The sequence below is a fragment of the Rhinolophus hipposideros genome (genome assembly GCF_964194185.1).
Source record: "Rhinolophus hipposideros genome assembly, chromosome: 20".
Lineage (NCBI taxonomy): Eukaryota > Metazoa > Chordata > Mammalia > Chiroptera > Rhinolophidae > Rhinolophus > Rhinolophus hipposideros.
The window spans coordinates 23,173,751-23,417,685 of NC_138066.1; the positions used below are offsets into that span (position 1 = coordinate 23,173,751).

Here is a 243,935-nt window from a genome sequence, read left to right on the forward strand (position 1 = left end):
AAAGGAGCTGGTACTAATGGAGGTCCCTTCTGTCAGAGTTCTGTTTACTATTATTAGCAATTAACAATTACTATTGTCATTATTATTAGTAATTAACAAACACCCCCTCCAGGTTCTCAACAACATAATCCTAGGGGGACAGGAGGAGAAATCTTGTGGTCTCAGGGTCAACATGAAACCCCCTGGCTGGCCCCACAGCGAAGCTAGGACATGAACAGCATCTAAAGAAGAAAGGAAGCTGCTGGGCAGATCCTGGGGAAATGGGGGACCTAAAGGAAATGCAGCAGGCCCCTCAGGCAGTGAGCCAGAAGTGATTTAGCTTCTCATTGCAGTAGTTGAGCAGCAGCTGTGCCAAACTGTTGTTGGGAAAGAATGTGAATCCAAACACGTCCAGCAGACCTGGCAGAATGAGGGCATCTGAGGGGCCACTGCGGGGGGCACCAGGAGAGATTTTTCCCTAAAGCCCAGCTTGGCAAGGCTCCTGCTACATTGAATGATTAGCCATCCACATGAACTGGAAGAATTCCACAACCTGGATTAACTGGGGTAAGGTTGGGAACATCACACTGAACCGTGTACAAAGCAATAACAACCCCCACCCCATACACATACCCAGGGTGATCTCTGTCCCCACTTCTGCCCCCTGGGAGCCTAGAATGGGCAGAATTGGAGGCTAAGGCTGAGAAAACTCTCTTAAAAGGTGAAAGAAAGGAAAGTTATAAAATAGACTTTTTTTAAAATATAAGAAACTTAGAAAAAAAAGAAACTTAGATGATTAACTTCATATTAGTAGTTCTAGGAAGAGAAAAGGATGGGGAGGAAATTATTAGAACTAATTTTTTAACCCCCATAATGAAAGAGTTTGCATTGACAGTTTGAAGGAACTCAGACCACATATCCACACAATGAATGAGAAATTCCACAGAAGGCACAGCACTGGCAATTTTAACAACACTTACAGATTAAAAGAAGATCCTAAAACTTTCTGCAAAAAAAAAAAAAAAAGTAGTCACAGACTAGGGACTAGGAATTGCTACAGCACACTGGAAGAATACAAAAGAAGACAACTCCAAACTTTGGAGGGAAAATGATCTCCAACAGAATTACATATCCATGGAAAAAAATCAGTTATGAGGGTAGAAAGAAGATATCATGACATGTTTGAGGCCTCAGAAATTCACCTTCCAGGAAACTGCCAACAAACGTGCTCCACAACAGACACAAGGAAATGAGCTAAGACTGAGGAAGTTGTGGGTCACAGGAAAAGGGGATCTGTCATAGGAGAGAGTTGGGGGGAATCCCCAAATGAGGGGGCAGAGATGCTCTTGGGTGAGTTACATGGCAGCAGCACTAGGCAGCTGCCAGTCCAAACAGGAGCAGGAGGACGGAGAACCCCAGGATGTCTGTAGGAGAAAAGGGGCCATAGGTGATTGTGGGCATGACCAAAGGGTGTTTTCCAGCTCTGGTGGTCAGGTCGGGAAAGAATTAATGGTAGGTACCCAGAAACAGAAGACTACACTCTGTGGTCAATTGATTTTCAACAATTGTGCCCCCCAAAAGAACTTCAACCATAACTTTACACTATGTAAAAACATTAATTCAAAATGGGTCATGGACCCAAATGTAAAGAGGTAAAACTATAAAATTCTAGAAGAAAAACATGGGAGTAACAAAGGGTTTGGGAAAGAGTCTTACATATGACATCAAATGTATGAACTATTAACTACAGGAAAAACAAAGTATTTCACAAAATAGGTTCTGCTGGGAACAACATTTACATGGTCATAATAATGGAGACATTGCATATTAACTTAATTAGGAATCGTAATAAAATAATATGGAGAGCGTAGGGGAAGTAAAGGCTAAATCCTCATTAAAGTAGGAAATGAACGATATCTAAAATTAAAAACTTGATACGTAATAATAGTAGCATATGACCGAAAGATGTGGACATAAATACTCCCAAGACTGCAGCACAATTTGAAAGTAGCTGCCTCTGGAAGGAGGGGGTGGGACACGTGGGACAAGGACGCTGTTTTTGTCCTAAGTACTACAGCATTCTTTTTCTTTTCAGTCACCTAACTGTATTACATAGACACAAATAAATTACATGTAAGTTTCAAACCCCACCAGAGGGCCACTGAGATGAGCTGTGTGGGCTTCAGGCCACGTCCAGCACAGGTGTGGTGAGCAATCCTGGGAGGTAATCCCACTGGGCACTGCCCAGCTGCTCTGCATTCTGGGGAAGCCAGGCTTGGTGCAGAAGCTGACGCCCTTTCCTCTTACCCGTGCGTGGCCCCCCCCACCTCACTGTCCCCACCACCACTAGCACTGTCCTCAGTCACGGCACTTCTCCCCACGCTGTCCTCATCTGTGTCCTTGACTGTCTCTTTCAGAGGACCAAGAGCCCCCAGAAAGCCTGCAGGTGCACTGTTCATCACCCCGACCCCGCCCTCCCACCTCCAGTGCCTGGCCCAGGGCCAGCACACTGCAAGCTCAACTCTCTTCTGCACGTGTGTTGGCAGCCTGGGTTCATGGACAAAGGGCTTATAAAAATCAAAGTGGTAGGTCATGAGTGAGGCCCTGGTCGCTGGTCCCCTCTGACCAGTTCGCCACTCGCCACATGGCTTGTGTAACCTGTACCTTGTCCCAGCTGTGGTACCACCCCCCAGAGGCCCCATCCTGGGTGGCCTCTGTCGTCCCCCTGCCAGTCTTGAGCACTGCCCCTACCCCTGTGGGAACAGATATGACTGGAATGCCAATGAGGGGCAGACGGGCTACCCCAGTAAACCCTTTCCCACATGTCACCCATTTAACTCCTGGGGTGCCCTGAGCACAGGCTTGGCAACAAATGCTTTCCATGCACTGGCTTCTACACCTGTTCAGGGGCCAGTTTTTAAAAAGGGCACTAAAGACTTGGTGCTTGGGGTGGGTATGCCAGGCACAGGAGCCCAGTATCACATCAGCAGGAGCTTCTGCGGACTCTCGAAGTGTGGGCCCCCCGAGGAGGCTGCTGAGGTTCCCAGTGTCCTCGGAGGAAGAAGAGAAGCAGAGCCCGACGTCCAGAACTGATTTGAGGTTCACAGACCTCAGTGTTGCTACAAACTGGTCTGACCTGACTGCCCGTCATTTTCTTCTCCTGATGTACAGTAACAATCACAGAATACCGACCGCAGATGAAGTTGTTGAGGCCATGATAAAATGAGACCAAATAGGCACTTCATAGTTACGTCTAAGCACAGACAAAAACCGGGTCACTGCTGCTACGCCATAAAATACCAAACACATCCCCTCTTTGGCTAAAATGAGTGACTGCTATTTTTTTTTGTAGCTCTATCAAGATATAATTCATTTACCATACAATTCATCCATTTGAAGTGTACAATTCAATGGCTTTGATTGTATTCATAGAGTTGTGCAACCACCACCAGAGCAAATTTATAACATTTCCATTGCCCCAAAAAGAAACCCTGCACTCCTTAGTCACCTCCAAGTCCTGCCATCCTCCTACCCTAGGCAACCACTAATCTACTTTCTGTCTCTATAGATGCCTCTTCTGGACATTTCATATAAATGGACTCATACAATATGTGGTCTTTTGTGATTGTCTTCTTTCACTTAGCATAATGTTTTCAAGCTTCATATGTGTTACAGCATGTATCAGTAATTCACTCCTGTGATGGCTAATTTTATATGTCAACTTGACTGGGAGATAAACACTGGGGGTGCCAAAACAATGTGTACAAGTGGACACTTTTGTCAATGTTGCTCAAGCAGTAGTTCGCCGTAATCAGAAGTGTCTGGATGCTGATGGGAACCACTTTGAGCACCTCTTGTCATTGCAGAAGTCAAACGTGATTTGTATTCATCTTTTGTTATCGGTATATATTGAGTATTACAATTTTAATAGTTTTTCTTTTCTTAAAATGTGTATACATTTTTTGGCACTATATATATCACATATATGTATCTTATTGGTTCTATGGCAGTATGTACCAAGAAGCTTTACCTTTATATTTTTATTTATTTATTTATTGGGGAAGGGGAACAGGACTTTATTGGGGTACAGTGTGTACTTCCAGGACTTTTTTCCAAGTCAAGTTGTTGTCCTTTCAGTCTTAGTTGTGGAGGGCACAGCTCAGCTCCAGGTCCAGTTGCTGTTTTTCTAGTTGCAGGGGGCGCTGCCCACCATCCCTTGCAGGACTCGAGGAATTGAACCGGCAACCTTGTGGGTGAGAGCCCACTGGCCCATGTGGGAATCGAACTGGCAGCCTGTGGAGTTAGGAGCATGGAGCTCTAACCGCCTGAGCCACCGGGCCGGCCCAACCTTCACATTTTTGACTCCTAACTCACATTTTTGATTACTTAGAAGTAATTCTACTTCTAAGAATGAACTAACTCCACTACTACTGAAATAATCAAATTCTCAAAGAATTGATTTAGCACCATCCTCATAGCATTAGTATGAAAACTGAAAAATTAAAAACAATCCAAACATATAATATCACAGTTAACCGCTCAATTATAGTACATCCTACATTTGGTGTGTAGTTGTGTATGTAAAGAAAAAATTCTGAAGGAAAATACGGCAAAAGCATCAGGGTGCTGAGATTACAGGTGGTTTTTAACTTTTTTATTTTAAATTATCTACAAGTGCGACATGACCTCAGGGAGGTTGTGTGCGCCTGTGAGGATGGCATCGTTTCCCATCACGGCTCCAGGCGCCACGTACCCCATTTAGAGGGCAGGCAGCACAGGAGCCCACGGGGGAGGGGGAGGGGGAGGGCAGCTGGGACTGGAGCTGTCCTAACCCTGCTGGGGACAGCAGGAGCCTGCACTCCACCACTTGACGTTTGGATTATTCATATCAGTACAGCTAGGGATTTTCCAGAGCCCCTCTACCTCCTTAAACCTGCTACCTAAGTGTTCTGGCATCTCCTCTGCATTTTCAATTAATTTCACTTCCAGAGAACTGAGTGTTATTTTTGTTGACAGCTTGTTTTCTCACATGGCATGGCATTAGGTAACGCGTTTTTGTCGTTGCTGCGATTTGTTTTCGTTTTTTTTTTCGCATCGTATTAACTCTAATGTATCTTCCTTGCTCGCTGAAGAATTGGCGACCAGGTGAGTAAAGGTTCCAAGGCCACCGTGTGTGTCCCTTAAGGGCAACCCAGATAAAACAGGAAGGGGCTTGGAGACCGTCTACCCCGCTTTCCGCACAGCAGGGCCGCTGGCAAATAATCTGTTTGAAAACGATTGCTTCAAATCGGAGACGGAAAGAGCGGTAAAAAAAAAAAAAAAAAAAAAAAAAGCGAATGGGTTTTAACGACGGAGTCAATAGAGAAGGCGGGAGGACGCCAGGTTGGAGAGTGACTTAAAAGGCGGACTTGACAAGACTTAAAACCTGTGGCAGTGAGGACACCCTCCCGCCCCCGGGCCCCGCCCGGCCCCCGGCTCTCACTGAGCACCCTGCGGCGGGACAGCGCCTTCCGGCCCCTAGTACCTGGCGTAGACGACCGCCCGCTCCGGCCCCAGTCCTCTGCGAGCGCCTTCCGCAGCCGGGTTTCCCTTCTCCCCACACGGCCTACACCAGAGCCAATCAGCGCCCAGCAACGCCTGGCAGGGAAACCAATCGATTGGTCCTGCTTCGCACCCGAGACCAGGAAGTAGATCGTCGTGCACTCGATTGGTGGTAGGTCCTGGGTGGGATAGAGGGACCCGTACGTACTATGTTGGAGGATGCTCCTCTTGGGTCGCTGGGAAGTTGGGATTCCTTGGCGTGGAAGGAGGTTGTCCTCGTACAGTATCACTGGTCCAACCCATACCTCGCGGTGTGGCTTGGGGCAAGGCGTTGTGAATGCAAAGGGGGCTAAGTAATAAACCTATGTATGTGTACAGTCTATGCACAAGGGCCCAGCCAGAGAACCGATGTGGGTGTCAACCCAACCTCCCACAGGAAGAGGCACTTTCTCTTATCAAACTTGGGGAGGGAGTGTGAGTCCTCCGAGGTACCCATTAGCAGTCCCATTTCCCCTCAACACCACCAGCCCTAGGCAATCACTAATCGACTTTCTGTATCAGTGGATTTGGCAATTTTGAATATTTTATACATATAAATGGAATTATATGTGGTCTTTTGTGACTGCTTTTTAGCTAAATCTTTTCAAGTTTTATCCATGTTGTAGCATGTATCAGAATTTCCCAACTTTTTATAACTGATACTCCATTATATGGACATAGCACATTATTTTACTTATCCTTCACTTAATGGACTTTTGGATTGTTTCCGTTTTCTGGCCATTATGAATAATTCTGCTATGAACATTCACATATAAGTTTTCACCTGAACATGTTTGTTTTTTGGTTTTGTTTTTAATTTTATTGGGCAATGTTGGGGAACTGTATGATTCTCCAGGGCCCATCAGCTCCAAGTCATTGTCCTTCAGCCTAGTTGTGGAGGGTGCAGCTCACTGGCCCATACGGGAATCGAACCAGCAACACTGTTGTTCAGAGCTGGCACTCTAACCAACTGAGCCATCCGGCCGCCCCCTGAACATGTGTTCATCTCTCTGGGTATATACCGAGGAATGGAATTGCTGTGTCACACAGTAACTCAGTGATTAACATTTTGAGGACCTTCCAGTGGTATTTGTGCTTCCCCATAGATGATGCTGACAGTGTGCTACACACATCTGGTCCTCCCGGGTTCAGGTTCTGCAGGTGTGAGTCCCTCACCTGCAGCTGGCCCCAGCATGGGGAGTACCAGGAGCAATCTGAATTCAACACCGCCCCACAGGAATAACCAATAGCTTGATCGTGCTCTTCTCAAGAGCTCAGAATTAGTGTGTTTGTACTTGATCAACATCTGGCTGAGGACTGGCAGACCAGAGCTAAGATTGGAAGCTATGTTTTCTGGCTGTCTCCTGGGTCTCTAGAAGATAGGGTTTTCTGGGGATGGAACGTGATTTCCCTTATCTGTTCACATCTTTGAAGAATTGCGACATTAGCCTTCCCTTACCTCGTGATGTGACATGGGACAATTACAGCCCCATCGCTGGGCCTGTAGCCCTACCTGTAAAATAAATTCAGAATGCCCCAAGGTTCTCCCATCCTGTAAATTTCATAACGCTGCCTATACATCCTGCACTGGATAAATCTAGATTGGCTGGGTCCTGGGACAGTCATTTCACAGGGACCTTCCTGGGTTATCCTGAGCCACGGTCCCATAGGAACCCACCTTTCCTCAGTTCAGGCCACCCATGCCGAGTAAAGCAAGACAAGGCTCATGCACTGACAAAGGTTTGTGGAGCTCCTACCTTGTGGTATCACTGAGGGAGGAGCTAACCCGGTTCCTGACCTGAGGAAGCTCAGAGCCTCGGTTGGGAGAGACTGACTAGGGCTGAGATGAGAGACCCACCGAGAGCAGGTCGCCTAGGCCAAGGGCGCAGAGCTGGGAGGACACTGCCTGATTGGAGGTGTTGGGACACGGACATTTCAGGCCCAGGGTGGTGTATAAGTTTGACTGGGAAGGGAGTTCCAGGTAGATAGAATCAGAAATTCGAGGAGACTGAAATAGCCAAGGGGTGGAACCAGCAGGGACTGCCTTAGAGTGGACGTGCCATAGATGGGCTGGACAGGTGATGGGCCTTGAATATGAGCTCAGGACATGAGGCGTTGTGTATAGGTGGAGTCATGGTTAACGGAAGCCCTGGGCCTCATGCTGGCCCTGGGGCGGGGAGGGGGGACTCGTCCAGGGTTCCCACACCACCTCCCAAGGACCAAATTTGCCGCCTACCTCAAGTGCTCCCCTCTTCTTTTGTCCGCTCAGCCCCTCATTACTCCCCCCACCCCTTACACTCTGACAGAGACGCCCCACGACCAACCCCCAGAGGCGCCGGGGCTGGTGCGGTTGCAGGGAGGCCCTGGCTGGGAGGTGGCTCCGCTCCTGCGAGGCGGCTAATCTGAACCCTATAGGGCCATTGACGCGGTTTCTAAAACACACCCCATAACTTGCCTCGCTGTCACCAGGTCAGCGCAGCCGACTGCTCTGCTCCCTCCCCTGAAATCGCCCTGCCACACCTCAGTCTCCCCTCAAAGGTGCCCCTATCTCTCCTTTTTCCCAGGGGCGGGAGGTGGAGGCTGCAGCCTGGGCTTGCGGGTGCCCGAGTATTTGTCGCGATGAGCACTGGCGTGGGCGTCTATACAGGAATTCGCAGAGAACCGGAAGGTTGCTCAAGGGGCGTGACCAGGATTCCGTCTTCAGGCCCCGACTCCACTGCGCTGGACCGGGCGTCCCCAGACTAGCTCAGCTGCAGCGCCCGCCCTTCCCCGCCCCCATCCCCGACCTCAAACTTGGGCCCGATCCCCTGAACACCGCCCCAAGCCCCACACAACTTCTGGGGTTTGAGGCCCCCCCACCCCCCCCCCGGAGCTCGGCCCGCCCCGCCTGCCCCTCCGCCGTGCTCCCCAAGTTAAAGCTCGAGGTGGGGGAGTGGGGCTGTGGTCGCCCCTTCTGGACCTCCCAGGCACCTCAGGTGCTGTTCATCTCGTGGTGCTGAAGCTAACCCTCGACCTCCGTCCTCGAAGAATAAATAGTCGCGTCCCCCCAAGCCCCTTACAGCCTCCACTCAGGATCTGAGCCGAGCTCCAGGACGTGTTCACCCTGGTCCAATAATTCGCATAGATCATGGTCGGCCTCAATATTTCAGGCCACTGCTGGTTTGAACTGGAAGCATTCAGGAGGTCTACGCTTACCTGAGCAGGCTCAGAGAATGTCCGTGACCTGAACAGACCCAGGGACAGGAAAGCTGAGCAAAATTCAGATCCCATGCTCTGTCCCGGCACTCGTAAGAACCCATCCATCATGGACATACTTCCTGCCCATTCCAGACCTGTCCTGTGAATTGTACAGGGAGACTGGGAAGGTTTCCCTCAGATTCTCCTTGTGACACCCAAGCTGTGCAGACACCCAAGCTACATACAAAGCAGGAGAGAAAAATCCCTAGAATTCTTCCCATGCACCTTTCACACAGTGAATATGCCCTCCTTCAGCTCTGGGTGACCCCCAGCTCATGTGGATGTCACCATCCCATGCCTCCCCAGTCTTGGCAAGGAGTAAAGTGCGAGCTATTCCCAATGTAGAGGAGTGCAACGCTGGGTCCAGATTTTTGCCCCTGAGAGGGTAGATGAAGAGGTCACCCAATGAACTGAGTGTGATCATAATGACGGTGACGCCTGGAAGCATGAAGAAGCCAGATAGAGCTCCTTGCAGCAGAGACTAGTTCAGAAAAGACGGCCATTGAACAGCGGGAAGGCTGCACCCATGCACTCCACTGAGCCCTGGGAGGGCCTGCTGCACGTAGACTCCTGCTCTGCCCTTGCACAGTCTTCCAGGGTCTCATTCCAGGGCTGCCTCCTGCTTCTTACCATCAGCCCAGGGCACAGCACAAGACCCAGAGGGAGACCAGATAGTAGAGGCAGAAGTCTGCAGAGCAGGGCCAGCAGGTGTCACCCAGCACATTCCAGGCCAGCCAAGCTTGCAGCAAGCATCCAGTGACCAGCGCCCAGCACTGCCAGACAAGGCTTCAGGCCCAGGCTGACCCAGGTGGCAAAAGCACTTAGGCTGGACTAGGTGCACCGTACACAGGGCATCAGCAGCCCAAGGACAGGGAGGAGGGACACAGGAGTGCCTCGTCATGACTTTCAAGCAAGTGAGCATGGATCATTTCTTGTGAGAAAGCAGAACCTGTGCCAGCCCAGGACTCCACAAGGGGCTGCTGGTCCATGGGTTTTTCTCCAGGATACCATCACCCAGCTGGTTCGGGGGCAGCCCTAGGAGGGTAGACAGCCAGCCAGAAGACTGCACATCACCTACCTACCTCCACCCTGTAGCTGCTGCAAAATGAAAATGCAGAGACCCTTGCATTTCAAGATGGTGCCAGCAGAACTTTAAACCAAGTGCAGCCCCTTGAGACTTCACAAGTCCCACATCCCGAAGCCATCCCTGCCACTACCCATCCACATAGGTCTCATTAAACTTTAACTACACATCAGGGTTAACTTTGGGGTTACTTACTATAGCAGAGTCACTGGCCCCCACCTCCTCGATTGTCAAAATAAGGGAGGAGGAAGGGCAGATTGAGCTAACCATCCCACAGGACTGTTACCAGAGATGGGAAGTGAGCTATCTATGCAGCCTTGTGAAATCTCAGCTTCTATGGGCAGCTTTGACACCTGCATCCCTCCCCAGGGCATGGGGGAGCCAGGGCCACACCTGAAGGAACTAACTAGGGCAGGGTCTTTAGAGAATGTGCTGACACATTCTCAGTTTCCCCTCTGATATCTAAGACAGAGTAGTTCCGATGTTAAATGAGTTAGCATGTGGCGGTAGTATTGGAAAGTCTCTGGAAGGGGGCTAAAATTTTGGGTATCGGGTATAGGGTGGTCCTAAAGATTGTTTTCCAACTCTCTGAATGTCATTTTATTGTCATTGAGTGCTCTCCCCACAACTAAAAAAGAAACACTGGGGAAGGACAGACAGGGAAAAGAACTTCCAAACTGTAAAAGGCCAAGCTGAAAAGCAGGGACAGCAGAGGGCACCATTGTGCAAACACAACCATGGGAAGAGGTGCTCGGAGTGGTTACTATCCGAGTGCAGACACCTCTGATTATGGCAAAGTACTGCCTGAGCAATGTTGACCAAAGTGTCCACTTGTACACTTTGTTTTTTGGCACCCTGTTATATATGTGTGTGTACAGACACACACACACACACACACACACACACAGGGTGCCAAAAATGTATGCACATTTTAAGAAAGGGAAATAAAAACTGTATTAAAATTATGCAGTTGGGGGCCGGCCCGATGGCTCAGGCAGTTGGAGCTCCATGCTCCTAACTCCGAAGGCTGCCGGTTCGATTCCCACATGGGCCAGTGGGCTCTCAACCACAAGGTTGCCAGTTCACCTCTTCGAGTCCCGCAAGTGATGGTGGGCAGCGCCCCCTGCAACTAAGATTGAACACAGCACCTTGAGCTCATCCGCTGAGCTCCCAGATGGCTCAGTTGGTTGGAGCATGGGCTCTCAACCACAAGGTTGCCAGATTTGACTCCCGCAAGGGATGATGGGCTGCGCCCCCTGCAACTAGCAACAGCAACTGAACCTGGAGCTGAGTTGCACCCTCCACAACTAAGACTGAAAGGACAACAACTTGACTTAGAAAAAGTCCTGCAAGTACACACTGTTCCCCAATAAAGTCCTATTCCCCTTCCCCAATAAAATCTTTTAAAAAAAAATTACGCTGATGGTAACCACTTTGAGCACCTCTTGTAATTTCAGAAGTCAAAAATGACTTGTATTCATCTTTTGTTATTGGTATATAGTATTACAATTTTTTAAAAGATTTTATTGGGGAAGGAGAACAGGACTTTATTGGAGAACAGTGTGTACTTCCAGGACTTTTTTCCAGGTCAAGTTGTTGTCCTTTCAATCTCAGTTGTGGAGGGTGCCATTCAGTTTCAAGCTATTGTCCTTTCAGTCTTAGTTGTGGAGGGCACAGTTCAGCTCCAGGTCCAGTTGCCGTTTCTAGTTGCAGGGGGCACAGCCCACTGTCCCTTGCGGGAGTCAAATGGGCAACCTTGTGGTTGAGAGGACACGCTCCAACCAACTGAGCCACTGGGGAGCTCAGCGGTAGCTCAGCTCAAGGTGCCGTGATCAATCTTAGTTGCAGGGGGCACAGCCCACCATCCCTTGCGGGACTGGAGGAATTGAACCAGCAATCTTGTGGTTGAGAGCCCACTGGCCCATGTGGGAATTGAACTGGCAGCGTTTGGAGTTAGGAGCATGGAGTTCTAACTGCCTGAGCCACCGGGCCGGCCCTAGTATTACAATTTTAATACAGTTTTTTCCTTTCTTAAAATGTGTATACTTTTTGTACATATATATCTATATATCTATATATACAATCTATATATTGTATATATATACAATATACAATATGTACAATATACAATATATATATTGTATACACATATATATTGTGTATATATATATATATATATATATATATCAGTAGAATATATATAGAGAGCACAGAAATAAATCCTCATTTGTGTGGTCAATTAATCTACAACAAAGGAAGCAAGAATATACAGTGGGGTAAAGAGAATCTTTTCAATAAGTGCTGTTGGCAAAACTGGACAGATGCATGCAAAAAAATGAAATTGGACCACTTTCTTATGCCTAATACAAAATTAAACTCAAAGTGTATTAAAGACTTAAATTACAAAACTCGTAAAAGAAAACATGCCAATAAACTCTTTGACATCACCCTTAGCAATAGCTTTTTGGATATATCTCCTTGGGCAAGGGAAACTAAAGAAAAAACAAATAAATGGGACTATATCAATCTAAAAACTTTTGCACAGCAAAGGAAAATATCAGCAAAACAAAAAAGATATCCTACTGAATGAGAGAAGATATTCACAAATAATACATCTGGTAAGGGGTTAATATGTAAAATATAAAAGAACTCACAGAACACCAAAAAAAAATCCAATTATAAAATGGCCAGAGGACCTGAACAGACATTTCTCTCAAGAAGACATACAGATGGCCAATGGACCTATGAAAAGATGCTAATGTTACTAACCATCAGGGAAATGCAAATTAAAACTACAGTGAGGTGTCACCTCTCTCCTGTCAGAACAGCTGTCATAAATCAATAAATAATAAGTGCTGGCGAGAATGTGGGGAAAAGTGGACCTTCCGTGCACTGCTGGTGGGATTGTAAATTAGTGTAGCCACTATAGAAACAATATTGAGATTCCTCAAAACATTAAACATAGAGCTGCCATAGGACCAAGTAATTCACATTTTGGGTTTTTATCTGAAGAAAACAAAAACACTAATTTGAAAAGATATACGAGGTAAGATAATTAAGTTCATGAACTCATCCTAGAAAAAGTATCTTCAAAGTACTCCCCTTGGGAAGCTATGTATCAATGCCAGCGCCTAGTCCACCCTTCAAAGCAATTTTGGAACTCTTTTTCTGGAATGGCCATCAGAGCTGTCGTTGTATTACCCTGGATGTCCTGAATGTCATCAAAATGTCTTCCTTTCCATATTTCCTTTATCTTCGGGTAAAAAAAGAAGTCATTGGGGGCCAGATCAGGTGAGTAGGGAGGGTGTTCCAGTAGTTATTTGTTTACTGGCTAAAAACTCCCTCACAGACAGTGCCCTGTGAGCTGGTGCATTGTCGTGATGTAAGAGCCATGAATTGTTGGCGAAAAGTTCAGGTCGTCTAACTTTTTCATGCAGCCTTTTCAACACTTCCAAATAGTAAACTTGGTTGTGCTCGCTTCGGCAGCACATATACAAATAGTAAACTTGGTTAACTGTTTGTCCAGTTGGTACAAATTCATAATGGATAATCCCTCTGATATCCAAAATGGTTAGCAGCATGGTTGCAACAAGCTCGCGAATGTGAGTGTCAGGCCTCATATACACCCTTATGTTCATTGCTAGTAATAGCCAAGATATGGAAACAACCCATATGTTCATTAATAGAGGAAAGGACAAAGAAGATGTGATATGTACCTATATAGATATCTATAATGGAATATTATTTAGCAATAAAAAAGAATGAAATCTTGCCATTTGCGACAACATGGATGGAGCTAGAGAGTATTATGCTCGGTGAAATAAGTCAGACTGAGAAAGACAAATACCATATAATCTCACTTATATGTGGAATACCCAAAATAACTGAGTAAATAAAACAAAACAGAAACAGACCCATAGATACAAAGAACAAGCTGATGGTTGCCAAGGGGAAGGGGTAGGGAATGGAAATTTTTTTTAAAAATGCCCGACTCATGAATCGCTAATAAAGCCAATTAAATCTTCAAATTTACTCAGTTTAATTTTTCTTTTTTTTTTTTTTTTTAGGGAGAGCACAGCTCACAGTGGCCCATGCAGGGATCGAACGAGCAATGTTGGTGTTATTGGCACCAAGCTCTAATCAACTGAGCTAACCAGCCACCCCTAATTTTGTATTTGAACACTGGGTATACATTGTGGAACCACAAAATGACAGCTGTGAAGGCTGTGAGTTAACAGGGACTTGTGTTTACACTGAAACGTGAAGGTTAAAAAGCACGACTCTAAGTTGCTCCCTGTCGGTAGTGTTTTGCATGTAGATAAAGACTGAAAGGGAAGATGGAAAAATTCAACTGATGGATTAAGTTGGGGTGGGTGATAATTTTCTTTAAGAATTGTTTTTCTTAAAAATACGTCAAATTATAAAATGGATGCCTCTGGGAGATAAGGTTATTCATGACATTTTTGCTCTGCTTCTTCCCAAATATTCTATATTGTGTAGTTATTATCTGGATAATAAGAGAAAAAGAAGTATACACACACACACACACACACACACACACACACACACACACACCCCTGAAAGAGACTGTTCTCTTCCTGTTGCCACAGCACTAACGAAGTAGAAAATATTCCCTTTACCCCTGAGGCTGCCTGTGTGACTTTTCCCTTTTTCTCCCCACCTGGTTCCATCCTCATCACCCTCTTCAGAGGTCCTTCCACCACAAAACCAGAATTTAAATGAATACACTTGCAAAAGTGATCCCAGCGTCCTGCTGGTGTGAGACTGGGCTCCTGTGGCTGAGACACTGAAGGGGGAGGAGAGAGCGGTGGGGGAGTTTTCCTGAACTCTGCAGGGCAGGAACAGAACATATGTCATTTCCATTGCTGGATTATTCCACGCTTCTTACTGCTGGTATTATTTCAAAATGCTCAGAGGCAGATGTTTCCTCCAACGCCTCTAGTAAAGAAGCCCCTATCCTGCCCCCATAACAGCCTCCAACTCTCTCTCTGTCTCCCTCTTTCTGCTTCCCCAGGATTCTCTCTACAGATCAGAGAAATAGGGTAGGTGTGAAGATGATGAAAGAGGGCCTGCAGCCTCTACCAATGCTGGCAGGAAAGGAGTTTTCTTGTCTCTGCTACAATATGGCAGAGATCCAGGTGGGGGAGAGTTGGAGCCGAGGCTATTGATTAAACCTTGTTCTGCATATGGGTTTCATCTCAACATCCAGGGACATGAAAGCTGGAGTTCTCTGCAAACCTACTCATCTACTAATCAGAGAAGACTCTGCAGAAGGCACAGGGAGATGGAGGCTGGGGGTCCCAATGGGTGGAAGGTATTGTGTTGGGGGGGTGTCGATGAGATGGCATGGAAATAACAAGGAGGGGGGCAGGAGACCAAGGCTCAAATCCCAGCTCTGACCTCTCCTTGCTGGGCATTTTGGGGGAGTCCCTGCCATCTCTGAGCCTCAGCTTCCTCTTCTGTAACTCAAAGAAGCAGGTGAGGATCCCTTTCCCTTTCGAAGGCTGAGTGACCCTCTCTGAGGATGTTTCCTGGCCTATAAAATCAGAATCTTGATATCTACCCCTCATGAAAGGAAAGATCAGTCCAACCTTCTAATCCCAACAAACAAATCCTATCCAACTGAGGCCAAATACCTCTCCAGTTTCATCTCTCGGCACTCTTACCTCTCATTGATTCTCCTTTCAACCTCCTATGGCTTTTCTCGTTCTGTTTCCTCTATCTGGATTTCCCTTCCTTTTATGGATTCACATCTACTTGTCTTCTAATACTCAGCTTATCTCCTTTAGGAAGACATCTTCGATTCCCCACCCACCGGTTCGGTTGTGTGCCATTCCTCTGGGTTCCTGCGATATCATGGGCATATGCCATTGTTGCCCTTAAGAGCAAGTAATTACAGATGAAGTTTATTGAGCACTTACTAGGTAAGTGTCTGACCCTCTACCAGGCTCTTTACCCAGCATCATCTAGTTGAATCCTAACCAAACCCATGAGAAGGAGATGCTATCTTTATGCCCATTTTTTTAATCAGGACACAGCCTGAGGAAGGTGAAGGGTGAGTGTTAGGGTTGGAATGTGAACACAGGGCAGTGTTATTCCACAGGCTATTTGAAGCTTCTGCCATATCCTCTGCCTGCCCATCTCACCTCCTAAAGACAGGCATAGTAGTTTTCTGTTTAAGGATATGTTCTAGACCTTCTTCTGACCTACAAACACCAAGGGTACAGTGTCTTGCTCCTTTGTGCCTCCACCCCACTCTACCAATCAGAGTCCTAGGAAAGGGTGAATCCAAATCTCACATTCTCTGGGCCCATGCAGTTGGGGCTTCCCTCCTTGACCCGCAGCTTTCCTCACTGCTCCCTAGATCTTAGGCGCCTAGCCCAGTGTCCCCTGCCACATCTACACCTGCCTAGGGCCAGGTTTAATCCAGGTAGAGGGTACCTCCACTCCAAGGTCATGGTCACATGTGCTAATGCGTCCAGCCTGGGCCATCCCTCCTCAGGCTTTAGCTCACTGAATTCTCACAGTAACCTAGGAGGAAGATAGGGGTATAGTTTTCATTTTACAGATGACGGAAACTGAGGCTCAACTGATATCACAGAGTGAGTGGATCCAGAAGTGACCCCACGTTTGTCTGACCTCCAAGCCTTTCAGTTTCCCCATTGCCTCCCTCCAGTTCCGGGCAGAGCCTTACAAGTGAAAATCCTGAGGGTGAGAGCTATGATTCATCTCTGCGCCTGCAATGGGTCAGTATGACACCCAGGCACTGTGAGGCCAGTTGTGAAAGTTTGGGCTGGGCAGGCGCTGGCTCACAGCAAGCCCAATAACTGTTTATTGGCAGAAGTCAGCAGGGCAAGGATTACCATCCCCACCTTAAAGATGAGGAAGTTGCAATCAGAGAGGAGTTAGAAAAGTTGCCCAAGGTCATCCCTGAGTCAGAGGAAGAGCTGGACTTGAATGCAGGATACCCGGGGAACCTGTGCAGAGCGAGGGAGAAGAGGCTGTGACAGGACTGGGGTTGCAGGGCCTGGGCTGGCAGCTTTATGGGTCCTGTAAGTCACAGAGATGTGTCAGGGCCATCGCTATTCTAATGATCCCTGCTCTAATGAGGGCCATGGGCCCTCCATTGGAGCCGGGCCTGATATGGCCTAGACAGTGACAGGTGACTAGTTCATGGCAGGCCAGGACAGGAGTCCAGGCTGGAAATCTGAAGACCACGGCCCCCTGCCCTGTGGAACCTTAGAATCAGAGATGGCACATTGCGAATGTACAGCCTCTGTGGTGTCTGTGATTAAGATACATTGTGAAGAAGTGCCCATCCTTAACCTCCTCCCCTGCTCCAAGGATCAGAGGGGACCCTCCCACACACACTGGGGTCTTGTTCTCCTTCCCCATCTTGTTGGCCCCAAAACATACTAAGGGGTGTGCTGACCAGACAGGAGCAGGTTCACCTAGAGGGCAGCTCCCCTTTCCACACTCCTCTCCCCTGGGGGGCCCCAATGCAATGGACTTTGAAGTGGGTCCAAAAGTCACTGATCAGTAGCCCCTTAACCCCACTGAAGGTTCCCAAGTGTCCCTCCTGCCTGTCAGCGGGCTGGCCTGGGGTCACAGGGACCCTCTGAAGCCGATGTCATTCCCAAGCATAGTTTTCCTCCACTCTTCCCCACCCTACCTTTCCCCCATCCTGAAAGATATATTCTACAGCTCTGTGAACATAAATCCACTCTCCAGAAAAGGCCCTGAGATGTGGACTCCCTCCTCTGACTGTTGTCACCCCAGGCTGGTGCTTAAAGTCTAAAGCAGTGTGGACAATAAGACCCTAGCCTGACGAGGATAGCCTCTCCCCTCCGGCCTCTCTGTAGAATCAAAGCTGCTCCTTGAGGCTGTGTGATCCCGAGCCAGGAGGTGGGGGGCTGGGGGGGGGGTGGAGGGAGTCTGTCAGGACTCTAACCCAAAGGAAGCCCCTTTGCCCCTGGTCGTTCTGGGGGAGGCAATCTCTCTTTGGAGTTCTCTAGCCGAGGTTCAAAGGCTGGTGGGGGCTGAGAGGTTGGCAGCGGATGGGGAAGCAAGTAGACCAGAAAACCAGGGCTTCCTGTTGATGGAGGGGGCCCGAGCCCACTGCCTGGTGCGCAGTCCCTCTTCCCCACCCAAGTCTGAGCTTCCCAAACTCCCACAAAAGCTCCCACCCCATATGGGACACCAGGTACCGAGAGCCAAGACGGAGTCTAGAGGTATGGCAGCAGGGGGGCCATAGCCAGAGGAGGGAAGAGCTACCTCTCTATGGCGCCCCACCCCGCAGCCCCATTCCCCCAAACGTTAGCGCCTCCTTCAAAGGGACTTTCCTTTCCCTAAACTCATCTGAAGATCCTGGCAAACGAGGGAACTAGGGTGCATTCAGAGCCCGGTTTCTTATCTTCCCATCTCATCTCAGGGGTGGAGTGTGGGGCCTCAATAAAACGCAGCCCCTCCCCTCTGACCCCAGAAGTTTTTTCTCACTGCGCCCCTTTGCAATTCTTTGCAGTTTCTCAGTTCTGCCCCCTTCCACCCCCTCTGCTCTGGCCGTCACATAAACACGCAGTCATTTAGGGGCATCTTCACCGTGTTGGAAAAAGAGCCTTTGGTCTGCTTGGAAATTCAGTTTGGAGGACCCATTACAAGAGATGATACGGAGAATCCGCAGCCACCCGCTGAGAGAGAGAAGCCCCGTTTCTGGGGACACCGGATCCAACAAATACCAGCGCACGTCCCTCACCTTCCACTTCGCCTCTAAGACTATGTGCACCGCCCACCCCTAACCCAAACCCAAACCCAAACCCATCGCAGGCCCCCGCGGCCCGCGCCACGGTGAGCGAGGTCAGGAACCCGGACCCTCGCCCTCGTGTGGATCAAGCACCTCGCGACGCTGCTCGGGCTCCCAAAGCAGGGACCAGGTGTGGGATGGGGAGAGGAGCGACTGGGGCTGGCGGAGAGGGCACTTCTCTGAGCGGAGGGGACGCAGAGGTGGCGAGGGGGCCTCGGCCTTGAGCAAGGTGGGGGGTGGAGGCGAGGATTTCAGATCAGGGACAGGACGCGGGGAGGGGAGGCTCCGCTGAGGGGAGGAGCCGCTACCCGCGTCCCGCTGTCGGGGCTCCCTCCCGTCGCGGCTCCACTATAAAATCCCGGCCCGCCGGCTCGCGGCACCCCCGGCGGCCTCCTCCGTGCGCGACCCCCGGCTCGGACGCGTCTTCGTTCCTGCGCAGGATGCGGCTGCTGCTGGCGCTCCTGGCCCTCGCCGCCGCCCGGCCCCCGGCCCGCGCAGGTGAACGCCTGGGCTCCGGCCCGGGCCCCTGGGGTAGCCGGCCCTGCGCCCCCCCGCGCCCCCCCGCGCCCCCACCCTGCGCCCCCCGCGCCCCCCCCGCGCCCCCACCCCGCGCCCCCCGCCCCCCCCCGCGCCCCCACCCTGCGCCCCCCGCCCCCACCCCGCGCCCCCACCCCGCGCCCCCCGCGCCCCCCCGCGCCCCCACCCTGCGCCCCCCGCCCCCACCCCGCGCCCCCACCCCGCGCCCCTCGCCGCCAGTGCGCGCGGGCTGCGCGTCCGTCCGGGACTGCGTGTGCGCCCGGAGCCGCGAGGCTGCGGGGGGACAGGGCGAGAGGGGGCTCGTGTGCGCACACGAACGGCCACTGCGGTGCGGGGGGAGCGTGTGCACGCGTGTGCACGCGTGTGCGCGGCGGCCCCGAGCGAGACGAGCGTGCGACCCGGCGAGAAGGATGCTGCTCGGGCCCGCCCCGACGCACGCCTCCGCTTCTCGCCCTTTCTGGCGTTTCAGGAGGTGCTGGTTCTCCCCAGTGGGTCCCGCCGGGGCTCGGTGCTGGGTGGGGGCCCCCCGCCCAGAGCAAGGGCAACACATGGGGTGTGGTGGGGCCCTGGCATCCCCGCTTCCCACCCTGGGTTCCTTCTCCCCGGACGCTGCCAGCTCCTTTCACCTCCCCAGCTCCCAGCGCTGTATTGGGAGCCTGGCTGGGGGCACCCGGAGACCCGAGGTCCTGGCCAAGCCGGTCTTTCTGGCCAGGGTGATTTTTGTTTAAAGATTAATGGTGAGGCCAAGCTCTTAATTATTCGCCTAGGTGGGAGGTAGCAGGAGAGGCGTGTTAATGTTTGATAAGGATCTGAGGGCGCTTCCAGCGACTGGGCGCAGGAACCCGGGAGTCACCTTCTCTGTGACCCTACAGGGCACCGTCTCCTTCGCAGGAAGCCCCTCGGAGGATTCTTGGGGTCCATCTGCCCAAATATCTTCCCCAAACCTAGATGCTCCTCCCTTGGAGTCATGAAGGCTGAGGGTCCTTGAACAGCAGAGGAGAGAATGGGTACAGGTTGCAGGAGAGACTTAGCTGGCTGGTCAGGGTGGGGTCCGGGAGAATGAGGGGAATTTTGCAGCAAATGCCTCCCTCTAGGAGAGGAAGAAAGAGAAAAGGAAGAGGAGGGGTTCGGAACAGGCCTCCCCAAGATGTGCCACCTTGGCATGTGAATTATGTTGGGCTGAAGGCAATGGAGAAACTTCTACCTCTCCCTTGAAGCATTAAAATTTGAGGCCTGGCTCATAATAAGAGTTATTACCAGAAATAAGTTTTTATGAGGGATCTGGAGGGTAGGGCAAACTTCTAATGACTGAACACCTGCCCTTTTATTGTTTTGTGAATGAACTTCCTCCCCTCTGAAGCCCCAAGGTGTCATAACTCGTCCTTAGTTCAAAATGCCCTATACACCTCATTTTACCTTTCTGTTTCGGAACCTCTCCTGTATGTGGGGTTCTGGCACATACATATGTAATTAAATTTGGTCATTTTCTCTTGTTAATCTGTCTCATGTCTACTTGATTATTAGACCAGGTGAAAGAACCTGGAAGGATAGAGGAAAGTTTCTTCCTCCCCCACAATAGGATGTGACATTTTTTAGTCATAGAGTTGGACGTTTGAAACCCAGCTGCTTATTAGCAGCTGGGCTTAGTAGGAAGAGAAATGCTTTGAAATTAATTTGGCCACTTTGTAGCCGTGTGGCCTTCCGTAAATCGCTTAATCTCCGTTTTCTCATTTACGAAACAGGGATGGTAATTCTAATGTCAGGTGTTGTCTTAAGGATTCAGATAAAATAGTGGGTGTAAGTGCTTCGAGGGAGCCTGTGTGGCACATGGCAGGCATTCTATGCGTGATGGCTACCATCGCTTTCTACCACTGGCCTGGGGCCAGCCAGCCAGGAATTTATCTCAGCTGCCCCCTCACACAAGCTGTGCTCCCCTTGGGGCCTGAGGCTTTCTGACTGGGAACTTCCAAGAGACCTGCTGCCTTCCTCCACCCACTTCATCCCCTAGGAAACTGGAGGCTGGAGAGGAACCGGGCTGTACATTAAAATCCCCAGAGCATCTGCTGCCTTGCAGAAAGGAAGGGAGAGGATATCGGGCCCCTTCACAGTCCCAGACCCCTGGCCAGGAATTGCTGAGACTTTGCCCAGGACCCACGTGGGTTTTGCTGAGCTGGTTTTCAGGATTCCTCCCTCCCCCTAGAGTGGGAGGGTGGGGTGAGCAAGGTCCATCAAAGATAGCTTTTCCAGTAAGTTCTAAAGAAGAGGGGATGGGTGATGGGTAAGCAAAGGGTGAGAGACAGTGGCTGGGTGATGGGTGATGGTTGTTAGGTCCCTCACTCCATCTCTGGTTAGGGCAGGTGGATTAGGTGGAGCCTGGAGCATGGAGCCAACAGCTGACATTAGAAGCTCCTCTCCTCCCCAGGCCCTCTTGGAGGTGGCCTAAGGCAGCAGAGAAGGCTGCTAATCATCTGTAAGGACAGCCCTCTCGTGAACAAATACAGGAACCAGCGCTGCTCTGTGCCCCTACCACTGCTTGCCTGAAAACCAGCCCCCTCCCCTCAGCCCATGGACATACACTTGACCCCTGGCCTTGGCCTCATCAACAGTATGTTTTCCTGGCTCTTGCCTCCTGCAAAGAGTAGTTACAAGAGCATTCAGCCAAGCAGGTCAAAAGTTTCTATGATTAAGACAGTGGATCAGAGGTTACCATTACAAACCCAGGAGCTGTAGCCAGAGGCAGGAAAAAGCAAATTCCTAAGAAAAGCTCAGCCTGGACTAGATGGTCCCTGGGGAGGCTCAGAGGGGGTTCCATCCTTCAGAGCTGGCTCCCATAGGCTTCTGTTGGAGTGGCTTTCCCTTGGACCGCCAGTCCAGAGGAGGGGCCAGCTTGACCTTGGAGGCCTTATCTGCCTTCATGACCTCTGAGCGGTGAGTGAAGACACAAGAGGATTATCACCAGGAGCCTTTTGAGTACAGATAACCTCCCATCCATTGTCCCTTCAGACACTAGCTCCTTCTGCCTGAGGAAGAATGTAGGACTCAGAAACGTCAGTGAACTCTCCTGCAGAGAGTAAGCAAGAGGCAGAGCTAGGGTTGGAAACCAGATGAACGGGCTCCAGCTTCCCAGCTCCTTCCACCTCCAGGAAAGGACCTAGAAGTGATGGGGCCGTTGCCTCGTAACCCCCATATGGAGGTTCTCAGATGCAGCAACTCACAGGGGCAGGAAAGCCCTGTCCAGCCAGGGGATGGACTGTCATGGGGAAGACACTCAGGGACTGTCCATCTCTGAAAGAGGCTGTGCCCACAGGGTAGGTGAAGCATTGGATGCAGAGCTGGGGAACTCAAAACCCAAGGGGGCTCTGACGGTCTGAGGGAGAGGATGCCTGTTTTCTGTGGGCGCTCACTCCCCTGGCCTGGAACCCTTCCTCTCACCCCCTACCAAGAACCTAACCTCATGGCCCCCGCCCTACTTTGTCCCCATTCCAGGGACCCCAGGAGGTAGAGTTGGAGGCAGCCCAGGCAAGAAGGTGGGGATGGAGGGCGGGGGCATACTCAGAGTGGGAAGCTGTGCTTTTCTTAGGAATTTCCTCATCCCTGAATTCTTTCCAACTTGGCTTTGGCCATCTGTGCACTGATAGGAGGCCAGAGGGAGGGAGGCAAGGGGAAGGGAAGGGCTTATCAGGGACCTGACTAAGTTCCGGGCTACCTGGAACACTCCTACCATCTCATTTAATCTTCCTCACAGCCCGATGAGGTGGGTGGTATTAGTTCTATTTTACAGATGATAAAAGTGAGTCAGAGAGATTAAGAAAATGTACGGGCTCCTAAACCCACAGCTCCTACATGGCTCAGCCAGAATTCTAGCTCTGGATCAAATGCTTTGTCCACACTTCTGGCACAGTCTCTCTCTTTGTCTCTCTCTCTCTCTGTCTCTCTCTCTCTCTGTCTCTCTCTCTCTCTCTCTTAGTCAGTAGATTTTAATTAGAGCAGGTTTAGGTTTACAGAAAAACTGAGCAGAAAGCACTGAGGGCTCCCACGCGCCCCCTCTGCCCCTGCACAGTGTCCCCTGGTGTTATTATTAGTCAACAATTGCATTCGTTTGGGATGTTTGTGGTGCGGCCTCTTTCCAGAGATGCTGTTTCTACTGCCCTGAGGCAGAGCTAGGATTAGAACCTGCGTGTGTCTGGCCCCAAACACCAGGACTGTGGGATGGCGGGGCAGGGGGAAAGGTCTGGATGTCTTCCTTGCTGTGGGGCTGTGAACGCTTAGCCAAGTGTTATTGGATCTTAATAACGCAAGAAGGTGTGTCCTGGGGAAGGGCCAGCTAATCTCCATCACCCCCCTGGTCAATGCTGGGAAGGCAGCCAGGCTGAACCTGACTCTATTGTCAGGAGGGGAGGCCAGGCCCTGATCGTCCCCTCCCCTCTCACCAGAGCCTCCCTTCCAGGTTTGGGGGAAGGGATGCAATGAGAGAGGGGGAGGCTGATGAGCAACAAATGGAGAGTGTCCGGTGGGCTGGCCTCGGAGGGGTCTCCTCAAGGGCTCGTGGCTGTTTTGCCCTGCCTTGCCCAGCCTGAGGAAACGTGCCCTGGCAGGACGACCAGTAGATCAGCCACGGGTCAGGGACACCTGCGGCCTGGCTGCTTCAACTACCTCCTTCCCCCATCTGTACATTTTCTTCTTAAGTCTCCTTCCCCTGGGCCCTCTGTCCCAGACCCCAGGAACATAGAGACCTATGTGCACACGGACACACTGACACATGTACGCACAGCCTTCACAGCCTTCCTCTCTCTGCTCCAGAGTCACACTGGTGCTACAAGACTCAAGCCAACGCCTCCAACCCCTGCTTGGGTAAGTACAGAGAGTCTTGGAGACAGGCCTTTCTGTGTGATGGGCACTGTCCAGGTGGAAATGGAGACCCAGTGAGGGTGGGAAGGATGAGGGGTAATGATGCCCCCCAGTCACATATCAGCTCTTAACACACACATTCACACACACACACACACACTCACACACGCACACACTCACACACGCATATACTCCTGGTGCTTAGGGGAAAAGGAATATAGAGTGACTTGAGCCTTCTCTGATACCTCCCATCACTATCACCAAGAAGCTGAGTCTTTTATGAAATAAATCAGCAGCGGCAGCAAATGGAGAACTACATGACGCTCTTTCTCCTACGAGAATGGACAGCTGCTTCTATTCCACTGCAGGGGAACCTGAGAGGTCATCCTTTGCCTTTTCTCATCCACTGCTGACCCATTTCCCCGCAGTCTGCTTGCTTCCTGCCTCAGCTGTGTGCGGTGGCTGGACAGTGCTGCCCCACCCCCACCCCCAGCTCCGCCCAGCGGGGAGTTGGAGTCACCAGGGTGTGGGGAGCCAGGTTCCTCCAGGGGCTACTTCCCCCCCGTCCCAGCCTCAGACAATGTTTAGTGTCAGAGTCAGGTGTCCTTGCAGAAGCAGCCCTTCCAGGGGACTCCACTCCACTCCTTCCAAGAGCCCTCCCATTTACCTTCTTTACTTCCTCACTTGCTGCCAGACCAGCTAGCTTTGCATATGAGTGTGCGTGTGTGAGTGTGTGAGTGTGAGTGCATCTGAGGAGGGAGGGCCCTGCAATACAGCCTACAAGCCACCCCAACACCTTGCTACCTGTGAGTTGGGTGTGTGGGCCTGGCCTCTGGGGAGCAGCGGGGGCTGCACCCTCGTGCAGGCACCCCTGACGCGGCCCCCTCCCTCCCTGTTCAGGGCCAGACCAGTGGGGCGATGACTGCAAGAAGGACCGCCAGTCCCCCATCAACATTGTCACCACCAAGGCACAGGTCGATCCACACCTGGGGCCCTTCTCCTTCTCTGGCTATGACAAGAAGCAAAAGTGGACTGTCCAAAACAATGGGCACACAGGTGCGTCCCAGGTGGGATGGAGGACCTGGCCACACATGGGCACTGGGGCCAGGAACCCCTGAGTTCTGTGAGGATTGAGAGGGCACACAGGCCAAGGTCCACCTTTGCTGAGGAGAAGCTGGACAGCCTAGCTGGGGGAAGGTAGAGGGAACAGGAGAGGCTTCCGAAAGCAGGGAACACTCCAGCCGTATTTTCCATACTTCCACCAGACCAGACTTGGGGGTGGGGGTGGGGACACGTTCTAGGACAAAGGAACAACATGTGCAAAGCCGTGCAGGCGTGAAACAGCTTGGGGTGTTCAGGGAACTGCACGTGGCTTCGTGTGGATGGAGGATAGAGAGTGAAGCTGGGAGGGGCCGAGCCAGCCCAGGGTCAGCAGAGCTGGGCCCGGGGGCAGGTCACCCAGAGCCAAGGAGCTTGGACATTCCCCTGAGGACGCCAGGGCCCGGTGGAAGGGGCTGGAGCAAGAGAGGGACTAACCGAGTTTCATGTTTGCGGTGGGAGCGGCAGGCAGGGAGGCCTGGGGCTGAACCACCCATCTCGTCCCCTCCCTGCAGGCCCAGAGCGCAAGAAGGGTGGGAGATAGGAGGAAAGGTCTTGCGTGGGTGGAGCTGGGCAGTGTGGCTGGCAGAGGCAGGGGATGTGGGTGTGCGGACCTGGCCCCCTCCTGTGCCCTCCAGTGCTGATGCTGCTGGGGGACGAGGCCACCGTTGCTGGAGGAGGCCTGGCCGCCCAGTACCGGGCCAAGCAGCTGCACCTGCACTGGTCCAAGATGCTGGATGCAGGCTCGGAGCACAGCCTGGATGGGGAGCACTTGGCCATGGAGGTGAGTGGCCCTCCACTGGGTCATTGCCGAGGCTGGGCTCTGGATGTAATTGCCTTAAGCAAGAAGAGTGCTCCAGGCCCTCACAAGTCCTCTCTCCGTCCCTCTCAACCACCACCAGATGCACATCGTACATGAGAAAGAGAAGGGGACATCAAGGAACAAGAAAGAGGACCAGGACCCCCAAGATGAGATCGCAGTGCTGGCCTTCCTGGTGGAGGTGGGACCCCCAACCCCCAGGGTCCTAGGGGCTGCTTTTTAAAATGCGGAGACCTGGGATTCTAGCAAGACAGGGGGAGCCTGTGGAGGCCCTGACTTCTCCTCTGTTTCTCCGTGATTTGTACGCCCCCAGGTGGGGAGCCCAGAGCATCTCAGGGCCTCAGTCCCAGGAGCTGCCTGCCCTCCTTACCCCAGACCAAGAGAACAAACTCAGGGTCACCCCCGACCCCCACACCCCTCTCTCGCCTCTTCCCTCCTGTTCCAGGCTGGATCCAAGAACGAAGGCTTCCAGCCCCTGGTGGAGGCGCTGTCTGATATCCCCAGACCCAGTGAGTCAGAATGATCGGGGCAGGAGACTGAGGTGGTGAGGGGAGGGATGGAGACTTCTTCCTGCAAAAGGGGGGCCTGGGCTCTCAGAGTGAGGTATGTGAGGGGGCTCTCCGAGCCTCTGAGATCCCCCTCTTCTCTCCCTTTATCCACCCCCCGACCCCTGCACCAGAGATGACCACCACGATAAAAGACAGCATCAGCCTATTTGACTTGCTCCCTGAGAAGGAGAAGCTGGGGTACTACTTCCGCTACCTCGGCTCGCTCACCACGCCGGGCTGTGAGGAGAAGGTCGTATGGACAGTGTTCGAGGAGCCCATTCAACTGCACAGGAACCAGGTACACAGGGCCCGGCCAAGGGTGCAGCCTCCCACTGCCCAGCTCCCCACAAACCGGTCCTCTGGATCCCCCCAGAGGCGCCCTGCGCTGGGGTGGGGGTGCGCACCCCGGGGAGCTGCGGGCCTGTTGGTTGAAGCCACAGACACACCCTGTGGGAGACAGATAAGAAAGGTCCCAGCTAGCACGTCGCTGGGTTGAGTGCTGGAGGGGAGGCTGAGGCAGGGGCATCAGAAAAGGCTTCCAGGCTGCACCCCGAAAGGTAGGTGGGAGTCATCCAGCTGAGGTGGGGGTGGGGGGGCTGTGTCCTGGGGAAAGGTGCCAGCATGGGAGGGCAGGGCTGGCCATGAGCAGCTGAGTGGTCAGTGTCACCACAGGAGGAAAACAGTTCATTCATGCAACAAATGGCACTTGAGTCTGCACAACACCCTAGGCTCCGGGATAGAGCCGTGAGCCAAAGGGCCCCAGTCCCTGCCCCCGCAACATTTGTTCCAGGACAGTGGTTCTCAAACAGGGGTCCCTAGACCAGTGGCCTCAGCATCATCTGGAAACTTGCTAGACATTCTAATTCTTGGCTCTCACCCCACACGTACTGAATCAGAAACTCTGCGGGTGGGACCCCGCAGTCTAGGACCCACCAAGCACCCCCTCTCCCCAAGACATTAATGCATGCTCAAGCTTGAGGCGCACTGTCCTACAGTAAGTGTGATAACAGTAGTTGTAATCATAGGCTAAAGGAAGCTATTGGGAATGAGCCCCCACCAGTGCCTAGTACTTTACACCTCTGATTCTTTCCATCTGGGAGGAAACCTGAGCGGTAGGGATTCCTAGCACCTTCATTACCAAGGGCTCAGAGAGGCAAGGTGGCCAGCTGGGGGTCACACAGCAGGGAGTGCAGCTCTCCCTGCCTGCCCTCCCTGCTGAGCTGTGTCCCTCCACAGATTCTTGCATTCTCTGAGAAGCTGTACTATGACAACGAACAGAAACAGAAAATGACAGACAACATCAGGCCCCTGCAGCCGCGGGGGAAGCGCCAGGTGCTCAAGTCCCAGGCCCCAGGCCAGCGGCTGCCCTTGCCACTGCCTGCCCTGCTGGCCCCCACGCTCACCTGCCTGATGGCTGCTGTCCTCCGATGATGGCTCACTTCTGGACACTTGACTTCTGACTTCAGCCCTTCGAGGGCTTGGGCCTGTCTTCCGCAGGCTTCCCAGGTTGCACTTTGATGATGATTAAAATATGGATATATTTTTAGAGAAACCTTTCTCAGGCCTGTTTTTCATTCCCACCACTACCCCTGCCCTGTTCCCCTCCGCCTATTCCTGTTCCAGGGTATAGCCTTCAGTCCTGTAGGAAACACAAGGCACTTGCCCCCACATTTGGGAATTCCCTGTCTACACCCCACTTGGAGAGGTGGAAGGCACCTCGGAGCTTCAACACAGAAAGGAGGGAGGCTGGCGGAGGCCACACAGACAGACTATGGCAGAGCCAACTGAGGCCCCAGCTGGTGCTTTTCCCTCTGCACTAGGGCTGGATAGTGCGGGTCACGTGTGGGTACAGCCTAGGCCAGGTGGGTGACGGGTCATATATTTGCTGAAATACTTCTTGAGTGTCTATGTTCTAGACACTGGGGATATGGCAGGGAATAAGAGAGACAGCAGTGCCTGCCCTCCTGGGCTTCCCAGTCTAGTGGGGAGACACTGGATGTAAAAGAGACACGTTGTACAATACATCAGAAGGCAGATGCATTGTAGGTTCTGCTATGCAGAAAGCTCAGTCAGGAAGAGAAGGTGGGCAGGGACGCCGTCAGCTGGAAGAGGCAGAGAGATTTGGAGGAGGCCAGGGATGAGGCCATCTGGAGCCAACAAGTATTCAGGTGCGGATGGGAGGGCAGGCACCTGTCCTGTGGGAGGAACAGCAGGGAGGCCAGCTGGTGGGGGGAGAGGCGGGGCGAGGAGGGAGTGGGGGTGCCTCTTGTAGGATCTAGGAAAGACGCTGGTTTTCACCTGAAGAGACTAGGAGCCACCAGAGGGTCTTTACTTGTGCTGCAGGGGCTGCAGGGTGACGAGTAGGGGGAGCAGTTAGGAGGCTGCTCCTCAGGTCCAGGAGCTGAAGGGTCAGAAATGGGATGTGAGACAAGGAGATGCAGGGGAACCCAAGGGTCTCTGGCTCTTGCACTTGCAAGTTGTCAGTGACGATCCCAACCACCACTGCTCCCCCCACCCCTCAAACGTGTTTCTAATGATTTTTCCCTCTGCGGCCCAAGGAGGGAGTGAGACTAGGAGGGGGTGGGTGGGAAGTAGGGGGTTGGAAAACCAAGGGAGAAGGAACTAAGGACCTCACAGGTGGGTCCCAAGACAGGCCAGGGCCCTGGAGCCAGGGACTGAGGAGCCCCAGGCTCTCAGAGTTCATTATCCAGGGCAGGGCTGGATTCTGGGGGAGCAGGAATGAGCCTTGAGAAGCAGGGCCCTGCAGGGTGAAGAGGAGCCTCCAAGGCCCAGGGCCAGGGTGGTGTGGGCACAACCTCTCTAACAGGCTGCCCTGTCTGGTGCTGAGCTTCCCCCCACAGAGACGTGGGAGCTGGGCCGCATGGGAATTCCATCACTCAGTGTGAGCAGCCTTGGCTTGCCATGGTCTGGGGAAGGGAGCTGGTTGCAGGAGGTGACCTCTAAGCCTTCTCCCCTGCTGGTATCCTCAGCGCCAGTGACCACCCCCAGCTAAGCCTGGGAAGAGGGAGAAGGGCTGTTCCCCCTCCATACTAGCTTCCCCCTCCCTTGTGCTTTTCGTGACCAAGAATAAGCACCCCCTCCGTTCACCGGTGACCACACAGCTGTGGGTGGTGGGGCGGGGATGAGATTGGTAGTGCTGTCCCCATGGCAACAGCAGGCAGCATGTGTCAGCAGGGGGTGTGCGGACACTGAACCTGTTCTCTTCAGGTTCCCACACAGCCTGCAGGGAATCTAAGATCTAAGTTGCACTCCCCGCTCCCATCTCAGGCTCAGGGTTCTCAGAAGGCTGAAGTGCTCCTCCCTCTCCCCATCTGCACCCCCAACCCCCATCCGTCTTTGCCCTCAAGGCAACATTCAGTGAATAACATGGCAGCAGAACCAGGAAGTCTCACGCTCTTTGCGACTAGGGGATCCTTGGGCTCTCCAATCTCAGGCAGAAGGCACACAACCCTCCCCCACCCCCCTGAACCCACAATAATAACCTGGCCAATGGGGGCTAGCATGGGCACAGCTTCTCCAGGGTGCAGGGTTCAGGCCTCCTCCCTGCATTCTGCCAGCCCTTCCTCCACCTGGAGGCTGGAGCAGGTGCTGTCAGCACATGGCTCATAGCAAGGTGACTCCTGGCCAGTCACCCAGGAGTGGGCAGCCAACCTCTGGGATTGGCCCCCCACACCCTGGAGGCTGAGACTGATAGGCAAGTCCTCGTGTGTGTGTGCACGTGTGTGTGCGTGTGTGTTTTCTTAAAGCCTCCTCTTCTGAATAAGAGTAGTCCCTCTGTGCCACCCCACCACCCTCCTCTCTGGAGAAGGTGCCCTAAGTTACTTGTGCCCAGCCTGGCTTGGCTCCTGACACAGCTCTTTCAGAGATAACAAGGGGCTACTATAATAAGTGGCCCCTTATTCAGAAAGAGCCCAGCCCACCCCTCAACCCCACATGCCCCTTGGGGTCACTGCATTGGACGTGCACCAGGTACACACACACATTCCACTGCAGCTGGCCAGGCCAGGCTCAGTGGCCACCGCCTGACTTCTCTGAGGTCCCCGGCACAGACCGTCATGCATGCTTGTTGAATACCCATTCTGTGCTGGGCATGGGTCTCATACAATCCTGGGAGGGCGGTATTATTTCTCCCTTTGCATGGATGAGGGTGCTGAGGTACAGAGAGGGATTAGGGGACCTGTCACAACCTGGGGTCACTGCTCTGCACCTCCTCAGCTCCCATGGTCAGCTTTCTCCTTTGGTGGTCACCCGAGGGAGACCGACCTCTGGCTCATGGGGAGGGTGGGGTGTGCAGAGCTCTGTCCCACCCTCTCTGCCTGCTGCTTTATGTCCCCCGACGGGCCATCTCTTGGGACCTCTGTTTAGATTTGGCATCTGGGTGGGAGCCAGGGGCTAAAAATACTCCCCGTGTGTTTAGATGATTCTTAGAAAATAAACTTCCCCATCTTGGCTCTTGGTTTGCACACTTGCTGGCCCTGCTTCCTGTGGCTCTGATCTGACAGTGCGGGAACAAGGAAGGGAGGGGTCGGGGGGAGCATAAGGGCCTATAAGGGCCCAGAGTCATGGGTGGTGCTGGTGGTGTGCGTGTACATGCACACAGGTACCTGTAAAGGCTGCTGGTCACAAAACTCCAGGGGCTGCCTCTACAGAGACCACACAGTGACTGGTGCTCCTGCGTGGTGTGACCCTGAGGCTCCGTGCTTATGTGTGGATTATGGGTGGACAGAAGCAGGGAAGCTGGTAGCCTTGCAGGCATGGCTTCCCTGCTCTGGGCCTTCGTTTATTCACCTGACAAATGGGCGAAGCGTAGCCCTTCCATCTAACTGGGCCTAGCTGTCCCCAGGCTCCTGCTGGTGACCTTGGGAGGAAGGCCAGGCCTGTGTCCGTGGGTGGGGTGCTGGTCCTGCACCTTGCATTACACACTTCGAGAGCAGGCTCTGTTTGTTTATCTGAGTCGGAACAAAGGCATTATCTCCTCTGGAGACCAAGGACTTGTCCCAAGGCCCAGGCACCTGGGGAGGGGCTTCCTTTGGAGGAGAGCTACAGGACAGACGAAGTCACAAGCCAGTTCCTTCCTCCGAGCCCTGGCCCCAGCTGAGACTGGACACGTGGAAGTGTTGGCTGCTGCAAGGCCTGGGACAGGGAGCAGGACAGGGGACAAGGAAGGGATCTGGGTACATTTTGGAACAAGATTTAGTCTTTCAACAACACATGCTGTTATTTCCTCTGTGCCAGGACTGAGGAGTCAGGAAAAAAAACCCAATCTGTGGCTTTCCTCCAAGACTCCAGGCCAAAAGGCAGAGATACAGGGCACAGTAGTACCAAGTCTATGAAAATACAGGCTGTGAAGGACGCACAGACACACTTGGAGCATGGGCCCCAGAGCCACCCGGCCTGGGTTTGAGTCCCTTTCCACTGATGACTAGTTAGTGAGGTGCCTTTGGTAATTTAATTCACCTAAGCCTCAGTTTCCTCATCTGTAAAATGGGGACAGTGATGACATTTAACTCACAGGGCTGCTGTAAAGCTGATGCCTGACCAAGGGGATGTATTCAATAATTCATAGGTATCATGATGATTCTTTTTCTGAGAGCATGAAGGATGGGTAGGACCTACAGATGGGGAGAAACTGGCCGCCCCAGGGATGAGGGCTGGGAATAGTGGGTGTAGGTTGGAATTCTGAGAAGTGATACACTGGGTCACCTCTGTGGTAAGTAGTAGATGCGTGGTAGGGTGGCAGTTCTATGCAAAGAAGAAACTGCAAGACCCTTGTGGGACCCACCTCTCTTCTCAGACACTCCCTCCAGCACTCTATACCCCCATACACTGAGGCCAGCCTCCCAGCCTGACCTTTGCCCAGAGTTGCCTAAGGTCACCCAGAATAACAGGGGGAGCCAAGGGGCCCGTTGAGGCCCAGGCTGCTCTGCAGCTCTCAGGTCCCTGCCTTGTTGGGTGGGGCTCAGGGTGGGAGTCAGGCTGAGCCTACCCACAACCCCTTCTGCATTCCTGCTGAGGGATTGCTTGGGCTGGGGACCAGTTCCCCATTTCATTTTCCGCCAGCCCTTCACCTTCCCCGGGAACTGCAGGGTTAGTGGTGTGCCCTCTCTCCATCGCTGGCCCTGTTGCTGTCTGTCTGCCAGTAGACCTGTCCTGTCTGGGTTTGCCAGTGGGTTTGCACATGGTCAGCACCCACCTAGGGTTACTGGGTAAATTTGAATTTCAGATAAACAACACATTTAAAAAAAACCAACTATGGGAATGCAGACTGGTGCAGCCGCTATGGAAGGCAGTGTGGAGGTTCCTCAAGAAATTACGAATAGAATTACCATATGACCCAGCAATTGCTCTCCTGGGTATCTACCCTAAAAATATAAAAGCATTTCTCTATAGAGACACGTGTACTCCAATGTTCATTGCAGCTTTGTTTACGGTGGCCAAGACATGGAAACAACCAAAATGTCCTTCGATAGATGAATGGATAAAGAAGTTGTGGTACATATACACAATGGAATACTATTCGGCGTTAAGGAAAGATGATATAGGAGCATTTGTGACAACATGGATGGATCTCGAGAGAATAATGCTAAGTGAAATAAGTCAGACAGAAAAAGCAGAGAACCCTATGATTTCACTGATATGTGGTATATAAACCAAAAAGAACAAGACAAACAAATGAGAAACAAAAACTCATAGACACAGACAATAATTTAGTGGTTACCAGAGGGTAAGGGGGTGGGGGGTGGGTGATGAGGGTAAAGGGGATCAAATATATGGTGATGGAAGGAGAACTGACTCTGGATGGTGAACACGCAATGGGATTTATAGACGATGTAATACAGAATTGTACACCTGAAATCTATGTAAATTTACTAACAATTGTCACCCCAATAAAATTAATTAAAAAAAAAAAAGACCAACTCTTATTTATTTAACTGTGTTTTTCCAGGACCCAAAAGCTCCAAGTCAGTTGTTTCAATCTAGTTGTGGAGGGCGCAGCTCACAGTGTCCCATGTGGGGATTGAACCGGCAACCTTGGTGTTAAGAACACCACGCTCTAACCAACTGAGCTAACTGGCCGCCCCAACAACACATTTTTTTAAAGTATATCCCCCAAATTGCATGGAGCATACTTATACTAAAACATTATTTGTTGTTTAACTGAAATTGAAATGGAACTGGGTGGCCTGTATTTATATTTACTAGGTCTGGTGACCCTACCCCCACCCCACCTACCTCAGGGAAACAGACCAAGAGAGAAGGGTGGACAAAAGGGCAAGGAGTCTGAGACAGCCACCATCTCTTCCTCCGCTTGACCATCTCCCTCTCCCTCCAGCTGGGCACACCTTCCAGGAACTGATAGTAAAATGGGCCAAATGGTTTTCGCTCCTAGAAAGGGTAGTTTTCGCTCCTAGAAAGGGTAATTCCTGTGGGGAGGGCAGCTGGGCACTCCTGAGAGGTTGTTGGAACAGTCCCTTTTGCTTGTGGATTTCATCCCTAGTTTTCCAACAACTTGGGAGAGGCCATTGCCAAGGAAATGTCTTATTCCTCTGCCCGACTCCCGCCTCACTGAGCTGGAGGTGCCATTGCTCCTTTCCTGCAGCCCAGCTCCCACCCATCATCCCAGACACTTCTTGCGGAAGGGAACCCTCAGACAGCGCCTGGCTGTCGCCCCCAGGTGGAGTGAGAAAGCCTCTGATGCAGGACTTTATTGACGAACTGAGGAGACTCAAGAGGTGCAGGAGCCCCTCAGGGGGTTGTGCTGGCCCACGTCACGGCCTCGAGTGCAGGAAGAGCGGAAACCATACACCAGTGGGTACTTGAGTCCTCACTGTCCAAATTAGACGCACTTCCTCCAATTCCTTTCCCCTCATAATCTCCCTGGATCTGTTTTACTTCCTTCAGTTACCATTCTTTGCACCCCTACTCTGTTATGCACGCATTTTGTAAGATACTTTACACCCAGTATTCTCACACAATCCTGACAGTGACATTTCCAATCCAAGCTCCCAGGGGAACAGCCTCTTCAGGACCGCAGGAATTTTCATCTGATTTGTTTACTGCTCGTGGTGGACACTGTGATGCCGAGGCCACAGCCCCTTCAAGGAACGGCTTGTCCCAGCTCTGAGTGCTGCCAGCGTGCAGGCGTCTTCAGCCGTTGGCCTCTCCAGGGAGAGGAAGCCTCTTCACTCAAGGTCACACTCCTTTACCAGGAGGCCCCTGCCAACGACGGATCCAGGTGGGGGGATAAAGGGTTGGCTAATTGAGGGTGAGTCCGACGGAACTTTCCAGCTTCCGAGCTCTCGGTGGGGCCAGTCGAGGTTACCGGTGGACCTGCATGGCAGTGCCTCCCCGTTCCCAGTCCTGCTTCCTCCCACTCTTCCACCGGTGTTGGTCCGAGAGGTGCTCCTTCATCAACATCCTCCACACTAAACTTTGTCACCTTCCCCCAGGGAAGCCAAAGGCAGGATGGAGGCACATCAGTGCCCAGATAGCACACAGTAGGCCTTCAAGCAGTACTGAATTAGAAGGACCCTGGGGCAGGCGTCGCTTGTCTTTACACTACACAGATAACACTGTAATAATAGTTATTCAGGTAAAACTGTTTGACATGCTTAGTATCTCAGCTCCTAGAACAAGAGTTTCTGAGAAGGGCATTCCTATTTTCTCCATGTTCAATGGGGAAATGAAATACACAGGACTCAAGGCTAGCAAGTAGCATAGCAATAGAATTTGGACCCAGACAGTTTGATACTCAAGCGCATCCTCTATCACCATGGCCTGTCATTTTTCTGAGGGAAACTGAGGCTTAGAGAGTTAAAGGAATTTGTTCCTTGCCAGCCAGGGAGCTGCTGCCAGAGCTACAAACCCTGCAGTCCTTGCTGCTTCTCTTGAACTGAAAGTGCCCCTAGGGAGTCCTCTCGTACAGGGGAGCGTGGCTGTAGAAATCACTAAGCCTGCCCTACCCTGGGGACACAGGCTCTTCCCCGGCCTGGAATGCTCTGCCCTGTCCCCTAGACCTCTTCTCACGAGGTCTACAGACCATATAAAACCCAGCTTAAATGTGACTCCTTTGCGAAGCCTTCCCTAATCTCTGCTCTCCTCCTATCCCCCCCCCCTTACCCCCCTAACCCAAGACCCGCTAAGGGAAGACTGCAGGATCCTATCTTATCAAGATGATGGCAGTGCCAGGTCAGGGCTGGCTGCCCATAGGGGAGCTGGCAACAAAGGTTTGCAGGATGAATGAATAAAAGAAAAAATGATAGCAAAGCACGGAATTAGCAGGCACCATTCCAGGGCCGAATTTAAATATTTACCTTGCCCATAGGGCAATGCTGAGAGACAAGCATGGTTTTCCGAGCTCTATGTATGCTGCCTTTCCTTCAGTAACGGGACACAATCAGCCTGGCTTTGTTACAGTTTGAACAGCTGTTGCCATACATGGGAGCTGGGCGTACAAGCTGCTTGCTCATCGGCTACTGTTTTCCCGCAGCATCATGCGCCTTCCTCAGGGAATGTGCTTCCTGACCACTGGGCCTGGCCACAATCTCCACGAGGCGACAGGTCAAACTGGCGCTTCACTCCAGTGTAAGCCGTGGGTTTGTCATGTCCAGCCATCGGGTTAAGTCACATCAAGGAACATGGTAGGGCTGTCTTGCCTGGGTCTACTGCCTAAGGAGCCTCTGGGAGACACCTCTCTTAAGGGAAGAGTTGGGTGTGACACGCTGGGTTCCAGTGCAACTTCCATTCATTCCTGTCTGTGCTGAGATCTAAACTGGCAGCCCACTGTCTTTTCTCCAAAAATGAGCTCTCAGGGCGGCTGTATGGCTCAGTTGGTTAGAGAACGAGCTCTGAACAACAGGGTTGCTGGTTTGATTCCCACATGGGCCAGCGAGCTGCTCCCTCCACAGCTAGATTGAAGACAACGAGCTGCCGCTGAGCTTCCAGAGGGGCGGCCAGATGGCTCAGTTGGGTAGAGCGCGTGAGCTCTCAACAACAAGGTTGCCAGTTCAATTCCCGCATGGGATGGTGGGCTGTGCCCCCTGCAACTGAAGATTAAAAATGGCAACTGCACTTGGAGCTGAGCTGCGCATCCACAACTAAAGGACAATGACTTGGAGCTGACGGGCCCTGGAGAAACACACTGTTCCCCAATATTCCCCAATAAAATTTAAAACCAAAAACCAAAAAAAAAAAAAAAAAAATACCCAAAAATGAGCTCTCAGTGGGGCCAGCTGAAGTTACCAGTGGACCTGGGTGGTTATTTCCCCAGAAATTTCTCCCATCACTCCCCCCAACTTCGCCCCACTCCCTGAACTTGAACCATCAGCGAATTCCACACAGAAGCATCTTGCGAATCAGTTTCTGTGCTGGCTGTGATTGTGACCTCGGGCTCACCAAAAGGCCACTTGCTGTGATGACACCGATTTCACTGGATCTTACTCTTACCGTCCCTGCTGTCCCTCTACTTGTTGACGGCAGCCTCCAGTGGGTATCTAAAGTGCCTTAACTAGTCTTTTCACCTGCCAGGTGGTGTCTGCTGGGAGGACTACTCAATTTCCTGGGTATCCCGCATGCAGCACCACCACTGCCTCCCCCAGGCATCCCCTCAGACTGGGCGCCAGGGTCGGAGTTGCTCCCACTTTCTCATACTCCACTCGAGTGTTACCAAAGGGAGCTGCTTGCTCCCTACAAGCAGTATCAGTGCTTTGGTGAAATTGCTCTGCTTTCATATGCCACTTGCATTTCCCTTCTGACCCCACTGTGAATCCCACAGGCCTACTGACAGATGTCACTCCAAAGCTCCAAGTCCCCCTCTTCTATGACTCTGGGTCAGCTAAGGCCTCTGGCTCCAAACTGAATTTTGAAGTGTCTGATAACATCTTGATCAGGGATTTAACAGGGATGGGAAAGACAAGGGCTGAATAAGCTGTTCTCGGGAAGGTGGCCTGCCAGTCCCGGCAACCACGAGATTCCCGTGCTCCCCACTTTCTTTCCCTTTCTCCCTCAGTTTTGGATTGAGGACTAGCATTCCCATTATCGAAGAGGAGAGATGAGAAAACGAAATTTGAGTTCATACACCCTGGAGAAAAGACAATGAGCTGCCTCTCTGGGTCTCAGCACAGCCAGGAATGAATGGAAGGCAGCCGAGGAGCCTGTCTGCTGCGTGATAGGTCTGATGTGGTGGCCGGATGGACATGTGGAATTTGCTTTAGAGCCCAGCCTTATGGGTGCAAACACCTGGGTAGAAACGATCAGGCTCAATTGTTCTCCCTCCCTTCCCAGGAAAGGCCAGGAAGGAAAAGGCTCCAGCATAAGGGAGGAGGCATTGTCCTCAGTGGGTTACGCATCGTCAGGTAGCCCGGTCTGGCAGCAGGCCCGTGGGGAACACGGGAATCTCATGGCTGCTGGGTGCGCCGCCTTCCCGAGAACAGCTTATCCAGCCCTTGTCTTTCCCATCCTGCCTCTGGCGCAATCCCATCCCTGTTAAATCCCTGATAAAGATATTATCAGACACTTCAAAGTCCAGTTTGGAGCTAGAGGCCTTTCTTTCTCTCTCCCCTTCTACAGCCCCATCCGTCTTCCTCTGTCCACCTCCCAAGGTCCCTGGGACACCAGAAGTGAAGAGAGCAAATCTAGGATGTCGGTCTCCATCAAGGGCTACTGCAGAGCTATTTGCTTCTAAGTAGTTCATCTTCCAGGAAGAGGGCACAAGGACATTCACTTCCTCTCCTTATGTAGCAATAATACTTTGCACTTGCTTACGTGTTATTAGGAAAGTTGTAAAAGGGTTTCACAGTCACTTTCTCAGGGTTATCATGACCCCCGTTCCTTGTCAAAAACAGATTACTAAGGCTCAGAATGACAGACCGTCTTGCCAGGAGTTGCTAAATTGTGGATTACAGACTCCAGTTGAGGTGAATCGGGGTGGTATAGAAGCAGCCGGATTTACCCGGGTTTGAATCCATCTTGCAAACATTTTATCTGTGTGTTGGGCAAGAGACTTAATCTTACTGAGTCTAAGTTTCTTTATCTATAAAAAGGAATGATAACGCATTCCTCATTGCTGTGATGAGCGTTACATGACGACTGAAACACACCTAGTATGGGGTCCATTTAATGTCTAAGTGCTCGCTCCAGCACTTTTTCTGGTTCCAAGCACAGGAGTATACTTTATGCCCCATAATAGTACTATGGATGAAAAATTAATCTGAGTGAAAGTAACTTCATGGGGTGATCTGATCAGAATTTCCTAACTGGGCAGGTCATGGTTGGTAGTCACACCCCAGGCCTGTAACTTCTTTAGTAAAAGGTTTTATTTTTGCCTTAAAAGCAAGCCCTGTCCATTGTTTTTGTGTATCTCGGGAACACACATTTGAAGTACCTCTTTTTCAGACCTGAAGCATAATCACCCTCAAGAGAGCACACAATCTTAACTCTCCTGTAATCCAATCCTCGCCTTTCTTTCTCCTACCTTCATGTTATCTTCCTTACATTCATTCCCTCAATTCCAAATGCATAAAAGAAAGTGAAAACTGTCATTCTCGGAGGCAGTCTCTGTTGCTTCTGGCATATCCTGTTTGGCTCAAATAAACTCTAATAAACTGTTATAAAAATTTTCTGCAGGTTTGGGCATTCTTACATTGACAGTACTAGTAATAAACATTTGATGTATGAGTGATAAACTCTGCCATTTAGTTTCCTCTCTCTCTCCAAGTGAGAGGATGTTTACAGTTCCAAGCCGCCAGGAGCTCTGCAAACAAGGAGTAGCAGCCGTGACTTTCTCCAGCTGGCACAATCAAAGGCCACGGGCTCTGGGGCTGGCTTCCTGGAGATGACCAGCCACAGGTGCTGCAGGTACTTCCACCTGAGGTCTCTGCAGGGGAGGGAGGTTGGTCTTCACACTAGTTGGCTGGCTTTTCCTCTCTGCCCCCATGTGCTGAGAGTAGCACAACCACTTCAGAAAGTCTCACCCTGCTGCCACCGTGATTTCCAGCAGACCCAATAAGAATCTCTCCTGCTGCTGGAACAATTCTCTGGGAGCTGCCTGGTGCGACACTTTCTGAACGCTTACTTTCTGAACGCAGGATCCACTTTCTGAACGCTTACACGTCAAAGGTGCCGGAGTGAACATTTGATAGAGCCTCACAGGTTGTTCAAGCAGCACCCCACCCCCTACCCTTACTTCAACCTGGGCAATTCCAACTTCGTCTGCTTTGGGTATCGGTCCTTCAGATAAAATGCAGTTGGAAGAAACTGTTGTTTCGAAATAAAAGCTGACCCAATGTAACCTCTTCATTGACAAAGGGAACTGAGATGCAGAGAGACAAGTGACTTGTGCTCAAGGTCATACAATTCCACAAGGAGTAGAGCACACACGGCAGACTAGATTTCTCATCCGCTGCTTTCTGTGGTGTCATGACTGCCCGGAACTTGGGGCTATAGCAGCTTCTGACGAACACAGTCATCTCCTGATCCATTTTGGGAGACTCCCTGTTTATCCCCAGTATGGAAGTCCCCTTCTTCCTACCCGATCTCTGAGCCCAGTGAGTACTGGGGTGTAGCCATCAGCAGCAGAGGATCATGCTGCGAGCAGAAAAAGCCCCCCTCCCCCCACCCTCCGTGGCTCCCAAAGGCCTTGCACACCTCCAACAACCCACTCTCCTTTCCTCTGTTCTCTAGGTCACACTCAGCTGTCCCAGGGCTCCTCTCTCCAGCATGCTTTCTCCCTTTCCAAAGCCCTTCTAGTTTTTCTCCCACCTCCTGCCTGATTGATTCCTTTTTTCTCCACTTACTTTGACCTTCTTGGAGCACTTTAAGCCTAGTATCCATCTGTGTTCCTCTTGGGCTGGTGGTAAGATCCAAAGTTCATTACTATGAGAAATTTCAACAAAAGTGGATTGTGTGTATGAAAAAGAGCAAGTTAATTACAGCAAACAAAAATTTGTTTATACTAAAATGGTCTCAAATAGATAAGTGTGCACTTACGTAAACCATATGACAGTGCCTTTCAACCATACTGAAATACTTGGCAATGTGAAACACTTTTATTGTAACTGGTCTGACCTTCAAAGGCCTAACGACGTGGTTTCTGCCTGCTTGTCTTCTACTGTGCTTCTCCTGCACCTTTGACTCAAGCTCCAACAGGCCCACCCAGACTCTGCAACGCTTCACCTCTGCTCCCTTGTCCGTCTAGATTGCTAGGCTGTTCTGCACGCTTCTGACCATGAAACCCTGGTCGTGCTTCATGGTGCAGCTCACTTCCCTTTCCATTTTGGTTTTCCCTAAGTACTTTGTCAACAGCCTATTGCCTCAGGTCGTCAGTTAGCACTTCATGAGAGACAATTACATGTAGGGAGCTGTGGTTAATTACTATCACTCCTCCTTAGGTGTGTGTCTGTATGCATATCATCTTTTCCTAAATAGACTGGAAGTAAAGACTCATTGCCTGAAGCAGAGGTTTCCATAAGTGCAAAGTGGCTGCCAAAGTAGCTCTCATAAGAAATCTATTAAAATGCAGACTCTTGGACCGCACGGGAAGAGTTTCATAAACCAGGGTGTAGATAGGCGCAGGTGTAATATGATGATGGGTGGGACCCCAGAATCAGCACATTTAACAAGCTCCTAATCTATTTTGATGCTGATGAATTGCTAGGTTGGGAACTGCTGTCCCCAGAGAACCTAGCACAAAGCTTTGTACCTGTAACACGCTCACAAGTTTTATCTGTGTGCCCCTGGACTGGTAATGAACTTGATCATAACACTATTGTTATATTATACCTGTGTGGTTTTCCTAAGTGTGGAGGAATACTATTATTTGAATACCTAACAGGTATCAGGCTCTGTGGCTCTTTACATGTATTATCTATTCCTTAGAACCTTTGTTTTTTCTTTCAAACTTTTAATTATTTAAGTGTGTTTTTCCAGGACCCATCAGCTCCAAGTCAAGTAGTTGTTTCAATCTAGTTGTGGAGGGCACAGCTCACATTGGCCCAATTCCTTATAACCTTTGGAAGTGGTATTTGCATTGGGCATGAGAAACCTGAGAGTCTGAGGCACTGGTTGTAGGTCACCGCCGTTGTAACAGCAGAGCTAGAATCTGACCTGACTTCGTGGACTCAAAGTCCTTCCTACTCACCAGAGGGCACACGGTGTACTCTGGTGGCTTGTGTCTGGCTTGCAGAGGGACCTCCCAACTTATAGGGCCATTCAGAAACAAGAAACAAAATGCTTACCCTTCTCCGTAAGCTGGTCCTTTTCAAGGCTGCCTTTTCGAAAGCCAGAGACACAGACGGGCACTGTAGGAGCTGTGCTTCATTTCCAACGACTTTTTGGATCCTTTTTCTGTTTGTTCATTTCCTTAAAAACAAGCTACCATTGCTGCTGATCCAACACGTTTCATGCTATACATTTTTAATGTGTATTCTTGTTTATGGAGAATGTGGGCAGAGAGCTATTAAATTCTTTTGGCATCAGTATAGCAAAGGAGTAAAAAAACCTTTTTGCAAAACAGGATTGAATCTCATAGGAGTAGGATTTCACATTTACTGAGGACTCACCAAGAAACTGGGTGTCACGTGGGGTTTCTGGTCCCGCTCCCCGCGTAAGAACGCGGGATATGGTGAGGTCACAAAGGAACACCAATGGAGCCATGGATAGGGGGTTCATACCACTGTAGTCTCGCTGGCGGCTGGGCTGGATACAGGAAGCAGCAGCCACATGATGAGCAACCCGCCGTCCGCTTCTCTGCCAACCAACCCCCTTGCCAGCGCAGCCACGGCAGTTACATTGGTGGCTAATGGCTCACCGGTAACACCTGATGGCCAACCAGCTACAGCTGATGGCCATCTACTACCCGAGCCAGCACCTTTCCACGTGAGGCCGAGAGCCTGGAAACTGCTCTCCTGGCTCTGTCCCCACACTGTGCCAGGCATTTATATATTTCATTTACTTAATTCAAGCCCGAGAGGTAGGTATTCTCACTTTAAATGTAAACAAACAGGCGCTAAGGGTGAAGGACCCACAGTTCTAAATCTTTGACTCTTGTCCGTGCTGCCAACTGCCTCTTGGTGGCCTCTCCAGAGACAACCAGGGACATCCCCTAGAAACCCAAGAACATGTCAAGGCATTATACAAATGAGGCCTTCCTCTTCTTCCTTATCTCCTAATCTGCGTGAAAACTGTTGTAGGACCTCCTCCATCAAGTCCCAGCTCACCACCTGCTCTCTACCCCTCTTCCCCATTCCCTTCAATGCCTTTCAAATAATTTCCTAACAAGGAGGTGAGGCAAGTTTAAATTAATTCACCTGGTCAGGGCAGGTATCTTGTCCTGCTTTCAACAGTTTCCACTCGCTCAGAGACGGAGCATCTACTCTGAAAGTCAGGGAGGTATTATACAAGTAGGATGAAAGCATGTCACTGAGAGAACGGCTGAAGACTCTGAGTCTGTTTTGTGTTTATGTGTACAGAGGAAAACTAGCACAGATGCATCCACCGTATTTAATTTGTTTGGATAATAGTTACAGATAAACAGGTACACTCCATATACAATTACCAATACTCTTTTATACAGTTCCTATTTCAGTACATCAACACTATTTTATTTACACTCTATTTATGTACATTAACATCTTTCTAAAGTCAGTGCATTGTCAACAAGTTTTATACAGTAATTTACAAGGTGAATGTAGTCAATAGTTAATTTAATAAATTTTCTGCTAGTCATGAATTAAAAAAATTAATTACAACCAATGTAACAAACACAGATCAAACAACATTAGTAGATTGTGCTACCTGCTTAAATAAAACATCTGTAGGGAAAGTACTTAAAATCTTCCACTTTTTCATGGGACTTGTCCAGGTAGGAATGGACATATTTTTATATATACTGAAAATCGTGACACTAGAGAATCTTCATTTTGTCTGACTTCATCACATGATACCATTTAGGCCACTCCTTCCTACTTGCAATTACCGTCTTCTTCTGAATAGGTTTTCAATATAGGCAGCCTTTAAGACAACCTTTCCAAATGCTCTGAGAAGAACTGGACAGTAGTCACTGACCTCAGATACCAAAACACGAATGCTCAGTTACAGTGGTGCCTACTATCTGTGAGGAAGGGAGGATAATGAAATCTGATAATTACTGAGAATCAACTTCCAGGGTCCAGATGAATAAAAAAAGACTGAAAAAAAAAGTGAAATATTTACTTTGAATATATATTTAAAAAACACAAGAAAAAAATGCTTCCTGTAATAAATAACATTTATATTTTTGTTCCAGTCTTGAATTATTGGAGGAAAAAATAAAGTGAGCAAAGAAACATAACTTTTGATGACCACTACTGTGAAATTAAAAAACAAAAAAAGACAAACACCAAAATAAAAAATAAAATAAATGGACATGCGAACAAAACAAAAATTTAATTCTAAAACAGCCAATTTCATTAAAAATACTTACACACTATCAATGTTTGGGATATATTGTTTTTAAATTTAATATGATGGGGGGGAAATACCCCATTTAAGTTAACTTATAGCTCTTACAGCCATCAAATATGAACAAGTTTTGAAAAGTTCATTTGTCTGTATTCTCTTCTTTTTTTTAAAGTGCAAAACAAAGAAACAAAGGAAAAATAACCACTATGAAACACCATCTAACTTTGATGCCACTTTCCCTCTCAGAAGCTCTCTGTGCAACATGTGCATGTGAAGATGGTGCAAATATTGGCAACTACCCTACCACACTCAGCAGTGGGAGGTGGAATACATTTTTAAGGATACTTGAAGTATCCTCCAAAGGAAGATGCCTCCATCTGGAGGACCATTTTAGCTGGATTGCCCAGGATGCTTTTTTTCCCCTCGATAGGGTGCCCCAACCAAGACCCTGGGTAGAAGGCACACAGTCTAAAGAAATTCCCCCTCTCTAATAGACTGGCCACTATTTATGGCTCTGCTGCCATGACTGGTTGTGTCTCAAACACAAACATAACAAAAACAAAAAGAAAGACATAGAAAGAGTGGGAAAATGGTTTAAAAAACAAATTGAAAAGTCTGTGTCCATGCCATCGGAATCCTTTGCACACCTTCATGATCTTGCTTTCTCTATCTTGTCAAGATAATGGAATTAAACTTCAGGAAAAAGGAGGTAGCATATCATGTCGTCCCCAGACAACACTACAAGTTTTTTTTTGTTTTATTTTGACGCCAAGGAAATTCTTAGTATTTTGTTAAGATTATTGGTAAACTCTATACTCACTACACATTTGTTCATATCTGGACAAGCACAATTTAGTTCTTATTTGGTCCCAGGTGGCTGGTGCCAAACCCTTTTGTTTACAGGCTAATGGTGGGCTCTGCTTGAAAAGTTCTCTACCAGAGAGCCTGTGTGAGACTGCCAAACAAAATTATTACTACTGTTATGTTAACTGCTATTTTCATTCGGATTTTTATTTGTGCTTCAGGGTCACGGGATAACAACTACACGGAGCTTGCCTTTCAGCGTCGCTTTTGACAAATGTCAGCTACAGGGAGGGAGTCCTTTCCCTCACCACCAGCCTGTCTAGCAACCAGAGTGGTAGCTCTACTGTAACACACAGTACTTTTTGTAATCGGACTCAAAGTCTTCGTCCATGCTGCTTGTGTCTGCCATCTTTTTGCCATCAATCTTTGGCAGAAATTGTGCATAGTCTATCCCCTGCTGCTCATAGAAAAGAATGTAGGCAGAGTCGGTGTCAATTTCATCAGGGTGAAGTTCCTGAAGGGACAAGAACAGTCTTTAATAAAAAAGCCATCCCTCTGCTGGCTCTTAATCCTTGCCAGGGAAGGGAGGACCAATCCTCTTTAATCACTAAACCTGTTTGCTTCCACTCGGCTTAATATTTTGGCTGTCTCATACCTGCCCCTAAAATAAGCCCCATTATTTTCAGTGTTTGTTGTAGGGAAAATAATCTGACCACAGACAAATCAAAAAAATGACCAAAACAACCCCCATTAAATTGTGATAGTTCAAAAGACAAGAAGTTCTTCTCATTAACCGATACGTCCCCCCCTTACTACTCATGTTTTCATTCTCTAGTCTGCACATCATTTTTCTCCCTTGAATACTGAAGGCATCTCTGTACTGATTCTAAGATACCTATTCCTGTGTAGGAGATTATTTCAACAAATGTCCCCCAGATCTTTTGACCATTTTTGTTCTTTAATTCAAAGATTGGGGACATTTACCTTACAGCTGCTGTCATTGTAACAGTACCACTTGCTGTTTGGGTTTTTGGCATAAGTGACGTAATGGCCCCCGCCCAGAATTCCTGAATGGCACTGTAAGACAGAAGAAAATGGAGGCAGGTTAGTAGTTAACAGTACTCTGGCTGGGGTGCAGTACTAGGATCCGATCAGGACCATACTTATCACTTACGTGGTTAAGAAAGAATGTTTGAGAACCATCTAAACTTTTTCCAAAACAAAACAAAAAACAAAATTCAAAAGTTCCATATCTAACCATTTTATAGTTGTAATTATTTTTTAGAAAGCGCAAATGCCTTAGAAACACCCAGTGTGAATGACTTGAACCTGTGACTCCAGTTTTAATGATGACATGACTATCCCCTGCAGTACTCTGTGAGCACCCTGGAGTCTATCCAGAAGGCCAAGACACCTACTGATAACTTTGGCTGACACCAAGCTGGCCCTGAAAAAATGACGAATGAATGAATGAATGAAGATGAATGAACAAACCGCTGAAAAATGCTGATCACTGTGAAAACCACACAACAAACCACTTACCGAAATTGCATATAGATTATAAATAGGCTTAACACGAATGTCTTCTCTTTGGTCATCGGTGCTGTCTTCTTCACTATGGTTTTCAAGCTGACCATTGCTGTAGCCATTGCCACATGCCTCATGTTCATAAAGAAAGCCATTGGCCAAAGCTACTTCGTGGTCCTGAGGGGTGACCAGCTCAGGTTGGCTGCCACCCAGTCTGTGCCCTCGGCTCAAGGCATCAGCTAGCTCACACACTTGCCCAGTGCCATTCTCTTTGCCGATGTCCAAGTTCTCCTTACTGCTTGACAGTTTATTTTTGCTGCCGATCTGTGGTAGCCGGAGCCTCCCTTTGCTCCTCCCTAAAGTCCGTGGGCTACTGTTGGGGCTGCTGTTTTTGCTGGAGGGACAGCTGCTTTCACATTTTCTTGATGAAGATGGTGAACCTGTCAAAGGGCGAAGGAACGATTCATAAATCCAAATGCCGCAAATTACACCGCCACCAAATGCTCAGTTTGAAGCCAACCTCACAGGTGTACACCTAAAGGTACAGACAGGGAATCCTGGCTGGTTCCCCTTTAGCTCCTGTACTGTAGCCAATCGGTTACATTCTAGTCTTCCTGTGTCTGGCCCTCACAGGCAGCAATGTCCGGAAAATGTAAATTACCACGTGGGAACTTAGAAAATAGCAGATTTAGGTCAGATTCGGGTTAAAACGATACTACTAAACTAAGGAGTTTCACAAATACATATTCTTGTCCTTCGTAAAATTATTAAAAATATTAAAAATATGATCAAGTATTTAGCACTTATTGTGGCTCAGCACAGATGGGAACTCTCTGTTATCTCTACCTCTCACAAATCTTCAATTTTTTGGTCCCAGCTCCCCTGCCCACTTTCTTATATATCCTTACAAATTGTTGAGGACCTCTAGAACTTTAGTTTATGTGGGTGAGATTTATCAATATTTACCATATTAGAAATTAAAACTGAGGAATCTAAAAAAACACAACACACAAGCATATGTTTTACTGACGATCATGTCATGCTGGCTCTGACTTCACTGTACAACTGTGAGAGAATGAGCGTGAAAAGGCATAAACTGTCTTAGTATTTTTATGAAAATAGTTCTGATTCTCCAGGACACCTCTGAAAAGAGTCTCAGGGACTCTAGGGGTTCCTAAACCACACTTGGAGAACCCTTGCAGTAAGGGAACAAGGATGACAACTACAATTCATGTCCACCCCATGTCAGGAATTATGTAAAGTGTTTCACTTCTGACATCTGAAATCCTCCCACTCTGTGAACTTGGTATTATATCCATTTCACAAATGCAAAAATAGCTTTAGGGAGGCTGTGTGTCTTGCTAAAAGTCACATAGCTCAAATCTAGATAGGTCTAGATAGGTTCCTTCCATCTCACTCTGCCTTTGCTCTAGAGTGGAAGGCAGAGGAAACCATGCAGCCTCCAGGGTCTCAAGAAATCCCCCCTCAGGGTGATGTCTGGGCTCCAGGAGGTGCCCCGGCCTCTTTACCTTTAGGGCTATTGATGACGTTAGTGCTGAGTGAGGACGGGCTCTTGCTCAGGAGCACATCCTCTTCCGCCGCCGAGTTCTGGGCATCAACTTTCTTCACCTCGCCTGCCGGAACCCTGGGCTCAGAGAGCTCATCCCCCTGGGGTGTGAGTGGTTTCCGCCGGCAGAGAGCTGGATCTCTTGGTACCAAAAAAGCACTAGGGTCAAAACTTTCACGAGGGAATTTAACAATTTTCTGTGATTTTATCCATCGGCCATTTACAAATTGAAATCGTTTAAGGTGAATAATCTGCAGGAGAAAAGGTAACAAAAACTTGGGTTAAAAAGTTCTGAAGATATAAAATATACATTTAAAAAATAACAAGTCTAATACATGTGAATGTTCAAGAATAACTAACATCCTCTTTTCAAAAAGAATATATTTTATAATGTAACGTAGTTATCAGCAGGGTCACTGCCCTTTAGCTGTATGGCTCAAATGGTAATCTCTCTAACTTCATAGCCTGTGTATGTCCAACACTCTTTCCAAATTTCTTCAACATCCTAGGAGCCTATTTCTACGTATTCGTCTGCTTTCTGGGGGTGTGACCCACACTGACCTGTACCTATGTCCAGTAGCACAGAAGACTCATTCACAAATACACTCAGGAGACTGTACTGAATGTTTTGAAGAAAAATTGAGTCGTTCTTTTACAGATGGACCTTATTGAATCTCTGATGGGGGGGGGGGTCTCTCCTTTCTTACCATCTCCTCTGGTGGCCACCCGGGAGTTTCACTACCAGGGAGTCCTGAAGAGCCTAAGACTCTCCCTTCTTTTTGGCTTCTCTTCTTCTTGGCAGAACAATGAATTCCTCTACTCTTATACCGTGTTGTTATGCTCTCTAGTGCAGGCACAGATCTTTGCTGGCTACCTCTGCTCTAAATGCTTAACAATTTACTGTTTATATAAAGAGAATCCCTTCCTAAGGGGCATGCTGCTGTATGGATCTAATAGAAGCCCACCAGGCTCCCAACATAACATTTACTCATCATTATTCTTTAAAGAGCTCAAATCGTAACTTTTATAAATGTCTTTAAAATATGTCTTATGTGCTGGTTATAAGAATATATATATAATTGTCAAAACACATCAAACTAGGTATCTAAAATCATTGCATTTAATTCCATGTTAACCATACTTCAAGTAAACAAACAAACAAACAACTTTCCCTCTTCCCACCTGCTTGTCCCCAAGCCTGCCCTATTCTTCCTTTCCCTCAGTTCTTATCTCTTATCCCTAGCTAACCAATGTTATTAATTTCTTGTGTATCTTCCCTGGGGACTTGTCCTGGTCTAAGAGAAGAGAAACCTACATTCACAGTCTTACATAGTAGGAAAAAGAAACAAAGAAATACATACAAAGTCTGGTAAAAATATACCAGTGCCTTACAGTTATACTTGTTATGATACTTCCACTCTTAAGAAAAAAGCTTTCTTTCCCTCTTTTTTACTGTCCACAGTATTTGTTAATTGTTTATTTATGAAGAGAAAGTATTCCTTAGCCCAAATATTCATGTTTCATCGTTCAGGAACATAGTGATAAACTGCCATGGAACTCAATTCAAAGAAATTCTTTACATTTTGAAATCACTTTGTGCTTTGAAGGATACCAGCCGTCCTCATCTCTTCAAAGTCTTTCATAAGATTTTGAATCATAATTTCTGTAGAAACCTGCACATACTTTCTCTTTTGGTTCAGCCACAGCAACTTTTTAGAAAGCTGTAACCCCTAGGGTTACAATGACCACTCCAAAAATATGAAATCGCAGATGCTTGGCCAGAAAGCCATGCATCTGAGGTTTCGTGAAAGCACTGGAAGGCATGGGAGTTATGTTCTCCTATGTATGGGAACCCTGCATATATGAGAGTCAGAGACCCCACATGCACCAGAGGTTCCCGAAAAAGCTTTCTTAAATGAATAGTAGGATTTGTCACTTCAAACTCTTCTGACAAGCAACAGGAGCGTCTCCTAATCCATGAAGAGAGAAAGCAGGAGTACATCAAATCTGAAAGACCACCAAAGCCCCAGTGCAGTTGTGTGCTTGTGCGCACACTTAACTCAGCAGTGTGTCGTGGCCATGTGACCAAGCACAGTGGAAATGGAGGCTCCAGGGTCCGTTGCTCTTCTGAAGCCCACTAAGGGTAGTCTAAAGCTTCCTCTCTCCTGAGAGCCAGAAGTACTTTTCTGCTGAAGTTCAAATTCACCAGGTTGTACCACTTGTGACACTTCTCACATGCTGCACTGAACTGCAGTTACTGGTCTGTATGACTTCTCTCTCCTCGTAGGCTCTATGTTCTTTCGGAATAGGAACTAGCAAATATCTACAGAACAACTAATCTCTGTGTGCAACATAAAAACCCTTGCACAGCAAATGTGTTTTCAGCTCAGCTGCAGGGAAGATTTTATTCTCAACAATAACAAACACGTCTATTTGTTCCTGGCTCATTTCCTTAAAGCCAGACTTCTGCCCGCTCAGAGGTAGGATGGCACATACCAGGATGGGTGGCAGCCTCCAGAGATCCAGCTTCTTGGTAGCCAAGCAGTGGGTCTTACACTTGGAGCAGTAGTACATCTCGTTTTCCCCTAGTTCCTCCTCACTGGTGAAAGCGCGGAGGCAGCTGTCCAGGTTGATGGGCTCAGCTTGAGCTCGCCGACTCTGTTCCACACTCTCGTGCTCATCTATAACCTGCAAGTGGAGGAGGGAACGGGAAGCATGGGGGAAGGTGTGGGAGGTAGGCAAGCAGGGAAGTTTAAAATGGTCATCCGGCTATACCTCATCCTCTAGGTGACTCACCACCCTCTTTTTATTCTACATGAAGAAAAGGAAAATACAACCCAAACCAGAGTCTTTGAGCAAATACAGTGTCTGTACGTTTATTCACAAATATCACATTAATAACATCCTAGATCAAATTTCTATTTATATGACCATAGCTCTTCCTAAAACATTTCTAAATGCTTCAAAATGACAAAAACAAAAACAAACAAGGAATTGCCTATTTATTTTGCAATTCTGAAATCATGAAACAGCTTACACATGTGAGCTGGCCCTCAAGCCATAGATGTTATTAGGTCATTTATTTTTTAACCAGAAAGACAGAACATTATTAGTATGCTGAAGGCTTTACAGAGGCGAGGAGAAATAATGTCACTGGAACACATATGCTAGATATGAATTAAGTAAGAAAGGTACAGAAAAGCTCACCATGAGAAGACAACACACCAGAGCATCAAAACCCACAGAATACAACTCATTTGCATACTGACACCACATAACACAGTTATCAGAATACCACGTGTATCGTTATCTGTCTCCTGCCTGATGTGGCCTTTTTACCTGAGCCTTCAATGAAAGAAACAGCAGGCTCAAAGGAGCCTGATTTTGTAGAGAAGGCCCGAATACCTACCCAAACCTCTGTGGTCCTGTTAACCAGCATGCTAAGCAAGAAGAAGGTAAGTATAAGAAAGGAGAGAGAGCAAAGGGGGGTGGGTGTGTAACGTTAATGTGTGTTGGAGGTGGGGATCAGGAGGAGAGGCCTACAATGCAACAGAAAAGGAAGAATGTTTTCCTCTCAGATTCTCGGCTGTCACTTAATAAGCAATCAAGAGCCATGGTGTGTGAGGAGGCATGCTTGTCAGGACTATCAGAGACTTCACACAAGGATCTTTTCATCCCAGGTTGGAGCCCAGACTACAAGTCCAAAAATGAATGCCTCTTTCTGGCAAAGGTCACACACACGTCCATCACCCCAGTTATTACTCATCCCTTTCAAAGGTGAATTGATTCTCTTCATCTGAGGCAATTTCCGTCCTGTTTCCCTTTACAATGGGAACACTGGGCTTCCTAGATTACCAACTAACACATCTCAGAACATTCAGTTTAGAACAAGTTTTCAGGGAACATTTTCCCTACATGAGAGGATGGCAAAATCACAGGCTGTCAAATACTTCTATAAACTATCGAGGTTAAGGTTGCACATACAATTAAGGGTTTTAGCATTGTATCACCATTCATTTAGAAATAACTCATTTAAAAAGGGCAACGTAGAGGAAAATTCTGTTTCAGAAAGGGAGATCTGGCTTGACCTTGCGTCACTGACTTCCTTTCTGATACTGTCATCATTTTTAGAGATCGTCTTCCAAGGGAAAAACCAACAGGCTTCAAAAAAATTAAAAAACAAAACAAAATGCTGTATCATGGTTGTTGCAATCAGAACAGGAACAGAGGTGTATCAAATACAGTAGTGCCTCTTCTCTCACAGCTAGTTAAACATTATCTTTATTAGCTCTCCCAAGGATGCAAATCACAGTAAGCTGATAAGGAATGTTTATTTTTACTGTCTATATTTTCTATGGAATGCACAGGCCATAGAGCTATATGAGGACAGGGAGGAAGGCTGATGGAAAAACATATTTGAGGACTTACACAATAATTTTCCTAAGTGACAAAGATTCCATTGACCTCTTGGGAGTCATTCCCAGATCCTCTACTATTAGTCAAATAGTCTGAATTGTTTATTGGCACTCTGTTTCTTTTTTTCTAAGCCGCTTGAAAGCTCATTCTTAACACAAAAGATAAGGAATGAGGTAACAGCTTTCATACATTATAAGACTATTACAAAAAGGAAGTTCTAATAAGTTACCCAGTTTAATTTTCTATTGAGGAAAGAAAGATCCAAACAGGGGAAAAATTGAAAGAACAAGAACAATTGCCTCTCTCTCTCTCTCTCTCTCTCTTTTTTTCTTGCTTACCAAATAAAACATTCACATAGAAATTTTGGAAAGCAGAGGAAAATGTAAAAAGACAGGGAACCTTTTATATTTTTAACACAAAGGCAAATGGTATCAAAATATTGGCAGATTTTCTTCTGTCCTTTACCTAAATAGTATTTTCTTTTACTGAAGAGAATTTTCAGTATATGCAATTTTTTATCTTGCCTTAAGAAAAAAGAAACAACATGCTATCATGAGTATCTTGCCATATCTGTCAATAAAAACTCCTAAATCATTTTCAGTGACTGTAGAATATTTTACCCAGTTACTAGACCATGCTTTATTTAACCATTCCTCTAACATGGGACAAATACAAGTCGTTTCTAATTTTTCACTATTCTAAAAAATGCTATGATAAAGTTTTTTCCCCCAGCAAAGTACAGAGTATTTCCCTCAGATAAATTTCTAGAAAGGAAATCACTGGAATAAAATATATATATATATATATATATATGAGCAATAATCTCAATTTTGAATCTCAATTTTGTCTACGTGCAGAAACACATGCAGAAACCACATGTAGGAGGGGAAAGTAAGCAGGAAGAAATTAGTCATGTGGCCTCACTCCCCAGCAAGGCTGGATACCTCAATTGCGACTTGATTTCCATGATGTCCTAATAGCATCACTGAAAGTAGAAGTGGGGTGAGACTTAACAGGTCACGTAGACCTTTCTTCCTAGAAGCAGGATGTCCTCCAGAGCTTTTCAGATTACGCACTGGGCTTGTTAAAAGGGAAAGATTTACAGAGCCAAATGATTTTTCATTTTTGACAGAAGTGTCTTGTCACAATAATGTTCTGTCAGATTTTGTGCAAAGATTTAGGGATGTTTCATTAATTGCTCAAACTTTCCTTCTTCAAATGAAGCATGGTTGAGGTTACTGAATTACCTTGCTACAGTGAGTATGATCTGCTAGATCAACTTCTCTCTAGCTTCCGTTAGCCAAAGAGCTTTCATTTGGCAAGTATCCACAAATTACACTCATCTTTCGCTAGTGAGCGCTACCAGGAACCTCGGGGTGTGTAGGGCACACTTAGGGATCCGAATAGGGAACTAGGTCTGGACTTGGTGGTTTCCCCACTCCTCATTGCTAACTTATCTAATGAGAACACTCTAAGAAACAGTGAAGGGAGTTTCCACCAAGAGCTACACAAATGCAAAAGCCACTACAATTCTTCATGGGACTAAAAAACTCCTTTGATTCTATTACTTTTACTTCTCATCAGATTCTTATTTCTACTCACAAGCTACCTAGTTAATCTACCCTTCAAACAGCATTTGGCAAATATTTTCAGGTGTGAAGTTAGTATTCTTTTTGAAGTAACATTTTCAAAATTTAAAAATTGCTCCGGCCAGAGAGTGGCAGTGGAGGAAGGCCAAGTGTGAAGACTAGCCCGTGAGATGTCCTCTTAGGTGCCCAGTCTTGAAACATTCAATCCTTTCGCTAATCTTCTACTCGCTATGCCCATTAAAGGTGGCAACCATAGGCCCTGAGCTCAGTAACTGTGCTTACCAAATGCCGCAGCTTCAATAGTAATTAATAAACAGGCAGTGGGATATTTACTGATTGGTATGTCATGGCCAGAGAATGTAACTTCTTAATTACACCTAAGAGTCTTGTCACAAGATTTACTTAGTATTTTTAAAATTCAATGTCCTAATACAATTATCTCTAGAAGAGGGAAAACTGACACATCCATGTCATCAAGTCAGCCTAATTAAGTGCCAAAAGGAATGCAATGAATGTTTTCCTGCTTGTATTTAAATTGTCTACAACATCAAAGCCATGATACAGTTAAACGGGAAAATTTTCCACATAAAAACCACCATCTTACGGTGGCCCTGAGTACTCACCCTTTCCTGTGAGGTCTGATAGCGGAGGTGAAGCGCTGTGGGGTCCCAATCCACAGCAATATAGGCATTTCCGATGGAAGCTCTGTCATCCCCACAATCAATTTTACAGCCTCTGCAAAATCTAATGGGGGAAAAACATGAGGAATGAGTAATTAGGAAGGAAATTTTATTAGAAATATTTTCTACTTCTCTACATTCCTTCTTGGGCTTCACAATTTGTCATGGGCTTCTAATTCTAACTTCAGACTGATAAATGCACGAATATGTATTAATAATTATTAGTATTTCAGAAATCATGCTTATCACTTCTCAAGTCTGGTTTTTCAAAGCACTTGATAACCATTTGTTAATTATATAAATACAGAGGATGCCCCCAAAATGTATACACATTTTAAGAAAGGAAAAAAAATATTAAAATTGTAATACTCGATATATATCGATAACAAAAGATGAATACAAGTCTTGTTTGACTTCTGCAATTGCAAGAGGTGCTCAAAGTGGCTACCATCGGCGTAATTTTAATAGTTTTTTCCTTTCTTAAAATGTGTATACATTTTTCTGGAATCCTCCGTATGTGAACTATATGGCAAATAAATAATATGGGAATTGGGTATTTGAGATAACATCTCTCTAAAAAAATTCTAAATTCAGTTATTTAAGCTCTGAGGACAATTTATCTGGTATACCAATGTCTATTTCCTCATTTGTAAAATGGCACGTTAAATAAATGTACATAAACATTTGTGGGTGGGGGAGGGACCACAACAAAGCCACGGTTCCAACGCCTATTTTAAACTCAGTTTGCTAAGTCTATTACAGTTCTCTGAAGGCTGACTTCAGTACTCAGGCATTTTCCAAGCTTAAGTAGTAATGCCCAATCTCCAAAATAACTCTTTTAAAAACCGAAACAGACTTCCGACAAGGTCTAGTAAGTAGATTATGTTCTACTGGGCTCAGAATTGCTAAACTGATTTATAATTAAGAAGCAGAAGGTATAGAATAATAAATTTTGATCATAAACTATGAATTTGATGAGATTGTAGAGTTTACAAAACCAGCTACGACTCAAGTAAAACTTAGCTATTGACCTCACAAAGAAGACATGAAAGAACAATTCCCAAGGTAGCATCTCATTATTCACTATGACGTCGAACACCTGGAAATCTTATGAAAAGGATTAATAATAAAGTATAATAATCTGGAGCTGCAATTCTACTAAAAGTTTTCTTTTGCAGAAGGTCACTTTACCTATACCATGGGCACCAAGCACAGGAGTTCCCATCTTTCTGCACAACTCGTAGAGTGAATGGATATTGATAACCCATACTGTCATCACTGAAACAGAACAGAAATCAGAGTGTAAGAAACATTTGTGATCTGAGGTCTCAACTCCTTTTCATCTTCTCATGAAGTAACCCTAGGAAGGGGCATCTGTCACAACAGTATGCTCATGCTGACAGCTCTATGCTGCTTATCCTAACCCATCAGCTGCAGCCCTGGACCAGCCACACTCAGAACTCCCATGCTGCATACCTGCGTCTAGAAGGGTAGACATACTAGAGTGCCAGGTGTCTCTTAACAGCGTCCATGTGGTCCACGCAAATTTTATATAAGCTAATCATGAAACCAAACACCAATTATCCTCCAGCCTTAATTCTATCAGAAGATTTAATTCACATTAAACTAAAATAATTAGACCTTTCCATGACAAGCACATTGACACACCACAGAAAGCTGAAAGGTTTTTAGAGGAGTCGACTAAACTGTGTATTTAGAAGTTTTCTTTAATCAGCATTCCTGATGTTGTATATGCTAGGTATCTCTTTCTTTTCCTTTTTTCCTTAACTACTCAAAGCCGTACGCTACAAAACATTTTTAGAGTAATGTCTTTTAACTGCTAGGTAACCTTGTGAGTTCTCCATCTTGAAAAAAAAATATTCATCCTTGCTCCAATAAGAAACAATGCAAGGTATACATAACGTAAGAGCAGTATACCTCATTGCTCATTTGGCAATTGATAGTGGCTACTACATGGCTGCTGAAGATAAGGAAACCATGATAAGGACTCGGGTAAGAGCAACAATGTGTACTGTATCTGTCACAAGACTTGCCCTTTTTCAGCAGAACTCGTCGAGTGAATGATTACCGACAGCCAATGCTGTCCAGTATTACGTCCCAATTAGGTCAGTGGTAAATGAGGAATCAAAAGAAAGATAATGGGACAAAACGACCTGGTAGCACTCTGGCAGAGAACTGTGTAGCACCTCTGTTCTGAATATTTTCTTTACCTTTTTGCTCTAACTGAAGCCTGGCTTTCCTGAGGACTCTACTTCCTTTACAGCCTCAAGTGCTGACTGTTTCTTTTCATACATCCCAGAACCTGGAGGTGATATGAGTCTCCCCTCCTGACTCCTCTTTGCCACTTCTAGATTGTTTTTCCTTCCTTCTCTTTCTACAAAAATCCTGGTTTCTTTGTATCATGTGCTATTGAATTATACCATCTGCAAGTCGTCCTTGGTAGTCGTCCTCTTCTTTATTCACTAAAGATTTTAGCACCCAGTTCACTGTATTCCTCTTCATAACCTCCAGTGTTATTACTCTTGGTGGCTTCGACATCAATGTAACTTATCCAACAACACCTAGGCCTTCTCTCTTCCAACAATAACTTCCTCTGTAACATATGATCTACCCCCGCCAATAGTTATATTCTAGACCTTGTTATTTGGTAGTGGCTATTATACGGCTGCTGAAGGTAAGGACACCATGAAATGACATTCCCACCTCTGAAAATCTCAGTTCCAAATATCCTACTTTACTCAATCATTTCCTATTTTTTTGGATTACTTACCTACCCAACTATCACTACTCTAACAATTCTTTGACTCATTAGAAACCTTCAATCAGCCCCTCAAAGCCTCACTTTCTTCCTTACTTACTGTCCCTTAGAATAATTGTCTTTTGTATAGAACCTCAATTCCAGGAATTTGTTCATTTAATCTAAATTTTCAAATTTAACTGATAGAAATTTTCACAAATGTAGAGAATTATACAGTGAACCACCATTATTCATCACCCAATTACAATAATCATTAACTCTTGGCCACTCTTCATCTATACCTTTATTTAGTCCTACGAGATTTTTATATTTCATTTTTGTGGTAAAATATACTTAAAATTTACCACGTAACCACTTTGAAGTATACAATTCAGTGGATTAAGTACTTTCACAACATTGTACCACCATCACCACCATCCATCTCTAGGACTTCCTCACCTCCATCCATCTCTAGAACTTCCTCACCTTCCCAAGCAGAAACTCTTACCCATTAAGCCCCCACTCCCCCAGACCCTATTAACCTCTAATCTACTTTCTGTCTGTGAATTCGAGAAAACTCATAAAAGTGGAATCATACAATATTTATCCTTTTGTGTCTGGCTTACTTCACTTAGCATAATGTTTTCAAGGTTCATTCATATTGTAGTATGCATCAGAACTTCATTCCTTTTTATGGCTGAGTAATACTTCATTGTATGTGTGTACTACATTTTGTTTACCTATTCATCTGTTGATGGACATTTGGATTGTTTCCACTTCTTGGCTGTTATGACCCTAGATTCTTTTGAAGGACATCAGAGGCATTTTATCATGCAAATCATCCATAAATACTTCAGTGTATTACTGCTAAAAGATAAGCCCTTATCGTTTTAATGTCTGCAGGACCATTTTCTCTTTAACTTATTCCCACCTCCATGCCTTCATCTACACCACTCCACTGAAAGAAATTTTTGCAAAGGTTACCAAAGACTGCCATTTTATCAAATCCAGTGGTCAATTCCTAGTCCTGTTCTTACTCAATCCCTTTGTAGCATTTAAAACTGATTGGTCTCCCCTTTAAACACTTCCTTCACTTAACTTCTGGGACACCACTCCCTCTTGGTTTTCTCCTTACTGACTGCTCTTTCTCAATCTCCTTTGTTGCCTCTTCCCCTTCTTTTCAACCTCTAAATGTTGGAATGCATCAGGAATTAGACCTTGCGCATCTTCTCTAACTTGTACTTTCTAAATGGTAACATCTGCTCTCAGGGCTTTAAATACCAACTATTTGTTGATGACACCTATATTTATATTTCCAGCAAAGGACATGTAAGTCTATTTCCCATTTGAAAATATAACACACATCTTGAATTTAATTTTCTTCCTGTCATCTCTTGCCAAAACCTGCTTCTTCGCCAGTCTTCCTCATTTTATTAAATGGTACCACCATTCATAAACCATCGCTCAGGCTGAAAACCTCGCTTGGCTTCCTCTTTCCCTCATATTCCATATCCAATTCATTAGCAAGCCCTGGAAAAAGTCCTCATCTAGAAGCCCTTTAGTTCAATCAGACCTCCACTGTAAATTTAATCTTGCCCTATTTTCATTTTTACAACATTCATCAACATTCATCAATAAATTGCTTACTTATTACTTGAAGTTTCCCTTTAAGATTTATTTACCTTAAGCCTTATCCTAATCATCAAAAGATCCCATGCCAGAACAAATAACCTCTCAGCAAGAGAACTTCTTTATTCAGTTCACACAGAAGCAGAACTCTCACTTGTACCACGATAGAAAATGATCTGCAATTCAACTGAGATACAAAGAAGGCATCACAGTCCCAATGATTGTTAGAAGTAAATACATTGAGTAATCCAACAGAACCGTGGTAGGAGGAATGACAACAGACGATGTTTTCTTTAACTACCCTTCTGAAATGACTCCATGCTAAAATGACATGGTACGGAAATAACCCAACCAAATCTTTTGTCCTGGCATGAGACTTTTTCAGAGTTCATGTATACATGTGCACACTGTTGCTCCCATTCTGAATTTCAGAGGGCTGAGATGATAACAAATTTCCTGGTGGATTCATACTCACTTTTGCAATAAAGGAAGTCCAGGATATTCCCCTGAAGCATTTAAAGCATTAGCAGGAGGGATTAAGGCAAGAGATTTGTGAATGAAAGGATTATTAAATACTAGAATGTTTAGGTGAAAAGGGAAGGTGTATAGTGTCTCCTACTCAAAAGATAAAACCAAATGGTTGAATTATATGCTCTCTGGATGATTCTTCAAGGAATGATTAACCTTACACGGAATGGGTCTTATAAATCACACAGAATTCATATAAATTCTTCATCTGGAGTTTAGAAACCATAGGTCTAGGCTAATCCCCTGAACTTACCAGTCCTGAGCATGGTTACTGGCTTCCTGAGGTGGGAGTGGGCTGGCTAATCGAGATACTTGAATCCAAACCGCATCATATAGGTCTTTCTTCCGGGTATTCACAGTACATGGAACAATCAGTGGCATTCCAAAGAGGCTGGGGCGATTCTTCTGAGATGACAGGAAGTACAGTTCTGTCCTCATCTATAAAGTACAAACAAGAGAAGGGAGAGCTGAGAAGATAGGCCTCTGATTCCTTCCTTCCTTTCTTTCTTCTATAGCGGCCAATGAGAGGCATCACAACCATTTTCAAATGGGTCATTACCGCTCTATTTATAGAACCATCTTTGTTAATATGAAGAGAATTGTTAAAGTGGAGTCATTGAAAGGTTGGGGTATTGCCAATTTCAGAGTTGCTGTCTATCAAACTTGGATTTTAGCATTTAATATTTTCAAACTAGTTTTCTCTGATTAACATTTCTTACACTGAATTATATGTCAAAACTAGTAATAGTTTCATAGCTCAAGGCTTTTAAGCAATTCAAACTTTTTCTCTGGAAAGTATGCCAATAAACTAAAACTCACTCAAAATGTAATTTTCGAAGAATAAGCTGTTGATAACTGTTGTTACAGTAGCAATTTCCAAACTTTTGGAGACTGTGAAACCAGTCATTTAATTTTGTAACAACTTATCCACCTTCCTAAAAGCAGCTGAGTGACTTTGTCTTTTTTATTTTTTAAATACATGATATTAATAAATTAAAAGGTAAAATTTAAAAATATTTGCTTTGAGTGTGTTAAGGAGATTTTTATGATATTCCTTAATATAGAGATAGTGCATAGAATTAGCATAGAAATGGTTGCCTAATAAAACATAAATTTAGTGTAATAGGTTGGTGGGAGGTTAGGATCACTCAAAAAAGCTGCTGAGCACTTGGACATTTAATTCTTTAAGTCGGTCTTTATGTAATAGCCTTTGGATGGAGCACAGGCCTGCTGAGGTCTTAATTTCGGACTTCTGGTCTCCATTACTGTGAAAGAATCAATTTCTGTTGTTTTAAGCCACCGACTTTGTGGTAATGTCAAAGCAGTCCTAGGAAACAACTTCTCTTCCCAAACATTTTTGTTTCTCTCCCCCCAAAACAAACAGACAGACAGACAAACAAACAAACAAACAAAGGAAACCTCCAAAGGCATCCACACTTATAGGACATGCACATGCCTACATGAACATATAAGAGACACAAACTTTGTAAAGTAAATAGTATTCAGATGTACCAGCTATCCTGTTGCTGCTTAGTATATGAGTGAGGAATGTCCATTCCACACATAGGCTGTCATGAGTGAAAACTAAACACTGGCTTTGATCACTTATAATGGCATACATAACACATTGTAAGGGCATGCCCCCTCCAAAAATCAAGGAAGTGCCTGCAACGAAGACGTTGCAAAGACAGAAAATGGCTGTTTCACAAACAACACTGACAAGATCAGCAGTAACTTGCCTAACATTAAACTAACCATTTTTCGGTGGACTGCAATGATGTAGCCTGTAAAGGGGTTGTCAGGAAGAGATGGCATATGACCATTCAACATTCCATTTGTGAAGTTCTTCTCAGTTCCACATGGCACAACAGTGTTTGGCATTCCATTGGGAATGAATATTGGTCGGGGCAGGTCCCCATTGGTGGCTAGGGTTAACATTCCATTTGTAGATGGGGATGAGGAGAAATCTACAAATTCAAAGATAAGCACAGCATCACAAGCTTGTGGAACCTCCATCTTTGCTCTTTTCTCAAATACCATGGCGACCCAGACCAGTGACAGTATAGTCTCTTTTAACAAAGGACAGAGAGAAATTATAGTTCAAATAATAATTCTAGATTGATTGGAACATTTTAATTTCAGATTTTACTTCTATAATTCACACTTAAGACTGAATGACAAAGCAAGAGTAACTGTTAGAAAGCTGAAATAGAATTTTTGTAAAACCTTTATCAGCACCATGTTGTGGCACACAAACAGTTCTACTGCTAGTTTTCTTTTTCTTGTCCTTTAAAAACTCATTTTTCCATTCCTCTAAAAATGTTTTACGGTACAGTAGTCCAATACAGTCTCCAGCCAGATGTTGCTTTTCTTTTTTGATTGTTTTCTTTTGTTTTTTAAATCGCAAAATAAAAAGTGCCTATTGGTTACTGTACACATTACTTTAGCAATTATAGGGACTCTTGAAGTTCTAATGAATAATTATACCTACATCCTTTCCCCAAAGACTTTATTTTTTAGAGCAGTTTTAGATTCACAACAAAATAAAGAGGGAAGGTACAGAGATTTCCCATATACCCCTACCCCCACACATGCATAACCTCCCCCATTAACAACAAACCCCACCAGAGGGGTGCATTTGTTACAGCTGATGAAAAGATGCTGCTTTTTAAATTAACATGAAAATAAATTTAAAATACATGTCCTCAATCTCACTAGCAACATTTCAAGTGCTCAACAGTCCAAGTTAGTAGTGGATACTGTACTGGATGGTAAAGATTATAGAAAATTTCCATCACTGCAGAGTTCTACTAGACAGTGATGATCTAAACAAAAAAGCAGTATTAACTCATCCACCAACTCACCACCAGAACTTTCTATTAACTGCCAATTAGAGGAGTCTCATTCCCTTCAAAACTCTTTATACTGGGGAATGAATCTAATTATTAGGAGTATAAAAAAGAACAGACAAGCCACATTAAACGGCCAAAAAGACTCAATGACTATGTTAACTCACATACAATATTCCTTTTTAGTCATACTTTTTGTTTTGTTTTCTGATAATCTATTCCTCTCATACTATCTGCTGCCACGTTAGTATTAAATAAAAGAGTAAAAAGAGATCTAAATTTCAGCAGTAGTTTTAGCTAATAAGTAACTTAGTCACTTAGATTCTCTGAATTTCAGGTTCCTCATCTATGAAATGAGGGACTTGAGCAAAATCATCACCAAGGTTTCCTTCAGCTTCCAAAATTCTTTTTTGCTTTAATATCCTTAGCCCAAATACATATTAAAAGGATGACAACCTTTAGACCAGTATTTAAAGCTGAAATCACAAGAAGGAGCCACAGTTTGACTTTACCTGTCTGTATCGGACTAGAAGCTGACACTGGAGATCCAGGAATAGGAATTTCAAATGCACACAAAAATCCACTCACTGAAAGTCGTACTTTTTGGCTGTCCTGAGGGAAATTCTACAGAAAAAGAGGCAAGATGAGAAGGGGAAAATATTTCAGATAAAATGGGACATGAATTCTCTGATCTATTTGAAGCATATGTCGTAGATGCTTTCATCACTAAACAAACAAGATGGATGAGTATTTTTTTATCAAATAACTAAAGGATGAAAATCTTGATAAACTAATCTCATGTTTTTTTCTGAATGTTTATGGTTATCCCTTACCATAGGAAGGAAGTATGCTGTGTATAATTGGTTTCTTAAGTTTTGTCCTTCACTTCAGGCATCTAAACCCCAAACCCTCAGAGAGACCTTATCCTTGTATTACATATGAAAAAAACTTAACGAGGGGAGTTTGTTCAGAAACCCCAAAGAAGAATATACATAATATCAATGGTAGAAATTCAATTTAGGGTAGGCAATATATTTATTAAATAACTTGTTTCTCCAACTGGTATACAGAAAAAAGTGGTTTGTGTTAATTTGTTTTTATTCTCTAACTTCCTAATGTGCTGAAAGGCCCTGTATATGTTTATAAATAAATGCTAAAAGAACACATTCATGAATACATAAAATACTTTAACCTAGGAAGAATTCTAGTGACAATGGTAAGAAGAGATGCTAAATGCAGCAATAGCAGTCACTGGGGAAAATCTATATATAGTGACAGAGCTAGACCACTCCATATAGACATCCTTGGGCTTACATAATTCCCTTTTTCTAAAAATACCATAATCATTATTACTCCTTTATTCTGGCAGACAACCCTTTTAAGTTTCTGGGATGGAAAACTTGACTCTTTTTTTGTTCAGTTGTTGTTGTGTTTTAATTATCTTTCTTGGTCATTTAACATCATAATTCATTGAGAAAACTGTGCTCTAAGAAGGATGGAATCAAGGGTTTCCTGGAAAGAATAGTTAATATTACCTTTATGTTGGAGCCATGTACTTCTGCGAGAAGGATTTGTTCTGATTTAAGTCCACAGAGATCACTCAGCTGATTTTTCAAACCTGTGTACTTTTCATCCATATTCAGTCTTAGTCCGTAACGTACAGGGGTAGTACCATCCAACTTAATAACTAGGAAAGAGAAAAGATCTTTTATCAGCAAAATGCAGATTTCACTGAAAGCTTTCCACTGTGTGTGTGTGTGTGTGTGTGTGTGTGTGTGTGTGAGACTTGGAAATAGCAAACATTTCAGTCTAGATAGTACTTAAGAGATAATACTGAGTGGAATTATCATTTTTTAATGTTTATTTGATATAGAAGTGTGAGTGGCTTTGCATGATTTTAAAGGGAGTTTCTGGCATGTTTGAAACTAACAGAGGAATCAAGAGGCACAAAAATGGACTCATGTTCCAAATCTTTCAAACCTCAAACCATGCCTGAAGTTAGGTTGGTACATTATAAATGCAGACTACCAGTTTTTACAAGAACACATTATAAACAAATGACCATACATACAAATTCAGGCCGATTGAAAAGGTAAAGACAATGAAATTAAATAATTTTCTTGAATTTTGTGTCCTACCTGTTATTTCTAAGTGCATATAACTATCCATTGGTAGTGGCAAAGACAAAAAATTGAATGGGTCAAATCGGACACTTATATGACCACATGTCTTGCATTTGACTTGGGATCTTAGCTGTCCATGAAACAAATCCACAACAATTGATCTGTTCCTTCTCAGATGGTTGTCCCAAGCCTATCAATGAAAAAGATTAGAAGAAAATTTTTTTTTCAAAATTCAAAAGAGAGGTATTTCTACACAAATTCAAAGAACTGGTTAAGTATATTGAATTTAAATGTCAAGAATATAATGCTTAACACTTAAAATATGAAAGCTTTCTGCCTACCAATTTACAATCCAGATGTGTAATTTAAAATGTATTACCTACTGAGATAGTAGAGAAAACCAATTATTCAACAGAACGTAACTCTTTCTGCTCAACCTATAAAATATTAAATTCAGCTGGAAAATCTTTTTTCTTTTTTCTTACCATGGTAACAATGATGACTATTAAATTTTTTTGTCCATTAAAGAGCAAATAAAATATGCCTACCGGTGACTGTGCACATTACTTTAGCAATTATAGGGACTCTTGAAGTTCTAATGAATCATTCCTACATCCTCTCCCAAAAGCTTACAATGTGAAAAGGTAACATTTTCCTATTTTCATTAAGGATGCTTTGTTTTGGCATAGTTACCAAAAAATTAAGCAGAGAAATACAGATTCCTTTATTTTCACAGTAAAATTCTGATCACTAAATTTAAGTTGTGCAACGCACATTTGTGACCTGAACATTATATCTATTGCTTACATTAGAAACTCAGAACTGACAAACCTCTGCAGCTACTTCCCAGTCTGGTCGGCCATCACTGTCCTTCAGTTCTACATATGGCTTCTCATGGACTCGGTTGAGATCTTCATGAAGACCATCCAAGAGAAAAGCCAGAAGTTCTTGGGAATCTTGTTGCTGGAACCCATTAAACCTGGGAGCATATTTTGCTATGGTCCACTATAAATATAAGAGGAATCGAATTTATTATTTGCTACCCCATAAACTGTGGAATGCACATGCCGCGTAATTCAATCAGAGGCATTATAAGAAGGTATACAGTATAGTATTTAATCTGTCTCTATTTCAGCAAATATATTTTGGAAACTCATCAAAGCTTTCTAACCTTAACCTCAAGTGACCAAAAATAAAAATAAAAATAAAAAAAGAAACTGTTTTGGCCCATACCATGTCCCAGTTCAGTATCATACAAGCAAACAGTTCTTTAGGTACACAGATGTTATTTAAGACAGATGAGACAGAAATATTAAAATAGCATTTGCTCACATTAAAAAAATCCTTATTATAATGTTTTCTTTTACAATTAACTTTTCTTATCTTCTTGTATCCTAACTTTTATAATTAGAGGCAGAACAGCCTCGTATTTAACTGTGAGGACCTACTGGCCAGCTTGCAACTTTAGGCAAGCTATTTAACTGCTATGAGCCTGTTTCCTAAGCCATAAAAGAGGGATACCATCACTTGACATTAGAGGAAAGCACAGAAGATTAAATGAGTTAATACACATAAAGTGAACTGAATAGTGCCTGGTGAGTAAGTAGTCAAATTTTTAACTATTATAATTGATTATTAATTTTTAACCTAAAAAGATTTTGCCTTGTTTTTAAATAAAGATTAAAAGAATCCTAACTTCACTAAAATTCACTACATATGATACTAACATAAAATTTTATCCATTAATTACATTCTTTCTATCTGATACTTTTTAAAATTCTACAGCCAGAACTTACCATAGTAATGTTAAAAATGTATTGAGTATCATTAGACTCGGAGGTCTATCACTGCTAATAGTGATGGACTAGCTGAGAAAGGTTTACTATACATATAGATATTTGATTAGTAAAAATAAATGATATACCAAATTCAGACTGTGCCTTTGATCTATCCCTACCCACTCACTACATCTATAAGAGTATTTTGCATATACTTGAACAAGGAAAAGTATTTGACATCCAGTTTATGCCCAGTGAAGGAAGCAAAACATTAATTAAACCAAAACTAAAAAGTTAAACATAAAAAACATGTAGAGAAAAATAATTACTCAAATAACTGCTAAGGACTTACATACTTTTATATTATTTTAACTTGCTTACCCGAAGCTTTAATGGGGCGACATTCTTCTGAGTTCCACTCCAAAGTTCCTGTACTAAATCCCCATAGCATTTAGCCATGTGCCCTTTCATACCAATGGGATTTGTCCTAGAAGTTTGAGAGAAAATTCGTTGCCAAACATTCTCATAAATCACAATCACGTGGGCACAGAAATGCCTAGCATCGGTTTTCTCACATCAAAATATCTTTTTAAAACAAGAAAAGTATCCCTTGGTCCTTATTTCATACGAAATATCGCAAATCAGACTTCTCTCCCCCATGGTAATGACAGAGGAGATCTAGGTCATATTGGGTTCATATCAGTTATAAAAAAGCCACGGACTCAAGAAAGATTACCTGTTGAGTTCATAAAGATGTCTCCCTGAGATAAAATACCGTGTCAGCGGCTGTGTGTTACTAACACATTGGATGCTTGAGTTCATGAAGCATGTGTTTCCCAGGTTACTCAGACCTGTGGCTCCCTTTTCCGTGGGAACTGGAACAAACAATATGAGAATCAAAGCCTAGCTGTAGTAAGATGCCATAGACCAAACAGTTACTTATATTTGATGCAATGTTTTTATAACTCTTTCAATCAGCTAAATGGACCTAATATTTCTCTATCTGGTCTTGCAATGCTAAAGCAGAGGAGGTTTTACACGTAGTATCACTGGCAATTAGGATACTCCAGGCTTATTTTTAATCTAGAAGCAGCAATGACTCTCTTTAATTGCTATGAATGTTTTTAGAATTCTAACAATTCCCTCCTAGGATTATGTCTTTAAAAAATATATAAAGTATTTCAATGCAAGGTTAGAAATTTGATGCTTCAGGAAAAAGAAAAATAAGAGAGGGTCTTAACCATTTTCGGACTAGAAAGCCAAAGCTGTTAACATTTCCTTCTAGTTGAGAGAAGGAAAAATAAAGCATGATTTTAAAATAATCTCTTTAAAAATAATACACTGGACACTTACCCTTGTGTCTGTCTATTTTACTACTGTTTGCTATAAATGACATTTCCTCAGGCCAACTCATATCTTTGTTTCGAACTGGAAAGACAGATAGGAAAGTGTTAATTTCCTTTGAAACCACACCCACTCCATTCCTTCTGTTAAATAAAAAAAAAGTTATTTCTAAACCAGAAACAAAAATTTAAAAAATCAAGTTAGTTTTAGTAACTGACTCTGAAACCATTCCGACTATATTTGAGATATTATATCACTTGGTTAGAATTAATTAGTAAGCTATTCCTCCAATTATCTATCTGAAGTAAAATTATACTCAATCATCTATACAAGTAATTAAAGCTCTTAAAGTTAATACATTAGAACTATTACAATTTTTTCTTAAACTGTGAGAATAATCTATTCATTTTAATATAAAGGTAGCTAGCAATGTTTCCATGAAATCTTGATGGGCAAAGACGCATTTTAAGTTTTCAATGACATGTGCATGCCCTTTACATGTGTGTAAGTTTATGTGTGAATGACTATACAAATAAGCGCAGTTGGTGAGTGACCAGTGTTGATGACTAATGAAACCCTATGCCACTAACCTCAAAAAAAAATTAGTCTCCTTACTCAAACTCATAAAGGCAGCTTGAAATTTTTAAGAAGCTTTGTAAACTTATAACTGAATTCACTTGTTTCTACCCACCATTTGCACACCTGGCCAGCAATGTTTTTCTATTAAAGCAATCTAAATATGTAGGATTATGTAAGGCTTAATGGGTTTTCTTTACTATTAAGAATAAAATGATCAAATACTAGTTGGAAAATTATTAAGTGGATTATGAGTGACTAACTAAATCTTTATATTCTTCCCCTAAAAATCTAATGCAGATGCATGCTTTCACTTATACCTTCAATTACCAGGTGCTGCTCATCCTGGATTTTCAAATATTCCAATCTGTGATCCTCATCATCCAGAAGAGTAAGGTAATTCTGTGTATGGAGGAAGAAATGTTTTTGTTAATTTGATTACTAAATTTGAAACAGATATGGAAATAAAGATGTCCTTGTAGTTACATAAGCCACATTACGGATATTAGGCATACTATACTTGTACAGAAATACTTATAATTTAGGTGGTAAAATGAGGGAAAAACAATGTATACTTCATAAACATGTTATATGTCTATAAAACAAAGTTCTATAGAATTTTGGAGAGACAAGAAGATTCATCAAACCAAAATTCATTGAGATTTAGATTTTCTGAAGAGCCTACAGAAAAGAAAATTTCTTTATTTAGTATGAAATTCAGTAAATGTGCTTGTGATCAAGATGGAACTTGATCACTTACTAGGAACTGAAACTGTAAAATCAAATGTCACACAATAAAATTATACATTTTTGCTTAGGCTCACCCTGTCTCAAGTGCTCACATAATTAATTCATTTAATTCTAACGACTCCCTTAAGGAGTCGTTAGAATTAAATTTGCTCATTTACTCATTAGAAAACAGAGATAGAGACAGTTATGTGGTTTGCCGTGGTTATACAACTACCAAGTGGCAGGGCCAGGATTTAATCCCTGGCAGTGTGGCTCCAGGAGCTGTGCTTTTAACTATTATACTATACTGCCTCTCAATGGCGACCAAAGGAGGATGTAAAAAAGAAGGAACTAGGGAATAGAGAACTGGTTAAAACTATTTATGATTCAATATCCAATATCAGAGTATATTCTGAAAACACATTGCATATTAAGCAATTAACAGCACTGCCTATGAGGAGAACGGAAGACAGGGGTCAGAGAACAGGAAGGAAATGTTAATTATATACTTCAGTGTTGTTTGAATTTTTTTAAACATGTGTATAGTTACCGTAAAACAAATCCAAAATAAACTCTAGTTTTTAAAAAAAGATATTTACCATTACTTTACAACAATAATCATCGTAAAATGGTACTGTCCATGATGATCAAGAGGTATTATGGATTCCAGGTGACAAAAATCTACATGTATGCATCTAGTAACTTAAAAGTTGACGTTTTCACTGAGATCTTAGGTATGACTTTCAGCATAATTACTGTAGACAATAATCCCATACTCATGAAATATGGATTTAACACTTAATTAGTACACTTCATGACTGAGATGCCTCTTACCTCACTATTATATAGCCATAGGCGCATATCTTCCTCTTTGATGCGCAGTCTCTGAGATAGATATTCATGAATTTCCTTGATGGTCTGCATTCGACTAAAACAGCCTGTATAGGCTAAGACCCGCTTTAATGGTGCATTCGGAGAAGGTACGTTTCCTATGGTCATAGTAATCACAACAAGGAAAAGGCACATGTGAAAAAAACAAGCAACCCTCAGCAATGGGGACCACAGTATTTTAGGAAATAATGATGAGAAAGGAGAAACAGAGCTTAAATAATTTTACAAATTAAGAAGCTTTAAAATAAAACTTTAAAACAAAGACAGGAGACCTAAGTATCTTCGAGTGACTCCAAAGCCTTTAACTTTGAAAGGAAGCAACAGAATCACAGAAGCCTAAATAACTGGCTGTACTTGGAAGCCAGAAGAGTGGCAAATATAAATAAACTTTAGGCATTAGTACCTTGGCTGCCCTCAGTTAGGTTATATTCAATAGCAAAATCAAAACTCAGTGTATGAATGGAGAAGATAAAATGGGACTGGATTTGAACTCCACAGATAGATAAGTGGATTCACCTGATCCACTTCCATAAAATAAACTGTCTTTGAATTACTAATGTCATCACTCTCAGTCTTTAAGTGGTCCAATTACTTGGCACACTGGTACAATTTACACAAGAAAATTTTATTTAAAATTCTAAGCAGGCATAGACTCCATGTGGCCAAAGCTTTAAAGTGAAGCCAAGAAGCTTACCATGATCCAAAAAAATTGTCCTATTGAAAGGTAGAAGAGGGTAAATATCATATGGCCTGCCTGCTCAATAAGATGACAGCAGACATGACCTTGAATTTCTGAAAGGCTCAAGGTGGAAACAAAAAGAGTGGCAATAAAGGAAAAGAGTGAAGAGTGAAGGAAGAATATGTCAAGTCTAACCACATATTTCAAAAAAGAAGGGGGACGAAATGACAAGAGATTAAGGAAATAAAAGATAGGTTGCTAAAACAATCTGCTAAACCCTGGTTAACTATTCAGCCAAAAATCCAGACAAAAGCTGTAGTTTAAAAGTCATCTTTGCCTATGTGAGGTTATAGTTTACTGAGGAACCCAAAATAAAAATAAACTTAACATATGAATATAATCCATCTAGGGCACAATTATACATTTCAGGTAGCTTTCCACCCATTCAATGGTGACTTAGCTTCATTCCTCTTATTAAATACACTTTGAGTCTTCACCTACTAAAGTGGAGAAAAGTATTGCCATTATCTGCTGTTTTAGAGCTTCTAAAAAGAATTCGATCACTTAAAATAAGCTGAAAAATCATTTAAGAAACAATGACTTCTATAGATTTGTCTGTTGAAATGGCTACATTGAAGTCACTGTAACTGTGGCAAGGTTTGTATACCTGTCACTTCAAAAGAAATAAAAGAGCCTACTAAATAAAAGAGCTGTAATAAATTGAGTAATGAGAAAGATAAAAACTATGTTATAGCAGAACAGAACCCAACGTGATCAATTTGAAACACATAGCAAAGCAAATCTTATACTACCAGCAAGCAAAGGATAATCTCTAAAGGAAAACAAAAGAGCAAATTTCTTTAATTATACATCAGAGGATTAGTTATAAGATTACAGCAAGAAAGCATATTTTTGTAAACTTCAAAATGATTAATGATTGATTTCACAACTAATTAGTAAGGAATAAAATTTCAAATTAAGGACAAATTTGGAGCACAATGACTACCCAGTTCTAAGATTCAGAAGCATTTGCAAGTGTAGTGTCTAAGTCAATTTCTATTGTCCTAAGCCACATAAGAAATTTGTTTGAATTCTAGACACTTTTTTACAGCATAGCTCATTAAGCAGGCAGCCACTTATTATACATAATTTTGTGCTTTTGAATAGCGTCAACAAATCTAGTGGAATTTATAGAGCAGCAAAAATCTAGGATCAGCACAAGAGTTGCAAAGAATGCTTACTAAAAGCGCAACAACACATCTCGTCTCTCATGTTACCTTTCAAAGAGAATTGAAAAAAGTATGTTCTATGGGTGCCACAGAAGCAAGGCAAATACTTTTATTTATTGGCAAATTAAATCAAGAATATTTCATAGAGATTCTAGTTCACTGTTCCTTGATTTTGATGTTTTCCCAAAGACAAAGTTTGGTTAGGCAGAGGCCTCTCTGCTTTGCTATAATTGCTACCAAATAATATGTGTAACAATCTCAATATATTATCTAAATATACACTATTTAAGGAAGACATTAAAATAACCCTATTTGATTTCAAGGGAGGGAGGGATGGTACTTATAGGGTTGGTTTGGGTATGCATATCGTTCTAAGTTATATTAATCATAATAATATTCTGGAATTGTTCACACAAAGTCTGAGACTAAATGGGTGAACTCATTATTTCTGCTAAAGAACAATTTAAAATATCTGCAAAACAAAAACATAAAGCAAGTCCTGGCCATCAATAAAATTTAACTTTATAGAGAAATCAAAGGGGTACTTTTTGCATGTAATACGTTAAAATGGGAATTTATTCATTTGTCATTTTGATAGACTTGATGGTTTTCAAAGCAAATGTGTTACTTTCATTTTAAAAAATATATCCTTTGCTTTGTATTATCTGTCTCTTATAAAGGCTACCCAGACCTAGCATGAAAATGTTTTCGTAGAAAAAAAAGAATCAAATAAAAAAAATAATATTGCCAAAGAAATTACTAAAAATTTGAGTGGAGTTAAAAAGACAAGTCACTGACTTGGCAGATGCTAACTTAGGTCAAGCAAACAATTTTCAATGGCTTGTTCCCAAAGAAACAAAGCATGGAAGATCTATTCCTATTTATTAGCTTTGTATGTTTACAAACCAGAAAAGGAAACCATCCTTCTGAGTTTGCTGCTGAGATTTTGCTTCTCTCCTGTCTAGTCTTGCGCATGACCATAGATCTAAGCCCCACAGGTGATTTACTGGTACAGTGGCACCAGACTTTGAGCAACTTTGGTTTTCTTTTTTGTTTGTTTTTTTTTAAGGAAATGCATGATATTCTTGCTGCATTCTTAAGTTACCTCTTGGTAAATGCTGAGGAAACATTCTCAGGCTCATCATACCCATATTCACCCAGATGTTAGACTGCTGTGTCCGAGTGGCAGGCTGCTGTCTCAGGAACAGAAGATATCGAGGAAATAATTCTAGCTCTGGGATGTCTGTCTTGCTATTCTTGATCACCTGTTATTTTAGAAGATATAAAGTGATCACTATAAAAAAAGAAACAAAACTTGCAAGTTTTACCTAACTTCTGATATTTATTTTTAAACTGAAATGTTCAATAGATTCACCCCCTATAGTTCATGGATATAGTTCACAGAAATTCATAGATTTAAATTACATGGGTTTAAATATTCCAGGTTTCTGCTCCTAAATCCACCTTCTAAGATAAGAACTCCTGGTGGGTATTTTCTCCCCTTTCATTTAAAAGCAGTAACATCAAATTAAATTAAAAAACAAAACAAAAACCCTAGGTATCATCTAACAATTCTACTACCCTCGCATTGTAACTTTTTTCTCTTTTACATATTTCATGTATATAAATGATGGTCTTTTTAAAGGACAAAATCTTAGGACTGGACTTCCAAGTCAAAAAGTATGGAAGTATTCATATCATTAACTATATAAGTCATATAATTGCCGCCCAAAGTACAGCAACTTACAATATTCCCAGAAACATATGAATGTACCACTCTCATAAAACCTTATCATTGAATATTATTTTAAAAACCCTGTTGGCTGTATACACATATACGTAAATTTATTTAAATTTTATTTCTTGTATTAGTGTTGAGGATAAAAATGTTTCCATATAAATGTTTACATCTATGTTCTACTGTGTAACTGTCCTGTTTTCAGTCTATGACTAAAACAACTAAATTGGATGTACAAAGCTGGGATCCACAGGATTTTTCAGTAACCCTCTCCAATAACCTGCTTGCCAGCCCAAAGGCAAAGGAAACCATTTCATTATCAAAATATTGCTTTAAGAGTTTTAAGAGTAGCACATTATCAATTTAGTATTCCAAAAGGATAGCAGGCTTAACACTGAAACTCTTTAAAACATAAATTCCTACAGAATTTTAATATAATATTCTCAAGCCATCAGGTTTTATTTTATTTCCCTTTGCCCTAGTAACCAATGTCCTCTGTAACACAGCATTTTTTAATATCCTGAGGGGGCAATAAATAACCAAATACAAACAATGCTACAAACCAAACCTTTAGGACTGTTTCTTAAAAGTATTCTGCACACTCTGATATGCTATAGCATGGCACTTGAAAAGTTCCAATTGGGAGCTTCTCTGACTTCTGTTTAAATTCAAAGCAGTAAGAGGAGCTCTCCCTGACATACTTCTCTAAGAACACTGGAAGAAAATAAAGGCTGTCCACTTCTAGACTCGCACTGACCACTGTAAAACCAACCGTAATTTCTTATGATTTCAGTTGTAAGTATGATTTTGGGAAAGATTAATAATTCAGCATCTGTAGTTGTCAAGCTATATAAAAACATACTTTTGGCAGAATCTGAACTGATAATGAAGTAGTTTTTATAATTATATCTTGCTTTCCAAGATAACAAGTGATTTTGTGAGCAAATTACAGATTAACAAATTCTTATACACACATGCACAGACATACATAAATACATATCTATTTACATTTTAATTATTCTTGTCTATGACCTTGTTCAACTTCAATGACAATCAGCAAACAATAGATGCAATTCCATTTATAGGAATTCACCTTAAAGAGATCATCACACAGGTTTGGAAAGAGAATGTTCACCAGAAAATTGTTTTAAACAACTAAAAGCTAGAGGCAAACTAAATGTTCATCAGTATGTGATTGGTTAATAAATATGATTTATGTACATATGCATGTGTATATGTGAGTAACATATATAAATGCATATATAAATATATAAATGCTATGCAATTATTAAAAATAATGGTATAGGTCTAAATTTATTAACCTAGAAAGATGTCCATAGCATCTATGTGAGATTGAAAATAGATCACAAAACATCAGGTATGATTCCAGTTCATAAAATTATCCACACATATCTATATACAGAGGGTGCCAAAAAATGTATACAAATTTTAAGAAAGGAAAACTATATTAAAATTGTAATACTCAATATATACCGATAACAGAAGATGAATACAAGTCACGTTTGACTTCTGCAATTACAAGAAGTGCTCAAAGTGGTTACCATCAGTGTCTGTATATTTCATGTATATGAATGATTACGGCGAACTACTGCTTGAGCAATGTTGACCAAAGTGTCTACTTGTACACCTTTATTTGGCACACCTGGTATGTACACAAACACGCAGAGGAAAGTTTGCAAAGATGCACACCAAAATGTTAATAGTGGTTATCTCTTAAGAGGGAGGACATGGCATGATTTTTATTTTCTTCTTTGTTTTTTTCTATATTGCTTAATTTGTTATCATTGAGCATGTACAACACATGCAAATTAAATAAAGCTATATTTTTAAGAAAATAGTATGATTTATGTAAGTATGAAGGTGAAAGCAATAATTTTTAACCTGGCCATGGCAAATGTATTTAGTCTTTTCTAACTGGGAATACCATATTTTAAATGATTTTACAATAATTTTTTCTGAAATCGGGCAAATTTATCATACTTAGAGAATCAGCAAAAAACACTATTGAGCCAGCAAACGAAGCTTTAATCTAGCAAAAATTACAGCTTGCTTAAACTAATATTTGTCTGGTCAATATAAAAAACATGACCTTTTTGTGAGGCTCTGAAAAAAACTCATTTAATGATTATGAGGATGATGATATTAGCAACAATCAACCTCTTGACCACTTACTATGAATCAGATGCTGTGCTGATCATACGTATTATTTCATTATCAAAACAACTCTGATGAGGTAGATATTATTATTATCTCCGTTTTACAGATGAGGGAACTAAGATTTAGAGATTGAAACACTGGTAATCTGAATTCAGGCAGGCCCTAAAACATCAAACTATATATATATATATATATATATATATATATATATATATATATGTACACACACACATATATATAAAACACAATTATCTCTATTATCTGTGTATTTCCTCTAAATACACAATATTAAGATAGAGGAGGAAAGTCACAGAAATTAAGTGACTAACTCAAGACTACCCTACCTCCTAATAAAGAAAGAATATAGCTATCTACGTATATTCATATTTATATGTACCTATCTAGGAGTCCTGATGCCAAATAGGAACCTTTTGGACCCAACAAATGCAAGCCTTAAATTCCTGATTCTACTTAAACATAATTTTCAGTAAATATTAATTATTAATAACTCAAAATCAGTATCAAAATAATAGGCTACGGTTTATAGCAGACTTCTTACTCCTTTTTTGTAAGTGATCTAACTTTCTTATCTATGCAAAGCCTTTCTGGTATAAGAAAGTTCTGGCTTGGATGTTATATAATGGACAGTACTTCTTGATATACCAAAAGAATCTTTTTATAATGTTATTTTATTGCATGAGTCCTGCTATTTACTTTGTAAGTACAACAAATGCTGCTGCATAGCTAACTCACTAAAATTTGGTATTACATATTCTAAGTCCTTTATTATTTTAGAGCATTTTACTTATGCTCTAAATGACTCATTCTAATAATGGCAATGACCAGAATTCATTCACTCAGTTTGAATTCCTGTTATCATGTTATGATCTTCCTTATGTTCCTCTTTCAAAAAGACTAACAGCTATAAAATGAATCTGATCCCTCACTCGACGCCTATGTGGTTAATGAGAATAACAGTTTCAGAAGTAACCTATGCACCATTTCCCCTATATTCACTAAACTTTTTGGCACTGGTTCTCAGACTTCTGCTCCAGCCTAAGCCTTTCATTATCCTAATGTCTGTGTTTATGTGGATGATTTATTTAATAGCCTAGCCTCATAACTCCCTGACTTTATTTAGTCCAATGACTATTCCCTCCACTCCATAAAAACCTACCACTCCCATAGGCACATCATGGTATGGTTGGTACCTGATACAGCACTCAATAAATGAATGAATGAATGAAATTCATTCCAATGAGAAGGAACTTAAATTTTGTTCAACTGATTTGAACAGGTACTGAGTACTCTGCTACCATAAGTAAGAACTAGTTTGTGGACAGTGAGAGTCATATATAAAATAGAAGACTCCATCTATGACTGCTCCCAATAAAAGGTACTATTAGCTATACTTACGGGTCTAGGAAGGGCCAGGTTTGCTCCATACCAATGATAAAGCGCTCTCCACACAGGTTCTGGCACCATTTCATAATCTCTTCCATGGATCAGCTGTGGGGTTCGTTTTAATCGTCCTCCTTCTAGTGTTAATGATGTAGCCTTACAAGAATGAAATGTTGATTTTTAATATTACAATGTTGATTTTTATTAATATTAAATGTGGATTTTTAATATTATAGTCTCATGTTTTAACAAAATCTAGACACAGAACACATATGTCACTACTCAGTTTCATGTTACTGGAAAAAACTGAATTTCCTAAAAGATTTTTATTTTTAACTTTCAAAATAAATTAAAAAGGGAACTTATTTGAAAGGCAAATCATTTGAAAAAATCATTGGAGCATTCGGAAATAGTAAGACTGGTTTTCATAGATTTCCTTCAGACAATAAAAATATTATTTTGGGGAAAAATTCCATATTGTTGTGAAACTACTTTTTCACAGTACTTATTCTAAATAAGAACAACATTTCCAAGGGTCACTACACTGCTTCTATACAAATAGTAAATCAGAATATTCTCACAGAAATGTACTATGCAAAGAGATTTCCATCCACAACAGGTTAATTAAATGAACCATTAACGTTCTGCTATGCTCTAAAACCTCTAGAATGAAATTTATTAGCAACCTAAAAGAGAGTGATTTAAAGTAGATGTCAAATTACTTACCTTTACTGGTTCTTGAGTTACTAGCGGCTGGTTATCAATAGCCCCTGGTTTCTGAGGATTGAGATGCAACAAAATATTCCCATTGGCTCCTAGCAAACACTGATTGTTATTGTCAGAAGTGTTATGTTGTCGAGCAAAACACATATCTGCCCCTGGGGTGGCAGAATACAGAAAACCTGTAAGGAAAAAGAGGATGGAATCTCTTTATTTTTAGTTATTATACATAAATCAGCTTGAGGATATGAATTTAATGTATTAGGTCAATGTTATTCTTCTGTTGGCATGTCAGTACAGTAGATTTTGATAAATCTATAGAAGACAAGAAGTACAGATATATTCTTTTCTGGACAACACTTAGCATAACACTAGGTAGAATAAAAGCTTTAAAAATTGTTAGCAAATGAACTTTGGCCAGCCTCCTAGAATATCTGATAATTCACAACAAGAATTATATATCCTCTGATAGGAAAGGAAGAAGTATGGCCAAGTAGCTGGGCTCTCACAGTCTCCCATAATTCTTCTCTTCTACCTACAAACACGTTCCAAACGTTCTTGGTAGGTAAGGGTGTTAAGAAGTCTCTAAACCAAAGAGAAAGAGCTAAAACAAGAACTTCAACAGAAGAGTGATGGGAGGGAAGAAACTGTTCCTTAATAGACCTTTGAAAGAAAGGTATGAATGTCACAACAGAAAAATACACACAGAAAAAAGATTAACGATGACTTAAACGTTTTTTAGATATTTTAAGGTATTTCAATTCTCAACTACATGTTAACCTTAGGTAAACATTCTGGCCACAATCACTTTGAATCTTCTATATGTGACACTGCTTAGCCTGTAGATAACATAGGGTTAAGAAAAAATCTTGGTGTTAAAGCCAATCAGAGAGAGCACTCCTAGGTCTGCTAAGTGATCTTTGTAATATCAGATGGGGAGAGAGAAGCAGTAAATTCTACAAAGAGCTTTCTAGAGAAAATGCTAGCTCTGTCCAAGTTGCCTACTCCCTCCACAGAAAAGGAGAAAAGATCTCAAAGATAAAATAACAACAGAGTAAGACTGAGAGTTCTGCTACTATATCAGCAGAATGATAAGGATCAAACTCAATTCACTTGGGCCACAAAAACACCTACCATCTTCCATATAAGTTTAGAACCACTAAGTTTTAGGTATGTACCAAAGACAGAAGGGATTGTGAGAAGCATTATGAATTCTTTCTTAATATTGTAACAAACTAATCCCCAAATTCTGGCTGACATGTCTGTAGAATCTGATATGGGGGTGCATTTAACCCAATGAAGGTATGATTATGGTTTTAGAGAGTCCCGAAGATAGAAATTTAGATTTTTTCAAAAACTGAATTCCCAAATCTAAATTTATCGACAAAATAATTTAATAGCAATATGGAGAGATGTGGCTTAATCAGTGAAAATATTTTCAAGAATCTTATAATTGACCCTTTCATTCAAAACTTATTTCTGTGAATGGAAGCCTGATGCCCAATTTCCTACCAAGCCCACTCCGACAAAGTATACTCCTTTAAGAACTGACCCTGACTAAACCTTGTGGGAAGAAAGTCATACTTACCACTGCCAGCAGTTTCCGAGGCCTCAGATGCAGTAGAAACATTGTCTGAAAATTTCTCTTCTGTGGTGTTCACATAACTGAGGCTGCCCCCTCCGATTCTATCTTCACTCTGCTCTGTAGAGTGCAGTGCTGTTCCGAATGAATATTTTCCTCCGTTCAGAACAGACGATGGCTCAATTACAACAGGGCTGGCATCCTAAAAATCATGAAGTCAGTGATAAAGAGGTAGAATTTAATAATCTGACGACCATGCAGCCTTCAAAAATTAATCACCAAATGATCCATGGTTTCTAAATCCTCCTGTAGTTGGCTACAACCATTTAAAAACATTTTAATGTAGAACTAAATTTTAATTTCTTCAAAGGGGAAGAGTGTTTTTAAATAAAATTGGTAAGGTAGACTGGGAACAGACTGTAAAGGACTCTGTGCCGTATAAAGTAATTTAGACTTTGTTGTTGTTAGATGCCGTTGAGTCGGCTCCGACTCCTGACAACCCTATGAATAAGGGATGTCCACCATGTCCCATCCTCAACAGCCCTGCTCAGCTCCTGCAGGCTCATGTCTGGCGCTCCTTTTGTGGAGTCTATCCACTCCATATTTGGTCTTCCTCTTTTCCTGTTGCCAGACTTTATTCTGTTGAAAACTGGAAATCATGGAAAGCTTTTTGTGATATTAAAAACTTAAATAATATTTATTCTTATGATTAAAGTTTTCACTGTCACTGTAGAAAATACAGAAAAATGTGAGGAAATCTATCATAAGTACTCAGATACCATCATTTAGCATTAATTATAGTTGACATTTTGAAGTGTTTCCTTTATTTCTTGTGACTGAAAACATATACGTACATGTAAAAAATAAGTAGCATGCAGTATGTAGTTAGAATTAAGGGCAGGGCTCTGACTTATCAGCTATTATGACCTTTCACAACTTTTAAGCCTGTTTCTTCATGGGTAAAATTAAGATAATATTAGTAGCTACCTCAGAGTTATTGTGAAGATTACATGAGCGACATGTAAGAGTGCCCAGAATTTAGGAAATGTAAACTATCATTTTGGTTGTTGTTAAACAGATGTCATTTTAAACACAGCATATTGTTTCTTTTTCTTTCACTTAACATTATATTGACAGGATTTTTCTATGAAAGAATTTTAAAACAGGGGACTAGCATAATCCAATTTTTAAAAATAACTGTAGCGTATAGAAAGAACTGGAGGGAGAACAAAAGTTAGAAGACTCCTATAATAATTCAGGCAAGAGATGATGAGGTACTAAACCATAAAGTTAGATCCAGAAATAAGGAGATGGAGAGAACAACATGCATTTAGGAGATGTAGGAGGTGAAGGAAAAAAAAAAAAGACAACTAACTGTGTATGAAAGAGGGGCAAAGACAATTCCCAGGTAGAACATGAGGCGGTGACATAACTGGACAGAAACGACACCTTTGTAAGACAAGACATATGGGTGAATGGAATAGATTTGGGAATGAGTGTTTTGAGGTATTCTGGTTTGAGATACTTGGACATTTGAATCTAGTGCTCAGGACAGAAAGAGGCTACAGAGAGAGGATACAAAAATTTGAGGTTCAATCGACTTTCTGAAGCATAAGAAAATGGTATATGTAGAGTAAGGAGAGAACAATATTTACAGAATAGGTAGTGGAAGAATCTGGGAAGGACGATGAATCTGATTGATCAGAGAAAGACCAGGAGATTATAGGGTACCAGAAACAGAGAATGCTCACACAGAACTATTTTATACTAAGTTTAGTGGGGGAAAAAAACAGAGATAAGACTCAAGGGAAAGCAGGAGGGAAGGGGCCAGGAGAATGTGTATCTGTGTTTTGAAAAGATCAGGGTATTTGTAACAAGAGGGTGAAGACAAAGACTAAAGAGACTACCCAGTGAAATAAGATCCCATAGGAATCTGACAAGATAAGACAATAGCAAGAGTAAAAGAACTCAGGTGGCATTCAACAAACACTGACATGAATTTTAGTAGAGAAAACTGATCAATGGATGTGGTTCTTGAAGGTGCTGCTTATAAATAACTGAAACCCAAGAAAAACATCAAATTTAAAATACAAACTCCAGGTCACAGCATAGCAACAGTATAGTGGATGCTTTAGTTTCTTTTAATGCAATTACAGCATCCCTAATTTTAGCCAAAATAGGGAGACACTGTATCAACATTTTATTAGATGCTTCCTTCTCTTTGATCTGTAAGCCAGGTAAATAATAACAAAATGTAGATCCTTCAGAAGCCAGCTCTGAAAACACTCCAGTAACTTTAATAAAGAGTGGCAAAAAGAATGAGAAAAAAATGTAGGTTTCTTTCTACATACCAACTAACTCTATTGGATTAAAATATTTTAAATAGCAAGACAGCCTTATTGTTAAAACTTCAAATAATTCAAACGTATATAAATTTGCATTCTTTATTACAGATCCAAATGTTATCATCTTCTGTCAATTATTAACATTCTCAAAGTATGGGAAAGGTACCAGATTATTTGGGGCATTAAATAACCCTAGTTCACAGTGAAAAAGCTATTCACTATTCAATTTTCTTTCAATCCTCGGATTACTTCAAGAAAAGGGTCTCAGTTTGGCATTAATTATGTTAATCTAATACTTGATATGCTAATGTAACATTTGAAAATTTCTGTTTTTAACAGTTTTCAGAAGGTAACACTAGCTGAAATTTAATAATATATTTTATTTTCATTGAATTTTTATTTTGACCTTCTATTTCTGGAATGTGACATTGATTTTCTATTTAAGATACCGTGTTGCCCCGAAAATAAGACCTAGCCGGACCATCAGCTCTAATGCGTCTTTTGGAACAAAATAAGACCAGGTCTTATATTAATTTTTGCTCCAAAAGACGCATTAGAGCTGATGGTCCGGCTAGGTCTTATTTTCGGGGAAACACGATAGTGATATAAAGTTTCCTTTTAAAATACATGTATTTACATAAAAATGGTAAAATTATTTATATAAACATATTAAGCAAATACCACGGGCATTATATGGCAAAAAATTGTGACCATAGTACATAAAAGACTAAATTCTGGGAATCTACATTAAATATGGATTTGGGGTCATCAGTATATTAAATTGGATTATCCACCAAGGGAGTAAAAATTGTATGGAAAATGGAACAATAGAACCAATCTGACCTCTGGCCAAAAGTAGAAATGTAAATTAGGCCTGAGTAGTTTATACTATTAATCACATATTTGGACTTCAGTCTATGGATTTCATAGCAATTTCTTAGAGATAATATTGATCTTCACACAGCTTTACTGATAGTGACTCCATACCAGCAGAAATGGCTTAAATTAATTTAACCTTTTTCTTCAATTATGCTGATTTATTTGGTTTGGAATAGAACACAGGCTTTTTTTTTTTTTTTTTTTTTAAAGCTCTCTATGGCATTCTACTATGGAGCCAGAATTGATAACCATTGCCCTAGTAAGGATTATAATCTCATACTCTTCTTTTCATAATGTGCTCCAAATGGCAAGAGTATGGTAACTGATTTCTTATTAACTATTACTTACTCTGGAACTTGTTTTAAGAAAGACTCACATTTTAATGAACTTTTGGGTCATTTGCTTTTTTCCTATAAAGATGGAGTAAGAAAGATAGCAAAGCCATTGTTTAAGAATAACTTTCTGAAAAATTAAAGTCTTCTCCCAGGTCACTTTGTTATCCTCCAGGAAATCACTTTATTCTTGCTGTTAAGTGTTCTTGAATTTAAATGATGCCTACATAACTAACATGTGGTTGACAGGCAACTCCTTTTTAAGTTTATATTTACTTCTGTACTCCATTTATATTAAATTATATTAATTTATATTAGTCTATGTACTATAAATTACTTTTTAAAATTTTGCAGTAATGTATTTTGAGGAAGATTAGGTTTCCTTAATCCCACCTGAGCAAACAATTTTCTTCAAGTTTTCCTCTGAGTTTGGCATTTAACAGAATTTCAAGGAGGAATATTTGGAATTGTATTTTAAATAATAGGTTTGGAAATTTTATATGGAGCCTATGTTTCTAAAGAAAATTTCCATGAAACCATTCTTATAATATTTCTTATTCTGAACAGCTTAGTCCATAGGTTGAAACTATAGATACCACTGGCAAGAAAACAGGATGTTAAAAATATTACCAGACATTAAATTTGTTAGGTTGAGTTTTACAATAATATAGCAATAGAATGATTGTAATAGCTTATCAGAGGCTGCAATCTTTGCCCTTAGACTGCAGAATGTGCCATATGCTTTTAACATGGCACAGTAAATGGATTAAATTTACTCATTTGGGAATTACAATAATTCATTTGGGAATTAGAGCTTTTCTTTACTTATTTTCCAATATTCCAAATTATCGTGGTCTGTCTTCTCACTGTCTTTGGCTGTCTTTTCTATTCTAGGGATCTACTGCTCTCAGAGTCTGGCATTGCCTGAAACTGTCACCACTGCTCAGGTTCTTTTTTCTTTACCCTTCTCCACCTTTTTTTTCTTGTCATTGCTTCCACTATTCTTGGCTTTCAGTGAAATTGTCAACATTTCAGTAAACTAATCTTATCACTACTTATCACTAATCTATATCATTATATGTCGGACAAACCAATAACATGGTTTGGGAATACATGGTCACGTATTGTCATTAGGCTCGTTTTGACTGTGTTATTTCCAGTTGCTCTGGGAAATTTCTTCCCCCTAAACATCAAAGGATCTTCTTTTGTTTTTATTGACTTCTTGGTTTGGAACTATCAGAAACTATCCTAGAAGCTTGTCTTTTCAAGGAAGATAGGTCTCTAGATAGGTCAAGTTTCACCCACGGTAAGAAATTTCCTAACTTATTCTGAGTCAATGATTCCTAAAAGGCCTGTATGGCACTTTAATATGAGATAATTCCATTTTGAGAATTTTATGATTCCTTCTGAGTTGTATGAATGGTTAATGATATTCCAAAATAAGGATCAGGATTCACTTGCTTCTCTATCAGTGACGATGCTACTTCTTTTTATGCCTTATACATATGTATACTACAAGTACTAATGACCTTGATCTTAAACAACTATTTTGCATAACCATTAGTCCACAATGCTGCTTTTGGAAAAATGGAAAGCAGTGTGGTATAATGGAGAAAGTACCAAGGGTGGAATCAAGAGACCTTAGCTCTAGAGATCTAGATCAAGTAATAAAGTAATTACCTTACACCACTTTGGGCAATTAAAACTAAAGGGACCTCAGAGGCTTCATTTGTAAATTTAGAGAAGAGAGGTCCTTAAAGTGCTTTCTAGCGCTAAAGTTACATAACAGAATAGTAAAGTCTGCGCATGAGTAGCAACAGCTGTTTCCTCATAGTTCTCAAACAGGAAGAAAGACATACTACAATGATGATAAACAGAAAATATTTCACCATTTCTCCCCCTTTACATTTTTACAAAAGGGGGTTTCACTTAGAAAAACACTTGGCTCATTAAAAAGGGAACAGACCAGCAAGATTCCACGAGCAGATCAAGTATTCGAGCTCAAGCTAATCATAGGAAATCTGAAGTAAACCACTTCTGAGAAAGGACAGTGTATTTTCCCTGCTCCCTTGGTCTCTTTCCATTTAAGCATGCCATTGTCTGAAAGACACAGTTTGGCCACACAGACAATGAATAATTCACATAAGCAAATATTCCATTTTGTGAAGAGAAAACATTAAAGCTAATTGATGTCCTAGGTAGACAGACTAAGCCCTGAGTAAGATCAAATTACCCAACCTGTTAAGAACACCAATTTTTCTTTAAGCAAGGCATTTGTCAAAATTTCCATGTATACTGGAAAAGTAATTTAAACCACTAATTAATTACTACTGCTGCTGCTGCTGCTACAACTACTGCTACTATTACTACTACTACTACCGTTACTTATAACTTTATACAGGGTGTTTCTACTAAATGCTTCACATATACAGAGGGTGCCAAAAAATATATAAACATTTTAAGAATGGAAAAAAAAACTGTATTATAATTGTAATACTCAATATATACCCATAATAAAAGATGAATACAAGTCATGTGTATACGTTTTTTTGGCAGCCCCAGTATTATTAACTCATTTAATCTTCATAACAATCCTACTGAAATAGGTATTATTATTAATCCTGTTGTTTGTATGAGGAAACTGAGTCAGAGAAAGGATAAGTAACTTGTTCAAGGTCATAACGGCAGGTAACAAGACTAGGATTCCAACACAAGGGAATGCAAGCTCACTACTATTATCCCATATTGGTTTCTCACAATATTAGCTAATGCCTATTGAGTACTTGTTATGTGCCAGACGCTGTTCTAAAACACTTAACATGTATCAACTCCTTTAATTGTCTTAATACCATATGAGGGAGGTTACTATTATTGCTCTCGTTTTACAGATAGGGAAAAGAAGGCCCAGAATCTCACTTTTTAAAAAAGTTATTGCCTTCAAAAGGAAGTTATACTCTTTATTTAGTAAAGAACACTTTTCTAACTAATACATATCTTTCGAAAGGACTGCTATTATTCCATTTACATTCCCCCACCCCTTATTAAATAAGTTGCCATAAGTCTCTGCTACCTTTCCCTCCATATAAACTGGTAACAGACAATAATACAGAATGCCAGAGTGGGGAGAGGAATATGACACATAAGTGCAGATTTCCCCCTTTACATCTCTCCCTTTCCATCCTCCACTAATTCTTTTGATGCATAGAAGGGTCATGTAAGGCAAGAACTAACTGGGTTCATGTTCTCAGCAGTGCACTTCTGTTTATAAGGATGTGCTGCTAAGAGCAAGACCTCTATTATGTTCCTACAGGAAACAAAAAGTAATACTCCAAACACAAAACTAGGTTATTCTTTGAGTCCAGAGCCAGGAAGACATTAATAACCATTCATTCTATGGCCAAACTAAGAATATGTAGACCAAAGGCATTTGAAAACTAGACTGACACTTTACCCCAATATTCCCATTTTCTGCTTACAATCACCATCAGTTATCTACCTACAAGGTCTTTGAAGTCATTTCCCACTTTTACTCCGTCAGTGACATCAGAATCTACCTTTTCCAATTAACATATTTTACATGGGAAAACAAACTACTAAACTCTGCAAAGGGAAAAGAACCAGGCAGAATAAAGAGGTAAAATAGTGCAGTCTACCAATATTCTGATAAATAAACAATGACAGAAAAGAACATATAGGAACAATATAAACAAAATCTTTAGAATTTTGTTAGTGATCATTTGGCAACTGATAATGAGTCTATAGATCAACTGGCTCTCCAAGAATGGAGAAATTTGATTTCTGGAATTACTTTTATCAGTTTTCTAACTCTGAAAAAAATTTCTTCTAGGTTTTAAATAAGACTGGAATATTTACTAATGACAATTTCTTTTTAAAACTGAGTTAGTTTCTTTTTTTTTTTTTTTCTTTTTTTCTTTTGGGGGGCGCAGCCCACCATCCCTTGCGGGACTTGAGGAATTGAACTGGCAACCTTGTGGTTGAGAGCCCACTGGCCCATGTGGGAATCAAACCGGCAGCCTTCGGAGTTAGGAGCACAGAGCTCTAACCGCCTGAGCCACCGGGCCGGCCCGACAATTTCTTTTTAAAGTCTATTTGGAACAATGGCAGATTATCATTTAGAAATTGAGTTCTAAAATTAACTTTCTTGGGTAGAAAATTACCACTTCTTACCCAAGGGTCTTCACCTTTTTCATGAAAAAGGTGAACAAATGAAGGACATTATAAATGTGGTTGGGACACCATTGTATCTAAAGTCAGTCCTTAGGTTTGATCCCAGAAGTTCTCTGAGCAAGACATTCAGGTTACCTTTCATCTCTGCCTCAGGTTCCTCGCAGGTAAAATGAGTACAATACCAGCTTCCTCACAGGGGCTGTGAGGATTAAATGTGATGCGTAAGGTGCATATACAAGCACCTCCCACGCCCAATAAATACCTTCCTCACGGAGTTATTGTAGGGAGGAAATCTTTATGGAACTGCAAGCAACTATCTTATTCATTTCTTTCCCCTTCAAATCTTTCTCTAGTTTGCAGCATTTTATTATTAGCCAGTAGTCACACAAAGTCTGATGGAATTGAAAATCCCATGAAAAACGTAGATAAGCAGGAATCATACTCACATATTTGACATAATCTTTCCACTGTTGCCACCACTGCATGGAGATGATAAACCAATTGTGTCCTGGTTGCAGACCATACCTACTCTCTCGTTCTAACCATCCTCTGTACATAGAAAAGAAATTCAGTACATCCAGTGGTGTGTGAAACAGATGACCACAAACCCACACATTATCACCAGCAATTTTTACAAATAAAAAGCATGAAATATATACTCGGGAGATTGCTACAATTTCAATTAGTGAAACACTGACAAGCCAATTTCAGGAGTCATAACACCAATATCAAGTCTTGTTACTGATATTTTAAAAATAGCTTTATTGAGGAATATTTTACATAGTATACGCTTTATCTGGATGAAGTGTACAACTCAATGATTTTGATAAATTTACAGATGTGTGCAAATATCACCACAATCCAATTTGAGAACATTTCAATTAACCCCCAAAAGACACTGTGCCTATTTTTAGTCAATCTGTTAGCCCCTGTAGACCCAGAAAACCACTAGTCTATTTTCTATCTCTTGTATATTTCTCTTTTTCTGAACATTTCATATAAAAAAACGATATAACACATGTTCTTTTATATCAGCCTCTTTTACTTAGCATGTTTTGAGGTTCATCTATGTAGCACCAGACATCGTTAGTTCATGCTTTTTTATTACTGAATAGTATTACAAAGGTACATATGGTACCACTTTTGTTTATCCGTCTAACATCTGATAATTTGAAACTGGTAAACGTTTTTGCATTCCCATTAGTAATGTATGAGGGTTTTAATTTCTCCATATTCTCCAACATTTGTTACTGTCTGCCTTTAAATGTTCTAGTGGGTGTGAAATGGTATCACACTGTGATTTTTTTTAAACACTGCTTTTATTGAGGAGAAATGCAGGTAACATAACATTATTTGCACATTTTGAACGTACTGAATGTCATGAATTGTAGGTTTTAAAATGGTTAATTTTATATCATGTAAATTTCTCCCTAACATTTTCATACATTGCAAAGAAGCAGTTACATGTTAAGCAGTTTTTCCCTATTACTCCCTTCCCCCATCCCTTGACAATCACCAATCTGCTTCTCTACCTATGGATTTACCTATTCTGGATATTTCACATAAATGGAAGCATACAATGTGATCGTTTGTGTCTGGTTTCTTTCATTTGTGAGGTTCATCCATGTTGTAGCATGTATCAGTACAGCATTCCATTTTACGGCTGAATAAGATTCCATGGTATGTATGTGTAACATTTTGTTTACCCATTCATCCACTGATGACTATTTGGGCTGTTTCCACCTTTTAGCTATTTTGAATAGTGCTGCTATGAACATCTGTGTACAAGTATTTGAGTTCCTGTTTTCAGTTGTTTGGGGTACATATCTAGAAGTGGAACTGCTGAATTATGTGGTAATTCCATGTTGAGGAACTACTAACTTGTTTCTCACAACAGCTATACCATTTTACATTTCTACCAGCAATGTATGAGGGTCCCAATTTCTCCACATCCTCACAAAATCTTTTATCCATTTTTTAAAATTATAAACATCCTAGTGCGTGCAAAGTGGAATTTCACTGTGGTTTTGAGTTACATTTCCTTAATGACTAAACATCATTTTTTCATGTTCTTGGTGATCATTTATATATTATCTCTGGAGATATGTATATTCAATTCCTATGCCCATTTTTTTTTTTTCAAAAGAGTTCATTGCGGAAGGAGAATAGGACTTTATTGAGGAACAGTGTGTACTTCCAGGACTTTTTTTTTTCCAAGTCAAGTTGTTGTCCTTTCAGTCTTAGTAGTGGAGGGCGCAGCTCAGCTCCAAGTCCAGTTGCTGTTGTTAGTTGCAGGGGGCACAGCCCACCATCCCCTGCGGGACTCAAACGGGCAACCTGGTGGATGAGAGGATGCGCTCCAACCAACTGAGCCATCGGGGAGCTCAGCGGCAGCTCAGCTCAAGGTGCTGTGTTCAATCTTAGTTGCGGGGGGCGCTACCCACCATCCCTTGCGGGACTCGAGGAATTGAACCGGCAACCTTGTGGTTGAGAGGCCACTGGCTCATGTGGGAATCGAACCAGCAGCCTTGGGAGTTAGGAGCATGGAGCTCTAACTGCCTGAGCCATTGGGCCGGCCTCCTATGCCCATTTTTTAATTGACTTGTTTGTCTTTTTGTTGATGAGTTGTAGAAGTTCTTTATATATTCTGGTTACTTGACCCTTGTCAGATATGTGATTTACAAATACTATCTCTCAGTTTGTAGGTTCTTTTCATTTTCTTGACAATGTCCTTTAATGTACAGAAGTTACGAGTTTTGAATTTTCATTTTCTCCAGTTGCTTATGCTTTTGGTGTCACATATAAGAATCCATTTTAAAAGCCAAATCATTCTTAAAATATTTTTGCTGGATAGAGAATTCTTGGTTACAGTTTTTCTCTTTCAGCACTTTAATAAAAATACCACTGCACTCACTTCTGGATTCCAAGGTCTCTGATGAGGAAACTGTTAATCACATTGAGGATCCCTGTATGTGACGAGTAGCTTCTCTCTTGATGCTTTCAAAATTCTCTGTCCTTGGCTTCTGAAAATTTGATTGTAATATGTCTTGGTGTGGAACTCTTAGATTTCAATGAGCTTTTTGAATGTTTAAGTTCATGTCTTTTTATCAAATCTGGGAAGTTTTGGGCCATTATTTCAAATATTCTGCCATTTCTTCTCTCTTCTCTCCCTCTGGGATTCCCATCATGTGTATGTTCTACATTTGCTGCTATTCCACACGTCTCCTAAATTCTGTAATTTTTCTTAATTCTTTATTCTTTCTACTCCTCAGTCTGGATAATTTCAATTAACCTATCTTTAAGGTTGCTGATTCTTTCTTCTACCTGCTCAAATCTGACTGTGAACCCCTATAGTGAATTTTTTATTTCAGTGATTGTACTTTTTAGCTCCTGAATTTGTGCTTGGTTCCTTTTTCATATGTTCTATGTTTTATTGATATTGTCTATTTGTTCTTGCATCATTCATTTTCCTGATTTTATCTCTGTTCATGGTTTCCAGCAGCTCAATGAACATATTGAAGACAGTTGATTTAAAATTTTTGTCTACTAAATCCAATGTCTGTGTTTCCCCAGAGACAGTTTTTGGTCGTTTCTTCTGTGAATGTGCAATACGTTCTTGTTTCATAATTTATTAAAAACTTAAACTTTTGAATATTATAACATGGTAACTCTGGAAATCAGATTTCTCCCCATGCCTCAGGGTTTGCTTTTATTTTCTATTTAGTGGCTTTTCTAACCGTTTTTTAATAAAGTCTATATTCTTTGTTATGTGTGATCTCTGAAGTCTCTCTTCATTTCACTTGTGTTCAGCTACTGTTTCAACAGAAAATTCCTTGAATGACAGACGGAGGGTTGGGAGAGGGAGAAAGGATGGAGGGAGTGAGGGACAGAAGATGGAGGAGGAGGAAGGAGAGCCAGAGAAGAAGAGAAAAGAGGGGAAGGAGGAGGGTGTGGGCAGGTGTAAAAACTGGATGAGGAAGAAACAAAAATCACTCCTGTCTTTGCAGAATGGCCCTGTGCTGGGGAACTCTCAATCCTTAGCCAGGCTGTATACAGCTGCCGTGGCCTTCTTTTCCTGCATGTGCCGAGTCTAGAGATTAGACAGAGGTAAAAACACTGGAGTCTATTCAGGTTTATATTGAGTGTGCACATTTCCGTGAGTATGTGCAAGACTTTCTTAATTCCGCAGTATACTAGTGTGATTTCGAATTCCCTAATTTTCCAAGGAAACTCTTCATCTTTTCCTCCTAAACTGTTGGCACTCCGTTATATGGCTCAACTGTAATCTTTTGCCCCAGGTAGCTGCTGTTATTCATCTGCCTTACAACATTTTCAAGGAATGCTCACTGCTTTTCCAGCCTGGTTACATTCACAGGTGTACCAGAGATGAGCTCCTTTCATCGGTTCTTCAGGTAAACCCAGATAGGTTAGAACAGATAAACACGAATCTCTATGAATAAGGTGTGCTTCGTTTGATCTGAAAACTGGGACCAGTGGCCTAAACTAGGAACAAGGGCTGCCATCTTCAAGACTAACACTGAACCACGCAAGGGCAAATATAAATGGCAGAGAACTTCCCTACCTATTTAAGTTGTTTTTTTTTTCCCCATTCAGCATTTGCTTGGTTGCTGCAAACCTTTGACTTTCAAGAGTCAAAGTTTATTTTGACTTTATTTTGACAAGAGTCAACAAAGTTTATTTTGACAGTTTTTCTCTTATTTTTTCAACGTTTCATGGAAAGACAGTCTCTTGGAGCTGACCTACTCTCCCATGTTCACTGAATCGTTCCACTCATTGTGCTTTTAACTTGCCTTCCCCAAAGATGCTGCTGGGCATGTTTCATGGGCTTGTCAGTCATTCATTCATATACATTTGGTGAAATGTCTATTCAAGTTTTTTGCACGTTTTATTATTTTATTTCTTAGGTTGTAACAACCAATTGTATAAACTGGAAACACATCCTTTATCAGATATATAACTTGCAAATATTTTCTCCCAGTCTGTGGCTTAATGGTGCCTCACGAACCTGAAAAGTTTTTAACTTTTAAACTCTTGACTATGACCAACTTATCAAAAATTTTTTTCATATATGTATTGTGCTTTTGGCTAAGAAATATTTGGCTAGCCCCAAATCAGAAAGATTTTCCACAATTTTTTTTTTCAAAAATGTCATAGTTTGAACTCATATGGTTAGGTCTTTGGAGTTTGTTTTCAGTACATTTTTGTGTATGGTATGAGATCAGGGTCAAAATCTTTTCATATGTGGATATTCAATTATCCTTGTACCATTTGCTGAGAAGACAACACTTTCTCCATTGACTTTTCCTAGCAAATTTGTAAAAAAAATAAATAAATAAAAATTTGACAGAACATATAAGGATTTATTTCTAAACTGTTCCGTTTGACTGATCTATGTGTATATCCTTAAGGCAGTACCACACAGTCTTGATTAATGTAGATTTACAGTAACTTTTGCATTCAGGGAGTTGAAGTTCTCTAATTATGTTCTTCTGTGAATTTGTGTAGGCTAGTTCAAGTTCTTTGCATTTCTATGTAAAATTTAGGAATGTCTTGCCAATTTCTACAAAAAAAATCTAAAATTTTGATTGGGATTGTGTTGAATCTAGAAATCAATTTGGGAGAATTGCAACCTTGATAATACTGAGCTTTAAAATCCATGAACATGGAATGTTACTCCATTTAATTAGATTTTCATTTCTCTCAGCTAGGGGTACTTTTGAAGTGTACAAGCCTCACACTTTTGACAAATTAGCTTCTAAGGATTTTATTTTGATTCTGTTGTTAATGAAACTATTGCTTTAATTTTACTTGCAAATTATTCAGTGTTAGTAAACAGCAATTCAATCGATTTTTTAATGTACAGTCATGCGCAGCTTAACGATGGAGATCTGCAACCTTGCTGAATTATTAATTCTAACAGATTTTCTGTAAATTCTTTAGGGTTTTCTATGTGTAGGATAATGTTGCTTGTAATTAGAGACAGTTTTACTTCTTCCTTTATAATCTGGATGCCTTTTATCTTGCCTGATTCCACTGGCTAGAACCTCTGATACAATGTTGTTGGATATGGTGAGACCAAGTATCCTTGCCTTTTTCCTAATATTATGGGAAAAGCCTCCAATATTCCACCATTCAGTATAATGTCAACTGTAGGTTTTTCAAGGAATTTTTATTAGGGTACGGAATTTCTGTTCCCCAAAGCTTTTTTGAATGAGCATGTTTATGTTCCAATGAAACTTTATTATGCACACTGACTTGAATTTCACACAATCGTAAGGTGTCACAAAATATTAATCCCCTTTGGATGTTTTTCAACCATTTAAAAATGTAAAAAAATCTTTAGTTTGCAGGCTGTATAAAATTAGGCAGTGGGCCAAAGTTAGCCCAAGGCCACAGTCTGATAACCCATGGGCTAGAGAATGGTCTGTCCTAGACAATATTCCACATGCACTTGAACATGTACTCTTGTTATTGGCTGGAGTGTTTGGTTACCTAGGTACATATGAGTGTATGTTCACAATTGTATCTTCCTGATTAATTGAAACTTTTATCACAAAAAAACATTCTGTCTGTAGTAACATTTTTCCTAAACGCCACTTTTTTCTAATACTAGTTTAGCCACTCCATATCTCTTATGGCTACTATATGCATGGTTATATCTTTTTAATCCTTTTACATTCTATCTATTTGTGTCTTTGAATCTCAAGTAGTTGCTTTAGCTTTTTTTTTTGTAGTCAGTTGTGAACTGTTTTCTTTGCTTTTTTTTTATTAGCTTCAGGTGCACAAAACAAAGTAATACGTAGACGTTTATCATTTATATCCCTCACAGTGTCAACCCCCCGCCGCCATCCACTATCTCTCTGACATTGCACACAGCCATTATATTTCCACTGTCTCTATTCCTAATGCTATACTCCGGTTCTTGTAAGTATATACATACATATACATATATAAACTTGTAATTGACATTCATTATTGTTCAGCTTCAGTATCTTTAGCTTTTTTTTTTAAAGATTTTATTGGGGAAGGGGAACAGGACTTTATTGGGGAACGGTGTATACTTCCAGGACTTTTTTCCCTTTTTTCCAAGTCAAGTTGTTGTCCTTTCAATCTTAGTGGAGGGTGCTGTTCAGCTTCAAGTTGTTGTCCTTTCAGACTTAGTTGTGGAGGCGCAGCTCAGCTCCAGATCCAGTTGCTGTTGCTAGTTGTAGGGGGCAGAGCCCACCATCCCTTGAAGGAGTCAAAACCGGCAACCTTGTAGTTGAGAGAATGCATTCCAACCAACTGAGCCATCTGGGAGGCAGCTTAGCTCAAGGTGCCGTGTTCAATCTTAGTTGCAGGGGCGCTGCCCACCATCCCTTGCTGGACTCGAGGAATTGAACTGGCAACCTTGTGGTTGAGAGCCCACTGGCCCATGTGGGAATCGAACCGGCAGCCTTCGGAGTTAGGAGCATTAAGTTCCAACCGCCTGAGCCACCGGGCGGCCACAGTATCTTTAGCTTTTGATAGCTTTTTTTAGAAGGCTTAATCTATATATATTGAAGGTAATTACTGACATGGATTTATGTCTACCGTATTGTTGTTTTTATTTATCTCAAGTATGTTTGTCCTTTTATTCATCCTTTACTTCCTTCTTTTCTAGTATATCATTTTAATTTTTTTTAAAAAAACTGTACTTTGGGATTATTTTCTTAGTTGTTGCTCTACAGTTACAATGTGGATCTTAATATATTCTACTTAGATTAATACTTATTCCAGTAAAATATAGAAACTTTGCTCAACTATAGCTCTACTTCCTACTCTCTCCTTTGTACTATTATTGTCAAACATATTACATTCTTTCCATGTTACAAAAATGTGAAAATGAATAAAGGAAAACTAAATAAAAATGGAGTTGGGAAGCCATGAAGGGAGGGCTCTCGTATATGTATCACTCATTGCAGCTTGCTGATCCCAGCAGGAAGAAAGAGAATTTCCTCCTGACCCAGTAACAACAAGCTGCCCACAGCTTGAAGCCAATAAAAAACCACCATAGCTCTCCCCAATCTCCTCCTAGTAAACCTAATAAATACTGACTTTTCCTTTGTGTTGCTGTACTTGCCTATGGTTCACCATAGTTTGCTTGTGCTGAATTGCAATTCCTCTGCTATTCCTGAATAAATTCAGTTTGGCTAGCTAAAGACCTTGTTAGTTCATTTTTAAGGTTGACAAGAACAACACAGTTTTAAGTTACTATCTTAGGAATTTGTATTTTAAATCAGTAAAAAAAATATAAAAAATATATTTAAACTGTCTTTTATTATTAACTATGTAATTATGTTTACTGGTGCTCTATATTTCTTTGTGTGGATTCAAATTACGGTTGGGTGTCACTTCCTTTCAGTTTGAAGAAGTTGGTATTTATTTTAAGACACGCTTACTAGCAACAGATTATCTCAGTGTTTATGCAGGAATATTTTAAACTTACTTCATTTCAAAAGGATAGTTCCGCTGGATAAGGAATTTTGCATTGACAGTTTTTCCCCCTTTCAACACTCTGAATGCCATCCCACTGCCCACTGACTTCCATCATTTCTAAAACAAAGATATCATACTTGGGTTGCTTTCTATAGGAGGAGTCATTTGTCTCGTTCTGCTTTTAAGATCTTCTCTTTTTTCTGTAGCTTTGAACAGTTTGACCATGATATGTCTAGTTGTTATAATTGTGTTTACCCTACCATCTCGTTGAGCTTCTTGGGTTAATGATTTTCAACAAATTTTGGAAGGTTCAGCCATTATTATGTCAAGTATATTTTCTGCTCCTTTCTCTCCTCTCCTTTCTGGGACTTCCATTATGTGTAAGTTGTTATACTTGTCTCTGAAGTTTTATTCACTTATTTATTCTTTCTCTTATCGCTTCTCGGCCTTTTGGGTAAGATCAAGTGTATTTATTCTTTCTCTCTTTTCTTTGTATTTGGAAAAATCTCTATTGATCTATATTCTGTTTAGTTGGTTGTTTTCTCTCAGCTCAAATCTGTTTCTGAGTACTGTAGTGAATTTTTATTTCACTTAATATACTTTTGAACCCCAAAATTTCCATTCATTTTTAAAACTTCTCTTTACTGATATTTTGTATTTGAATATTGTCATTATATTTTCCTTTAATTCTTTAAATAAAGCTTCTTTCAGCTCTTTGAAAACATTTATTATACTGCTTTGAAGCATTTGTGTGCTAAGTCCAACATCTGGAGTCACCTCAGAAACAGTCTCTAATAACTAGTTACTTCCCCCAGATATGTGTCACATTTTCCTATTTGGTTGCATGTCTCATAATTTTTTGTTGTTGAAAACTGGACATAATTGATAATATATTTCAGCAACTCTGGATTCTGATGCTCCCTGTGTGTCTTGCCTTGTGACTTGCTAGACTGATTTTGTAGACTCTGTCTCCCAGATGGATCTGTTCATGATTTGCAAAATGCATACAAAGTTCAGCCAGGTTTCAAATTTTTTCTGCCTTTACTATCTGCACATCAAGGCCTCAGCTTTAATCAGGAATGAATAGATAGCTAAGGTATTCTTTGGTTTCAAATTCTATTTAACATTAAAATTGCATATGTACACTTATATATGCTTAATTATTTTGCTAATGCTTATTGCATCCCTATTAAAATGAATGTTTATTGAAACTATTTTGGAGAAATGGTATTACTATAATGATTACATTAAAATGGGACATACTGTTACTTAGTAACAATATATTTCAGGTGTTAGAGATGTCAACTATATAATGAAAAATACACAGACTGAAACTATCAACTTACCTAATAATTTGTCCTTCCTCTTCTGGAGTAGCTGGCCTTAACCCCAGAACTATGTGACATACCTAGAGAAAAAAGTGGTAAATTAAACTTTATTGACTGGTGCCAATGACTATATTGCATATTTCATATTCTCTGCAGAGCTTTCAACTGATGAATTATCAGTGATTCATTCGAATAAATTCTAACTTTAAACTTCAGCTGTTTGTTTTTTAAAGCAAACCATTTCAATGGAGGGCAACTTCAACTTCCAAATCTCTATGTGAGAGAAAAAAGAGAGAAGAGATGAAAAGACAAAAGAGAGAAGAACCAACCACTTTTCAGAATATTTCATGAATACTATATATTTTAATATATCTCATGCAAAGGGTACTATTTTTTTTTCCCTGAAATCTGAAGAGGATACCATAGCACTTGGGGAGGACGATGAAGGGGAGTTGAAGAGGCTATACCAGAAGAAAGATAAGGATGGCGTTTTAATTGGAATAGCTCTAAGAGAAAACCTATTGTCAGTAATGCTTTTTATGGCTCATTTCTTCCTCAATTTATTTGCCTTCTCTAAATATCATCACAAAAGATGTGACTTTCTTCAACATTTTATCACGAAAAATTTCAAAAATATTTCAGAAAAGTTGAAAGAATTTTACACTGAATGTCATATCCATTACCTATACTCCAAGATTAATATTTTATTATACTTGCATCTATGTATTCCTCAATTCATCTGTCAATCCATCTTAATTTTTGGATGTATTTCAAAGTCAATTATAGACATTAGTGTAGCTCTCTGTAAATACATTAGCGTGCCTACCTAACAAAACTAGTTAAACATCTGTTCCTGAGTTTTGTTTACCTTTTGATGTAACATTTACATAACAACAAAATACACAAATTAGGTTTTTGAGATTCATCCATGTATCAGTAGCTCAATCTATTTTAATGCTGAGAAGTATTCCATTGTTTGAATATGCCATAGTTTGTTTTATTCATTCTCATATTGATGGCTATTTGGGTTTTTGATAGCTGTATTTTGTAAGCAAACTTTAAAAAAATGGAAATATATATGCTGAAAAGTGAACAAATCTTAAATGTAAAGTTCAATGATTTTTCACAAAGTTACTTTTCACAAAGTAACCTTCACCCACTCAAGAAATACATTGCTACCTCCCCCGAAGCCCCAATTTTGGGTCCTTCCCAGATACTACAGCTCTTCTTTGATGTATCCTGAATTCTGTCACCACGATTGGTGTTGTCTACTATTGAATTTTATGGTCCAGTGTTTTTTACTCAACATTATGAGAGTCACCCATGTTATTGTGTGTAGCACTAATATAGTAATTTTCATTGCTGTAAAGTATACCAATGTATGCATGTGCCACAATTTGTTTATTTTTTATGTATTTATTGTTGATAGGAATTTGGGTCATTTTTTGTTTTGGGCTATTATAAATAGTGATTATAAGAACTTTTGGTGCTCAGATATATAAGCTTCTGTAGGATATATACATGGGGTAGACTTGCTGGGTCATAGGATATGCTTATGCTCACCTTTCATAAATACTGCCAAACAATCCCCAGAGTAGTTGTAGCAATTTATCATGGCAATTTGTGAGAGTCCAGCTGCTTGTTATCCTCACCAGTATACTTCATATCACTTAAAATTTAACCAGTCTGGTCTGCTGGATGTCTAACAGTATTCCAAGTGGGGATTTAATGTGTATTCCCATGACGACTAAAGAGGTTAGCCTCTGTTCATAATACTTATTAGCTATTTGGATATTCTCTTCTGTGAAGCACCTGTTCAAGTTTTTTGCACATTTTATATTGAGGTTCTGTTTTATACTGATTGATTTTTATTCTCTGTATGCTCTAGATACAAGTCTTTGCTGGATATAGGTATCACAAATATCTTCTCCCACTGTGTGTCGTTTTCACTTTCTTAATGGTGTCTCTTGATAACAACAATCCTGAATTTTACTTATACGTCCTTTATGGTTAGTGCTTTCTGCGTCATGTTTAAGAGCACTTCGCCACCACAAAGTCATTAAATTATTCTGCTACATTATTTTCTAGATGCTTTCTTTTTCCTTTTTCACATTTATTAAATTTATAATCCACTTGGAATTAATTTTCTTTTTTTGTATTAAATTAAATTTATTGGGTGACAATGGTCAGTAAAATTACATAGGTATCAAGTGTACATTTCTGTAATACGTCATCTATATATCATATTGTGTGCTCACCATCCAGAGTCATTTCTCCTTCCATCACCATATGTTTGATCCCCCTTTCCCTCTTCTACCACTCCCCTGGAATTAATTTTCATGTATGGTATAAAAATAATGACATATTTTTCCCCCATGTGGATACCAACTGACCCATTACCCTTTATTAAAAAGACCACTCCATCCCATCTGCAATATAATGTCTTCTTTGTTATAAGTCAAGTGATCACATATATGTCAGTCTGTTTAAGGACTGTCAATATTGTTCTATTGGTTTATTTGTCTAACTTTATGCAGATATCACATTGTCTTAATACTGTTGTTTTATAATAAGTCCTACTATCTGGTAATCAAAGTCCTCTAACACTGTTCTTGAATATTATCTTTGCTATTTTTGTCCCTTCCCATTTTTGCATGTATTTAGAATCAGTTTATCAAGTTCCACAAAAACAACAATAAACTTTTTGGGACTGTGATTGTGAGTGCACCATTCTATTAATCAATTTAAGGGGAATGACATCTTTAAAATATTGAGGCTTCCAATGCATAAAAATGGATTATCTCCCTCTGTATTGGTTTTTTATTGCTGCTGTAATAAATTACCACAAATTGAGCAGCTTAGAACAACACAAAATTAATATCTTACAGTTCTGTAAGTCAAAAGTTAGACAAAGGCCTCACCAGGCTAAAAAATCAAGATGTCAGAAGGGCTGTATTCCTTTTTGGCGGTCAAAGGAAGAGTATGTTTCCTTGCCTTTTCTAGCTTCTAGAGTTCAGTTCATTCCTTTACTGTTGGCCCCTTTTTCTTTCTTTAAAGCTAGCAGTAACTTTGTATCTCTCTAACCTTTTCCCCACCTTCATCCCTGTCCCTCTGACCCCAGCCGGGAAAGGTTCTCCACTATTAAGGACTCGTGTGATTAGATCGGGCCCATCTGGATAACCCAGACTTATCTCGCTGTCTCAGTGTCCTTCACTGGATACATCTTTAAAGTCCTTTTTGCCATGTAAGAATATATATTCATATGTCCCAAGGATAAGGGGATGGATATTGGGGTCGGGGCATTATTTTGCCTACCCGCTTTAACATGACACATTTTGACAAATGTACAAAACAGAAGACCCGGATAACGTTTAGCTTCCTCTGCAAAATATTGGACACTGAGATTATAAAAAAGGATTGAAAATAGGTATTATCACAGGAATGGTTATCTAATTCTATTGATGCTTACATGTTACAGTTAAGTAACCAAAACACTCAGCCAAGAGTGGGATATAGACAAATAAAATAAGAGCATAATTCAAGCTTTCATCACTAAACTTATCAGCTAACTAAGATAAGACAGATAGGAAATAAAACAACTTTGTAAATAGTGTTTACTCATATACTAAGTGAACATGTATCTTTAAAAGCATATCTGAATATGGAATAAAGTATATTAATTGCATTTTTAACTTATATTTTCAACTTATGATGGGTTTATTGTGATGTAACCCCACTGCAAGTTGAGGAGCATCTATAATCATCAGATAAAATAGTTGAGGATATTACTTTAAATGAGATAAAAGTAGTTGATCAATTTTCATATTACCAAGCAAGTCATTTCTGTTTATAGTGATTTATATTATTTTTGTACACTTTTAGATTTTACAAAGCCATCAACTTAAATTCCTGCTGAAAATTATAACTGATAGTGGAACAACTAATTGATTTAAATGGATATTACAGGCTTATCAGATTGTATATGTTCTCGATATACAATAATTAATCATTAGCTGTCAAGAAGGGACCAAGTTTTACTTATTCCAACACAGCCATGTCACAGATAAGTTGTTCCTTATTTATAATGAAAGACCATGTAGATACAAAGATACAAAACCTTTGACCTTCATAGGAGTGCTTTTACAAGGAAAGAAAAATAAGGAGAATCTCAATACCACTATTTAATTAATTTAAATATTTATGAGGGACTATGAAAAACAGGAAACTATAAATTATTTTCAAAAACTGGAGAAAGAGAACTAATTTAAGTAGGAAAACAGTTAAAATCTGGCAAGCTCTATGACTTAATGTACACTCCTGGCAGCTTTTCTTTCCTTCTCCCTCAATCTTTCTTGTATCTTCTAAAAGATAGGGGGAAAAAATTAAGAAAGAGCCTTGTTGCTAACATAATCAACTAACGAGATTGCTTACTTTGAAAAATTTACAGTTGTCTCCATCTCCCTGTTCACACTGCCTTACTTGTTAGACAAGTGAGAAGACAACAGTGAAGGAAAATAGCAAATTATGATGGCTTTTGCAATTTAAATTATTCTCTAAAAGTCTACATGCTGCTCTATCATGAGTTTTGATAAGATCAATAAACATAATCACCTATATTCTGCTTTCCTATCTCACACATCACAATTCTGAGAAGCTTCAGTAGGCACTCGTGCTCTATCTTACCATCTTTCAGGTAGTGCGCAGGATAATGTAGTTCTACTTACCAAATGTGGTTTTGCAGTCCAGTTGCAACAGCTATTACATAAAGGAAAAGACATAGAATTACTGATACTACTACCCTGTGTACCTGTCATTTACCTTAAACATACCTGGAAAAGGAGATTCAAAAATTCATTGGCAAGAACATTTTTCACACTCCAGATCTGATAGTCTTCTAGAGTAAGATGGCCCAACTGAAACAGAAACAATATTCAAAAAGAATATTTTTATGTTAAGAATGTTCTTATTTTTATAGCATTTGAATAAAATCTGGTTTATTAAACTTGTATTGGTCATTTGTCTGAAAGCAAACCAATAATTTAAAGTAAATGTTATGTGTTCATTTGACAAGTAGGCCAGTTAGGATAAGTTTAAAAGTAACAAAACTCTGTTGAAGCAGTCAGTGATAATGAGGACAATTTATCATCAACAATATTCTTCCTCCAACAAGAAGTGGGAAGTAACACAATATTTTCTGCTTCAAGGGTTACCCATGGAAAACCACAAAAGACTCTGGGTAGGGAAAGAGGCGTATTTACTAATTTTGAAAGCAAAAGCAGACTCTAAAGATTATACCCTTTCATCCTAACAATTTTCTAAGATCGTCTTAGGAATATTTTCCACTATAATCAGACTTCTTAAGGTTTAAAGAACCTTAATACATATCAAATATGAATACCTACATTACATTTCTCCAAAATACAATTTAACATTATGTTTTTATAAGTTGAGTCAAGCAACATTTTCAGTTGCCAAAGTGCACCAAAAATTATACATATGTATAGAAGGCAGTATATAATTTGTCAGCAAAAATACAACCAAATATTTCTTCATGTATTCAACAATTACCTAATAATCCTAGATGAATAATAATGTTTTTAGCTTTTATTATTGAATCATATTGATATTCTCTTTTCACTATAATAACCATATATAATAAAATAAGATTTTAAAGCACTTTGATTACTACCTACATATTTATTAAACACTCAGAAAAAGGGTATTAGAAATTGTATCTCTATCAGGTTAGTGCAAAAGTAATTGTAGTTTTTGTAATTATTTTTAACCTTTTAAACCACAATTACTTTTGCACCAACCTAATACATTAGGCATTTTTCTAACAGAAACTTTTCGAGGTTTCTGTTCTTATATATACCAAATAGAAGTAGATACCTTAGTTTTTGGCACAGAGAGGTGAATGAAGGCAGAAAAATGCCTGAAATGCCAAACAAAGCTCAAGTCTTGTAAAACTTCATTTCTATTCAGCGAAAGTTAATAAGACTATGATTATTCCTTCTGGAATTGTGATTGAAGAAAGAAAAAAATAACTGATGTTACTTGTTTCTAAACCTCTATAACACCACTGTGGTCTATATCCTACCAATCAGCTATTTGGTATATGTCAATGTTTGAATGGAAAGTCTCAAATTAACTCAAATAAACCTTACAACATGTGGATTATTTTCCATTTCAGAGGGACACATAGACATCACAGTAATGCAAGCTACAGGAGTAAACCTACTATAATATTCTTACTAATAAATGTTGTCAAACTAAAAAATTCAAGGATTTATTCTTTATAGAGTACATGCTTATTACTGCTATTCCATGCTTATTCTGGCCGCTCTGAAAAGAACTCAGGAGAGCTCTTTCAGCCATCTTTCTGTTACCATAATGGCGTGCAGGCATGGCCTGGCTGATGCTCTCAAGAGCAAAAAGGTTCTTCTTAGGCTGTGCTCCAAAATCATTGTCCAGTTTCTAACTGTGATGCTGCAGCATGGTTACACTGGTGAATTTGAAATCACTGATGATCACGGAGCTAGGAAAATTGTTGTGAATCTCACCAGCAGGTTAGACAAATGTAGAGTGATTAGCCCCAGATTTGATGTGCAACTCAAAGACCTAGAAAAGTGGCAGAAAAATCTGCTCCTGTCTTATCAGGTTGGTTTCAAAGTACTGACAACCTCCGCAGGCATCATGGACCATGAAGAAGCAACACAAAAACAGACAGGAGGGAAAATTCTGGGATTCTTTTTCTAGGGATGTGATACAATGTACAAACAAAATTCCTCAATGGGGAAAAAAAAGAACTCAGGAGAGGGCCTTACTATTTAAAATTCTTTTTAGACATACCGGGGGTGCCAAAAAATGTATACACACGACTTGTATTCATCTTTTCTTATTGGTATATATTGACTATTACAATTTTAATACAGATTTTTTTCCTTTTTAAAAATGTGTATACATTTTTTTGGCACCATTTGTATATGCAGCAATACCCACATTAAGATAAAAAATCATTTCTGTCATTCCAGATATCCTTATGGTCCTTCCCAGGTAATCCACCCATCCCTGAAATCATTATTCTATCACTATTTATTAGTTTTGCCTCTATTCCTGAACTTCATATAAATGGAATCATACAGTAGGTATTGTTTTTTGTGTGGCTTCTTTTGCTCAATATAAGGTTAGCCTTACCATAACTTACTAAAATGGGAGAAATAAGATTATAAACTACAGAGGACAAGGGCTGAGTCTACTTGATTTTTATAAAATGCCTAGCTTATAACAAATATTGTTATATACAAAACACTTAATACAGTTGTTTAAAGATGGAATGTGCTACTTTTAGAGACTATTTGGAGGTACTGTAACCACAGACCCAAATAAGCACTTGGTGGGGATGATGCAGAACAGATTTGAATATGTATAAAAGCTACATAATATTCTGAATCAGAGTACATGGTAAATTTAGAAAAGGATAAATTAGTCCGAGCTAGACTCACCTTTGTGGTGTCATGTGTATTCAATATGCCTTCTACAATGTCAGATAGATCTGTATGTAATTCCTTTAAAAACAGAAATCCAAAGGTGTAATTAGAAAAGAATAGATATCACTTTTATCACTCAGTGGCCAAAGTATACTATATACATACTTTTTTTTGGTCAAGTATTTTTTAATTACCATAAATAGATTCTTATATTTGCTTTAAAAAATTAAGAGAATTTTCCTGTAGTTTCATTCTTACTTTACACAGTAAGTTCAGCTTATTAAGTTTTCTAAGGCAAATTCTCTACCCAGTTTTGCACCTTCGTTTATGAATATTTTGAGTGGCATAATATAACAACTAGAAGTAATAAATCCTTTCCACTCTCTCTCTTTTTAAAAATTCTCTACTCCATTGCTTCTCAGCCTTTTGGCTAAGATCAAGTGTAAAATTCTCCACTCCATTTTGCTGTTGGAAGTTTACATGCAACAAAACATAAAATCAGGACATACTGGGATATCATTGGTGCGGTTGTCCTTCCACACCTCTAAAAGTGCAACCACCATGGCTCTCAGTTCAACCCTAGAGAGAACTCCATCACGGTCAACATCAAACACCTTGAAGCAAACTAAAAAGAAAAAAAAAAAAAAAGAAACTCTTTAGAATCACTTCTATATTCTAATGCACAATACATTTTACTAGCAGCTTCCCTAGCAAAATTATTCAGTTGTTAAAGTAAGTATATTCTGGATTAAGTTCTCATCTGGAGCATATATATATATATATATATATATATATATATATATACACATACATATATATATATACACACACACACATATACATACACATATATACATATACAAATATGTATATATGTCATTCAAGTCCTTTGAACTTGTAGGACTAACTGCACACACTTCATAAATCTCCCTCTCAAAATCATTACCCACGTTGAGGAGCCCTATCTTTCACCCAAATCTAGAGCTAAATTCCTTGCAAACTGAAACAAAAGGGGGTGACAGGTGGTTAAGTACTATACAATAAATATTACCTCACAGGTTTTGAGGAGAAATTCAAGCCCCTAAATTAATTTCTAATATTTAAAAGTGATCGTTGCAAAGTTGATTCCTCTAATACTGAAAATATTTCATCTACAGTAAGAAACAGTAACAAGCTGGTATTAAGACAGTCTGCCTTTCCAATGAAACTAATGCACACTCCATTTTTTGTCAAAGAGCAATTTCAACTCTTCAAAGTTTACATACAATATGCTAAGAATCAGAAATATCAGCACTTTGCTATTTAACTCCAAATAAATCACTCTAGTTTGTTAACTTCTATTAGTCCATCAACAAAAAAGAATTAAAACAAAATTTTAAGGTAATAATTAACCTCAAAGCAAAAATTTCAGCCTCCTGATTAGAACTTTAATGGGGACAAATAATCTATTATAAAACCAGGTATACCATCATGGAAGAAAAAAGAAATCTGAATTTTTAAGATTAAATAATTATCTTTTTTATATATACACCCCATAATAATTATGCTATTAAATCAATTGAGTGCATTATAGTACATACAATATTACTACCAAAGGTCAAAATATCAAATGTTGCCAAACAGGCAACGTTAATGAACTATATTTCAGAAAAACAGAGATAATGACCCTAGTATAAATACATCAGAATTATGTACCAATTAAATATAAGTGGCTACATTTTCTCAATATAGTTAAGATTTAATAATGTAATATACTTATGCTTACAAATTATGCTATAATAACATTTTAGCTAGATTTAAAAGACCACTTTAGTATTTAAATGAAATTGTTTTTATCATCAATTTCATTTTGCTAATAAAATATTAATGTATGCAAGTTACAGAAAATGAGTTGTACTTCAAATTATGCAAGGCACTGAATTTATAGACTACCAGAAAGTATTTTCTAAATGCTTAACTTATTCAACTGCATCATGGCTGATGTAGTTCATTTGTTACGAACTACAAATTCATCAGGAAAACCAACCCCATTATTAATAACAAAGATGCCAAACCACTTCACAGTGAAAAACTGTAGATGATTGAATCCTTACTTAGACTGACTTCTGTAAAACCTCAACATGAAGACTATATGCCGACCTGAGAAAGTGATGAAAATTCAAACCTTAATTCACAGATGATTTTACACCGACGAATGCTAACTTTTTCTCTGTGTATTTTGCAAATTTTGTGACAATATTTAACACACTTACATTTTTGTCTTTCAGCTAGGGGTCCCCTGCAACAGGCTGACAACCCACAGGATATCTCCTTAAAGTCTATGTGATTGTCACGATTTTCATCAAAAGCATTAAACAAACCTGTAAAATAGGAAGAGACACCATAAACCACAGCCAACAAACTTCCTAATGTCAAACTGACATGCTTATGAAAAGAGGCATGACTCTTACCCATAAACTGACCAAATAAAAAAAACCAAACACAAAAAAAACGTTTATCAGTAGTTCCCACTGTCTCAAAGTATTTCTTTTTCTTCTAGAATAATTGTAACCAAAACTTAAGATCCTAACAGAAAATACATTACTATCACTTAATGTTTGGTTATGTTTGCCTGTCTCTATATAAATTTTAAAAGCCAAAATAACTACAGTATGCCAAAAGAAAAAATCAGTTAAGAACGTCCCCCAAAACCAGAAGTTGTAATTATTTAGAAAGATTGAGAAGACAAAAGGAAAAAACAAGAAGAAAAGTTTAACTGTATATGCAAAGATATACCATGGTGTTATTAATAACCTCTTATAAAGCACTTTCATGAAGCAAAGAAAAAAAATACACTACATTATAAGAGAAATTCTGTACTGTAGTTTTCTTTGTACTAAATTTTTTATAATATTTTAAATTTCAGAAATGAAAGGGGATTTATAATTCAATCATGTGGTTTTCAAACATCTTGTTAAAAAATAGATATAAAACAATTTTGTTTTCAAATGAAATGATTTAACTATTTCCAATTCCAAAAAGGTAAATAATAAATGAAAGCCCAGAGCCCTATCTGCTCTGGCTCTCCTAACAAGTACTTCTCAAGTACCCTAGGAATCTGAAGAATACAGATTATACCAAGAACCTAATTCCGTGCCCTCAGTTTAAAAAGTGGAAAACTTAGAAAGGGGTTAAGTGATTTGCCCAAAGTAAGAAAAGTTAAAAAAGGTCAGAACAAGAAGCAGAATCCAAATATTCAGATTCCAAATATGCTTTTGTGATATTACCTACAATTACTATTTGTATGTCTAATTTTTAAAAAAAGTCATAGCAAAATTTAGAGCCAACAGGGTCTTCAGAGATGGTTCAGTCCAGTGTTTCTTAACCTTTTTTGGAGATGGGGCGGGGGAATAATATAGCAGTGGAGCTGTCTTACGTAAAAGAAAAAAAGTGGAGGCACTCGATCTGAGAGAGAGGTAGGGTTATGTGTAAAAAACTTGGAGCTGTCTGTTCACTGGCTACCACCCTGATCCCTACATCAGCTGCTGAGGTACCTCACTGGAGTACAGTTTCATAACCACTGACTCTAACTTATTTTATATATGAGGATATTCAGTGCAGAGAGCTAAACTAATTTGTGCAAGATTATATAGGTAAAATAGGAAGCTCAAAACTACAATCTTAATTCCCATTTTAGTCTTTTTTCCACTGAACTATGGTATTTGCAAGAAACTTGCAAACCTGTGACATCATGGGCTTTTAGAGTTAAGATGTGTTGGTTAGAAAGAAGAGATGGGCTCAAGTGTGTTTACCACAAAGAACATTTGTAGGAAACAGAATGATTCCTACCTTCACTTAGAGATGGACGAATAGGTGGTGAAACCAATGGACCAAATGTCTCTAAATCAAATCTTCCAGTCCGGGATTGAGCCTTCAGCAACCAATAGCGTTTCTCCAGATCAATGATGTCTGATTCCTCCACTGAGAGTCAAATTAAACAAAATTAGAAAAACTCAACCTTCTCTTCTGGGCAGTTAGTTCATCTTACTACCGTGTTTCCCCAAAAATAAGCCAGAAAATGAGCTCTAATGCATCTTTTGGAGCAAAAATTAATATAAGACCTGGTCTTATATTACATTATACCCGGTCTTATATTAATGTTAATATAATGTTAATTAATATAAGACCGGGTATAATATAATATAAAACCGGGTCTTATATTAATTTTTGCTCCAAAAGATGCATTAGAGCTGATTGTCTGGCGAGGTCTTATTTTCGGGGGAAAACGGTAATATAATTCCAAGGATATATTTTAATTTATTAATTCAAGTGATAAAAATAAACATTGCCTAAAACAAAATTCTGAAACACAAACACCGTATATCTAAAATGGTGTGAAAATTAAATTCAAATCAACATAAAAGAAGCTTTAAAAATAAAAAAATGTAATTTTGCAATTTCCCATTAAGTAGACAATCCAATTTGTAGAATAAACAACTAACATTTATTTTTGGCCTCCCACACCACTTTGATCGGACTTATTTTTTATAATTTTCCATCTCTATCTTGGGTTTAAAGATTCTACATACACAGTCTCTCCTGGCTACAATGTAAACATCCTAATAGCAGGATCCATGTCTGAGTCATCCTGTCAGTATGGTAACTACTCTGTAACTACTTATAAATTCAATGCTTATTAAATATGACAAGGAACATGATAAAAGATGTTATAAGGAACAAAGTCAATAAATGATAGAGGAGTAAGAGTAGGATTACATGATGTGACAGGTAACGAGGGCATCGTGAAAACATGAACACCTTTCTTTCCTCATTCATCATGAAGTATATTTTAAAAATCGCAGATTAGCTCCAACCATGGTTACATTGTGTGTGTCTTTTTTTTCCCCTTCAAGCTACTAAAGTAAGATTTAGAAAGCAAAAAAGGCAAGTCCTTCCATTGCTCTCTCTGCCTGCAGTCAGCTTTCAGATTTTGGCAAGGTATGAGGAACCTAAGCGGTGAGATTTCACTGCATTAAGAAAAGAAACTGTAGTTCAGGTAGGTTGAAATAGGTGAAATTTTCAGGAAAGACTTTTACAGAGGAAAGAGTTATGCAAAGAAAGAGCTCTAAAAATTTACACAGAAGTCTTGTTGAGTTTTGGCAGAATACTAAGCTGTGTATGCATAGAGTGAGATTCAGTGAGACTGGGCTAGGAGATGCTTAAATTCTAACTAGCCAGAGTAGAAATACCTTGTTGAACATTAGAAGTATTCATAGACTCAGAGGGTCACACTTAACAGTAGGGGAAAAACTAACTCTAGAGTAAATGATACTCTCCAGACTTGCCCAACAAAACTTGTTTTAAAATCCTTGAAAATATTAAGATTCATAAGTAAGTTAACTACCTAGCAAACTGAAACAGCCTCTGTTGTCTGCCTTGAAGGAAAACAACAGAATCCAATTAGCCATACAACATGCACAATGTCTAGCATCTCCTCCCCCCCCCCAAATGAAACAAACAGGAAAAAGTGATCTAAAACCAGGATAAAAACCCGTCAATAGAAAAAGCCACAGAAATAGGAGATGATAGAATTAGCAAGCAAGCCTTTAAAACATCTATTATAAATGTCTCAGGAATTTAAGGAAAACCATGGCTAAATTGAGGAAAGAAATGAAAACCATTAAAAAAAAAAAAAGAGTACCAAAAGGAACTACTAGAGATGAATACAATATATGAAATAAAAAAAAATTACTATAAGAATTTTATAGAGTAATAGTGACCCTATATCTTCTATTTTTGAAATTTAAACCTCTGATGTAATTTGATTTGACAGTGGTTTGGACTTGGGGCTTTTTAAAAGTTTTTTTTCTTTCATTTCTTTGCTTCCCTCTCCTCCCCCCCAAACCTTGATGACTCTGTTTACTGTGCCTTTACTATGCATACCAGTCCCAATGGTTCTGTTTACTTCCAACTAGTGTGCACACCTGGTAGAACTTGCCGTATACCAGAAGCGATGTGTGACACGGAGCGTTGTCATGACGGAGGATGATTTACGGCACACTTTAAAAAACATCCTCTTTCAACCGTAGCTCACACCCAACTGGCTACATGGAATAAGTTGTAACTTGTCACACACTGTTACTACAGTTTGCCGTGCCTCATCCCACATTGTAGATCCCTGCCTTTCCATTGGATGACTTTAGCAGCAGCATTCACTGTATTTTGCGATCACAATGGAAGGGCTAGGTGTTACACATCACTTCTGGTACAGCAACTTCCAGTCAAATAAAAACATTACGGTGTGTCCTCATCCACCTTATTTACCCCATCTGGCACTGTGAGACTTCTGGCTCTTCCCCAAAGTCAAGATGACCATGAAAGAAAAACGTTTTGAATTGATTCAGTACATTGAGGCAGCCACTACAATGCAACTAAAGACACTCACAAAAGAAAACTTCCAGAACTGCTTCAGAAAGTGGCAAGAACGATGGGGTAAGTGTGTTCGAAACAAGAGGGGGATTAATAGCAATGTGTCTTTTACTGTAATAAATTTTTTAAAATTTAAACATTCAACGTATTTTTTAATCATATCTCATATACATATTTATTTTTCAAGGATATTGTTAACTATGATAGATAAAGACTGGTATCATTAGTGATCCTTGACCTCCAATAACTTACAAGTTACCTGGGAAAATAAAAACAATGCTCCTTAAATTTCCAGGGCCTTCAAAGCATTTATTGTTACTCTATTTCACGGCAGTTTTAATACAAATTGCAGGGGAAAACTATTTTCCTCATCAGCAAGATAATTAAGAGATGGTCAAATCAGTATGTGTATCTGTATGATAATTGTACAATAGCATAAGTGGTGAATAATATAATCGAGTGGTAAATAAATGAAAACATGTATTCCAAAAAAAAAAAAATTCCACGTACATTCCACAAAATTTCATAACAGTTTAAGAAATTATCTTCCTTTTGCTTAACCAGCAAAGGATTCCTGGGATTTAAAGCTAATGTTTCTCTATTTTTCCTTCCTGTCCCCCTTGCCCTGACACTCATTATGTCTAAATCCTATCAGAGAGGTTTTACTTAAAGGATGTAGGAATAAAATTCTTTTGAAAGCCAAATATAAAAATGGAAAAAAAATCATGCACTGAAAGTATAAAATTTTGTATACATTATCACACATCAGTACATGGAAGAACTGAGATTTTTTTCAGAAAGACACTATTCTAATTTATTCTGAAATAGAAGAAAAGTTCATGGGAATGACTACACCTGCCACAGATGAAAACAAAGTCTTTGACAATATGTACGTGGGGTCAAGAACACTGATTCTAACTAGTTCCCATTTTACAAAGAAGAATGCTCTCCTGGAAAGTTCTTGACTTGGCTTCTCCTAGAATGGATCTCTTAATGAGCCACAAAAACTATGAAGAGGGATTCCAAGAGTGATAATGAAGTTATCTACACTTTTGGCATTTAAAGGGAACTAATCACTTATTAATTACTAAAAGTAATAATAACAACTGAGTGACAGTGTTGTAACATATTTTAGGAAGTAAAAAAAATGGAAATACTGATAATACAAGTTGAATTTTTAATTTGTATTACTGGTTTTTATTAGACTAGTAATACATATTTTGTTGCATGAAAAATACTAAAAATGTAGGCTATTTTAAAAAAGGAAAAATAAAAATAAAAAATAATTGCATGTTTTCACATAACTGTAACCGTAGTATTAGATGTATTTAGTTGAATGTCACCTAGGTTGTTTGGAAAGATTATTTCCAATACTTTCATTCTATCATCTGTATCATTGTATGATTCTCAGATTACACAAAACCCTAGTTCATAGTTTTAAATAATCAAAGAGCTAAATTAATTTTTAAAATTTTACAACAAAATTATCTAGAAAGACTACGATACAAGAAAGATAAAATTTTCATCCAGGACTACACACTGTCATATTTTTTTTCTTTTTTAACCAAATAACAAATATACTGCATTCATTACTACATTGTAACCTCCTGATGAATCAACCTTTGCAAAGGTCCAATTATTTTGGAATTGAGCTAATTTTTAAAATCTACATAAACATGTAGCGTTCATTTTTTAAAATGTAAGTATCAACTTCAAATACCCAGAAAACTGGATTTATTTAAAAGGAGTATTTTCAAAGTTTAGGAATAGAGAGAGTAATCATGAGTCTGATAAACTGAGATAGCATTACCGTCTCCTTTCCATAGTAAGATGTCTGTTCATTCCACTTACAACGTAAAAGAAAGAGAAACCGATTTCTCCCATCCTAAACTTTCTTTCAAGTCGTAGATCTGCATACAAGAAAACCTGACCGTGAATCAAAAGGAGGAAGACAGGAGCCTTGACAGACACTACAGTAGCCACCCACCATCCGCAGTTTCACTTTCTGTGGTTTCAGTTACCTGAGGTCAACCAGTCTGAAAACATGAAACGCAAATTTCTAGAAATAATCAATTCATAAATTTAAATTGTGCGCCATTCTGAGTAGCATGATGAAAAGTCGCACTGCCCTGCTCCATCCCACCCGGACATGAATCATCCCTTTGTGAAGCAGCTCCACACTGTATATGCTCCCTGCCTGTTAGTCATTTCGTAGCCAACTGGACTATCAGCTGAACTGTGGCAGTATGGGTATCCATATCGCAGGGCGTGTGTTCAAGTAACCCTTATCTAATGGCCCCAAAGCGCAAGAGTAGTGATGCTGGCAATTCGCACATATCAAAGAGAAGCAGTGAAGTGCTTGTGTTAAGTGAAAAAGTGAAAGCTGTTGACTTAATAAGGAAAGGAAAAAAAAATCATGCTGAGGTTGCTAAGATCTACAGTAAGAACAAATATTCTATCCATGAAATTGTGAAGAAGGAAAAATAAATTTGTGCTAGTTTTCTGTCGCACATGAAATTGCAAGTTATGGCCACAGTGCATAGTAAGTGCTTAGTTAACATGGGAAAGATTATTAAATTTGTGGGTTAAAGACATGAACAGAAAACTGACTGACAACAAAGTGTTGAGCCAGAAGGCATTGAGCCTATATGAAGACTTCAGTGAGGGATCCCCTAAAATGAGTGACATCAAGCCATTTACTACAAGTAAGGGATGGTTACACAGATTCGGGAACAGGTTTGGCATTTTATCTCACTTCATCACAAGAAGGGTGATACTACAATAAGATATTTTGAGAGACCACATTTACATAACTTTTATTACAGTATATTATTATAATTGTTCTATTTTATTAGTTGTTAATCTCTTACTGTGCCAAATTTATAAGTTAAACTTTATCATAGGTATGTATGTTGGGGGGGAGGTCGGTACTATCCACAGTTTCAGGATCCACTGGGGGTCTTGGAACACATCCCCTATGGATGGGGGCGGGAGGACTATTGTATGTTCTTATTTCTATACTTCTAGATCCTAAGTATATAATGGACGCTCAGTAAGTATTTCCAATTAACTGGTATTTACATAATACACTAAATTAGAACACAGAAAAATCACACCTACTGCCTCCCAAATTTTTTACCTTTGAAGATTAAGTTTATTAATCTCCTTAAAAAACACAATTTCTTTGCTGAGGTAGAAAGGTGAAAAGAACATATTTAGAAGCAAAAAAAAAGATCAGATTGGTCGTGGCCACCAATTAAAACCATGCTTTTAGAACTCCCTTTTAAAAGCTTATGTGACCTGTTCATTTTTTGGTTATAGACCGCAATTCATTGATCAATATTTGCCAAAAATAAGCTCTGATAAATTATATATACTATTATTGCACAAACATTTTAAATGAATTGGCCACTGAATTTCTGGGTAGACGGAAGGCAACTAACCTCACGTTCACTTAAAAGAAAAAAGAGGTAACAATTGCAGTAGTTGCTTTATATGCAATTCATAAACCAATACCAAAAATTTATATCTTATTAGCTAAATAGGAAAGAATTTATCACCCACCTAAAGGTGTAATTTTTTCTGAGTCACCACAGCAACATACCACATTCCCAACACTCTAAATAGTTCCCCGCCTGCACTTCGGGTCCTCCTAATCAACTCCCACCTTACCAGAGGCTCCAGCTGCAGAGATAATTCTTTAATGCCAGAATTGATTCCCATAAAAAAATCAACAAATAAAATTAAAAAGCCAGGCAAAATACCCCAGGGTTTTCAAACCGTCACATAGTACTTTAACATTTTTGAAGCAACCTTCTCAAAAGCAATCACCTTCTGAGATCTACTTAAAATGGTGGCAAGCCTTACATCATTTATAATCAGATAAGAGGATAAGGCAGGAGGGACGTGCAGATTTACTAGTGGCTTATGGAACTTAAGTACTTTTTTCTTAAGGTTTTAACATTGCAAACTAAAAGGAGGCAAGGGAATATAATAGTAACATATTTTTAGTTGAGATGATCGATGCTAAAATAGGGACAATATAAATTTGAATTAGATATGAAAAGAAAAATAATCAAAATGAGTTCTATGGCCCTAAAATTAGCCAAAAATACTGTATTATAAATTAACTCAGAATCCAGATTCTATTATTACTAAAAGAAATTGAAGCAGGGCCAGGTTGGAACCCGCTGAAATGGAGGCCTTGCAATGTCCCCAGCCTCACCTTTCCTTGACTTACAGCTTAAGGATAGATCATCCCCAGAATGTCCCCTGTCCCATCCAGTTCCCTGTCTTAGAAAATTACCCTGAAACTTATGATTAATACCCTTAGGCTTAATGATCACAATCTCAGTGGTCTAGCATTCTTTCCAGGCTACTGCCATCATTGTTCCTGGGTTGGTGACGCCACTGAATAATCAGGTTGCTCACGCCACTGAATAATCAGGTTGCTCCAATGCAGATCCCCAGAACCCTCACATAGCCTTTAGAGGAACGCCAGGTTTTCCCTGATATACCCCCAGCTAGCCTGAGAATGTTAAGGCAGTCTTTGGAGGCATTAACCTGCTGCCTTCTCAGACGACTCGTGCTCTGATAATAAATGCTTATTCTATAGCCCAATTCTTGTGTGGGTCTATTGGCTGAGCGGCGTAGGCAGCATGAGCACTGGATTCCGTTGCCCTCCAGTTTCAAAATCACTGAGGTAAGCAGGCTTATACACTCTTGTGATATATTTTAGGGAAACTCCAAAAACTCTTTTTCAGTATATTTAAACACACATTTACAAAAAAGAATAGGCACACATATTTTCTCCTAAATAATATAGTTATATTCTATAAAAATATGATCAACATTAACGAAAATTAATTCTCAATTTGTTCTTAAAACACAGTTCTTAAAAATCATAGTTCTATCACCTATTTCACTGTTGATAAATGAGCAATCATTCAATGATCTTGCTTGGATCAAATGAAATTACTTCTTGAAGAGAAATAAAAATAATCACTTGTAAGTATCCCTAAGGGCAAAAAAGGAAATTGGAAAAGTGAATCTGCAAAGTTGTCTGGTGTCTGAAGAAGATGGCTCACCAAACCACAACTACCATCGGACTAACTCCTTTTACCTGCAATTACAAGCTACTCATAAAAGATGAAAGAATAAAATGAGCGTGTCATTAAACCGTCTTCGAGTCCTAAAATAATAATACGCATGCATTCTGGGGTCCAAACATCTCAACTTTGGCACCTATTAGTCATTTACCTTGTGAAAAGTTTCTTTAACTTCTCATAGTCTTAGCGTCCTCATTTTTAGAACGGAGATAAAATGAACCTCAGAGACAGCATAAGGATTAAACGAGATAATGTCCACCAAGCTTAGTGTCTCTAGAAAGTGTTTTATTTGCACTTTATTTAATTAGAACCTTCCACAGAGCAAAGTAATTTGGGGGGGAAAGGAAAAGGAAGAATTTTTGTTGTAGACACAAGCTAAGAGACAAAAACAAGAAAGAACTTTACTTTGCAGTGAGGGAGAGAGTGTTAAAGATTACAGGCAGTTCAACCTAGACCTTGTAGGTAGCTCAGTCAGAATGCAGACATTTCAAAGGTTAGCATCTAAAAGATAAGCCTTCAAATGGAAGCAGAGAGCTGCCAGATTGTGTTTAGCTCGGACTATGCATGTACGATAATACGGGATGGATAACACTGATCGAAATTTGTAAAACGATTTACATTTTGAGTTCATAGTCTATGTCTCCAAACTCCAACACTATGTGGTACTAAATAACCACAAACAAAATGGATGGGGAAAGGGTTATTACGAGAAAAAGCCAAATGACTAGGGTTTGGTAAACTGTTCTCTCAGATATCAAAAAAAGAATGTCATAACACCTATACCGATCTATTTCAAACATTTAATTACACACAACATGTTTATACATGTTCTCTGACTCTGAACATCATCATCAAGATCTATAGCATCATTGCCAACATTGTCTGTCCAGTACAAATGGCTTTAAAAGTTAACTTGTCATTGCCTATATTTAACCCAAAAAAATTTTTTTAGGAAATCTGATCTTAGGTATTTAAACAGCAAATTATGACAGAAAAATATAATAGTCTTGATAAAAACATGATTAAGATCCACTCAAGCATAAAAACTTGAACTTTGGATTAAAGTTCTAATCCAATTTCTTAAATGTAAATAAAAGGTAAGGTAACGGTAGTTTGAAATTTGCAGCTCTGAAAAATGTGCTTGACATAACAAAAATCTAAAACCTTGTGTAGAACAAATCAGTTAATTATTCTAACTCTGTATTGAATACAAACAGTTCCCTAGTTTCAATTGTGATTTACATCTGTGAATAAAATTTGAATATAGTAGTGTGCTCAACCTACTGTGAATTCAAATTTTACTTTATAATTGTTTGTGAAAAAGTAATTAAAGGCACTTGTATTCTAACATAAATGTTACTTACAAATGAAAAATTGTAATTCCTTTATGTTTCCCAGATACCCTGGATCATTACACAAATTTAAATAGTCATTGATCTTTTAGAATAAATATTTTCTGTTAATAACATTCTCTATTTTTATCACAAGTTTCCACATTCATGACACATTACTTGAAATGTATAATGTAACAAATATGCTCTGAGTGAAAGGGCCTGCAAAGACACTAAATAGTGAATTGCTTGGCTAGAAGTTCATGGTATAGTAATGAAATATTGACCAGTGCTCTGTAGTTGAAGCAGAGAACGTATGTGAGGAGAAATAGGTATGAAAACTTAAGAATAGGAAACTAAGAGACTTTAGAGACACCATGCTAAGGAGTTTAAGCTTTGTTCTATGGAAAATGAACCCTCAAAGGTTTCTGAGCAGGGAAATGAAGAATGGTTTTTTTAAAAATGTAAACTGAAAAAAACAACCAGTGTCCTTAATTCTTTCCTATCATTAACGTGTGTACTCAGATAAATAAGGAAAGCTATTATAATGATGGCAGCAAGAAAGAAAGAAAGACGCAAAAAACAGGGCTGAGTTAAGATTGACAGGATCTAATACGAAGCCTGCTAAGGAAAAGTCAAAGGTAATCTCAAAGTGGATAACTGGAATTGCAAATATTATTAATCAAGACAGAAAAGACAGGAAGAACATGTTTGCCTTTTTTTTTTTAACCTTTAGATAGGTTGAAGCAAGGAAACATGAATTTGGTTTTATATAGGAGATTCAGATGTTAAAATATGTATATCCAGGAGGCATTAATTTAAATGAATATACACTTTGAGAGCTACCTCAAGACCAGAAAACTAGGTATCACCTGCAAAGGTAAGAAGGATAGGTGAAACAATGGGCGTGGCTGTAAGGAAGCAAAGGATGCTTGTCAGCCAAAGACAAAATAGAACGAAAGGGCAATCCATGAGAAACAACTCACATTTTAAAAGTAGACAGAAGAAGGAGAGCCAGAAAGAAAACTCAGACTAATAAAAAACGAGGGAAGTACAGTGTGTCAAAAGCAACAGGAGAAGAGAATCTCAAGAAAACAGAAAGGTCAACAGTGCTAACATGCTGCAGACATAGTGGTCGTACAGTGATCCTAACAAGAAACCACTCAGTTTAGAAATTAGCTCATTATTGCAGGTCACACAATGTATCTACATTAATACTTATTTTAAATAATTCAAGATAAATCCCAGGGGTGCCTACAAAATGTATACAGGTGGACACTTTGGTCAGCGTTACTCAAGCAGTGATCAGGAGTGTCTGGACACTGATGGTAACCACTTTGAGCACCTCTTGTAATTGCAGAAGTCAAATGTGACTTGTATCCATCTTTTGTTATCGGTATATATTGAGTATTAGAATTTTAACACAGTTTTCCTTTCTTAAAATGTGTATACATTTTTTTGGCACCCCTGTATTTTTAAACAAGGTAAAGGCATTGTAACTTTTAGATCCTATTGAAAATCCAAAAATGTTCCCAACTGATAAAAACTAAATAAAAAAGATCATTTTCAAATAAAAATGGGAGCCAGGTAACGGCATAACATCTTGAAAATCATTTTGACTGATTGAGGTTAAATAAGCCTGTAATCTTTAATAATACAGTGCTCTCAAAAACAAGCAATAACAGCGTTTGCATTTGCAAAGTACGTCAGAATTAATTTAACTTTAAGGAACTGACAAAGGCTCTCTTCTCCTTGACCAAATTTTAGTCCTGCTCCTCTGAATCTTCCTTTCAATCAGGCTTCAAACTTGGGCCCCGTCCTCTCATTGGCCCGCTCAGCCCACACTTAGCAAAGAATCCTGGTAAGTCATCTCCCTAACCTTGATATCTGATCAAGTTCCTCATACCCCATCTTTGATAAATAAGTCCTTGGCCTGCCTTTAGCAAGAATCCCTTACATTTGATGTCTCCTCTTTGTAATTTTCCCTCCACTGACTCCCTTTACCCTACTCCTTTGCTATAAATCCCCAATTGTGCTTGTTACATTTGGAGTTAAGACCAATCTCTCTTCCCTATTGCAATATGCTACATCACAAGTCTTCCTCACCATTTTAACAAGTGTCAGAGTAATTTTTCTTTAACATAAGTCATTAAGGGAAAGTAGTCACACTCAGCCAATATTAACAGAACAGTAATTCACCATACAATCACAAATAAAAACAAAAGTTCAGCAGAATATCCATAAGACTGACAATTTAAAAACTATTGTATGTTATATGGAGCTTATAGTGAGTATAACAAGATTCCCTAATTTCTGATGCAAAACAATTTTTTTAAAGAGGCTTTTGTCGTATCAAAAATAAAGACAAGGGCACTGAAAACAGAATCAAGTTCATTGCCTATTCATGCAGGAATTTATCAGTCTGAACTTCTGTTAATAACAGGATGAAATGGGTGGAAAAGTAGCTGGTGTTTAATTAGTTTCCAAATTATAAGTTACATACAGCAATAGATACAAACAGCACTTGACACCCAAGGTCCTCAATTCAGTCACCAGATACTTATTTAAGGCTTGGCACAGACGGAGAAGGAAAGAATAATACAGGGTCTCTACGATTTAAGAGAGATGACATGTACAAATAAACAGAATGCTATAAATAATTATAATATAAGCATGAAAGTGATAAGATCATTCATGAAGGGTACAAAAAAGGTGTTAAGAGAGTTCAGAAAAAGGAGAGATGATGTCTCATAGGAAGACAAGAAAAGGTTTCATGAAAACACAGGGGCATGTGATTTAAGTCTTCAGAGATGACTAGGATTTATAGGGAGAAGGAAAGTGAAAGGCATTCCAGTGTTAAGAAGTAACGTGAGCAAAAGCCCAATGAAGGGAACTTTTCTATAACCACAGGAAAGAAGAACAGTAGAAGTACAGTAGAAGTTTAACACGGGCCTTTTTGGTGAACTGAAAAGTGTCCCTCAAAAATTCATGATCATCTGGGACCTCAGCATATGACCTTATTTGGAAATAATAGGGTCTAGGGGGATGTAATGAATTTAGAATCTTGAGGGAAAATCATCCTGGATTTAGGTTGGGTCCTAAATCCATAAACGGTGATCTTACATAAGAAGAGGAAAGGATACAGACAGACAGACACAGAGAAGGCCATGGGAAGATGGAGGCAGAGATTGGAGTGATATAGCTACAAGACAAGCAAAGCCTGAGGTCACCAGAAGCTGGAAGAGGCAAGGAAGGGACTCTTCCCTGGGTCCTTCAGAAGCAACATGGCTCTCTGTTAACACCTTGATTTCAGCTTCCAGAACTGTGAGAGAAAACATTTCTGTTGTTTCAGTTTATGAATTGTGGTCCTTTGTTACAGTAGCCCTAGAAAACTAATACAGCTTGGTTAAGGACAATTAGTAGAAGGCGACTCTGAAATAATAAATTGGCCTCTGCCCCTGGTTCCTGACAATACTTGGTCTTTAACCAAACTCTAGTTAAATTTCCTGAGTGATAGTAGTTTCTGACTCAAAGCTCTTAAATCCCTTGGAATTTCCTGGGTAACAGGGGTCTTTGTTCAAATGCCAGAGGTGACTTTTGTGGGCTCCTGGATGGGAGCTGATCACCAGAAAGACCAAACTATAATCAGAAACTTGTAACTTTCAGCCCCACTCCTCAGTCTCTGGAGTTGGGGAAGGAGCTGGAAAATGAGTTAATAATCCATCATGCCTATGTGATGAAACCTCCATAAAAATACCCAAAGTATGGGATTCAGAGAGCTTCTAGATTGGTTAACATATCCACATGCCAGAAGGATTGCTGCATCCCAGCTCCACAGGGACAGAAGCTCCTATACTTGGGACCCTTCCAGGTCTTGCCCTATATATCTCTTCATCTGCATCCTTTAACGTATCCCGTATTATACAGTAAATCAGTAAACATAACTATTTTCCTGAATTCTGTGAGCTGTTCTAGCAAATTATTAAGCCCAAGGAAAGGGTGATCGGAACCTCTAATTTATAGCTGGTTGGTCAGAAGCACAGGTGACAGTGTGGACTTGTGATTGGCATCTGAAATAGGGGACACAGTGGCAGTCTGGTGGGACTGAGCCCTAAACCTATGGGGTCTATGCTAACCCTAGGTAGGTAGTGTCAAAACTGAATTGAATTGTAGAACAGCCAGTTGGTGTCTGCAGAGTGTTGGAGAATTGCTTGATGTGGGGGAAAAAAACCCACACGTTTGGAGTATGCAAGTATTCAGTAGACAAAAAACAGAGTTTTCTTTTTCAGCTAAGCATTCAGTGCTCCTGCATTTCATTTAATTAACACTTTAGAAGAAAAAACTATTAACAATAAATTTCTCCTTTATAGGCATATTCTCATATTACCAGGCAATTGTATTAAAAAGTGAGCATAAGACAATGAAATGCCATTACTTACAATGTGTGACTCCAGCCAGAGTTTGGTAGAAGGTGGGAGTATCACTATCGTCAGTGAGGGTCACATATACACCCCCAGACAATAACCAACGAGAGAAGGTAAAAGCGTCTTTGTTTAGAAGAAGCCAATTCCTAAACTTTTCATAGTTTACCTTTTCACCCTAAAATTAAAACAAGAAAACGTAGGTTTAGTCAAATTTTAAGGTATCTTCACCTGAAACTTAAAAAAATACAAGGTATCTTACTTGGAACATGCACAACTTGAAATTTGCAATTAGGTGACATTTACCTACAATGAAGGATTACTTAAATACTTGGAAATCGAACTTTCATAAATAATTGTTTTAAAAAATAATTGTACTTTAGAACTTCAATTTGCATAAAATCTATGTTAATTGCAAATTATTTCATCAATTCATGAAAGCAGTGCACTGTCACTAATAACCTATATTTTATTTACTGAGGTATATCCTGAAATCAGTAAACTGCATTTTTTCAATATTTAATAAATCCAGTTTTTCAATTTAGTACCCTCTTCTTTAGTACCTCAGTCTATCAGAATTAGCATATTTTAATTAAATATGTGTGAAATTTAAATGCTCTTTTAACTTTCATAGGCAAATTAAAAACAACTATCCAGCAGTACTTATCCAGAAGGCATCAATGAAAACATGTATTCAGAAGTCAACCATAATACAAAAAGAAACAAGTAGATTTCGATTTCTTTGCTTTCTTTCCAAGTATTTGCCTGGTTAAATCTCTGGAGAAAAATAGTACCCAGGCCGAGAAAGAACACCACATGGTTACGAAAGTCAATCTCTTTGGAAGACAAGAGGACTTAGGTTGAGTGAGGGCCAGATGATTTTATGAGAAAAGGGGAGAAGCAATTCACAGGGAAATACAATGAAGGATGACATTCAGGAGCCTAGCAGCTATAATCCTGATAGTGATATTAAGGGATACAAATAATTTATAACCTAAAAGAGATATGGTAGAAATAATTTCTACATTGTTTAGTAATATCCTATTAAGTACAATAGGATATTACTAAATCCTATTTAGTCTAGTAGTTTCCGAACATGTAACAGTGCAATCCAAACACTCAGCGATGATGGTCTTATTTCTCTGAATGGAAAAATAGGGCATTCAGACTTGCTGCAGGGACACATGAGGACATTGCCAACATGTTTAAAGATTGGGGATCACAATCACATTCTCTCTACTCCACCTTTAGTCTAGAAAGAATGTCAGCAGTATAAGTTCCTTACGTTGAAATACATCTTAAAACCAACATCTCTTACATTGGAATACGTCTTAAAACCAACAGTCTTAAAACCAACAGTGTCCTTTAATTATGAGCACACTCCTTCTAGTATCCTGACTCCAAGTGATTTTTGAACCCCATAAGACGTACACCAATGACCTAACCTCCACGCTGCCAAATCTAAGGAATGCTTCTTGGTGAGTTGAAAGGTCAACTCACTTGATCTTTCAGTTTATTTGACATAGTTAAACACTCCTTCCTCTTGAAATATTTTCATCACTTGGCTTCCAGGACACCATTCTCTTTTGGTTCTCCTCATATGCTATTCCTTAGGCTCCTGTTTTGATTCCAATTCATCTTGCCAATCTCTGAACACTGGAATATAGGACTCAGCCTTCCAGTCTGTTTTCTATCGAAATTCACTCCTAGATGATCTCATCCTCACCCATAAGCCAACAAAGTCTTTCCCCTGAACTCCAACTTATTAGTCAAAAACTATAGTTGACAACTCAACCTGAATGTCTAATATGATTCTCAAATTTAATTACGCCCTAAGCCTCTCTTGATACTGAAAGCCCAAACCTCCCTCTACCACAGTTGTAGCCACCTCAGTTAATGGCAACTCACTTACTAAATCAGGCCAACCCCTTAGTCATCCTCTTCTCTTTCTGTCACAGCCCATAATCAATACAAGAAAAGATCCTGTTAACCCCCCCTTCAAAATAAATGTGGAATCTAAAAACTTCTCATCACCTCACTGCTACACCATGATCTAAATGACCATCATCTCTTACCTGGGTTATTCAGATATCTCAACTGGACTCTGTTCAGCCTACCTTTCACATAAAAACCAAAATAATCATGTTTTTTAAAAAACCTAACTCCTGTACTCCTGTGCTCAAAATCCTCTAATGGTGTCCATCTCACTCAGGGTGAAAGTAAAAGAACCCCATGTCACTAACTTCATTTCCTACTACTTCCTTCTCACTTCATTCTAGATAAATTGGCCTCTTGGACATGTCAAGCACACTCCCACCTCAGGCCTTTACTATATTTTCTTCATGGAAAGTGCTTCCCCAAATAACTGGTTTTTATCTCACTTCCTTTAAATTCTTTGTTCAAACATCACTTTATCTGACGAGACTTTCCTAATTATCTTATATAAAATACTGACACTCAGCCACCTCATTCCTATTAGTGCCTATCCCCCTTATTATTCTACTTTGTTTTTCCCTATAGCACTAATTATCATCTAATATATATACCTGCTTTTGTGCCTAATTTTTAAAGAACCGGGTAGCTAACCATATTTAATTCCTATCTATAAACTGGGAATGTCTGCACAAACTTTATTAAAATAAAAAAAAAATACATTTTCCCCCAAATAAGCAATGAGTATTAGTGCATTTGACATCTCGGTGAAAACCCAATTAATCAAGGCCTGAAAAAATTAGATTACCTTTTTTCTGACCAGCAAATGCTTGTTATTGGAGAAAAAAAATACCATAGCCTAGTTTCTCTTGGAAAATTGAAATACGTACTACCATGGCAACTTACAGTCAACAAGTCAGAATCCAAAATGGAAGGGGCCAATTCTTTTGCACCAAATACATAGAAATGCTGTGTGCAACGTAACACCATAACCACTACCAAAAACTGCACAGCCAAGCTCAAAAGCAAGAAAAGGAAATCTCCAGATGCTACCAGTACAGACGAACTCAAAGCCAGAGTAGTGAAAAGCTAAAGCCAGACAGTGCAAAGAAATATTAGAACCATATATACGCATATGGCTGGAATATTGACAATCAATGACTATATTGTTAGGAAGGTGACTAAACTAAACTGAATAGAAATTGACCGAATAAAACCAAAAGCAGTGAAGGATTCATATCTGTAAAATGGAAGTGAGTCAAACAGCCACCCATAAAAAAAAATCATACAGCTGTGAGTGCTGTCGGAAAGGATCAGAAACTTCTAAAAGGGTTTTACTCTACCATCTCTAGGGACTTTTCCCACATTAGCAGACTTCTAAAAAGAAAAAAAGGAATTTTATCTGTTAAAGACACATTTTCTATTGTTTAACTTTTACATAATGAAAATATATTAATAATGAAGACAGAAAAATGACTTTTTTTTTTTTTTTTTAGAATTTTTAGATGAGTTTATTTGAGCCAAACTGATGACATATGCCAGGGAGCAAGATCTCACATGAGCCTAAAAATGACAAATATTTAAAACCCAAATATTTCACAATGCAAATCAACTAAGTAAAACAAATGATAAAATAGGCCTTGATGGGTCAGGGAGGGTACCACAACAGCTCAGGGCAAATGAGTGATGTATGAAGTCAGACAATTAAGTTCGTGAACTTGTTGCAATGATGTTGCTAACCTTTTTTTGATATCAAAGGGATTATTCATTATGAATTTGTACCAAGTTTACTATTTGGAAGTGCTGAAAAGGCTGCGTGAAAAAGTTAGACGACCTGAACTTTTCGCCAACAATTCATGGCTCTTGCATCACGACAATGCACCAGCTCACACGGCACTGTCTGTGAGGGAGTTTTTAGCCAGTAAACAAATAACTGTATTGGAATACCCTCCCTACTCGCCTGATCTGGCCCCCAATGACTTCTTTCTTTACCTAAAGATAAAAGAAATATTGAAAGAAGACATTTTGATGACATTCAGGACATCAAGGGTAATACGATGACAGCTCTGATGGCCACCATTCCAGAAAAAGTTCCAAAATTGCTTTGAAAGGTGGACTAGGCACTGGCGTCGGTGCATAGCTTCCCAAGGGGAGCACTTCAAAGGTGACCTGAAGGAGCACTTTTTCTAGAATGAGTTCACAAACTTAATTGTCACACCTCCTATCTATGTGTCTATGATGAAAAGCAATGGCACTGTAATGTGAGCGATCACCGGTGTGTGTGCGTGTGTAGGTCGGTGTGAGAGTGTGTTAGTGTGTTTCATTATACCTTAAGTATAGGCAGTTGTCTTTACAGTAGAACTGGGAACTTGCAGGTGCACAAGTCCAGTAGTAATAAGTGTGTCAAGGACGTTTGAACATAGCACATAGTTGAAACCAACTATTAAATACAAAAATGTCAAAGAATATGGTACACATAAATATCTATTCATCATAGCTAAACTCATTATACAATGAAGAGTTAATACTCTGTCAACAGGTAGGGATGAAATGTAAATCTTTAAGTATACCTCTGAGAAACACTTCCTGAGTGTATCTGGGACTTTACCATCCACCACATGGAGCAGTCTTTCCATTTCTTCCCGTATAACATAGCTCCCGGATTCGCTTGCAAAAAGACTAAAAATGTCTAGGAGAAAGAAAGAATAAATTAGTCGTATCATAGGTTAAATATATCCTCGGGAAAGTAAGGAGGGAAAAGTAACAAACATTGAGTGATGACTTGTGCCAAGCACTTTATAAATATGTAATTTAATTCATTCCTCAAAAAAAAACACACAAAAAAACCCCCCAGCAATATAAATTAAAACTAATATGATATCTTTTCAAACACACTAAATTGCAAAAATGTTTAGGTATGACAACACAAAGTGTTAGCCATAAGTTGGGAGAAACAGAAACTCTTAAAAAACTACTATTAGAGAGTATGAATTACTGCAACCACTTTGGAGAACAACTTGTCGAAAGTTTAGGAAAGGTTGGAGCTGGACTGGTGGCTCAGGCGGTTAGAGCTCCATGCTCCTAACTCCAAAGACTGTCGGTTCGATTCCCACATGGTCCAGTGGGCTCTCAACCACAAGGTTGCTGGAGTCCCTCAAGGGATGGTGGGCTCCGCCCCCCTGCAACTAAGATTGAACACGGCACCTTGAGCTGAGCTGCCGCTGAGCTCCCGGGTGCTCAGTTGGTTGGAGTGCATCCTCTCAACCACAAGGTTGCCGGTTCTCCCGCAAGGGATGGTGGGCTGCGCCCCCTGCAACTAGAAAACGGCAACTGGACCTGGAGCTGAGCTGTGACCTCCACAACTAAGATTGAAAGGACAACTTGAAGCTGAACAGCACCCTCCACAACTAAGATTGAAAGGACAACAACTTGACTTGGGAAAAAAGTCCTGGAAGTACACACTGTTCCCCAATAAAGTCCTGTTCCCCTTCCCCAATAAAATCTTAAAAAAAAAAAAAAGTTTAGGAAATGTAAATATGCATGCTAGAAATTCAAATTCAAATGCTAGAAATTCAAGTTCTAGGCAACTCCACCTCCACCTCTACCCTTGAGAAATTCTCATACATTTGCATGTCCGTGAATAACAATGTTGTCCAGGGCATTGTCTGTAATAGCAAAATTTGCAAATACACAAATTGAGATACACACCTACACCCACACAATGAAATACTATTATAGCAGTTAGAATAAAGGAACAAAGTGTTTCAAGATGAACAAATACCAAAAATGTTCAAGGAAAATGCAAATTGCAAAATAATATGTACAATATACGATTTAAAAGTTTAAAATCTGCAAAACAGTTGAAAATACATTTAAGGATATATAAAAACCTACATGAGGAATGAAAGATCACCAAAGTCATGAGAATGATATGACCTTTGAAGGGAAGAACAGGGGTTGGACCATGGAAGGATACAAAGAGAGAGCCTCACCTTGGCTGTAATATTTCTTAAAAAAACAAGATATGGGGCAAATATGATATAATGTCAAGGAATGATAAAACTGGGTAGAGGTACATATGATTGAAATACTGCTTTTGTGGGTTGACCTGCATGCCCCCCAAATTTGTAAACATCCTAACAGGCTGGCATCCATGAATGGGATCTTATTTGGAAAGAGAGAAAATAGAAAGAAAACAGTCCTCCCTCTGAAGTCCCTGCGGGTTCCATTGTCTGCCCTTCCACATCCTGTGGCCGATGCCCTTAGGGGGAGTACATGTGGCTGGAATGCTCTGACCAAGGGTTATGGTTAAACTGCGTCCACCCCAACCCCCCAAAAGATTTAAAGTCCTAACTCCAGTACCTGTGACTATGACCTTATTTGGAAAAAGGTATTTGTGAATGTAATCAACTTAAGATGAGGTCATTAGGATGGGACTAATCCAATATGAGAGATTATAAGAAGAAAAGAGACCCAGTTGAAAGAAAGCCATGTGATAAACTCGGCAGACTGGAGTGATGCAGCTGTAAGCCAAGGAATCCCAAGGATTGGTGGCCACCACCAGAAGTCAGGAAGAAGGAAGGATTCTTCCTTACAGGTTTCGGAGGAAGGAAGGACCTACTAACATCTTAATTTTGGACTTCCAGCCTCCAGAAATCTGAGATAATAAATTTCTGTGTTTAAAACCACCCAGTTTGTGGTACTTTTGTTACACTACCCCTGGGAAACTAATAAAATTATATAATAAAAATAAAAATCTAAAAATATATGTTGGTGTTTATGACCCAAAGAATTGTTATTTTTTTAATTACTGGCTTAATTACTCTGGAGCCAGAGTATGTGTTTGTTAGGAGAAGGATACTATTGAAAAGACAAGGATCACAGATAAATTCTAATACAAAAAATTGGGTTTATGGAAATTTCATTATCTTGATTGTAATAATGTGGGTACATAAATTATGTCAAAACATATCAAAATATACATATGTGTCTTATTGTATGTCAATTATACCTCAATAAAATTATAAAAAAGGAAATAAACACATATCCCAGGAAACACGGATGGACAATGATTAACTAAGGTTATCTTCCCTTTCATATTTAAGGGAAAAATGAATAATGCACTCTCCTTATAACATTTGTCTGCTTAGTAGGATTTAAAGGTCATGGATGAGGTGTCATCTTCTGGGTGAATTAAGAGTAAAGCCATTAAAAAGAACTAAACCTTTTACCAAGAATCTGTAATAAAACATCAAATAAATGAACTTCTGATTCTACGTGTGAAGTAAGGCAAGAATAGATTGCTAAATCTATGCTATCAGAATTTTTTTTAAATAACGGCTTCTTGAGATGCAACGCACATTCCATAAAATTCACCCTTTTAAAGTATATAATTCACTGGCTGTTAGCATATTTGCAAGGTTGTGCAATCCCCACCACTATCTAATTCTAAAACATTTTCATCCCAAAAAGAAACCTCACACTCATTAGCAGTCACTCTCCATATGTCGCTCTCCTCCTAGCCTCTGGCCACTACTAGTCAGTCACTTCTATCTCTGCAAATTCACCTCGTCTAGACATTTCATATCAATGGAATCATATAGTATGTGCATGTATCCCTTAGCATGTTTTCAGGTTCATCCATGTTGTAGCATGTGCCAGTAGTTTACTCCTTTTTATTGTCGAGTAATATTCTCTGGTATGGACAGACCACACATTTGTGTTGGACGCAGCAGTTGATGGACATCAGGGGTGTTTCCATCTTGTGACAATTATGAACAATGCTGCTATGCACATTTGTGTACGTGGTTTGTTTGTTTAATGAAAGCAGTTGACCCCTGAACAGCGTGGATTTGTACTGCACGGGCCCACTTATACACAGATTTTTTTCAATATCTGTACTGTTGTTCGATCCACAGTTGGGAGTCACAGATACGGAGGGCAGGCTGTATGCACTGATCTGCATCATTTTATACAGGGAACTTGACCATCCGCAGATTCTGGTGTCCAAGGGGGGCCCTGGAACCAATCCCTCCTGGACACTGGGGGACCGTTTAGTTTTTTGGGAGTCAAAAGTTACATGTGGGTTTTCCAACCGCGGCTCCTAATCCCCGCATTGCTCCGGAGTCAGCTATATGTGTTCTATTTTCTTGGGTATACAACTAGGAGTGGCATTGTTTGGACATAGGATAACTCGATGTTTAACAAAAGTTCGAAGAACTGCCAGTGTTCCCACGTGGCTGTACTATTTTACACTCCCAACAGCCATGTATGTGACTTGCTACTTTCCTACATCCTCACCAACAAGATTTATTATCTTTCTGTTTTATTTTAGCAATCCTAGTGGGTGTGAAGTGTATCCATTGTAATTTTAATTTACCTTTCCCTAATAACCAATTATGTTGAGCAGTTTTTTAAGAGCTTATTGGCCACCTGTACATGTTTTTTGGAGAAATGTCAATTCAAATCCTTTGCCTGTCATCAGAATTTTGAGGTAAATTATTCTACACACAGATATAGTATTATTATTTTGAGACAATAAATGTACTTACATTTTGCTTTCTCTTCATCTCTGCCTCTTGTAAGAAGGACAAGTCCAACTATTAAATTATTGAAGTGCAGTCCTTTAGATGTTCCACCAAAAGAACAGTAAATCACCTAGGAGAAAATGATAAAGCCAATCTTAAATGTTTCACTTGTTCAGAAATTTGAGACTGCTAACCCCTTTAACAAATCTTGTCTCCCTCTCTAAACAAGGCTCTGGTAAACTGCAGTGAGATGATGTTAAGTTTCTCCCTCTTCCTCTTTCACACCTTGTTATCGCACTGAGCCAAGAACAGACTGTATCCATTCTAAAGTACGTGTATGTACTTCACTGGCTCACACACTGAATATTTATTCTTTCTCTTTGGAGTCCTTAGCAAGGTCCAGGAAGATAAAGGTTCTCCCCTTCAATAATCCCAATAATGTAATAAGGATTTTGTGTGATTAGAGAACTTCCTTCAACCTCTGTAAAACTTACACCATTTTGTTTGAAAGATCAACATTCTCTAACGGAATGTTCAGAAATACAATGGCAATCATATTACAATACATAAATGTATCAAATTAACATGTTTTACACCTTAAATTTATACACTGTTATGTAAAATATAGTCAATCAAAAAGGTCTTTTAAAAAAAGAAATATAGAGACCCCAAAAGATATTTTTTACATTCTTAGAAATGGGTATTACAGTAATCAGAAATGAAGAAAAGCTATGCATAAGAAAGGGAGAGCAACAGCAATCACTTTATTCATTCATTCAACAATTCTTTGTTGCGTGTGTAGTGTAATACTGTGATATAATAAACATGTATTTGGTCATCCTCCAGGTTCCTGACACAAGAGCTTCTAAAACCCTTGGAATTTCCTAAATGAAAGGAGTGTCTTTTGTTATTCATAATAATCCCCTTTCAAGCACACCTGAGTTTATGCTAATGAGGTGACTCTTGGTGGGCCCTTCACAAAGCTTCAAAATGGGAGCTGATAGTCTTAGAGGAACTAACATGTGATGAGAGGTGGTAACTTTCAGTCCTACTCCCCAATTTCCGGGAAGGGGAGAGTGCTAGTGATTGAGTTAATCACCAATGGCTAATGAGTCAATCAATCTTGTCTATGTAATAGAACTTCCATAAAATATTCCTAAACAACAGGTTTTGAAGAGCTTCTGGGTTGGTGAACACACCAAAGTGCTGGGATGGTGGAGCACCCCCAGAAGACAGAGGTTCTGTGCACCATTCCCTTCCTGGCTCCACTCCCACCCCCAATACCTTGCCCAATGCATCTCTTTCCATTTGGTGTTTCCTGAGTTGTATCCTTTATAATAAACTGATAATAGTAATTAAAGTGCCTTCCTGAGCTCTGTGAACCATTCTAGCAAATTATCAAACCCCAGGAGGGGGACATGGGAACCCTCAACTTATATAGTCAGTTGGTCAAAAGTATGGGAGGTCCAGAAACTGCGACTGGCATGCGAAGTGGGGGTAGATAGTATAAGAATTGAATTGAACTATAGGATACCCAGTTGGAGAACTGGTTGATATGGGGGATACACCACACATATTTGGTGTCAGAAGTGCTGTGTTGTAAAACAAAACAAAACAAAACACCTAGTATCTACCATGCAGAATTTTTGTCAAAATGCATGATTAAACAATAATTTAATAAATAAAATTTAAATGGTCAGTATTAAAAATTAAAAGATATATTCATTAAATGATATTTATAAATATATTTAATAACACTGAGAGCTGATGTCAAAAATTGTGTATCTCTAATGCCATTGATGGCAAAACCTAGCAATAAACTAGCATAGGGAGATGGCTCCAGATCAGAACATATAAAACAAAAAAAGAACATAACAAATACACTTTGTGGAATAACTATTACTGGCTGGCTCCATCGTAAACTGGAGGAAGGTAACAGAAAAGAAACCTCTATCCCTGGGGGAGGGGCAGAAAAACATCATAGCTCCAGACCTTTAGAGATCCCATACCACTGTGGGGGAACCACTGAGAAAGTCTCACTCTCCAAGATCAAGGATACAATACCTGCCTAAAACTGAGACAGAAATAAGACAACAGAGAATGTCCCCCATCCTAGCACCCCTCAGCCACCTGCACCACTGGGTTAGCAAACAATGAGGAATAAGTAACAGCAGTCTACTGTTGGGGGTGAGGGAAGAGTGTGGAGAGACCCTCTCTGAGGTACAGTAACAAAGAGAAATTAAGGTCAAAAGTTGAAGGTAGAACAGACATCAGAAAAATCCTCCAGTAAACAAGGTAACCCTAGACTGGAATTTAAAGTGCATAGTGCACTGTAGGTAACCATAGCAACACAAAAATACAGCTCAACTACAGACTAGACTGACTCAACTACTCATGCTAAAGACAGCCAGGCTTAAATACTATTTAGCTCAGTCTCTACTGAGCATATAGGAATATGAAACATCTTTCAACCACAAAGTATAAGTCGCACAAGGAAGCAAAGAACAAAAAAAAGTCCAACATACTGACAAAGGAAAAACATGGAAGAATTCAATAAAGTTTCAGAATGACTCAATAGTGAATTCAACAGATTATCCAAATGAAGAGATTATCCAAAATAAAACACAGAGGGGAAAAATGTGAAGGGATTAAAACAAAATCCATGAATTGTGAGACAGCATTAAATAATTTAATATACATGTAATTGAAATCCTAGATGTAAAAGAGAGTGGAGCAGAAGAAGTATCTGAAGAGATAACAGCTGAGAATTTTCTAAAACTAACAGATGCAAAACAGATAAAAATTGTTCAGAGAACAGGAAAGATAAATCATACCTCTAACCAGGCCCCCCCCCAAAAACAACCAGATAACTCATATTCAAAACTACTCAAACCAAAGACAAAGGGAAAAATTTTAAGGCAGAGGAAAAAAGACATTACATTGGAAAAATAAATTTTCATCAAAAACTACAGAAGCCGGGCCGGCCCGGTGGCTCAGGTGGTTGGAGCTCTGTGCTCCTAACTCCGAAGGCTGCCGGTTCGATTCCCACATGGGCCAGTGGGCTCTTAACCACAGGGTTGCCGGTTTAGCTCCCGCAAGGGATGGTGGGCTCCGCCCCCTGCAACTAAGGTTGAACACTGCACCTTGAGCTGAGCTGCCGCTGAGCTCCCGAATGGCTCAGTTGGTTGGAGCGCGTCCTCTCAACCACAATGTTACTGGTTTGACTCCCATAAGAGATGGTGGGCTGTGCCCCCTGCAACTAGCAACAGCAACTGGACCCGGAGCTGAGCTGCGCCCTCCACAACTAAGACTTTCAGGACAACATGAATGGCACCCTCCACAACTAAAAAAAAAAAAAAAAATTTAAAAATAAAAAAACTACAGAAGCCAGAAAACAGAGGAGTGACATGTTTAAAGTATTAAAAGAAAAAGAAAAAAAACTGAGACTCATACCCAGTGAAACATCTTTCAAAAAGAAAGAAAAAAATAGACTTTTTTAGGGAAATAAAAACACAGAAGTCATTACCAACAAACCTACACTACAGAAAAGGGCAAAAGAAAGTATTTCAGGATGTAGGAAATATACCAAACAGATACATGTACCTTTACAAAAAAATAAGAGTAGAAAATGGCATAAATGAAGGTAAATATAAAATATAGTTTTCTTATTTTTAATTGCTCTAAAAGATAACTGGCTGTCTAATGAAATAATAGTAAAAATTTAACGTGTTTATAGGATGTGTAAAACACATGACAATAGCACAGAAGACGGGGGAAAGGAATTGGAAGTATACCATTGTATATACACCATACGTAAAGGTATAATATTATACCATGAATCTCAATCTTTATATTACCAGTCAGCAAGAAATTATTTAGTCATGGTACTATTGTGCTTAATCCAATATTAAGTCTATTAATAAATTTTTGTAGTAATAAAAACAATAGCTAACATTTAAATGCTAATTACGTAACCTGTAACTGTTGTAAGCGGTTTACCAGTATTAAGCCTCAAGATTCCATGAGGAAGGTATTACTGGCGTCCCCATTTTATTGTCAAGGAAAACTAAAACCCAAGGAGACTAGGTAACTTGTCTAAAGTCATACATCAATGAAGTGGCAGAGTCAGGATTCAAACCTAGGGAAGAAATGTTCCTAAAACTGAATTCTTAACCACTTCATAGTTCTATAGTATAACTACATACGTTCTGCAGTAGTATTATATGAAATGAAAAACATCGGCAAAATGTACACCATTCTGGTGAAATCTTTTGAGAATTAAACTAAACAATTTCAAATGATCACAAACTCAATTTATAAACACTATGTCTTTGGAATCCCTTTACTCCTCACTTTAACTTGATAAATGCATAGTCACTTCAATGACTTTACTTAAAAAAAAAAAAAAAACTAAAGTAGTAAGGGTAAAAATTAACCAAGAAATTTTGACTAAGGTATGACCTTCAGTTTTGTAAGTATTTGTAAAATGTAGACGATTTTGTTCTGAATACATATGACTAGAATGCTGGATTATACTGGTACCTCACTCCCAATGTATAAGAACAACAACAACCTTCTAAAGCCATCAAATTCAAAAAGTTCATTTGATAGATGAAAAAGGAGGCCCAGGAAAATCACATTTCCTGAATTCTAAGATGTATTTTCTACGTTTTATTAATGTTCCTGAAATCATCATGCTTGTAACACATCTAATGTGCAACATCTTTTTTCACCCCCAAAAAGTTATTTTTAAATCAATGGTCACCTTACCACTGACAACGTTTTAATACTTATGAAATATTAAGTGCCATGCTCATTACTACTCAGCTTTGTTTTTGAGATTGAGGAGAGGGGGTGTGTGCACAGGATAGCAAAGATATTATTTTGAAAGCCACTTTTTAAAAAAGCACCTAAGTGTTAATTATTATTATAACTTGCTTAAGGCCTTTAAACATCCCTTTAATAATTTTCTGTAGCTATTAAAAAATAAAGGAAAATGAAAAACATATTTTCTTAAATGTGTGGTAGCCATGAATATCCAGAGTGAGACTTGGCACATTGTACATTAATATATAAAATTGATGCTTGTTGTAATGATCTCACTAGCATTCTTTCAGACAATGGTATCCCAGTAAATAATACAATTAGTTCACAAGAGAGGGAAATTAGTCTGCATTTTCAGTGATAGCCTTACAATATATTAAGAAAATTAAAAGATTTAAAAAGGCACATATGTATAGGTCTCCAGAGTTAAGGAAAGGTTGTATCGGTTTCAACTATTGCTCTATGGCCCTTGTCCTTTTCCTTCTTCTGTCTTTTGGAAATAAGGTACAAAGGGATTCCACTCTTGCTTGCAGAAAGTAGTAAGTGGTGCATACTGTTTTCTAGTACCATGGTTTTTGGAGTCAGAGAGATCATTTGAAGCCAGGCTTCATTAATTTACCAGCTATTGATCTTGGGCAAACCACATAACTTACTGAGCCTTAAATTCCATTCCATTACATGTAAGTAGAAGCAATGTGTCACATGTCTTCTCATTCTAGGACCCAGACTGAAGAGCAACCCCTGTGTGGGAAATTCTATTCTCAGGGCAGAAGGCAGAAACCAGAGCGTGACTCCCCTTTGTTAATTAGTAAGAATTAATTCAGCATTGATGAGCTCAGGACTTTAGCCTTGGAAAATAGTTTTTCTGAGTAAACTCTAGCATACCTCTTAAAATGCTTGATTAATATAGTCAAGAGAACTAGTGTTTTAAATTTTCATTTCATTTTACATAATTTTCATAAGAATCAATACTCTCCATTTCAATTTTTAATGAAGATTTTTTCCATATCAAAATTTTTCTGTGCTATCTTATGAAGATGTTATTTCTAATAAATCCAATTTTCTCACATGAAATTTAGCAGATCTAAATTTGTTAATGAAGAATTGATTTTTCTGGAAATGTCTACACAACTCTTACTCTGTGCTTATAAAAAAACTATTACATAGTTTTTAATATGATCTGTCAATATTTTATTATGTATCCGTACAAGATACTTTAAAAATATAACCACAATGTCATTATCACACTGAAAAAAACAACTTTCCCCAATGTTCATATGTTGGGACCTTCGGAAGAGAATTAGGACATGTGGGCAGAGCCTTCATGAATGGGATTAGTGTCCTTATAAAAGGGGCCTGACAGAGCTCCCTTGCTCCTTCTGCCATGTGAGGACACAGTGAGAAAAGTCCATTTATGAAGCAGGAAGCCTGAGGACCCTCACCAGACACTGAATCTGGGGGCATACTTTAATCTTGCATTTCCCAGCCTCCGAAACTGTGAGAAATAAATTTCTGTTGTTTATAAGCCACCCAGAATATGATATTCTGCTACAGTAGCCCGAGGGGGCTGAAACAGAAACTAAAAAAAAAAATTAAAAAATTCCCCAGACTCATCAAATATTGAGTCAGTATTCAAATGTCCTCCATTGTCTCATAATTTTTTTCAACTTGTTCAAATCAGGTTTAAAAATATGTTTTAATTGATTGCTAATCTCTTAAATCTTTTATTCTGTAGGTTTTCTTTCTTTCTCTTCTTCCCACCCTCTCTCTTTTTCCCCTCTCAATATATTTGCTTTTCCCCTCTCAATATATTTGCTAAAGAAACCAAGAGGCTTGTCCTGTGGAGTTTTCCAAAGTCTGCATTTTCATCATTGTATCTTCCATCCTCTGTATGTCTTGTGAAGTGGTAGTTAGATCCAGAGAATTGATCAAATTTAAATTATATGTTTTGGCAAGAACCATCTCGCAGATGGTGCTATTATGTCTCCAGGAGGAGGCACATATGACTGCTTATCTCTCTTTTTGTGATATTAGTAGCCATTTACAATCACTGTCTAGATTAATAAATTCATTAAACGTTTAAAAAACAGTTGGTAATTACAATTCTACCATTTTTTTGTTTACTGGCTGGAATACTTCTATAAAGAAAATTCTCCTTATTGACTATTTGGTAACCCTGAGGTATAGTTTCTTTGTATAGAGCAGCCAGCTTGACGCTTTTCCTTCATTAATCAGTTTTTTAAATAATGAGTTGGTTTGCCAGCATCTTTCAAAGGTATCTGTGCACAAAAAGAAAATACAGACCACCGAAGGCTGCTATCCTTAGGTCTGCCAACACGTTTAGCCCATCTATGACGAACATCTGTGAAGTTGGATTTCAAGGTTTCCATCATTCCCTAAATGTTACATGTGGCTAACTGCCTAAACTGTTTGTACAAACAATGAGGTTTATGCTCAACACCTGCTTTCCCTTTAGAAGCTTGGAATTTTTGTCTGTGATAGATAGAGGGTACCTACATGACCAACCCCAATAAAAACAATAAAGGGTACTCAGCCTCTTTAATGAGCTTCCCTGGCAGACAACATTTCACACCTGTTGTCACAATTTATTGCTAGAGGAATTAAATGCATCCTGTGTGACTCCAATGGAAGACTTTTGGAAGCTTACAGCTTCCATATGCCTTTTCTTTTTGCTGAGTTTGCTTTGTATCCTTTTGTTATAATAAATTATAGCAGTGAGTATGACTATATATGCTGAGTCCTGTGAGTCCTTCTAGTGAATCATGAATCTTGGAGGTGGTATCGGAAATCCTTGACAGTGTCCAAAAGGGGTATTTTAAAAAATATCATAGTTGATATGTACCAATTTCCTTACAGTTATCCTTACTGATGATCAAATGTCCCATCTTTGCTCATCCCTTTGAAGAAGACTGTTCAAATTGGCTCCTGAATCCTTTTTATATGACTCTAAGTAGGGTTTGATAACTTCTTTACTTTCTAATATATAACAACATGTTCCTGGTTCCTTTAAGTGGAAAATGACATTTACAATTCACAATCAGGGTGCTTATTGCTTCAATATTAGTGATTATTTCTCAGACTTTTCAGAGTACAGAGCTAGGAAACTAAAACACATCATGAATTTATACTGATACTCCCACATATATATACAATCTTTTCCATCGCCTCTCCAGCTAAGTTAATCATTACATTTTGATATAAATTAAATGTTTCAGTATCAACAATGTTTCAATGTTCCTCTCTAGAGGGCATCACTGAACCAAGGTAATGAGAGATAAGATAATGAGGAGCAGATAATTCTAATGATAACTTCAAAAGAGAATTGGCAAGTATAAAGCACGAGAATACTGGGCCTAGATATTTGTAGAAGAGATTTCTGATTCTCTTACAAAAATAGTTCTCCTTTCTTTGGGGGCTTAAGGCAAGGATATATTTCTTCATGCTCCTTACAATTGAATATGGCTATATTACTACTTTTGGCCAAAGGGTTATGGATAGAAATGACATCACCACTTCTAGGCCAAGTACCTAATTGCAAACAAGAGACCCCCTCCCTAGCATGATCTTATCTACCTTGGTGATTTATAGATGCTCCTTGTGATATGCGAAAGTGCGATAAGAACTGACACTGCCTGAAAAGCTGAACCAACATACAGAGGAGTTGTCATGGAGTCACCCAACTCCATTAACGGAATTTTTATGAGTGAAAAATAATTTTTGTTGTCTCAAGCCTTTATTTTGGAGGGAAAATCTGTTTTAAAAAAGCATAACAATCTATAGTGACTGACACAGAGTTAAAAAAAGAAAAGGGTAGAGATGTTAAAAATAAAAAAATATATCTTTCCCAAAGAACCAGATCCCACCAAGACATATGACTAAAATTATCTTTAGGTAATTCATGACAAATATATGTAACATGAATACACAAAATGAATCACACTGTACGAGTACGCTGGTGACGTTCACAGAATAATTCACATATACCATAGACCCAAAGTGTATAAACTATGAAAAGTTAAGTACGCATTTACATAGAATTAATTTAATGGCCATAAAATTTCAAACATTGCAATTTACATGAAAACTCTGATTACACACACACGATGGAAAGATTGTTCCTTTTACAGGAAAAAGGATTTTTGTTTATACCGTCTCTGCAGTCTATTACAACATGTTTCTTTTCTTCAAATGCCATTTCATAATACTAATCATGTTTTTCCTTTTCTGTAATTCTATAGAGAAATATCATAAGATAGAATCACACTTTGCTCCAGAAAATAATAAAGGGCCTGTGAAATTCTGAATAAGAAGGTACAAATTCATAGTGTAACTTTCACCAAGAACAATTACTGAGGAAACAACCACCAGGAATTGGAAGGCTGAATGAATCGTACCCAAAGCTGACATGGAGTTGACCAGCCAGACAGAAGAGAGACCTCACTTAACATCCAGTGCATTTAGGAGAGACCCCAGAAGAGTCAATCCTTTGTGTTAGGGTTAAACTAGATTTAGAGTAAAGGCTACTCCAGACCCAACATAACAAAACTTTAAAATAAGCCTCCAAAGGATTAGACTAATCTACAACTAATTTAATTGTGTGCTAGAATAAAATGAAGACAAAAATATTCAGGTACTTAGGACATAAGGCTTAAAATGTCCAGCAGATTAAACAATTATTTGATGTAAAAAGAAAAAGGAAGATGTAACCAATCACCAGAAAAAAATCATGCAAAAGAATGACAGAGATGATAAACACTGGTATACAAGATATTGAAAAAGGTTATTATAAATATGCTTAAGTATTTAAATGAAAATATGAACATGGAAATGGAAACTATATCTAGAAAGAAACAAAAGGAATTTTTAGAACAAAAAAATATAGTATCTGAAAGAAAATTTTACTGCAGAGCCTTAACAGCTTATTTAACACTGGCAAATAAAAGATCAATAAACTTGAACTCAGGGCAATAATAACTATTCAAACTGAAGTACAGTGAGAAAAGCTAAAAACGGGGCGTCCAGGGGGAGGGGAGAGATGGAAAATAAATACGAGAGACAATAATCAGATGTAAAAAAATCTATAAAGTGAAAAATCACCAAGTATTTTGACATGCATGTAATTGGAGGCCAAGAAAAGTGAAGGGGGGTGGGGGGGGTGGAAAACATATATGAAGAACAGTGGCTGAATATCTCCCAAGTTTGATGATAAACCCACAGATTCAAGATGCTCAAAGAATCTCAAACAAGATAAACATAGAAAACCAAACTCAGCCATATCATAAATTCCTGAAAAACAATGATAGAGAAAAATCTTGAAAACACTGAGAAAAAAGGGACACATTTCATTAAAAAAAAAAATTATCATCAACTTCTAATCAGAAACAACGCAAGCAAGAGGACAATAAAAGAAACTGGATAATAACAACTGCTGACTGGCAAGGATTTGGTGAATTGGAAGGAACCCTCATACATCGCTGGTGGGAATGTAAAAGGGTGCAGCTGCTGGGGAAAACAGCTTGGCAGGTCTTCATAATGGTAAACATAAAATTACCATATGACCCAGCAAATACATTCCAAGTACAAAAGAACTGAAAACAGGTATTCTTACAGATACTTGTTTGCCAATGTTCACTGCAGCATTATTTACCACAAGCACAAGGGGGAAACAACCCAACAGGTGAATGGATAAAACATGGTATAAACACACAATGGAATATTTTTCAGCCATAAAAAGAAATGAAGTTCTGTTATGTGCTACAACATGAATGAACGTTGAAAACGTTATGCTAAATGCCAGACATAAAAGAACAAATATTGTATGATTCCACTTAAATATCTAGACTAGGTAAACTTTTACAGGCAGAAAGTGGATTAGAAATTAACAGGGACTGAAAGGAAGGAAAGGGGAAGTTATTTCTTAATGGGTACAGTTTCTGTTTGAAGTGATGAGAAACTGGAAATAGATAGTGGTGATTGGACAACATGGTTAATGAAATTAATGCCACTGAAATGTACACTTAAAAATGGTTAAAATAGTAAATTTTGCTATAAATATTTTACATTAAAAATATGAAAAACAAACATGGGAGGACTTCTACAAACTTAGAACCTATTTGTAACCATCAACTAATAATAATATACACCTGATTACACCTAATTTTTCAGTATAATGTTCTCCATGTTAGTTTAGAAAATAAATTCTTAAAAAATAGATAACTAGTCCCTTAAACCTATTAATTTTCTAGAAAGCAGCTTTGAATTTTGTTTCTCACTTTAGAAAACCTATCTGACTCCAACCCAAAAGCTTAAAATAATGTCTCTGAAAACACCAACTGTAGGAAAATAATTATTATATCAGAAGAAAGAAACACTGTGGAGAGGGTATAGAGGATTTCAACTGTATGGGTAATGCTTCATTCCTTTATATTTTTGGTACATCTTAAATATTGCTATAAATCTTTAAGTGCCTCATATATCACAGACAACAAATATTTTTTGAATTATTAAGGGCACTTAAAAAAATAGACATTTCACTCCACCATCCAGGTTTGTTGGCAACTGGAGTCCCATTTTAACCAACCTACCAGCAATCTCTCCTATTCTATCTTTAAACTTTCCATTAAAATGCTATCAGATGTAAGAAAAAAGACTAGATGATGGGACATACTCATATATTCAGCAATCACTTCCTTATTTGTATCAATATGTATATAAAGATATCAGGAAAAACAAATTTAGAGGTAATTACATAAGATTTTTTTTACTTAAAAAGTAAAAAATATCTTATATAATTTTAGATCAAATTTATACAGCTATCACTTGTTTTTTCTCCAAATGATTTTGAATCTTATCTAGAGATCATAGCAAAATTAATTTTAGACTTGGCTTAATCTTATGCTTCAGATTCTCCTCCAATGGTGAGATGGACCTGTAGTTTTGGAAGAATAAGCAATCTACAGAACTGGCAAAAGGTCAACTTGATAACTAAACCCTTTGTTTTACTGCAATATAGTAAATAATTATTTTCAAATGAATAAAACAATCTTTTAATCATTGAATATATCATTTTTTACATTTTTCTACTCCTACTTTGACAAAGGGCTTGATTCAAACCTTTATAAAAGTGTATTTTTAAAATGTATATATTGGGGCCGGCCCGGTGGCTCAGGCAGTTGGAGCTCCGTGCTCCTAACTCCGAAGGATACTGGTTTGATTCCCACATGGGCCAGTGGGCTCTCAACCACGAGGTTGCCGGTTCGACTCCTCGACTCCCGCAAGGAATGGTGGGCAGCTCCCCCTGCAACTAGCAATGGCAACTGGACCTGGAGCTGAGCTGCGCCCTCCAAAACTAAGACTTAAAGGACAACAACTTGACTTGGAAAAAAGTCCTGGAAGTACACACTGTTCCTCAATAAAGTCCTGTTCCCCTTCCCCAATAAAATCTTAAAAAAAAAAAATGTATATATCTTTCCCTCTAAGAAATCACATATACGTAGACCATTGTCACTCCAATAAACTTTAATTTGAAAAAAAGGAAGACGACCAACTCCCTCATATACCTAACCCAAAGCTAGCCTATGAGCTACCAAAATAATTAGATTCCATGATATGACAAAGATCACGTTCCAGAAATTAAAAATGGTACAGTAATCAAATAAACTAGTAAGAATTAAAGTAAATGTATGCTCTCTTTATTTGGGCAAGTATTTGATGTCTCATAATACCACATTTTAGATAACATGGTGAGTTGTAGACTGAATTACTATAATTAGACCTATGCAAATCTTGTTGAAGAATTATAAACACAAAGAGTGCTGATTAAAAATTCTGTATCTTCCTTGGAAAAAGTCTCTTTAGAAATGCCAACTTTATTTTTTATTATAACTATTAAACATTTTGTGTGTGTGCTCATTATATTTATTTTTATAATTAGTTTTATAGCAAGTGATTTATTTTCAAATAAAATTTTAAGCAAATCAACAACTTATTGTACAAAGGACTGACTCTACAAAATGCTGCCCTAAGTGACAGGGTCATCTTGAAACTGCTACCCACTGTGTGGTATGACGCAGAAATGAGTAATAATTCTTGTCCTTGAACATCTTATAACTGCTTTGAAAAGTTTCTGAAACACCTAATACAGAAAAGCCACGCACATGGTGCCTAGATAGCGTGTACTCCACAGGCACCAGAGAAAGGGCAATGTTTTGCCACACAGTAATTAAAAACATGAATTGAATCAAAGAACCTTCAGTGACGCCAACCATATTTCAAGTAGTGCCTCTCAGATGCAGAATATACAGAGTAAGGAAACATGGTCCTTGCTCTTAAGGATTTATCAGTCTAATGCAGAAAGCAGACACAACAAAACAGCACAACCAAAGGCTACAGGGCTGAATTAAGAGTCTGCTCAAGTACAATAATGCAATAGTACAACAACCAGGGTAAGATGAGTCAGTGGAACAGACAAGGAAGGAGTGTCCCGAGATGTAGGAGGAAAACAGGATGAGCCGTCTCCTTGGAAACATGGAAGTGCTGACCTGTCCTTGACAATTCCATTGATCAACGCTTCACATCAATGATTCATTCAAAGCAATCCTGAACATCTTTGATATTCATTAGAGATTGTTCTCTGGCAGGGACAGGGCAATGGAGTTTCCAGTGGTTGGGGAACTGCCCAGCTCCAGAAACTCGGCATGCGCCAGCTGGTTTGTAGCACTGGAGTACCTTGATCGCATCTTCGACTTTGAGCCACCCTCGGCATCTCCCAGTGCTACCCTAATTTTCCCAATCCTCTAGAATCTCAGTGACAGTCAATACATACATGAATATTCTGTGCTTGCGACCTTGGTTTTGTTCAAAAATGCCCAGAAGTCAGCCTAACTTCCCCTTGACTCCCACCTCTTCATACACCTCAGACTGCCATGAGGCCCGGCTCCTCCTCGGGTTCCACGTCCCCACCCAACACAATCCAATGGTCACGGTACCAACTGCTACTAACTAATAGCATCTCGTCCTCAGCACTTTTTATCAGGGATTTAGATTATGATATAGAACGTATGTGCATTAACTTTATAGATGACAAAGCTAGGAGGAATGTCTAATAAAATAGGTAACAATATAGAATCAAATTCATCTTAGGCTGGGACACTTGGCTAATGGTAACAAGATTAAATAAATGTAATGTATTTAAATTAAGAGTTTCTTGAAAACTCAGTATATATAAGGATAGAACATAATCAAGCTTGGAAACTTTAGCCAACAAACCTATAACCTTTTTGCATAAATTAATACAATTTTATGCTACATGGTAGTGATTAAAGAATTAAGTATTCGCCTACTGTTCACTAATCTAATTCCATCTAGAGAACAGCATGGTATTAACTAGTATGTATATTAACTAGGGTTAAGGAGCAGCAGGGGAAAAGGACTTATTCATATGGCTAGAAGGGGAAGGTTCCAATTTCCCAATTCAAATAGCTGAATTTTATCTCCAAGAGGTAGCAGATTTCCAATGGGGACTCTAGTAGAGACAGCAAAAGCTTTGGGATCAGGATACTGTGCCAAAATCCCCTGTGGCTCCTAGCTCTACCCTCATCTCGAAAGCCAAAAATGAGTCTGGGACTAAGGCAGATGAATGTATAGAACGGTTTCAATGCCCCCAAATTTAAATGGGATGGAACCAAAAAACCAAAAATTTCACCGAATTCATGATATCCTACATCTTCAAGTTGATTTACTCCATCAATTTACAACATCCAACACTTAGCAAGATACAGAAACTTTAACAATGTAAGAGAAATGTTATACAAAGAAGGATATTTCAGAGAAAAACTGTTTTTAAAAGTTAATAGTTATAATGGGGTATTTTGGTGGGGGGGAAGGGGAACAGGACTTTATTGGGGAACAGTGTGTACTTCCAGGACTTTTTTCCAAGTCAAGTTGTTGTCCTTTCAATCTTAGTTGTGGAGGACGCAGCTCAGTTCCAGGTCCAGTTGTTGTTGCTAGTGGCAGGGGGCGCTGCCCACCATCCCTTGTGGGAGTTGAATCGGCAGCCTTGTGGTTGAGAGCCCACTGGCCCATGTGGGACTCAAACTGGCAGCCTTCTGAGTTAGGAGCACGGAGCTCCAATAGCCTGAGCCAGGCCGGCTCCAATGAGGTATTTTTTTAGCCATAAGAAGAGATGAAGTTCTAACACATGCTACATAGCATGGATGAATCCTGAAAATATGCTAAGGGAAATAAGCCACACAAAAAAACAAATATTGTATGATTCCACTTAAATGAAATATAAGAACAGGCAAATTCTTAGAGACACAAAGTGGATTAGAGAGAGGGAAAGGCAGCTTTATTATATTGCTTAATGGGTAATTTCTAGTTGGGGTGATGAAAACATTTTAGAAAAAGATAGAGGTGGTGGCTCCATAATATTCTGAATGTAATTAATGCCACTGAATGTATACTTCAAATGGTTAAAATAGCAAATTTTGTTATATGTATTTGACCACAAACACTCTCTGCCCTCTCTCAGCTCAGTAGGATCGAGCAAAGAGTCTCACTTGAGGTGGGACTTATCTCACCCATCTAATCCAAGTCTGTGGTGTCATGGAATTACCTAGAAAATTCAAAGACTGAGTAGCAAAACCAAATAAAACCTACTCCAAAGGTAGCCCGTAAAATAATTCACAAGTAGTTCTAGTTATGAAGAAATAAGGAAATCAGCCCCAATTTACAAACAAACTACACATTTATAGTTTGTTAAAATGACTATTTAGAATACACAATGCATTTTCCCTCACAATTAATGATCAGATTTCCCTGGCTAGCCCCCAGAATTCTACCTAAATTATAATGCAGTTAAAATACTTAGGAACTAACAACAATTATGAGGACTTTAAAAGCATACTACTGCAAATGTATGTATTTCATCTCTATTATGAACGAAATAAACTTGGGGGCTAATATAAGGATGAAGTCATCACTTACAAATATTATTTCCAAAGGGAAACATCTGCACTATGTGGTGAAAAGGTAATAAAAAGACAACATGAGTATGCCTCTGCCCATCTCTCCACCTTCCCTGGTCCTTCCCTGTCCCACTGATGAGGTTATTAGGGAGACGAAAGTGAGCTAAAGAAACAGAGTGAGCAACTGGAGTAGGGGCAGGGGACATGACATTATCAGATCCTTACATGAATTTGTCCTTGTCAATGCATCTACCCAAAATCACATTTCCAGAACCTGAACCATCATTCCTCTAAGGACGGCTCAATCAAGCAGGGTAGTAACATGGTTGGCCATCCTTTGTTCATTCCTTCTTTCCCAGAAATACAGGTCAGGTCAAGAAATAATGAGGCAACTGGACACAGAGCACGCTTGCTGCACATATACACATTGGCTACTGGCAACAATAAACCTGGAGGGACATTAGAGAAACCAGAGAGTGCCGGTGAGCTGCTATCACATGGAGATGCTGCCTTAGCTACCTTTAAAAAGACATTCAGGACATCAAGGGTAATACGATGACAGTTCTGATGGCCATTCCAGAAAAAGAGTTCCAGAATTGCTTTGAAGGGTGGACTAGGCGCTGGCATGGGTGCATAGCTTCCCAAGGGGAGCACTTTGAAGGTGACCATAGTGATATTCAGCAATGAGGTATGTCATCAAGAGTTTGATACTGTAAACTCCAGGGTAACAAAGTGTTTTAGAAACCTAAGGAAACTGCTACAATGGCAATTTTTAAAAAATTGAGTAAATATCTCAATTCATACTTGTAAGATACATCTTACCTCTTACAGAATACATTAAAAACTGGTAACATCTTTCCTTCAGGGAAGGAAAACTAGCTGGCTAAGGGACTAGGTGGAGATTTTTCACTGTCTGTTCTTTTATTCTTTTACAATTTTTGAACCATGAAAATGTATCATCTGTTAAAAAGTATAAAAGATGGGAGGGGGGAGGGGATGAGGGAAAAGGTGAAGGGATTAGAAAGACACAATATCGTCATGGGGATATGAAATACAGAATGGGGAATATAATCAACAATGTTGTAAAGATTATGTAAGGTGCCTGATGGGCACTAGACTTATCAAGGGGATCACTTCATAAACTGTGTAGATGCCTGACCACTGCACTGTACAGCTGAAGTAGAATAATATTGTACATCAACTATAAGAAAAAATGCATTTTAAGGAAAAAATATATATATATATACAGTCACGGGAGGTGGAGCATAGCACAAGTAAGATAGTCAATGTTACTGTAACAGCTATGTAAGATGTCAGGGCGGTAGTAGCTTGGGGGAGAGGAGCTATCACTTTGTGAGGGGTATAAATGTCTTAACTATTATGTTGCTATGTACACCTGAAACTAATTTTTAAAAAGGTATAAAAAGAGAAAAAGGAAAAAGATATGCATTTTCCGATTGCCCTCACAAGACATATCATACTGACAGAACTAACTGAGGTAAAAACTGAAGTCACAGTCACCAGACAAAACGGTTTTCCAATGGACCAAGTAGGACACTACAATGCATTTCATGTATCTAAAAGAATTAACATGACAAATCAATATATAAGCATGCAATTGCAGGTGAGTGTTCTGTGAAACACAGTGGTTAACAACTCTGGAACCAAACAGAACTCAGGTCAAATCGTAGCTCTTCTACTTAGGGGTGTGTGGTCTTGGATAAATTAAAGAACTTCAGCTTGCTCATTTAGAAAATGAGATTGATGAGAATAGTATCTACATTTCACATGGTGTGGTGAGAATTAAGTGAGATAAATTATATAAAATGTTTATTATAGTGCGAGGTACATGGTAAATAACTCCATAAATGTTAGTGATTGTCATTGTCAGGGAGAAGTGACATACAACAGTAGCTAATACAGATATGAATGCATGGACGTGAATCCTGAACCTGCTCATTAATACTTGGGCAAGTAACCTAACCTCCTTAAGTCTCAATATCTTTTCCGCATTCATAAAATGGTAATAATATCAGTGCTTGCATCACAACAAATGCTATATAACTTAAATGAGTTGTCAGATAAAAATTAATGAATCACTAGGCAAATACCACCTTAACCAAGTGTTCAAAGTTACCATCTCCATTAGTAGGATAAACCAACTACATGTACATGTGGTTATTCAAAGTACTAAGTGACATACTTGCAAAGCAGCTAATAAGGTAACTAGCATATAATATTAATAAACAACCACCAAAGTCCCTCACAGTGATGTAATATCTCTAAGGGAAAAGTTTGGTTTCAAATAAACAAATTGTTTTTATTTGTACCTCCTGTTACATCTGCAAACTGTTATTACATGTAACTATGTTATTGCTAGTTTGGGGTTCAGCTGAAATTATCTACAGGATAAAAGTAACAACCCGATAGCATGATGCTCTCAAATGATCCGATGAGAAACTGACTGATGAGAATTAAACAGTTCAGGCAGTATCTCTTTGGAGGTCAAGGATACTAAATAAATATCCTATTATCCTTCAAATAAATAGGGTGGTATACCTTAATGTGAGTCCCAGAGATTATTAAATAAATAATCCTGATTCTAAGGAGGGTGAGGGGAAGACAATGAAAATAAGTAAAAACTTTTCAATACATAGTTTTCAAAATATCAGTACAATTAAGCCGTTCATACTTTTTCAGGACTGGCTGGACAAACAAAATGATTCTCAAACACACCTGGCTGAGGGACTCTAATACTCAGGAACAAAAAGGTACCAGAAGAGATGCCTCAAACCAAACCCAATCAGAACCAGAAATCAAAGATATTACTAGAAGGAGCCTGACGGCCAACAGCAAACCATACTGCACACAGGTTCCCTACCGTGATTTCCACCACACAGAAGACCTATTACAGCAGAAAATCCAGAGGTTATCCAACTAGCTTTGGTGACTTCACCGACTTTAGTATCTTCACAGTGTTTAGTATCTTCACAGTGGCGGTGGGTAGACGAACCCCACAGTTCAAGAATTGTATAGAATTTAATACACACCAAAAAAATTAGGGAAAGCAGAATAAGATCAGTGGATACATCAGTGTCAACATTCTCATTGCGGTATTCTGCATTTGCCACGTCACCTTCATGAGAAACAAAGTTTAACAAGGGTCTTTCTGTATTCTTCCTTAATAACTGCATGTGAAGCTGTATATTAATAAAATTTTCCATTAAAAATTTTTAGATTGAACAGATCTTCAGAGTATTTGCATAAATGTACCACAGAAAGAATTTTTTAGGGAAAAGTTTATATTGAATGTATTCGAAATCATACTTTTCTCCCTTCTACTAGCTTTAATAGCTAGTTTTTCTCCTAAGGGCACAATAACCAAGGGGAAAAAAACTTCACAAAGATCCACACATTTAGAACTTGAACTTATTTGAAAACAAAAAATAACAATACTTTTCCAATTTTAAAAAAAGGAAACAAACTATTCATAAAGCCAAATAAGTAATAAAAATTATACCTCTCATAATACATATTTCTTGTACATCTGTATGCCAGGCATTAAATCAGGGTAAGGGAGACACAGTGAAGAAGAGAAATAACTTAATTGGTATTTCTTAGCACCAACATTTTGTAGAATTTTAATCAAAAATAGATATATACATGTGTTTAATTACTCTACATCTTCCTCATCTCATTAATAAGTGTCTTAGTTTTGAAGGCTTATTTTCCTAGATTTTTAGAAGTCTTTTCAGAGGGAGAAAAATTTGATCTAGTGGTATGTCATTTCTATTTCTTAAGTATAGAAGTTGCAGTAAGCAAAGTGCTTCTGAGAATTACCTTGAAAGTCAAAAATGGTCTCGATTAGACAAGGAATGAGCAAACTACAGAAAAATACCATTATTCACTTGACCTCACCTTCCAAACTAAGAGCCAGGCATGCCCAGGACAAGCCCGTCCTAAATTCACGCCAGTTCAAGCCCTCACTAACAAGCACTGGTAGCTTACACTGCCCAAAACACTGTACTACTCAACTGTTAAGTAAATGCTGTATAACTCTATGAGAAATGGGTAAATCAAAACCTACTCAGCAACTTGCATGAGAGTATGATAAACACTGTCAGCAGCTGGACTTTATTTCATGAAATCACAAGGGCAACTAGAACCCTCATTATAAAACAAAAGAGGCTATGAATATCTTCCATGTCATCATTAGAACAATATCACCCACATAATAAATTTTCAGAGAGTATTTACTCACTGTTGCAAATCTCAAACTGAGATTTAAACAACAAAGAATACATAATTATATAAATCTATTTCCAGTAGTGAAGGACGATTTCTCTAATTAAATAAGTAAAAATATTTTCAGATAGGGTTATAAGTAATAAACCTGGCATTTTGGAACATGCACATTTATTACCAGAATTCCACAGACCCATGCCACGTGCCGGTTCCAGGGATTAGGGCCTGGCGATTTGGGGGCAGCATTATTCAGCCTACCACACTCTCCAATCAGAGTAGCTATGGTCCCAAAAGAGTGGGACAAACTGCCATTGTTTTTTTCCTCTCTTTGTGTCCCACAGCTAGGCTCTGGATACAGGCACAGTGGTAGGAAGTGTGTGTCACAGCAGGGTAACTAAAGCACCAGCTTTCTGACAGGAGGACTGAAAATGGGTACTCCAGGGAATAGGATACTGAGAAGAAGCAGCGACTCAGGAAAGTTGCTTTTGAACTCCTGGGCTCACCTCCTAAGTGCACAAACATGATCTAACAAAATAACAAAGTCTGAGAACTAAAATTTGGAATACATCACTGCCCTGGTACCAGGATGTCACTGAGTGGTGCATATGTAGGAGAGATCCAAATAGCACTGCAAAGGCTTTGAAAACTTCACTGACATTGGGACCACCACCAAAGCAACACTGGAACTTCTAGCCTGAACCCATCAATATTAATGATCTGATAAAACAAATGTTAATAACCTCTCCACAGGATTTAAAGAGACTCAGAATCTCATAACATAATATTTACAATGTCTAGAATATAATCCAAAATTACTCAGCACATAAAGAACTGGGAAAGTCTTAATTCAATTATGAAAAGATAATTAACAGGCATCAACAACCCATAAGACAGATATTGGACTTATCAAAGATTGAAGGAAAACAAAAATAACAAAGAGAAAAAAAACCAAAAACTTTGAAGGAGCCATTATAAAAATGCCCAAAGAAATAAGGGTAAATACTTTTGAACGGAAAGATGGAAAGTCTCAGCACAGAAATGGAAGACATAAAGAAAAACCAAATGGAAATTGTAGTACTGAAGGGATATAACAACAAAACAATCACTTCCCTAAATCTACTAATTGGAAATCTAGGAAAAGAAGCTCCTCTTGTAGGAATGACAATTCCTGATGAAGACATATTCTATTAACCATTAATACCTCTGTGTTAATTATTTTAATCAGATAGTTTTTTTCCTAACCCTGGTGATACTAGTGAAAAAAACAATGTATTTTAATTTTGTCACAACTTTAGTCACCTTTTTTTGATGAAGTGCCTACAGTTGGCACTGTGACTACTGAATAAAGTTCATGAAAAGAAATAAATAGTATCAAAGCATCAAGTCCTTTGGAGATGGAGAAAAATATTTTTAAAATGTGGCTACTATGTACAAAACAGGTCCACTGTTTAACAAGACGTGTTTAGTACATCTCGAGACTCAATATCCTGTTTCTTTAAAGTGAGAATCATAGGTACACCTGTAGATCTAAATCATAGTTTTAAAATATTGTTCTTAGAGGGATGAATTTAATAAGTATTACACTACAAACCAGGACAATGTATGTTACATGTAACTTAAAATCCAATGGCATTTCATTGTGGTTCTCTATATTAGTATCTTTACAAAAATTTATTTATACAAAATTAATAGCTAATAGGTATTATCAAAAATAAATGCTAAAAAGTATATATAATTTCAGAAAAGAATCAAGATTGGAAAACATCAAAATTAATTGAGTTGGGGTTCAAAAAAGAGGAGAGAGTCCTTAGGTTCTAGACCTGGAGTTGTATTTATAGAATCACCATATAAAATACAGATTAAATTTTTTATATCAACATTAAATTTGATTACTGATTATAACTTTCAACTTTTAAAACTATTGCAGAAATACAGAACCCTCAGATTCTTCAGTGCCCTGGTTTGAGCCAATTAAGCCAAACACAAATTCCCATACATGGATACCACAGAATGTATAAACCTTTACTATGCATTTCAGATCCACTAATATATTTAATCATGATACCAGAACAGTTGAAGATTATTTTTAAATATTGTTTTTTGGAAATTAAAAACTTCATTTCAGGATACCACTATTCAGGGAAATGCAAATCAAAATCACAACGAGATAGCACCCCACACCTAATAGGATGTCTACAATAAAAATACAAATAACAAGGTTGAGAAAAATATAGAGAAGTATTTTTCTCTATAGAACCCTCATACACTACACTGCTGGTGGTAATGTAAAATGGTGTAACCACTTTGGAAAACAGTCTGGTAGTTCCTCAAACTATGGTTAAACAGTCTGGTATTTCCTCAAACTATGGTTAAACAGAGTTACCATATGACCCAGAAATTCCATCCAAGGTGTATACCCCAGAGAAATGAAAACATTTGTCCACACAAATGCACATAGATGATCATAGCATCATTATTGATAATAGCCAAAAAGTGGAAATAACCCAAATATCCATCAATTGATGGGTGAATTTAAAAAATGTGATATACCCATATAATAAAATACTATTCACCAATGAAAAGGAATGGATGACACATGCTGTAACATAGCAAAATATTTTCAAGATTCACCTAAGTCAAAGAAGCCAGTCACAGACCGTTTATTATAAAATTCCATTTATAAGAAATTTCAGAATAGGTAAATCCATAGAGATGGAAAGTAGATTAGTGCATTACTTAGCCTAGGGCTGGCAGGGGAGGATATGGAAAGAACAGAGAGACAAAAGGTACAGGGTTACCTTTTAGGGTGATGAAATTGTGGTGATGGTTGCACAACTCTGTGAACAAACTAAAAGGCATTAACAATACACTTTAAATGAGTGATTTGAATAGCATGTATTATAGCTCAATTAGGAAACTGTTAGAAAAAAATACCACCATTTCATTTAAAGCAAAGATCTGGTATACATAACAAATTTTAACACACTTTTCTACGAGCCTTTTTTGCTCCGCATCTAAACTTTTTGAAAATCAAATGTACAAAAGAATGAAGATGGAAAAAAAGTTTATAATAAATCTTAATATAAGGTATTATATGGAAGACCTGTTTTCTATATAAATGTCAAAACACTTCTGCTTCTTTCATTTGGAAATTAATGAAGAAATTATTCTTCAGAGCTGGAATACTTTTTTTTTTTTTTAAATATGATGTTGGCTGTAGATTTTTTTTTTAAAGATATTATTGGGGAAGGGGAACAGGACTTTATTGGGGAACAGTGTGTACTTCCAGGACTTTTTTTTTTTTTCCAAGTCAAGTTGTTGTCCTCTTAATCTTAGTTGTGGAGGGTGTGGTTCAGCTTCAAGTTGTTGTCCTTTTAGTCTTAGTTGTGGAGGACGCAGCTCAGCTCCAGGTCCAGTTGCCATTGCTAGCTACAGGGGGCGCAGCCCACCATCCCTTGCGGGAGGCCAGCCGGCAACCTTGTCGTTGAGAGCCACTGGTCCATGTGGGAATCGAACCGGCAGCCTTCGGAGTTAGGAGCATGGAGCTCTAACCGCCTGAGCCACCGGCCGGGCGGGCCGGCCCCTGTAATACTATTAAAGTTGCCCCCCATAAATAAAATAACTTAAGCAAACTATAGTGCCTATTACTAATTTCTATGAACAGTACCAACTACAGATTATTTTTTTAAATTATAGGCTATTTAAAAAGCTAAACTCTAGCCAGAATCTGTAAAAAAATGAAAACATATTTTCAGGCATGCTATGAACTTGATTTTAAAAAGAATACCTCAGCTTTTTTCACGAGGCAAGGGGAAAAAAATTCTTAAGCCTGATTTCTCCTTCCTCTGAGCGTTAACTGCTTAGTACAGATAGAATTTTATATCTAGTACTATTCCCATTGTTTGTATCAATGGTAATTTAACAACATGCAAATGATGTGTTTCACCCTCAGTTCACCTCCAATATTTTATCTTGATGTCCCACATTACTTCAACAACAAATAAAGAAAACTCACTAATTAAATCTTGTATCCGAGTTTTCTGATTCATGGTTGGGACAAAGAAGGCCAAAAAGCATAAAAACTCATGGAATATAGAGGACAGAAAGAAAGCCCAATCTAAGATAGATAGATAGATAGATAGATAGATAGATAGATAGATAGATAGATAGATAGATATAGATAAAATACTTAAGCTAAAAATACATTTAAAGGATCAACGTAAAAAAAATCAACCTTCATATCACAGGAAATTTTACTAAAAAGCTGTTGGAAGGTATGGGATGATTTAGTCACAGGTATGAAAACTGAGCGAATGAATAAAAAAAGGCAATTGTTAAATAAAGGGAAAAAAACAAAAATAACCTAATAAAAAAAAACCTAAATCATAGTACACTGTTTTGCAGGGAATATTTACAGTCATAATATTGTAAATAACTTATACTGATTTAACCCAAAATTTTGAAATAATTACATTGAAACAATATGGGGGGCGGGTCTTTAGTCTTGACTTCATGTAGAACTTTGTGGTAATTTCCGGGGAAGGGATGAAAGTAAAGGGGGAAGCCATGTTGGGCTCTTCACCTTTTTTCTACGTGGGCAGCCGGTGGGCAGACGGGTTTGCACACACTACTTGATGGTTCCGTTTTTCTTTTTCTTTTCCCAAACCGTTTACTTTTCATGGAATAAAAAGTAAAAAAGAAAAGAAAAGAAGTGGTGGGGAGTATATAAAGAAGCCAAATATCTTCTGCAATTGGAAAGAAAAGAATAAAATCTAAAATCAACTAAGAAACAGCAGTGAAGAATAGTATTTAGAAAATGGAGGTATATGCCAGAAGCTATTACTATGATGTAGTTGCCTGTGGAACCCGGATAAGATTGAGGTAGGTGGGGATAAGAACTCTCGTTTTTCACTAGCTCTTTCTGATTCTGCTTTAACTATATGCATATATCACAATGATAAAAATAGTAATTTAAAAACTTTTTGTTTTTGGTTGCTGCTGGGAAAGGATTCTAGGTAATGGGGATAAAATGGAGAAAGCTCACTTTTCACTAAAAACACTTCTGTAAGTTTTAAATGGTGTGCCATGAGCAACATTATCTATTTCTTTTCTTTTTTTCAATTACAGCTGACATTCAGTATTATTTTATATTAGTTTCAGATGTACAGTATACTGGTTAGACATTTATATAATTTAGAAAGTGACCCCGCCTCCCGATTAGTTTAGCACTCACCTTGCACCATTTGTGATTACAGTATTATTGACTATATATATTCCTTATGCTATACCCTACATTCCCATGACTATTTTGTAACTGCCAATTTGTACTTAATTCACCTTTTTCACCCAGCCCCCCCAAACTCCTACCACCTGCCAATCATCAGTTTGTTCTATCTATGAGTCTGTTTCTCTTTGTTTGTTTTTGTTTATTTTGTTATTTGGATTCCACATATAAGTGAGATCATATGGTATTTGTTTTTCTCTGACTTATTTCACTTAGCATAAAATCCTCTAGGTCTATTCACGTTCTCCCAAATGGTAAGTGTTAGGCCCTTGTTAGGCCAGGAGCAGAAACCATCTTATCTTAAAAGCCATCTTGTACCTCATACCTGCCTGCTTGTATTTGCGTTAGGCCTGGAGAAACCGCCTGGAATGTAGAAACCATCTTATCCTAAAAGCCATCGTGTCTTGCTTTGTACCTTGTACCTGCTGGCTGTGTTTGTCTCCTGGGGGCTTATGATCAGCAGGCCTGGGCATCCAGACAAAAGCCCCTGAAACATTGAAGGGGGAATAGCCTCATTTACCCGCTCCTATAAAACTCCATTCCCCTTTTTGCTCGGGGAGGTTATGGTCCTTTCTAACCTGACCTCCCACAGCTCAAACATGCCAAATAAATTCTAATAAACCAACTTTAGTCTCCCGCAACTAGTTCCTCTGCTGTGGCTAACAGTAAGATTTCATTTTTTTATGGCCGAGTAATAGTCCACTATGTATATGTACCACATCTTCTTTATCCAATTGTCTATTGATGGGCACTTAAGTTGCTTCCATATCTTGGTTATTATAAACAGCAGTTCAGTGAACATAGGGGTGCATATATCTTTTCAAATTAGTGTCATTACCTATTTCTTTCAAATCAATTCATAAATAATAGTTCACAGGACTATCAAACATGAAACACAGAGTAACTGAAAATAAAAGAGCACTGTAATTCAGTTTAGATAATATAACAAAAAAAAATATTACATACATTTTAAAAGTAACTTTATTAAATAAAAATGTCACCTATACGGAAATAACTAGCCTCCACAATACTGTCCAATCTGTTTAAATAAATTCCTGTTGCTACTCACCCTGAATCATAATACAGCTTTTATGGTATAGCTTGTGGCGGAAACATTAGCTATCTACACAATATCCATTTTTCCCTTCTTCCTTAATAATAGAACCACAATTTTTTCCAAGATATTAATGTGCCTGTCTAAACTTACACTTTCCAGAGTCTCTTTTTTTTTTTTTTTTTTTTTTTTGAGCCCACTGGCCCACGTGGGAATCGAACCGGCAGCCTTCGGAGTTAGGAGCACGGAGCTCTAACCGCCTGCGCCACCAGGCCAGCCCCTCCAGAGTCTCTTGCAACTAGGGATAGCCAATGAGACGTAACTGGAAGTCAAATGTGTGGACTTCTGGAAAGGCTCTTTGATCAAATGGGCCCTGGGTTCCAAATGACAAACTGGAGCTGCCATTCAATTCCTGCAATGCCTACCTTTGAAATTCTTTTATATGAAAAAAAATAACTATTTAGTCACTGTGGGTTTGAGGAGGGAGGGCAGGTGCGATGCATTTCCTACTGAACCACAGATCAGTCATATATCAAAGCCTGAATTTCATACCACTTGCCCTTGATTTAGGGTTCGTATTTGACACCATAGTTTATTTTCTCATTCTACTGGGACTTAACACTGTGGCAGTCATGTGGAATTCTTGGACTCAGTAAGAGAAACTCTGTAAGATACCTATCTCTTTGAGGTTCCCCCGGGACTCACCAAAGAAAAATTTATACAGTACACAGTTACAGTCTACAATATTTTTTTTGTTGGTTTTTTGGGGTTTTTTTAGTTTCCAGCAATAAAGTAACATAATAGCTAGACATTTACAGCCTTCGCCAAGTGATAACCCTCCTCCCCCAAGCTACTACCCCTGACATCTTATACAACTGTTACAATACCACTAATATCTTCCTTAAGCTATACTCCAGCACTGTCTATAATTTAAGTCCAATCTCCCCAAACAGACTTACCAAGTTTTAGGAAAATAAGTCTGGTTATTTTCACAGAATGTTCTAAAAGACAAATTAATTTTATTTATATGGATTCCTATCCTGTCAAGTTACTTTACTGTTACAGAATCAATTGTTAAATGGAAAATATTAATACTGTTTTCAGAAAAAATTAAAACATGTTAGTCCCTCCATATTCTTAGTATAGTTTATTTTATTTGCCCTACAATCCATATTTTTTCACATAAGAATTATTCCTGGGTCTCCACAGGCCTGTGTCAGGTATATACCCCACAGAACCATTGACTATTATAAGCTAGGCATGACCCCATACCATAAAATGTCTATAATATAAGAGTCAGAAAGTAAGTTACTAATAGTCTTCTGAAATTTACATAATAGAACACCCCTGTTACTTCTCTTCCTTCCCCAAGTCCAAAAGTAAATGAGCTTTGACCAAACAAATAATCCAAAATACCTCTGTTCATTACCTATTTATATCTGACAGACTGTCAGACCAATAAACTAATCCAGGATTGACTGGACAAATCACATTACTACAGACTACTACATCTGTGTGTCTTAGGTAACGTCCTGCTACCACTGCACAGAATGCAAGTCCTGAGATTCAGTCTCTACCTCTTTTCTCTCTCTGAACATACTTTGTCTACTAAAGTCTATTCAAATGCACAACCACAAAACCCCTCAGAGCATAAACCATAATGTCACTAGACATCATTGAGGTAAATTATTAGCATGCCCTCTCAATTAGCTTGGCATTGGTTTAAAATAATTTCTGTGAAGATCCGGATTGGAACTCCCCTTCCACTCACTAGCTCCCTTTAAAGCAAATATTTGTCGCTTTCTGATAGCTGATCTATTCTCATCCCAAGGAAGAAATTCTCCATAGACCCCTGGTACTTGAAAAAGCTTGTTAAGGCTTCAGGTTCAACTACTAGGTTTCAAGTCAAAATTGCTCTCCTTGAAGTTGGTATCCCTGCATTCTGCCCACGGAGATGTCCTGGATAGCTTTTTCTTTGCTGTTCCACAGCTAATCCATGATCCTAAGGCTGGATCCCTGTTCTTACCACCTTGTCTGTTCTTATCTTACTTTATATTCCATAATTTTCTTGGAAGCTAATTATCCTGGATCTTTTATTCTTAATCATCTCATTCTAGAATCTCTGCTTTAGCTTCGATTTTCTAAAAGCTTAATTTAACACATAACTTCAAGTCAGGAGAGAAAAGACAGAATTCCTTCCTTTCATTGCCCCAACTTTCCCAGCCTGTCCAGCCCACATCCTCCTCCCCTCCATTCCGGGCACGTCTCAGTCAACAGTAGAACATCACAATTTAACTGCACTTTTAACTCTTCCAATTACAGTGTAGCTGGTTATATACCTAAATCCCTACAACAATTGTGAAAAAGGGCTTAGAGGTTCTTTTGCCTCAGACTAGGAAAATAAATGAAGCAAATAATAAAATAGGACTAAAATCCAAACATCCTAATGAAGATTGAAAAGAAAATGATACCTTCTGTCAATAGTCAATTTTTATATTTCAGGCTCACTTTTCCAAGTAGCGTTAAGTTTTCTTCCCAAAACACTCAAAAAGTACATGTGATTAAATATTTTACAAAGTTTCTGAGGAATAACTAGAATATAATAAACTGTACATATTAAAATATACACTGGATCAGTTTTGTCATGTCATGTCATAGCACTGAAGCCATCACCACAATCAAGAAAACAAATAACAAATATTTCTATCGCCTCAAAAGTTTCCTCGCATCCCTGTGTAATCAATCTATCTCCCTCTTTTTCTTCTTGCTCCAATACCAGCACCCAGTCTCCAAGTAAGCTTCCTTTCACGATAGATTACTTTGCACGTTCTAGAATTTTATATGAATGGAGTCATGAACATGTGCTCTATTTTTACGGGGATTCTTTCACTCAACATGATTTTAAGATTCATACATATTATATACATCAATAGATCTTACTTTTCATTGCTGAGTCACTGAATATAATTTTACAGAGTAGTAAAAAGAAAATCCTCACTGAAAAACATCTTATGTTTATGATGAATAGCATGAATACTTTTAATGTGCTTCTATTTTAAAAGAAAGAATGTCAAAGAAATGTCAATGAAGAAATATATTTTATTAGTTTCATCACCTCTGGGAAAAATAAGAAGTTAAAGACTTCAACTATCTAGCTTTAGCAACTAAAAATATAAAGATTTCTTTAAAACATATTCCCATGGATTCATTTTAAAATGTCTATTGGTGGGCCGGCCCGATGGCTCAGGCGGTTAGAGCTCCATATTCCTAGCTCCGAAGGCTACCAGTGCGATTCCCACATGGGCCAGTGGGCTCTCAACCACAAGGTTGCCGGTTCGACTCCCACAAGGGATGGTGGGCTGAGCCCCCTGCAGCTAGCAACGGCAGCTGGACCTGGAGCTGAGCTGCGCCCTCCATAACTAAGACTGAAAGGACAACAACTTGATTTGGAAAAAACAAAGTCCTGGAAGTACACACTGTTCCCCAATAAAGTCCTGTTCCCCTTCCCCAATAAAATCTTTGGGGGGGGGGAAATGTGTATTGGTGAGAAAAGTTAACTAACATGGGAGAAAATACAGTGATTAAGTTGTACTGTATGTCTTGTAATTAATTTATTGTATGCTATTTATTGGCTGAGTTTATTCAAAGAACTTTTATACATTCACAAAAAAATCATAGATACAACAACTCTATCTAGTTTAGATAATGGGAATGAGACTCTTACCAAAGAAAACACTGGAAAAAAGGATGGACTATAGGGAATATAGTCAATAATACTGTGATAGTGTGGTACAGTGTCAGATGGTTGCTGGACTAATCATGGGATCACTTTTACAGGTATGTAAATGTTGAATAACTGTTGTGTACACCTGAAACTAATATAATATTGTATGTTAGCTATATTTTAATAAAAATCTTTTTAAAAAAAGGATGGCCTATCATAAGGGCCTCCTTTTTACCTATAATATATAAACATTTTTCAATAAATAAATGGCTATCTTATACCAGTTTGCATGAACATAGAAGGATATATATTGCTGTTTCTTCATGCCATTTATTTCCTACAAATACATCCCTGAAAATCCCAAAATTGACCGAAATGTTTCATAATTACAAAATTAATTCCAAAATCACAATTTTTAATTATCATAAAATTGTGCATATTTATATTTGAAACTATAACATATATAGTTACATTGCTTATCTACTGAACATGAATGTATTTAAACTACCTTGTATGTAGTATATAATGTTAGCCACTACATAGCTAACAATTTTTTAGAGTCCATCATTTATCATACTAGTATATTTGACTACACCTCAAGATTCTCAGAAAGGTACTAAGATGTTCTTATAACTTAAAGGAGAACAGAGCAGGAAAGATGTACCCTAAAGCTGTAGGTACAAATAACTCTGAACACAAATTCTTTCCTCTTCATATTTTGAATCAGCAACTCAGAAAAAGTAAAGCATCAGTTACATTTAGAAGTACACTAAGGAAGGATTCTCATATTTATCACTTACTGACAAAAATACAGAAATAAAGTTCAACTGTATTTTACAACTCTTCTCCCTACATTTTAATCTAAATATTGAATATAGTAACTTATATTTGTCAAAGATAGCCTTAAACTATAACAACCATTTGCAAGGCAAACATAAAAATAGTTCTATTCTGCTACAAATAGAAATTTATTAGGTAGGTTCTCAATAAAACAGCCATATTTATTCCACCTATGGGCATGGGGGAGAAGGGGAAAGGCTAACAATTCAGATGCCTCCCCTCTACATTCATTCAAGTTTAGCAAATGTTAGTTGCTGTCCCTACAATTTAGAATTATTTTTATATGAATTTTACAACTTTATAGTCAAACTCAGTTAAATTTGATCAGGTAAATTTTGGCAGGTTTTAACATAGCCAGTTATAAATTAAATCTTATTTTACTTTATATTAGGTTGGTACAAAAGTAATTGCAGGTTTTGCAATTACTTTTAATCTTTTAAACCACAATTACTTTTGCACCAACCTAATAATACCAATTAAGGAACATACTGTTGGATAGAAGTGTCTGATCAAGAATGACTTGAATAGGATACCAGTTATTTTTATTATCTAATACGCCGTATGTCAGTAGCTCAGTTAATACACCAAGGATTCAAAATAAGTGATTATGCATAAGTTATTTCCTATAAGAGTACTTTTTAGTACCAATATAAGTGAATAACTTCTTTGACATCTGGCATACCACTTATAACATTCATAATTTATGTAATGTACTTGATGTAATGTTTTATACAAGCAATTCATTAATCCTTAATGACATGTCAGCTCTTCTACTAGAACCTGTTTTTCAGTAGTTTATGAAGCTGTTTAAAAATCACCCTAGGATAAAACTTGACAGTTAAGAACCATCTAGATAATAATGTACATTTGAAAAAAATCCATATGTAATTTTACAAAAAGAGAGTGATATATTCGGTCATTATCTTCATCTAATAGAACCCTTGGAAACTTTTTGTCCAGTATTACAAAGAGATATACAGAAAAACTTAAAATTTAGAATATTACACTGTGAACAAAAAGTGATGCAGTTAAGATAAAGATTAGTGAATATTTTACAGATTCTAGTTACAGAGAAAGATTTTAAACAAGTATCCTGTTTAGTGTTCTCCTGTCAGCTATAATGTCAAGATCAGGATGTGCTGTAACAAATGAAAATTTAGGATGCTTTTCTCTAATATAAACACATTGGTTATTTTAATATATTACAACAGTCAATGATTAATAGCACCAAGAGCTAACAATCAATGACCAGAATTGTCAAGAAAGTTGTTATCCATGATGCCAGTAAATCTACCATAAAGGAATGTAATCAATAATACAGATCAGCTCATAGCAAAACAAGAAAACAAACACAAATCATTATTCTATGGTCAGAGAGTTCCCCTAAACCTAGAGTATATAGTAAATCCATGTCCCTAGTCCCAAGGGGCATCTAAATGCAATATGAATATCTCAGCATAAATTTACTACCAATAATGGGTAATTATCCTACTTATCCAAAAGTAGGATAATCCAAATATCCAAACTATCCTACTAATCAGTTGTTTGTTTTTATATGTTTATCACTAGGTCTGAAAACACTCTAGGCTCTAAGATTGCTGTTCCTTAAAATGTGTATTTCCCTCTAATTTGAGAAAGGTTAAATGTTCAAAGACTGCAAAGTTAGCAGTGCTGAGTTCAGGAGTATGGTTTCCTGGTCATTCTTGTAAAAAGGACTTTGCAGAATAATATAATTACAAAAAATTAATAAATCAAATACTATGTTTATACTGTATGCATAACACTCTGGGGCATGTTTTTAAAAAGTCATAAAGTCTGCCCATCAAGAATCATAACTTAGTCAAGAGATGAGATTTAAATGAACAATTAGTGAGGGCTGGACTGGTGGCTCAGGCGGTTGGAGCTCTGTGCTCCTAACTCCGAAGGCTGCCAGTTCAATTCCCACATGGGCCAGTAGCCTCTCAACCACAAGGTTGCCGGTTCAACTCCTCGAGTCCCACAAGGGATGGTGGGCTCTGCCCCCTGCAACTAACATTGAACATGGCACCCTGAGCTGAGCTGCAGCTGAGCTCCCGAATGGCTCAGTTGGTTGGAGCGCATCCTCTCAACCACAAGGTTGCCGGTTCGACTCCTGGGCTGTGCCCCTTGCAACTAGCAACGGCAACTGGACCTGGAGCTGAGATGTACCCTCCACAACTAAGACTGAAAGGACAACTTGACTTGGAAAAATATCCTGGAAGTACACACTGTTCCCCAATAAAGTCCTGTTCCCCTTCCCCAATAAAAACAAAAAATGTAAAAAAAAAATTTAAATGAACAATTAGTGAATAAGCCATTATCTAATAAAATGTTGTGCTATGTAGTATGTTTCCCCGAAAATAAGACCTAACCGGAAAATAAGCCCTAGCATGATTTTTCAGGATGACATCCTCTGAATGCATCTTTTGGAGCAAAACTTAATATAAGACCGAGTCTTATTTTCGGGGAAACACAGTAATACAGAGGCAGGCTTTAATGCATGTAAGAGTTTATGGATGGGAGAAAAATAATGTGGGCTAAAATTGTCAGAGGCAGCTTTATGGAGGAAAGTGAATGGTATTACTGTACTAACCAGTCATCCAGAACTGAAATCAATCCTGAGATAGAGATTTAAGAGCTTCCAGGAAAAAAATAGTTAATGAGTAGCTACTATAAATTCACTTGCCTAGCAGATTTTATAAATTATAAAAACCACTTTTAAATGAATGTGAAAACAAATAAGAAACAATTACAAAGTAATACTATGTGGAAATGTTTCATTATTAGATTTCTTTGGGGAGGGTTGTGTGACACCCTAAAGAAAATATAAACATGGATTATTATTAAGAGTTAGTGGCCTTGGTTCAGAAAAGTCCAATTTAAAGTAGAATACATTTTTTCTTTTACTTTCCATTTACCTTGTTTTGGTCCTGTTTTCTCAATCCCCTCAAATTCTGTCCATTTAATGTTTTATCCAAATAATACAACAGTTACTATTATAAGCAAGATCAGAATTGCATCAAAATATTAATTATACTAATCTATGCTAAAAACAATTAGTATAATGAAATCTATGCTTAAATAATAAAAATTGTAAATTGTCATGAGTTCTTCTTATTCCTTATCCAAAATGGCCTGTCGTGGAATAATCATAGGAAGTCTTCAGAGAAGGTAAAAAATGGGAGTTCAGTTAAATCCTAGATATATCTCTTTTGATCTAAAAATATATAGCTACTATCTTCTAGTAAATAACTTAGAAATTTACATTGCTTCCTTCATTAATAAAGGACTAAATATATTGTCTTTTTTAAGGTCATCATCTTTTTGCACTAAAATTCCAAAAGTACCTTTCCTTGCTCATTGAAGATACATGCTATTACATCTACTATGAAGAAAAACACTGATTAACTAGGGAATAAACTTCTCTCCCACAACTGGCAACTTAAGTGGTTCCTACGGATTTTCTTATTGAGATAATGACATTAAAATAATGCTACTGTGCCTCAAAACATTAATTTCAGAATCCCACCAAGAACAGGTGACCCTCTTCACCCAGATGTAAGGCCCAAGCTCTCTGTAGGATTTTAAGAAATGTCTCACAAAGGCCATATACAATGGAATGACTGCCGTATTTTGCCATGTATAATGCACTTTTTTGCCCAAATTTGTGAGGGAAAAATAAGGATGTGCATTATACATGGATAATACTAATTCCCAATCTATATAAAAATGTTTTTAATTATTTTACTTATGTTTAGGTGTTAAAAATGTAACTCTAGAAATCAATAACGATAGCCATACTCAAAATAATACCCTGGAATATAATACCAGCATGTGCCAGGGAGCTGTGTCCTACACAACTAGACTGAGAAACAGCGGCTTGAATCCGAGTGGGGGGTGGCGGTGAGGCAGAAGAAGCGGGGAAAAAACAACTATGAAGATTTCTTTTCATGAGAAAATAGCAGAGATTAATTAAAGATGGAAGTACTTAGTTCCTTAAAATACATTATGATTTACATAATACATTATATGTACTAATCAATATCCACATGCTAATAGTACCGTTCCTTACTTAACATAAACCTAGGTTAACATAAGCCTAGGTCAGTAAATAGGGCAAAAAAAATTCATCCATCATCATCACCAACAGCATTTATAAAATTTCTATTTGTACTTAATACTGTGCTATAGTTTCCACAAAAAAGTATTAACCACAATGAAACTGAAACTTGAAACTATCGTTGTGGATTTTACAATTTAAAATTAAGATCGTTCTTGTGAAACAATTACTTTAATTATTCTAGCCAGTGATGACTCTTAACAAACAGTCCAAAGGACAGAGAAAGACTCCTGAAATAGTTTTGGGTGAAATGAAATTTATGAAATATTCATATAAAAATGATGCTGCAGGGAGTTCTACTTCCACCTTAAATGTAGAAAGCCTGAAAGAGTGCCATTCTAAACCTAAAAACAAGAAAAAGCCAGATAAACCATAATTTACAACAAGTCATTGGAGACCTCAGATCGGCTAAGTAGTCTGACATCCCACGAAGGACAGATTCCCCCCAAATACAGGAGGCATGGATTGACTGCCTTTTCAATAGCAGAATATGGGAGGAAGATGCAGCTGCCATGCAAACAAGGAAGAAAAAAAAATCAGCTCAAATGTTAACAAAGAGCCACTAATATATTTTCTGTCTATAGATTTGGATATTCTGGCCATTTCATATAAATGGAATAAAAAAAGATGTGGTCTTTGTGTTTGGCTTCTTTTTGACTTGGCACATTTTGAAAGTTCATCAAGCACATATTAGACGGCTTCATTCCATTTTGTTAACAAATAACACACCATTACACAACATTTTCTTCAGCTGATGGACATTTGACTTGTACATTAAAAACTATAAAACATCATTGAAAGAAATTTAAAATTAAATAAATGGAAAGGCATTCTAGTTTCATAAATCAGAAGGAACTAAACTTAAATAAATCAGAAGATTCAAATATTGTTAAAATGGCAATGCTCCTTAAATCAATCTATAGATTCAGTGCAATCCCTATCAAAATTTTATTTTCCTTTTTTGCAGAAATTGACCAGTTAATCCTAATTCATATGCAAATCCAAGGGACCCAGAATAGACACAACTTGAAAAAGGAAAAGGCAAAGTTGGAGGAATGACACTTTCTTACTTCAAAACTTACAAAGCTAGAGTAAAGAAAACAATATGATACTGACAGAAGCACAGGACAGAAATCAGTGGAATAGATTTGAGAATCTAGAAAGAAAAACTCATGCAATGGTCAATTCATTTCCAACAAGAGTGACAAAACAATTCAATGGGGAAAGACTAGTCTCTTCTTTTCTTTTGTGGGTGGTGGGGAAACTATAGTCTTTTCAACAAATTGTCCTAGGACAACTATTTGCAAAAAAACGAAGTTAGACTCCTACACCATACACAACAATTAAATCAAAATGGATGAGACCTAAATGTAAGATGCAATGGTTTCTTAGATACAACACCAAAAATACAAGTGATAAAAGGAAAAACAGGTAAATTGGACTTCATCAAAATTTAAAAGTTTTGTGTTTCAAAGGGTACCATCAAGAGACTGAAAAAACAACCTACAGAATGGGAGAATATATTAACAAATCATGTATCTTATAAGGGACTTGTATCTAGAATATATAAAGAACTCTTACAACTCAAGAATAAAAAGACAAACAACCCAACTAAAAAATGGACAAGGATCTGAATGGCTATCTGTTTATAGGTGTGTAGATGTAGATGTACACATGTAACTCTTCACATATGATCCAAAGAGATGAGTTAGATATTTTCAAGTAAGTTTTTCCCAGCATCATGAATTACACTGAGTCTGACAGTTTTGACTTTAAAAAAAGAGTTAAGGGGAGACAAAGGCTGAAGTCCATAAATACAGATACCCCTGCTTTTATAAGTTCACTTTACACCACTTCACTTTTACAAAAGACCAACATTAGTACCTGTTTCCACTAACAGAGAAATCCGAAGAAGACTTTCCATTTTATAAAAAAAGGCGAAAGCAAAAATAGCATTCAGTGTTTGTTTTGCACTGAACATTTATACAGGCAGCAAGCAAGTAGTGAGAGTAGCACTGCCAAGCTCCTTCCAAGGGAACTACACTCAGCATCAAGTTGCCATAGCTTTCAACTGTGTCGTGAGCATCTGTGCTTTATCTTGATTTATTTTGTGTATCCATTAGCAAGATGTGTCCTAAGGTAATTACTTCTTCACTTTACGCCATTTTGGCTTACGAAAGGTTTCACAGGAACGCTCTACTTTCAGCTAGCAGAAAAAAACTGTACTTGAATTTGGAAGCATCTTACATTAATTATTATGGACTCAGTTTAAATCCCTTCCTCTAACTGGCAACTTACATTATCTCATTAAATACTAGTTACTTCCTAAAATGAAAAAAATCTAAATTCCAAATTTTTATATTACACTAGCATTTAAGAGAAAAAGATTATAAGAAAATAGGCAGATGAATTCATACTGAAACAGAGAACTGTAAGGCATATTAAGACAAAAGCTAACCCTCTCATAAATCCAAAATAATGACAGAACAAGAAAGTACATAATTTTACACAACACATGTAAGAGAATGAATGCAACATATATCCCCACCAAGAAAAAGATTAAAACACACACACACACAAAAACAAATGTAATCTCCATATTATGTAAACCATAAGGTTCAAAAGCACACAACACAGGGTAGAAATAGAAACTGTCACTAATTAGGAATAGTGAATTAAGCTTAAAATTCCTATTATATATTTTCAGTTTTATTAATGTTATTCTCATATCACATTTAGAATGACATAATGCATACCTGTATATATACCTATAAGATAGTAAAGTTATTATTTTTAGAAAGGGGATATTTATATCAACTGAGCACATTTTATTTCTACCCCAAAATTTTAGTAGAATTTAAGCCTTTACAGGTTCAAATAAGCTAGTGTTTCATTTACAACATTTCATTTTACAGAACTTAATTAGGTTTTGCTACATGGAAAAGTTTTATTTTATACAAAATGTATAAAATATACTCCCAACATAAAAATTATGTCAGAGTGATGACGTTTATAAGAATAAGCAGCCAGTTATACAAATGGTTCCATGATTATAATTAGTGGCTATTAAATCTCAGAAGTACAAAAAGAAGCAGAATTGCTCTCCAGTACTTTCATTTGGCCTCTAAGAACATAGCCATAGTCATTCCTACAATAAGACCTATTCCCTACTCAGCAAGAAAAATAACTGGGGAGAAGATTCACTTTGTTAAGACTAAGAGAGCCCTCAAGAATTACGGCTGGTGGACAACTAGCTCAAAGGAAATTCCAGAACACAAGATTACCTCAGCAACTTTTGGAGGCACTCCATCCCCAAGCACTTCCCTGATGAAGCAGTGCTGGCCCATGTAATACGAGAGTCCACAGGTCCTCTTAAAGGCATCTTTCAGTCGCTTCAGCTCTACGTCTGTAACTGCAATTCAGAAATAGAAGATGGGTAAGAAACAGCAGAGAAAAGAAGTCTCTCAAAATCTTTACATTATTTCAACCCAGTTCCTAATAAAAATTGGCAATTACTTCTCTTTGCATATTAAGTAAAACAAACCCGGATATTTAGTCATAATTCTAATGTTTTCAAATCCAGTCTAGAAAATAAATATGAAAAATCCTGACTCACTATCTTCAAACAGCAGAACATTATATTATGCATACAAATTTGGGGCAGGGGCAAGAAAGAGGCAACAAGTATTTCAAATTAGCAGGTAAACTAAATGGCATTAGATTCTGGCATTAACATGTTTTCAGCAGCAATACACTCATTTCATTTGGGATAAAAATAATATTATTTATACTCCCTGAATACATATCTACCCATGTAGGGGAGGATAGCCCTCAAATTAGCTTAGATTTTATCATCATTTACAAGGAAAGTAATCTATAGATGATTCTAACAACTGAAAGTTTTTAGATACCCACTATCCAAAAAAAAATTACTGAGCCATTACTTTATTTTAGGCAATGAAGATTTTTTTTTCACTAAATAGAACAAACTCTACAAGGACATAAAAATAAATATTTTCTGACTCTAATATTATGCAGTCAGCACACTGATCACAATGAAGACACAGAAATGGTACGTTCAGCCCACGCTGGAAGAAAGAACGCTTCTGGGCAGAGAGGATGATTACATAAAATTTTAAAGGCTAACCCAAGCAAAAGGGACAAGACCATGTCAGGCAGAGATAACAGTTTGTTTCAAAGTACAGTGACAAATAGAGCCTACGGATAATTGTATATCACCAGAAAAAAATAAACAAGGCAGGAGGTAGTAAATGATAAACCTAGAGAGGCAGTCATTGAGCAAGTAACAGAGATTCTGTTCTGTCATAATAAGGGATACAGTCAGATACAATTCAGATACAAACTCCAGGCAGACAGGAAATAGGACACAGCCAGACACAATTCAGATAGTTCACTCTACCAGTAGTGTAGAGAACTGAACAAACATGGAAGCAAAAAGTAGGCTGCTACAGAGAAGAAACAAAGTCCCACAAAGGAACTGTGACTGCAGTCTTACCAACATTTACTATAATCCCTTAGCATTAACTCCTCCCTAAACAGTATATGCACCAGGATTTGCAGCATTAATGATTGCAGGTAACTTGTACATATGTAATGGATATGAGGTAACTTAAATTTCAGTACAGGAGGCAGTGAATGCAATTGTTACATTAGAGCTGCTATGCCACACTCACAGTATCTTGCTATCTCTGTTACTAATGCCAAAAGAATGGTTTTATAATAAAATTATTGATGTATCCTAAAAAAAAAAAAAAAAAGTAGACTGCTACTTCAAGAAGAAAATCTGTGAAATATCTAGAAGGGAAAATCAGTAGAACTTGGAACTAAACTGAAAGTAGAAGCAATCTAGAATAATAACATCCAGGAGTCTATCCTGAGAAACTTGAAAGATGGTATTACCATGTAGAAAGGAAATGTAAGAAAATGAGGATGTGATGAAGAAAAGATGATAAATTCTGGGAAAGACGTACTGAATAGGCAGAAGCTTGGAGAGATCGTTTTTTACAATTATGAGTGTAAAGCTTAGGAAAGGTTTCATGGGAGTCATCAACTTATAGGCAGCAATTAAAATCATGACTAAAGAAACACAACCAGCCAGAGACAAAACTGGAAGAGATCAACTCTTACAGTGTGTGCAGAGAAAGAAAAAATACTTAAAGAAAACTGATAAGAAATAGAACAGGAAAAACAAAAGGGTGTGGCCCCAAAGGACACAAAGAAAGGACTACAGTCTCAAGTAAGGCAAAAAGGACCAGCAAGATAAAGACCGAAGAGTGCCTGGCACACAGATTATCATTCAGTAAGTGTTTGCTGTGGGGAGGGAAAGTTCATGTGTTCGATAACATGTCAGGCAATGATAACTCAGTAAGAACGAAAGCTTGAATAAGTAGCTAGAAACAAGTGTGAAAGTAGATGCATAACTTGGACTCAGAATATTAATATTCCCAATATAGTAATATATTTTTTCCTTGTTAGAACACAAAAGTGAAACACAACAAACTTCATCTCATAAATTACAGTAATAGAGAAGAAATTTCTTTAGCTACTGTGTTTCCCCGAAAATAAGACATAGCTGGACCATCAGCTCTAATGCGTCTTTTGGAGCAATCACATACACTGTTGGTTAAAGATTATTTGAAAAACTGTTTAGCAATATGATTAAAAAATAGCAACCTGATAACTGAATATTATTTTGAATATTATTTTGAATATATGATTAAAAAATAGCAACTTGATAATGAATTTATTCATTTGTAAGGAGAAAATGTACATATAAGCTTTTTAAAGCATTTATAAGAAGCAAACAATCTCCATCAACAGAGGACAAACTGAATAAGTTATTATATATGCTCAAACTAGAATATCAGACACCAAAACATTGCCACAATCTATATTTACTGAAAATAAACCATATTTTTATTTATTCAAAATAAATAAATAGACTAACATTTGTTTAATCTGGATACAAGGCGTACATAAAAATGTACAAGCGAAACTTTGAAAACTAAAAATAAAAATTTAGGCAAGACGGGAAAGTAATAGAATCAAGCCTAGTAAAAATTTAAGGTCAAAAGACGTTAATGTAGTTATTCCAGTTGCCCTAAACAGACAAAAGAAAGTTGAAACCTAAGCACTAGCAGTTGAGCAACATGAAAAAGAAGCAAATTTACCCTGCCCAGCACTCCCAAAAAAGGCTGAGGAATTGACAGTACCAATTACCACAAAAGGTGAGGGAGTGGGGGTGGTAAAAGGTGGGACTACAGAGAGATTGGTCGAAAGTCTGTATGAAGAGTGGTTAGACTCTCAGGCGATCTACCACCTTCCACACAACCACCACTTTCACACCAACCTTTTAGACATAAGTATATATCAAAAGACCAGAGATACATCCTCTGGAGAAACTGAGACAGAAAACCTCCATACATGGCAACATCGGATTTAGCTGAAAGCTATAGGGCGGATAACAACAGCGTTTGCAGCTAGCCGCCCTCCCTTGCCCTACTCTGACAACGAGCACAGGACACCGGCTCTGAGCTAAGCTCTGCTAAGGCCCATGGTGGCTTTTCCTCTGCATGCAAAGCTCAAAAACCAAAATACCTACAGGGCCCAGGAGGATAATATAAATGATGAAGTGGGCCAAGTAGGGTCTGTGGAACCATAGGAGAGCACATAAGGCTTCTACAGGGTGTAGCTGCTAGGCATGGCTGCAACGTGGCAAGGAAAACAGGACTATGAATTTGTTGTGAAATCTTTCTACTTTAGAAATGTTGGCACAAATATATGGTGATGGAAGGAGAACTGACTCTGGATGGTGAATACACAATGGGATTTATAGATGATGTAATACAGAATTGTACACCTGAAATCTACGTAATTTCACTAACAATTGTCACCCCAGTAAATTAAAATAAAAAATGTTGGCAGCTAATTTTAAAAAAATTTTAAACAACATGCAGTCTCAATATTGTCCCCCAGCTCCCAGGTTTAGCAACCTCTGGCCAAATGGTTAAGGGCACAAACAAAACAAACATATGTTCAAATGCAACACTGTCACTTGCTACCTTCGAGAACATGGGCAAGTTACTCAGTGTCTGTGCTTTGGCTTACTTATTCATCTAAAAAGAATATAATACCGCCTAATTCCTGGCAGTGTTATAAGGATTTAATGAGAGTATATACTGAATATATAAAAGGATTTACAGACAGGAAAATAATGGATGCTCAATAAACGATAGTCTGGGAAAGAGGATTTCTAGCAGTAACAAGGGTGTTCCCCGTTCACTTTCAGCTACTAACTCTGGAGGAAAGTTGTGAACATGAGGACTGGAGAAGGGAGATGAAAGCCAAACAAACAACAAATTTCTCTGTCCCCATCCTCTCTCCTCCTTACTTATAGACCAAAATTACCCTCCCAGCAGCCCCAGCTGCCACCTGACATTGGTAAAGGAAGGGAAGGAAAACGGAGAAGGCAGGAGAGAAGTGGGTATCAAGAAGATGAAGGCAGTTTTTACAGCTTTGACCAACAAACATAGGGAAGAATATTCTTATTCACTGTAAAGAATGTACCCAAGTCATTATATTAGGTTTGAGCATGAGTACACTCTCACTCAAAGCCAGGTAAGTCACACTACTTACTATAAGTATTTATAAATACTTTAAAAGGTCATTAACACTCCATAAAATTATAAACAAAATGAAATCATCCTTCGTAAAACAAATTTTGTTAACAACGAACATTATAGAGAACCAAGCCACAAGTCACTTAATCTTAAGAGACCAGAGGTGCAATCTGATAATTCTGCTGTATTCACTGACTACAGGTTGGGCTAAATGTAGTATTTACTCAAAGCATGGGAACAATCATTTGCTGTATTTATTATATTTATCTATAAAGACTGCTAATCATGCTTGAACTAAAGTCACCAAGAATTCTACACATACACATTTTATGACGATTACCTTGTAACAAATTAAGGAATGGGGCTTATTCCATTCCTTATGGGGCTTAACCCGCAAGTCACACAAAAGACAGGATTTCTATATCCAAGACTTCTCTAGAAGGTATTTTAAAATTTGTTTAAAAGTACAAAGCAGAACAGAAAAAACATTTCACAGTTTTGTCTGTCTAACAGTTTCCAGTTAAATAGTAATCCGAGCATATTCTGAGTGGCCCATACAACTGGATGAAATGACAACTGGATAGAATTATGTATTCACCTAATTATATATTAATCATTGGCAATGATTGCACATATCATTGTGTTGGGTGCTATGGGGGATACAAATACGAACAGAAAAGGGGTCATGTAATAAATCTGACAAATTTCAGTGACCAAAAGTAACCTCACAGGGTGGTCTGATCATAAATTCCTAACTGGGCAGGTCATAGGGAAATCAAGCCCCAGGCCTATATAAGGTTCACTTTTGCCTTCCTTAGCCAGCCCTGTCCATTGTGTTTGTGCATCTAGGTTAACTCACTTTGAAATGCCAGAATTCTCTTTTTTCAGACCTCCACAGACCCTCAAGGGAACATATAATCTTGTTAACTATCCTGTAATCCAATCAGAGAGATTTCCCTACCTTTCTTCCTTCCACCTTCATAGAAATAAATAGTAGTATAAATAGTATAAATAGTATAAAAGGAACTGCAAAACTGTCATTCTCTAGAGCATTTGAGATCTTGCTTTCTGGCATGTTATCAGTTTGGCTCAAGTAAGTTTTTATATGAAAGAAAACCAATAAAATGCACCTAAGCTATGGGGGGGGGGAAGATTCTCTACACGTTTGGATGTTCTTATGTCAACACAAAGATAAAGTATGGTCCTTGGTTTTAAAAGCTTAAAATCCGTCAACAAGTATTTGAGTGTTTATTACAGGCCAGGCAGTATCTTTATTCCATTAATTCTTAACCCTGGCACCACCCGAGAACATTTAAAGAATACTGATGCCAAGGTTGCACCCCAAACCAATACATCAGTATGTCTGGAAGTAGGGCCAGGGATTCAAACATTTGCTAAAGAAATGAATGCATATTTAGTAAAATGTAATAAATACCCAAATAAATAAATAAATACCCAAAGGGATATAAACAAGCACTGTGGGAATTGAGCAGAAGAGATTACAGGGGAGGAATACAGGAAAGTTTCATAAAAGGGGGCAGGTCTCATGCTAGAAATCAAGAATGAGTACAAAACAAGAAAGACTTGAAGATGTTAACATGTCAAGTGTGGGGATGGGAGTAAGCAATGGCCCAGAGGTCAGAAGATGATGGGAAAGTTTGGAGGATAGTTTGAGAGGCAGGAATGTACAGTACTGGGATTGCATGAGAGAAAAATATAGAAAGAGAAGTGAAAGGAATATTTAGGGTGATAAATATGCTAATGATATTTACTTTTTCAGGAGTTATTTTTGTGAGTGTGAAAGCATAATAAAGTGTAAAATTTTTAAATCAAGAATTCAAATCCGGAAGCTACTGGAAAACTAAATCTGATTTAAGAGTTCTATTAAGCACCCATGCTCATACAGATACAACATATTCCACACTGAAAAAGTTTACATTTTGAAAAAGAAAGCACCCCTCATTTCATTTCCTTTTCTGATAACAGAGGAGAAGGAGTAAGGGCAATCAGACCTCAATTTGAGATCACCAGCATTATGGAAAAATATTTACCAAAATGCCTACCATCTGCTCTCTGGCCAAACAAAGAAATGTTTCCTAACAGAAAGAGGACAACATGGAGAAAAGGTAAGAAAATGGAATAGACAGTTAACAAAGTCAAAAAGAGAGAAAAATTAAAGAGAGAAAACATTAGACAAAGAGGCAAAGGAAATCAATATACAAATCAACCATCAAAATCATTGGTATCCCTAATTTTAAAAAAAGCTGAAATAACAAGACTATCAGTTCTGCTCAGTAACAAGCCTGTCCAGATTCAAGAGAGGCATCCCATACGTTCTACTTCTCATGGGACACAGGAGAACTGTAAAAGTCACAACTGTAAGAAGCATGTGGGGTGGGAGATATTGCCATAAATCTTTTAAAAATATAATCTGCCTTACACATGAATACTAAATATTAAGTTTGTATTGGATTTTCTTTTTTTCATAAGCACCTGAATACGTTAATTCTACATCATACACCCCTCCTTTTACATATTTACAAATTGCTACAAGACAAATTAGATACATAAGTACTAAAGAAAATGGAACTTTAGCAAAAAAGAAGAGCTACTGAAGAAGTTGGCCCTAAAATAATCAACCATACAACTCTCTTTCAGGAATACTAAACTATTATAGGAGATTACTTCTAGCCAAAGATAGAGCTAAAATAAAGATTTTAACTTCCAGCCTAACATCTGAGAAGAGGTACAAAATCAGCAAGGAAGAGAAGACATAGAAACAAAGCCATGTAAACTACTATCCCATTGGGAGAGATCAAAATCTCATCTGTATTATATCTAAGGGCATCATTTCAGAAACTGGGAGTAACCTAGCCTTAGGGAAAACGGGATAGAGGGAGAGAAGACGATGATCTATTTCTTCACAAAAAACTTTAGTATCTAAGAGCTATCAAAAGAACAGTTAAAAAAAAATAGGAAAGACAGAGAGAGAAGGGATGAAAAGAAAAAGAAATATACTCCAAGCCAAAAAAAAAAAAAAAAAAAAACTGAGCTAGCTTTGAGTGACTCTCTAATCTAAGGTTCTAAGATTGGAGAGCTTAAATCAAAATTTTCTCTTTTCCCGTAGTCAACTTGACTTCTATTAATGAAGTATGTCTTAGCAAGGCAATGGACACTGTCCTTGGGAAAGAAAATCAAAGATGAAATAAAGCTAGAGTTATAACTTTTATCATAGATTTTTCTTTTTAAGGGAATGAGGAAGCATAGATGCACAAAAAAAATCCATTTTATAAAGCAGTTATTAAGACTCATTCTGTTTAACTGTTTTAAACAATAAATATCTCCAAATCATTCAACCAGGGATTTCAGAAATTAGTCTCTAATTCCATCATTTTAATGTTGTACTCCATATTCCCTACATATTATCAGTAGTTCCTAGAGGCAATTCCTCATTGCATGTGGCCTACAAGCATAACATTCCTCCTAGCTATTTTTAAATTGTACTTTTAGCTGTTTTTTTCCAACAATCATTAAATGTCTATGATGTGTTAGGCACAGTCAAGATAAATAGGACATGGTTCCTGCATTTTATTTATTTAGTTAGTTTTTTAACTTCTATTTATTTAAGTGCATTTTTCCAGGACCCATCAGCTCCAAGTCAAGGAGTTGTTTCAATCCAGCTGTGGAGAGCCCAGCTCACAGCGGCACATGTGGGGATCGAACTGGCAACCTTGTTGTTAAGAGCACCAGGCTCTAACCAACTGAACTAACCGGCTGCGCCAGTTTCTGCATTTTAATCCTTCAAAATGTAGTAGGGAATAAAGGCATGTAACCAAAATAACTGCAATACCAGATAGGAAAGGTTAAAGTGCAGGTATTAAAATGGGGTCCTGAAATAGGGAGTTAATAATTCTGTCTGAGTTAGTGAAGAAAGACTTCCAAAAAGTAGTGACCCTTAAAGAGCAAAGGCTCACCTGGAAAAAAAGGGCAGGAGGGTATTCCATGCCAGGAAAACACAGGCAAAAGAATGAAGAAGCATGGACAACCAGGGAACCGAAAGTTTTATATAAATGGAGAACAGGGTGCAAGAGGCAGAGCTGTAAAACATGAGGTTGGAACGACAACCGGCAGATAAACAGAACCCTGGCTTTATTCAGGGTGGGAATGTTCCCAGCTAAAGACTACTTTCCAACTTCCCCTGCAAATAGAAATGGACAATGAAATGTAATTTAAATTGGTAGGGAGAACCTCCTACAAAACTCCTTAAAAGCACGAGATAGCCAGCAAAATATCCTTTTGCTGTTGTCTCTTCTCACAGTGGCAGTGGCTGCCACTCCAGCACCATTTTTACACTGTAAGTGAACCTGAAGTTATAAACCATACACTAAAAATAGTGAGATCAAAAAGATAGAAAAGGCTTAGTTGACCACGGAATTGCCATGCAACTTCTAGATATTCTATCTCCAGATTTGTGTGTGAGAATATAACCCCGTCTTATTTACGTTCTGTTTAATATTCATCCAAATTTAATCCTGACAGAGAAGTGTCAGGTACTTCTCTGTGTACAGAAGGACATTCTACAATATTCCTGAGTTTTAAATGAAGAACAATCAGATTTTCGTTTACACTTGTGTTAATGTTGAAAAGATTGGGGAAAGGCCAGATAGGCAGCATACAGACTGGTTGAGAGTCGAGCTACTGCATTAGTTCGGACAACAGATGAGGGCCTAACGCAAAAAGGGGGACAAAGTAAGGCAGAATTAAAAAATATTGAAGTTGATTGAACGGGGTTCAAAAAACAATTAGCTGTGAAAGAACACAAAAGAAAAAAGATCCTAAGATGATTTCTAAATGTCTGATTTGTTCTAAAGTATAGTCAGTGTCATTGATGAAGATAAAGTCTGTAAGAGAATTTGAATATTTTACGTTGTAGTTACATGTCTATTATGGACTAAATGGATCACTAAATGTGCCTTGCTAAGTTTGGGGCTTGTTTGGGACCTGTCACCCCTTCTTCTTTTCAATTTCTTCCTTTTGAAATGAGAAGGTCTTTCCTATTCTGTCCCACCATTGTATTTTAGAAGCACAGTAACTTGATTTGCTTTCATGGGTTCAGAGCTGGAGAAGAAATTTACCTCAGGATGAATGGATCCCCTGTCTCACCCATACCTGGATTTAGATGATACTTAGATGAGACTATGGACTTCAGACTTTAAAATTGATGCTAGAATGAGTTAGACGCAAAGAGGACATTAATTTTGGGGAGCCAGGGGTGGAATGTTATAGACTGAATGTATACATTTCTCAGAATTCCTATTTTGATACCCTAACCCCCAGTGTGGCTGTATTTAGAGTTAGGACATAATTAAGATTAAATGAGGTCATATAGTGGGGTGCTGATTGGATAAGATTAGCATCCTTATAGGAAAAGACACCAGAGACCTTAAAAGCTTACTCTCTCGCTCTCCCATCAGGTACACAGAGGAAAGCCAAGTGAAGGTGCAGAGATAAGGTAGCCATTTGCAAACCAGGAAGAGAACCATCACCAAAAACCAAATCCTGCCAGAACCTTGTTCTTGGACTTTTTAGCTTGCAGAATTATAAGAACAGTAATTTGTTTTTTAAGCCACCCAAACTATGATATTTTGTTATGGCAGCCCGAGCAAACTAATATAATTTCTATAATACAGATAATAAATAGGCCAACACCTTTGTAATTTAGATAGAAAAGGTATTTTAAAAAGCTTGTGCAGGGTCATATGAAGAGATTAGAACTCACTGTCCTTGAAAGGAAAATAAGTACACGATACTTAGGGAACACATTCCAAGATACCCAGTGGAAGCCTGAAACTGCGAATAGTACCAAACACTATATATACTGTTTCCCCGAAAATAAGACCGAGCAGGACCACCAGCTCTAATGCGTCTTTTGGAGCAAAAATTAATATAAGACTCAATCTTATATAAGACTGGATGTAATAATATAGTATAATATAATGTAATATAATATAAACCAGATCTTATATTAATTTTTGCTCCAACAGATGCATTAGAGCTGATGGTCCGGTTAGGTCTTATTTTTGGGAACACAGTATATACTGTTCTTTCCAATTCATACATAACCTATGATAAAATTTAATTTACAAATTAGGCATAGTAAGGGACTTAACAATAACTTATAACAAAATAGAACAATTATAAAAATACACTCTAATAAAAGCTATGTGAATGTGTTTCTCCGCCCCAAAATATCTTATTGTACTGCACATACAGCATGGATACGATGGACAAAAGTAAACCTTTTTATAGGCCTGGGGCTTAAGTACCCACCGTGACCTACCCAGGTAGGAATTTATGATCAGATCACCCTATCAGGTTACTTTCAGTCAGATTTATTGAGCCCTCCCCTTTTTTTTTTAAAGATTTTATTGGGGAAGGGGAACAGGACTTTTATTGGGGAACAGTGTGTACTTCCAGAACTTTTTTCCAAGTCAAGTTGTTGACTTTCAATCTTAGTTATGGAGGGCGTAGCTCAGCTCCAGGTCCACTTGCCCTTGCTAGTTGCAAAAGGCGCAGCCCACCAACCCTTGCAGGAGTGAACCGGAAACCTTGTGGTTGAGAGGACATACTCCAACCAACTGAGCTATCCGGGAGCTCAGCGGCAGCTCAGCTCAAGGTGCCGTGTTCAATCTTAGTTGCAGGGGGCGCTGCCAACCATCCCTTGCAGTGAACTGGCAACCTTGTGGTTGAGAGCCCACTAGCCCACGTGAGAATTGAACCGGCAGCCTTCAGAGTTAGGAGCACAGAGCTCCAACCTCCTGAGCCACCGGGCCGGCCCCTATTGAGCCCCTTTCTAATACACTCTCTCATAGAGCCAAGGCAATTATCATACATTCAGATTTTTGCTAAAATATAGGAGTTCCTGTTTAAACAGTTTGGTTCCAAAGGCATGAATGAAAATTTAACATCTGTATCAGAGGATAACCACAGAGGTAAACAAATACTGGGAAATATGCTTTTCACTGCCAAAGTAGGGTAAGAATTTCCAAACACAGAAGAAGTAAAGCATTGAATGTAGCAAAGAAATCACAACCAATATTAATTTATAAATGTGCTTGATGCCGTTAATCTAAAGTGAATTTCCCTACCAAAAGTCTCTCTGGCAGGCTACCTGTAACAAGAGCTACTGCAAAGCCACTTCAGGTAGATAATAAAGGGCCTCCTAGATGGAACATCTCAGGCAAGAGGCAGCCTAAAACCAGCAAGGTTTTTTTGCCACTAGTGGCTTCGTAGAGAACACACCTCCACTTGAATTACAGAATGTATGGATCTAGGGCTAAATGGTAGCATAAGAGCTTTTTCTCTGCTAAGAAGGGGCAAAGCAAAGTCTCATGTATATTCATAATCTTTAATCAAGTGGCACAAAATGGAAATTCTGAAACTTGTCTAGTATATGTTCTATAAACTAGAATCTCTTATCTTCCTTTAAAGCATATATTAGAAAGATAGAGAACCCAACTGAAACATTGAAGAAAAGACTTAAATGAGCATCTCATAAGAGAGAAAACATTAGAAAATGTGCTCAATTTCCTTAGTAATCAAGGAAATGAAAATTAAAACTATGATGAGATACTACTATCATACAACTATTAAAGTGGCTAAAATTGAAACTTTTTGAGAACACCAAATGTTGGCAAGGACATAGAGGAACTGAAGCTCGTATTCAGTGCTAATGGGAATAAAAAGGTTTAGCAGTTTCTTATTAGTTAAATATACACCTATTGTATAACCTAGCAATTTCACTCCTAAGGTATTTACCTAAGAGTAATGAATTGTACAAAATGTTCACAGTAACTTCACTAATAGCCAAAAACTGGAAATGACCCAAATGTCCATGCGCAAGTAAGCAAAAATATTATGATACATTAATAAAATACTATTCAGCAATAAAGAGGGGAAGCTACTGATACACATTAACATGGATGAAGCTCAGGTATTATACTGAGCAAAAGAAGGCTGATTTAGAAGAGTAGATTCTACTTATATGAAAAACTAATAAATCTATCCCAGATACTCAGGAACAGTCCTATGGCAGTACAAATACTGACAACTCACAGCTCCTTAGAAATGGACAAAAATTCCTGACTAATAGTATTAGATAAATACTCTGAGGCTGCATCCGAAAAGGGTTGGCTGACTTAGCAGGGAAGGGTATTGCATATCTTCAAACATTTGCATTTAGATACATTTTTCCCCCTTCTTCTGCCTCCCCACAACTCCGGTTCAAGCTGTTGTTTCTGTCTAGTTGTGTAGGACACAGCTTCCTGGCCCATGCTGGTATTATGAGCCTTGCGCTCCCCAAAGCTGAGGCAGTTGGTCGGCGGCTCACAGCAGCTCAGGACAGCCACGATGACAGCTCAGGACAGTCCACGACAGCTTACGCCAACCTCCAACTGCTCCCCAGCTCCAGTGAGAGCTGCTGTTCACAATCTTAGCTGTACAGGGCGCAGCTCCTTGGCCCATGTGGGAATCGAACCAGTGACATAGGTATTAGGAGCACAGTGCTCCAACCACCTGAGCCACTGGGCCAGCCCCCTAGATATATTTTTAAATGACTTTTTTCAATTTTATTATTGTGCTTCATCTAGTAGTCCCACAGTATTGTTTCTACTACATTTTTATTGCAAATATACAGTATTTCAGCTAATCAATTACTTAAATTTCTGTGAGCCAGCTCCCTATGAATCTAATCATTATTTAAAATATTGTTTCTATAGAGAAATGTATTTTAAATTCCAAATAAACTTTTGGAACTCAATCGACAGAGTACTTTAAAACTAGGCTTACTCTAATTTAGATGAAAAAGTCTTGTTCCAACAGCTTAGTTAATCCACTGTTTCTCTAACCCCATTAAATCACTTAATAGTACAAATCTAATCTTTGACACTGAACAAGTCCACCAAAATGACATTTTCATAAATCCCTTTAAGCATTCACAATATTTTGTTCTGAATCTAAACTGAAATCTAGAAAAGAAATATTTTTCCAAAGGTTCTAAATATCTATTAGAGAGAAAAAGAATGGTAAAATATAACCAGTTAATGGAACATAAAAGTAGAATACAGAAGAAATCCTGTGATAGAAACAAAGAAAAATCTATAAATATGACACAGACAAGAAAATCACAGAAAGCAGGATAGTGGTGATTAAATTATGGCTGGCCTGAGCAGACTGCAAAAGGGAAGTACTAGCTACATTAACCTACCAGAAAAGAACAACTTCTAGATGAGATCTGGTTACCTAATAAAGGAGAGTATATAAAAGACAATCTGTCTACTTGAAATATATAAAAATGTATAGAAAGCAATCAGAAATAAAAGTTATAGGTCAGGATCTCACAAATGAATGATAATGTGCAAAAAAACAGTGGTTGCTTTCTGTATGGTGCAGTACTTGAGGATAATTTTTTAATTAATTTACTACACAAGTAATAAGTGAATGCATTCATCTTTTAAATTCAAACAGTACATACAGATAAGGCTAAAGACATCACCACTACCAAATCCTAGTCTCTCCTTCCCTCCCTACTCACACCCTTACCTCAGAGATATCAATGTTTGGTCTGTTTTTCAGATCTTCTTTCATGCTTTTATAAAAAGTACCCATAGAAACTTACAGTGGCGTCATTTATTATACATATCATAGTGTTACTATGGTTAAATATAAATCTAGCTCATTCCTTCATGTGCTGCATAGTATCCCATTATATAACAACACTACAGATTATCTGGCTATTTACTTTTTGATGGCCATTTAGGCTGTTTCTCCTTTTTCTTCCTTCATGCAGCAGTTGTAATGAAAAATCATATGTATGTATCCTTCAAGGTAAAAAAAAATTTTTAAATATATATATATATGCTTATCTAATAAGCACTAGGTCATTCACATTTTTTGGTTTAATAAATATTGCCAAATGTCCTTCCAAGTGGCTCTACCAATTTACATTCCCACAATTATGCTTTCCTTAGCCTTTTATTCACTATTGTTTATATATTCTCTGTAATTCAAACAAAAATTTCTGAAAGAATCTAGGCTTCATAGCCCACCTAAGGGCAACAGTTTAAATAATGGAAAAAATAAATCTACTTCTCTTGTTTTTGAAAAGGTATAGATCTAGCTCCCTGCTGTGATCTCCTAGTTTATATCCCTGAGCACATCGCCTGTAATTCAAAGTACAGAAAAGTGTGGCAATGGATATACCATTTGGCCTTTTTGCTCAAAGATATAATTTTGACAGGACTGGTATGTGTGGGTGTGTGCCTAGGAACTAAAAGTGGATGTAGTCCTCTCTTCTGCTATGTCCATACAAAGTTGTTCTTGGCTTTACCACAACACACATGGTTACTGCCCGCTGTAGAAGACTGTGGCTCCGTATCGTCACTTCACAGAATGCCCGGGTCTGTAATCAAACTGAACCACCCTATCTTCGCAGAGCATCAGGTTGAGCCATCTGCCACTACTCCTGTTCCCCAGCATCCCTGAGCTTTGCTGTTGCACTGCATAAAAAATTAAAGAGAAAATTCTGCTCCCTCCTTCCTATTAGTTTTTACTAGCAAACATAAAATGTGAAGAAAAACATAATATAGAATGGAATCTGTGTGCTGGACAACAAAACTACTTTGTCAATGACTAAACCAGTAACAACTTATAAACTTGGAGCACACATGGAGAGACATGCAAGTTGTACAAGTTTTCTTCTACTAAACAATAAGAACTCACATTCTGAAACACGCCAAATACAGTTAACCACTTCAAATAATGTGTGGGAATTATGTCTTTGAAAACTGCCCATAAGAACATATATTTTAAAAGACACTACTTAGTTTAAGGTCACAGGAAATCTGCAGGAGAGTCTTAAAAATGTCATGGAAAAGAACACCTTTAAGTATTCATTAGCTTTTTTTTTTAATTCTCCATAATATAACAAAATGACTATTTAACATGTTGACAACTTTTCCAGTTCATTCACTTGCTTCCAGCAGTTTCTTGTAGCAAACACAGAAATTTATCATTCTCCTGGTTCACAAACTTCTGAGCTATTAGCAACATGGCACTCATCAGTTCAACTACATTAAAATATATATTTCCAAGTACCCTCCGTGATGTGGGGATGTCAGTCAAGACTGCTAGTAGCTCAAATCTATTTGCAAATCTAACCAAAATGTAATGACAGGCTACCATCAGTGCCTTTAACCTTAAACAAAATAAGATTAATAATAAATGTTGTATCTAACCTAGCACTTTACTTTTTTAAAAGCAATTTCACAGACACTACCTCATAAGATCTTACAATAGTTTCATGAGATAAAAATAACATACTTGTATGTCTTGGTATTGATTCTTTTGTGTTTGGGAAAGGAAGGAGAGAGGAAGCGACAAAAAGCAAGGTAGGAGGAGAGACCGAGAGAAAGGAAGCCCACGCACAAGTGTTTAAGTTTTCAGGTACCCTAAAGGGACCAGTGATGTTTTCTATTTCTCATCCCCCAAAACTTGGTAAACCAATCACATTTAAAATTCATGAATTTAAAACCATTTAATTCCATTCTATTTCACTGTAAGAGCAGTTTTTTACAACATAATATATCCTAAACCTCCCCTTTTCAGAAACTTTATTATTCACTAATATGTTTGCAAAGAAACAGCCCAAACCTCCAAAGAGATTCATCTTCCATGTAAAAGTCTGTGAACGGAAAAGGGGCCACATGTTTAACCTGACAAGCTCAGAGGACTGAAAATAACCACATAGGATGGTGTGAACATAAAAATTCCTAACTACGGTGGGCTATGGTGGGAAATCACATCCTTGGCCTGTAGCTTCCTAGACAATGGTCAGTCTTTACCTTAAATGAGCCTATCTGTTGTCTTTTTGCATCTAAGATAACATACGCTTGGAATGTACAAGTAATCTCTTTCCAGACACCCCAACGGGCACAACCCACCACATCAGAGCAGGAAACTACAAAATTCCTCACTGTTATCTTGTTCCCCAAATACTAACTCTGTGCTGTAAAATGCTATTAACTATCGTGTACCCACCAAAAGTGTGCGTCTCTCCAATTTACTTTTTATCCAATCCCAGAGATTTCCCCGCTTTGCTTTCTCCCACTCCCTTAATCTACAATCAATGGATTTCATGTAACCCTCCTCCTTTGATTCTACTGTATAAAATAAATTGCACAACAGCCATTTCCCGGAGCATTTTCTCAATCCGTTAAGACTCTGCTTCCCGGCAATTGTCATCAGTTTGGCTCAAGCAAACTCTTATAAACTTTCTTTTAGGCTGGATGTTTCTTCTTCAATAAGTCAAATTTTATATTTTAGGCTTCCATTTGTAAAAACCACAAATAACAACACAGATTTACATCTTCATCAAATGATTACAGAATTAAAAGTCAGAGCATCTACACTCTACTACTACTAGCTAAACAATAGTTCAAGTTGAAAGTTATTTTCTTGTGTGTTTTAATTAGAAATCATGAAGTTTTACCTACAATTCTATGAGAATTCACCTATTCTTATGTGTCCCTAAAATCCTTGTTGAAAGGCACTCCAAAAAAAGAAAACACCTTAGAAGAGAACAAATTAATGAAATTTGGAAACAAATGTTTCAGTCAAAAGAAAACCTTAGGGCTGGCACGGTGGCCCGGTTAGAGCTCCATGCTCCTAACTCCGAAGGCTGCGGTTTGCCGGTTCGATTCCCACATGGGCCAGTGGACTCTCAACCACAAGGTTGCCAGTTCAATTCCTTGAGTCCCGCAAGGGATGGTGGGCAGTGCCCCCTGCAACTAAGATTGAACACTGCACCTTGAACAGAGCTGCAGCTAAGCTCCCAGATGGCTCAGTTGGTTGGAGCACGTCCTCTCAATCACAAGGTTGCTGGTCCGCAAGGGATGGTGGGCTGTGCCCCCTGCAACAAGCAAGGGCAACTGGACCTGGAGCTGAGCTGCACCCTCCACAACTAAGGCTGAAAGGATAACAACTTGACTTAGGAAAAAAAAAAAAAAGGCCTGGAGGTACACACTGTGTTCCCAATCAAGTCCTGTTCCCCTTCCCCAATCAAATCTTTAAAAAAAAAAAGAAAGAAAGAAAGAAAACCTTAATGAAATTTGAAATTTTGGAATTGTCCTACTTTCCATACAGAGTGGAAATAATTGGAATTTTTAAACATCCTTGTTGGCAAACTGGTATAAAAAGAATACATATAGTGTCTCTGTTCTCAATGCTGCTGTCATTTGGGAAGAAAAACTGTTGAAAACAAACTGATGTACTGGCAACCATCACACCTAACAAGTGACAGGAAAAATGTCATTTTCAGTACTATTAATGGTAACAACATATAACATCTGACAAACCTTCTTATGTTATTCCTTCTAATACCAAAAGCAATTCTGAAAAAAAATATACAAATGGGTAAGAGACAGGCGTGAACAATTCTGAATTCTTTAAAGAAATTCACACATTTACAATCAAACAGCTCTTGTTTTATATTTTCTCAAGAGTGTTTACCAATACTTTATGATTAGAAGGTACACACCAACCTGGTAATGACAAGTGTTTTAATCTGAAAATTTTAAATTAAAATTACAGTAAAATTTAAGAGCTTCAAATTTTTGTAGAAAGGATTCATGTATCTTAGATACTTAATTCTCATGAGTATTTTAGATATTGTTCCTTACTAGCTCCCTGATCTCAGATTTTCTAAGAGCAATGATATATTTTCTTTCTATCCTAAATTCTCAATCACAACTTTCAGACAAGTACCTAACTGTAAAACTATTGGCATAGATGGCAACATAGTAACAGTTTACCCACAGGAGGGAAAAAAGTCATTACTGTCCTACTAACCATTCAGGTAGAGGACAGACAACAATATTACCAGTTACGGTTTAAAGAAAAAAGAAAAGAAAGTTATTTCAACAAGTAAGAGTTAATTTTATTTAAATTAAAAAAATGTTTATTGTTTCCCAGTTTTCTTTATCAATCAAGCTCTAATTATTCAGTTAATATAGTTTTTATCATGAGTTTATTTCTTCAAAACTGACTGTTTTAGTGTTGAATTTAACTTTAAAGACAATTAATCTGTAACTAAAGAATTACCTTCCTGTAATCATTCACTTATATTTCCCCAAGGAATTTTTGTCCTAGTTATACACAAAAACTTTATTACTTTTTTCATTACACTGTGACTTGATGGTAATGGTTATGAAGTTGTCAGGAAACGAAGTAATTACTGAACGGATTCATTCAGAGAAGGCATTTTTACAGATAAAATTTTAGACATAATTTTATTAAAATACCAAAAATAATGCCACAAGATAAATATGTGAGAGAAAAACGAGAACTAGGCTACCAAAAAGAGTTTGGCTTTGAATCCAAACTTATATAAAGGGTAGGCTTCAAAATGACATGAGAAATTAATGCATATTTTTAATAGTAATAGTTCTAGCAATCTGACATTTAAAATTGAGATGACTATTTCACTATACTTTTAGGAAAAATAAATGTAATTTAGTTGGCTTTGGTAAGAATCTGCTATGATTCTTGATTTCTATAATTCTAAAAATATTCTAATTTAAATCTATAAACTGTGGTGCTACTTTTCTTCCAGAAACAGAAACACACTGCTATTATTAAAGTGAACAAAAATCTGAAGCCCACTTTTTGAAAGAAACCCATATACCTCAAAGAACCATATAAGCCAACAGGCAAACAAACAAATAAATAAAAAGAAAATGCAAGGTTGACACTAAGTAAAAATTCTACCCAACAAAATTCACCCTATTTCATAAAACATAATTCCATCCTCCGAGCTGCAGGAGAAATACAGTGTTTAAAGATAATGAAGCACTTCATGCTGCACTACATTACTAAACAGTGTACCACCTGCTGCTTATTTTCATGTAAAATTTTTAACTACATAGTTAATATAAAGATTAGACTGCTTTTTATTCCAATGTGTAATTTTTTTACTTTATAGAAATCAAGGGGGAGGGGAGTTCTATTTCTTTATAGTTAATAAGAAATCCTGATACAAAGATCTAAAGGACTTTCTCTACTAGAGGAAAGTCTTTTCACCAAAAGGCCCTGGTTCAAAAGAAACAAGGCTACTAGTTGTAGGGCCATTATAAGATTTGAAAAAAAAAGCTGAAGGGAAAATATATTTTAAACTAAGGTCCTAGTTTAAAAACAAAAACAAAACAAAACCAAGAATTGAGGGGCGGCCGGATAGCTCAGTTGGTTAGAGCACGAGCTCTGAACAGCACGGTTGCCAGTTCAATTTCCACATGGGTCAGTAAGCTGCACCCTCCACAACTAAATTAAAGACAAAGAGCTGTCACTGAGTTTCTGGGGGGCAGCTGATGGCTCAGTTGGTTAGAGCACCAGCTCTCAACAACAAAGTTGCCGGTTCAATTCCCGCATGGGATGGTGGGCTGCACCCCCCCACTCCCCCCCCCCAACTAAAGATTGAAAACGGCAACTAGACTTGGAGCTGAGGTACGCCCTCCACAACTACATTGAAGGACAACAACTTGGAGCTGATGGGCCCTGGAGAAACACACTGTTCTCCAATATTGCCCAATAAAATTTATTTTAAAAAAAACAACAAGAATTGAATCTGGCCATCAAAAATTAAACATAAAATAAGTCCAGGAGTTTATTTTCTTTATTGCACATAGTAAACACACAGCTGTCAGCAATTCCTGTAACCATACTAAGTTTTATAAGCAACCTCAAGATGGCAACATTCTGAAGTTTATTACATAAAAGCAAAAGTGTACAAACACTTCCCAAACAACCAAAGCAGAACAAAATAGTTTAAAATAAGGAAGTCTAGACTTCGTATGATGCAAGTTTCTCTGAGAAAATACACAAGTTTCTGATGCAAGAGTACATGGAAGAATAAATAATTAGAACAGAAATTATGAGACAAAATAGGAGTCATTACACATATTCAACTTTTTAAAAAGATTTTTCTAAAATGAAAATGGAAATGACTTCCTGGCTCATATTGGATTAGCTGCTTAGAAGATTAAGAAAAAAAAAAAAACCATAACATTTAGATTCTAACTTTTACCACACTCCAAAAAAATTTTCAGGTGAATAAAAAAAAGATAAACACTAAAAATATGAAGGCATAAATTAGAATTGATTATTTCTCAGACACCTTAGAGTAAAAATGTGAAACTATTTTTATTATGATACAAAACACAATACTTGGCAGGTTTAACTATATACAAATTTTAAACTCATGCACATTGAAAATAACAATAAATTGGGGTGACTGGTTAGCTCAGTTGGTTAGAGCGCAGTGCTGGTAGCACCAAGGCTGCCATTCAATCCCCACCTGGACCACTGTGAGCTGTGCCCTTCTTAAAAATAAATAAATAAAATAAAATAAAAAATAAATAAAATGATAAGCCAATTGGAGAAAATACTTGTAGAAAATTTGTCAGATGGTTAACCTTCAAGGCATTTATTATAAGTCCCACAAATTTATTTTTTTAATTTTAAGAATTAAAAATGTTGATAAATAAGGACAAAGGTCAAAAAGACAATGAGGAAATACAACTACCAAAAATGTAGGGAAAGATTCTACCTTGACAACTAATCCAAAAAATACATATTGAAACAAACTGCCACTTTCGACTATTCAATTAACAAAAAACTTTTTGCAGACACTTATGCCCAATTCTGATAAATGTTTAGTAAAATCAACACTCATATCACTTTCAGAAAATGACTTGAATCAAAGATTGTCATTTCTGAAAATCTATTCTAAGGAAATAATCCTAAAATTGGGGGACACTAAAATGAATGAAGATGTTCACTTCAGCATAAGGTAGTAAGTGAAAAATTAGAAGAAACGTATATATCTAGTAATAAGGCAACAGTACATTATGGGTCATCCAGGCAATGGAATATCAAGCAACTAGGAAAAATTACAACCATGAAAAATCGTAATTTGCAAAAAAATAAGATATGGTATTACTGTATGACAAAAAATATAGAGTGCTGATACACTGGATTGAAACACATTTAATTTTACTCCCTTCTTCAAGCCCACTAAAACTCAATAAAGGGAATAAATGAACAAACAAAACAGAAATAGACTCAGAGATATGGCGGGGGGAACTGCTGGCTGCTAGATGGGAGGGGGGTGGAGATGGGAGAGAAGATAAAGGGATTCGAAAGCAAAAATTAGTAGTCACAATACAGCCATGTGGATACGAAATACAGTTTGGGGAATATAATCAATAATGGTGTAAAGATTATGTAAGGTGCTAGATGGGCACTGGACTTATCAGGGGGATCATTTCATAAACTGTGTAGATGCCTGACCACTGCACTGTACACCTGAAGCTGCAGTTGAATAATATTGAATGCCAACTATAATTAAATATATATACGGTCACGAGAGGTGGAGTACACATAGGAAATATAGTCAGTGGAATTGTAACACCTAGGTGGAGTACAACATAGGGAATATAGTCAGTGGAATTGTAACACCTATATACAATGTCAGGGGGGTAGTAAATTGGGGGGTATCACTTTGTGAGGGGTATAAATGTAACCATTACATTGTTTTGTACACCTGAAACTAAAAAATACTAAATAAACAAAAGAAACTCAATAAAGGGATTGTTTTCTTCTTTAAAGGCATAAACCCAAAGACAAAGAAATCAGAATAGAAGATGAAACTAAGAAAATTTTGGAAGCTGGAAAGCAGATGGACACATATTAAAGGACTTAGTAGACGTAAGAAAATTGAATCCTAAACTGCCAATGTGGTTACTTTTTATATGGCAGAATCTCATACAGACTTGGAATTAGTGGGACCAGGGTACTTCTAGAGGGTGTAGGAGGATGGGAGTAAAGAATGGAGTTGTGTTATTCACTCAAAGCTTCTTAAGAAGAGGTGACATTCCAGAAATCCGAACCCCATTCCACACAGCCTGCCTACCAAGCCTTCCCAAATGTGGCAAGACTAGAATTTTATTGTCTGGAAGACATGAAACACTTCTCTGGACACCAGAAAATATCCTTGGGTTATAACCAGACATAAATGAAGTTAGCTAAGCCATTCTCAAAACAGAGGTATTAAATAAACACATGCATGGGAATGTAGAGACATCTCTCTTCCTTCTCTGAGCTTCCAGAGTCTAGCAGCCAGAACTTTACCCTCTAGACAGAAGATTTGAGGAGACTTCTCTGAGTAAAGATACTGATTTATGGGTGAGGGTAAGGGGTTCCACAACGAAAATGCTCAGCAACAAGCCACACTAATACAGAACTTCTAATCAGCTTTATGAGCAGAGAAACAAAATTACTAGACACCTGTGAAAAGCCTCTAAAATGAAAACAAAAAACAAACAGGAAAATTTTTTTTAAGGAAATAGTCTACAGAGTGGGGGAGGACTATAAAAATGTATTACTAATATCCTCAAAGAGCTAAGATATGACAAAGGTGAAAAAAAGAACAAGATGCTATTAAACAAAATTCACAGGAAAAAAGGGCTCTTAAGGGGCATACAAATGGCCACTATCCACAAGTAACATCATTAGTTCAACATCATTAGTCAACAAAGAAATACAAATAAAACCACACTGAGATACTACTTCCCACCAAACTGAAAGGCTAAAATTAAAAAGACTCCCAAAGCCAAGTTTTGGAGAGGAGGTACAACTGAAACCGGTGGTTTATTGAAAACAAATAAAAAAACACTTTGAAAAACTATTTGGTGGTTTCTATAAGGCGAAACATATACCTACTTTATAACCCAACCATTCTACTCCACTTGTAGGTATGTAAGATATATGAAAGCACATGTCTAGAAAGACTTGTACAAAACTGTTTATAGCGGTTCTGTTAATAATAGCCAAAACCGGCCAGCCCGGTGGCTCAGGCGGTTAGAGCTCCATGCTCCTAACTCCGAAGGCTGCCGGTTTGATTCCCACATGGGCCAGTGCGCTCTCAACCACAAGGTTGCCAGTTCGATTTCTCGAGTCCCGCAAGGGATGGTGGGCTGCGCCCCTTGCAACTAGCAATGGCAACTGGACCTGGAGCTGAGATGCGCCCTCCACAACTAAGACTGAAAGGACAACAACTTGAAGCTGAACGACACCCTCCACAACTAAGATTGAAAGGACAACAACTTGACTTGGAAAAAAGGCCTGGAAGTACACACTGTTCCCCAATAAAAAGTCCTGTTTCCCTTCCCCAATAAAATCTTTTTTTAAAAAAAAAAAAGTAACAGCTTCTAAAAGATGAAGAAAATTCAATTTCTTCCTTGGAGTACTCTACTGTAACTGCACTAAGCTACAATATGTCAATTACTGGTTAGCACAACATTAAAGCATGAATAATCTATTAAATCCACTCAGTAAACAATGTTCAAAATTTGGGGAAAAATTTTCAGACTAACACAGCTTATCAACAACCTTCAGTCTGGAATAAAAGTTTCCTCTAACATATGGAGTTATAAAAGGCCCCTACCAAGAGATAAAAACTTCTGGAAGTAAGAATGATTAGATGAATGGCTGACAACCTCTAATAAAAATGCACGAAGTGCATTGTCATAATAAAATTTTGGTATATAAAGGACTACATCTAAGGAATTACACAGCTAAAAAGGAACTTCTTACACAGCCAGTTATTTATCACCCCCTTAAACTTACTTATGAATCCCTACGTTCCCATTAAGATATGACAACTTTTGAGAACCTGCCTTTAGGCAGAAAGTTAACGGAAACACAGGCATACCTTTCTTCAAAAGGGTGCCTACAAACACAAAAGACTTTAAGACATATAAATGTCATCTGTATCACTAAGTACCATGCTACCTATCAAATGGTGTCTACTCCAGCAGCACACATAACACATAAGCCTGAGGTCTCTACAGCAGTTGGGTTGACAAAGGTTAAATTTTAGAATTCATGAAGATACAGGCACTTCTCATTCTTAGGGAACAGACTACCTATTTTTATGTACATGTCTGCAATAACAGAGGCTGGCCTTTTTCATGTTCCTCAATGACTATCCTAATTTTCCACCCTGCCTAAGATTCAATAACACAGTTAGCTCTTCTGTGCTTTTATTACAGGCAGCACTGCTTTTACAGGTATTATTTGCTTTTAATTTATCCACAGGCTAAGTGGATTATTTGGAAAATTATTTCCAAATGCTTCTCTTTTTCTGGGAAAGTCTTTTGGATATAGGGAATAGGGTTCTTTCTACTCTGCAGCTGTGGGGGGTCAATCTTTTTGTGGTTTTATCCTCATCACAATCTGTAACATTATTTAAATTCAAAACAAAATAGCTGACATTGTCAAAATTAAAAACTTTGGGGCATGAAAAGACATTATCAAGAGCATGAAAACACCCTACAGAAAGGGAGAAGATATTTGCAAATCATACATCTGATAAGGGACTAATATCCAGAATATATATATAAAGAACTCCTACAACTCAACAATAAAAAAGCAAACAATCCATTTCAAACATGAGCAAAGAAGATATACAAATGACAGTACCCAGGAAAAGGTGCTCAACATCACTATCTATTAGGGAAATACAAATTAAAACTACAATGTAATACCACTTCACACTCACTAGGATGGTGAAAATAAGCCAGACAGAGAATAACAAGTGTTGATTGACAAGAATGTAGAAAAACTGTAACCCTCATACATTGCTGGAATGAATATAAAATAGTACAGCCACACTTTGGAAAATAGTTTGGCAGTTCCTCAAACTTTTGTTAAACATCAAGTTATCACGTGACCAAGCAATTGCACTCCTAGCTGTATACTCAAAATAATTGAAAACGGGGACTCAAACAGATCTTTGCACACCAATATTCACAGCAGCATTATTCACAATAGCAAAAAGGTAGAAACCACCCAAACGTACATCAACAGATAAATGGATAAACAAAATTTCATACATACATATGATTCAGTCATTAAAAAGGAATAAAATTCTGCTACATGCTACAACATGGATGAACCTTGAAAACATTATAGTAAGTGAAAATAAGACATGAGGATAAATAATGCATGATTCCTCTTACATGAAGTAACTACAATAGGCAAATTCAGAGACAGAAAGGAGAACAGAAGTTACCAAGGACTGGGGGAGGAGGGAATGAGAAGTTATTATTTAATGATTACAGGGTTTCTATTAAGGATGATGAACAAATTCTGGAAATTATTATTGGTGATGGTTGCACATTATGAATGTACTTAATGCCACTAAATTATACATTTCAAAATGGTTCAAACAGTAAATTTCATATATGTATCGTTACCACAATAATAAATTGGTGAAGCCAGAAAAAAAACAAAAACAACTGTATATAACTGAGTTTATGAAGATCAGATAAAATTCATATGAAACATTTTGGAAGTCCCTTACAATGACCTTAAGACATGTAGTTAAAAATACAATACTGATCATAAGACTATATTCCTATTACAATGAGAAATCATCATTTAGTACAATTTTGCTCTCTCTCACATATATGAGAAAAAGTATATATATATTTATTTGTTACTATTTGGAAATATATATAGCTTTTAAGGGATTTTAGAGAAATGCAAATGTTTAGTTCTGGGATAGTTAACGAAAATACAAATTTTAAACTATCAGATAACTGTGAAGGACTTAATAAATGTAAAAACTTTGAAAAGCTGAAAAATCCACTTCTGTTTTCATTTGCATAGGGAAATACATAAACATCTATTACATTATTTCAGGTATAGGGACTCAGGATAACAAGATAAACAGAAAAGTCTGCCCTTTCAGCTTAGCTTATCTCTACCAGAATCACAAGAGTCACTGGTGAGCAGCAGTCGTCTTAGGTGCATTTTCAAATCCTCAAACTGACACAACACATAAAATGAGCAAAAGTCTTCTAAATTCCAGTGTAACCTACAACTGCCTATCTTCTGATAAATTTTTCTAACATATAGAGAACTGGCATACAGTGCAGTTCTTTGACCTATAAACTTGAGAATTGGGAGTTTCAGATATGAACCACATGTTATTTAAACACTCAGAAAACAAGGAAATGAAAGTTAAAAGGTATATATTAAAAGAAAACTAAATAAGAGATAACTATTGATTTTAAAAAGCAACATATCACAATCACATAAAGACACAAATAACTGCAACCATCGAGTTCTCTTGATCATCAAAAATATGTTAAACACCTATCTGTGCTTATTAAGAGTACAAAGTGGTTTTTGAATAAAAGATTCCTCCTCAAGAAACTCGCAAACTAGTGGGAAGATTAAATTAATAAACACAGAACAATATTATATGTATACAAAAGCATTAAAATACCAAGGATACAAATTAAGAGTTACAGGATTTCAAAGGAGGTAAGTGCTGGATAATCCAGGAATGGTCCAGAGAAGGTTAAGATTTAGGCAGTCTAGACGTCTAGAAAGATGGGTAGAATCAAATGAGAATGAACCCTTTTCATAATCTTGCCTCATCTTTCCTGTCCTGTATACTTAATAAAATATAAAATTATTATAGATGAAGGCAGAGAAGTCACTCTAGATAAATCACAAAAATATGAAATAAGGAGAGCAAACCAATTATCCAACAAATGCTTAATGTGAAGAGGTTAAAAGTTTTAAGTAGGAATATATGGCAAAAAATGTAAATTTGTTTAATTATGTAAATTACCTGAAAAATAGGTTCCAAAAACTGCACTGAATTTTGAAATGATTTCCCATGTTTCCTACTCACACCAGAAAGTATTTGCTATTTATGAGAAATGTGTCTCAGAACCAATCAAACCAAGGTTCATCTGCAAAAAGTGGGCACTCAAACGTAACCAAAGATAGTAATTGCAACACAAATTAGAAGTCTAGTCTTTGCCTATAAGGTTGTGTTGCCTTTTTCCTTTATATTTTCTGAGTGCTTCATGGATTCAGATAATTTTAGTTTAGAACCAGACGGCATTCTTTTTAACCCAAATTTTAAATGTTTACATATATTCCTGGAACATTTGAATGTCTGCATAAATGTCATGACACAACTATAATTTACCCTGTAAAAATACAATTTATCAGATTATTGCTATTAGTTTTATTCTGTCAGCTTTCTCCTTTATTCAAGAGGCACCAAATTTTCCCAATCATTCAGTCAACGTTTTTTTTTTAGTCAACATTTTAATAAGCCCTGCCAGATACCTTCTAAGCCCCACAGTTCTTATTCTCAAGGATTTCAGAACTCACATAAACAGAGGAGAGAGCCAATTAAACTAGCAGCTATAATGCAGCAGGATAACTACTACAATAAAAGTGTGTCACAGCACAAAGGGAAAGAGAAAGTAGAAGCGATATGGGGAAGGCTCTGGGAAAACTAGCTGCCAGGGCTTGGTTTTGATGGATGAACATCTGATGAGGCAGATACTTCAGGGAGAAAGATGCATGTCACTTCTGTGAGCATGTACTTACTTCATGCCAGCCACTATGCCAGCTTCTGGAAACACAAATAATTCACTGGCCCTAATTTCAAGACACTAGTAATCTTTACAGGAATTTGCTTCATAGAGAAAAGGCCTTTTGGTTTTAAAAATGAGATCACCTCTCAATTTTTAAAAAATGAATTCACCATGCACACACAAAAAGGAAACATTGTATGATTCTATTTACGTAAGATACAAAAATAGGGAGGATGGCCCGGTGGCTCAGGTGGTTGGAGCTCCATGCTCCTAACCGAAGGCTGCCGGTTCGATTCCCACATGGGCCAGTGGGCTCTCAACCATAAGGTTGCCAGTTCAATTCCTCGAGTCCCGCAAGGGATGGTGGGCTGTGTCCCCTGCAACTAAAATTAAACACAGCACCTTGAGCTGAGCTGCCGCTGAGCTCCCGGATGGCTCAGCTGGCTCAGCTGGTTGGAGAGCGTCCTCTCAACCACAAGTGCCGGTTCGACTCCCGCAAGGGATGGTGGGCTGCGCCTCCTGCAGCTAGCAATGGCAGCTGGACCTGGAACTGAGCTGCGCCCTCCACAACTAAGACTGAAAGGACAACTGGAAGCTGAACGGCACCCTCCACAACTAAGATTGAAAGGATAACAACTTGACTTGGAAGAAAGGCCTGGAAGTACACACTGTTCCCCAATAAAAAGTCCTGTTCCCCTTCCCCAATAAAATCTAAAAAAAAAAAAAAAAAAAAAAAAAGGATTAAAAAAGATTCAAAAATAGGCAAAACTAATCTATCGTGACAGAAGTCAGAACAGTGGTTACCTCTGAGGGGGAGTATCAACTGGGATAGGGCAGCAGGGTTCCTAGTGAGGATGTTCTATATCTTGGTTTTAAACGGTGGTTACTTGGGTACATACCTAAAATTTCACCAAGCTAACAGTAAGATTTGTGCACTTTACTGTAAGTAAGTAATGAAGGAGGGCATTCCAAAATCTAGGAAGCAGCATCTTCAAAGGCACACTGTGTCCAGGCAGGGGCCCGATCACAGAAACTACCAGGGTCTATACCACACTAAACAGACGGACTTCAAACCACAGTGTGTGCGTACTTTCTACTGAGGCAAAGAGGAAGACCGACTGTGAGATGGACAGACTCCATAAAAGGAGCCGTAGGCATGAGACTACAGGAGCCGAGCAGGGCTGCTGAGGACAGGACAGGGTGGGCGTCCCTCATTCAGTTGCCAGAAGTTGGAGCCGACTCAGTGGCATGGAACACACCTTCCACTGAAGGGCACCAGAGTAAAATAACCAGATATTTATTTCAGAAAGATTATTCTCGTGGAAATATAAAGAATGGATTGGAGGGGTAGGAGACTAATAGTCCAGGAGTCAGGTGAAGGCCATTTTTAAGGTAATGACTTGAAAGATGGAGAAGAAACAGATGGAAGTTAGTAAGAAGGCAGCACTAAAGGGACAGAGTGATTGTAAGTGAGCAGAGGAAAAGAAAAGAATCTCAACTGATAACCAGGTTTCTGGCTTGAGCTTGTGGGTGAATCATAAAGATATGCAACATTTAAGCAGATCTGCGGAAAAAGAAGTTGCATTTAGTTTTGCTATCTACTGAAATGAGCATATTTTTAATATTATTTCATTAAAAATGGAACAACATTTTTCTATGGGATGTTATTTACTGCCAAGTGCTCATTCAGTTGATGTCCTATTTCTTTCATTATTTAAATATATTTCCTTGGCAATCTTGTGTCAAATTTAATTTGAATCTCTATGGTACCAGTGATGTGACAATATAAAGTGCTTCCACCATTAGGTAATTGCTCCTTACTACACCTCTAAGTGTATAAAGAATAAGCAATTTTTTGTCCTTCCATAATCAGCTATTCTTAAGTAGGTATTCTCCAGTTAGCAACTCTGACAAAGAATAACTTCTGATCTATAAAACTCCACACAGTGAAAGATTCCATTTATGGATGCTTACGTAAATTAAAGAATCTCTAAACCAAATTTATTAATCAAACAACTGTGATAAACCCACCACAGCTTCCTACCATAGTTACTCACCAACAGATTCCAAAACCAAATTTAAAGCAGAGCCCCCACCCCACAAAAAAAGAAAGCTTAAAAAAACAGCAGAGCCCAAAATGACATAATGTTGAACCATTTTTTGAAAGCAAAAGATGCATTTAAATATATACATATAAAGACATATTTAAATATATACATATAAAAACATGAGTTTTAAGACTTAGGGCATGCTCGCATGAGCACATACACATATCCCGAGCCAAGTTTCCTCTAAAAATTCAATCTAGTTTTTAGAAAAGATTGCTTTGATATGCAATTCACTCATTCAACAAATATGTATTGAGTAGCTCATATATAGCAGGTACGTGCAAGTGCTAGGGATATAGCAGTAAGACAGACATGTCCCACCCTCATCATGGAGGTTTACAGTCTAGTGGTACACGATCATAAAAACTACATTCTAGGGCAGTGTCTCCCTAACCCAGTCTCTGATCCCTGCAATGAATCTACCCTGAGGCTTAAATTAAGACCCACATGAGTAAAAGGATTATTAAAAAGTAATTTCAGAATAATTACTTGGTAAAATCATAGAGCCTCTTGGAAACTAAACTAAACAGTAGATAGAAGAATAGAGATAAAAGAATTATTGTAAAGAAAGCACCAGCTCAAGAGTGAAGGTCTCTAAACTTTACTTCCTATGAACTTTTCAGGAAGGTAGCAGAGAATGAGCTCCATCAAAATGGAAAAGTAATTCAAAAACAAGGAAGGATACAAGGGATACAAAAAAACATGATTCCAACACAGGGAATCTCCAGGATAATGGTGAAGGAAGGTCCCAGGATGGCAGCTATGCTCTGAGCACCAGGGCAAGGGGTACAGCTCCGAGCAGGCCGGAAGGCTCCAGGAAAAGTTTCTTACAATATGATGAACTGAGTGAACATCTGATGTACATGAATATGTGGAGTAGATTTAACAATCGGTGGGAACTTCTGGGGTTGAATTATAATAAGTAGAGACGTAAGCAAATAAAATAAAAGGCAATTATTAAAGGAAATATTTAGGGACAAATCATGTATATAGAAAAGGAAAAGGAATCCTGGTATATTAAATGGCTTAGTGTGAACAGCATTTATAAAGACCTAATTATGTAAACACTGAACAACATTCTAAGAAAAATTAAAATATACACATACCAAGGTGAGGAAATACGAGGACAGGAGGAAGTACATGTATTTAGGGGACTGGTAGCGGGTAATAATGAGTTAAATCCTCATCTTTAAAAGTGTGAAACCAGTAAATACTCCTTAAATCAGACAAAAAAAGTACCAGTTATAAGAATATTATTTCAAGATATAAAAACCAAATAAATAAACTTTAAATGCCAAAACTATTGGCCAATGGGTTGAAGAACATTGGGAGGGGTAACAGTAGTACTATTGTTTTCATATCCAGCCCTGTAGAACCATTTGATTCTAAATTATGTGCATATATCACTGTGATAAAAATTAAAACTAAAAGACTAAGAAAAGAAGGAGGTAATAAGCATTAGCCATGGAGTGTAAGAGAAAAGGAATCAGACTAAAAAAGAAGGTTAAAGATAGTCATAAAATTGAATTTAAAAGCACCTAGATTACTTAGAAACAATAAGACAGCACTGTGACGTTGAATTTTTTTCTCAGCTTTCCAAAGTAATCTGTACAACACTTTAAGCAAATAGATTTCCAACTCTAACCTCACATATGGCAGGAGGATGATACTTGTCACCATGAATGAAAAGCACATGAAGATCATTATATAAATCATTTCATGAGCAAAATTATTAAATGTTATACGAGTATATTACCAAAAGACATTCTCAAATGTTCATAAGTACCTTACAGCCATACCAGTCCCTCAATGACTACTCAGGAATTTACATGATTAGGTATAGGCTTTAAATTGAACTAAGACAAAATTACATATTACATTTAAGGCTCTTACATTTTTAACCATCATTCAAAACCTTTAGCACACATTTTTTCAAAGTTGATGAAAGGAAAAGAAATTTTGAGATGGACGCGTTGCTTAGTATGCTTAATCCCTGTCAGCAGGCTACTCTTTACCTCCCAACCTTACAAACATTATGCAAGTTCTCCACATAGTCTCTCCATCATTTATACACTTATCTATTCACCCAGCCATCCAATATTTACTGAGCACTTAAAATACACAGGGCACTGCACCTATCCTGGCAATGGGGTTTCAGCACCATGCCTGACAATAAGCATGATAATTACATGTTATGATAAAGGCTATAAATGAACTATACAGAATAGTGCAATAGTGACAGAAGACCACGTCATATAGGTGATAAAAGGAGCCCTTGCTGAGGACATCAGTACTGAGATTTCACGTATGAAGAAAGGGCCAGACATGTGAAAAATGTGTAAATAGCCTTTCTACACTGAAAACAGGCTGAGAGAAAAGGAATGACAGGATCTGATTTGGATTTTAAGATTACATTGGCTGCTGTGTGAAACTAGGAAATCACACTGCAAGGTATCTTACAAGAGATGATGGCAGCTGGGACAAGAGTAGCGGCAGTGAAGATGAGCAGAAGTTAAAAGTCTAGAATGGATACCAAACAGGACGAGGTGATAGACTCAAACTAGAAATAAAAGAATACATCAGATGGTGAAAGAAAGTAAGGAAGGATGTTTCTAGATTTTTGGCTTTAGCAACTGGGTTGGAATAGTGGTGCCATTTACCGTCGTGGGACAGACTAGGGGAAGCCTACCTTGATAGAAGGATCCTTTCATAATGGAATCTCTGTAGATTTTCACAAGTCATTAGGAAAAGGCAAGAAACCCTGCCAGGCCTTTTCCACGAGGAGTACGATGCTGAGACAGTCTAACTTCTTTATAGAAATGAAAGAGAAGCTGGAGAACTTCCTCTGTAAAACTTCATTTAAGCACAGTTTTGCTTTTAATGCAGTCCAGTATCAAATAGTCCAGAAAACGTTATAACAGCAAGGTTTCAAATTATCAATTTTCCTGGACCTTGTTCACAAGATAGTGATAAACTTGGGATTTCTCTAAAATAAAGAGAGCTTTATATTAATATTAAATCACTAATAAAGAGGGGTGTGTTGAAGGAAAGGCCTTCATCTTTGAATAGGTAAGTCTTCTAATAGGTCCCTGACTATAACAGTAAATACAAAAAAGCTAGTTGTATCAGGCTTTTCTCTCAGTAACTATCCACCTCTGGCCTCCAAGAACACTTTACTATTAGATGAGAGTAACAAGAGAACTTATTGGCATGCAGAATGAGATGGAGTGGCTCAATTTAAACACAAATATCATGAAGTCCAAAAGGTAAAAGCAGAAACATAAACAAGCCTTGAAAAGAGAAGTCATGCTTCCTGGATACAGTATGAAAAGAACTGTCAGTTCTATCTTAGTTTTCTCAGTACTACTGAACCACCAACTGTTAATTTATTAATAAAAATCCCTCCGCCCCTGCAGCTCTTTAACATTAAAGCTTCTAATTCAAACTCTCAGCATTAATCTCTAATGCTCCAGAAACAGACTTTCCAGTCACAGCAAAAATAATAATCACTACCCTAATTTTTCCCGTGACCTATCATATAATCAAGTGCCAAAAATCTTCCCTTTCTCAAGAAAACACCTGTCACTACATTCCCAACTTTCGGTTACTTACACATCTTCCTGGAAGGCAACCCTGAATGCTCTCTCTGTGAAGTCTTACTAACAGAGCACAAAGACAAACAATAAACAAGAAGAGATAAACAACGGCTGTCCAGTTTGGTAGAGGGGGAGGCTATTAACCATCAAGTGATGTCACCTCATTCTGCTCATCCCCCCAAATCCAGGGTTCATTGGTGTATTTATCTCCCGTGTCACTGACACTAGTGTCAAACTGGAGATTATGAAGAACAGCACCTTTGTAACTACTTAGGTGCCCACATATAAGCAGACTGATGTAAAACTGCCCCATTTTCTCCTTTACATATACTAACAGCTGGCTAGGTTGCAAAAGATTTAACGAAAACCCACAATTCCACAGCAATGCTAGAGAGTTCACTGGTAAATGTAATAAATTCAGATGAAGGCAAATAAGTGCTTTAATAAGAGAATAGAGCATCCCAGAGGGTACCAACTGTGAATTCAATTTTCATTCATACATTGATTATGCTAAACTAGCTAACATCACATCATAGGTGGTATAATACTAATGAAATTTTAATATTAATACTAGGAAACGGGAAATAAAATCTTGGTTGGGGAAATCAATGTTTTAGAGCATATTAGGGTTGGAGGATAAGCAAAATTAAAAGTACTGGAATCTTCAACTATTACATGCTTGATTATTCCACTAGCAAAAACAACAACCTTTAAGTGGCTAAGACAGTAAATTCTTGAACACAATTACTGAGCACATACTATGAAAATCAGTAGTGTTAGGACACTTACAGGCCACCAAACAACACCCACTCTGCATTCCTATAAGCGTTTCCTTCCATAACACTCACTGTTGCACTTAATATATATTAATTATTTATAAATGACACACATATATTCTACTTTTTGGAAATATTATGGACATTATCAAACATACACAAAATAGAACTTTAAATAGAAGTTCTAAAATGTTACTCCCAACCTCCTCTGATCGTCTTGCATACACCTTGAGGTAACACACTTCAGTGGAAATCACTGACCCAGGCTATATGCTCCTAGAGAGTTCTTACAAGTCATAGGCAGTGCTCAGTAAAAATTGGCTGAATGAATGAGCAAAGGGACACTTGAAAATGAATCCACAACCTAACTTTGGACTTGCTAGTTCATCACCCATCTACTTAATCCAATATAAGGACCAAATTCTACTTAAAGAAAGGGGATTAGAAGAAATTTTACCCACTGTATTTTATTATCACACTTTAAAAGCTAAGAACAATTTTGCAATTCTTGCCAAAAAAAAAAAGCCTTATAATTCTCAGTTTCCAGCATGATGAAAGGAAGGAGAGAAAAGCAGGAAGAAAGAATTAAAGAACTGGAGAAGATTTTTAAGGTTTCTTAGAGTTCTGAAATGCTCTAAACTGTAATTCATCTTTCATTTAATGTGTTTATGCTCTATTTCAAGCATTTAAAATAATTTTTAGGAATACACAAATCGCAAACTTAGACAAGGCTAAAATTCTCAGTATCCATTAAATACAGTAGGTGCACTTTAGAAAATACATGCAATCTAAATCAAGTCAAGCCTTCAAAAAGGAAGGCTTGTGTTCTATTCAAGGTTTTCAAGAAAAAGATAAGCTAAAAATAAAAGCTACCACTAATACATGTCCCTTAAAAATTTTTTAAGGTGTTCTTTCAGAAAACTATTAATATTTATATAACTGACATACAGTCTAACTAAAATAGCAGGCAAAACCAATCTTCCTCCTTTCTAGAGCTTCTGAAGTGTAAATAAATAAGAAGTCACTAGACTGCCCTTTCACTCAGGTCCAGTTAGTTATCTGTCACTAACATAACACTCATTTCTAAGGCCCCATTTTTCTAAGGCCCCACTTTGCAAGATAAACTGACTGCAATTCCATGTTTGGTTGCGGCAATACATACTTGACTACTTTTTTAAATACTACCTAATTATGGTGAGGAATTATTTAGTGCTCAATAATTTTAAGTAAAGCCAAGGGGGTAGGTATTTTACTAGTTTATCAAGCTTGCTTTTTACTTATACAATATTCATATAACACACATTGTATGTTTATCCTATCCACACTCCTGACCTCCTTTCATTCACCTTATACAATATAGACAAGCAAATAACACTAATGGATGGAGGTTTTAGTACCCATTTAGATTATTCAAGTGCCCCCCAAATATCCTCAAACCATTTTTAGCTCTATTAAAAGCTTTATAAATTCTTTCTAGTTCATCACCCTATAGTTATAGTTCATCTTTCTATAACCTTACTAAAAAAATTCTATATTAGTCACTAGAGTAAATAGTATGTTCAAAAGAATCATCCATTTAAAAAAAGCTCCTGTTTTACACTTAGAAATGTTATTTTATCAACTTGCTTCTCTCTTCAGCTTTAATTTTCCTGTGCGGCAAAATTGATAAAACAAATTCATTCAAATAGTTAAATAAGACTTTAACAAATATTTTACTACTTCTGCATGTTTTAAAATTCAACAGGCAGACACTTCACTACAAACTCAACAATTACCTTCAGTCAAATCAGTTTAAAATACACCAACTATTCATTTCATTTATATTTACAAAGGTACAATCTTAGTTTGATATAATAGTAAGCAGGCTAGAGGTGGATAAAGTTTAATTTTAGAATTCCTAAATGCCAGCTACATCACCCCGAAACGTAAGACACTAAACACTTCTGAACCTTGAAGCTGTAAGTCAGTTTGACTGATGTCTTCTTTCATGCCGTGTAAGCCATTGCCTAATTGAGGCCAGACCTGTCGGGCTCAACAGCATCCCGGAAATGACTAGCCTACTAGAGCTGGAAACACATCAAGAATTTGGAATATTTCTCATATTGAAGCAAGAAACAAAGTTCAAGCAAGACTGTCCATAATAACAATCATTATACTGTTCCGCAGGAAAAGACACAAAAAGTGTATTTTTGTTATTCTGGTCACTCCACAACACCTCTAAGTTCTGTAACTATTTTCAGGTGATGACCCACTGTACTTAACCCTTTTCTTCCTACATATTCTACCTACAAGAGTTCACTACTAAATTCTCATTTTAAATGCCTTTGTGTCTAATTTTTATTTTATATCCTTAGCTACTGAAACCATCACCTGGAGCACGGCTGGTTCTTTGACTTGGAAACCTGTTAACAATAATGCCTAGCGCACAGCCTGCTTAACGTTTTTTTTCACTTCTTATCAAGAAAAACCCATTCAATGTTGCGAAGACATACAAACGCATACACTGTACACACACACTCAAATCCCAGTCATGAAAAATTAAGTCACATTCCGGTCATAAACTGTGCAATAGACACTTCCAGTTAGCGTTGTGCTTTAGCGATCGTGGACAGCGGTACCAGAGTAGGGGGTCGGGGGTTGGGGCTGTTCGCATACTGTGCATCAAAGCCGGGAAGCAGCAGGCTGGGGCCGGCAGCAAGGCCAGTCTCCACAGGGAGCTACCACACAGTATCAGAACGCTGGATCTCCGAATGCCATTTTATGGGGAGAGAGGGGGTGAGCACTGGGGATCAAGTGCAATAAAAGGCTCTGGCCAACGTCTGAGATGAAACCTAAGACAAGGTCTTGCGGCCGCACCAGCTGTCCAGTCTCATCTCACCTCAAACCCAACTTAATTTCAGGTCGTTCTTGGCAAAGTCGGCCGCTCACAGGGTGAGGGGACGGCAGGAGTGGAGGGTGATAGCCCCCAAGAGACGGGCAAAGGCCCTCGGAGAAAGCAGACACTTGCACAATTGAAAGGGGCTTCTACTAGCAAAAAGAAGTGGGCTTTGCAGCCGGCTCCCCTCTCCCTTTCGGCCAAGGCTGTTAGGTTAGGATGTTGTTGGGTTTTACGAAGGAGTGAAAGGAGTGAGATGAGAAAATGGCAGTAAGAGATGAGGGGGGTGGGAAGGGCTGGGGCCACCCAAGAAAAGGGGGACAGGAGGACTTCCCTGGACACATCCAGGGCGACAACGCCACCAGAGAGCACGGGCACTGCCCTGCCAGCACCAGACAACCCTCTCCGGGAAAGCTTCGCCCCCTTCCATACGGTCCCAATTCCCCAACACTGCGCCCACCCGACCCTTCTCCCCCGTAATATTCCCCATCGCCGGCCTCCCTTCCTTCCGCCTCTGGCGCCCGACGCCCTCAACCTTCCCTCCTCTCTCCCGGTCACCCACCCCTCCGGGCAGCCCGTCGCCGGCCTCCCCGGCAGCTCGCCCAGACCCCTCCCCCCTCACCTCTCCTCAGCGCCTCCTCGTAGCTGAGGAATCCGATCCGTGACTCCTTGGCGCCCATGCTCCCCTCATCCCCTCGGCCGGGGGTTGGAGCCTGATCTCGCCCCCACCCCCCCTCACGCCTCCTCCTCGGCGTCCCTGGGTGACGGTGTCAGCGTCCCCCGACCCCCTCCTCCCCCAACACTAACAAGTGCGGCTTCTTCCCCGCCGGATCCTCCCGACTGCTGCCACCGCCTCCATGCCGAATCACGTGACCCGCTCCCACCCCGCCCCCTTCCCCTCCCTCCTACTCCGCCCTCCTCCCCTCTCTTCCCTTCCCTCCTCACGCCCACATCCCTCCCTCTCACCCCTCCCGCCAGCACCGCCAAGGGTCACCTGACCCAAGACCGGGGATTGTTATGGGTAATGGCGGCCAAGGGCCACAAACTCCGCCCCGCCCCACGCTAACGCGCGCAGGGGGGCAGGGGAGGGGCTGGATCCCGCGCGTAACGCAACAGCTACACCTCCCCACCAATCCGAAGCCGCGAGGCCTGGGAGCCTCCGCCTCCCTGGGGGTGGCGACTTCCGGGGCGCTCGAGGCCGTCCCTCCCGCCTACGTATTCTCGCGCTCGACTGGTGGGGCCCGAGCGATTGACGGTTGTGCAGAGCTGGACGGGGACCCCTCTCCCCATCGGAAAAGAAGTGGAATCTTAGGGAACTGGAGTGTGAAGGGACCTGTTCGTGAGGGAAAGGAGCCGGCAGGACCGGAATGCCTAACGTTCAAGAATGTTTTGATTGGCAGGAAGTTGTGAAAGGAAAGGAGACTCAAGGATTTCCTGTGACGGGAGAATGCTTAATCCTAATGGGGAGAGCCCTAACGAAAGTGAACCTTGTGACAAAGTTTAGACTATCTGCCCCTTCACGTTATCTCCCCCGCCCCGCTCCACCCCAATTGACTAGATTTCCTTTCGCTTCGCAGGTCCAGCTGCCCTTCAGCTCCGAGCCTACGTCTTGTACAGACACTTGGGAAACTGCACTGCAACAGCCTTAACCTGCTTCTCGGAGTTGCTCCCCACCAGAAATGTGAGGGTTACAAGACATGACAAAGTTCCTTGTTTTAAAAAAAAAAAATTACTATTTTTAAATTGGGGTAAAACACTCGTAAAAATGACCATTTTAACCACTTCTTAGTACCTCATGAGTGGACACATACAGCTATCTCTTTTGTGACTCGCTTAGTTCATCCTTGTGGCGTGTGTCAGCATTTCCCAGAGTTACCATACGATCTAGAAATTCCACGCGAGTATATACCCAAAAGAATTGAAAGCCGGGACGCAAACATACACCCAGGTTTAGCGACCAGTATTAACAATAACCAAAAGATGGAAGCAACCCAGGTGTCAATCAACAGGGAAATAAATAACATGTGATCTATGCATGCGATGGAATACGATTGAGTCCCTTACTTTTGAACTCTGTTCATAGTTTGCTTTCGCTTGTCTTCACCCTGAAAGTCACAGTATAAAGGTTGTGGATAAGGAAACGACTTTGAAAAATAACCATTGGGATTAGATTAGACTCAAGGTGCCAGGTAGGTAGTTCAGGGCCAGCAAAAGGTTTTTAGTTACTAACGCCAACAGATTATATTATACCCTGTTGGAGAAAGAAGGCAATACTGTTCTCTACTCACCTTTCCTGGCAGACCAGATCAACAGCATGGTATTTAATCCCAGTGCTGCCCTTTCCAGTTCACCAGGAGGCAGTTCACTTTAAGAACTCAGATTAGTTTCATAACCACAAGACCATGAATAAGAGGGTGGGAATGTTCTTCAAAGCCTGTAATTTCCAGGTCATCAGTTTGGTGTAGACAGAAGTCTCCAGACCAAACAATTCAGTCATCTTCAACCCTCAGTTAGAGTATAGTAATTAATGGGAAGTGAATCTTCAGAGTTTAGCTCTGAGTGAAAAGCCCCACAATAGTTCAACTGCAACATGCCTAGGCATCATTACTCTCAATAATCAATAATTATTACTCTCAATAATAATAAAGGTGACCTTTCTGTACAAAAGATAGACCTGGATGATTATCTACCCTCTTGATTCACGGTGGAGTTGGAAGCAAATTATTTTATCTCTTTGTAGTACATGCCCTACTTGAAAGATGGGACTGGAGTTGGAATTTATCTCATGAATCAGTAAATTATTACAAAATACTCATGAAAGAACAGAATACAAACTTTATAATGAAAGATTTGGAGCAGTATTAACACACAGGAAGTTTTTAAATTTCCTCCTTGGTATCAAGGCCTGGCTTCCCCTAGGGCCATAAACATTTTCACCCCATCACACAGTTTACCATGGATTTAAACACTTCTCAAAATTGTGGGTTAAGATAACAAACTAAGAAACACTGTTTTTTCTTTGAGTTAAATTAGGTGTATTATTGAAAACAGTGAACCACATAGTTATGTCTGACAAGAATTTTAAAAGGTAAACTGGGATTAAAGCCTGCCTTTTGGTTTATATTACACAGTATCAGACAATCAAATGTTAAACATCCCGCTGTTAAAATTGATAACAATACTTAAGTTTGATGATGTAGAAAATCTTAAGTCTACTTGTCATGCTGAAAGGATTTTTAGGAATCAGTTTGTTTAGTTTCATTATATTTCACTTAATCCACTGAAGAGGTGACCAGGGGCCTGACTTTGAACATTAGGTTGCTCTTGGGAAACCATTGCTTTAACTATAATTACATGCCCGTGAAAGAGTTGTCCATATGAAGAGGACTTAAAGCATGGGAGATTGGTATGTAATTTCTACTTCCAGTTGGGCAACCTAAATGAGAGTGTTCCTCAGTTTGTACTCCCAGAGAAATGACATAAGAATAGGACAGAGTCATTTTAGTACTTGCCAAAGAAGTTTAGGTCAGACAGGGAGGACAATGCAATAAAGAAAGGGTGGAATAGATTGGGGGAGGAGGTTATCACTTTGTGGGGGGTGTAAATGTCTAGCTATTACATTGTTTTGTAAATCCTGAAACTAATAGAAGAAGAAAGGGTGGAACAGCAGCTGTTTTATGTATAACTTGATTGCCACAAAATGAGGCCAACAGTGTATGAGGTATGACTACAAAACAAGAATTGATTTTGCAGCATTATGGACTTGTTACCTTATAGTAACATAATATGAGGATGTGGTCACTCGTATTATATTTTTATTTACTCTAAAGCTCTTGAGGCTATTTTTTAATGAAAATAATACATATTCAATGTAAATTTTTTTTCATCAGTACAAAAGAGTATATAGAGTAAAAGAATACACTTTCTGCTTCACCCAGTCTCGTTCCCTATTTTCCAATTTTCTGTGACTACACCATCATACTTTCCATGCATATAAAATGTACATCTAGACTCCCTTTCTTTTTTCTTTTTTCTTTTTTAAGATTTTATTGGGTAAGGGAAACAGGACTGCATTGGGAAACACTGTGTACTTCCAGGTCTTTTTCCTAGTCAAGTTGTTGTCCTTTCAATCTTAGTGTGGAGGGCGCAGCTCAGCTCCAGGTCCAGTTGCCATTGTTAGTTGCAGGAGGCGCTGCCCACCATCCCTTGCGGGAGTCGAGGAGTGGAACCAGCAACCTTGTGGTTGAGAGCCCTCTGGCCCATGTGGGAATCGAACCGGCAGCCTTTGGCATTAGGAGCATGGAGCATCCAACCACCTGAGCCACCAGGCCCAGGCCGGCCCCAACTCCCTTTCTTTTTACACACACTTTTCATAGCCTACATACTGATCTGCAGTTTCTTTTTTTTCACTCAATAGTGTATCTCACACTGCTTTCGCATCAGCGTGTAGATCTACCTTATTCTTTTTAACAGATGCATAGAATGCCAATTTTGTGTAATGTACAATTAACCTAACCAATCACCTATTAATGAACATTAGCTTGTTTCAAGTGTGTCAACATTATAAACATTATTACAATAAACATCCTAGTACATATATCCTTCTTTACATATGTGAGTGTATCTGTAGATGGAATTTCCAGAAGTGGAATTACATAAGCTAAGAGTATGCAACTTTTAAATTCTAATAGATGTTGCCAAATTGCCAGCCTGAAAAATTGGATCAGTTTACAATCTAATCAAGAGTATCTGAGAAAGCCAGTTTCCCCTCACCCTTGCTAATTACTATCAACTTAAGCTGATCTTTGTCATTACCCTTTACCTATTACAAATCCTACCAATAAAGAATTAAATCCCTGCTTTTCTAGGCATAAAATTCATTATCATTTTAAACCTGGACAAAGTATTTGAAAAATGACTAATGAGATGTCATTCTCTAATCTTCAATTAAAGATGTTTCTCCCTACTGTTTATCATTCTTGAGAAGGTACCTAAAATTAGCAAAATTTCAATAGAGTCCATCTCCTAAAAGCTTCCAACTTACTAAATACCTAAGTTAAAACTAAGAATGAGAAAGAAATACAACATTCAGACTAAGAGCCTTTAACTTAGACTTACTTTAGAAGTTCTCTTTTTCTGTTTTACCACAATCCATGCTTGACAAACAAAATTTACCCTCTGAACCTGTGAGTAAATGTTTACTCTTTATAATACTCCTATATCACCCTCCTTCACCCGAACTGCTCTGAAATTGTATTTGTGTCCCTTTTTTTTTCCAAACTTTCTTTTAATTTTTATTTATTTATTGGGGAACAGTGTCTTTCTCCAGGGCCCATCAGCTCCAAGTTGTTGTCCTTCAATCTAGTTGTGGAGGGCGCAGCTCAGCTCTAAGTCCAGTTGCTGTTTTCAATCTTTAGTTACAGGGGGCACAGCCCATCATCCCAATTGAACCAGCAACCTTGTTGTTGAGAGCTCGTGCTCTAACCAACTGAGCCATCGGGCTGCCCCTTGTGTCCCTTTCAAATTAATAGTTTACAAAGGTTAGAGAATTGTGCTCGCCTGGGCAGCACATATACAAAGGTTAGAGAATGGGTCTTGGGGATTGTACCACCAGAATTTCTTGTTAACAGCTTCTTTTTAATTCTCTAATCTGATTCCATCTAATGTGGCAACTCTGTCGTACTCTTCAGCCAGTCTTTTCTAGCAAAATAGAAGCTACAATTTTTAAGAATAAGTATATTAATTGAATTTTAATCAGCAATTAAAACATTGAATAACACAGAAACCAGCTCTGAACAGATAGGATATACCTTACTTCAGTTTCTAGGTTCTAAATAGCCTTGTCAAGTCATCTGAAGTCCAGTTTATCATTCTAATAGCTTTCTTAGATATGTGAGAAATGCCAACTCTAGCTGTGTACCTTTGACTTTGATATCTTCATCTAGTAGATGAGAAATTTAAACTCAATCAAGCTTTTTCCAATTCTTAAATTCTATTCTTATTTTTTATCTTTTGAAATGTACATTCTCTTGCCAACTCAGATCTGTTTTTATTTTCAGTTCAGGCTGAGTTTTTTTCTCACCTGGCTATTATGAATACAATGTGTCTATTCTGTTTCCCACCTTTTACAGAACTACCACCTACCAGTGGGCTCCCTTTGTTGACTCAGGACTTCCTTTTGATCAATAACTATTATTTAGATGAGGGAGGCTCTGTACCTTCTGCTCAGTTTTGCTGTGAACCTAAAACTTCTCTAAAAAATAAAGTCTGATAATCAAAAATTCTGATACAGAGATGTGCCTGCCTACGTATAGGTATTTAATAGCTAATAATTATGGTACAATTGAAACAATGGGGATTTTCAGTAGGAATGAGGGTGGGGTAAATTCTTAGATTCTTAAAAGGAGTTTGGAGGTGAAGCTAGATATACAGTATGTGATTGTGATTCTAGGTTTTAGTAAAAATTATTGCTTGGTGATACTGATCCAACAATTAACAGCTTTTAAAATCCCAATATTTTCTTCCAAAAGGATTTGAAAACTATAAAATAGCATTTGGTAAAAAAGCTTTTTGGCAATTATGTGCCATTACTGTCCCTCTGCGGGTATGCATATGGGTGGGATCAAATCTGGGTTTCTTTGAAAGAGGAAGGAAATTCATATAAAAAAAGAGGAAGTCCCTCAATTATGCCTATTTAACATCTTCCCATTGCCTCAACATTTGGTATAAATGTTGCAAATAGTTCATTTTAACATTTATAAGCATTTTCTATGTGTAAAAAAACTGTGCTAAACACTAGGTAATACAAAGATGAACATGTTTTAAGTCTCTGGAAGTACTATGATCAAGATAAATAAAGTATAGTATGGGAACCGACGGCAGGGAGAGGTTTTAATCCAAACTGTAGGAGTAGGGGAGAGAGGGAACCCTTGGTAGTTGGGAACCTTGAAGGATGAGTAAGAAATCTGCCATTCATTCATTCCTTGGACAAATTCAAAGTACCTAATATGTTGTAGGCATTGTCCTAAGCACTGAAGATACAGAATTGAACAAAGAAAAATGTCCGCGCTTATGAAATTTACATTTCAATTGGAAAAGAAAGATAATAAACTAGGTAAAATAATGGTAAGTCAGTTGGTAACAAATTCTATGGAGAATAACTGCAGAGAAGGGAGATAGGAAGTGCTGAGATGAAAGTTGCCATTTAAAATAAGATGGTCAGACAAGAGCAAAACAGTGGTATTTAAGACAAAATCTGAAGGAGATGATAAAGCCAACCTTGTGGATATCCAAGGAAAAATTTTCCTAAGCACTGAGGCAAGAGCATCCCGGCAGGTATGAAGACCAGCAAGGACCAAGTGTGACTGAAACAGTGAGGGAAGTGGATAGAACCAGATCTTCCCTAAAGACTTTGGCTCTTACTCTGGAAAATGGGATGCCATTGCAGGTTTTTGAATGGAGAAGAGATCTGTCATACACTTTAACAGGCTCACTTTGACTACTGTGTTTAAAAGGGACTGGGGTGAGAGAAGAAATGAAAGAGTAAGTACAAGGAGACTATTAGGAGACTATTGCAGTTATCTAGGCAATGAGGGTTAAGGGATGAAAGTTTGGATCCAAGATAATATTTTGAACGAACAGCCAACAGGATTTATTGGTAGATTGGATTGGAATTCAAGGATGACTCCAAGGTTGGTGGCCTAAATAACATGAAGGATACAATTGCTATTTGCTAAGATGAGGAAAACAACAGGAGAGCATGTTTGTGGGGCAAGATCAGGAGTTCAGCTTTGGACCTGTTACATTTAAGGTACCTATTAGACGCTCAAGTGGAGGTGTTGAGTAGAGAGTTAAATATTTGTCTGAAGTTAGAAAAAGTCCATGTTGAGGATTACATTGAGGAGTCGTTAGAAATTTATAGTATTTAGTCATGAGACTGGATGAGGTCTCCTAGGACATCATCCACTCTCAAGATAATTGGGGTTTCCAACATCAAAGGTTCAGAGATGGGGAACTTACAAGAAGACTGAGAATGTGAAGCCAGTGAGGTAGGAAAGTAAAGAAGGGGAGTGGGCATACCAAGAAAATAAGAAAAGTGTGAATAAAGGCACAGAGATATAAAGTACCCCGAAAATAAGACCTAGGAGACCATCAGCTCTAATGCGTCTTTTGGAGCAAAAATTAATATACAATCTGGTCTTATTTTACTATAGTATAAGACTAGTTCTTTATAATATAATATAACATAATGTAATAATAACAATATAATACCAGCTCTTATATTACTTTTTGCTGCAAAAGACGTATTAGAGCTGATTGTCCGGCTAGGGCTTATTTTTGAGGAAACACAGTAGAACTCGAAAGATAAGAAGCTCTGTCTCATCGGAAATGCCTTTTGTATCAATAAAATCAAAGCTACCAAAACAACTGAAAAAATCAAAAGCCATTAACCAGCAATGTAACATTCTCCTCTTTAACACTTGGTAAGAATTGGAAGCATCTGAGGAATACTTTCAGGTAGATTTTAAGAACTTAGTTGGTTTTTGTCAGATTTCTCTTCCGCTGTGGTCTCTTTGAGCTATCAGTGAGCAATACTTGACAGGAGATTCTGAGGACAATGTGCACCCTTAAAATTTGATCTTAAAAGAATGAGTTAGACTGAAGAAGGGCTATTAATGGTTGAAAGCAGATCTCTACCTATGCGTGAACTTCAGCCTGAATGTCACTCAGAAGAGATTGATGAGGCTTATGCTTTTGTATACATTAGTAAATAATACTGACATCCAAAGTAATTCATGCAAAAATCTAAGGGAGTAGCCAATAGATACAAAGATTGTCACCAAAATATCCATACAGAAAGGGTTCAAATTTCTCATACTCAGACAAACTCTTAGTAGCTCAGACCATGTACTAGACTCATAGGCAACCTTCACAAAAAAGGATGCCAAACTAACCCAAATCTTCTCGTTTCTGTGGCGAAGGAACAAAAAGTTGAAGAGTTAGTGGGTCACTGTGTGCATTTACTAACTGCACCCAATCTTGCATTCTACACACACTAATATAAAGGTTTCCTCCATCCTCAATACTCCCTCCCTCTTTCACTCTTTGGAAGTGGTGGAGCACTAATTGGAATTACATTTTCCAAAATATATCTTTGTTTACACAAGTGAGTGCACCTGTGCTGCTGTATGTGATTCTGGTTATTACTGCTGCACAAGACATCACCCCCTAAATTAGTAGCATAAAACAATGCATGACAACATTTCTTTTGCTCGTGAATCTGCAATTTGGGCAAGGTTCAGTGGGGATTGCTAACCTCTGCTCCATTTGGTGTGAGCTGTAACAGCTTGAAGGCTAGGGACTGGAATCCTCAGAAGGCACGCTCACGCACGTGTCTGGCAGTTGATACTGGTTGTTGGCTGAGACCTTAGCTGGAACTGTCAGCTGGAACGACTAAACATTTAATGTGCTTCCTTTTTCCTTACAACATGTGGCCAGCTTCCAAAGGTGAGGGGAAAGGGAGGGAGCGAGGAGAGTGTCATCAGCCAAGCTGGATGGCCTTTTAGGACCTAGCCTTGGGTGTAACACAGTGTCACTTCTGCAGCATTTTAATCACTGAAGCAGGCATGAAGTTCTTCCCAGTTTCAATGGGAGGGGAAATAGTCTCCAGAAATATTTGCTGTGCCGTAGTCTGCTCTCTGTTCACAACAGTTTACATTCCTCCCATGTGCAATGTACAGGCATACCTTGGAGATATTGTGGGTTTGGTTCCAGATCACCACAATAAAATGAGTATCTCAATAAACAAGTTGTAGTCTTTTTACTGGTGGAGGGCTTTGCCTTCAATTTGTAAAAATGCAACATCTGGGAAGCTCAATAAAGCAAAAAAGCAATAAAATGAAGTATGCCTGTATTTTCACCCCTTTCTCCAAAATCCCCATTACGACATCAGGTTTAAACTTGTAGTCCAAGATCTCATCATCCAGATGAGGTCCAGGTGTGAATAAAGCTCCTTGGGTGTGTGTTCTCCAATGCGTTCTTTTGACTTGAGCACTTGTTCTTGGTAATATGTACCCTGGAGTTATTTAGGGGCAAGGGACCATGAGGTATAAAGCTTACTTTTAAATGGTTCAGGAAAAAACAAAGTATTTGCGCACACACACACACACACACACTCTTCTGGAAACTAATTGCCCCGTCCTTGAGCCTGATCAGAACCTTGTGATTGCTTCATTGAATAGAATGCAGCAGAAATGGCAGTGTGCTACATCTGAAGCTAGGAGATACATATATATATATATATATATATATATATATATAATATATTCATATATGTGTATTGTGTACAAATATGTGTAATCTATATATATACATATATATACACACACACAGAGCGAGAGAGAAGAGAAGAGAAGAGAAGAGAAGAGAAGAGAAGAGAAGAGAAGAGAAGAGAAGAGAAGAGAAGAGAAGAGGACTATCACCTCCCACACTTTAGCCCATATTCCTCCATATCTATTTCCTTAAAGAGCTAGTCTGGAAAACAGATCCCTCTTTGAGAGGCGATTTGGCCATGCTGAACCTCAGCTTTTCAATGGTCTTGTATGTTACCTACCACACTAAAGGCATCTGTAAGTGTGGCTTGACTTTTTGAGAAATTGTAGGAAAAGGATGTACACCAGCCTCCTTGTAACAAAAGAGACTACGATTAGCTCCCTGAAGCACTATCCTTGTGCTCCCAGAACACAAACTCTAAAAATAGTGGCTGCTGAGAAACAACCTTCTCATGTTTCCAATTTGAAAAGAACATTTAAATAGAAGGCGGGTCTTTTTAGCCACAGTGTCACAGTCCCCAAACAAAGAATAATCACTAGCAAAAGTCCCAGTTTAAGAACTGTTAGTACCTATCTAAAAGGCATATGCTGGCTTTTTTTTTTTAAAGATTTTATTGGGGAAGGGGAACAGGACTTTATTGGGGAACAGTGTGTACTTCCAGGACTTTTTTCCAAGTCAAGTTGTTGTCCTTTCAATCTTAGTTATGGAGGGTGCTGTTCAGCTTCAAGTTGTTGTCCTTTCAATCTTAGTTGTGGAGGGCGCAGCTCAGCTCCAGGTCCAGTTGCCATTGCTAGTTGCAGGGGGCACAGCCCACCATCCCTTGCAGGAGTCGAACCGGCAACCTTGTGGTTGAGAGCCCACTGGCCCATGTGGGAATCGAACCAGCAGCCTTCAGAGGTAGGAGCACGGAGCTCCAACCACCTGAGCCACCCGGCCGGCCCTATGCTGGCCTTTTAATAAACGTACTCATGGCCAAAATGTATACAGTTTTATTCATTCAAAGCTGATTATTCTGAAAACCTTGGGGCTATATTAGAAGTGCTATCACCTAAAAAATAAGCATTAGCCATACCAAAGATGAGTAGAGTTCATTTATGAGATATGTAATCAAGGAAAATCCTCTTAAACAATTTAATAGTAGTTGCTAGCACGTGTTGAGCTCTTATGTGTCAGATACTAGTTTAAGGCCTTTTCTATATATATTATTAAATTATTTAATCTTCATAACATCCCTATCATGGATATGTTGTTATTATTATCTCCATTTTACATCTGAAGAAAACTGAGGTCCAACAAATTTAAATAAGTAACTCAAAGTCACAACTATTAACAGTTAATGATGAAACCAGGATTTTAACCCAGGCAATGTAGATCCAGAATCGTGCTCATAACCTATACTTAGAGTATGGATTAGAAAATAAAGTATGAACTCAAGTGTGTTGCTACTTTATCAGTTATTTTTCCTTTGTGAGAACATTGGTTAGCTTTGCCTGTGTATATGGCAAACATTCATTCTTTGATAAATTAGCCTTGTTTCTCACGATTAGTGTGATTAGACAACTTGTTTGCCATAAATTCATAGATCACAGAGTCGGTAAATTCTTAGGATAGAGAAAATCAGTCCAGCCATTCTTTTGGATCCTAGAAAGACAACACTTAAATTTAATTATGTTCATTCAGTAATTCACATGCACAACAAACATTTGTCAAATAATCATTTGTAAGAAATTGGAGCATGAGATGTCACCTGGACAGGCCTGTTGGCTGCCAACAAAAGGCTTCTAAGGTTCACACTAATCTTAGTGCAGTCACCTCAGTTGAGGAACTTTTAGGCTCACAATCTCCATTTTTGTCACATTGATCAGTTTCACAAACTTGCTATGCTAATCAAGTGACCATGAAAAGGAGGACCTTTGTTTCTGATGATGATGAAGTAAAAGGTACCAGATTTACCCTCCTGCCATAAAGAACTAGGAACGTAGACAAAAGATGTAAAACTACTGTTTTCAGACACTGGACACTAGGCAGTACAGAACTGACATCATTGAGAGAAAAAACAAAAACAAATAAGGTGGGTTCTATGATTGCCCTCGCTTTCTGCCTAGGGGCAATTCTGGATCATAAATTCAGAACATGGCAGAACATAGCAGTCTCCCTGAGTTGAGGAGACGAAGATTGGAGTCCATGAACTGTGAGACAGCTGGAAGTTGCTACACAGACTAGCAAAATAGAAGAAGGTATACCCAAAAAAAAAAAATCTCCAAAAATCTGCATAGGGCCCTGAATCTTTGCTAAATTCTAGTGTGGCCATACATTAGGTTGAATTCAGGAGGATAAGCATAAAATCATCAAAGAGATGTAACTGAACAATTCCCAAAATTCACACAGGACTAGGAAATATTCAAATTCGGACCAGTGAGAGTAGAAAGACCCACTGACCATCCAACACATTCAAGAGAGACCGCAGAAGAGTTAAGCATTATTAATAGGTCTAAACTAGCCCTAGAGAAAAGCATACTCTAGACCTGCTTTAACAAAGCTTACAAACAAGTTTCAAACATCAAACTAATCTGAAAGTAACTGTCTGGTAAAACAAAGGCCTACACTCTTTAAAGGCAAACTACAAAATTCAGACACTCAATAATATAACATTCTGGCATCCAATTAAAAAAAATACCATATATGCCAAGAAGCAGGGGGAAAAAATAACCAGGAGAAAAATTAGTCAACAGAAACAGACCCAGAAATGACCGAGACGATGGAATTAGCAGACGAGAATGATAAAACAGCTATTATAACTATAATAGCTGGGTATTTAAAGAAAATATTGGGTTGGGTATTTAAAAGAAAATATGAACATAATGAGGAAACAAATGGAAGACATAAGAACCACATAAAACTTTTAGAGGTGAAAACTACAATATTTGAAATGAAAAATGGCATCTGGCTTCCCCCAGAGAAAGTGATGAGGGGGGAGAAGGAGGGAGTAAGAAAAAAGGCATATACCTTTTATGACTGAGAGTATTCGCTTTCTGTTGTGGTAATAAATTGCCTCAAACCTAGTGACTTAACAACACAAAAGCATTATCTTACAGTTCTGTAGACTAGGAGTCTGACATGACTGTCATATTGTGAGGAGACTCAGGAGCCTTATGAAGAAGTCCAGGTAGTGAGGAACTCAAACCTCCTGCCAACCATCAGCACAAAGTAGCCAGGCCAGCGAGTGAGCCACCTTAGAAGTGGATCCTCTAAGCCCTGGTCAAGCTTCAGGTAACTGCGGCCCTGGCTGACAGCTTGACTGCAACGTCATAAGAAACATTACGTCAGAATCACCAAGCTAAGCCACTTCTGGATTCTTGACCCACAGAAATTCTGTGAGGTAAATAAGTATGGATTGATTTAAGCCATTAAAATGTAAAACAATTTGTTTCCCAGCAGTAAATAACTAATGCAAGAATCTCTTCACCAAATGGTGCTGGAACAACTGGATAGTCATGTGTAAAAACACAAACAAAAACTCCCCAAAATATATTCATGCAATAGAATACAACTCAGCAACGAAAAGGAAGTAACTATTGATACATGCAACAACATGGATGAATCTCAAAAACATTGTGCTGAGCAAAAATGTGAGGCAGGGAAAAGTACTTCCTACATGATTTATTCACATGAAACTTTAAAAGAGACAATTGATGATGATGGAAGGCAGACCAATAGTTGCCTGGGGCTGAGGGTGAGGGCAGAAGGGAGGGGGAGGAGTGAAGATTGGCTAGGAAAGGACAAAGGGAACTTTTAGGTGTGACAGAAATGGTCTATATCTTCATTGCGGGTTATAAGGGTGTATTTGTTAAAACTCATTGAACTCTACACTTAAAATGGGGTCATTTTACACGTTGTTTTTTATATATATAATTATAATTCATATAAAATTTACCTCGATAAAGTTGAATTTTTAAACTGAAAAAGTAGCCCATGAAGGATATATATCATATATTTATTGCCTCTTATATAGGAGAAATTTCTTCCAGGATATATATATTCTTGGTCCCTATTAAAGATTTCCCCCTTCCCACATCAGAGAAGCTGGAAAACTAAATTAGTATTAGTAATCTGGAGATTTGTTTGGTCAGCACGTCCCCTTGTTATAGCACTTGTTATACCTGATGCCATATTTGTTACTATAATTATAAATTTCTGGGAGAACTTGACTGGCATCTTTCTCCCCCATTAGTCAGTAAACTACCCAAGGGCAGAGACTGGGCCTGTTTTACTGACGTCTGTATCCCTAGTCTAACACAGTGGCTGGCACAGTGTAAGCGCTCAGTATGTATTTGGTAAATGAATTCTCTATTTCACTCAAGGTATACAGACTAATGCTATAAACACAAAGTCTTGCTCTCTTTCACAGGTGAGGAATTGTTTATTGTGAACCCAGTAGGTGGAGAAACGATTCCCTCCAACACCTCACTTTGCCATGCCCTTTATTAGTGTTCCCTTACCCTTTCCCTTTTGTTCCCTCTCCCCTCCCCTAGCCCATCTCTCATCTTTAACTCACGTGACTTACTTCTACACGTGCAGATGAGGTAGGAGAGGCTGCCCTTGGCTTGGGTGGCTGCCTTCCTTAACACTTTCATCTCTTCTCTTGAATCTAGCTCCTCCAGTTAAGTCAAACTCATGTGATTCTTTTCCTCCACACAATTCTTCCCTTTTTACCACCTCCACGACTTTGCCTATGCTATTCTTTCTACGGAGAGAAAAGCTAATCACTCTTTTAAAATCTATCAAATTTGGCCTCTCAATTATTTATTTTAGGAAACCATTCCTACCTAACACTTCTCAGCCTCCATGCTCTGCTTCTCACAAGCCCTTGGGATTCAACCTGAAGCATGGGAACTTTGTAATTATAGAGATGTCACCCACTTGTACAATCATGACAGATTTGTTATGATTCTTTGCACTAATTTTAAACTCCTTCCAAATGGTACCTGTTTGCTTCTTTCCCTTGTATCTGTTTTCCTTTCTTATGCAACTACTCAGGTCAGAGTTCTGCACAGAGTTGCACTTGCCATCAATATTTTATTGTTGCATAAATGAAGTATCCACAAGTAATTCTTCCCAGAGTGCAGCCCCGGAAAGGAAGTCAGTTTTGTTCCTACTGAAACAGCTTAAGGGAGAATGTCTTTCCTGGAACCAGATTCCCGAATGCATCTCTTTTTTGTGGACTAGCAGAACATAGAGAAAAGGTGTTATTGTTGCTTTGCCAATGGAGATAAAGATTCCTTGAAACACACTCTGCCAAGTGGCACAGATCAACCATATAATTATATTCCCTTAAACAGAAATCTCAGAACATTAAGGATATGTTTGTTCCCTGGGTCAGACCAAAGGCCATGTAATTCAGATTTAAAAAAATAATAATTTTGTTGTTGTTTGGAAATATGCTTAGATTGACAGAAAAGTTGCAAAGATTGTGTAGAGTTCCCGTATCTCCCAAATCAATTTCCACCATTGTTCACAGCTTATATTATCATGGTACATTTGTCAAGGCTAAGAAATTGACATTTGTATATTATTATTATCAAAACTCCAGGCTTTATTGGGATTTCACCCATTTTTCCATTGATATTCACTTTCTGTTTCAAGATCCACGTCAGAGTGTCATATTGCATTTAGTTGTCACGTCTCCCCAGTTTTCCCTAATCTGTGATTGTTTCTTGTCGGTCTTTCCTTGTTTTTTCATGACCTTGGCAATCTTGAAGAGTACTGGCCAGATATCATGTAGAACATCTCCCAATGTGAGTTTGATGTTTTTCTTATGATTAGACTGGGTTATGGGTTTTTTATAAAAGAAGACTGCTCTTATAATCACACATCATATCTAGGAGTACATGATACCCACGTGACATTATTGGTAACATTAACTTTCATCACTAGGTTAATGTAGTGTCGACCAGGCTTCCTTGCTATAAAGTTACTACCATTCCCTTTTCTTATTCTATTCTTTGGATTTCTAGCTCCTTTGGGGAGAACTTCCTGCAAATTTGGGGGTGGAATGTTTTTCTCTCCAAAATCCTTCCCAGCTCCAATATTCATTAACTGTACAATTCTCTCCTGCTCTTCTCCCTGAATCCCATTTTAGAAAAGAACACCTTCCAGAAAGAGCCAAGTGGAAATCATTAGGCCCAGCAATTTGACACGATTGCAGAATCTTGTGTATCATTAGACTGTTTAGAAACACGCTCTGAATTCCTGAGGATGCCATTCTGCTGTGTTATTTTGATACCCTGACAAGATATTTTTAGAGCACATGAAACTCAAATTGAAACATTGCTACAAAAAAATAAAAGTGAAATTAAACCAGGGCTCCATTAAATGGAAAATTATAGTATATATCAGATAAGAATGAAGAAAAAAGTACCAAGCATTTTTGCGGACTATTCTGAGAGGAGGGGAAATAAGGAGATGCTCCTTATCCGCACGCAGTGATGTACCTATGTCCTGCCAAGGAGGATGGGAAAGGCATGCCTGTAGGTCCAGTCCTGACAGTTTCTCACCCTTGTGTTAGTGCAGGATGAGCTTCCTTCCCACTGGTGAGGGCTGGATGTAGGCTACTGGCGGGGGACACAGTACTTCAGCTTTACTGGAGATGATTAAGGATCTCACTGGCCTTCTGCTGAGTCCCTGGTTTCTTGGGTTAGGTCTGGAATATGGTTAGTTACGCCTAAAACCCCCTTCCTCAGAGGTGACCAGATGGCTCAGTTGGTTAGAGTGCAATGCTCATAACACCAAGGTCGCCGGGTCGATTCCCACATGGACCGGTGAGCTGTGCCCTCCACAACTAGACTGAAAAACAACGACTTGATATCCTGGAAAAATACACTGTTCCTCAATATTCCCCAATTTAAAACAAAAACAGAAACAAACACCCTTTTTCCTCTATCCTGTTTCTCTCCAGACTAGTCCTGTTGTTGGCATTTCTCACAGTGTCTCTATTTGAAGGCTTCCATGAGCTCAGATTTATGACCCATCCGAAAAGTGACTGCTGAGAAGGTCCACACCCTTAGGTTAGACCCTTAGGATCACTGATTCCTAATTTTTGTGGGACTACAGACCTCTCTGATTACCTGCTGAAGGATGAGTCCTCACATACAACTAGTTAAGACTTTCAAAGGGGTTGTTGACTCTCAAGCCCAACAGTGGGTCCCACATTAAAAGACTCCGCCTTAATCTACCCGGAGAAATCCAAAACTCCAATTCAAAAATCTGTATGCACTCCTATGTTTATTGCAGCACTTTACACAATAGCCAAGATATGGAAACAACCAAAATGCCCATCGGTAGATGACTGGATTAAGAAGCTGTGGTACATTTATACAATGGAGTATTACGCAGCCATAAAGAAGAAAGAAATCTTATCATTTGCAGCAACATGGATGGATCTAGAGAACATTATGTTAAGTGAAATAAGTCAGAAAGAGAAAGACAAGTACCATATGATCTCACTTATATATGGAATCTAAAGAAAAGACTATGTGAATGAACTAATCAGAGTCAGTTTTGGGGACGCAGAGAAAAAACCGAGAGTGGTTAGATGGGTGTGTGGGAGGGGGTTGGGGATAAGGGGAAAGGTGAAGGGATTTGGAAGCAGCTGGTAACCACAAGATGGCTTCAGGGTTTTTCTTTTGAAAATTAATTTGGGGAAGGTATTCTATAATGTTGTAAAGATTTTGTTGGGTATCCGATGGACATGCGTCCTATTTGGGAGACCACCTCAGGGATACTGTGGATACCTGATCATGGCATTGTACATCAGAAGCTAAACATTAATGAATGCCAACTATAATTTTATATATATAATGTGATGGTTCAGTGTGAGGTCGGAGGGATAGTGGATGGGGGGAGGGGGGTTCACAGTATGAGGGATATAAATGATGAACGTCTAAGTATTACCTTGTTTTGTACACCTGAAACTAATAAATAAATTAATTAATAAAAAAAAAAAAAAGACTCCGCCTTAGATAGTGATTCAGACCCTGGTGTCCTTGGACAAGAAATGCCTTAGCCCTCAGCTGGGAGCTGTTACATGCCCTACAGACCCAGCAATCTAGCTGTGACAGGAATTTGAACGCCCCCCCCCCCTTCCTTGGAGAATCGATACAATTCCCATTGGATAATTCAGAGCAAGATCAAGAGGCTTCTTTTGGCAATGTTAAGACACCCTTGGATTTCTTTTTTTTTTTTTTTTAAAGATTTTATTGGGGAAGGGGAACAGGACTTTATTGGAGAACAGTGTGTACTTCCAGGACTTTTTTCCAAGTCAAGTTGTTGTCCTTTCAATCTTAGTTGTGGAGGGCGCAGCTCAGCTCCAGGTACAGTTGCCATTGCTAGTTGCAGGGGGCACAGCCCACCATCCCTTGCGGGAGTCGAGGGCTTGAATTGGCAACCTTGTGGTTGAGAGCCCACTGGCTCATGCGGGAATCAAACCGGCAACCTTCGGAGTTAGGAGCATGGAGCTCTAACCGTCTAGCCACCAGGCCGGCCCACCCTTGGATTTCTTATCAAAGAAAGGGATAGAGGAGAGGTTGTTCAGAAAGTCTCTGAGTCACTGCTTAACCCAGAGAAAGAGAAGGAAAGATCTTCAAGTCTATGAGAGGAAGTGTAGGCAGTAGGTGCTAAGAATGGTTTTCCATGTCCACTGAATTCAGGTCATACAACAAGAGGTTTCATGAGCTCTATCATGTGCAGTGAGGAGTGAGGGTGAGCCATGATGATTATGAAACCAGTTCGTATCATCAAGGGACACTCCAGTCTGCATAAAGTGGAGGGCAGACAAATGAACAGTCCTACACCCCACCTTTACCCCACCAACCTAAGTACAGGACATATAGGTTGTGGTTTTTTTTCCAATTAAATATTGGAGGAATGACCCTATTGAATGAGTTAACTTGCCCTATACAGTCATTTTATGCTGACCAACTGGATTTTGAAGACTGTCTCCCAAAGGCAATGGATCTTTGTTTCGTCTTAGTTAATGTTGAGTGTTGAGCCATTATTCCTGACTGCTGTTCAGTTCAATAATCATTACAGGCTATTCCCTGTGGTTGATAATAAAACCATTATGGGAATAGGATAGGACTTGCTGGAGGCTTGGGGAGGAAAAAACGGGGGTGGAGTGGGGTAAGGAATCTTATCTAGCTTTGAGGTTCTGACACTTATTTCACCCTTCTGAATTGTAGGTATTATTTTGGGCAGGGGGAGAAATGGATATGTAATGTCTATTGATCTCTCTATTGATCTATCTATCTATCTTCAAGACCATGTTTCTTTTTTTCACCGTGTTTCTTCCAGTCTTGGACCATATTCATTTTCACTTACCTAAGTATGACTTACAATGCAATACTCTTTTGTGTTCTGTTTTTAAACTTAGCATTACACAATATTTTAATGATGTTATTTATTTCTTATGAGTAGCTTTTAAAAGCAGTCACAGCTATCCTTTTTTATCTTACTGTGAATGTATATTCATTAATTTTTTAAATGCAGACAATATGCAAAGAGGTGAAAAATCACACTTGATATTTTGCAGTGTATCTTTCAAGATGTTTTTGTATGCTTATATAAATACATACTTTCAAAAATGGGATTGTACCGTATATACTGTTTTAATTCTTGTTTTCCATGTCATTAAATATATAGTGATTTAAATTTTAAAATTTTTAATTTGTATTATATAGATGTAGAGTAGTATTTTAACATCTAGTAGTGTTTCAGTAGTAACATATTTTTAAAAATTAATTTAAACTTTAATATTTAATAGAGTAGTGTTTTTAAGGATGGGTGTATCACAATTTATTTACCCTTTCCTATGGATGACAGGATTAGAATCCTGAACACAGTTTTCCAAGGACTATCACATAGAGATAAAGAGAACTATTGTAATAGTCAATGTAAGGAGATGGAAGAGAACAACAAAAAAGGAAAAACAAGAGATCTCTCTATCAGAAGGTTTAAGAAATAAAAGAGAAATTCAAACCTAGACCAGGAATGCCAAATGACCAAGAAAGCACATTATCTGATCAGGAAAACATAAAGGGAAGGTCGAAACAGTACACTGAAAATCTATACAGAAGAGAAAAAAGAATGACAGATATCTTTGAAGAAGAGTCCTATGAGGACGAACCTGTAATTCTAGAAAGCTGCCCTGAAAGTACTGGGAAGAAATAAATCACCAAGGGTAGATGGGATACCAATTGAATTGTTTTAAGCCACAGAGACTGACTCTGTCAAAATCCTAACAAGAATATGTCAACAAATATGGAAAAACCAAAGACTGGAAATGTTCAACATACAATCCAATCTTCAAGAAAGACGATGTCAAGGAGTGCAGTAACTATAAGACCATTGCTCTAATTTCCCATGCAAATAAAGTGATGCTCAAAGTGACACAACAAAGGCTTCTACCTCATATGGAGCAAGAAATGCCAGACGTCCAAGCTGGATTCACAAAAGGCAGAGGTACTTGAGATCAAATTGAAAACATTCATTGGATACTGGAGTGCCCCAAGGAATTTCAAGAAGATGTTTAGACAATGTTTTAGTGACTACAGTAAAACTTTCAATTGCATGGATCATGAAAAGTTATGGGTTTCTCTGAAAGAAATTGGTGTGCCCCAGCACTTGACTGTCCTGATGTGTAACCTGTACTGTGGACAGGAAACCACTGTCAGGACAGAATATGGAGAGACAGAATGGTTTCCTATAGGCAAAGGTGTCAGACAAGAGTGTATTAACATATTATATGAAAACCTGGGCTACACTCAAAGGAAGGAGTGCAAATTGGTGGAAGAAATACCAATAATGTAGGATATGCGGATGACACCATCTTACTGACAGAAAGTAGCCGTGACTTGAAAAGACCTCATGAAAGTGAAAGAAGAACGTGCCAATGCAGGATTGCATTGGAACATCAATGAGTCAAAAACCATGACTACAGGAGAAATACACGACTTTAACATAGACAATGGAGACATTGAAATTGTTAAAGATTTCGTTTACCTTGGTTCGTCATCAATTCAAATGGAGACTGCTGCCAAGAAATCAAGAAAAGGCTGAGACTTGGAAGGAGAGCAAGGGAAGAATTAGAAAAAATCATCAGAGCACAGATGTGTCATTAGACACCAAAGCCAAGATCATTCACACCCTCGTATTCCCAATTACTATGGACGTGAAGATTGGACAGTGAAGAAGGCTGATAGGAAAAACATAGATTCATTTGAAATCTGGTATTGGAGGAGAGCTCTACAGATACCCCAGATTGCCAGAAAGATGAACAAGTGAGTACTAGAGCAAATGAAGCCTGAAACATCATGAAGTCAAAAATGACAAAACTGAAGCTGTCCTACTTCAGGCACATCATGAGAAGGCAGGGTTCTTTGGAAAAGACAGTAATGCTGGCAAGAATAGAAGGTAGCAGAAAAAGACCAAATATGAGACCAAATATGAAGACGGATAGACGCCATGAAAGAAGCGATAGGCATGAGTCTACAGGAACTGAGAAAGGTTTTTAAGGGCAGGACAGTGTGGACATCCCTCATTTATAGGTCGCCAGGAGTCAGAACCGGCTCAACGGCATGTAACACACGTTGATGACACCTCAGTTGTTTCTAAATTGTCACTGTAACAGTCCTCATACATACATCTTCTCGCCTTAGGACTAATTTATAGAAATCGAATTTGTAGGTCAAAAGAAATTCACATTTAACATTTTGCATTACCACATACATTGTTTACCAATTATCATTCCCAATAAAGTGTATGAGAGCTTCTTCTCCTTCACTCCTGCCAATATAATTATCCTTCTTAATAGCTGCAAAATAATCCTGACTTAATGCTCAGAGAACAGACATCGGAGGCAGAGCCACATTGTCCCCAAGAGCCACAATGATCCTGTCATGTGTGGGTACCGCCGCCAGATGGCGGTGGGGAGGCCTGGGAGGACCGAGCGGCAGGACCAAAGCCCCGGCTCTGGTTCCATTGGCCATTGGATGCCCGCGAAGTCAGAGAAGAAAACGGGAACCCTGACCCAGAGGACGCGAAGGCAAGGGCCAGAAGATGGAGTTCAGAATTCCAGCGAAAAAGATGCGGGTTAAGTGAGTAAACGGAGCCTGCAATAGTCTCAGCACCGCCCGTAACTTGCCGAGCACGCTGATGAAGAACGCGAGGGGGCCCGGGTGCCGCGTTAGAGGCTTGGACGCGGAGTCTCCCAACGCCTGTGAGGGCGTCGGGGCCAAGCCCGCCCGGGAAACGCCGGGACCCCGCCGGCTGCGCTTACTCTGATCTCCAGAGGGGGGCGCCCGTGGGGAAAACCAGAGCTGTCGGAATCTGACCCAAACCACCGCGCCCCACTTAGTGCGGACCTAAGGCAAGTTACATTCCGGCTCCTCTTCTATGAAGTGGGATCATACCCAGGGAAGACTGTTGTGATGGTTACTTGAGATGATACGTGATGGCTAGTATTTTTGCACACTCCCCTAAAAACACCATCACACCCCCCCCACCCAACATGCAACACAATTGGCTTATTAATTTCCTGGAGGCTACTGGGGATAGAAGAGAAGATCTAGCTCAGTAGAGATTTATTGTATTCCATTTTCTCAGGGCAACCTCTAGTCGTTTGTCCCCAATCCGGAAAGGAACGGGATAAACTCTGGTTCTCACTCGGGGATGCCGCGGTGTAACTGAGGAAGCATGAATGGTACACACGCAGGAAAATTACTTCAAAAGCCTTATCAGAGTTCAAAATCAACAGCATCGGACAGTTCTTTTGGGAGAAGGGGTACAAGCTTCTCCTGGCCAGCTGTGGTCTCTGACCGAGTCCTGGGTCTTCCACACACATCTGGCTTACTTCTCTAGTCCAGTTCCTAGTTGAAGGAGATGGCTGGTGTCCACCTCTAGGAATGAGGGCATGGAAGGGGGGAGGGGCAGCTCTGTGTTGGCAGTTGCCATGGTTTTGCTCTGGATTCTGGAGCCAACTTGCCCACTCCCTGAGACACTCAGGTCACAGAAGCAGTAGTCAGAAGCCTGAGGGGACGTGAGGAGTGCCACTCTAGAGCTCACCAGGGCACCTGTTGAGATGGAGGCCTCAGATGGGCAAGGGGATGAAGTGGACAAGCCACTAGAGAAGGTGAAGCCACTGGGGCTGTGAGGGAGGGAGGAGAGGAGGGTCCTTGAGGGGCTGGTTTTAGAAAGCGGAGAATATGAAATTCAAGGAAGAGGAGAAGGAAAATTGGTGGGGTACATGAGTTAGCCAGAGACCAAAAGAACAAGAGAAGATTAATTCAAATAGATGTTTATCAAGGACACATATTCCTGGCAAGATGATTGTTGGTTATGAAGACACAAGGGTTCTGGTGTGTGTGTGTGTGTGTGTGTGTGTGTGTGTGTGTGTGTGTGTACACGTGCATTATGGTCTGTGTACGTGGTTGTGTGGTGTGTGTGGTATGTTTATAAAGCTGACCAGCCAGAGTACCCTCTCTGAGACCTGGAGGAGCTTGTCTCACACCCTCCCCATCTACCTCCCTCCCTTTCCTTGGTCTCTCCCTACAGAGTGGTCTGGGTCTGGGTCTTCCTCGTTCGCCCAGAACACAGGCAGAAATTAATGCTCACTTTTCTGAGAGGCTTTTGAAAAGTTGGGTGCAAATCTAGCCATGTCCATTTAATCCTGTGCTCTGACTTCAAGTGTTATTTCACAGTCACTTTGTCTTCATTCATTTTCAGCTTCACCGCCCCCCACTTTTGCTATCAGAAAAGTCTTTCCTATCATTACCATCACCAACACACATTTTTGAGTGCCCATTAGCATGGTGTGATGCTAAGGGTTAGGGAAACAAAGAGGTGCGCCTGTGACTTAGGCACTCAATAAGTGTTTGCTGAAGGAATGAGTAAATGAATCCCTGCTGACTCCCCCCAAGGAGTTGCTTACATACCTTGGTGCCCAGGTGCTCTCATCTCTAAGCAAGGATAATGATATCTAAGCTCACAGAATTTGTGGGAGCATAAAGTGAATTCATGTTTATCAAGTGCTTTGAAAAGCTAGCTAGAATACTATGCTGTAAGTATTATAAAAGAAATGGGTTGGGCATTCTAGGTTTTCTAAACAGGGATTCTCAGAGATGGGTTTCTTTGCCCAAGGCTCCCTTGCCTCAGTGCTGGGTCAAGGAAGGGGTCGTAGGGAAAATGGAGAAGGGCTTTGGCTGGCATTTGGACCCGTCGTTGTCCAGCACTGAACCTCAGGAGCAGTATCCCAAGTCCCCCAGCTGACCAGTTTCCTCCCAGGTGACAGATGTGCCCTGCTTAGAGAAGAGCTCCAGCACCATCCCTGCGGCAGACTCACTTGTGCGCCATGCCAAGGGCCTGGATCAGGATACTTTCAAAATTGTGAGTACGGGGCCAGCTCAGGGGTGAGAAATTGGCAGACCTCAGACCCATAGCTCATCGCCCCACCTGTCATACTCTTGGGAAAGTGGGATAAGAGGTTGAGTGGAGCCTCCTCACTTAACATGTGTAATGCTTCCTGGGCTACAAGAACTGCAGCTGGGCCAATCTGGAGCTGCCCATCTGCCTCTTTTTTTCTCCTATGGACCCTCACTTTACCTGTCGCCTCCTCAGTGTAAAGAATATCTAAGGCCACTGAAGAAGTTCCTGCGAAAGTTGCACCTGCCCAAGGAACTTCCGCAGAAGAAGAAGCTGAAGTACACGAAGCAGAGCCTGGTGGTCCTAGGGGACCACATCAACACCTTTCTGCAGCACTGCTGCCGAGCCTGGGAAATCAAGCACTGGAAGAAGTAGGGCAGCTTCCTTGCCCTTCCCACTACACCCACTCCTGGGTCACCCCCTCTAGATTCAAGGTCACACCTCACTCAAGATCCCTTAGTTCTTCTTCATGTGAAAGAGTCAGGATCCTGGAGTGAGCTTGGTGACGACGGGGTAGAGAGAGCAGGGTTCTCTAGTCATTCAGGGTAGCATTGATTCATTGTGGCTGTATACACAGTAGACAAAGAACTCTCCTGACCCTGAGGAGAATGACCTGTGATTGAACAACTGCTGTGTGGTGTGGGGGCTCATCACCAGGAAGGGGTATTCAGGGCCTGGCAAATTTCCACCTCTCCATGTCCCCAACCCAAAACCAAGGAGGTAGCCTGTGGCCCATTTCTCCTTGGGTGGGTCCTGGCCAGAAGACGAATGCTGGAAGGAGAGGAGCCATGCTCCACCTCCCTCAGTCTCAGGTTTCTCCCCTGCAGGATGCTCTGGAGATTTGTCTCCCTCTTCTCAGAACTGGAGGCAAAGCAGCTTCGCAGGCTCTACAGACACACCAAGAATAACCAGAAAGGCAAATTCCTGGTGAGCTGCTTGGGAGAGCTTCTCATGGGCCTAGCTGAGGGTGGTTGGTATATTCTCAGATTATGGGGGGAGGCCTGAGACAGAGGGGCCCCCTGATACAACCAGCACCCCTCCAAGTCCTTTCCACAGCTCGCTACCTGAGGAAGACCCCACTGCCCTTATCTTTACTGTTGTAGTGAGCACAGAGTGGGGCTGAAGAAGGCAGAGACTCAGCTTCAAGTTCTTCATATTTATTCATCCTTCATACCCACACCCTGATGTTAGCTGGGACATGACTGTGGAACCATGGGTGGGGACGGGTGAGGCCAGGCAGATATGGACAGCCAGCCTGGGAAAGGCTCCGGGGACTATCGACAGAGCCTAGCCTAGCTCCGGGGACTATCGACAGAGTCCAAAACTAGTGATTCTCAAACATTTGAGTCTCAGGTCACTTCTACCCTCTTAAAAATCTCCTCCCCAAAAGCATTTATTTATGTAGGTTACAGATTTGTATCAGTGAACTTTTCACACTAGGTTACATGAGAATCCATTGGTTTCTCTCTTACACTTTTGAGTGGACCCTACTTTTCAGGGGGTCTGCGGGGTCAAAATACAGAGGGTGCCAAAAAAAGGTATACACATTTTAAGAAAGGAAAAAACTGTTTTAATTGTAATAATATATACCGACAATGTAGATGAATATAAGTCACGTTTGACTTCTGCAGTTACAAGAGGTGCTCAAAGTGGTTACCATCTGCGTAATTTTAATACAGTTTCTTTCCTTTCTTAAAATATGTATACACACTGTGTGAGGGACATAAATGATAAATGTCTATTACATTGTTTTGTACACGTAAAACTAACAAAAAAAGTTAAAAAAATTTTAGCATGCTAAAAAAAATGTGTATACACTTTTTTTGCACCCTCTGTATTTCAGGGATCCCCTAGGGGTACACAGAGCACACTACTTTGAGAAGTACTGGCCCAAAATAATAATCATAAGTAACAGTTTCTATGTGCCAGGCATTTTATGTTCCCTTGTAATCTTCAAAAGTAAATCTAAGCGGTAATTAGAATTACTGTCCACAGTGTGTAAATGAAGATGCCGAATGTAGGGAGGTATAAAGTAAGTTGACCCAGACCACATAGCAAGTGGGAGGGAAGAGCCGAGAGCCGGGTTCAAACATAATCTGGCTCAGAGGAAAGCCCTGATCTAACCATACACTGCCCCACCCCACACCGCTGTGCAGCTTTCATCAAATCCTCTCCCTTTCTGGGCCTCCGTTTCTTCCTCTGAACATGAATGGATGGATCGTTTCAGTCATTCCTCCTCTGAATGTGAGGCGCTGCCATTTTAGTGATTCCTGGATTTCACCAGCCAGGATCATTTCAAAAGACATTTTCAGGTTCTCAATTTTAATTTTGCAAAGGACTTTAAAACATTGCCTTCTTTTTTTTTTTTTTTTTTTTTTTTTGTTGAGAGCCCACTGGCCCATATGGGAATCGAACCGGCAGCCTTTGGAGTTAAGAGCATGGAGTTCTAACCGCCTGTGCCACCCAGCGGGCCCTAAAAAACATTGTCTTCTTACAAACACATAAGATACTATAACTCGGGGCAGCCGGTTGGCTCAGTTGGTTAGAGCGCAGTGCTCACAACACCAAGGTCACTGGTTCTGATTCCCACCTGGGCTAGTGAGCTGCGCCCTCCACAACTAGATTGAAGACAATCACCTGACATGGAGCTGATGGGTCCTGGAAAAACACACTATTCCCCAATATTCCCCAATTAAATAATAAAAAAAAAAGATACTATAACTCAAAAAAAGAGACAGAGGACATTTCTCAAAGTAAAGAACTATCCAAGAAAAGACAGTTGGCAGCCTGGCTTCAATGTCCCCATGGTCCTTGCTCTCCCACATTGTGACTCTTACCCTTCTAGCTAGGCGGGTGTGAGGTGCAGCCAGACTCCAGCACAGCGGTTTCCTAACAAGGGCAGGGCTGGCGCTCCGGGGCATGGGCCCCTCTCTTCTCAACACTCTCACCACTGTGGCTCCGTTGCAGGTGGCATTCTGCCCCTTGGACACTACGGAGAGCTCCCTGCTGAAGGACCGGGAGAACAGCCTGCCCAAGCTCTGCAGTGCCTGGGGGCTGCACAGCAACCTCAGCAGCGTGAAGGAGAGGCTGTCCAAGATGCAGGCCCCAGGCTGCGAGGCCTCCCTGCTGGGGGAACCAAGATCCGAGCTCCTTGACGGGAGAGGTAAGGCCCAATAGTAGTTGCGGGGGGTGCCTGGGGGCGGGGCTTGCGAGCGGAGCCTGCGTGGTCCAACCTGGAGCAATCCGACACGTTCCTCTTCCCTCCTTTTCATCTGGCCCACAATGCCTGGCTCTCTGGACGGAGCCTGTGGGGATAGGGGACAGACACTCTTCAATGCGAGGGGCCCCATCCAAGGTTGGAACGTATGAAGGCCCCTCCTGCACTGAAGTGCAGAGAGATGTTAGGGCCGCCTACCCCTCAACATTCTGGAACTGGCCTCTGGGACCACAATTAGCTGTTCTTGCTTAGCTACAGGGGGAGAAAGTGAAGGCAAACAGGGTGGCCTAGGACCTCAGAGCATAGGCCTCGCTTGGATCGGGGTGTTCCTGTGAATGTCGGGCTGGCTGGGGCTAATGCGGACCAGCAGCCCAATGGGCCTTGTTCACCAGTGACTGCTGGACTGAGTGGGAGAGCAGGGGTGAGAACAGGTCAGGTGCAGTGGATATGGGTTAGGCAGCTGCTGAGACCCAGAACCCCGCCTGGGCTCTGAGCGCCCCTGGCCCTGGTGCCTACAGTTTAAAACATACAATGGTTGAGAGGACACACTCCATTGTATGTTTTAAATTGTAGCACCAGGGCCAGGGGCGCTCACAGAGCCCTCCTGAAAGTACACACTGTTCCCCAATAAAGTCCTGTTCTCCTTCCCCAATAAAATCTTTAAAAAAAACAAAAAACCATACAATGGGAGGAAGGCCAGTCTAAGCCTGGCAGTTCAGGCATCAGATGAGGAAAGTGAGCTCCAGGCTTTTGCACCAGCCCCTCCCTGTTCCAGGTGTTTGTATCTCATAATTTCACTTAACCCCTAGCATCCGGGTGAATTGGGTAGTATTATCCACCTTTTACAAATGAGCAATCTGGGGCCATAGGGCAAAGGGCAGGACAGGCTATCTAGAAGAGGTAAGTTTGGGACAGGCTTTAAAGAAAGGCATAAATGGGGTGAGAGAGGTAAAAAGGTGGGAGGACAGGTGTGTGCAGAGGTGAAGGGCAATGAGCAGACAGCTTGGAGGTGAACGGGAGAACAGGTTGGAGAAGAGCAGGATGGGGGTGGTAACAGAGAAAAGCTGTGGATGATGGGTTAAGAAGTTTGGCTTTCATGCAATTCTTAAAATAACTTTTCATTACTATAAACATAGGCATGTCATAGAAAATTAGGTAACACAGATAAGCAAAAATAAGAAAATATAGACATCATATTGTCATCACCACTGCTAGCACTTTCCAGATGTTTTTATGCATGTAAATACATGTACTTTAACCGAAGTGAGACCATGCTGTACATACAGTTTTGATTTGAACTTGCTTTTCTTAGTTAATTATACCAAACTTCCATGTCAATGTTTTCATTTCATTTAATTGTTGGATTAAATACTCCATATTTAAATTGTCACAGTTGTCATAGATACCTTTTGCGCTGGTTTCCCAAATCATGCGTTTCACTTGGTTATATCTCTTAAATCTCTTTTACCCTAACAAAGTCCCTTTTTTTATACCCTGACCTGCTGGAAAGATCAGGCTATTGTTCAGAAGAATGTTCCATTTTCTACTTTTTTCTTGTTGCTTCCGTTTGGCATATTTTAAGCTTGTTCCTCTACCTATAAACAGGACTTTCGATCAAAAGTCTTGATGAATGCATGTGAAATGTTTTTTGGCCAGAACACACTAGAGATAAGGTTGTGCTCTTCATATTGTGTGTGTAGTGAGAAAACACACGCCGTGCTGTCTGGTGGACTCACCACGAAGGGGCTAAAGTTCATTACTGAGTTCTATCCATGCCATTAAAAATAACGTGCATGGTGTTTCTTTGGCACTTATGTTCATAAGTCAGTTCTTAAATAAAATGGTGGCAGTGGTGTTTGCAAACAGTACAGCAGCAAAGTACTGGGAACTGACTAGGGTGAGAAACCTGAGAGGAGTGGGAGGTATCCCGAATGTGCCCCAAAGTTGCCTTAGGTTTTGGGCAGGACATCTTACTTTGTGGCTGGAGGAGAGCCCTCATCCCTAAACTGGGGCAATACGGTCTCGCTTCCCCATGGGGTTTCTGTGAGAAAAGAGGAAGGGGCAGGTTGGAAGTAAGATAAGGTTTTGTTGTTCTTCTTTTCGGTCCCTACCATCCCCCGCAAATGTTACAGACTGAGGTTCTCCTACAAGTCCTGATGTCATCAGAACCTCCTCTGACCTTCGCTTTTTCAGGTTCTTTAAGGGAACTTTCTCAAAAAATGAAATTCCAGAGAAAGAGAATTAAGGAAGCTCCAGAAACCCCAGACATCTGTCCATAAGAAGACCTGGCTGGAACAAGGGCCAGCTCACTCTAGGATCCAGAACACTTGTCAGTTTTCAACACCTCTGCAGCTGGGGGTATGGGGACCCATGAGGGGAATGGAGAAAAGTGTCTTTATCAAAAGGACACTCCAGTCTTAATTATGTATAAATGGCTCAGGAAATAAACATCCTTAAGACAGCTCTACTTGACTTGACTAGCAATCGTTATTTGTTTGTTTGTTTGTTTAAACAATATTTGCCAGCTACCTTCTGAGTGGCAGGGCCCCACATATACACAGATTAAGAGGTGGTCACTTGTGTCAAGGACCATCGCAATGTAGTGAGGGAGACACATGTGAATAGACCTTACAATGGGGTGAATCCAGGTGCCTGGGGAAAGCCTAGTGGGGGAGTGAATGACAAAGTTGCTGATGTGTATTTGCCAGTGGAGAGAGCCTGGGGTCAGAGGGTAAGTCTGGCAGCCTGTCTAGAGCATCTGGACTTGATCTTGTGGGAAACTTGCAGCGGAGGGCGGTGGCAAGGGAGATGTCCGTGGAAAGGGCTGCCATTACTTGGCTATTGGAGAGATGCTCTGGAGACAGTGAGCCAAGTGCATGGAAATGGGAGAGGGCAGAGGCGGACCGAAGAAGAAACAACTTCTTACTAGGATGGTGGATCAAACCAGCAGGCAAAAAACTGGCAGCCTGCAGGCTGAATTCAGACCACGGATGCATTTTATTTGCCACGTATGGTGTTCTACCTGTTATTTGAAACATTTTTAGAAGAACTGTCAATACTTACTCAGTACATTTCACGTTAACAACAACAACGTTTCTGGCTTTTAAAAACTGGCCACCCTTGACCTTCCCACATGACAACACCTGACTGGGGCTGAGAAGTATCTGCTTCGGTTTCACTGATATTCTTTCCAGTTCACCAGTCCCCACCCCTCCCTGATGCCTTACACACAAGGCTTCTTCACTCAGTTATCACCTGTTTGACCCTTTTAGCCTTAATATTTGCTACCCTTGGATGTACAAAGGCAGTGAGGATGTGCAGAAAAGGGGGAGGGATGATTTGTGAAATTATATAAGGTAAAACTGACAGTTTTTGGTGCTAGATGTGGGAGATGAGAAAGGGAGGAAAGAAGGGAAGAATGGAAGGAGTGATGATGGCACATTGTTTCTAGTTAGAAAGACCAGGTAGATAGTGGTCAACTCCAGGAGAGGAAGCAGGTCCAGTCATTTTCTAAAAACATAGGAGAATCAGGGCTCTGTCCGAGGCAGCAGTGTACAGAGCCCAGTGCTGCCTTGGAATGGGCATGACCAGGACAAATGTGTGTGACCCTTTCTCCTGCCCTCCCTCAATTTGTATTCAGGAGTGAATACCATCAAATATTTAAAATGTAGAATACGTATCAATTTAGACTTAAAGAACAAGTACAGGGAAGAATAAATAGGGAAAGAAGGGGGCAGGAAGCCGCAGCTCTTTCTTTGTGCCTTACACCCATTGCCTCCCAGAAAAGGCAAGATGAGCGTGCTAAGGCACAGACCTGGGGGCAGTCTTGCTTGGGGGCGGGGGGGAGTCCCTGACAGTGCTGATAAAACAGGGAGGATTTGTGGGGACGAGGGCAAGCAGGCCGGAGATGTCCCTGATGATTGGAGGCAGTTTTCTCTACACCTGAGCGATTTCACTGACAAGGTCCCCGGGAAAGTCCTGGCGGTTCTGGGAAGAGACCAAAATAGAGAGGTGGCCTGTGTGTGTGAGGCAGCACTGCCACCTAGAGGAATTATGGGACTCCACTTAGTCTTCCAATCAGGGCAGTGTGTGCGCAAAGAGATGGAGACCAGGAGGGAGTGGGGGCGCTTCATATCTGCTTTGGGGACAATCAGGAAGCCAGAGGCAAAATGGGCAACAGGTGAGGCTTGGTTTTGGCGCCTCTTAACTCTTTCCTCAAATTTAGTAGGATCTCAGAATTCCAAAAAGGCAGATCCCAAGCCACTTGTCTACTCAATACTCTTCAACAGCACAGAGGATTTTTAGGACTTTAAAATACTCTGTATGATAATAGAATGGTGGATACATGTCATCATACATTTGTCCAAATCCATACAACGTGCAACCCGAAGAGTGAACCCTGATGTCAACTATGGACTCCGGGTGATGACGGTGTGTCAGTGTAGTTTCATCACGGTAACAAATGCCCCACTGGTGGGGAGGCTCTGCACGTGTGGGGGTGGGGTGTATGGGAAATCTCTGTATCTCCTGCTCAATTTTGCTGGGAACCTCAAACTGCTCTAAAAAAAAAGTATTAAGCAAATAAACCCTTCCAACAGCTCTTCATCTCATGCAGATTAAAAGCCTACCAAGGCCCTCTACTGTCTGTCCCCACCATTCATTCTGTCACCTCCTTGCCCTCATCCTTGCTTTTCTCATACTTGTCAAGCCTACTCCTGCCTCACGGCCTTTTCACTGGCTCTTTTCTCTGTCTGGAATGTTCTTCGCAAGAACTTGGTTAATGGCTTCATTGCCTTCAAATCTTTGTTCAAATGTCACCTCCTCAGTGCAGCCTAACATGTCCCCCCGTTTTAAATTCCAAACCCCCTCCACACTCTAAATATCTCCCTTACTCTGTTTTTGTTTTCCTAAGGCACTATTCCCCTCAAATATTATATAATTTAGTTTATGATTATATTTCTTGTTTATTGATGGACTCCTCCCACGAAAATTTAAGTTCCACAAGGACAGAGCTTTTTGTCTGTTTTGCTCATTGCTGTAGCCCAAGCAATTACAACAGAACCCAGAATAGAGTAGGTTCTTAAAACACATCTGTAGAATGAATGAATGAACGAACGAATGAATGAATGAACCAAAATAGAGCATTTAATCCAACCACCTCCTGATTCAGATGGGGGAAAAAAAGCCTAAGAAGAAAGGTGACTTCTCCAAAGTTATACAGGAAGTCAATGCCAGAAGTAGCACTAGAACTCAGACCCGGTGACCTTCAGACCAGCACACTTCCCGCACAGTGACACATGCCCCACTGCTCTTGGCGAAAAACATCTTCCACAAAATGTAAATAACCCACAAGACTTAATGTATTACTTCTCCTAGGGTTGGTTGTATTTTCTTAGTTAAGATATTTCTACCCAAAATATGACTCTCTAAGGTGGACTTGGGAGCACCAGAAGTGGATGGTGGGAGGAGGCTTTTTGGAGGGCAGTGCCTTGGGGGAGACCCCTAAATCACTCCTTGGTCTATGCGCCTTATGGGTAGGCTCTCCCTAGGGAAAATGCCTCGCTGATGGCCAGACCAGGCAGCCATCGAGAAGGGCCCCTCTCCTAGAGAACAATGGCCACTTTCCCTAAAGCCTGACATGGAAGAGCCTCCCCACCACAGATGGAGTGATTGATTGCTGCCTGACCCACTCCCATCCCAGGCTACAGGAGTCACCTGGCAGTGTCCTGTGCATAATAACACTGCCACAAGTGCCTGTGACTCAGGAGAGATGACAAAGTGCTTTGCATCCATTCTCATTGGGTCTTTGTGTCAAACTTGTGAGGGAGCTTTTGTAAATTTAATTTAAAAAAATGCTAGTGAGGGAGACACCTCCCCATTCCAGAAAAGAAAATGGGCACAGGGGCTCGCACAGCTGAACTGAGAACTTGACTTTCCGGGTCTCCTGATTCCACACCCAGTGCTCCTGTGTTTTGACTTTATTTTTCTTTTGTACATGTAGACATTTTTTATTTTATGTAGTTAAATTGTCAGTCTTTTCTTTCATGGCTTCTATGTATGACTTTGAAAGTTCTTTCCCACTCAGAGAATATTTAAAATTCTATCTTTTCTTCTGGCTTTTGGGTTTCAGTTTTTACATTTAAATTTTTGGTCTATCTGAAATTAATTTTGGTTTAAGTTGTATAATAGAAATCCAGTATTTTTTTCAGATGGCTATACACTTGTCCTTGTACACATGGAAGTGTATTTGTAAGATACACCACATAGGGGAAAATTCATCTATTCTACACTGATTTGAAATGTCACCCTTATTATATATTAAATGCCTGATTTACTTTAGTCTACTTCTGAACTTTCTGTTCGGGTCCATAGATCTATTTGTCCACGTAGGGTTGGGCTTTTATGAAAAAGGAGAAAAAGATACTACAGTAACAAAACGGTATGATAGGAAAGAGTAGACAGATTCTAATAAGAACCAAATTGAACTTTTAGAAGTGAAAAACAATTGGTGCAGGAAAGGGATCCCATAGTCTCCTCTTGGGACTTTCCCTAAAGTGTATGTGACCCCATTTAACATTTTTTATTTTTTTCTCTTCCCTTTGTGGTGTAACTTATCCTGGTGTAGGAAGAGTAGCTTCCTAAAATCTCAAGTTGGCCCTGGGGCGTCTGTAGCCAGAGGGCCTGGTGGCGTCTACGGCTGTGAGATGACCAGACCCGAGGACACTGCTGTACCCATCAGCCTATCCTCCCGAAGTTGTGGGTGCTTTATTGCTGGTTAAGTGGCAGATGTAGGATTCCAGTCCAGTTCTAGTGCCCTAAACCACACTAGAGATGTCTTCAGGATATGACAAGCACTCCATCAGGGAGAAGTTCGCCATTGGATACGGATGTCTTTAGGGGCAGACAGCTCTGTGAGGGCCCTGGGCAACCTCAGGCTTGAGTGAGTCTGTCCACATTACCATTCTATCCTGGGTTGTGCTAGTGAGCTCAACTTCCTGGAAATACTTGGCTTTGATACGCTCTTTCCTCCAATGTCTTTCTTCTGAGACTTCCCCCAACCACCCCTGTCCCGCCTCCCCCCCCCCTTTTTTTTACCTGAAGTGACTTCTTAGAAGTAAACTTCAAAGATATGATCCATGATCTACCTAATGTTCCTCCTTCACAAACCTGACCAGAAACCAGAGCTTAGCTCAACCCTACTTATCAAAACCCTGAGTAACTGCCACGATGTGGGTGCCAGCTGAGTCTTACAGGTGCCATCATGCACATGGAATCATCCGGCTAGGCATACATATTCAGCAAAACTGGAGTTTTCAGTCTCCTCTTCCTTCTCTACCCTTTAGCAAGGGAAGAGGAAGCAAGAAAGGAATTAACATTTTCACGTGTCTGTAATGGCCCGTGTTTCCCCTAAAATAAGACCTAGCTGGACAATCAGCTCTAATGCGGCTTTTGAAGCAAAATTTAATATAAGACATGGTATTATATTATATTACTATTATATAAGACCCGGTTTTATATAAGACCCGGTCTTACAGTAAAATAAGACCGGGTCTTATATTAATTTTTGCTCCAAAAGACGCATTAGAGCTGATTGTCCAGCTACGTCTTATTTTGGGGGAAACACGGTAATACTGACCCAGGCATTGCATTCATTTTATTTAATCTTCATAATAATCCAAGAGACAGGTAGTGTCTTCTTCACTTGACAGATGAAGAGCCAAGCTCAGAAATAGAGTAACTTGCCTAAGGCCCACGGCTGGTAAAAGGCAGCTCCTCTGAAGTCCTTCTCCTTTTCAGCACCTTGCCTTCCTAGAACTCTCACCTTCTGATAAAAGCTGCCTTTAGATACGTCATATTTCTAAAACCCTAAAAGTTAAAAACTTGACTTCAATGACCAAATACATACCAGGGATGCCAAAAAACTGTATACCAGTGGACACTTTGGTCAGCGCTGTTCAAGCAGTAGTTCGCTGTAATCAGAAGTGTCTGGACACTGATGGTAACCACATTGAGCACCTCTTGTCATTGCAGAAGTCAATGTGACTTGCATTCATCTTTTGTTATTGGTATATATACTACAATTTTGACAGTTTTTTCTTTTTCTTTTTTTACTGGGGAACAGTGTGTTTTCTCCAGGGCCGATCGGCTCCAAGTCAAGACGTTGTCCTTCAATCTAGTTGTGGAGGGCGCAGCTCAGCTCCAAGTCCAGTCACTGTTTTCAATCTTTAGTTGCAGGGGCGCAGCCCACCATCCCATGTGGGAATCGAACTGGCAACCTTGTTGATAAGAGCACACATTTAACCAATTGAGCCATCCCAGCTGCCCCAGAGTCTTTTCCTTTCTTAAAATGTGTATACATTTTCGGCACCCTCTGGATATATACTAAGTTAACTTCATCCCAGTCAAAAAGCACCAAAGGTAGTTTTTAAAAGATTTGGGTTTTTGTCTTGTGTAGAGAAATTTGATTACTCTGACGCCAACATAACGGATGCAGAACACAGGCTAGTGATGGATCACAGCCAGTCACAGGAAGAAAAATACTCATAGGATTTGAAGTAGCAGCAAGAATGAAAAACAAAGCCTGATTCTGTGCTGAGCATGGGATTTTAACGCAAATCAACTTTAACCTGTTACATCAATGTTCTACTTCAGAAATAAATTGCATTTGAGGTTTTGTATCAAGGTACTGTCTGGAAGTGATCATTCACAGATTTTTTTCAAACTTTATGTACCATGTGATTTAACTGCTTATGCAAGTTGAAGGCCTTTGTCCTGAAATTTAAAAAAAATTGTGGTAACTCATAAAATTTACCATCTTAACTAATTTTAAGTGTAGTTCAATAGTGTGTATATTCACTGTTGTGCAATCAGATCTCCAGAGCTTTTGAATCTTGCAAAACTGAAACTCTGTACCTCTTAAGCAACCACTCCCTATTTTCCCCTCCTCCCAGCTCTGACAACCGACATTCTACTTTGTTTCTGCAAGCTTGACTACTTTAGATACCTCATGTAAGTGGAATCATACAGTATTTACTCTCTCCCCCCTCTTTTGTGACTGGTTCGTATTACTTAGCATAATGCCCTCAAGGTTCATCCATGTTGTAGCATGTCAGAATTCCCTTCCTTTTTAAGGCTGAATCATATTTCATTGCATATGTATACCACATTTTGTTCATTCACTCATCCGTGGATGAACATCTGGGTTGCTTCCAGTTTTGGCTATTGTAAATAATGCTATGGATATGGGTGTATGAGCACTGGGTTCAAGATCCTTTCAATTCTTTTAGTTATACTGTGTTTCTCTGAAAATAAGACCTAACTGGAAAACAAGCCCTAGCATTTTCAGAATGGTCATAATATAAAATAAGCCCTACTATTATTTCCCTAAAAATAAGACCAGATCTTATATTAATTTTTGCTCCAAAAGACGCATTAGGGCTTATTTTACATTACGAGCATCCTTAAAAATCATGCTAGTGTTTATTTTCCGGTTAGGTCTTCTTTTCTGGGAAACACAGTATATCTAGATTCCTCGATTACTGGATTGCATAGTAATTCTATTTTTAATTTTGTAGTAAGCCCATTTTCCAAAGCACCATTTTACATTCCCACCAATAATGGACAAATAATAACCACCCTAATGAGTGAGTTTGCCTTGAATTTTCAAGCTATAGTAATAAATGTGTACAAAGTAAGTTGGGTGTGGTTTGCTAACATGTAGAATTATATCTATTACAGAGTAAACTATGTTAAATTTGTTAAATGCACACATCAGCAAAGTTTATAAGCTGGAAAATAGTCTTAACTCTTTAAGTTATATGATCACATGGTAATGGCTTTAACAGAGCTTTAAATGAAATGCTGCGTAAGTACCGACAAGTGGCAATTCAGGTCTTAGGGGACGCTTCCCTGTCCACTGAGCTTGACAGGTAAGGCTTTATGCAGGAAATGGTATTCCATAAAAAAGAGGGAACAGAATGTTCAAAGTCATGGAGGTGTAAAAGGAAAGATTTAAAATTCAGTACCACCGATGGCAGGCCATGAAGCCGGTGCTGACTGTTCCAAGTGAAGGGGGGATTTTATCTAAATGTTAATTTTCTTTATAATCTTTTAAAATTTGGTTTCATTTTCTATAACTGTTCTGAGTGCTTAAGATTCATGCTGTTTCATGGTGGATTTTCTTTTTAAAGACCGAATTTGACCCCACCATTC

At 39.6% G+C, this 243,935-nt stretch overlaps 3 protein-coding genes across 6 annotated transcripts; 2 read left to right on the forward strand and 1 right to left on the reverse strand.

Annotated features, from left to right (window-relative positions):
• Positions 1-18,944: 18,944 nt before the first annotated feature.
• Positions 18,945-28,104, forward strand: CA4 (carbonic anhydrase 4). Of its 3 annotated transcripts, XM_081027096.1 has the most exons (9): positions 21,053-22,546; positions 24,039-24,089; positions 24,380-24,467; positions 24,987-25,142; positions 25,823-25,968; positions 26,087-26,185; positions 26,450-26,513; positions 26,684-26,850; positions 27,789-28,104. In XM_081027096.1, exons 1-9 carry the CDS (start codon positions 22,484-22,486, stop codon positions 27,981-27,983), a joined length of 1,029 nt encoding a protein of 342 aa, XP_080883222.1. In that variant the 5' UTR covers positions 21,053-22,483; the 3' UTR covers positions 27,984-28,104. The 3 variants fall into 3 exon arrangements, with proteins under 3 accessions (XP_080883223.1, XP_080883222.1, XP_080883221.1); XM_081027097.1 differs by lacking the exons at positions 21,053-22,546; positions 24,380-24,467 and adding an exon at positions 18,945-19,199; XM_081027095.1 differs by lacking the exon at positions 21,053-22,546 and having other exon boundaries at positions 23,595-24,089.
• A 14,952-nt stretch (positions 28,105-43,056) lies between these two features.
• On the reverse strand, positions 43,057-206,578 carry USP32 (ubiquitin specific peptidase 32). 2 transcript variants are annotated; one of them, XM_081029241.1, is made up of 34 exons: positions 206,325-206,578; positions 168,473-168,600; positions 130,116-130,221; positions 126,135-126,253; positions 121,651-121,810; positions 108,193-108,324; positions 106,617-106,724; positions 104,874-104,989; positions 104,380-104,442; positions 101,704-101,787; positions 96,893-96,954; positions 87,515-87,617; positions 79,331-79,526; positions 77,749-77,924; positions 77,038-77,178; positions 72,853-72,970; positions 69,741-69,895; positions 68,498-68,579; positions 67,611-67,685; positions 66,994-67,132; positions 66,639-66,744; positions 65,311-65,484; positions 64,495-64,669; positions 63,892-64,043; positions 62,869-62,980; positions 61,263-61,474; positions 59,761-59,945; positions 55,784-55,870; positions 54,536-54,656; positions 50,404-50,595; positions 47,870-48,158; positions 46,356-46,780; positions 45,798-45,890; positions 43,057-45,327 (listed from the first exon to the last, which is right to left on the reverse strand). In XM_081029241.1, exons 1-34 carry the CDS (start codon positions 206,380-206,382, stop codon positions 45,154-45,156), a joined length of 4,818 nt encoding a protein of 1,605 aa, XP_080885367.1. In that variant the 5' UTR covers positions 206,383-206,578; the 3' UTR covers positions 43,057-45,153. The 2 variants fall into 2 exon arrangements, with proteins under 2 accessions (XP_080885367.1, XP_080885366.1); XM_081029240.1 differs by having other exon boundaries at positions 72,811-72,970.
• Positions 206,579-229,166: 22,588 nt separating this feature from the next.
• CHCT1 (CHD1 helical C-terminal domain containing 1) lies at positions 229,167-236,002 on the forward strand (the record flags this gene model as incomplete). Its single annotated transcript, XM_081029022.1, has 6 exons — positions 229,167-229,217; positions 230,369-230,470; positions 230,702-230,877; positions 231,334-231,433; positions 233,474-233,669; positions 235,917-236,002. 6 exons carry the CDS (start codon positions 229,167-229,169, stop codon positions 236,000-236,002), a joined length of 711 nt encoding a protein of 236 aa, XP_080885148.1.
• Positions 236,003-243,935: the final 7,933 nt, after the last annotated feature.

What these genes read in the sequence shown, in the direction of transcription:
- CA4 (XM_081027095.1), top strand. Translation starts at nt 23,724, where the DNA reads ATGAGCAACAAATGGAGAGTGTCCGGTGGGCTGGCCTCGGAGGGGTCT. An exon ending in CCAAAACAATGGGCACACAG is followed by an intron (nt 25,143 to 25,822) that starts GTGCGTCCCAGG and finishes TGTGCCCTCCAG; the next exon opens with TGCTGATGCTGCTGGGGGAC. An exon ending in TTCAACTGCACAGGAACCAG is followed by an intron (nt 26,851 to 27,788) that starts GTACACAGGGCC and finishes GTCCCTCCACAG; the next exon opens with ATTCTTGCATTCTCTGAGAA.
- USP32 (XM_081029240.1), bottom strand. Translation starts at nt 206,382, where the DNA reads ATGGGCGCCAAGGAGTCACGGATCGGATTCCTCAGCTACGAGGAGGCG. An exon ending in TCGTCCATCTCTAAGTGAAG is followed by an intron (nt 106,725 to 108,192) that starts GTAGGAATCATT and finishes CCTATTTTACAG; the next exon opens with GTTTGTTTAATGCTTTTGAT. An exon ending in TCCTCAGCATTTACCAAGAG is followed by an intron (nt 69,896 to 72,810) that starts GTAACTTAAGAA and finishes CTATGACCATAG; the next exon opens with GAAACGTACCTTCTCCGAAT.